General features: G+C 36.7%; 6 protein-coding genes across 10 annotated transcripts; 3 read left to right on the forward strand and 3 right to left on the reverse strand.

The window, feature by feature from the left end:
* Positions 1-62308: 62308 nt before the first annotated feature.
* Positions 62309-78235, reverse strand: LOC117322901 (DNA-directed RNA polymerases I and III subunit RPAC1-like). The gene is made up of 11 exons (XM_033877846.1): positions 78095-78235; positions 74076-74147; positions 73283-73390; positions 71688-71820; positions 71219-71335; positions 70390-70439; positions 69704-69769; positions 67570-67636; positions 66338-66457; positions 64674-64790; positions 62309-62478 (listed from the first exon to the last, which is right to left on the reverse strand). The coding sequence occupies exons 1-11, from the start codon at positions 78155-78157 to the stop codon at positions 62357-62359; spliced, it is 1035 nt and encodes a 344-aa protein (XP_033733737.1). The 5' UTR covers positions 78158-78235; the 3' UTR covers positions 62309-62356.
* Positions 78236-78321: 86 nt separating this feature from the next.
* Positions 78322-86335, forward strand: LOC117322903 (AP-2 complex subunit sigma). Its single transcript, XM_033877848.1, has 4 exons — positions 78322-78383; positions 81794-81943; positions 82667-82840; positions 83856-86335. The coding sequence occupies exons 1-4, from the start codon at positions 78381-78383 to the stop codon at positions 83955-83957; spliced, it is 429 nt and encodes a 142-aa protein (XP_033733739.1). The 5' UTR covers positions 78322-78380; the 3' UTR covers positions 83958-86335.
* A 1197-nt stretch (positions 86336-87532) lies between these two features.
* Positions 87533-107990, reverse strand: LOC117322904 (rho GTPase-activating protein 11A-like). Of its 2 annotated transcripts, none has more exons than XM_033877850.1 (11): positions 107762-107990; positions 106900-106982; positions 106573-106669; positions 104817-105034; positions 103170-103320; positions 102170-102371; positions 100735-100996; positions 100170-100261; positions 98961-99111; positions 96294-96390; positions 87533-94306 (listed from the first exon to the last, which is right to left on the reverse strand). In XM_033877850.1, exons 1-11 carry the CDS (start codon positions 107885-107887, stop codon positions 92078-92080), a joined length of 3708 nt encoding a protein of 1235 aa, XP_033733741.1. In that variant the 5' UTR covers positions 107888-107990; the 3' UTR covers positions 87533-92077. The 2 variants fall into 2 exon arrangements, with proteins under 2 accessions (XP_033733741.1, XP_033733740.1); XM_033877849.1 differs by having other exon boundaries at positions 87533-94309.
* A 197-nt stretch (positions 107991-108187) lies between these two features.
* LOC117322905 (ras guanyl-releasing protein 3-like) lies at positions 108188-209841 on the forward strand. 4 transcript variants are annotated; one of them, XM_033877854.1, is made up of 19 exons: positions 140749-141074; positions 154191-154361; positions 163272-163377; positions 171726-171839; positions 175096-175227; positions 178225-178375; positions 182895-183068; positions 184504-184620; positions 184835-184932; positions 185737-185917; positions 186529-186609; positions 187227-187328; positions 187713-187828; positions 188914-189052; positions 192139-192175; positions 194659-194763; positions 196140-196339; positions 200951-200979; positions 202306-202443. In XM_033877854.1, the coding sequence occupies exons 1-19, from the start codon at positions 141041-141043 to the stop codon at positions 202319-202321; spliced, it is 2103 nt and encodes a 700-aa protein (XP_033733745.1). In that variant the 5' UTR covers positions 140749-141040; the 3' UTR covers positions 202322-202443. The 4 variants fall into 4 exon arrangements, with proteins under 4 accessions (XP_033733743.1, XP_033733744.1, XP_033733745.1 ...); XM_033877852.1 differs by lacking the exons at positions 140749-141074; positions 200951-200979 and adding an exon at positions 108188-108362 and having other exon boundaries at positions 202306-202476; XM_033877853.1 differs by lacking the exons at positions 140749-141074; positions 200951-200979 and adding an exon at positions 121044-121460 and having other exon boundaries at positions 202306-202476.
* A 3849-nt stretch (positions 209842-213690) lies between these two features.
* Positions 213691-223132, reverse strand: LOC117322906 (DNA polymerase eta-like). The gene is given in 12 exon segments (XM_033877855.1): positions 213691-214716; positions 215370-215539; positions 216053-216118; positions 216378-216501; positions 217028-217100; positions 217103-217146; positions 218221-218324; positions 219396-219559; positions 219946-220124; positions 220415-220549; positions 221027-221199; positions 223054-223132. Coding segments are annotated over 11 exon segments (2187 nt in total). The 5' UTR covers positions 221152-221199; positions 223054-223132; the 3' UTR covers positions 213691-213713.
* Positions 223133-230616: 7484 nt separating this feature from the next.
* LOC117324558 (apoptosis-stimulating of p53 protein 1-like) lies at positions 230617-269359 on the forward strand. The gene is made up of 4 exons (XM_033880475.1): positions 230617-231315; positions 246837-246987; positions 251362-251505; positions 269307-269359. Exons 1-4 carry the CDS (start codon positions 231274-231276, stop codon positions 269357-269359), a joined length of 390 nt encoding a protein of 129 aa, XP_033736366.1. The 5' UTR covers positions 230617-231273.
* The last annotated feature ends 18999 nt before the right edge of the window (positions 269360-288358 follow it).

The following is a 288358-nucleotide window of genomic DNA, read 5'->3' on the forward strand; positions in this document are numbered from 1 at the left end:
TGTCTGAGTTAAATTAGGATTGTGTAGACACTTGGCCGAGTTAAATTAGGATTGTGTAGACACTTGTCCGAGTTAAATTAGGATTGTGTAGAGACTTGTTTGAGTTAAATTAGGATTGTGTAGACACTTGTCTGAGGTAAATTAGGATTGTGTAGACACTTGTCTGAGTTAAATTAGGATGGTAAAGACACTTGTATGAGTTAAATTAGGATTGTGTAGACACTTGTCCGAGTTAAATTAGGATTGTGTAGACACTTGTCTGAGTTAAATTAGAGTTAAATTAGATTGTAAAGACACTTGTCTGAGTTAATTTAGGATTTTGTGTAGACACTTGTTCCTGAGTTAAATTATGATGGTGTAGACACTTGTCCTAGTTAAATTAGGAATTGTGTAGACACTTGTCTGAGTTTAAATTAGGATTGTGTAGACACTTGTCGGGTCAATTAGGATGTGTAGACACTTGTCCGAGTTAAATTAGGATTGTGTAGACATTGTCTGGGTTACATTAGGATTGGTAGACACTTGTTGAGTTAAATTAGGATTGTATCGACCGTGTCTTGGTTTAAATTAGGATGTTTAGACAACTTGTCTGAGTTAAATTAGGATGTTTAGAGACACTTGTTTTGAGTTAAATAAGGATTGTGTAGACACTTGTTTGAGTTTAAAATTAGGATCGTGTAGACCTTGTTTGAGTTAAATTAGGATTGTGTAACACTTGTCCTTGAGTTAAATTAGGATTGTGTAGACACTTGTCTGAGTTAAATTAGGATTGTGTAGACACTTGTCTGAGTTAAATTAGGATTGTGTAGACACTTGTCTGAGTTAAATTAGGATTGTGTAGACACTTGTCTGAGTTAAATTAGGATTGTGTAGACACTTGTCTGAGGTAAATTAGGATTGTGTAGACACTTGTCTGAGATAAATTAGGATTGTGTAGAGACTTGTCTGAGTTAAATTAGGATTGTGTAGACACTTGTCCGAGTTAAATTAGGATTGTGTAGACACTTGTCAGAGTTAGATTATGATTGTAAAGACACTTGTACGATTTAAATTAGGATTGTGTGGACACTTGTTTGAGTTAAATTAGGATTGTGTAGACACTTGTCAGAGTTAAATTATGATTGTAAAGACACTTGTACGATTTAAATTAGGATTGTGTGGACACTTGTTTGAGTTAAATTAGGATTGTGTAGACACTTGTCTGAGTTAAATTAGGATTGTGTAGACACTTGTCTGAGTTAGATTAGGATTGTGTAGACACTTGTTTGAGTTAAATTAGGATTGTGTAGACACTTGTCTGAGGTAAATTAGGATTGTGTAGACACTTGTCTGAGGTAAATTAGGATTGTGTAGACACTTGTTTGAGTTAAATTAGGATTGTGTAGACACTTGTCTGAGTTAAATTAGGATTGTGTAGACACTTGTCTGAGTTAAATTAGGATTGTGTAGACACTTGTCTGAGATAAATTAGGATTGTGTAGAGACTTGTCCGAGTTAAATTAGGATTGTGTAGACACTTGTCCGAGTTAAATTAGGATTGTGTAGACACTTGGCCGAGTTAAATTAGGATTGTGTAGACACTTGGCCGAGTTAAATTAGGATTGTGTAGACACTTGGCCGAGTTAAATTAGGATTGTGTAGACACTTGTCCGAGTTAAATTAGGATCGTGTAGACACTTGTCCGAGTTAAATTAGGATTGTGTAGACACTTGTCTGAGTTAAATTAGGATTGTGTAGACACTTGGCCGAGTTAAATTAGGATGGTAAAGACACTTGTCTGAGTTAAATTAGGATTGTGTAGACACTTGGCCGAGTTAAATTAGGATGGTAAAGACACTTGTCTGAGTTAAATTAGGATTGTAAAGACACTTGTCTGAGTCAAATTAGGATCGTGTAGACACTTGGCCGAGTTAAATTAGGATTGTGTAGAGACTTGTTTGAGTTAAATTAGGATTGTGTAGACACTTGGCCGAGTTAAATTAGGATTGTGTAGACACTTGGCCGAGTTAAATTAGGATTGTGTAGACACTTGTCCGAGTTAAGTTAGGATTGTGAAGACACTTGTCTGAGTTAAATTAGGATTGTGTAGACACTTGTCTGAGTTAAATTAGGATTGTGTAGACACTTGTTTGAGTTAAATTAGGATTGTGTAGAGACTTGGCCGAGTTAAATTAGGATTGTGTAGACACTTGTCTGAGTTAAATTAGGATTGTGTAGACACTTGTTTGAGTTAAATTAGGATTGTGTAGACACTTGTCTGAGTTAAATAGGATTGTGTAGACACTTGTCTGAGTTAAATTAGGATTGTGTAGACACTTGTTTGAGTTAAATTAGGATTGTGTAGACACTTGTCTGAGTTAAATTAGGATTGTGTAGACACTTGTCTGAGTTAAATTAGGATTGTGTAGACACTTGTCTGAGTTAAATAGGATTGTGTAGACACTTGTCTGAGTTAAATTAGGATTGTGTAGACACTTGTCTGAGTTAAATTAGGATTGTGTAGACACTTGTCTGAGTTAAATTAGGATTGTGTAGACACTTGTCTGAGTTAAATAGGATTGTGTAGACACTTGTCTGAGTTAAATTAGGATTGTGTAGACACTTGTCTGAGTTAAATTAGGATTGTAAAGACACTTGTCTGAGTTAAATAGGATTGTGTAGACACTTGTCTGAGTTAAATTAGGATTGTGTAGAGACTTGTTTGAGTTAAATTAGGATTGTGTAGACACTTGTTTGAGTTAAATTAGGATTGTGTAGACACTTGTCCGAGTTAAATTAGGATTGTGTAGACACTTGTCTGAGTTAAATTAGGATTGTGTAGAGACTTGTTTGAGTTAAATTAGGATTGTGTAGACACTTGTCCGAGTTAAATTAGGATTGTGTAGACACTTGTTTGAGTTATCCGTAGCGCCGACTCAATCATCTGTAAAAGAACGGTTCTCGGACTGTGTGTTGGTCTGTAAGGCCCAAGGACAATATGTTGATTTGGTAAACAAGAAACACGTCAGACACATAATTTGGCATTAATTAGAAGACATCACTCAAAAGTCGCAACAAATGACGACGACTCGGCAGTGTAATCAGTGATATCGTTAACCAAACAAGAAATCGATATCGCCTCATTACCTGTACGGCCCCGAGGAGACTCCATCATCGATACAGCCGTGATTAACATATGTCATTGTATTGTTAGTTAAATTTCCTGTGTGTGCGAGTTTTAATATTTAGTCTCTGTGGACAATTTTGATTTGAACCATTGATCTATGACCATTAGAGAAGAGTGATAAGCATAGCGTTTAATCGGTAATAGTTGTAGCACCTGTTTATCTCTATGATAGTTATTACATTAAAATATGTACACAAATCACTTCAAAAGCCATTATTTCTGAGAGAGAAAAAAAACACACTTTTACAGTGCATTTTTCTCCTGCTAATGTTAACGGAGATTTCTAACATTGTTGAGTTTGGGAAAATTACATAACAAGTACGAAAAAGAAAATATTCAAGAAATCTGCTTATTCCGCTAATCAATCATTTCTCATAAATATATCCTATTTTTAATCACTCCAACTAGATGAATTTATTTAGCATTTTGCATTCTTACGCGGCAAAAGTATCAGTTTTTGTAAAATTCTGTTATAAGCCTCTTCCACCTTCATCTGAATTTAGAGGATATCAATGTACTGTCCGCTACATGCTATAGCTAGGGTGTGTGTGAGGGTGTGTGTGTTGGTGTGTGAGGTAACACAGTGGGCCAGGAAGTACAAATTACTCGACTCATTAAATCCGCACTGTATATCACAATCTCAATTAAATATACAGAGAAACTAAGCGTATGGTTAACCCTGATCTAATCCGCGTCTTCAATGATTCCAACCGCCGGTCTGTCGACCGTATCTGACGATCTACCTGCAGATGTAATCATCTACACCAGAATGTTGTCATGTCTACGTACTCTCACCAACCAAATCTCGTTGACGGCGAGAGCTCTAGACACAAAATCGAATATACATCTTGGTTATAACAATGGAGAACGGGAAACCAATTTTCACAAGATGAGTCTCCGTCGGTTTACGGTTCTCAAATATATATATTTGTACTTAAAAGTGGATATCATTAATTCTGGCAGCGATCCCTGTGATGATTTTCCCACACGTGTATCGGTTACCCTGGCGATGACGACCGTCACTATTATCTTGGGAGTTTATCGTTTTTGTTCCGTCTGTTTTTACAATTTACTTCATGTTTTTCGCGTGCCGAGACATAGTAATTACAAACATCATGGTACTGTTTACTTTTCTGATCCTCAATTATCCTAACCCGAAGGACAGAAATGGAACCAGCACTGCCGGAAGTTGCCATCATCACATGTATAATAGCGACTTCCGGTTTAGCGTATTTGAACGTGTTTCATTTCATAAATATGTTTCGTTTATAGACCTCTCTTTTCAATACATTCATTTGGTTAAACAATAACGGAACAGTAATTTCTTCCTCTTTATAAAGTGCGTTTTTAAATGTTATATATCACAACCTGTAATTCAGTTACATGGTGTAAGATTGTTATTCTCGCAGAAACGCAAAACATATTAAAAGATGCAATGTATCGATAAAGTCATTTGAATTCTATGTTTGCCAACATTTAAAGATGTCTGTCGCCAAACCCATTATATTCATTATGCCGATGCTCCGTGCCAGTGATACCAAAATGTGTAGTGAAGTCGTCTGTACCTTCATAAAAATGGAGCTTCTTAGGGTGAACATTGTTTTTTTTTTTAGATCCATATCATTTTAAATATCAAGTAGAACGAAAACGTTAATTTTTTTCTACCCTGACGAAGCTGTTACAAATCTACGGAGGGCGCAGTACACTTAACATTATCATAACGACGACTCTACTGCTAACATGTATAGACAGAGACATGTAAATGTATGCATAAACAACTATTCTATTTTGATTTTAATTGTTATCAAAATATTCACAGCAAAAGAAATTTCTAATAAAACAGATTCAGATTGTGAGAAAATTTTGAAATGGTAATGTATTGTCGGTGTATCAGACGAAAACAGTCGAGCAATATACATGTATCAGCAAACCGGTTTTTAACTTTTTCAGAGGTTGTTTCATATGTTCAATGTGATCTTTTGTTTTCATTATACGAAGTCGTTCCGTCTACCAGGGTATGTTATTTTCATGACGGTAATTGTAAAGAGAATTGCAAAAGACATTTTGTCTAGGTGTCTTGTTTCTTTCGATGTATATTTTTCTAAGGAAACATGATTAGCGCGTGGTAGTATCGGTTGCTATTCAGCAATCCGTTGTAGACAAATGTCATATCAATTGCTTTAAAGTACGGCAAAATTGATGAGAGGCAGCTTCGTGTAGATTTCATTTTCAATTGTCTGGCAACGATTAAAATAGATATATGTATCGTGTTTATTCATTCTAAAGTAAATGTAATGTAATCCTTGGTATCCTACTGCTTACACATCCGATTCTCAATACGTAATTATCAGTTTTACAGCCAAGTCTTATTATATATACCCACACGCAATACGTGGCTGAATAAAACAGATTACCACAGTGCGATCAAAATAGTACTTCTCATACAGAACACATAAAACGAGGCGAAATATTGACAGATTTACACAATACTTCAAGTTCTGGTAGACAAACGACAGTTAACGACATCAGCTTTGTAAACCTTAATCAAATCTAAGAATGTCACGTTATGGAAATAAGAACAAGGGTAGTGACATCAAATTTTACCCTCGATATATTTCATCTTCGTCTTATTTTAACGACATTATGATTAAGAACAATTCCCTATAGCATGCGTTTGTATCGTGCTTGTTCTTTCTTGGAAAATAAATCTCTCGTAGCAAGAGAAAGAAAGCGTATATTAGACGTGTCAGTATACTGAGTCGAACGGTATAATATTCTAATAGAAGATACATTGGTGGGTGGTCGGGTGGCGTAGTGGTTACATGCATGTATTTTACCTAGGCGGCCGGGGCTTTAATGGAAGACACGTGAAAAGGTACGGGGTCTCCTGCCCGACCACGTGGGTTTTTGTTCAGTACTCCGATTTCCACCCACAGCATAACTCCTCGCGCACTTCCACCCAGGTCCACAAGTTGGTTTGGTTTGGTTTGTTTTTTTAACGTCCTATTAACAGCCAGGGTCATTTAAGGACGTGCCAGGTTTTGGAGGTGGAGGAAAGCCGGAGTACCCGGAGAAAACCACCGGCCTACGGTCAGTACCTGGCAGCTGTCCCACGTAGGTTTCGAACTCGCAACCGAGAGGTGGAGGGCTAGTGATAAAGTGTCGGGACACCTTAACCACTCGGCCACCGCGGCCCCCAAAGGTCAGCAAGAATGATTAATATAAGTTGATATATTTGTAACTCATTTCGCCATTTTGATAAATAGACTAAGCTTACTTTTACATTTAAGAACTTTTTTCAGCGGCGGATGTTCAAGCCCGAGGAAACGAAAGTACATGTTGTCCCCTATCGCCTATGTAGATCACCAACTGAAGTATGAGCAGAAGAACTGGATCCATTTACTGTTTTTGTTTTTGAGAATAGCGATTGATATAGACAATCTCGTTCCTCCTATTGGAGATTAAATGCAATCATTAAGTTTTATACGAAATAAATATCGGTTTATATGATACCTGATTTCATCTTTTGCGGTATTAAATTGTGATTGTTTTGTTTCATATTTCAGTATTATTCCCACCAATAACGTCCATCCCTTGAGTAAAAAGTCTACCAGCGCACTACAAATTCCACATGTATGAAGACGGTAACCTATGACGCAGTATTTCCGTACAAGTTATGATACTACTTAACATAATATAAATACAAAGTAATCAACGAGAAAATAAGCGATGAACAAAAGTTATAGATGCTTATCTGTAGTCAGAGTATTTCAAACATTTAATGGGTAATTTTGGGAAAAGCAATCGGGAACGATGATCTACATAAAAGACTATTACGACGCCTGTTTCGTTGGCTACTCTCAATAGCTAGCACGTGAGGAATGGCTATCGGATCGTGATGCGTTTCGGTCCTCTCTGGGCTACTTCCGTTATTATGACCAATTGCGAGCATCAAATCTGGAAACGCGAAGATTCGTTTAACACAGAATGATGTTAGATCATTGTTTTGTGAAGTAATGATAAATTGCTATGTGAGAATAACCTGTCAGCTCTTGATAAGCTGCTGGTTGTTACACTTGGAAAATGGTTCAATATTTTGCCTATTTTGTCTTCTGGGAATGAAAGACTGTGATTCCCAACCCAAACCAATTACGCAATACAAATTCAAAAATAACATTGCTGCAAAATTTAAAGACATGTTGGGGTTTTTTTCAACTAAGATTGCGGACGATTTGAGATCGATATGACATGGGCTTGTGATAAATTGATGATTTACGGATAGCTGGCTTCAGTTATGTTGGACAATCTAATCTTGGCATGCTCAAATGGATGTCATGCAGTCATCCATTAGCTATCGATGAGTGTATACCTTGACGAATAGCCAGTCCCGGAAACAGATAATCACAGCGGTCATTCTGTTTGGATACTGTCTTTGTATGGTTTTTATGTTTAGATAATAGAGAGTGTTTTAGGTGTTTAAAAGTTAAAATGAATCATATATTTTTCCGATTGTTTACGAAGCTGTATCCTCTGTGACACATTTTGTGAGGAAACAACTACTTTTGACATCACCATCTGTAAAACGCAATTTTTCTCGTTTTTAAATACAAATATTTATTAGTTTATTTAGAGTTCTTGTGCGGAAATGATTTCCAGTTCCGTTTCAAACAGTTGGAATCTAATAGGCTGTTAAATGACGTGCATTTTTGGTTCTTTGATATCTTCTTCACTTTGATACCAATCCTTCCTGGTCTATCACGTTTGGGGAGTCGGTTAACTTGTGACTTTGTTTTATTTCATTGTTTCAGCAATTTCAAACAAATTGCATAAAATGTTATCCATGTTTAATCAAAACACGACATAATGTGTTCGGTCAAATTGAAACATGGTCTCCTTTGATGATAAATGGCGCGCGCTATCCTTTCTGATCGCTTGAAGCTTTAAATCAACCTTGATTTAATAGAAGTGAACATTCGATTGCGAAATGGGCAAAAATGGACACATATACTAGCTGGTAATGGCCAGTTTGATGGTGGTTTGTGGATTATGAGATATCTTTAAGTAACCAACGAATTTTGTCACCGCGTGCGCAAGTGAAGACTGTTTCTGGAGTGGGTAGGCTCACGGCGTTTACTCACAGACAATCCGCTGACGAACTTGGTAATGCGCTTTTCTTACAACTTTCTAGCCACTAAATCAGTTACACAATACCACCTAGGACTTATCCGTGTCCAGTTCATGGAGTGTCAATAGTTTGTAGCTGACACTGACGAAGGAGCTATGCACGTGCCCACGTGTTATGCGGTGTATACTCTGCCCTTCTCGCACGTACATGAACACGCCTAGCTAAAATGCATGCTATCGTTAAGATATCTGGTGTTGGATATTATATACGACCATGTTTAATCCCCGACGTTTTGTTTTAATCATTCAGTAAACATAAATTGACAATCTTTAACTCATAATCAGCGATTATGGTCAACCAATACATAACACTGTGACGCTTTGGGGAGGAAATAGAGATATTTGGGACTTGCACTGACTATAAATGCCACGCATTACTTTGTGTAAAATGCATATCGGAATTTATTTTACCGAATTATGGTTGGATGACGTGTTCACATCGGTCTCTCAGTACACATTTCAATTAGTGAAATTTACACCTTCAAAATCTACAATTATAGGTACACATAGTATATATATATATATTAATCACTAATATACTATAATATCCTGTACATTTTACAACAGAATATTTAGTACGAAATACGAATAAAAAAACCAACACTACAGAACAAAACAAAAAAATATGTCACGACAAATTTTATAGTAATGCTCTATAAAATACGCATTTTCCCACTTACTTGAGAATTTCGGTCCAAAAACCAGAAATACAATTTGGCATTCCCTTTCCGTCACCTCATAGCACGTGCTTTGATGATACAATTATATAATATGGTGTCTTTTTTTTTAAAGTGTTATTGAAAATGACATTGATTTGAAAACATTAACTGCAATGCTGCGTTTACGAAATGTGTCATTATGGCACAGTATCGATATTGATCCAAGTAAATGGAGTATGTTTTCAAAATTTTACAAGATGATTTTTCATGCATCCTAGGTCTGCTTGTTAATTTTTCGGGCCGACCGGATTCAAAATGGCTGCTAATCAGCCATCTTGGATTTTAACATTAAACAATTCATTTATTTGCTCTTAACTGGTAAACATTTTGTTATGACATTATGAGGCACAGTTGGTCACAATACAAAAAGAAGTCAAGTTAGTCACAATCAGACAAAGTATCAACTTACTAAAGCTCAAGGTCATTGAGTCAAAGTTCAAGGTCGCATTAACATCTCTTAACTGGTTAACATTTTGTTATGACATTGTAAAGCAAAGTTGATCAGAATCGGTTTTTGGTAAAATATCAAAGGACAACTTTAACATTTCGTAATCTGGTTAATACTGTGTTATTATATAATGAAGCAAAATTACATGAAATCAAACAAGGTGTTATGTGCCCAAATCCGTAGTGACGTTCTGATTATATATCACATGACCACACACGGTGATATACAATTGTATAGGTGTGCAATAGGGGTTGAAAAAGTTCCTATGGTCAAGGTCGCTATTTGAATTAGGTGGTCAGCCGTTAAATTAAAAGATGGTAAAAGGTTTAAATGTTGTTATTTGTATATTTGCAGCATGTAAGTAATAATTTAATATCAATTTAAGACTTTGGTTAAGTTCAGGTTTAGAGACAGGTACATTGCGGAGCCCTCGCTAGTTTGTCAGTTATCTAGTTCACCGCGAGATCTACGGTTTCAAGTTTTTATTTAAAATAGCATTGACGTTTCATTTCATGAAACATATTCAACAGCTCAAGCTACATATAATTGTACATGCATGCTTTGTGCATATGGAAAAAAAACCGCATTAAAGGCCAAAGAATCGGCATGCACCATTCGTTGTATATTGTCGCGGCAGTCTGAAATACCATATACTACCAAAATAAACCCGCAATCCTACCCATGGCGTGTGAAATATTGAAATATTATCTACATTTATAATTCAGTTGGTGGAACTAATATTTGCACAGAAATACTGATTGCACTTTATATTAAAACAAAGATATGTAATTTATCAAACAAATTATTTCCAAATTTCATTTAGAAAAGTAACAAAAAGCATTAATTAAATGTTTATAATTATTTCCTTGAAATAAAGGGAACACAGTCTAGTTATTGGTTAAAACCCGTTCCTCTTATAGCTGTTCATCTTATCTTGTCAGACACATAACTTCTGAAATTCACGTGAACAACAAATGTCCAGTTTTCAGGGAAACGACTCTCAAGATGAATAAATGAATCAAGCAATTAGTTAACTTTGTTTTTACTCTTGTAACGTTCCCCGGTTCACACAATTGCTAGGTATGTGTGTGAGAAAGATCGTTGTTGGCGTTTAACATATCGTATGGAATCAGAGAGTGTTTGAAGAAAGTTGTCTGCTTGTGGTGAACATGCCGAGTGTTGTACGAGAGGGAAATTATCATCATTCTACTTTGAAGAATAATTGTCAGCGGGAATCTGCGTTATTCCCTGATCTATTAGATCCTATTCTATCTATCCATACATATGTTACCTTTATAATTCGTCATTTATCGGCACGGTTCATAGTTTTCTGTAATTTATCTCGATGTAGATTGTTGTCAACATGCTGCTCTCCGGTGCGTTGCTTGTGCGCATGTCTGCGACCGGAAGTTGTCATTTATATAATTAACCAATCAAATAATTGTCCCGACACCTGAATTTATTCGCGGGACATGATCCCGATTTCGGGACTTCCAGACTCAAAACATCGGTCACGTCTCAGCAGCCAGAGAGATCGGTAGGTTTATTTAAGGTTCAGAACCGCTAACCAGGTTCGAGCGTGACTCACTCTCTATTTTTCCTAGGGAACAATTCCTATCGTCTGTCATATAAGGTAGAACTATATTTAACAGGGATTCCCCTGATTTACGTCATTACATTACCTAGGTCAATTTTACGCACATTTGTTTACGTTTACTATCGTAGTGACTTAGTGGTTTTACAAGTGTAAAGCGGTATTATTGAATGTGTTACATAAGTGAATTCAAGTTTATACTGAAATATATTTAATCTGAGTAATGTGACATATCTATAGAAGTGAGTTTGGGAGACTATTCATTGAGTGAACGATAATTCATTGTATCCATTTATTACTATCATTCATGTTGGTCTGTGGTGTTTACAGTCAGCATATAATTATCTGTATGTTAATAAATACATTATTGAACTGTTTATTCTGGCCTTTGTTGTAACTGTCACTGAGTGGTGCAATAATATATGAATCGGTAAGAGCCTTGACTACCAGAGGCAGAAGATTAACTCCGCTAACCAGGAGTTGAATTCTGGTACCAAGAGTTGTGGTCCGTTAACCAGGACCTTTTGAATACCCTTATTTACTGAAGGGAGTTGAAGTCTATCAGACCGGTAGACCCGACCACGTTGCACTCTCTTTATCATAATTAAGGAGATATTGATATTGAGATTGTTTCCCGCCACAACTCATTATTATTGAACGGATAATATTTACCCACAACTTTCAGCATAAAAAACGTGTTTCTCGCGTAATATTCGAAGTTGTGTTTCAGGGCTCCAAAGTCAAGGCCAAGGCCAGGTCAAGGCCAAGGTCAAGACTAAGGTCACGGCCAAGGTCACGGTTGTTACAAATAGAAAATATAGTAACTTAACTCTGGATTTTGGCCAAACTTTATACAAAGGTCAAATATGGGTATATTTCAATGTCATAGTCAAGGTCACTGTCAACTTTAAGTATGTATGTTTCAAGGTATCAAGATAAAAGTTGTTGTTACGTTTTATATAACGCTGAAACTACATTCACGTTGATATTAGAACAAAACGTACATGTCTTCACATACAAGACACCTCCCCCGACCAAGTTTATACTGATACCAAACGTACATATCTTCACATACAAGACCTCTCTCCGACCAAGTTTTATATTGATACCAAACGTGCATATCTTCACAAACAAGACCTCTCCCCCCGACCAAATTTATACTGATACCAAACGTACATATCTTCACATACAAGACCTCTCTCCGACCAAGTTTTATATTGATACCAAACGTACATATCTTCACATACAAGACCTCTCCCCCGACCAAATTTATACTGATACCAAACGTACATATCTTCACATACAAGACCTCTCCCCCGACCAAATTTATACTGATACCAAACGTACATGTCTTCACATACAAGACCTCTCCCCCGACCAAGTTTTATATTGATACCAAACGTATATTTCTTCACATACAAGAAAATAAAGACATCTCCTCAAACCAAGTTATATACTGATACCAAACGTACATATCTTCACAAACAAGAAATCTCTCCCGACCAAATTTTATACTGATATGATATATTTCCAATCACTGAATATTTTATAAGTCTACATTAGTTCCATATCGGACAATCGCTATACATCTAAAATCGTTTATCAAATAGCCATACTTCACGTGTCGAGCGAGAATTAGAGATGACAAATACCCTCCATCAAATTACTACACTATCAACGATCAACCAGGAAGGACCCTTCAAACAAGTTCAAATAAAAAAAGATCGAGTCCTCGTGTCTCTCCACTTGATCGATCAGGGAGCTGTATAAAACCCGTTATCTGGATCACGTTGTGCGGATTAAATTTAATCTGCGATAATGCCCTCCATCAGCATCGATCATCATTTTATTTGTGCTCCTAATTAAACATTAAAACCTTAAACAACCTGCTCGATTTTACAACAGAGCACCCGGTACTACGGATCACCACAACAGGGCACTATATCCGGTACCACTACGGATCACCACAACAGGACACTATATCCGGTACCACTACGGATCACCACAACACACTATATCCGGTACCACTATTGATCACCACAACAGGGCACTATATCCGGTACCACTACGGATCACTACAACAGGGCACTATATCCGGTACCACTACGGATCACCACAACAGGGCACTATATCCGGTACCACTACGGATCACCACAACAGGGCACTATATCCCGGTACCACTACGGATCACCACAACAAGGCAATATATCCGGTACCACCACCGATCACCAGATCAGGGCACTATATCCGGTACCACTACGGATCATCAAAACAGGGCACTATATCCGTTACAACTACGGATCACCAAAACAGGGCACTATATCCGGAACCACTACGGATCATCAAAACAGGGCACTATATTCGGTACCACTACAGATCACCACAACAGGGCACTATAACCGGTACAACTACGGATCACCAAAACAGGGCACTATATCCGGTACCACTACGGATCATCAAAACAGGGCACTATATTCGGTACCACTTCAGATCACCACAACAGGGCACTATATTCGGTACCACCACCGATCACCAGATCAGGGCACTATATCCGGTACCACTACGGATCATCAAAACAGGGCATTATATCCGGTACCACTACGGATCACCACAACAAGGCAATATATCCGGTACCACCACCGATCACCAGATCAGGGCACTATATCCGGTACCACTACGGATCATCAAAACAGGGCACTATATTCGGTACCACTACAGATAACCACAACAGGGCACTATATCCGGTACCACTACGGATCACCATAACAAGGCACTATATCCGATACCACTACGGATCACCACAACAGGGCACTTTATCCGGTACCACTACGGATCACCAAAACAGGGCACTATATCCGGTACCACTACGGATCACCACAACAGGGCACTATATCCGGTACCACTACGGATCACCAAAACAGGGCACTATATCCGGTACCACTACGGATCACCACAACAGGGCACTTTATCCCGGTACCACTACAGATCCCCGCAACAGGGGACTATATCCCGATACCACTACGGATCACCACAACTGGGCACTATATCCGGTACCACTACGGACACACACAACAGGGCACTATATCCGGTACCACTACAGATCACCACAACAGGACACTATATCCCGGTACCACTACGGATCACCACAACAGGGCACTATATCCGGTACCACTACGGACCACCACAACAGGGCACTATATCGGGTACCACTACAGATCACCACAACAGGACACTATATCCCGGTACCACTACAGATCACCACAACAGGACACTATATCCCGGTACCACTACGGATCACCACAACAGGGCACTATATCCGGTACCACTACGGACCACCACAACAGGGCACTATATCGGGTACCACTACAGATCACCACAACAGGGCACTATATCCGGTACCACTACGGACACACACAACAGGGCACTATATCCGGTACGACTACGGACACACACACAACAGGGCACTATATCCGGTACCACTACGGATCACCACAACAGGGCACTATATCCCGATACCACTACATATCACCACAACAGGGCACTATATCCGGTACCACTACGGATCACCACAACAGGGCACTATATCCGGTGCCACTACGGATCACCACAACAGGGCACTATATCCGTTACCACTACGGATCACCAAAACAGGGCACTATATACGGTACCACTACGGATCACCACAACAGGGCACTATATTCGGTACCACTACAGATCACCACAACAGGACACTATATCCGGTACCACTACGGACACACACAACAGGGCACTATATCCCGTTACCACTACGGATCACCACAACAGGGCACTATATCCGGTACCACTACGGATCACCACAACAGGGCACTATATCCCGTTACCACTACGGATCACCACAACAGGGCACTATATCCGGTACCACTACGGATCACCACAACAGGGCACTATATTCGGTACCACTACAGATCACCACAACAAGGCACTTTATCCCGGTACCACTACAGATCCCCGCAACAGGGGACTATATCCCGATACCACTACGGATCACCACAACTGGGCACTATATCCGGTACCACTACGGACACACACAACAGGGCACTATATCCGGTACCACTACAGATCACCACAACAGGACACTATATCCCGGTACCACTACGGATCACCACAACAGGGCACTATATCCGGTACCACTACGGACCACCACAACAGGGCACTATATCGGGTACCACTACAGATCACCACAACAGGACACTATATCCCGGTACCACTACAGATCACCACAACAGGACACTATATCCCGGTACCACTACGGATCACCACAACAGGGCACTATATCCGGTACCACTACGGACCACCACAACAGGGCACTATATCGGGTACCACTACAGATAACCACAACAGGGCACTATATCCGGTACCACTACGGACCACCACAACAGGGCACTATATCGGGTACCACTACAGATCACCACAACAGGGCACTATATCCCGGTACCACTACGGTATCACTACTACGATCGCACTTTGGCTGTACGGTGTTTTTATTACAGTTCGTAGTTGCCTAGGCTAACGACACAATGTTCCATGTGAATGCATTTAAAAACAGTATAAATATTTTGTTTCAAATCATAAGAATATAATTGTATGATAGATAAATATTTTGAACTAGGTTGTGCAAAATGCGTGGAAGCCAAACGTTTGATAAATGGAGAATGCGTTCTTTTTCTCCGGAGAACATTTAGGTAGTAGAGACATGATGTTTAAAGTATATGTTATGACTAATTAATTCTCGATATGTATGCTTGGGATTCTTCATCACTACCTTAAAAAGAACAATGGTGTCGATCGATGATAATTAATAGTATGCAATATTAAACATTCTGTTGAAAAATTGATAAAATTCATTGTGATAAATGTTATATTTTCAACACGTATTTGACGTCCAAATACCATCCTGTCCTTTTTTACACCGTTTTATTTTATTTATTCGTTTATTTTTTCATTACCGATAAGCAATTACAAAGACATTTTGCCACCCACGTGAAAAAAAAAATAAAACACAAGCACATATATTACGGGTAGTCTGATATCTAATTGCCACCCCCGCGTGGCTCAACATATCGAACGGGTTGACCCTAGCAGAGCCAGCATTGGAAGGCTTACAGATGTACAAAACAAGGTCTACTTAGCGCGCGAGTGGTGGTGTGCCTTGTCCGTTCAGCAAGTTAACGGTATGATGAATGGTTATATAAATACAGTTTGTGAATTTTAAGTGGAAGTTTCGTACACGATAAAAGATGATGATATATTGGTATGAGGTACTTGAAGCTGTCTACAAATTCTTTCATTTGCCTTTGATTCTGTCTATTTTTTCGCTTTTTTATTTTTTGTAATAATTCGCTACTACCCACATTGTCCGTTAGCTACATTCCATAGAGACGGGTTTTATTTTCGTCCACATTGTACCATGAAATCCGCACAAGACATATTACATCATCTCTGTATTATAATGGACGGATGCTGAACAAACACCTGAATATAGAAATATAAACCGTGCTTATCAATATGCGAGTAAGTTTTAAAATGTTAACGCTGGAGGAAAAATTGGCCTGCTCTATTCCACTTCATGATCGTATGTGGCAAAGAACCAGGGACTTGCTCTATAAGATTAATAGAATCTTTCATCCCCTTGGGAGCGAGGCAGGGGAATCTCAACCCGAAAAAAATATCACTTTTATAATATGAATACTTTTCGCTATTTCACTGGTAAAAATGTAATAAAAGAAAGTCTCGCGCCAGTTTAATTGTCTATATACCAAAAACAAAAATTGTTATACTGATACATTTTTGTTTCTGTCTTGTCCATTTTGTCGTTAACGAGAAGTGCCCACGACTGTTCTCGATTGATAAGCTTCGTATGTCTGTAAAATACGAATCCTTCCAAAGTCCAAACTAGTTCCTTGTTATTCATCATCATACGGTCACAATCTTCAGTTTCATGGTCAACATCGACAGTGGGATTTCATTTCCGGGTAATTTATTGTACTCAAACGCTTAATTATTAATAATACTAATGGAAAATGTGTTTGTTAACTTAGTATTACTGGTGGTACATTGTGTGTTATCTCGGAATCTGTTTCCTACACGTGTTACACGTACAATGTAGCAATGTTGGCCGGCCATTGTTTGAGTTATCCCCCTTGTTTCCGAATTTATCAACCGCGAAAACACTATCAGTTTTACAAAATGTTCTTTAGCGAAAATAACTATTCAAGATTACATAAAGCAATTATCAACACTGTGACGGACAGTCATATAGTTGTTAGTCGGTAGGCGACTAGGATTGATAACATCTATGGAAGACTACACACGAATAAGTATGGACATTGTCCAATGGTGGCAAATAGGCTTGCTTTACAACATGCTTGGAACATCGAATGTGCTTTCTAGCAAGTAAACCATATATCTTAACTATGCGTGAAGGAAGTTTGTTACAGCATCAATTGTTTCCGTTGCAATTAGTTTGGAATTAATCATAGGGTGACTAGACTACAAGCCAAAGTGAGCGTACGTAAAACTCCTACAATTAATCTCTAGTAGCAACTAAACTTGAGATTTCGTCCTTACCACTGTTTGTGAAAATTTGACAAAGATTGTAAGCTTCACTTTTTCATCGATAAACACTCGATGTTGTGTCAGCTGATATTTGTTGTTTTGATCGGAGACAGCCGAGTAATAACGTTTTAATCCACCGAAAATTGAGCCTGAAGAAAGTGTAAACAATTTTCACGTGCAGTCCACGTGCACCAGCTGTCGCGATCATAGATGTATAACTCTAAAACGGATGATGAGAGTACACTCCGTTTTTTTGTGTTATCTTAATAGCTCCATAACATCAAAAATCGTATCCATGTTAATCCTTATAATCTAATTTACTATACACGATCCCTGTGGAAATCTACTTTATCTATTGATGAACTATTTTCTCAGAAATAATTACGCCACTTTAACAGTGACCTCATGTTTTTTTTTACGTTTTGGGCTGATAACATAATTTCCAAGGGCCATAAAAATGCTTGTTATAAGCAGGATTGAATTATAGCTTCATAACTCTAAAACGGTATAGACTTTTAAAATATAATGAAGTTATTTAATTAATCAAATAAAACATTTAAAAGTTCTAGTTAACGAAATTTCTCCTGCCTTGACTAAAATCTATGGTACATAGGCCTATATGTATACATAGTCCACAGGGACAAGTATAGTCTTATATTTAAATATATTTATATAACTATAAATCAAGACTTTATAACTTAGCAACACAAATGACGAAGGAAGACAACTTTTTGACTCGTGCCCTGACCAGGCCTCGAACTCACGATCTACGGCACCCAATCGCCTAGCCAGAAATACCGGCAGCCTGTACCGCTGCGCCACATCGGCGTTCTTAAAAAAGAACGTTTCAATGGCGCAGTGATGGTAGGCCCTATACCCTGACATGATCATTGTGGAAGTCGTCTATAAGATGATATGAATACCTGGATCGCAATGTATTTACATACATGGATACGAATTGTACATATATTATATATATTTCTCTCGGTACAACTACGACAAGAAATTCAAATCTATATCTTCGGATCACCAACACATAGTGTATATGATACATTGTGCTAATAACTTGATAGATATCTTAGCAACACAAATGACGATATATATAAAGACTTTGTATATATGTGTATTTCTGGCTATTTTTTTTCTACAAACAATATGTATAAATCAGACATAATCTAGACAAACATCATTTGCATATTACTGCCATTATGTGTCAAATATACAAACATCATGACACCCATTAGGGACATCAAAAACAAAATAGTTTAAGCTCATCTGCGTTGGTACTAATATATCAAACACAAATACTGTTGTACCTGTCACGATAACTATTATTTCATTATTGTGGTTGATTGTCAAAATAATAAATAATGAAATATGTTTATTATTCAAATTAATATTTTTGTCTGTACTGATTTTGATTGTGAAGAAAGGGCTTTTAGAGACATTGCCTGCCGCCATATTTCATAGGATAACAAATCTGAACAAATATTCTGGAAAGAAATACAAGACTTTCAAGCAAAATAATAATCATTAATTACTAATGGTTTAACACATTGTAAGATGGCCGGGGTGTAATACTAATGGGTTACACATTGTAAGATGGCCGGGGTGTAATACTAATGGGTTACACATTGTAAGATGGCCGGGGTGTAATACTAATGGGTTACACATTGTAAGATGGCCGGGGTGTAATACTAATGGGTTACACATTGTAAGATGGCCGGGGTGTAAAACTAATGGGTTACACATTGTAAGATGGCCGGGGTGTAATACTAATGGGTTACACATTGTAAGATGGCGGGGTGTAATACTAATGGGTTACACATTGTAAGATGGCCGGGGTGTAATACTAATGGGTTACACATTGTAAGATGGCCGGGGTGTAATACTAATGGGTTACACATTGTAAGATGGCCGGGGTGTAATACTAATGGGTTACACATTGTAAGATGGCCGGGATGTAATACTACAGGGTTACACATTGTAAGATGGCCGGGGTGTAATACTAATGGGTTACACATTGTAAGATGGCCGGGGTGTAATACTAATGTGTTACACATTGTAAGATGGCCGGGGTGTAATACTAATGGGTTACACATTGTAAGATGGCCGGGGTGTAATAATAATGGCTTACACATTGTAAGATGGCGGGGTGTAATAATAATGGGTTACACATTGTAAGATGGCGGGGTGTAATACTAATGGGTTACACATTGTAAGATGTCCGGGGTGTAATACTAATGGGTTACACATTGTAAGATGGCCGGGGTGTAATACTAATGGGTTACACATTGTAAGATGGCCGGGATGTAATACTAATGGGTTACACATTGTAAGATGTCCGGGGTGTAATACTAATGGGTTACACATTGTAAGATGGCCGGGGTGTAATACTAATGGGTTACATATTGTAAGATGGCCGGCGTGTAATACTAATGGGTTACACATTGTAAGATGGCCGGGGTGTAATACTACAGGGTTACACATTGTAAGATGGCCGGGGTGTAATACTAATGGGTTACACATTGTAAGATGGCCGGGGTGTAATACTAATGGGTTACACATTGTAAGATGGCCGGGGTGTAATACTAATGGGTTACACATTGTAAGATGGCCGGGGTGTAATACTAATGGGTTACACATTGTAAGATGGCCGGGGTGTAATACTAATGGGTTACACATTGTAAGATGGCCGGGATGTAATACTAATGTGTTACACATTGTAAGATGGCGGGTTGTAATACTAATGGGTTACACATTGTAAGATGGCCGGGGTGTAATACTAATGGTTTTACACATTGTAAGATGGCCGGGGTATAATACTAATGGGTTACACATTGTAAGATGGCCGGCGTGTAATACTAATGGGTTACACATTGTAAGATGGCCGGGGTGTAATACTAATGGGTTACACATTGTAAGATGGCGGGGGTGTAATACTAATGGGTTACACATTGTAAGATGGCGGGGGTGTAATACTAATGGGTTACACATTGTAAGATGGCCGGGGTGTAATACTAATGGGTTACACATTGTAAGATGGCCGGGGTGTAATACTAATGGGTTACACATTGTAAGATGGCCGGGGTGTAATACTAATGGGTTACACATTGTAAGATGGCCGGGGTGTAATACTAATGGGTTACACATTGTAAGATGGCCGGGGTGTAATAATAATGTGTTACGCATTGTAACATGGCGGGGTGTAATAGTAATGTGTTACACATTGTGAGATGGCCGGGGTGTAATACTACAGGGTTACACATTGTAAGATGGCCGGGGTGTAATACTAATGTTTTACACATTGTAAGATGGCCGGGGTGTAATACTAATGGGTAACACATAGTAAGATGGCCGGGGTGTAATACTAATGGGTTCCACATTGTAAGATGGCCGGGGTGTAATACTAATGGGTTCCACATTGTAAGATGGCCGGGGTGTAATACTAATGGGTTACACATTGTAAGATGGCCGGGGTGTAATACTAATGGGTTCCACATTGTAAGATGGCCGGGGTGTAATACTAATGGGTTACACATTGTAAGATGGCCGGGGTGTAATACTAATGTGTTACACATTGTAAGATGGCCGGGGTGTAATACTAATGTGTTACACATTGTAAGATGGCCGGGGTGTAATACTAATGGGTTACACATTGTAAGATGGCCCGGGGTGTAATACTAATGTGTTACACATTGTAAGATGGCCCGGGGTGTAATACTAATGGGTTACACATTGTAAGATGGCGGGGGTGTAATACTAATGGGTTACACATTGTAAGATGGCCGGGGTGTAATACTAATGTGTTACACATTGTAAGATGGCCGGGGTGTAATACTAATGTGTTACACATTGTAAAATGGCCGGGGTGTAATACTAATGGGTTACACATTGTAAGATGGCCGGGGTGCAATACTAATAGGTTACACATTGTAAGATGTCCGGGGTGTAATACTACAGGGTTACACATTGTAAGATGGCCGGGGAGTAATACTAATGGGTTACACATTGTGAGATGGCCGGGATGTAATACTAACGGGTTACACATTGTAAGATGGCCGGGATGTAATACTACAGGGTTACACATTGTAAGATGGCCGGGGTGTAATACTAATGGGTTACACATTGTAAGATGGCCGGGGTGTAATACTAATGGGTTACACATTGTAAGATGGCCGGGGTGTAATACTAATGGGTTACACATTGTAAGATGGCCGGGGTGTAATACTAATGGGTTACACATTGTAAGATGGCCGGGGTGTAAAACTAATGGGTTACACATTGTAAGATGGCCGGGGTGTAATACTAATGGGTTACACATTGTAAGATGGCGGGGTGTAATACTAATGGGTTACACATTGTAAGATGGCCGGCGTGTAATACTAATGGGTTACACATTGTAAGATGGCCGGGGTGTAATACTAATGGGTTACACATTGTAAGATGGCCGGGGTGTAATACTAATGGGTTACACATTGTAAGATGGCCGGGATGTAATACTACAGGGTTACACATTGTAAGATGGCCGGGGTGTAATACTAATGGGTTACACATTGTAAGATGGCCGGGGTGTAATACTAATGTGTTACACATTGTAAGATGACCGGGGTGTAATACTAATGGGTTACACATTGTAAGATGGCCGGGGTGTAATAATAATGGCTTACACATTGTAAGATGGCGGGGTGTAATAATAATGGGTTACACATTGTAAGATGGCGGGGTGTAATACTAATGGGTTACACATTGTAAGATGTCCGGGGTGTAATACTAATGGGTTACACATTGTAAGATGGCCGGGGTGTAATACTAATGGGTTACACATTGTAAGATGGCCGGGGTGTAATACTAATGGGTTACACATTGTAAGATGTCCGGGGTGTAATACTAATGGGTTACACATTGTAAGATGGCCGGGGTGTAATACTAATGGGTTACATATTGTAAGATGGCCGGCGTGTAATACTAATGGGTTACACATTGTAAGATGGCCGGGGTGTAATACTACAGGGTTACACATTGTAAGATGGCCGGGGTGTAATACTAATGGGTTACACATTGTAAGATGGCCGGGGTGTAATACTAATGGGTTACACATTGTAAGATGGCCGGGGTGTAATACTAATGGGTTACACATTGTAAGATGGCCGGGGTGTAATACTAATGGGTTACACATTGTAAGATGGCCGGGGTGTAATACTAATGGGTTACACATTGTAAGATGGCCGGGATGTAATACTAATGTGTTACACATTGTAAGATGGCGGGTTGTAATACTAATGGGTTACACATTGTAAGATGGCCGGGGTGTAATACTAATGGTTTTACACATTGTAAGATGGCCGGGGTATAATACTAATGGGTTACACATTGTAAGATGGCCGGCGTGTAATACTAATGGGTTACACATTGTAAGATGGCCGGGGTGTAATACTAATGGGTTACACATTGTAAGATGGCGGGGGTGTAATACTAATGGGTTACACATTGTAAGATGGCGGGGGTGTAATACTAATGGGTTACACATTGTAAGATGGCCGGGGTGTAATACTAATGGGTTACACATTGTAAGATGGCCGGGGTGTAATACTAATGGGTTACACATTGTAAGATGGCCGGGGTGTAATACTAATGGGTTACACATTGTAAGATGGCCGGGGTGTAATACTAATGGGTTACACATTGTAAGATGGCCGGGGTGTAATAATAATGTGTTACGCATTGTAACATGGCGGGGTGTAATAGTAATGTGTTACACATTGTGAGATGGCCGGGGTGTAATACTACAGGGTTACACATTGTAAGATGGCCGGGGTGTAATACTAATGTTTTACACATTGTAAGATGGCCGGGGTGTAATACTAATGGGTAACACATAGTAAGATGGCCGGGGTGTAATACTAATGGGTTCCACATTGTAAGATGGCCGGGGTGTAATACTAATGGGTTCCACATTGTAAGATGGCCGGGGTGTAATACTAATGGGTTACACATTGTAAGATGGCCGGGGTGTAATACTAATGGGTTACACATTGTAAGATGGCCGGGGTGTAATACTAATGGGTTACACATTGTAAGATGGCCGGGGTGTAATACTAATGTGTTACACATTGTAAGATGGCCGGGGTGTAATACTAATGTGTTACACATTGTAAGATGGCCGGGGTGTAATACTAATGGGTTACACATTGTAAGATGGCCCGGGGTGTAATACTAATGTGTTACACATTGTAAGATGGCCCGGGGTGTAATACTAATGGGTTACACATTGTAAGATGGCGGGGGTGTAATACTAATGGGTTACACATTGTAAGATGGCCGGGGTGTAATACTAATGTGTTACACATTGTAAGATGGCCGGGGTGTAATACTAATGTGTTACACATTGTAAAATGGCCGGGGTGTAATACTAATGGGTTACACATTGTAAGATGGCCGGGGTGCAATACTAATAGGTTACACATTGTAAGATGTCCGGGGTGTAATACTACAGGGTTACACATTGTAAGATGGCCGGGGAGTAATACTAATGGGTTACACATTGTGAGATGGCCGGGATGTAATACTAACGGGTTACACATTGTAAGATGGCCGGGATGTAATACTACAGGGTTACACATTGTAAGATGGCCGGGGTGTAATACTAATGGGTTACACATTGTAAGATGGCCGGGGTGTAATACTAATGGGTTACACATTGTAAGATGGCCGGGGTGTAAAACTAATGGGTTACACATTGTAAGATGGCCGGGGTGTAATACTAATGGGTTACACATTGTAAGATGGCGGGGTGTAATACTAATGGGTTACACATTGTAAGATGGCCGGCGTGTAATACTAATGGGTTACACATTGTAAGATGGCCGGGGTGTAATACTAATGGGTTACACATTGTAAGATGGCCGGGGTGTAATACTAATGGGTTACACATTGTAAGATGGCCGGGGTGTAATACTAATGGGTTACACATTGTAAGATGGCGGGGGTGTAATACTAATGGGTTACACATTGTAAGATGGCCGGGGTGTAATACCAATGTGTTACACATTGTAAGATGGCCGGGGTGTAATACTACAGGGTTACACATTGTAAGATGGCCGGGGTGTAATACTAATGGGTTACACATTGTAAGATGGCCGGGGTGTAATAATAATGGGTTACACATTGTAAGATGGCCGGGGTGTAATACTAATGGGTTACACATTGTAAGATGGCCGGGGTGTAATACTACAGGGTTACAAATTGTAAGATGGCCGGGGTGTAATACTAATGGGTTACACATTGTAAGATGGCCGGGGTGTAATACTAATGCGTTACACATTGTAAGATGGCCGGGGTGTAATACTAATGGGTTACACATTGTAAGATGGCCGGGGTGTAATACTAATGGGTTACACATTGTAAGATGGCCGGGGTGTAATACTAATGGGTTACACATTGTAAGATGGCCGGGATGTAATACTAATGTGTTACACATTGTAAGATGGCGGGTTGTAATACTAATGGCTTACACATTGTAAGATGGCCGGGGTGTAATACTAATGGTTTTACACATTGTAAGATGGCCGGGGTATAATACTAATGGGTTACACATTGTAAGATGGCCGGCGTGTAATACTAATGGGTTACACATTGTAAGATGGCCGGGGTGTAATACTAATGGGTTACACATTGTAAGATGGCGGGGGTGTAATACTAATGGGTTACACATTGTAAGATGGCGGGGGTGTAATACTAATGGGTTACACATTGTAAGATTGCCGGGGTGTAATACTAATGGGTTACACATTGTAAGATGGCCGGGGTGTAATACTAATGGGTTACACATTGTAAGATGGCCGGGGTGTAATACTAATGGGTTACATATTGTAAGATGGCGGGGGTGTAATACTAATGGGTTACACATTGTAAGATGGCGGGGGTGTAATACTAATGGGTTACACATTGTAAGATGGCCGGGGTGTAATACTAATGGGTTACACATTGTAAGATGGCCGGGGTGTAATAATAATGTGTTACGCATTGTAACATGGCGGGGTGTAACAGTAATGTGTTACACATTGTGAGATGGCCGGGGTGTAATACTACAGGGTTACACATTGTAAGATGGCCGGGGTGTAATACTAATGTTTTACACATTGTAAGATGGCCGGGGTGTAATACTAATGGGTAACACATAGTAAGATGGCCGGGGTGTAATACTAATGGGTTCCACATTGTAAGATGGCCGGGGTGTAATACTAATGGGTTCCACATTGTAAGATGGCCGGCGTGTAATACTAATGGGTTACACATTGTAAGATGGCCGGGGTGTAATACTAATGGGTTCCACATTGTAAGATGGCCGGGGTGTAATACTAATGGGTTACACATTGTAAGATGGCCGGGGTGTAATATTACAGGGTTACACATTGTAAGATGGCCGGGGTGTAATACTAATGGGTTACACATTGTAAGATGGCCGGGGTGTAATACTAATGGGTTACACATTGTAAGATGGCCCGGGGTGTAATACTAATGTGTTACACATTGTAAGATGGCCGGGGTGTAATACTAATGGGTTACACATTGTAAGATGGCGGGGGTGTAATACTAATGGGTTACACATTGTAAGATGGCCGGGGTGTAATACTAATGTGTTACACATTGTAAGATGGCCGGGGTGTAATACTAATGTGTTACACATTGTAAGATGGCCGGGGTGTAATACTAATGGGTTACACATTGTAAGATGGCCGGGGTGCAATACTAATAGGTTACACATTGTAAGATGTCCGGGGTGTAATACTACAGGGTTACACATTGTAAGATGGCCGGGGAGTAATACTAATGGGTTACACATTGTGAGATGGCCGGGATGTAATACTAACGGGTTACACATTGTAAGATGGCCGGGATGTAATACTACAGGGTTACACATTGTAAGATGGCCGGGGTGTAATACTAATGGGTTACACATTGTAAGATGGCCGGGGTGTAATATTACAGGGTTACACATTGTAAGATGGCCGGGGTGCAATACTAATGGGTTACACATTGTAAGATGGCCGGGGTGTAATACTAATGTGTTACACATTGTAAGATGGCCGGGGTGTAATACTAATGGGTTACACATTGTAAGATGGCCGGGGTGTAATACTAATGTGTTACACATTGTAAGATGGCCGGGGTGTAATACTAACGGGTTACACATTGTAAGATGGCCTGGGTGTAATACTAATGGGTTACACATTGTAAGATAGCCGGGGTGTAATACTAATGGGTTACACATTGTAAGATGGCCGGGGTGTAATACTAATGTGTTACACATTGTAAGATGGCCGGGGTGTAATACTAACGGGTTACACATTGTAAGATGGCCTGGGTGTAATACTAACGGGTTACACATTGTAAGATGGCCTGGGTGTAATACTAATGGGTTACACATTGTAAGACCCCCCCCCCCCCCCCCCCCCCCCCCCCCAAAAAAAAAAATTTCGTCGATAAGGAGTTCAAGAGGCAACAGAGTTTTTCAATCTGCACCGTGACTTTTGTAAACACGAACGTCTGGCTTTTGCTAAATAGATCGTAAATATGTTTTAGTTATATTTTACATTCATCATCCTTTGAATGATTTCAACTTAAATTTTACACGTTGTCTGTCTAGTTACGTTTGAACTACTAAGCCAATCAACATTCACGGCTGTGCTGTGATATATTGATTTATTCCATGCAAATTACGAAATGAATTAGTAAAAAAGCTCTTTTAAATGGATTCAGAGGAAAAAGTTACGAGAGGAAATCATGTATAATTATAATGATGACCAACCACAGATAGGTAATGCCAAGGAGAGTAGATAGTTCACACTGCAGTATGGCACTCAGGTGAGGCACCTGTTTCCTGTTCGTCTTACAAATTTATTTTACAAAGGTGTTGAAACTTTGTATGTATGAACTACACCATTGATTTTATATGTATGAAAATACACCATTAACTTTGTATGTATGAAAATACACCATTAACTTTATCGGTATGAAATACACCATTAACTTTGCATGAAATACACCATTAACTTTGCATGAAATACACCATTAACTTTGTATGTATGAAAATACACCATTAACTTTGTATGTATGAAATACACCATTAACTTTATCGGTATGAAATACACCATTAACTTTGCATGAAATACACCATTAACTTTGCATGAAATACACCATTAACTTTGTATGTATGAAAATACACCATTAACTTTGTATGAAATACACCATTAACTTTGTATGTATGAAATACACCATTAACTTTGTATGAAATACACCATTAACTTTGTATGTATGAAATACACCATTAACTTTGTATATATGAAATACACCATTAACTTTGTATGTATGAAATACACCATTAACTTTGTATGTATGAAATACACCATTAACTTTATCCGTATGAAATACACCATTAACTTTGTATGTATGAAATACACCATTAACTTTATCCGTATGAAATACACCATTAACTTTGTATGAAAAACACCATTAACTTTGTATGAAATACACCATTAACTTTGTATGTATGAAAATACACCATTAACTTTGTATGAAATACACCATTAACTTTGTATGTATGAAAATACACCATTAACTTTGTATGTATGAAATACACCATTAACTTTATATGTATGAAATACACCATTAACTTTGTATGAAATACACCATTAACTTTGTATATATGAAATACACCATTAACTTTGTATGAAATACACCATTAACTTTGTATGAAATACACCATTAACTTTGTATGTATGAAAATACACCATTAACTTTGTAGGAAATACACCATTAACTTTGTATGAAATACACCATTAACTTTGTATATATGAAATACACCATTAACTTTGTATGTATGAAATACACCATTAACTTTGTATATATGAAATACACCATTAACTTTGTATGTATGAAAATACACCATTAACTTTGTATGTATGAAAATACACCATTAACTTTGTATGTATGAAATACACCATTAACTTTGTATGTATGAAATACACCATTAACTTTGTATGTATGAAATACACCATTAACTTTATATGTATGAAATACACCATTAACTTTATAGGTATGAAAATACACCATTAACTTTGTATGTATGAAATAAACCATTAACTTTGTATGTATGAAAATACACCATTAACTTTGTATGTAGGAAATACACCATTAACTTGGTATGTATGAAATACACCATTAACTTTATATGTATGAAAATACACCATTAACTTTGTATGTATGGAATACACCATTAACTTTGTATGTATGAAATACACCATTAACTTTGTATGTATGAAATACACCATTAACTTTGTATGTATGAAATACACCATTAACTTTGTATGTATGAAATACACCATTAACTTTGTATGTATGAAATACACCATTAACTTTATATGTATGAAATACACCATTAACTTTGTATGTATGAAATACACCATTAACTTTGTATGTATGAAATACACCATTAACTTTATATGTATGAAAATACACCATTAACTTTATAGGTATGAAAATACACCATTAACTTTATAGGTATGAAAATACACCATTAACTTTATAGGTATGAAAATACACCATCAACTTTATATGTATGAAATACACCATTAACTTTATATGTATGAAATACACCATTAACTTTATATGTATGAAAATACACCATTAACTTTATAGGTATGAAAATACACCATCAACTTTATATGTATGAAATACACCATTAACTTTATATGTATGAAAATACACCATTAACTTTATAGGTATGAAAATACACCATCAACTTTATATGTATGAAATACACCATTAACTTTATATGTATGAAATACACCATTAACTTTGTATGTATGAAATACACCATTAACTTTATATGTATGAAATACACCATTAACTTTATATGTATAAAATACACCATTAACTTTATATGTATAAAATACACCATTAACTTTGTATGAAAAACACCATTAACTTTGTATGAAATACACCATTAACTTTGTATGTATGAAAATACACCATTAACTTTGTATGTATGAAATACACCATTAACTTTATCCGTATGAAATACACCATTAACTTTATCCGTATGAAATACACCATTAACTTTGTATGTATGAAATACACCATTAACTTTATATGTATGAAATACACCATTAACTTTATCCGTATGAAATACACCATTAACTTTGTATGAAAAACACCATTAACTTTGTATGAAATACACCATTAACTTTGTATGTATGAAAATACACCATTAACTTTGTATGAAATACACCATTAACTTTGTATGTATGAAATACACCATTAACTTTATATGTATGAAATACACCATTAACTTTGTATGAAAAACACCATTAACTTTGTATGAAATACACCATTAACTTTGTATGTATGAAAATACACCATTAACTTTGTATGTATGAAATACACCATTAACTTTATCCGTATGAAATACACCATTAACTTTATCCGTATGAAATACACCATTAACTTTGTATGTATGAAATACACCATTAACTTTATATGTATAAAATACACCATTAACTTTATCCGTATGAAATACACCATTAACTTTGTATGAAAAACACCATTAACTTTGTATGAAATACACCATTAACTTTGTATGTATGAAAATACACCATTAACTTTGTATGAAATACACCATTAACTTTGTATGAAATACACCATTAAATTTATATGTATGAAATACACCATTAACTTTATACGTATGAAATACACCATCAACTTTGTATATATGAAATATACCATCATCTTTGTATGATGTACACCATTTTGTATGTGTGAAGCTTTCCATCAACTCTGAATGTTTTATCTAGCCAATAAACTATGTATAACAATGTACGTGTATTATCAGAAGATAAACGTTTCTCTCTGTAGTACAGATCTAGCACTGCCCATTAGTTACTTTTGGCTCGCCTCATAAACAATTTACTGCCAAATCATAGGAAATGAAATGGATAGCCACCTTTATCGGGATATTCTCCAAATATTTTTTGTCGGAAAAAGATGAAAAACTATGTGGTTCTATGAGAATGCATGAAAATATATCTTAAATAATTATATTAACGGTATCGAGTATTTTATGTAATACGTTAGATAGAGGGTGCTTCTGGTGAATGATAAGATTTTATTATCCCGAATACGACACTCGAATAAGCTGTTTGAAATATATCTGATATTTTCAAAAATTGTTATCCAAACATTTAGGAATTTCCCTGAATGATATGTGTTCAATTTTCTCCACTATCTTGCCCAGATCAATATACGTGTTGGCTGCGATACATAGACACACTGGTGCTATGCCTTGCGCATTGTTAATCTTATACACTGGCTATGCATTATTCCTGATTAAAAAGACTGAAATTGAAAACAAAACTTAATTCATGGACATTTACCGATACAACTGCATTTTACCAGAGGTAATATTTCATAAATATGTTTGTTTCGTCGAACTAGTCAAGATAACACACACGCATTACTGATATCAATATATAAGATTTCTATAGTCGTTTAACGACACCAGTATCCGCTTAAAATAAAAACAAAACAAAAAAACAAAAAAAAAAACAAAAAACAAAAAAATGAAAAGAAACGAAAAGAAAAAACATGTGAAAAATAAGATTTATGAAAATAATGAGTTACAACCATCAGAAATGTCTAGGTTTTTAAAGTGTGTTCAGGTTACGATCAGGTAGCACCTACCGGAAGTGTTGATCCAGTGGTTGATCAGACGAGAAGGAATCGCTAGAGTAGACCGGAAGTGTTGATCCAGTGGTTGATCAGACGAGTAGGAATCGCTAGAGTAGACCGGAAGTGTTGATCCAGTGGTTGATCAGACGAGTAAGAATCGCTAGAATAGACTGGAAATGTTGATCCAGTGGTTAACAGAAAGGTAGTTATCGTTAGAATAGACCGGAAATGATAATCAAGAGGTTAATCAGGCAGGTAGTGATCGTTAGAGTAGACCGGAAATGATAACCTAGAGATTGTTCAGACTAGAAGACATAGTTAGGAAATAGACCGGAAATGATAATCTAGAGGTTAATCAGGCAGGTAGTTATCGTTAGAGTAGACCGGAAAGGATCATCTAGAGGTTAATTTGACTGGTAGTAATCGTAAGTGTAGACCGGAAGCGTTGATTCAGAGGTTGGGCAGACAGGAAGTAATCGGTAGTGTAGACCGGAAGTGTTGATTCAGAGATTGGGCAGACAGAAAGTAATCGTTTGTGTATACCGGAAGTGTTGATTCAGAGGTTGGGCAGACAGAAAGTAATCGTTTTTGTATACCGGAAGTGTTGATTCAGAGGTTGGACAGACATGAAGTCATTGTTAGTGTAGACCGGAAGTGTTGATTCAGAGGTTGCGCAGACAGGAAGTCATCGTTAGTGTAGACCGGAAGTTTTGATTCAGAGGTTGCGCAGACAGGAAGTCATCGTTAGTGTAGAACGGAAGTGTTGATTTAGGGTGTGCTTATACCTGTTGAAACTGCTCGTAACAAAAATGAAAACGAATTTTTGAATGGCTACTAAAACCCATTCATTGAACGAGATTCCAACAACAGTTACACTTACTGTTCTAGTGTTTCTTTAAAAACAACACACCACTTGGGATGAAATCGGAGATAGCCGGTAAGCTAAATTAATACCTTCAACTCTTTTGAAAACGCTAGCCAATTCCGGAATAAAATTCTCAGATCCAATTTGCGATGTTGCATAGTCGCGACATAACACTTCAGATATATTAACTAAAGTATAACATTTTAGGCCAGCGGATGAGAGTTGTGATCAAAATTAAAGATGTTTGCCTGGAAACTTTTAAACTTAAAGCCCCACAGCAGGTGGAACGGCCATTTAGACCCCACATTACTGTTTGGACGTTGTGATTCACAGTGTTACTGCCATGACCTTCGTTGCACATGTTATATTCCGGCTCTGAGAAACATGCACCTTCTACTCAAATCTCAATTAGATCGGCACTTTGGAAACAAACACACCCTTTCTTCACCGTGAAATGTGGAAACAAGGATTAAGGTGTAACTGTTGTCGACTACATGCTAACAGCATATCAACGTTGTAAAGATATAGGTAGATACGGCAGTAATCCTTCAAGTGTTTTCGTAATTTCAACAAAGGATTTGCGTAGTAATCTGTTTTAAAATTGTCTACAACGAAGACCCGTTTTGTATACTTCCTCCAGATAAGAAATGTGTGAAATCGGTGTAGAAATCTCTATGTACACCGTTCTTCACAACATATACAGAATTATAAAACAGGATTTAAATGTCCCGCACTGTTTTATTTCCTGGAAGAGATATATTTCAAGGTATATTTTACAGCTAGGATATAGAGAAGATCATCATGTCATCAGTTTTAATTAAAGAACAAAAATACACAATTTACCACGTTATATCCCCACGCAAAATGATATTAAGATATCTCTAGAAAAGCAGACTTAGATGGTAATCAGGTAGGATTTTATTCCCTCTTTTTCAAATCTTACATCAGATTTATGACGTAAGAAATTGATGTGCAAGGATATAGTTCGCAGATGTGGGCTATGTAATAATAGATCGTACACGTGGGCTATGTAATAATAGATCGTAGTTGTGGGCTATGTAATAATATATCGTAGTTGTGGGCTATGTAATAATATATCGTAGATGTGGGCTATGTAATAATATATCGTACACGTGGGCTATGTAATAATGTATCGTACACGTGGGCTATGTAATAATGTATCGTACACGTGGGCTATGTAATAATGTATCGTACACGTGGGCTATGTAATAATGTATCGTACATGTGGGCTATGTAATAATGTATCGTACACGTGGGCTATGTAATAATAGATCGTACATGTGGGCTATGTAATAATAGATCGTACACGTGGGCTATGTAATAATAGATCGTACACGTGGGCTATGTAATAATAGATCGTAGATGTGGGCTATGTAATAATAGATCGTACACGTGGGCTATGTAATAATAGATCGTACACGTGGGCTATGTAATAATATATCGTAGACGTGGGCTGTGTAATAATATATCGTGCACGTGGGCTATGTAATAATATATCGTACTCGTGGGCTATGTAATAATATATCGTACTCGTGGGCTATGTAATAATAAATGGTACATGTAGGCTACGTAATATGACTACCGGTAGGTATTCCATCAATATCAATGTTAAATGAAGGCAATTTAAGATGTACATCCCGTTTCACTGTAGAAACAATAATTCTGTAAATAGAAAAAAATGTATTGCGTATGTTTTTAATAGATTTTTAATGAAAGACTAGATCAGTGGCGCAAATATGTTAAATCGGGAAGACTTGCAAAGTATCTTTGCTATGTTCTGAATTGTTATGAGTTATTCTTACTTTTAATACATCTTTTCTACTGAAACAGTAATCAACAGTTTTGATAGAGATGCATTTGAATTAATGAAAATGCATACATATTAACTAACTTGGGGGTTTAGGAATTCCAGCTTGTTGTATACCGTCAGGCAAGTGGCATGCTACTTATGATGAATTATATCTTACACAGCTAAATCACACATAAAAATAACAATTTAGAAAGTGCATTGCTCTCTTGATATGCCGGGCCGAAACACTATAAGAATAATTAAAAGGCAAAATGAGATGCTTAAATGTTCACTTCAATATGGAAGTAATTATAAGCCGCAATTGAGGTCAATTGAGGTCGGAGGTTAAAGGTCATCTACAAGAGGAAGACCTCCTTTGGAGAACATAACAGTTGTCGAGTTGTCGTAAACAGTAAACAGACAAACCATGGTACATATGGAGACCACGGACGAAAGTATAGTCGCTGACTTTTGTGGGAAATGTAATAAACATGTCATAAAATAGATAACATGTACAGTTTTTTAAATGTCTGCAGTCCGCCAAGGCAATGCCAGTTAGAAACGGAAGCAAGCTTACGACAAGTGACAGAACATGTGGGCAGGGAACCCGTCATAGACGCTGTACAACACCGCGTTAAATCATCAGCATTGCAATGAAACAACTGCTGTTTAGACAATACAGTAAACATTTAAATTAATAACAGCTTACATGACACAGTTAACGTTTTATTTAATGACAGCTTACACGATATAGTTAACGTTTTAGTTAATGACAGCTTACACGATATAATTAACGTTTTAGTTAATGACAACTTACATGACACAGTTAACGTTTTAGTTAATGACAACTTACACGGTATAGTTAACGTGTTAGTAAATGACAGTTTACACGATATAGTTAACGTGTTAGTTAATGACAGTTTACACGATATAGTTAACGTTTTAGTTAATTACAGTTTACACGATATAGTTAACGTTTTAGTAAACGACAATTTACACGATATAGTTAACGTGTTAGTTAATGACAACTTACACGATATAGTTAACGTTTTAGTTAATGACAGTTTACACGATATAGTTAACGTGTTAGTTAATGACAACTTACACGATATAGTTAACGTTTTAGTTAATGACAGTTTACACGATATAGTTAACGTGTTAGTTAAATACAGTTTACACGATATAGTTAACGTTTTAGTTAATGACAGTTTACATGATATAGTTAACGTTATAGTTAATGACAGCTTACACGATATAGTTAACGTTTTAGTTAATGACAGCCTACACGATATAGTTAACGTTTTAGTTAATGACAGTTTACACGATATAGTTAACGTGTTAGTTAATGACAGTTTACACGATATAGTTAACGTGTTAGTTAATGACAGTTTACACGATATAGTTAACGTTTTAGTTAATGACAGTTTACACGATATAGTTAACGTTTTAGTTAATGACAACTTACACGATATAGTTAACGTGTTAGTTAATGACAGTTTACACGATATAGTTAACGTGTTAGTTAATGACAGCTTACCCGATATAGTTAACGTTTTAGTTAATGACAGTTTACACGATATAGTTAACGTTTTAGTTAATGACAGTTTACACGATATAGTTAACGTGTTAGTTAATGACAGTTTACACGATATAGTTAACGTGTTAGTTAATGACAGTTTACACGATATAGTTAACGTTTTAGTTAATGACAGTTTACACGATATAGTTAACGTGTTAGTTAATGACAGTTTACACGATATAGTTAACATTTCAGTTAATGACAGTTTACACGATATAGTTAACGTGTTAGTTAATGACAGTTTACACGATATAGTTAAGGTGTTCGTTAATGACAGTTTACACGATATAGTTAACGTTTTAGTTAATGACAGCCTACACGATATAGTTAACGTTTTAGTTAATGACAGTTTACACGATATAGTTAACGTGTTAGTTAATGACAGCCTACACGATATAGTTAACGTTTTAGTTAATGACAGTTTACACGATATAGTTAACGTTTTAGTTAATGACAACTTACACGATATAGTTAACGTGTTAGTTAATGACAGTTTACATGATATAGTTAACGTTTTAGTTAATGACAGTTTACACGATATAGTTAACGTGTTAGTTAATGACAGTTTACACGATATAGTTAACGTGTTAGTTAATGACAGTTTACACGATATAGTTAACGTTTTAGTTAATGACAACTTACACGATATAGTTAACGTTTTAGTTAATGACAGCCTACACGATATAGTTAACGTTTTAGTTAATGACAGTTTACACGATATAGTTAACGTGTTAGTTAATGACAGCCTACACGATATAGTTAACGTTTTAGTTAATGACAGTTTACACGATATAGTTAACGTTTTAGTTAATGACAACTTACACGATATAGTTAACGTGTTAGTTAATGACAGTTTACATGATATAGTTAACGTTTTAGTTAATGACAGTTTACACGATATAGTTAACGTGTTAGTTAATGACAGTTTACACGATATAGTTAACGTGTTAGTTAATGACAGTTTACACGATATAGTTAACGTTTTAGTTAATGACAACTTACACGATATAGTTAACGTTTTAGTTAATGACAGTTTACACGATATAGTTAACGTTTTAGTTAATGACAGTTTACACGATATAGTTAACGTTTTAGTTAATGACAGTTTACACGATATAGTTAACGTTTTAGTTAATGACAGCCTACACGATATAGTTAACGTTTTAGTAAATGACAACTTACACGATATAGTTAACGTTTTAGTTAATGACAGTTTACACGATATAGTTAACGTTTTAGTTAATGACAGTTTACACGATATAGTTAACGTTTTAGTAAATGACAGTTTACACGATATAGTTAACGTGTTAGTTAATGACAGTTTACACGATATAGTTAACGTTTTAGTTAATGACAACTTACACGATATAGTTAACGTTTTAGTTAATGACAGTTTGCACGATATAGTTAACGTTTTAGTTAATGACAGTTTACACGATATAGTTAACGTTTTAGTTAATGACAGTTTACACGATATAGTTAACGTTTTAGTTAATGACAGCCTACACGATATAGTTAACGTTTTAGTAAATGACAACTTACACGATATAGTTAACGTTTTAGTTAATGACAGTTTACACGATATAGTTAACGTTTTAGTTAATGACAGTTTACACGATATAGTTAACGTTTTAGTTAATGACAGTTTACACGATATAGTTAACGTTTTAGTAAATGACAGTTTACACGATATAGTTAACGTTTTAGTTAATGACAGTTTACACGATATAGTTAACGTTTTAGTTAATGACAGCCTACACGATATAGTTAACGTTTTAGTTAATGACAACTTACACGATATAGTTAACGTTTTAGTTAATGACAGTTTACACGATATAGTTAACGTGTTAGTTAAATACAGTTTACACGATATAGTTAACGTTTTAGTTAATGACAGTTTACATGATATAGTTAACGTTATAGTTAATGACAGCTTACACGATATAGTTAACGTTTTAGTTAATGACAGCCTACACGATATAGTTAACGTTTTAGTTAATGACAGTTTACACGATATAGTTAACGTGTTAGTTAATGACAGTTTACACGATATAGTTAACGTGTTAGTTAATGACAGTTTACACGATATAGTTAACGTTTTAGTTAATGACAGTTTACACGATATAGTTAACGTTTTAGTTAATGACAACTTACACGATATAGTTAACGTGTTAGTTAATGACAGTTTACACGATATAGTTAACGTGTTAGTTAATGACAGCTTACACGATATAGTTAACGTGTTAGTTAATGACAGTTTACACGATATAGTTAACGTTTTAGTTAATGACAGTTTACACGATATAGTTAACGTGTTAGTTAATGACAGTTTACACGATATAGTTAACGTTTTAGTTAATGACAGTTTACACGATATAGTTAACGTGTTAGTTAATGACAGTTTACACGATATAGTTAAGGTGTTCGTTAATGACAGTTTACACGATATAGTTAACGTTTTAGTTAATGACAACTTACACGATATAGTTAACGTTTTAGTTAATGACAGTTTACACGATATAGTTAACGTTTTAGTTAATGACAGTTTACACGATATAGTTAACGTTTTAGTTAATGACAGTTTACACGATATAGTTAACGTTTTAGTTAATGACAGCCTACACGATAAAGTTAACGTTTTAGTAAATGACAACTTACACGATATAGTTAACGTTTTAGTTAATGACAGTTTACACGATATAGTTAACGTTTTAGTTAATGACAGTTTACACGATATAGTTAACGTTTTAGTAAATGACAGTTTACACGATATAGTTAACGTGTTAGTTAATGACAGTTTACACGATATAGTTAACGTTTTAGTTAATGACAACTTACACGATATAGTTAACGTTTTAGTTAATGACAGTTTGCACGATATAGTTAACGTTTTAGTTAATGACAGTTTACACGATATAGTTAACGTTTTAGTTAATGACAGTTTACACGATATAGTTAACGTTTTAGTTAATGACAGCCTACACGATATAGTTAACGTTTTAGTAAATGACAACTTACACGATATAGTTAACGTTTTAGTTAATGACAGTTTACACGATATAGTTAACGTTTTAGTTAATGACAGTTTACACGATATAGTTAACGTTTTAGTTAATGACAGTTTACACGATATAGTTAACGTTTTAGTAAATGACAGTTTACACGATATAGTTAACGTTTTAGTTAATGACAGTTTACACGATATAGTTAACGTTTTAGTTAATGACAGCCTACACGATATAGTTAACGTTTTAGTTAATGACAACTTACACGATATAGTTAACGTTTTAGTTAATGACAGTTTACACGATATAGTTAACGTGTTAGTTAAATACAGTTTACACGATATAGTTAACGTTTTAGTTAATGACAGTTTACATGATATAGTTAACGTTATAGTTAATGACAGCTTACACGATATAGTTAACGTTTTAGTTAATGACAGCCTACACGATATAGTTAACGTTTTAGTTAATGACAGTTTACACGATATAGTTAACGTGTTAGTTAATGACAGTTTACACGATATAGTTAACGTGTTAGTTAATGACAGTTTACACGATATAGTTAACGTTTTAGTTAATGACAGTTTACACGATATAGTTAACGTTTTAGTTAATGACAACTTACACGATATAGTTAACGTGTTAGTTAATGACAGTTTACACGATATAGTTAACGTGTTAGTTAATGACAGCTTACACGATATAGTTAACGTGTTAGTTAATGACAGTTTACACGATATAGTTAACGTTTTAGTTAATGACAGTTTACACGATATAGTTAACGTGTTAGTTAATGACAGTTTACACGATATAGTTAACGTGTTAGTTAATGACAGTTTACACGATATAGTTAACGTTTTAGTTAATGACAGTTTACACGATATAGTTAACGTGTTAGTTAATGACAGTTTACACGATATAGTTAACATTTTAGTTAATGACAGTTTACACGATATAGTTAACGTGTTAGTTAATGACAGTTTACACGATATAGTTAAGGTGTTCGTTAATGACAGTTTACACGATATAGTTAACGTTTTAGTTAATGACAGCCTACACGATATAGTTAACGTTTTAGTTAATGACAGTTTACACGATATAGTTAACGTGTTAGTTAATGACAGCCTACACGATATAGTTAACGTTTTAGTTAATGACAGTTTACACGATATAGTTAACGTTTTAGTTAATGACAACTTACACGATATAGTTAACGTGTTAGTTAATGACAGTTTACATGATATAGTTAACGTTTTATTTAATGACAGTTTACACGATATAGTTAAGGTGTTCGTTAATGACAGCTTACACGATATAGTTAACGTTTTAGTTAATGACAGTTTACACGATATAGTTAACGTGTTAGTTAATGACAGTTTACACGATATAGTTAACGTGTTAGTTAATGACAGCTTACACGATATAGTTAACGTGTTAGTTAATGACAGTTTACACGATATAGTTAACGTTTTAGTTAATGGCAGTTTACACGATATAGTTAACGTGTTAGTTAATGACAGTTTACACGATATAGTTAACGTGTTAGTTAATGACAGTTTACACGATATAGTTAACGTTTTAGTTAATGACAGTTTACACGATATAGTTAACGTGTTAGTTAATGACAGTTTACACGATATAGTTAACATTTTAGTTAATGACAGTTTACACGATATAGTTAACATTTTAGTTAATGACAGTTTACATGATATAGTTAACGTTTTAGTTAATGACAGTTTACACGATATAGTTAAGGTGTTCGTTAATGACAGTTTACACGATATAGTTAACGTTTTAGTTAATGACAGCCTACACGATATAGTTAACGTTTTAGTTAATGACAGTTTACACGATATAGTTAACGTTTTAGTTAATGACAGCCTACACGATATAGTTAACGTTTTAGTTAATGACAGTTTACACGATATAGTTAACGTTTTAGTTAATGACAGTTTACACGATATAGTTAACGTGTTAGTTAATGACAGTTTACACGATATAGTTAACGTGTTAGTTAATGACAGTTTACACGATATAGTTAACGTTTTAGTTAATGACAGTTTACACGATATAGTTAACGTGTTAGTTAATGACAGTTTACACGATATAGTTAACATTTTAGTTAATGACAGTTTACACGATATAGTTAACGTGTTAGTTAATGACAGTTTACACGATATAGTTAAGGTGTTCGTTAATGACAGTTTACACGATATAGTTAACGTGTTAGTTAATGACAGCCTACACGATATAGTTAACGTTTTAGTTAATGACAGTTTACACGATATAGTTAACGTGTTAGTTAATGACAGCCTACACGATATAGTTAACGTGTTAGTTAATGACAGTTTACACGATATAGTTAACGTTTTAGTTAATGACAACTTACACGATATAGTTAACGTGTTAGTTAATGACAGTTTACATGATATAATTAACGTTTTAGTTAATGACAGTTTACACGATATAGTTAAGGTGTTCGTTAATGACAGTTTACACGATATAGTTAACATTTTAGTTTATTTACACGATATAGTTAACGTTTTAGTTAATGACAGTTTACACGATATAGTTAACGTTTTAGTTAATGACAGTTTACACGATATAGTTAACGTTTTAGTTAATGACAGCTTACACGATATAGTTAACGTGTTAGTTAATGACAGTTTACACGATATAGTTAACGTTTTAGTTAATAACAACTTACACGATATAGTTAACGTGTTAGTTTATGAAAGTTTACACGATAAATAATGTTTTACTTTATGATAGCCTACACGATCAACATTATATAATACGAAAGCACTATGTGATATGAAGATTTGTCACTATGCATCACTAGATTAGTCACTTTAAATGACAAGGTTTAAAACCATAAATAATTAGGTTTATCACTTTAGATAATTAGGTTTATCACTATAAATGATTAGGCTAATCACTATAAATGATTAGGTTGATCAATATAAATTATTAGGTTTATCACTATAAATAACTAGCTTTATCACTATAGATAACTAAATTAGTCATTATGAATAATTAGGTTTAACACTATAAATAATTGGGTCTATCACTATAAATGACTAGATTAGTCACTATACATGGCAAGGTTTATTACCATAAATAATTAGGTTGATCACTTTAGATAATTAGGTTTATCCCTATAAATGATTAGGTTTATCTCTATAAATTACTAGGTTTATCACTATAAATGACTAGCTTTATCACTATAGATAACTAAATTAGTCATTATAAATAATTAGGTTGATAACTATAAATAATTTGGCTAATTACTATAAATGACTAGGTTTATCACTATAAATGACAAGATAATTCACTATAAATAATTAGGTTTATCACTTTAAATAACTAGTATTATCACTATAAATAACTAGGTTTATCACTGTATTGGCTCTCTATTAAGTTTCGTGATTTTTATTATTTTGATAATAATTTCCCTCATAGTGAGTGGTGTCCCCCTTTTTATACTTGTATGTATGAACTGTTCAAAAAGTATAAAACGGATTTTCCGGATAGTAATTTTGAGTCATCGTCGACTAAAGATTTTTATTTACAAATATTGTCTGGCATTGTTAAGGCACCACGTGTTATTAGACTTTTTCCATTAGTTGACTTCAAGTCTGTTTTTCTGAATGTATGCAACAAGTTTTTGGATACCCGCTCTAGGGATGTAGTTTTTAAAATTGTTCATGAAATATTACCTGTTAATTTTCGCATGTACAAATTTGGTGTCGATGCGTCGAAAAAATTGTACATTTTGTGATGGTTTTGAAACCATTTCGCACTTATTTTATGAATGCTCCTTTATTCAACCGTTAGTTGCATTAGTTAATTCTTGGGTACACCAGATTTAAGATGGAAAGGTCCCTACTGATTCAGAGCTTTGGCGTTTTCATGCCCCTGTGGGTCTCACTCTAAAAGTAAAGTCTCTTGTTCTGTATTTAATGGCAGAATCCCTATCATCGATTTGGTTTATCCGTTGTTCCAAGAAATTGTACCAAAAGTCACCTACTTCTAATTCTCTTGTCTGCCATTTTCTTAACAACATCTCTATGCGTATGCAATCTGATTTTTCCCGTTTTCCCCAGATGATTTTCTCTGAGTACTGGTGTACTACAAATATATTTTGCTCCATCCAAGAGGGTAAACTGGTATCCGATCTGTTTCTTTTATAATTACATCGATGGTTTTGTGCTTTATTTATTTATTTAAAAAGTTTTTGTTTTTTTTAAAGGAGTTATGTATTGATAATAATTACAATGTTGATTCCATATTACTTTTCAATTATTGAATGACGTTTTTATCTGTAAATATTGAATAAAATTTTATGAAACTTAAAAAAAAAATCACTATAAATATCTAGGTTTATCACTATAAATGACAAGATAATTCACTATAAATAACTACGTTTATCACTATAAATAACTAGGTTTATGAATATAAATGACTACGTTAGTCACTATAAATGACTAGGTTTATCACTATAGATAAGTATTACTTCCTTGCGGAGAACTTGTACTTTATACGTTTACTTGTGTCGGTTTACAAATGTGGAAGATATTTCAAATCCCTTGTCCTAAAAAATGACACGTTGAATTTGGCATTAAAGACAACAACCAACAACCATCTGTCAAACGTTATCATGGCCATTTTTATTTTGGACACTTTCTATGTACAACGCTGAACCGTATACCTTGAACTATTGTATGCGACAATGACAGGGGTGACGTATGACGAACACACGCAGTGCGGTATGTCGTCATCAGCCTGTCTGATTGGGACGGCGATAAAGACCACGTGCTCCTCTTGAAATCGAGGCTCGTTACATCAGAATGATGGTCCTGTAGGTGAAATGTTATCAGTATCATATTCCCATGTAGGGTTTATGTAATGTGTGTTCCCTATTAGCATTTGAACAGTTTGTAAATGCTAAATTACAGGTTTAATTATTCCTTCTATCTTTGCAATCTATGCACGTTTCAGATTTTCGAGAATTTTTTGACGGAGTAGCTGGTAGTACCACTTCTAAACATCTCGTGTGAAACAGGATACTTTACTTACAGTCATATATAACACATCTTTAAATCATGTGGATTCTTAAATATTCTAAATCATAAATCACATCACAGATACAAACATATCTGGGTGTGATCTATGTTTTAATCATCCTAAAAGTCGGTCACTCATTTGTTTTTAAAAATACCAGAAAAGTTAAGATGATTTAGAGTTATTTTCGATATCAGAAAGGATACTTGCTGCGCCTACAGTGTGCACTAATTGTTTTTTAAATAGAAATAAATTGCAAACAAATAATACGTCTGGAGAATGAAGTGACCGTATATCGGAAACGGATGCCGGGCTGACAAGTGGAGAACAGACATTTAGGGGCGCGTTCTGCTGCCAGAATAACATCTAATGCAATAAATATCATTTATAATATTCGTTGACATTTTTGATATTTTGTTTACACAGCATGTCCAGAGTTCTGCCTATTGGACTAAAAAAGTCGATTGAAAGCTTACCTGTGTTGTTAACGTTTTGACACCAATAATGAGCAAAGATTTTCAACTTTTTAATTTAATTTTGTTATTTTTTTAATTTGAAATTAAAGCTGAAATCGTCTAGCATGCCTTGTAGCTATCTGAGCAGACCTTCTCTCCAACAGACTACCAGCAATTGACACTGACGTTGATTCTCTTTAAAGCACATTGCATTTTTGCGTCCATTAGTCTTGAAGGTACTTCACAACTGTACAAATAGTCATCAACAGAGCTATGTATTGGAGCTGGCAATTATTATAGAAAAACAACATGTCTACTCATGAAGATGTATGTACGAAGCCGGAAGTACATAAAACGTGTACCACACAGCGACGGTAGGCCTCGCTCTAGAGTACCACACTGTTTCTGTCTTTCTATTAGCGCCATGTTTTACCCGTGCCTAATGACCGCCTTTTATGGTCTCTCACATCACACAAAACTATAAAGCAGCATTAGTTTCCCGCCATATCCGCAGCATCATCAGCCGATGAACGGCTTCACCACCCGGACGTTTGTCATGGGTTATGGGTTTCTTTCCAAGCCTTGTCGTCGTCAGCACTCAGGGCCAACAGTAACCTGTGGCGCTGTCAACAAATTGTTGGAAATGTAGGAATAAAAATCACTGGAATCGACGTAAATAAAGTATTTTATCTTCCATTCTTGTCAGATTATTTAAAGATTAGCTACATATCCCAAAATGTATGGCCATTGATCCCCCTGTAGCTGGTAGTTAAATGGTTTCGATCCGAGTCTCGTGTTAAAGTGTAATCCCTCAGATATCTACACGTTCGTACGTAACTTATATAATGGTGTGCCTTTTGTCTCGTCTCATTAGCCAACATCTCCTAGAATGTCATTACACGTTTTAACGTCGCCGGCTGGCTTTGATAACACTCGAAGTTATATTGCGAATTTAGCTGAAATTATGTTCGATTATCGCTGCAAAGTGAATTCCGAAGTAACAGGTTGTCTTCATAGCTACTTAAAGTACGTTATTTAACAATATACAACCATGGTCGAGACATAGCAGACGGGCATTGGCGTTCACCATCAGGGGTCACAAAAGTCACATAAAAGGGATGATGTCAGTTTTGTTTCCAATGACCTTACCTTTGACCTGCATCAATGGAATGTTGAGGTTATGCCCTATAGTACTGCTTGATTTCACAATATCTGTTATAAAGTGATATCAAATTAGGCCGTTGTTAATTCTGATAATGACACATTGACTCTATAATACCGGGGTATTGAGTACCGATGATGATATTTCTTTACAAATATTCAGCTGAATGACCAGAGCTGATTAACATGCTCAAAACCGGCATGCTGCCAAACTAAACTTAACATGCTTCAAACACAGCATGCTGTCAAACTAGACTTAACATGCTTCAAACAGACACGCGTCACAATACATGGAAGGGTTTTGTTGAGTATAAAGTAAAAGTCGGAATTGCAAAAATATGAGGTTTTATTCCATACGATGTATGTATGCAATTCTCTGTAGTGATTTTAAAGAGGAAAAATTCTGGTTTCCATCATTTCGGAGATCACTATATCCTTCCTACGACCGTAGGGAACTAATGTGTAACGGTTGATTTGACCATGTTCAGTATGCTTTCCTCGACCTAATCCCCTTCCCCTTGTAGAACATTGGCTTCTCCAATATGTAGCCCCCTTTACCTTGTAGGACATGGGTTTTTTCCCGAATGTAGCCCTCTTCACCTTGTAGGACATGGGCTTCTCCAATATGTAGTCCCCTTCCCCTTGTAAGACATGGGTTGTTTTCTCCGATTAAATTTCTTCCACCTGGTAGGGAAGGACGGTTTTCCTCGATATACATGTACTCCCTTCCGCTTGTTAGACGGGTATGTTTTCCCCAATGTACCCCCTTCGACGGCCCGGGGTTATTTTCCTAGACGTAGCCCCTTCCCTCCTTATTGGACCGGGGTTACCTTCCTAGACGTAGTCCCTTCCTCCTTGTTAGACCGGGGTTACCTTCCTAGACGTAGCCCCTTCCTCCTTGTTAGACCGGGGTTACCTTCCTAGACGTAGCCCCTTCCTCCTTGTTAGACCGGGGTTACCTTCCTAGACGTAGTCCCTTCCTCCTTGTTAGACCGGGGTTGCTTTTCTAGACGTAGTCCCTTCCTCCTTGTTAGACCGGGGTTACCTTCCTAGACGTAGCCCCTTCCTCCTTATTGGACCGGGGTTACCTTCCTAGACGTAGTCCCTTCCTCCTTGTTAGACCGGGGTTACCTTCCTAGACGTAGCCCCTTCCTCCTTGTTAGACCGGGGTTACCTTCCTAGACGTAGCCCCTTCCTCCTTGTTAGACCGGGGTTACCTTCCTAGACGTAGCCCCATCCCCCTGGTAGGCTTGGGGATGTTTTTCCCGATGTATTATATTTTGGGCGCATTGGAAAATCCCTGAATAGAGACTCGTGTTTCCCATTGTACGTTAATCGTGCGAGGCGACTAAAAGTGGACCACTTGCTTAATCATGGTTTTCCTCCGTGTCTTCTCCTTAGGGGACATTCCATCTCTTCCAGTTTTTCCTGTTGTTTCCCTTTCTGTTCTCACTGTTGTTTTCTTTCTGTGATTTCTGTTGGTGCTCTTCACCTAGTTCAAATTATCGACCTTTTACAATGGTCTGCCATCAAATCAATTTAAAAAACATGTACAAAGGAACAGTAAAAGATACGTAAGAACCTTTCCTTCTTAATCATTGTTTAGCAAAAGAGAAATACAGAATAATTCTACCACCTTCTGAAATAACTGCTAGTACTGTAGACCCTCATCACACTCAGCCACGCTCCAAATACGTCCATTCACGTTCTAGAAATGTACAAGGTAGTAAGGACGCAGTGGAATCCGATAAGGACATGGAGGACGTGATAAGGACGAGGTAAGGACGTGGTGGTAAGGACGTGGTAAGGATGTGGTAATGCCCCCATCACACTAAGACAAAGACCACGAAGACCGCACTGCGTCCTTAAAATTTCGAGAAACGCAGCGGGGTCGTGGCAAAAATGGAGAATTTTGCAGTTGTCACGTTCATATTACGCCCTCATTACGTCCTTGCTGGGTTCTTACTACGTCCTACACGTTTCCACTAAGACCTTATCTCGCGCATGTTCGCGCGTGCACCACGCTCTGTGTGTTCTTAATACGCTCTTACTACGTCCAAAAAGATCTTTCTACGCGTGCATTACGTAATTACTACGTTCTCTCTGCGTTTGCCCGTTCCCTATAAATACAACTTGACTTGTTTCTTTTTTCCATTCCCCTGCAATATTCACAATATGCCGCCGAGAAAATCCGGACAGTCCAAGACAGGCCGTGGTGGGAGAGGCAGAGGTAAAATTCTAAAAAATCCACCACCAGTTGCCAGCGTTGTTGCATCCGAAGCAACCAACGATTATGACGAAGAACCGAATTTTTCGACTGGTACAGGCAGGGCAGAGAAGTTCTTGATAACTTGTAACCATCTTCTTTTGTAGTTTGAACGAAAGTGATAATGAATTAAACTTGAAATGAGTATTTATACAGCCGATCCTCTGGACGTGGTTTTGACGTGGTGGTAACCTGTGACAGACGTGTCGTAAACTTAATGAGCACCGTAAGAACGTACTGGAAACCTAACGTGGTCATCAACAACGTGGTATTGGCGTACCTTGGTCATTGTACAAGCGTAGAGAGGTCGCAATAAGAACTACATTGACGTAGCAAGAACGCACTGACAACGCAATGAGAACGTAATACAATCCTTTCCATCAGCGCTACGCTTCCACTGCGTCAATGAAGTTCTCATTGGGTTTTGGTTACGTCATTACCACGTCAATACCGCTGGTACTGCGTCCCTGTTACGTTCTTACTACGTCCCGATTGGACCACGTCCTCGCTACGCTTTTTTTTAACATGCTCAAAGTTTGTTCACGTCCTCCAGGTCCATGAAGACCATAACACGTCCTTATCGGTCTCTATTGAGTCTTTACTACGTTGTACAAGTTCTTTCTGCGTTCGCATTGCGTTCTTCATTTTTTTCCAGGACGTGGTTGGACGTAGTGGGAACGTGACCTAGTGTGATGGGGGTATAAGGACGTGATAAGGATGTGGAGGGCGTGGTAAAGACATGGAGGACGTGGAGGACGTGGTAAAGACATTGAGGACGTGGTAAGGATGTGGTAAGGACGTGGTAAGGACGTGGTGGTAAGGACGTGGTAAGGATGTGGAGGGCGTAGAAGGACAGTATTGACGTAGTTATGACGAAACTAACAGCTTACGGGGTCTTCAATGACGCAGTAGAAGCCTAGCGCAGACGGAAAAGATTGTAAATGTGATCTCAATGCGATCTTGATATGCCAATACAATTCTCACTATGACCTCTCTATACTTGTAAACGACCATGACCAATTTTCCATTGTTGAAGACCACAATAAGCTCGGTCACAATTGGCCATGAGTACGTTAGTGCAGCCATTGCGTCCACACGAAAGACCTGGCGTGACCATGCGTCCTTCTTGCTACCTCTACGAAGTTTGCAAAATCGAGAAACACTTACGTCATTCTTACTCCCACCTCACTCACGCATTGACTGCTACTTTTTTCTTCCTCTACGACTCTCGCCTGCGGCGAAAAAGGCAGAGGACTGGCAATTACAATACCCGTGAGTCCTGGCTGTGACCGAGGCTTTAAAATGATTTTATACGTTCAGACGGTGATTACTGCGTTGATGGCACTGGGTACAAGTCAAATTCTGTCCAGCCACCATAGGCGATTACAACACAGATCTGTACACTACTCTGATTGAAGGACAATAGGTTCTACTTGATACACAACCCAGTCATTGTTGAGCTAGTTCTTGATTTTCTGTTGAAAGAACACTGGAATTTGGCCATTCGGGTCGACTTATAATTAACAACATATTAAACAGTAGTTATTAAATGTGGACGAACGCGATGAGAACGTTGTAGGCTCGTGTGGTACACGCGCAGGAAGATCTTTTCGGTCATAGCATTGGGCGTGGTGCATCCGTGATCATGTTGGGTTCGGTAAGAACCTCCCGACAGAAATATGTTTATCAACATCTGTCAAAAATTTATGGCAAGCCAAGTTGTCGTTTATTTGCGGAGCAATGTTAATCCAGTATTTTACCAAATTATATAAGATATCTTATATGTTAGTTTATAAGATATCTCATATAATATATTAGATATCATATCTTTTATAAGATATCTTATAAACTTTTCTTTATGAGATATCTTATAAAGTATATGAGATATCTCAAAAAAGATATGAGATACATTTTGGATCTCATAAAAGATATAAGATAAAAAAATAGCAAAGCTTTGTCAAGACTGTTTAAGAAACATTTCTACACCATTTCAAGTAAATTTCACAAGAGAGGGATGACTGGTTCCTGCTTCAGTGTCCTGCTATCACAAGACAAACACGAACTCACCGCCGCCTCCCAAAATACAAACACACTATGTCACGTCACCACGTTGTACTCGCGATATTCCTAATTGTTGCTGGTGATTTACGGCATTTTTCGATATTTTGATGATTTTCGTCCAATCGAAAAATTACTAAAAGCAGTGAATCATTTGGATATGTTTTGTAGTTCCGATATTAATCTGTGGGTCTGTTGCTTATAAATAATATCGTGGTTATTTCGGGTTCCATTTTTTACAGTCAATAATCATCAATTATGTATCAACTCTGTCAATTAGCCACGATATATACCTAGATAGTCCAGACATAATATCCGCGCCGTAACTCTTTAGCGATGTAAATCTTTCACGGCAAATATCAAGAAGATTGCGATAAAAATAGTAGAACAGGTCCGTACGACTAACTACGGTGTAACTGTCAATAGCGTCCCACTCATTGAGATTGTATCGTATGAACAATGGCGAGATCAATATCTGATATTATATTTTATTTTCTGATTTACTGTTGTCATTTGTGGCGGTCAGACAATTAGCGCGTGATATTGATGTCAGATACAATTTATATCTTCAGTTCCCACACGTGTCCGGATATTGGCGAGTAGCTGCTTTTTTATTATACATCGTCTGGTTACTAATGTAACACAAGCTGCTGGATCTAGAGTGATTTGTTTTAATAGTTGATATCTGGAGATGTATAGCTTCTGTATAAACGTGGACATGACGTATGGTGCAAAACAATGAAGAAAAGTGGATATACCACACAATTTTTTTTAATTTGTCAGCGTCAATTTAAAACCCGTCCTCATTTGCAGTACATATCCGTGAATTCCAACGAATAGGGATTTTTAAGTTATAAGGTTAAAATTGTTGTTAAGTTAGTTTGTTGCGTATGATTAATTGTTTACAAAAGTCTACAATATTATACAAAATTAAATCGAATTTGCATGTTTAACTTAAAAACAACATTCATATTTTATATACCATTTAACTTTTAACCTATATAATAAAATACATTTGATATTAATTACTCTCATGTAAGTTATATTACAAATATTTCTTACATTTTGAGTTGCCTCTCCCACCAATGGTTCAAACAAAATTTGGACCAAATCCTGTCATCCTCTTTTCCACAATTATGTTCCAGACCAAATTTCATCAAAAGCCATGCAGGCGATCAGGACTATGTAGACCATAGGACCATTTATACAAAACTGGAGATTTGCCAAATAACGCTCCGGACCAAATTTCATCGAAATTCATCCAGTCGTTCAGGATTAGTAGCGTTTTAAGACAACCCGCTAAACGTCGTCCACTCGCCTTGTAAAATAAACGCGTTTTAAACAAGGCGAAAAGGCGACTTTTTTCCATATGAAAAATATATGTACATTGTATTGTAATTTTTGTAAGAAGTATCGTCTATAAGAGGCTCCAAGCTCACGGTTGTCACTGATATAATCGTACTAACCACAGTTATTACTTTCTCATCTTAGCTGTTCCGTTTGTCTCATGAATTCCATGCATTGATAATATTATTTACATACAATAACTATCGTACAACGCAAGTACACGTGTAGCACCGTGCATGGTGACATGCATGTGTAAATGCATGTGTAAATGCATGCGATCATGCAAGACTGTGTCGGTCGAATTAGGCGAGCGAATATTATCATAATTCCGTCAGAACGAAAAGTGTTCTAAAAGACATCAAAATACAGCATTAATATTATATATATGGTGTTATTTAACATCCACGATAGATACATATATTTCAATAAATACATAAATAATGTGTTGCATATGAACATTACACATACTTACACAGGATTGGTTTTGGCAGCTTAGCGAAGTTTTGGATATGTCCGACATATTTTCATTCTTTACGAGATTTGTTTTAAGGTTTAGATATGTTAAGACACAGGGAGACATTTAAACATTTTAACACACTCTATTACATTTTAACACACTCTATTACATTTAACACACTCTATTACATTTTAACACACTCTATTACATTTTAACATACTCTATTACATTTTAACATACTCTATTACATTTTAACATACTCTATTACATTTTGATAAACTCTATTACATTTTAACACACTCTATTACATTTTAACACACTCTATTACATTTTAACATACTCTATAACATTTTGACATACTCTATTACATTTTGATAAACTCTATTACATTTTAACACACTCTATTACATTTTAACACACTCTATTACATTTTAACATACTCTATTACATTTTAACACACTCTATTACATTTTAACATACTCTATTACATTTTAACATACTCTATTACATTTTGATAAACTCTATTACATTTTAACACACTCTATTACATTTTAACATACTCTATTACATTTTGATAAACTCTATTACATTTTGATAAACTCTATTACATTTTAACATACTCTATTACATTTTGATAAACTCTATTACATTTTAACATACTCTATAACATTTTAACATACTCTATTACATTTTGATAAACTCTATTACATTTTAACATACTCTATAACATTTTAACATACTCTATTACATTTTGATAAACTCTATTACATTTTAACATACTCTATTACATTTTAATACACTCTATTACATTTTATCATACTCTATTACATTTTAACATACTCTATTACATTTTGATAAACTCTATTACATTTGATAAACTCTATTACATTTTAACATACTCTATTACATTTTGATAAACTCTATTACATTTTAACATACTCTATAACATTTTAACATACTCTATTACATTTTGATAAACTCTATTACATTTTAACATACTCTATTACATTTTAACATACTCTATTACATTTTAACATACTCTATTACATTTTGATAAACTCTATTACATTTTCACATACTCTATAACATTTTAACATACTCTATTACATTTTGATAAACTCTATTACATTTTAACATACTCTATTACATTTTAACATACTCTATTACATTTTAACATACTCTCTTACATTTTGATAAACTCTATTACTTTTTTAACATACTCTATCACATTTTAATACATTCTATTCCCTATAAACAAGTCACTGAACACTATATTTAATCTGATTACATTCAAGGCCTACACTGTTTATCCTTTTCCCTGGGACATATTTGAAATGTCATTATCTACTGTTGTAGAGGAGACAAGAACATAATGGGAGAACGTCCATATACTGATGACGTGGTTTGAGGAGGCTTGGCGATACACGACATTGGCATTTGGAGGATTGTTAAACTCGCGGGAGCCGAGTTATTAAAACAACCACTTACAACCAGGGCGTGTTTCATGTCACCGGAGGTATACGGACATCAGACCGATATCTTAATCTATCAGAACGATGTCTTAGTCCATCAGAACGATGTCTTGGTCCATCAGAACGATGACTTAGTCCATCAGAACGATGTCTTGGTCCATCAGAACGATGTTTTAGCCCATCAGAACGATGTTTTAGTCCACCAGAGCAATGTCTTAGTCCATCAGAACGATGTCTTAGTCCATCAGAACGATGTTTTAGTCCATAAGAACGATGTCTTAGTCCATCATAACGACCTTAGTCCACCAGAAAGATATCCAAGGCCATCACAACGATGTCTTAGTCCACCAGAACGATGTCTTAGTCCATCAGAACGATGTTTTAGTCCATCAGAACGATGTTTTAGTCCATCACAACGATGTTTTAGTCCATCAGAACGATGTTTCAGTCCATCAGAACGATGTCTTAGTCCATCAGAACGATGTCTTAGAACATCAAAACGATGTCTTAGTCCATCAGAACGATGTCTTAGTCCATCAAAACGATGTCTTAGTCCATCAGAACGATGTCTTAGTCCATCAGAACGATGTTTTAGTCCATCAGAACGATGTTTTAGTCCATCAGAACGATGTTTTAGTCCATCAGAACGATGTCTTAGAACATCAAAACGATGTCTTAGTCCATCAGAACGATGACTTAGTCCATCAGAACGATGTTTTAGTCCATCAGAACGATGTCTTGGTCCATCAGAACGATGTTTTAGTCCAACAGAACGATGTTTTAGTCCATCATAACGATGTCTTAGAACATCAAAGCGAAGTCTTAGTCCATCACAACGATGTCTTAATCTACCAGAACGATGTCTTAGTCCATCAGAGCGAAGTCTTATTCCATAAGAACGATGTCTTAGTACATCAGAACGATGTCTTAATCTATAAGAACGATGTTTTAGTCCATCAGAACGATGTCTTAGTCCATCAAAACGAAGTCTTAGTCCATCAGAACGATGCCTTAGTCCATCAAAACGATGTTTTAGTCCATCAGAGCGATGTCTAAGTCCATCAGAACGATGTCTTAGTCTACCAGAACGATGTTTTAGTCCATAAGAACGATGTTTTAGTCCATCAAAAGGATATCTTAGTCCATCAGAGCGATGTTTTAGTCCATCAAACGATGTCTTAGTCCATCAGAGCGATGTTTTAGTCCATAAGAACGATGTTTTAGTCCATCAAACGATGTCTTAGTCCATCAGAGCGATGTCTTAGTCCATCAAACGATGTCTTAGTCCATCAGAGCGATGTTTTAGTCCATCAGAACGATGTTTTAGTCCATCAGAACGATGTTTTAGTCCATCAGAACGATGTTTTAGTCCATCAGAACGATGTTTTAGTCCATCAGAACGATGTCTTAGAACATCAAAACGATGTCTTAGTCCATCAGAACGATGACTTAGTCCATCAGAACGATGTTTTAGTCCATCAGAACGATGTCTTGGTCCATCAGAACGATGTTTTAGTCCAACAGAACGATGTTTTAGTCCATCATAACGATGTCTTAGAACATCAAAGCGAAGTCTTAGTCCATCACAACGATGTCTTAATCTACCAGAACGATGTCTTAATCTACCAGAACGATGTCTTAGTCCATCAGAGCGAAGTCTTATTCCATAAGAACGATGTCTTAGTACATCAGAACGATGTCTTAATCTATAAGAACGATGCTTTAGTCCATCAGAACGATATCTTAGTCCATCAAAACGAAGTCTTAGTCCATCAGAACGATGCCTTAGTCCATCAAAACGATGTTTTAGTCCATCAGAGCGATGTCTTAGTCCATCAGAACGATGTCTTAGTCTACCAGAACGATGTTTTAGTCCATAAGAACGATGTTTTAGTCCATCAAAAGGATATCTTAGTCCATCAGAGCGATGTTTTAGTCCATCAAACGATGTCTTAGTCCATCAGAGCGATGTTTTAGTCCATAAGAACGATGTTTTAGTCCATCAAACGATGTCTTAGTCCATCAGAGCGATGTCTTAAGTCCATCAAACGATGTCTTAGTCCATCAGAGCGATGTTTTAGTCCATAAGAACGATGTTTTAGTCCATCAGAACGATGTTTTAGTCCATCAGAGCAATGTCTTAGTCCATCAGAGCGATGTTTTAGTCCATCAAACGATGTCTTAGTCCATCAGAGCGATGTTTTAGTCCATAAGAACGATGTTTTAGTCCATCAAAAGGATGTTTTAGTCCATCAGAGCGATGTCTTAGTCCATCAGAGCGATGTTTTAGTCCATAAGAACGATGTTTTAGTCCATCAGAACGATGTTTTAGTCCATCAAAGCAATGTCTTAGTCCATTAGAAAGATATCCAAGGCCATCAGAGCGATGTCTTAGTCCATCAGAGCGATGTTTTAGTCCATAAGAACGATGTTTTAGTCCATCAGAACGATGTTTTAGTCCATCAGAGCAATGTCTTAGTCCATCAGAGCGATGTTTTAGTCCATCAAACGATGTCTTAGTCCATCAGAGCGATGTTTTAGTCCATAAGAACGATGTTTTAGTCCATCAAAAGGATGTTTTAGTCCATCAGAGCGATGTCTTAGTCCATCAGAGCGATGTCTTAGTCCATCAGAACGATGTCTAAGTCCATCAGAACGATGTTTTGGACCATCAGAACGATGTCTTAGTCCATCAGAGCGATGTTTTAGTCCATCAGAACGATGTCTAAGTCCATAAGAACGATGTTTTAGTCCATCAGAACGATGTCTTAGAACATCAAAAGGATGTTTTAGTCCATCAGAACGATGTCTTAGTCCATCAGAACGATGTCTAAGTCCATCAGAACGATGTTTTGGACCATCAGAACGATGTCTTAGTCCATCAGAACAATGTCTTAGTCCATCAGAACGATGTCCTGGACCATCAGAACGATGTCCTAGACCATCATAACGACCTTAGTCCACCAGAACGATGTCCTGGACCATCAGAACGATGTCCTGGACCATCAGAACGATGTCCTAGACCATCATAACGACCTTAGTCCACCAGAACGATGTCCTGGACCACCAGAACGATGTCCTGGACCACCAGAACGATGTCCTGGACCATCAGAACGATGTCCTGGACCACCAGAACGATGTCCTGGACCATCAGAACAATGCTGAGATAGTAAACCTTATACCAACATTGCACCAAATATGGTGTACTTTCCAAGTAACCGTTTAGGTGGTGGTTCTCCCCTACCAAATTAAGTGACGTTTGGTCACCCAAGGTTTAATGTTGAACCAGGAAAATTGACCATTGACGGAATCCATTAAGGCATTTCATTAAATTGTTGTTGTTGTTGTCCTTTAAGCGTTTTCATTTGAAGAGCTAATCATGCAATTTTGTCACGTCGACGCATCCTAACATCACGACGCAGACACCATACCTGGCCATTAGTCATTCCTCTCAACACACTCGATAGGCCTTCATCTCGGCATACTTTTGGAATTTTCTTTTGCATTTTCTTCTTTAGGTCAGATGACCTATATGTTAGCAATTTGGTTTGAAGCAGCATTGGGGAAGGTCAACCAAGGGACAAGGAGGAGAGGGACCAAAATGGACATATGGACATTTTCGTTAATAACGTGTGAAAAAAAAAAAAAAAAAAAACTAAATGGGTCAAAGGTCATGAGAAATGTCAGGGTTTTAGATTGTAAATAAGAATCTCCAATGGAATATGATCAGACATCTATCAGGCAAATTGTCTAAAAATCTGGTTTTTGGGTCTACTTCGTTACACTTTTCTTTCTTGATTATTGAAATACAGGCCTTTTTTCAGAACTTGGCCTGTATTGAATGACAACCTTAACTTTGTAAGTGGAATGAATTACAATTTACTAGTTTAACAATTCAATTCATGTATATATATAGTGTTCATGTTGGTTAAAGCTTTGAACATCATACATCGTATGCCTAAAATGTATTAATTTTTTTCACAGATGTTTTCATAAAGTGTCAGACTGAAGGGCTGTAGCACCATCGGATAACCGAAGACCAATTTTACCTGGAATTTAAAATCTATATTGTATATAAGAAATCGCCCAGATCGGTACCACAAATAGGCAATCTACAGGAATATGTTGTAGTTCAATATTATCACACAGATCGTGAGATGACAAGAAAGATCTTCAGACTCTACGGATTCAAAAACCTACGCTTTTTTAAGATCATACACCCGTCTTTTTATGTGCAAATTGATTTTAATGCGTGAATCATGTACAGCTGTAGGTAATTGGGAGATTTGACGATGTACACGGGAGATGTGACGATGTACACGGAAGATGTGACGATATACACGGAAGATGTGACGATGTACACGGTTTTAGCATTGTTAAACATATTTTAAACTACATAATCAAAGTGCCAAGGCCAGGTGTTGTGTATGAGAGATTGAAATGAAGGTGTATATCGGTAAATGCCGCCCAAAAATACGGGAAAAATATAAATAAGGGTCATGATAGCCCATCTTCGAACTCGTATTGTTAATAACAAGATCAAACAGATTAAAAACCAATTAAATTGCCTTGTCTTGTCTCGTGATAATACGAACCCCTGGAGTCAAACATTTTGTAACAAATCTGATGGCTCCGATTCTTTAACCAACAGACTGCTGCATCGCTTTGTAGTAATGGCGCTCGGTGCTGAATTAATTATCGACAAGAGATCGCAACATGAACAATATTCCCATCCTATGTGTTATCTGTAAGCTTGTTGTCGTATTTCATGTTTCACGAAAGTGTTACTTTTTTAACTGTAAGGATTTCTTATAACAAATCATACAGATCTAGAAAGCCCGTTCAAATACCGGTACTAAAAAGACATGTTTTAGTTCTGTAACTTCAAAGGTTCATCTTAGTACTGTGAATAGAAGGAGGCGTTAGTCAGATACTTGAACAATGAAAATAATGACATGTAAAAAGCTAAGGTGACACTTGAAATAAAGCAATTATACTTGCCGATAATATTGTTGATGCATTCAAAAGTGAATGCTTACTTTCAAAATTAAAACTAAAAGCATCAAAGTAAGATTTCGAAATAAAGAATTGATTTAAATTTACAGATAAAGGTTTTTCTTTTAATTGGTGTATATTATAAGATATATATTTGTTTCCTAACAAGCAATGAATAAAATTTTGGCCAGTTGAAAAGGAAGACCTAATATGGTTATATCACTTTACAAATTATAAGTTATTTGACAGTTAAGCTAGTTTCTTATTCCTTCATGATACATTCTCAAAAGCTCTGCAAATCAAATGAACTTAAGAAAAAAACTGCCATGAGGATTTTATTTAGAAAGCAATTTGCAACAATTGAATATTATTGTAGATATTATTCAAATATATTTGTACATAGTCTAGATCACCAAAACAGTTGATCTTTGTCAGTGTGGTGGAGCCGCAAAAGCTCAGTCACTTAGTGCTGAAATCAATTGTGAGCAATCCTGGAAGTCACCCCGACACCCCACCACAACATCGGCAGCATCACCTAGATCTCTTTAAATATTGTTGTGCCGCAATATACCATTACCTAATTTATCAAAGGCCAGGAAATGGCAGCCATCTTGTTACCATGTGAAATTGAGGTTATGAAAGTGCCAGGTGTCCCATGCTGACCAAAACCCCTCCCGACCATCATCTGTTGACCACAACCCCTCCCGACCATCATCTGTTGACCAAAACCCCTCCCGACCATCATCTGTTGATCAAAACCCCCACCATCATCTGTTGATCAAAACCCCCACCATCATCTGTTGCCCAAAACCCCCACCACCATCTGTTGCCCAAAACCCCCACCATCATCTGTTGCCCAAAACCCCCACCATCATCTGTTGACCAAAACTTCCCACCATCATCTGTTGACCAAAACCCCCACCATCATCTGCTGACCAAAACCCCTACCATCATCTGTTGACCAAAACCCCCACCATCATCTGTTGACCAAAACCCCCACCATCATCTGCTGACCAAAACCCCTACCATCATCTGCTGACCAAAACCCCTACCATCATCTGCTGACCAAAACCCCTACCATCATCTGTTGACCAAAACCCCTACCATCATCTGCTGACCAAAATCCCCAACATCATCTGCTGACCAAAACCCCTACCATCATCTGTTGACCAAAACCCCCACCATCATCTGTTGACCAAAACCCCCACCATCATCTGCTGACCAAAATCCCCACCATCATCTGTTGACCAAAACCCCTAGCTACCATCATCTGTTGACCAAAACCCCTAGCTACCATCATCTGCTGACCAAAACCCCTACCATCATCTGTTGACCAAAACCCCTAGCTACCATCATCTGTTGACCAAAACCCCTACCATCATCTGTTGACCAAAACCCCTAGCTACCATCATCTGTTGACCAAAACCCCTACCATCATCTGCTGACCAAAACCCCCACCATCATGTTGCCCAAAACCCCTACCATCATCTGTTGACCAAAACCCCTACCATCATCTGTTGACCAAAACCCCTACCATCATCTGTTGACCAAAACCCCCACCATCATCTGTTGACCAAAACCCCCACCATCATCTGTTGACCAAAACCCCCACCATCATCTGTTTACCAAAACCCCCACCATCATCTGTTGACCAAAACCCCCACCATCATCTGTTGACCAAAACCCCCACCATCATGTTGCCCAAAACTTCCACCATCATCTGTTGACCAAAAACCCCCACCATCATCTGTTGACCAAAACCCCTACCATCATCTGTTGACCAAAACCCCCACCATCATCTTTTGACCGAAACCCCCACCATCATCTTTTGACCAAAACCCCCACCATCATGTTGCCCAAAACTTCCACCATCATCTGTTGACCAAAAACCCCCACCATCATCTGTTGACCAAAACCCCCACTATCATCTGTTGACCAAAACCCCCACCATCATCTGTTGACCAAAACCCCCACCATCATCTGCTGACCAAAACCCCAACCACCATCTGTTGACCAAAACCCCTACCTACCACCATCTGTTGACCAAAAACCCTAGCTACCATCATCTGTTGACCAAAACCCCCACCTACAATCATCTGTTGACCAAAACCCCCACCTACCATCATCTGCTGAAGAAAACCCTGACCATCATCTGCTGACCAAAACCCCTACCTACCATCTGCTGACCAAAACTTCCACCATCCTCTGTTGACCAAAACCCCTACCTACCATCATCTGTTGACCAAAACCCCCACCATCATCTGTTGACCAAAACCCCCCACCATCATCTGTTGACCAAAACCCCCACCATCATCTGTTGACCAAAACCCCTACCATCCTCTGTTGACCAAAACCCCCCACCATCATCTGTTGACCAAAATCCCTACCATCATCTGTTGACCAAAACTCCTACCATCATATGTTGACCAAAACTTCCACCATCATCTGTTGACCAAAACCCCCACCATCATCTCTTGACCAAAACCCCCACCATCATCTGTTGACCAAAACCCCCACCATCATCTGTTGACCAAAACTCCTACCATCATATGTTGCCCAAAACCCCCACCATCATCTACTGACCAAAACCCATACCTACCACCATCTACTGACCAAAACCCCTACCTACCACCATCTGTTGACCAAAACCCCCACCATCATCTGTTGACCAAAACCCCACCATCATCTGTTGACCAAAACCCCCACCATCATCTGTTGACCAAAACCCCTACCATCATCTGTTGACCAAAACTCCTACCATCATATGTTGACCAAAACCCCCACCATCATCTGTTGACCAAAACCCCCACCATCATATGTTGCCCAAAACCCCCCACCATCATCTACTGACCCAAAACCCCACCATCATCTGTTGACCAAAACCCCCACCATCATCTACTGACCAAAACCCCACCATCATCTGTTGACCAAACCCCCACCATCATCTACTGACCAAAACCCCTACCTACCATCATCTGCTGACCAAACCCCTACCATCATCTGCTGACCAAAACTTCCACCATCATCTGCTGACCAAAACCCCTACCTACCACCATCTGTTGACCAAAACCCCTAGCTACCATCATCTGTTGACCAAAACCCCCACCTACCATCATCTGTTGATCAAAACCCCCACCTACCATCATCTACTGACCAAAACCCCTACCTACCATCATCTGTTGCCCAAAACCCCCACCATCAACTGTTGACCAAAACCCCCACCATCATCTGCTGACCAAAACCCCTACCATCATCTGTTGCCCAAAACCCCCACCATCATCTGCTGACCAAAACCCCTACCATCATCTGTTGCCCAAAACCCCCACCATCATCTGTTGACCAAAACCCCTACCATCATCTGTTGCCCAAAACCCCCACCATCAACTGCTGACCAAAACCCCTACCATCATCTGTTGCCCAAAACCCCCACCACCATCTGTTGACCAAAACCCCTACCATCATCTGTTGCCCAAAACCCCCACCATCATCTGTTGACCAAAACCCCTACCATCATCTGTTGCCCAAAACCCCCACCATCAACTGCTGACCAAAACCCCTACCATCATCTGTTGACCAAAACCCCTACCTACCATCATCTGTTGACCAAAAACCCTAACTGCCACCATCTGTTGACCAAAACCCAAACCTACCATCATCTGCTGACCAAAACCCCTACCATCATCTGTTGACCAAAACCCCTACCATCATCTGCTGACCAAAACCCCTACCATCATCTGCTGACCGAAACCCCTACCATCATCTGCTGACCAAAACCCCTACCATCATCTGCTGACCAAAACCCCCACCATCATCTGTTGACCAAAACCCCCACCATCATCTACTGACCAAAACCCCTACCTACCACCATCTGCTGACCAAAACCCCTACCATCATCTGCTGACCGAAACCCCCTACCACCATCTGCTGACCAAAACCCCTACCATCATCTGCTGACCAAAACCCCTACCATCATCTGCTGACCAAAACCCCTACCATCATCTGTTGACCAAAACCCCCACCATCATCTGTTGACCAAAACCCCTACCATCATCTGTTGACCAAAACCCCTACCATCATCTGCTGACCAAAACCCAAACCTACCATCATCTGCTGACCAAAACCAAAACCTACCATCATTTGCTGACCAAAACTCCTATCTACCATCGTCAGCTGACCACAACATTTACCACCATCTGTTGACCAAAACCTGCCATCATCTATTGACCAAAACCCACTATCATCTGTGATGCTTTAAGACTTTGTAGTCAAATGCCTCTTGTTGTGACAAGCAAATCGAGTTTGGAAATTTTCTTGTTTTGCTTTCAATGACAAGACACATACGAAGGATTGTTTTTATTTTTAATTGCACAAATATAACAAAAGAAGAAGTTAAGTTGTCCCCGGGGCCTCTGTTAGCTCTGTTAGAAATGTCCGACACTTGCCCATCAACACTCGTACAGCTTCAGTCACCAAGATATCAGGTGGCAGCACACCTGTCGACTCCACAGAAACTGAAACAGAACAAGTATAATCAATGATAGTGAAGCTCACCTGTAGCAGCCATTATAAAATGCTTATATATTTATATAACTTATCAGGATATAAAACCTCAATGACAAATCAATACATCTGATACACAAACATAAGATATTTTTGTGAACCTGGTTAAAATTCGAAAAGTAGTCTCAACTAAGATTTGATAAACAATTAAATAAAAAATTTAAAAAAAAAACAATTCAGAAAAATTTCCAAATATTTCCAACACTCAACTGCCATTCTATTAAATCTAGTCCTATGATGATTATTTGATAAGAAGGGTGTAGGATGTGTACTCCCAAAAAGTTTTTGGGTGGGACACTGAAACCGACAAGGACACCGGGGCAAAACCATTAGTTCCCAGTTACTCGTTAGCTCACAGTTACTCATATCTAGTGAGGTAAAAATCACATGTGACAAGAGAGCTAACTCTTTATGGTAGAGTTACATCTCTAAACAAACACCAGTTATCTCCCTTACATTAATAACGTGTTCTCTTAGTTGAACAACTAAACCAAATTTAATATACATATTTGTATCTAAAAATTTGAAAACAAATGTGATCACCTATGTGAAAATAAGATAAATTACTAAAATGACATAGGACTCCCACATAACAATGATAAATTACTACAATGACAATAGGATAAATTACTAAAATGACAATAGGATAAATTACTACAATGACAATAGGACTTCCACCTAACAATGATAAGTTACTACAATGACAATAGCACTTCAACCTAACAATGATAAGTTACTACAATGACAATAGTACTTCCACCTAACAATGATAAGTTACTACAATGACAATAGGATAAGTTACTACCATGACAATAGCACTTCAACCTAACAATGATAAGTTACTACAATGACAATAGGACTTCTTTCTAACAATGATAAATTACTATAATGACAATAGGATAAATTACTACAATGACAATAGGATAAATTACTATAATGACAATAGGATAAATTACTACAATGACAATAGGATAAATTACTACAATGACAATAGGATATTTACAATGTCAATAGGATAAATTACTACAATGACAATAGGATAAATTACTACAATGACAATAGGAAAAATTACTACGATGACAATAGGATAAACTCCTACACTGACAATAGGATAAATTACTACACTGACAATAGGATAAATTACTACAATGACAATAGGATGAATTATTACAATGACAATAGGATAAACTCATACACTGACAATAGGATAAACTCCTACACTGACAATAGGATAAATTACTACACTGACAATAGGATAAATTACTACACTGACAATAGGATAAATTACTACGATGACAATAGGATAAACTCCTACACTGACAATAGGATAAATTACTACACTGAAAATAGGATAAACTCCTACACTGACAATAGGATAAAATACTACACTGACAATAGGATAAATTACTACGATGAAAATAGGATAAACTCCTACACTGACAATAGGATAAATTACTACAATGACAATAGGATAAACTCCTACAATGACAATAGGATAAACTCCTACACTGACAATAGGATAAATTACTACAATGACAATAGGATAAACTCCTCCAATGACAATAGGATAAACTCCTCCAATGACAATAGGATAAATTACTACAATGACAATAGAATAAACTCCTACAATGACAATAGGATAAACTCCTACACTGACAATAGAACAAATTACTACAATGACAATAGGATAAATTACTACGATGACAATAGGATAAACTCCTACACTGACAATAGGATAAATTACTACACTGAAAATAGGATAAACTCCTACACTGACAATAGGATAAAATACTACACTGACAATAGGATAAATTACTACGATGACAATAGGATAAACTCCTACACTGACAATAGGATAAATTACTACAATGACAATAGGATAAACTCCTACACTGACAATAGGATAAACTCCTACACTGACAATAGGATAAATTACTACAATGACAATAGGATAAACTCCTCCAATGACAATAGGATAAACTCCTCCAATGACAATAGGATAAATTACTACAATGACAATAGGATAAACTCCTACAATGACAATAGGATAAACTCCTACACTGACAATAGAACAAATTACTACAATGACAATAGGATAAATTACTACGATGACAATAGGATAAACTCCTACACTGACAAGACTTACAGATAAAGTGGTCTCTGACTCGAGACAATTTCACCAGGTCCTTCAGATCATCATGGCGGTACACTTCCCTACTACAGGTATCGTGTCGAGCAGACTTAACATAGGCTGTGTTCTCTCCTGTAATAGTTAAATTCATATTGAAATTATATATCAGTGTACCTCTCCTGTAATAGTTAAATTCATATTGAAATTATATATCAGTGTACCTCTCCTGTAATAGTTAAATTCATATCAAAATCATATATCAGTGTACCTCTCCTGTAATAGTTAAATTCATATCAAAATCATATATCAGTGTACCTCTCCTGTAAAGGTTAAATTCATATTAAAATCATATATCAGTGTACCTCTCCTGTAATAGTTAAATTCATATTAAAATCATATATCAATGTACCTAATCTGTCTACTGATCAGTTTGTCAATTTTGTATACAGTTTGTACATGATACTTTTTCTTTCCTATGGAGGGGTCTTGGACCACCATTGTAGGATCTTCATTGGTTTTATGCGAGTTTGAATTTTCAAAAACTTTTATCATCTTTATTTTAATTGAGGTGCTCTATCGACAAAAGAAGGCTGTTTTAGACCATGGAACACCAGGGTCAAAGAAAACCCTACAAATCAAATTTGGGGAAGACCCACAAAATTCCTCCAGAGGATAATGTCAACTGTCAAAATCAAAGATGGCAACCTGTCAGCCATTTTATTTTTACAATTAGCTCAACTAAGAATAAAGGGAAACCTACATACTATTAAGTATTAAGTATAAGAAAAAAATCATTCCTGTCACTTTAAAGAAAATTAATAATTATAACAAGTTTCAAAGATTTGAATCCAAGATGGCAACTGATCTGTCTAGTTCATAACTGAATATCGTGTATCTGATTGATGATAATGGGCAAAACAGATACCCACGATAATATTACGACAGGAAAATAATGAGTTGCAAAGTCTAGTTAAAGATAAAGGCTTGTTTATTGGTGTATATCATAAGAGTTAAAGTCAGTGAAGCAGAAAATATAACAAGAGATCCCAAAGGGATCTTGACGCCCACTGTTAAATGATCTTTATTGTTTCTATGTCAGAATGATCTTCTTTGTGTTTTTCTGATAAAAAATCTAAATTTAATTGACACAACAAGGGACCAAGGGGAGCCTACATATGAAGTTTGAGGAATCTCCCTCTAGTACTTTTCAAGAAACAGTGATAACAAACTTCAATTCTCAAAATCAAAGATGTCCGTCTGTCGGCCAGTTTGATTTTCTGATCAAAATCCAATTGGTACAAGAAGGGACCAAGGGGAACCTACATTTGAAGTTTGAGGAATATCCCTCCAGTGCTTTTCAAGAAATAGCAATGACAAGGATTGTTTATGGACGGACGGAAGGACGTCGGACTGACCACGGATTTGAATAGCCCACCATCTGTCTAATAAACAGTGAGTTTATATATTGATATTTTGAATGATAAAATATATAGTATACCCTTATGATGATTTAATGTGTGAATCAAAATCATGTTTTTTCGTAAGATTCTCGAGTCTGATGACAGCATGGGCTATCAGAGAAATGGAACATGTTGATATGAGACTCCGGAGTCTGATGACCGCATGGGCTATCAGAGAAATGGAATACCATTAACACAAATATTTCTGTTGATACTCACCGTTCACATTCTTTATTTCTATGACTCCAGGTGAAAAGCATTTTTTCAACTTTTCTGCCAAATGATTGACTACAGGTTGTAATAAGGAGACTTCTGGCAACAGTCTGTAGGAGGCTGTAGCTGTGAAAATGGATAAAAAGTCACATGGGTAAACCATTAATATCCTGTCTGGAAAGTTACAGGGGTAAACCATAATATCCTGTCTGGAAAGTTACAGGGGTAAACCCTTAATATCCTGTCTGGAAAGTTACAGGGGTAAACCATTAATATCCTGTCTGGAAAGTTACATGGGTAAACCCTTAATATCCAGTCTGGAAAGTTACAGGGGTAAACCCTTTATATCCTGTCTGGAAAGTTACAGGGGTAAACCCTTTATATCCTGTCTGGAAAGTTACAGGGGTAAACCCTTAATATCCTGTCTGGAAAGTTACAGGGGTAAACCATTAATATCCTGTCTGGAAAGTTACAGGGGTAAACCATTAATATCCTGTTTGGAAAGTTACAGGGGTAAACCATTAATATCCTGTCTGGAAAGTTACAGGGGTAAACCATTAATATCCTGTCTGGAAAGTTACAGGGGTAAACCCTTAATATCCTGTCTGGAAAGTTACAGGGGTAAACCATTAATATCCTGTCTGGAAAGTTACAGGGGTAAACCCTTTATATCCTGTCTGGAAAGTTACAGGGGTAAACCATTAATATCCTGTCTGGAAAGTTACAGGGGTAAACCCTTAATATCCTGTCTGGAAAGTTACAGGGGTAAACCATTAATATCCTGTCTGGAAAGTTACAGGGGTAAACCCTTTATATCCTGTCTGGAAAGTTACAGGGGTAAACCCTTAATATCCTGTCTGGAAAGTTACAGGGGTAAACCCTTAATATCCTGTCTGGAAAGTTACATGGGTAAACCATTAATATCCTGTTTGGAAAGTTACAGGGTAAAACCCTTAATATCCTGTCTGGAAAGTTACAGGGGTAAACCATTAATATCCTGTTTGGAAAGTTACAGGGGTAAACCATAATATCCTGTCTGGAAAGTTACAGGGGTAAACCATTAATATCCTGTCTGGAAAGTTAGCTATGTCATATAATGTTTATCTCTGCTTTTGAAACAGTGGACTACCTTTGTAGATTATACAAATTCAGGAGTAATGTCTAAAAACAAAACCAATTTCAAAACCTACTTAACAAACTTACCAACAGGATAAAATGTTTTTACCTAACAAACTTACCCACAGGAGAAAATTTGGCGTGATCCTTTCCCAGTCCTTTTACACATTGTAGTTTTAAATCCAGCTCCTGCAAAATTTTCATTTAAATAAGTTCATATTTTGTAAATTCTGTTCAAAGCCATAATCTTCATGCCATTAGCTCTCAATTCTTGATGTCATAAGCTCTAATCCCCTGATCTGATACAACTAACAGCTTGAAGCCATACGCTCTAACACCTTGATGTCATATCCCCTACTTGATGTCATATCCCCTATCATATCCCCTACTTGATGTCATATCCCCTAACACCTTGAAGCCACAAGTCCTAACACCTTGATGTCATATCACCTAACACCTTGAAGCCATAAGTCCTAACACCTTGATGTCATATCACCTAACACCTTGATGTCATATCCCCTAACACCTTGATGTCATATCCTCTAACACATTGATGTCATATCCCCTAACACCTTGATGTCATATCACCTAACACCTTGATGTCATATCACCTAACACCCTGATGTCATATCCCCTAACACCTTGATGTCATATCACCTAACACCTTGAAGCCATAAGCTCTAACACCTTGATGTCATATCCCCTAACACCTCGATGTCATACCCCCTAACACATTGATGTCATATCCCCTAACACCTTGATGTCATATCCTCTAACACCTTGATGTCATATCCTCTAACACCTTGATGTCATATCCTCTAACACCTTGATGTCATATCACCTAACACCCTGATGTCATATCCCCTAACACCTTGATGTCATATCACCTAACACCTTGAAGCCATAAGCTCTAACACCTTGATGTCATATCCCCTAACACCTCGATGTCATACCCCCTAACACATTGATGTCATATCCCCTAACACCTTGATGTCATATCACCTAACACCTTGAAGCCATAAGTCCTAACACCTTGATGTCATATCACCTAACACCTTGAAGCCATAAGTCCTAACACCTTGATGTCATATCACCTAACACCTTGATGTCATATCCCCTAACACCTTGATGTCATATCCTCTAACACATTGATGTCATATCCCCTAACACCTTGATGTCATATCACCTAACACCTTGAAGCCATAAGTCCTAACACCTTGATGTCATATCACCTAACACCTTGAAGCCATAAGTCCTAACACCTTGATGTCATATCACCTAACACCTTGATGTCATATCCCCTAACACCTTGATGTCATATCACCAACACCTTGAAGCCATAAGTCCTAACACCTTGATGTCATATCACCTAACACCTTGAAGCCATAAGCCCTAACACCTTGATGTCATATCACCTAACACCTTGAAGCCATAAGTCCTAACACCTTGATGTCATATCACCTAACACCTTGATGTCATATCCCCTAACACCTTGATGTCATATCCCCTACTTGATGTCATATCCCCTAACACCTTGAAGCCATAAGCCCTAACACCTTGATGTCATATCCCCTAACACCTTGATGTCATATCATCTAATACCTTGATGTCATACCCCCTAACACCTTGATGTCATATCGCCTAACACCTTGAAGCCATAAGCCCTAACACCTTGATGTCATATCACCTAACACCTTGATGTCATATCATCAAATACCTTGATGTCATATCCCCTAACACCTTGATGTCGTACCCTCTAACACCTTGATGTCATATCACCAAATACCTTGATGTCATATCCCCTAACACCTTGAAGCCATAAGCCCTAACACCTTGATGTCATATCACCTAACACCTTGATGTCATATCACCTAACACCTTGATGTCATATCACCTAACACCTTGATGTCATACCCTCTAACACCTTGATGTCATATCACCTAACACCTTGATGTCATATCCCCTACTTGATGTCATATCCCCTAACACCTTGATGTAATACCTTCAACACCTCGATGTCATACCCCCTAACACCTTGATGTCATACCCTCAACACCTTGATGTCATACCTGTATCTCCTTTCTCCCCATTATAACTGTGTTTTACCTAGAATACCTGTCTGGTCCCTGACTGTAACTTTTCTCCCCTAAAATTTACCCGTCTAGCTTCCATTAACTTTTGTATCAATCCAAACCTACCTGGCATGTATTGTAATTTGTTTACCTGTCTATATTAATAGTTGTTTTACAGACATACCTGCCCAGGTCGTAACTTTGCTATCAGGATATCATCGTTTACCGGCCGTATGTCACCCTCTTTGAACTGTAATAGTATAAAAGGTGTAATCAAAATACCGTAATATATTGATTATTGCTAGGGTTGCAAGATTCATTGAGTTTAACCTCATCAAACTCAGTATCTCAAAACTCACATGAATTTTCTACATCATTAAAAAATTGAAGTCCATTTTGAAAACTCCTCCATACACAGATTATATTTTTCCACTACCTCCAACATATTTAAGTGACTTTGTACATATACTGTATAGTTGGTATATAAATTTCATGGGGCTAATATTTTGCAGATGTCTTAGCCGGAACTTACTTGCAGGCATTAAATTTTGCACAACACCGCCTTGTAAACGTTCTGCAGTTAACAATTGTTTGTCTATATATATATAAATATTTACTATTTATTTTTGTTCTATAGTTAGTTGCTGTGAACACACCGATATTAAATCCCCGATAAATATTACCGGCTATACAATATGTTATTGTCCTATTGTAGCACAAACAAAACCTAGTGAAATCTAGGTCATTTACAGTAACTTTACAAGTTTCTTTTGATGAATGTAAACAAAGTTATGAATGAAATAGGATTTTAACTTAGATCACTGAAAGTCAATTCATCATGGAATAGGTGAAGGTGTATGAAAAACTTACTATTTCAGCTTGTTTTCCAACAGGAATCCATTTGAAATGTTTTGTTGTTACTGACAAAAATAGAAATAAAACAACTTTGCATTATAAGTCTAAAACTGAGGTTGTAAAACTTTTCTATCACAGGTTTTGTAAACAACAAAAAATAACCCATTTTATAAACAACACATTTTAAAAAACAACAACATAAAATTTATTTCATATATCCTGTTACAAATTTGTGTGGTTTACATCTAAAGTAAAAGATGAATACTTTTTAGAATAAAGTGCACATATTAAAACTAATTGAATCGAGATCATGGCAATTGAAAATTGAACCAATTCAATATTTAATCCTTCCAGGTAAACCTGATGTTATCCAAAACATGCCTTCATTATGACACCTTGTAGAGCCACCAAATAAGGCCATCATAAATTAGCTCCTATGATTCTCATCCCTGTGTGCCCCTATTTGGTGACCTTGCCCTTTTTTAAAAACCAATTTTTGAGAGCGAAAATGGAATACAAATAATTTTTACTGGTCGGGACCGTCCCCCTTTAACAATATTTCCCTAACTGGACTCTAGCCCCATATGACCATACCTACTGTTGATACAATAAAAAATTTAATTTGTCAATTCAGATGAGAATCTAGGAATTATTTTATTACTGTGTCCCAATGAGTTAAAGCCCTGTAACTTCATCATCATAACTGCTAGTTATTATCTAGGATGTAAAACATCATAAACTTCCCAGATTAGATATGGATTTGTACAGTGATTGTAACTTATACATTAATAACTTGTGATGTCCAGACTTTGTCCAAACGTTCTAATCCGAGGATTGACCTTACCTTTGTGGTCTTTGTAGAGTTCGTCAGGGTCAGTGGTGTCCTTGGCATGGCTATTTTTTGTACATTTGACCTTCAGCTGGAACTCGATCGTGTCTTCTGCTGTTCCTTCTGTGTCACCTGTTAATGGTATAAAGGTCTTTAGAATGTTTTGTGACATATTAGGTCCCCTGTTGTATATTAGGTAAAATGTCAATATTTTAATTCGATGATTAACTAGACCTGGGACATATGTTGTTTAGTACAGACAATCCTGTTTTAAAAATGTCCCTTATTTCAATGTAATTCTTAATTTGTTTATATCTTTTTATTTATATAATAATAAAATATTAATGTATATAGCATGTAAAAAGCCAGGCTAAGAGGGTTCAGTGAATATCACAACCTCTTAAGAGTCATGCAGACAAGCCTCTGATATTATTATCTGGTTTGTATATGAATGACTTTGGGTACAGGAGAATGATATACTCACCATCAGACCTGTACTCAAACAGACGTGGGTCTGCCTTGATGGGGATGAGGCCTAGTCGGTGGGACAGTACCTCATCCTGTATGATTGACGTATTGTTGTAGATGTACACCTTCTCTATGGCCATGGTCGGTACCTAGGGTAAACCAACAAACACTTAGATAGGGTCTACTAGCACACCTTTAGTCAAGGTCAACTTACACACCTTTAGTCAGGGTCAACTAGCACACTTTAGTCAGGGTCAACTAGCACACTTTAGTCAGGGTCAACTAGCACACTTTAGTCAGGGTCAACTAGCACACTTTAGTCAGGGTCAACTAGCACACTTTAGTCAGGGTCAACTAGCACACTTTAGTCAGGGTCAACTAGCACACTTTAGTCAGGGTCAACCTACATACACTTAGATAGGGTCAACTAACACACCTTTAGTCAGGGTTAACTAACACACCTTTAGTTAGGGTCAACTTACACACCTTTAGTCAGGGTCAACTAGCACACTTTAGTCACGGTCAACCTACATACACTTAGATAGGGTCAACTAACACACCTTTAGTCAGAGTCAACTAACATACCTTTAGTTAGGGTCAACTAGCACATCTTTAGTCAGGAACAACTAGCACACCTTTAGTTCGGGTCACATAACACACCTTTAGTCAGGGTCAACTAACACACCTTTAGTTAGGGTCAACTAGCACACTTTAGTCAGGGTCAACTAGCACATCTTTAGTCAGGGTCAACTAGCACACCTTTAGTCAGGGTCAACTAGCACACCTTTAGTCAGGGTCAACTAGCACACCTTTAGTTAGGGTCAACTAGCACACCTTTAGTTAGGGTCAACTAGCACACCTTTAGTCAGGGTCAACTAGCACACCTTTAATCAGGGTCAACTAGCACACCTTTAATCAGGGTCAACTAGCACACCTTTAATCAGGGTCAACTAGCACACCTTTAGTGAGGGTCAACTAGCACACCTTTAGTGAGGGTCAACTAGCACATCTTTAGTCAGGGTCAGCTAGCACATCTTTAGTCAGGGTCAACCTACATACACTTAAGATTGGGACAAATAGCACTCCTTTAATTAGGGCACAGAAAGGACAAAAAAACAAGTACAGAGCAGTGAAACCCGGGGGACTCCAGGTTTCCTCTCTGTCCATTTTTTTTTTTACAAATGTATGGAACATCAAAGTTTGTCAGCACTCTAGTAGCTTCATTCCTTGAGGGATTGTTATCAATCTTCACACAATGATAAAGGACCATAATATCTCTTCAGGGTTTTTGGGTCAAGGTCTTGGTTAATAATTTTAGCAGGGGCCTGTAGGGAACATGTATTGCTTTAGCAATACCCAGTGTGCTTGCTACTCTGGTGATTGACATAGAAGGTCATCTTACTTCAATTACTTTCAAACAGAAGAAATAAATATACACATCATTTAACAGTAAGATATAAATCAGAAGTGTTTCAGCTCTAGTAGCTGGATCACAGACACTGTTTACTTTAATGTCAACTGATATATGTGTCATTAACAATAGCAATAATTAACAATTAACAATAGAAAAAGACTTAGGCGATTCAAATTGATTTTCATATAAATTCTTACCTCAGACAGTAGAATTCTGCGGAATGCATTTGCAATGGCAGCATCAATGCCTATCATATCAAATTCCAGTTCGTCGTCGCCCATCTTCACCACATCGACACGGAAATTCTACAATAAATTTAAACACATGGACATGCTTTAGTATTAATTTAAATGGGTACATTCCATTCTGTACAGTACTATTCCAAAGAACACCTTTATATCTAATCCACAAATACTGTCAATCAAATCTGTCAAGTGATAGATAAATTGTTGGTGAAATACATATCTCTCCATATTTACATGAATATCAGATGGAGAAGTTCTTATATATTTATATAATTTATATAGATATATATATATAGATATACATAGATGTAGACTATCTCATCTTATTTTTAACTGTTTGGATGATTTGCATTAAAGATGCTACACATGTACAGCACCGACAATGGTAAATTATATATTACTCAAAATATGATTTCCTTATAGAAACTATAGTTTAATTAACCCCTTCCCCATGAAAAGTGTGAGACTCCATAATCATAAAAGGCACAATTTTGGTAAAGCATCTTAAGACCCTTCCATCTACGAAGATTATCTGGGTATTGGGGAACCGTAAAATGGAAACAACTTTGGTTAACCTTTGGGCATGGAAGGTTTCTACAAAATTTCAAAGAAACTGGTTCAAGGGTTTCAGAGATGAAGTTGAAAATGTAAATTGCTTATGGATGCAGAACTGATGAGTTATAGTCAAAAGACAATTGGAATGGGTCACTTGAGACTTTAAGTCTAAGGTAACATAAAAATATACCTTTTCAAATTTCCTTTGACTCCAGACATCATCGTATCCCTCATATGCACCAGGGTAACTGGTACTGTTTACCTAAGATAGGAAACAAACTTCATAAGTTAAACCAAACAAGAGGCCCAGAGGGCATGTATCGCTCACCCTAGTTATTTGAGCAAACATAAAAATAATGTAGTCATGTTATATTTGTTAGTGTCTAATTATAATAATGCTACATTATATTTGTATGATTATGGGGTGGAGATCTCAACTGCTTCAAAGATATAACCTAGAAACGAAGTCAAGACTCAACATGATTGTTTTTTAAAGAAACCTAAAAAGTCCTTTGGGGTGGGGAAAGACCCCCTGGGCTTATTTTTACATCAGAACTGTGTTCATATCTTGATCTTAATAGTTTCAAAAATGCAAGAAGTCCTTTATAGTAATATATACACCGTAAAAACTCATGTAATTTGCGCACCAGTGTAATTTGCGCAGGTACTTTTGGGGCTGAAAATGCTGAAAAAAACTTCTATCGGTATATTTTGCCCATGAAAAATTTTGACCAAAAACGATGTCCTGGTGTAATTTGCGCTGGTACTTTTTGGGGCTGAAAATGCTAAAAAAAACTTCTATCGGTATATTTTGCCCATGAAAAATTTTGACCAAAAACGATGTCCTGGTGGTCCCGAAAATGATGTATGAAAATGACACTTACACAGATTAGCACAAAACTTTGCTTAAAATCATTCTAATAAATACTTGATGATTATAATAATATAATTATTTTGTATTTGTAATAAGGAAATAGCAAAATTGCGTCTTTATTTTCTTTAAATCGACCGTAAGTGGAAAACTAACTATACTTACGGTAACCTCCGCACAGACGGCACTATGAACATTTATCAGCTCAAACTTACACACACTTTCAAAGAAAAGTAAAATTAAGTAATCACTTTTGCATATATTGCCACAAGTGTCTAATTAATCTAATTATTTAACCCAATAAAGCTTATAATGCAGTAATTGACGACAGGAATAATGTCCACTTGGATGTGGGTGTTGCATATGTATAGTACGCTTCCCTCAGAACCGCTACTGTAGCTGTTGGTAACTGTCCTTAAGGCTGGTATACTAAGTCAAATTGATCCCTTTTGCCCTGCCCTTGAGGGATCGGATCAGCCCATCATTTGCATAAATTTGAATACCAGCCACCTAGGAATGCTACCGCTGAAACATTGTTGTCATACATTGCTTAGGTCCAGCGAAGAAGTTGTTAATACTGTCAAATGGACCCCATTTGGCCCCAATCCTCGGGCTCTGCCCCGTCATTAGTATAAATTTGAATCCCACCCACCTAGGGATGCTGCCACTGAAATATCAATGGCATGCATTGCTTAGGTCCAGAGAAGAAGTTGTTAATATCAATATTGCCAAATGGACCCCCACCTAGGGATGCTTCCTACCAAATTTGGTTAAATTCTGATCAGCAGTTCAGAAGAAGAAGTCAATTGTGTTGACGGATGGACGCCAGACGCCACAGTATGGCATAAGCTCATGCACCTTGATCCTTCGGACCAGGTGAGCTAAAAATGAGAGTATGTCACACCTCAGGGTCATGAAATTCACAATTTTGGTAAAGCACATTAAAGACCCTTCCATATATGAAAAGTATTGGATTCAGCCATATCTGGATATGGAGAAGAATTTTGCAATTTCAGTCAATTTGATCTATTTTGGCCCCATCCATCGGCCAGTCATAGCCAATATATGCAAACCAACAAACTGCCATACCATATTGATAAATCCAACCAAATTTTGATTATTTCCAATGACAATCCAACAAATGATGCTAATAAAATGATTTGCCTATATAAACTACAATTATATTTCCTTTTAAGAATGTAACATTAGAAGTCACCAATATTGGAAAGAATTTACCATTTCACACAACAGGCAGGAACAATAGAAGGGCCCAGAAGGCCTAAAAGAACCTCAATTTACATTTTATAGCTGGACCTTTGTTCTAAAGGTCTGACAAATATTTATACATTTTATATTCAGATAAGTTAGGTTGTAGAGGTACATTTACAATATATTAATGTAAAGATGAATCAAATGTTTGGGGTTACATTATTATAAACATGTTTTTTTTTTCATAAACATCTTGTTGCTTAAAAAATAGATGTAAAGAATAATCAAAATATACTTTTTAAAATATTGATCAATATTTTTTATGCATATTTTGTGTGAACTCAAAACAAAGGAAGATTATTTATTGTTGATCTATTTAATAGCAAGGGAAGTAACTCTTGCATCTCTTAGTGACTTGCTCTTCATCAAATTATGCAGCATGAAATAAGTTGCAGAAGTATTGGTATGATGTTTTTTTTATTATTTCATTATTTGTTTTCTTGTGAGAACAAAATACAAGGGCACAATGGGCCCGAATCGCTCACCTGCAATGCAGTGATCTTTTTATATATGGATCCTGCAGTTATTTGAAAGCATGCTACAGGGCCAATATAATGTCTCTCGGCACTTTGGCTATTCAGAACTCATTTAAAGATTTAAGCATACTTGACCGACGTGACCTTGAATGTGAGTCAGAGTCATTCATTTGAACAAACTTGGAAGCCCTTCACCCTAGCATGTTACAGACCCAATATCAACTCCCTGGGACTCTTGGTTATTGAGAAGAAGTCGTTTAAAGATTTTAGCCTTTTTGACTCCTGTGACCTTGAATGAAGGTCAAGGTCATTCATTTGAACAAACTTGGGAGCCCTTCACCCCAGCATGCCACAGGCTAAATATTAGGTCACTGGGACTCTTGGTTATTGAGAAGTCGTTTAAAGATTTCAGCCTATTCGATCCTTATGACCTTGAATGAAGGTCAACTTTATTCATTTGAACAAACTTGGTAGCCCTTCACCTCAGCATGGTACAGGCCCAATATTAGGTCTCTGGACCTTTTGGTTATTGTGAAGAAGTTGTTTAAATGGAAAAGTTGAAGCCAGACGTACGGACGACGGACGCCGTGCCACGGCATAAGCCCACTTGCCCTTTGGGCAGGTGAGCTAAAAAAAAAATAGAAAAAAAACCCATACTCTTAGCTAAGTAATTGATGGCTTCAAATAAACGACTGAATGTCTCTAATACCTAGATAGTATGTAAATGTATTTAACGATTCATGGCAGCAAATCTAAGTTTAAACCTCTCTATATTATTATTCAATAATTAGAAGAGAGAGAGTGAGAGACCATTGTGTATCTGAAATACTGAAATTATATGTATTGAACTTGTACTGAGGCGTTGAGTTCTTCTTTCAATTAATTGGCTAATCTGATGATCTGTGATCATTCTTGAGACCTGAAAAGGCTTGAGTGAGGAACCTTCAAGTAGAGGCGAAGGCGAGATTTGCTTCAATACCTTAATAATGAAATAATTATATGTGATTATCAATACTTCTTTCATAACTGCGATTAAAAACTGTGAAGCTTCTCACTGATTATAGGGAATATCTATTATCTAATGAGCTGCTCCACTCTATATGTAAATGAGCCGCAGAAAATTGTCATACATGCATGCAAAATGTTTTTTTTTTTTTTAAGAATGCTAGACAAAGCCACGCATCAGAAGCCTACATGCCGATCAGACGTACTGTTTGTACCGTGAAGGCAAAGGAAAGGAGTGGTCAAAATCACATCATAAGTCTGTTAGACAAAAATAAAAGATGAGCTAAACTTGAAAAGCCACCATGAATTGTCAATGAAACATCTCAGCATTGGATAAACATTTGAACATAATCATAATTCAATCAATATTAATTAGGAACATTTACAATAGGTTTAATTAACTAAATTGATTCCGATCAAAACTGTTTTCAATATGTCCGAATGTTGTTTATTAACATCCACTGCTAGTTTTCAGTTGTGCGCATACAAATACAGCTACGTTAAGCTTAGGCCTTAGTATCATATCGATAAACAAAGTAGAACTAATTCTTTAAAAAAGAAAAATAAGAAATAAATATAAATAATAACATTTTCTAATCCGTGTTCTTTGAGTGTCACTCTTGTCCTGGCATCATGTATTCGGTCTTCCATAATTACTGACTACCACTCCGTTTAGACATCCGATTCATAAACCGATTGGATTGCACGTTGTTTTGATATTTTCTATGTTAAAGAGACGCTTATTCACATTCACCCATATCCGTCTACTTAAACACTTCAATCACCACGATGAACATGTTAAATCCGGATGTATTGTTTACGCATGTGTATAAAAGGGGAGGGTTCCTAGTTCCGGTAATCGACCGAATAGAAAATGGTAAGTATAATTTGCAGCTTTTAACTTTAAATTCAACGGTAATCACATTTTTTTACTGTTGTATAATATGTATTTAACCAATACTTTCATTTACCTTTGAAGTCTTGCTTTGCCTTTCAAAATATTGTATTTCTTCGGGAACAACCGGCATCACACAGACTGGTTTTTGGACACTTTTACTTTTGGCCACAGTAATGATGCATCATATTATCCAGTTTTTATTTGGGAAGAAATCAGTCTTTACCAAACAACTGTTCGAATAAACCATGTTTTCAACATTTTACAGGCTATACATGAAAATAAAGTCATTTGAATATCCCTTGAAAATGAAATTCATGTCTCGAGCTTGAGTACTGAAAATGTCACTATAGCCTTACTATGATACTATAATCTTCCAACACTTTCACATCGGAGAACTAGAGGAGATGTCATCAATGTTTTTAAAATAATGAACAATATATATATATGATAGTCGAGTAACGAAAAACTTTTTCCAAATTGACAATAACAACAGAACTAGAGGTCACTCCCAGAAAATTTTCAAAAAACGATGTCGACGGGATGCAAGGAAACACTTCTTTAGCTATCGAATTGTTGATCTCTGGAACAGTCTTCCCCAACATGTCATAAATGCAGAAACTGTTTATCAGTTTGAAATCCTGTTGGACAATTATTGGAAAAATAACCGGTTTATATATAAAGAACAATAATCTCCAAATGCTACATGTACATTGCACCGTACTGATATTATTTAATTATTATTTCTTTGTAATTTACTGGATATGGATATAGAGGCTTTCAGCCTGCGTCCATAATGTTTCCTAAAAAATCCTAAAAAAAAAAAAAAGACTTATCAGTATCGGTTGTTATACTGTTATCACTGTGGGTCCCTTTAATAGTACTATCCTTTAATCGCAATCAAACGGTACGGTAGGGCTATACATTCTGCGTATACTTCCGGTTGTGTATTAGTCGCTATCACCTGTACATGTGCTGTCTAAGTTTACAAGCTAAAAAAAGGGTGTTTATTTTAGAGACGACCGGATCTTGGTGAGTTGCTGGAAATGGTTCCGACCTCACTACGCATATGCTATAGATTTGCCCAATCAGAATAGGTATGCAATGCAGGGATGCAGGTTGCATGTAGGACAAGGGGGCTGGGGTATAAAAGGGGCTGCACAGTGATACTCTGTAGTGCTGGGAATCACCATGATATTGAAGATCGATTATCGGGCTGTCAAGATCGATCGATAATCGATTATCGGCTGGAAACGGTTTTTAATTAGGTCCGACCACGTGTTAAATAAATTCCGTAAAGTCCGGATTCCGTCATATATTAGCAAATTAGTATAGCCTTGTACAAAACGCTGCACCGACCACGATTACGGAAGGTAGTTACAACGCTTGAATGCCGGCGTGGTTCAAGCGAGACATAACAAGAACAAACAAAATTGATGTTTCATTTTGGTTTATTGAAGGTAAAAGCATTCATAACAACAGTACGTATCTGAATAACTTCAGCCATTCAAATTAGAAACATATGAAACGATCTATTCATAGCCAAATTTCACAATCGATCTTTTAAGTGCAAAATCAATTATCGAATCGATCTTGGGTCCAACTCGATTTAATCGATGTTTCCGGTTATCGGTATACCACTAATACTCGAGGACTTGCATAACCGGATACACAGCCAACACCTCAGGAGAGGATATCCTCTCCACAAATCAAGCCTCGATAACGTTGCCACTAGGTACTGAGCACCAGTACCACACAAGTGCTGACAATAGCACACCTACGCTGGGGGAGGATGGTGTGCAGGTTACGTTAGTGTTGGCTGGGGATCACGGTATGGGGTGTTGGCTGTGTTTATTAGTGCTCTAGATTAGGCTCATTTGTTACCACGTGGGAGGCTACTGGGGCATTGATTATTGACCATTAACTATCTGTCTACTCTACATATGTGAATTCTTTGCCTATATCATTTGATATGTTTATTTTAATAAACCTTAGTTGACTTTATACAAAGTGTTGATTGCTATAAATTTGTGACTTGTAAACTCCTTCACATCTGAGGAACTTGGGTTTGGATTGAAGCTGACTGGACATGTCCGCTGGCCAGTGTCGGTAGATTTGGGAATTAAAACACTATACAATCACTTGGTTTTGTCTCGTCGATGCTGGCCCGGAACGGTCGGTCCAGGCGGACCCTCCCTATATTACACCGTTATCTTGATTATCAAAAAATATATTTCTGTACAATATTTTTCAACAAAACAACTGTTGGTGCAATATGAATATTTGGAATATATTCAGAAAATATGTTCATGTTACTTTTTCATGATTTGGAAGTCGAAGCAAGTGGCTTGTTTAATTTGCGATATAATATTGATGAATCATGGCTCTGAGGATAAACATAGACATAAACAAAGAGGCCAATTTCTGAACTTGGTCAGAGTGAACTTGTCCAGTGGCATGGGGTGACATGAGAACAAGATGTCAATTTTGATTGATTGCAGAATAAGAAAGACCTGTCAGTGTACAAAACCATACCACCTGTTAGAGAATTCAAGGGCAGGTGATGTAGCAGAAAACTGTGACCAGTTAATGGAAGTCTCCATTTGTGGTCTTCCATGCAGCAGCTTATAGCTATATAGAGTCCAAGGAATTTGATGAATTATTTCCATATGGAAAAATTAGTGGAATAGACTTCTCTTCTCAAATTGCTTCATTAATCACCATTAGATTTGTAGCTTTAAATTGGAACTGACTTGTGACTACAAGATACTGCATGGAACAAAAAGTCTATTTCAGCTATCTGACCAATAACTATATGATGTATGTGATCATCAAAATTTCTGAACTTTGTTATTGTCAAGTAAAATGTTAATCCTAATCATCAAATAGTGTTATCTTGCATTTTTGTTATTTTTCAAACAACAACAGTTGATGACACTTTTTTAAAATAAGCCATTTTTAGTCCACAGGGGTCATACAACCCATGCCTTCCTGAGGGTGTTGCTGATACACTCATTGGCACTGTCGCAGTGTTTCAAAAATCACATACAAAAAAAAAAAAAAAAAAACGTGTTTTCATGTGACTACTTTAATTAAAAAACAACAAAAAATACACCTGTTGTCATATACAACGTATCTATAATAAAAAAAAACAACAACCCACATCTGTTGTAATATGACTTTTTGACTACTATAAAAAAAACAACCACAAAAAACACAACCTGTTGTCATATATCTATAATTTAAAAAACCCAGATTACATCTGTTGTCTAAAATGTTTGCTAAACACAAAATCTTTGTGTTTTCACCATACACTATTTATTTTTGTGTATATGAAATATCTAACAAATGTTTGAGCTGTTGTTTGATATTTGATTTTTTTCTACCAACAGATCAAGTTTATACTGATACAGAACAGGGCAGGCAAAACTCGCCTCGCCAAGTGGTATATGCACTTTGATGATGATGAGAAACAGAAACTCATAGAGGAAGTACATGCTGTAGTCACCGTGAGGGATGCAAAACACACAAACTTTGTAGAGGTATAAAATGTCATCATAATATTGTAAACTTTGTAGAGGTATAAAATGTCATTGTAATATTGTAAACTTTGTAGAGGTATAAAATGTCATTGTAATATTGTAAACTTTGTAGACGTATAAAATGTTAATTTAATATTGTAAACTTTGTAGACGTATAAAATGCCATCATAATATTGTAAACTTTGTAGAGGTATTATAAAATGGTATTGTAATATTGTAAACTTTAGAGACGTATAAAATGTCTTAAAGGAAGTTACAGCTGTTGTATATGTAGAAACATACCGTTTATAATTTCAAAAAAGAAATCTTTTGGATTATGACTTCCCCCACCCCGGTTTTGTGTCTGCTAGTATTTATATTATTACAGGGGTAATTAAGAAACAATACATTTTGTATTTATTGCAAAGATGAACTCTGAACAATACATTTTGTATTTATTGCAAAGATGAACTCTGAACAATACATTTTGTATTTATTGCAAAGATGAACTCTGAACAATACATTTTGTATTTATTGCAAAGATGAACTCTGCAACTGAAAAAAAAGATAAGAACTTATTATTGTTGGAATGCCAAGTCAAACATTATTCATTACTGGGTCATTTTTACATAACAGATATTTAAAAAATGATTACCTGTTTGATCTATTGTTGATATGACCAATATAGTGGAATTTTTTTGGCCACTCACAGACCTGTTTTACTTCAACCATTTTGTTTTCCAGTTCCGGAATTTCAAGATCGTGTACAGACGTTATGCTGGGTTGTACTTTTGTATTTGTGTGGACGTCAGTGACAACAACCTAATGTATCTAGAAGCTATTCACAATTTTGTAGAAGTTTTAAATGAATACTTCCACAATGTCTGTGAATTAGATCTAGTATTTAACTTCTATAAGGTGGGTAATTTATGTGTATTTTTTTTTTATTTACAATTATATATATGTATTATTGATAGATGATATTGTATAGCATGGTATTATATAGATCTACCAGTACTAGTGATACTGTATAGCGTGGTATTATATAGATCTATAGTGATACTGTATAGTGTGGTATTATATAGATCTATAGTGATACTGTATAGCGTGGTATTATATAGATCTATAGTGATACTGTATAGTGTGGTATTATATAGATCTACCAGTACTAGTGATACTGTATAGTGTGGTATTATATAGATCTATAGTGATACTGTATAGCGTGGTATTATATAGATCTATAGTGATACTGTATAGCGTAGTATTATATAGATCTATAGTGATACTGTATAGCGTGGTATTATATAGATCTATAGTGATACTGTATAGTGTGGTATTATATAGATCTACCAGTACTAGTGATACTGTATAGCGTGGTATTGTATAGATCTATAGTGATACTGTATAGTGTGGTATTATATAGATCTATAGTGATACTGTTTAGCATGGTATTATATAGATCTATAGTGATACTGTATAGCGTGGTATTATATAGATCTACCAGTACTAGTGATACTGTATAGTGTGGTATTATATAGATCTATAGTGATACTGTATAGCGTGGTATTATATAGATCTATAGTGATACTGTATAGTGTGGTATTATATAGATCTATAGTGATACTGTATAGCGTGGTATTATATAGATCTACCAGTACTAGTGATACTGTATAGTGTGGTATTATATAGATCTATAGTGATACTGTATAGCGTGGTATTATATAGATCTATAGTGATACTGTATAGTGTGGTATTATATAGATCTACCTGTACTAGTGATACTGTATAGCGTGGTATTATATAGATCTATAGTGATACTGTATAGCGTGGTATTATATAGATCTATAGTGATACTGTATAGCGTGGTATTATATAGATCTATAGTGATACTGTATAGCGTGGTATTTAATAGGTAATGTTTTTCTTTTCACAGGTCTACAGTGTTGTAGATGAAATGTTCCTTGCAGGAGAAATTCGAGAAACAAGTCAGACAAAGGTTTTAAAACAGCTTTTGATGTTGTCTTCGCTGGAATGATAAAATTTGACTGATTTAGTACAACCGGACGTTATCATCATCTTCCATTGAAGTAGAAACCTTCATATATCTTGTGAGGATTATTTCTGTATTATATATAAAAAGTTAACATCTTCTAGCAAAACTAGTTGATCAGAAGAAGCTGGATTAACTTGTACAATAATGGCGGATCCAGTTCCTCCTCGGCTGACAGACTAGATGTAGAAAGTTCAGGATTTCCTACGTCGCTGCGTCCTGGGTTACTGCCACTTCATCAACCTTTATGTTACAACCAGCTCCATGTAAGGACTTCCAGAAAGAACAAAAAGCACGGAGTGAGGGAAGAACAATGGAAATATAATGGTAACGCTCACTGTGGACTTACGATGGTACTAAAGAACAGTGATAATTATGATATTAAAAAGAGAAATTTTCACCGACGCTTGACGATTGGTTCATCATATATACCAACAGAAATGATTCAAATGTTTCAAGTGTGGAGAGTTCAAAGTATAGATATGATATACAGCAGTACAACCCAGCTTGTGATGGCGTCTGTCCAGGACAATGGTCTGTCTATGTAAACCAGATTTACTTATCATCAGTGTAATTATCGTAGGTCTACTACACTGAAGCATTCCAGTGGCATTTCATTAGATAGGATCATTTGGTTGTTGTCTGGAATTTTTTCATTTCATGTCAGTTGTGAATTCTAGAATGTGACTATTATTTTGTATTTATCATATAAAATCATTACAATGGTGATTGTCTAGCCCATTGTTCTGTGGCCATGGGCTTGTGGTTTGGCATGTTTGTGAGCATGCATTAGTATGGTTACATCATATAGTGGTAAAAACTACTCATTTAACACCAAATAGTCTTCAACTCAATTCATTGTATCCTTGTGCTGTTATAGAGTATACAAATCTCTTTAATACCAATGCATGTATTCTATACTTTAAGAAATGTCATTTATTTACAAAAACAGCTTGTAATTCTGATTTTGATATCATTTGGGGGGAACAAATGTCATTATGTATAACTTTGAATTTACATTGGTTCTGTTTTTGACAAAGAGTTGAATTTGTAAAGAATTTCATATCAGTATTTGGAAGTGATAATTAAATAATTCATCTACAAAATTATCTATTTCAAATGTTGCCATACTGCCATTCACCTCGTTTGGAATGAAGTCGCACAGCATTCTCATTTTCCAAAAAAAGGACGATGATAGGTAAAAAAAATGCTCTTTTCATTGGGTGAATATGTGTGTGTGTATCAATCAAATTTGTTAAATTTGTTTTAAATACAAATTCATTGATAAGAATAAACTTTACTGATATAAAGATTAAATGAGAAATTATTATGTATATGTATACCCAAGTGCTACAGAATTTTGCAAGGAAGTGATATTTTGTCGACAATGCCGATGGGAATTGTGGGATAGGTTTTTGTAAATTTTCTCTTTCCTTTCTCCTACGTTTTAATATGTAGAATCTCTACTTTTTGTACATCACATGTAACATTTAAAATTGCAAGAACTTACTAGTAAGTGTAATGATATTACAATAAAGAATTTCACCAAAAGGATACGAGAGAATAGTAAACTGTGGCTACTATTCAGTACACACAGGTTAATTCAGTACACACAGGTTATAGGAATGCATCCTGAAATTTGTTAGAAATAAAGAATTCTATATTTTCATTTCCTCTTTCAAAAACACTATTAAGAAGCTCCAGAAGCACTTATTGTTAATTCTCTCTAAGAATTGTTTAATGAACATCAGACTTGATGCTGTTATTAACAGGAGTGTTCAGGCTCAGATTTTTGTTACTTTTAAGCATTGCTATTACAAATGTAATAATTAGGAAGTTAAGCCCATGAACTACAAGTAAATGTCAGACCGAAATTCACCCATAGGTACCATAAAACTTCAGTAGTAACTGACTTGTCATCGAGTAAATATTTCATTTGTTGGAACCATTTTGTCTGGGAACTTTTAGAGACATTTCTAAAAATGAATTGTCAACAATTCTATCTCTTTTCAATTTATGAAAACAAGTTTTAGACAAAACAGAAATATATTGTTCTTGCACAAAGTTCTGTATTTCATTAACTTACAAAGAGATATAGAAGTGGTATGTTCGGTGTCTGTGATTATTACTGTGAAAGATTAACAATTTACACAAATTGATTTCTGTGGTATGTATGGCATTCTATTAGAAATTAAGTTGAGATCAAGAGATACCTTTTTGTGTAGGTCTTTAATGATGGTGAATTTTGAGTACATTATTATGTATATGTGTAGATATTTATATAAGTAGAATGTATTGTTACATGTACTACCAACCCAATGTGCAATTATCATTGAGAACAATAAAATGTGCACAAACCTGTATAATATCTTGTATCTTCTATTTATTAGCCCACCATCATTAGATGGTCCAAGGTCCTTTGCTGTTGTCTGTTAACAATTCTTATTGCTATTTCTTGAAAAGTACTAAGGAGATATTCCTCAAATTCACATTTAGGTTCCACTTGGTCTGTGCCAATTCAATTTAGATTTTTTATTAGAAAAAACAAAATGGCTGACTGGTGGCCATCTTGAATTTTGAGAATTGGTGTTTGTTATTGTTATTTCTTGAAAAGTAGTGGAGGGATATTCCTCAAAATTCATGTATAGGTTCCCCTTGGTTCCTAGTGCCAATTCAATTCTGAGTTTGGGTCTTTTTGTGTTCAATTTAGTGCTGCACATCTCTCATGGCCAACAATTCACATGCTTCTGATCCACTAAAGTCACCTACCCTGTAAACAGCATGTTCTGAGGGCACAAAGTTCTGTTGATTGGATCAATTTAAACTTTCATAAAGACAAGAGATCCCAGAGGGATCTTGGCGCCCACCATTGAATGATCTTTATAGGTTCCATGTTAGATTGATCTTCTCTCTATTTTTCCCTTCCTCTTACTAATCTGTGTAAATTGAGAAACATCCCTCCAGTACTTTCAAACAAGAGGAAAATACATAAGAAATTTGAGATTTAGCGATAATGGCTGTCTGTCGACCATGTTGTTTTCAGATTGGTCCCAAAATCAATACAACGGACCAAGGGGAACCTACATATGAAATTTGAGAAAGATCCCTTCAGTACCTTCTGTAAAAAAGCGATAACAAACTTTGATTGTCAAAATTCAAGATGGCTGCCTGTCGGCCATGTTGTTTTCCAATTGGTACCAAAATGCAATATGCATAACCACCAACCTAGGGGAACCTACATATTAAATTTCAGAAAGATCTTTTCAGTTCTTTCTGAGAAATAGCGATAACAATCTTCAATTGTCAAAATCCAAGATGGCTGCCTGTCGGCCATGTTATTTTCCGATCGGTCCCAAAATGCAATATGCACAACTACATACCAAGGGTAGCCTACATATGAAAATTGAGAAAGATCCCTTCCGTACTTTCTCAGAAATAGCGATAACAAGAATTGTTTATGGACGGACGGAGGGACAGACGGACTACGGATGCACAGCGATTTGAATAGCCCACCATCTGACGATGGTGGGCTAAAAAAAACATAGTACAAATTTTGGTTCTTTTTTTTTTGCATTTATTTTAATACATTATCATATGGCAGCTAAAGCAATGTATGATTCTTGACTAAAATACCATGATTACACACAAAATAATTCTATTACAGTGATTCACAGCCCAGCTGGAAAGCCAGATAAATACATAACTCAATAATTTATTGAGGTCTCATTTGGAGTACCACTGCTTCTAGAGATCTTCATAAAAAGGATTATCTCCCTTTTCAAATGCACCTTCTAATGCATTTCATACTGAAAGTAACATATCTAAATGATTTTCCTCCATTGAAATTTGTTAAGTCTAAAAAGATGCGATTAAATGCAATATCGGAAAAATGATTTTTTCTAATAGTTGGTACCACATAGTTGATAATAAACAGTGTTGTCCTATATGAACTAGGTGAAACATTCCACCTAATATAGACTAAAGAACAGTTTTCTGTAGTTTCTTGTTCACTTGTGAATCTTCTTATCAGTTGTGTAAGTATTACACATACCTATACGGAGGTTAAGTATGGATGAAGGATCGAAAAGTGAGAAATGAAAAATACATGTGATCCAATAAAAATGATATATTTGACGGTATAAGGTATTAAATGTTTTAACAGTAAAAATGGGCAGTACTGTACACACATCGCAGGTACATACACAATTGGTACATCGCAGCTAAATACCTGTACACAACATGTGTTTTCATACAAATTTTTAAACTTTTGCTGATAACAAAGGATACATATGAAGAACAAAGAATAATCTACAAGCTGACAAACATATAAGAAGTTTCAGGAAGTAACATAACTCAAAATATGTACTTGTTATAGATTAGATTTTAAAACTTCTATATTATTCTGTACTCTATTGCTACCGAACGTTTAATAGCCATTTGACACAATCGAAACCTCGGCCTGAGAACTAAAGTTTGTATGATAAATACTTTTCCAGATCTAGTAAAGATGTTGTGTAATATCAAGGATGACAGGAAGAGACATGTGAGGTAGAATGAGAGAGTACAGTAATCTGGTTCCATCCTATATCTCACACAGACGTAAAAATGATGAGACAGCATTTTTTGTAGGAGATCACAATTTCACTGATGGAATACAATGATGGAAATATCTCAGAATACGATGCAAAATTTATCTGAAAATCTTGATTATGAGAAGTTTATAAAGTGATTAAAAAATGTATGATGTACAGCCCATTACAATAAAACTATACTCTTAAGGCGTGTGGTCGTAGGCGAGTAACGACAAGAATTATAAAGTAAGAGTAATTGATCACAAACTAACAATTTTCACATATATGGGGATCACTTGCAATTGTGGCGCAGCAAGCGGTCATCAAATAAAAGTTCACATCACCTACATAAGAATTCCATGCAATCATATTTCTCGATGTCCTGTTTTTTCAGTATAATGAGTTTTATGCAAACTCCAAAATTTCACTTGAATTTAAAAAAAAAAAAAACAGACATTATTGACTTGTGTAAATATTGATGCAATACAAAACAAGTATCAAGTTTCGTAAAATCAATAATTCTCAAAAACCACCTGTCTTTTTTCTGAAAAGCGAGAAGAAAATAATCTGATTTATTATCAATTTCATTCCTCTTTAAATGGGCTTAAAGCAAATTTGTACATCAATTGGAGAAGATTTTATATCAATTTCTCAAAATCAAAGAATTTTAAACCAAAACTACAGCAAAAAATTTGAACTCAAGTAATCTGCAGGTGTGTTCCGATGTCCATGCTACAATGCAACTATATTCTAGGTTTGGTTGAAATAATATTGATACTTTTTGAGAAACTGAGCTAAACACAAAACTTTAAAGTGAAATGTTGACACTGCTGCCGGCTGAAAAGCAACACTAGTCTTGCTGTCGCAGGCGAGACAAAAACTGTTCCACCATTGGTGGTAATCAGGAATACAATGTAGAAAAAAGAAACTTTTCTGGTTCAGGTAACCATGAGGATTAAAACCTATGTTTTAAACATTAGACAAAGAGAATACGGCTGACTGGTATGACCTTTAGCACCTTAATATGTACCATTAAACCCTACCACAACGTCAGTAAAGCAAATCACATATACCACTCTTCATAACACCAACATTCAAATAATTAATCCAAGCAGTTTCAACATGAAAGAAGAAAGAAACTTTCTATGGTCAAAATGAAAAACTTAACAAGAATGGCAAGATGACTAGACATTTCCTTCACTTGAAAGTCACCCCTTTTATGTTTATCAAAAATCCTTCTCAGAAGGAATATGAGAACCGTGTGTCATCAATACTCATTCTATTATATCACAAGAATATGACGTCCACACAAACATTCTTGATGGTGATGTATTCTACACCAGCAAATTCTGGGAGGAAAATTGTTATTGTTTTTATCATTAATACATGAACATTGGAAAAAGTATCACAAATCCTATTCATATCTTCTTCAGTCTATTTCATTGATTGGTCAGGCACTTTAGTGTGTACTGTTCAAACAAAATTTTGATATTATGCTCGAAATTCAATGCAAATTTACAACAGTACTATGATTAGCTATATGGATACTACACTAGAACATTCTTCAGAATTCTGTCTGCGTAATTATGTATGGTACAATTTATATCATATATGTTCAATATGTATATATAATTTATTTATTTGCAAATTAGCAAAACAGTTTTAAAACCTTTTTCTACAAATGATTTATCAATGGTGCCATTTCCCCAAAAATATATAATTCCACTTATTCTTGTACATCAACCGGTCACCAAGTCGTTAAATGTATTGCATTAATGCACAGGTACTTGTATCTGGTACTTAACACCCAGAATTATGATGCAATAGATATCCTCAACATGACCACATGGTATACATTGTATATCAAAGAAATTGGATTCTAACTGTCAGTGTTAATTATCAGATACAAGTGCCTGTGATTTCACAATAATAATATACATGAATGTAATATACTAAGTGAAACTGGCGTTTTGCTATTTGTTGAAGAATGCAAACAGTTTTTGTACAGAAGCCCTTTTAATTTGAGTTGTAGGGTGATGAAAACGACAGGTAAAACGCGAGATATATCTGCGAATGAAGGGAGAAAACCCAATCTAAGAGACATGCAATAAGAGATTTGATGAATAACATACAATTCCTTAAAGTAAGTTGTTACATTCTGTTCTTGTTGTTAAATTGAAATTTCAGATCCATTCTAGTCGTGCGTGTCTCATATAGGAAATGGTACAAACGTAAAATATATCTTTATAAATTGTACATAAAACAAATAATGTTGATTTATAAGACACATGTGGGTATGACGGAATATAAATGATATATAGATATTTACATTTTTACAGTAAATAGGAATGAGGATAGGTTAAGAGGAGAAAAAGTGGGAATTAAAATAAAACGATCCTTGTTTTAACATGAATCGTATCTTCAACCCTGTTCGTACGCTACATTTGTATGAATTTGCCAAATGAGAACTAAGCCTTGTAAATAGTATGTTCATCGATAATATCAAACCAAAAGTAATAATCAAAGATGAACAATGTCAAACACTAGCTATAGCTTGAATAATGATTTTCTTCCAGTCCACCCTCGAGTTTTACTCTGTACTTTACATATTCACAGGGCCTCGATATAAAACCTACAAGCCCCAAGCCTCTGGAACTGTTCAGCCCTATATATTTCCACAGGGCTCCTGATATAAAACCTACAAGCCCCAAGCCTCTGGAACTGTTCAACCCTATATATTTCCACAGGGCTCGCGATATAAAACCAACTAGCCCTCAGCCTCTGGAACTGTTCAGCCCTATACATTTTCACTGGGCCTCGATATAAAACCTATATATTAGCTACTACCCCGCACCTTAGCTGTGAGCCTCTAGAACTGTTCAGCCCTACATATTTCCACAGGGCCCCAATATAAAACCTTCTAGCCCTCAGCCTATAGAACTGTTCAGTTGTATACATTTCAAATCATGACAAAACAATCTACCTTACCACTTAGTACCTAAACAGAAATAAACCATAAAGGAAAAAACTGAAATACATACATAAAGAAACAATCATAAAATGTTGAAATTAAATGCGAAAGACATACACTGAAACAACAGTCTATATCAACATTCCCAGCTAAAAAGCACAAATGTTTCATCATGATTTTTGTATCATAACAAAACTAACTTATATTCTTATCGTAAACACACTCCCATAAAATAGCGATTCAAAGAGACCAACAATTAAAAATTCAATATTAAGAGACACACAACATAGAGTTTCCTTGACTGGGGATAAGAGCATTGAACCAATGAAATTCCAGTACAAAATTATGAATTGTACATGCAGTAGAAATTATACATAACCACATAAGTTTAAAGTCTTTGGAGTTATGTATGTATCTACTCCATAACCACCTTCGAAAATCAGAACTTGTATTAAATCAATAAAATCATTATATCAGCTCCCACAGCACCAAAGCAATTATTATTATGCACAACTGGAAGCGCCAAACAGATCCACTCTGTCTGTACTACAGATGAGATATCCTTAGACACTGTCCATATCGCCCTGTAGGTGGTGAGGGATTGATGTAAGGCGCACCCTGTTCTGTCGGCCTGGAGATGTGTGTCTGCGCGGTGTATTACGACAGGGAGACCCTGGGGAGCCGAGACGTTTTACAGGTTTAACAGGAGAACGTGGTGACTTTGACATGTTCCTGTTGATGTGTCGCGGTGTATGTCCCCCAGATGTTCTCAGGAAAACCCGCTGACTAAGGTTACCTGGTAAAATTGGCAGTTTGATACCGGGCACTTTTGATAACGTAGCATTTGTTGGTGTTGCGTCGAGATCAAATGAATTAGACAGTTCAGTTTTTTCACCGAGAGGTGTACAAATGTCATCTTTTGAATCCCTTGAAGTACCCTGAGATTTTGGTGTGTGATCACTTTCATTATCAGAGCTGGAGTTTTCCTTATTCTTCACCGCTGTGTCATCTGATATGTCCATAGACTCTTCAGTAATATCAGGAACATTTTTCACAGAGCTTTTGATGTGGGGCCTGTCCTGATCCTTTGTGTAGTAGATACTAGGCTTACGGGACAGCTGACTGGAAACACCCGAGGCTGGCCTCTGCTGCTGGGTTGACGACTCGGTGGGCTTCAAAAGATGTGTCGAAATTGGTAGTCGGGCTTGACCTTTACCTAACTTGGGGTTGACGTGCACAATGTCCTTTACCATGGCAACTTCTTTCTCATTTTTGGTAAAGATCGTTGGTATCCTAACAGGGGAGCATCCCCTTTTGCGAGAAACAGAATTTGCAAATCTGTACGGCGATGCATGACGATCGACAACATCGGTCTCCAGACTTTTGACACATGTTTTCACTTTTCCTGTCATGTTTGTTTGCAGCTCCATGATGCTCTCATGTTTTGGGATGGCTGCTTCAGCATGTTTGATAATGTTCTGTGGTGGGCCCATTACCTGAATATCCTCTTTTGACGTATCCTTTTGTTTGTTTCCTAAGTACCCTGCCCTCAACAATAGATTGTGCGTCTCTGACGAAATCTGTAGATTTGGGGTGTGGTTTTGATTTTTCTTTGACACAGAACTTACATGGAGGCTATGGGACCTGCTAACACTAGCCGTCATTGTTTTCATATCTAATGTAGAGACAAACCGTTTTAACTTTTTATCTGTGGTTTTGATATCGTCTTTACTTACTAAAGCTGAATTAACCGCAGGTTCTGAACAATTCATCTTGTTCTCACCGTTCTTGTTATTTTCTACCACAATGTTTGTTCTATTTTTAAAATTATCTGTATTTTCTAAAACACCCATTTCCTCTAACATAGATCCCTTCCCACTGTCAGTAGATATAGATCTTGGAAAATTTTTCTTTTCATTTTTTGGTGACAATGGGGAGGAATCTGTTTGACCACTAAGTAAACTGTCCATACTCTCACGGGAGTTTATTTTTGAACCCTTCGTATGACTGTCCTCGGCAGATGAATTGTCACTTCCTGGAGATTTCGAATCAGACACAGGAATTTTATCAATATTATCATTACCTGTACCTTCACTGGAGATTGAAGTACAGGACTTTTGCTCAGATATCAATTCTGAAATGTCCATCGAGTTTTCCTCCTTGTCTGGATCTGACTGACTTCCTCCTGAGCTGTCTCCAAGCTGAATCATGTTAACATAGCCTGATGTATCGGGTATGTACAGTGGAACTGGTTCGCCTATCTCTGACTTATCAAGGCCAAAACTACGCCTCAACTTCATGACATTGTCTTTTTCGCCCTGAAGTAAACCAGCCTTTAGCGAATTAGGCCGACCACGCCTCAGTGTACCACGTCGCTGAAGTTGGTGAGCTGACTTAGAGGAAATGGAACTTTGTTCGTCTAAGGATACATGTTGGGACATATCATTGACAGCAGAGTCTGACAGACAGGATCGTGGCAGCAAGTCAGAATTATCCACACAGGAAATATTAGCACTCATTGATGATATATCACCATCTTCATCGATAAAACCCTCGTTAAGGGAGTTGGTGTCCTCCTCAGTCATAGAAAGGACAGACTGCTCGGGTAGAGTTGGAGAGAGGACCGATTGATCCACTATGGCCCTGATAGGTGACTGCCCATGTGTAGTGTCTGAAGGTTTGGTGTTGTTTGTATGGCTTGTGGTGTCTTGTTTGCTTGGCTTTTTTCCAGGAGGAATGGCTAGTCTTTGACCGACCTGTCTGCCTTGTGTAGATCTGGGACGCTCAGGTAGCTGCTGAAAAACACAAACACATTATTACAAACGTTACTTACTGGAGTACACAGCTTTACAGGAGCTGACTGCCTGTAAGGCTGTAATTAAATCAGAATTGTATACTTCTATAATAAGTTCGGAAGTTTTTTGATTTTCAAGTAACAGTACAGCAACTTCAGTAGGAGCTGACTGTTAGGCTGTTGTAAATTCCGCCATTCACATCTGCTTGGCACTGCAGGACCACATGACATGTGTGCACAGTGGTCAAGCTTGGCAGTAACCTATATATCGCAGTGGTCAAGCTGGGCAGTAACCTGTATATCGCAGAGGTCAAGCTAGGCAGTGAGCTTGCAGTGACCTGTATATCGCACAAAGTCTGCCAAACCAACCATTGGTAAAATCATAGTTTAATTTCAAGGGGAACATCCATGGTTATATGCAGTCTATGCAAACAAGAGGCCCATGGGCCTGAACGGTCATCTAACTTTAAAGACCCCCAGTACCATTGTAGTATGCATGTACATGTTCAGTACCAAGTATTCAAGTACTGTTTGCCATAGTCACCATCTTGAATGATCATAGACATTCAATTATTGGATTGCTTTCTATACTATTATATGTATGCTTAATATTATGAAGGAAAATTACTCCATACAACTATTGAGCTATGAAACTTCTTCGCTGTTTTTTCCATCTTTTTTTCATGTCACTTTCTTTAAACGTTTTATATGGTCCTGCAGTACCAAACATAAATAAGACTTACCTTAAGTGGAAATTTGATAGGAATTTTATCTTCAAATCTGTTGGTACAAAGGGATCACTTGCCCACACTTTTTACTTATGTGTTATTTCATTACAAGTAGTTGTATATCTGTGATTCTACCACAATACCCTGTGCTATTCCACTCTCAAGCCATTGTATAAATGTGCCGACTGTGGGACATATATATGTTATATTCCATGAGTGGAATATTATGACCTTCCGGTCTCTTGAATGGTCAAGAATTCAAACTCTTACCCGAGCTGCAATTGTAATTGACGTCATCAATAATCGAATGACGTCACATCACCAGGTCCCAACCGGCACCTGTACACCTTATTTGTATACGTGAAATAAGACTTGGCCACGTTTCCCTTTGATTCAAGCTAATATTATTGTGGTAGAAACAGGTCACACGACTCGTGATTTTTGGATATTGAATTTATTTCACACTCATAATTTATTTTTGAAAAGTTATAAAAGACACTTGCTAAAGCTTGTGTCTTTTGTAACTTTTAAAAAATAACTTACCCGTGTGAAATAAATTCCATATCAAATAACCACTCGTTGTGCAACCTCTATTTATCTTTACTTGTTATCCCTGTTTGAAGTATTCACTCAAACTTTGAAGTATGAATACATGTGAAGCTGCACATACATCTAATGAGATTCTTTTGTACCAACAGATGCTCAGTAGCAAGTATGGTAGTGCGGTTGTCCATATAAATAAACTGGAGAACTGCTGAATGTCCGGAGTTATAATCAACAGAATATACATCACTATGTACAGCATACTAAATACATATACACGACTTGATGAATGGCTAGATTTAAAACATTAATTTCTGATTTGATAATAATGTCAGCATTCATATACAAAATCAAATCTAAGAGCATGCTACTATATATTTATAGAAAGCTAGTTTGACATGCATTTTTATACTGGTATCTAAATTGCTTCATGACAGATTCTTTAAAACTGTATATATAACATATATTAATATATTGATATATATAATATATATATTAAAGTGGAAAAATAGTTACATGCCTTAATGCAAATCATAATGACTGATGGCGAAGCTTCTTGTACTGTCTGGCAGGTAAATGCATCATACATTTAAAAACAAGCATCAAAATAATAATATAGTACATACAATTATATTATACATATACGCTTGGATTATTACGTAAATATATATATATGTTAAAGTAGTGTGTACAAACCAAAAGAGTGTTAAGTACCTTGTCCCCTTTTCCTCCGGAGAGCCTGCGGAACAGACCCTTACACTTGCCCTTTTTGTTGGCAGCAGATATGGATATATTGGAACCCGAGGGGAGTCTGAAAACGGAGCATCAAACAAAAACAATGGTCATACAAGTCTCTGATTATACAAGTGATTAGTTGAAAGCCTTGAAATGAGGAATGAGTATGGCATATTTTACTGAAATTGACGTCTTTACAAGAAAACCACCTGTGCATGCTGTATGGATTCTAAATAGAAAACTAATACCACATCTCTTCTATAGATGTAAAAAAAAACATCCTTTACCATAATCTGATAATCAAGTGAGTGTCAGTTGGAAGTGACAATTTCAGATGATCTGGTTAGCAAAGGAACACATTATCGGTGTAACCGTGTCACTAGTGACGAACAAGATTCCCAAAATTTGAACTTATTTCAGAAGATTGTGCTAGTAAGTAGTAGTAAAACTTAGCCAGGTACAGTAAAGTGTCGTCTTTTGTTGTATTACATTAATTACAAACAAGACAATTCCGTAAATTACAGATCCCCACTAGATGTGGAATTATATGCAAAGAATACACAGATAATGAATTTGTGTTGCAACTAATCCTACACACCAATTTTTTTGACAGACCCACTGAACTTGAATTGTGATTGGTGGTTTTAATGTAAATGAGTTCAGGATTATTAATAATCTTAGTAAGCAATATAATCAGAAGTTCAATCCAAGTGATAAGAAGAGCAGCAGATCGGGCCCGAACTCTTTCTTTGATGTAGGTCAAAGGTCAAAATGAAGGTCAGATTGACTGTACGTTTGGTACATGACACACTGCCTTACCTAGGTGAACCCATGACCCAAGTATAAAGTTCCAGTGACAAGTAGTATAGGAGATAAATCCAGGACAATTTTTTTCTTTGATGAAGGTCAAAGGTCAAAATATAGGTCAGAGTGACCTACTTTTGCTACATGACACATCACCTCATCTAGGTGAAACCATGACCCAAGTATGAATTCCAGTGAGATAGAGTCCGGACAAGATAATACAAGAAAGGAAGGACGGACACAACAGAAAACTATCGACCCTCCGATCACCAGTGAAGGACTAATAATATATCCTCTTTAATCTGAACAAGATGTGACATTAAATCACATGTTGTATACATGTGTCAGATGTTTTTATAGATGATTCTAATGTCATAACTTTTTTTTTTCATCTCCTCTTGAAAAAGTGTGAGGTAATTAAAATCTTACACCTGTGTGTGTGTTTATTCGGGTCTTATGAAATTCCAATCCATTTTATCCTTACAGCATACATTAGTAGGTCCATTATCATGCATCCGAGTCCCTCCTGATTACATTGGTTAGTTCTGTATTCTATGGCCGCCTTCACCTCAGTACTTTAATAATCCCAACATTCATCCACAGTAATGTATTTATTTACTGTTCAAATCCTTTCCTTTATGTGGTAATTTTACAGATTTGTTTATTTGTTTACTTACAAATTTGCTTTTTGAATACCATGACTAAACTACAATGCCTTTAAGAGCTGATCCAGAAAAGTTCACGTGTTGGAGTTGGACAGGAGCCAAAGTTTTTATTTATGCCTAGTAAAAAAGTATCGACTGCTCCCACATAGAGTTCATTCTAGGCTAGCCCCAAGAAAAAAAATTCCAAGTTTGATCAACATGACTAAATACTGTATCCTTTTGACAATTGGCTTTCAACTTTAATATTTCTAATTAGCAGTATTACACCTAAATTCTAAATGAGTTTTTTAAACCAATGAAATTGAAATCAAAAGAAAGAAAATAGGAGAGTTTAACAAGCAAAGACCAATTAGCCAGCATGCTAATTCTAAAGATTTCACAAGGAAACAATAGTAGATTATATATCAGCGGTCATTTTGTAGGCAAGACTGGCTCATGCAATATATTTCAGTAGTTCCTTCCCGACTGAATGACTGGTCCTGATTTCCATATAAATCATTGAGTGCCATTATACATATCAATGCAATCTTAATGCTGGCTTCTTTGGTATTTAAATGATTAATATATTGAATATCAAACATAACAAAAGTTATTGCTAACTGGCCTGGTGTTCCAAAAAAGAACATGAACTTAGATATACATCCCCATCCCTTCACTGAAAATGTCTGTAAGACATAAATGCCCCTGCTGCCACTTGACACCCTGAAACCTCAGAAGTTCCTGCATGAGATTAGCTAGTTACATTGCATTGGGGTGGGATGGGACGGGACGGACACGGGTAACACTATATGCCCCCCATTTCAAGGTTGGGGACATAAAAATAAAACTGTCCAGGAGTTCATGAGACATATTGTTATTTGTGGGGCCTTTGACCTTTAACCTTAATTAATGACCAATGAGATTTCATTAGGTGTAGAACTGTTGATATAATGTGATTGTGTGAATATAAACTAAATCTGTCCAGGGGTTTATGTCTTGTCATTGTATAAAATCTTTTCACACTCAAAGTGATTACTATATACCCCTATTTAACAAATGGAGGTAAATGAAAAGTCGTGTGAACCAACACCGTTTTCTTCCCTGCATGACCTACACCACAGATCCCATTCCCGATACATGCCATCACCAGGTATACACACGCCATTCCCAGCTATATACTTGTAGATGCTGTACATACTTTTTGCCTTTGCGCGTGTTGTTGGGGCTGAAGAGATTGAGGCGTTTCCTCGTGTTCTTGCCCGCCTGACAGGGTGTAGCACTGAAGGCCAGCTGTTCCTTACTGCTGAACGCGATGTTGGGTGTGTTGAGAGTACCTGTTCTCCTCATCTCTACAACATCAAACACATAGCTATCAAACATTCACAGCCCATACAATAATTCAACATCGTCCCTTATTGGTCAGATAATGAATAACTGCTTATTGAAATATCAAATCAGAAATTTTCATCTGCAAAAAATGTTGAGTGAAACAAACTGTCATATCCTCAACAAATTTGACAGTCACACAAGCAAATAAATTAATGAATTCAGATGCTATGGCCGAATTTCTGGAATCAAAATGTATTTTTAAATCATCTTTAAAACTCCAAGAGCTCCTCTTGAAATTAATAGTTTTTTGGGACCCTTAGGGTTTCTCTTTTAATCATTAATTGAAGATACTTTATTTTTAGCAACTGCATTTGATAAGTGCCAATGAACCCATCACAAGTTCCTTGATAATTATCAAATAAGACATATCCAATGTCAACACAAGGTCAGTTTTATTGTGTTGTTAATGTCACATTTCATCTTTAACATTTACCTAAGAACATAGGTAAACAGGATTATAAAGGACTCCATCACATGTGATTACAGTGAACATCTTGTAACAATCATCATCTCATGAATGTTCACAATATACACATGTTAGAGGAGAATCCTTTAAACAATACTTACATAAGGGAATCCCCCCCATTAAAAATAATGAAAAAGTACAAGTTTCCAAGGAAATGGTTCAATGTAAACGTTATTGCTTTATATTGTAAACTTATTTATTTGCGATATACAAATTTCATTTTGAACACACATAAACATTTAACTTGATAAAATTACATTAAATTAAACTGAAATCAGCATTTATGTTTGCATTGAAGCTGTTGACTAGGACTTGCATGTCATGAAATTCTTCTTAAAATTAATGATAAAGAATTTTCCATACCACACAGAACATGATAACAGACATTTACATTGGAAAACCTACAAATCATGATTTTTGGTGTTACATATATTATATACAGCATACAAACTGAATATACATTACAATAGCTGTCTGACCTCAGTATAATTAATGTAGTTCTAAAACGGATTGAAAGGAAATGATACATGTTGAGGCAGTTTTTAAACGCACCACTGATGTCCATTCTCTTGACCCCCGAGGCTGGTGTAAATGGAGTGTTGGCCAGTGTAGCCTGGTTTGGCAGGTTCTGCAGGATAGCCTTCCTGTAATGTAAAACAACACTTTTAGTCAAATCTTAGATCCTTTATACTGCTCTATAATACCCTGGCATGTTAATGACAATATTTGAATTTAAATGGTCAAGAGCCAGGGGTACCTTTCAGAACCAAAATTTCCCTTAATATGAACACCTAGAAAATATAGAGTAAACAGAGTCAGCAAATAGAAGTTGGAAAACAGGAAAATAATGTGTAATTATAACATTGAAAATAACATGCATGAACTCTGACCTTGTATTTACTTCTGTTCTAGTCTGTGTGTTTTCTTAACCCTTTCACCCCTGCTGACCATATTGGACTTCAATTGATGAATGAATGGCAGAGTCCACTAAAGTTTCTTAGGGTTGAAAGGGTTAAAAGCAGATCTAGTACATCACTCCCATTTATCATGTGACTGGTAATCACAATACTATGAACAGCATAAGTTTTATTGAAAATTGTAATGAGGATTAAAGTACTTTTTGTGAGCTGAGAACGGCAGCATTTCTCCTGAGGCTTTGCGCTTCCTCATGACGACAGGCGTGGCCATACACTCGGCGTCTGTGGGTAGACAGGGTGCGGCCTGCACCACAGAACTCTGGTTGTGGGCCATGCTGGCGTGACTTAGGTTGCTGTATGCACTGGTTTGGCTCATATTACTGGCCTGACTCATATTGCCTGCCTTTCCGTCCGTACTCTTCCTCCACTTGGTGATACTCTGTGCAATGGTACTCACAAGACCTGGTTAATATATATCAATGTGTGTATGAACAACTGTTACACAATAAAACCACACAAAGTACACATCATCATTTTAAATGTTATGATTATTATTCACACAGCCCTTTATCTTACACCACCAGTCAATTATTTCAGTCAGATTGCTTTAGCCAAAACAGTTACATTTACCGATAAACACACATATGTATATATATATATTATATATAATGAAAACAATACTATATCCTAAACAAGCACACTTAGTTTTTACTTCTGATGATTCTCTGCCTTTCACGATCAGTTTATCAAAAGAACTTGGATACTAAGTAAGCTTGGTAAGTCAGAAGGAGTCCTTTGAATGATTTGAGAAATTTCACCCATGTGACCTTGAATATCGTTCAAGGTTACTTCTTTGTGAAAACTTTTTTGGGCATCATCCAAGAAATCTACCAGCCAAACATCTTGATGTGTGAATATTTAATCAAATTCAATGATAATAATATCAGCCATATATCATAACTCTGGGACTATTGGTTAATGAGAAGAAGTTGTTTAAAGGTTTCAACAATTCAATTTGACACCTTTCTTCATGTCTTTCTTCAATAAAGGTATGGTTCCTCAATTTCTCTTAATAATGTTTATACAGTTTGTAAACTTTCATTATGAACGTTGTTTGTGTAAACATGAGCACTGCTCATACTGTAGCTTTTTTAAGTCCAAACAGTTTCAATTGGTTTTTGTCCAAATTCAACCAGTGCTCTTGCGACCTTTGAACTGATATTACTTCAAAAGCAATCACCATACAACGTTGATAAAACTTAATTGGTGCTGAGGAGAAAATACATTTTATCTTGGGCTAAGACGACAGAAATCGGTATATGAACATGGGAATATGCCAACATGTGATATAAGGTTGATGGCCAAATTTAGGAACACAAAAATAAAACCTCCAGATTTTGACGAAAAGATGCCAAAATTCTCTGACACCTAATGATAATCTCAATTTAAGGTCACAATTTATAGGAAAGTTGTTGGACAACAGACTGACAGACGACGCACCATGGCATAAGCCCATCACCAGCCCTTCGGACTTGGTGAGTTAAAAGGGACTCCACACTTATTTTTCTAAAGGTCCATTCAACTGTATATAGAGGGACCCCATCATAGAGATGAAATATAGGAGAATAGAAATACCCTGAAATGATCCTGAACGTTTCCTTTTCTTTTCCTTCTTCCGACAGTCCCGTGATTCCTCAAGCGTTTCTTCTGTGACATCAAGTTCATCATCTGTGCCAAAAACCTCGGTCATCAACAATGCTCTCTCGTGGAGGCTGTCCGAGATCATACCCACGCTCTCCGCATTCCGAATCAACAACTCCACAACTGATGTCTGCACCTGTACAAACACAATGTAATCTGTAAACCTATACAAGAAGTCCAAGTGTCTGAACAGTCATATGACTTTCATTAAAGTGTGCAATTGTGTTTAAAATATTGAAAGGGTCAAAGATCAGAGAGTGAAAAAATGAAATTTGAAAAGTTCATACAAATTCAATATTGGAGTATCAATAATCCCAGAGTGATCTTGTTGTTCACCATTGAATGATCTTTAACAGATCTATTAAACATTGATATTTTCTCTACTTTCCCCTTTCCTCTTGTAATCATTTGATAACATGGGGAGCCTACATATGAAGTCTAAAAAAGATCTAAGAAGTAGAGCTGTATATAAGTAACAAGTTTCAACAGTCAAAATCCAAGATGGCTTTCTGTCGGCCAACTCCCCCTCAATCAGACTGAAAATTAAATGAGAACTTCTAGGTCCCAAGAAGAACCTACATTTGAAGTTTGAGAATTATCTCTCCAGTACTTCTCAAGAAATAGTGATAACAGTCAACAACAAAGTGATTCCTTCACAGACGACACAATAATCTTACCATACTTTCTTATTTATTACTTTCCATCGCCACCTATTACTGAATAAATGAACTGACTATAACCAAGTAAGAACTTGACCTGCATATTATCATTATACAACAAAACCAAATTACAGTTCTGTTAGAAAATAAGTAGAAAGGAAATTACGAAGGAATGATGACCATGACATCATATCCTATGTTCTTGGCTAAACAAATGTGGGGCATAAAAACCTTACAAGTGTATGAATGTTATACATAAAATTTACAAGTCTAACCTGTAGTAGCTTCTCCTCTGACGAGTTCATTTTCTCACTTTTGTTGTTTATGTGCATCATATTGGGTGCTAGGACGACAGCCAGGTTTGTGGGGTCCATCTTGTTCTTGTCAGAATGGCTGGCAATGTCGGACAGAAGCTTCATCATGAACCTAAAATCAATGTTAAGATACAAATCAATATTCATAGATGGTAAGATACAAATCAATATTCATAGAAATAGAGTATACACAAACTCATAAAAATAATATATGTTTCAAAGTGAATTTTAATGACTGTATTGGGCTTGAAAACATAAACATGAAATGAATACCTACATTACTGAACTAAATCGCAAAAAGGAATATACTGATGGAATTAGAATCCGTCCCAGAGCTCACCCAAATTAACAAAAAAAGTTTGATGCAAAAATTCTGTCATAATCTTAAAGAATTACAAAATATTTCAACATAATCATGCCATAACGCTACTCCTAGACCTTTATTGGTGTATCCACTGGCATTTGCAGTTTTATATTGAATAAAGAAAGTAAAATTTTTCGTTACAATTCTTATCATTCAATATAAACTACAAATGCATGTGGAAAGAGATCCCAGAGAGATCTTGGCACCAATCATTGATGATATTTGTTGATTCTATGTAAGACGGGTCTTTTTCTGAATAATTCTATAGCAAGAAAAACCTTTAAATGAAAAATCTTTCTGAGAAATAGTGATAACAAACTTCAACAGTTAAAATCCAACATGGCTGCCTGTCAAGCAAAATTCAATTTGGTACACAACTTTTGCGTGAGTATTTGTGAAGCTGACCGGTACCCTTCATATTTTGCCGTTAGTGCACATTAGACCCAAGTATGTCTTGTCCAGGCTCAGTAAACTGGGAAAATTGGGCAAGACTTGTGTCACTAATTGATAGAACACTGCTGTGTCAAGTAAAAGAACTGAAGAACTGATACCTACCTGCAGCGGCTGAACTATGTTATTTTCATCAATCACATTTTAATTAATCATGGAAATAAGTAAGCTTTATCACATTTTTATACCGACAATAATTTATTGCAAAATTCAATATGCACAACTTAGGACTACTATTATTTACTACACTTGACACTATGATACATATATATGAGGATCGTGGGTTGGTAATTTGTTTAAGTCCCTATAAAAAAGCAGCAACAAAATTCAACCTGTAAAAATTAAAAAAGCCGTTTGTTGGCCATTTGTGTCTAGTTTAAAAATGCAATATGCACAAATGTCGAATTTCACAAATTCTCAAAATATGTAAATTTTACCCCAAAGATCACACTTTCTGAAATATGAGATGACTATACATCTGATATTTCATAGAATTCGTTTAAATTTGGCTATAAACTAGTTTTTAAATCGATTGAACAAAGATTGATATTATTTTCTCAAAATCTCCTTTTAACCTAAAAACACAGCAAAAAATCAAAATTGATGAAAGTTTGAAACCGTAGGCTGTGTTTAGAATGTGTTTAGAAACAGAGCTAAATACTCAATTTTATAGTCCAAATCCCATGTCTCTTTTCTACTTGATTACAGGCAAAACAACAATGGGTCTAGATCTGGTATCATTGGCTAAGTTGTATGCAACCCCAAACAGTGTTAATATTGATGGGAACTCGGACCTTAGTGTACAGAGGTGTTCTCCAGGAAGTAGCAGACAAAGCAGGAGAACGGCCTGGTGAGAAGCTTCTGTGTCTCCGAGCTGGAAACATTTGATGAACGTGTCATGATAGGTACTGGTGAAGAGAGGTTCAGGCAGCATACGGAAAAACTGCTTGATTAAGCTTGTCACGTCGAACACATTGGCTTCTGATAGACCTTTTCCTTGTTCAATCTGATGCTGAAAAATAACATATTGGAAATTGGTTAAATGTCTTTTTAGCAATGGTTATTCCTAAATCGGTTATTTGAAACAAGACTTCTTTTCCACTACTGTATACACAAATCAATATTTCTTTACTTTTATCATCTCATACATTTGAAAATTGTGCCATCCAATCCATTGTGATCAAAATCAAAACATACATGTATACATTTAAAAACCAAATACTTAGAAAAATATGTAATTTTACTTAAAAGTAAGAATTATATCCAGTAGAATACAACATCATTTTCAGCAGGTTGAGTATTTTTGTTATTAAGTGAAACATCATACATTGCAACTTCCTAAAACCAGAATTTTGTGTCCAGTATGGTTAAAATATACCCAAAATGACTTCTGTAAACCAGCCTTATCTGGGCGAACACGACAGGTGCCAGACTAACCGACAAGGAAATCAACATCTGTGGTAATTGTTACCAGTGTTCGAAAGTAAAGGTGCACGGCATGTGGTCCGATGGTCCGAGGCTATAGAAAACCTGGTCGGTCCATGTAAAGTTTCAAAGTGTTGGCCCCAATGGCCATTGGCTATGAAAAGTTTGAGCCCTGACATACATTACAATTCATGAAAACAACATTCCATTATTTTCTGACAAATGATCATATGAAATCAGAGCTTATAATAGAGTTTATTTTACCCATAACAGCGTGTTATTACTGGATGATGCAAGCATTTGCGTGACAGTTATGCTACTTTCAACAATGTTTTAAAAAATTGGTCTATGGAAAAATGACTTGGGCTATGGGATTTCAATTTTCTGTAGACATATTGTCTAAGGAATTTTCATATATAATTTCATACACTGTGTTACTATTAGCTTTGTCTTGGGGCATATGTGTGAAGAAGGTAAATTGGTACACAACATCTACAACAAGAGGGACATTATGATTTAATTGTGTACTAATTATGATAAAACCAAATCACCACGCATCATCGAAGTGCTACGGTCTGTTAACCATAAGAAAACAAGGACAGCTAGAAAGCTGGAGTTTTGCATCTAATTTGCATCAGGCCCCGAACAGTTTTCTATTGCAGTGGATTAATTTACTAAATAAGGGCGGTAGGAACTGCTTTTTGTTTAAACCTATTGTTCTTATATTCACTTGTAAAACTGTTTTAGCTTGCAGTGAAATAAAGACCCTGTATTGTGCCCCAGAAACATAGTGGATCATTTTTCCAAACCAAACTCTCTGTAAACTGGCCAAATATTCATGCACTGTGCATAATCGGTTTAGAGAAGTTTCACTGTGTTTGGTATAAACAGCAATTCTACTCTAGATTCTAACAAAAGAACATTAATCTTACAGTTTTTTCAAAAACAAGAAAATTATATGCAATTTTGCAATGGACAAGCTGCTACACATTTTGTGGGACTCACTGATTTTGTCTGGAACTCACACTGAGCCCAGGGATCACTCGTTCAAAAATGAAAATCCTACAAAAAATACATGAATATATCCTCCTCACTGTATCTTGAATGGTTCTGTAATCACACTACCTGTAATTCCTTCTGTCGACTGACAGCACCAGACTTCCGGAACAAGCCTTCCTGCTCGATATTTTTTCTGATAAGAACTGCGGCATCCACCAGAAACCTTAAACGATATGTAATTGTAATCAATGGTATCTCTTTACTTACAAGTAAATAATTTATGTATGCATCAATATCATCAGTTACAAAATGAATATTATCATTATAGCTTGGGGTTTATTTTTAGCACTATACTAGATAATATTTAGCTATTACATTGTGGTACTAATGTATTAATACTGTAGCAACTCACAGCTACTTATATTATACCACAACAAATCTCCAGTAAATTACCTTGGTATATAGCCACAGTCTTCTTCATGGACACACGACACATGTGATAAGTAGTTTCCAAATATTTTGTCATCTTGTTTGTCCTGAAAATATGAGAATATTATAATTAGTAAGTGTACTCAGTATAGAATTGGATCAGTTATAATTCTGGGGAGATCATGGACTGCTAAAATTGATGCTTTCATTTTAATTTCACTTCACACTACTAGTACTCATCCTGCATGAATGACTATTTTTGTGTGATAAACAAATTGCTCTCTTCACCAGCTCCCATATATTTGATAGCTATTCCGATATCTCTTCCAAATTTTTTTTCCGAAGCAAAAGTTTCTTTGAAGCAAGATATTTTATTTGAATATAAAACAAAATAAATCTGATTTAAACACAGACCATTATCATAATCATGACGATATACATTATAAAGTTGATTTATAATGCTATACCACATTAACCGGTGTCTCGTGTACCTCATCCAAATATAGGCATAACATGCAGCTAAGGTTTACAAGTACAACTGGGTGACAGTTTATACACTTATTAAGTAATTGGTAACAGCTTCATGGCATTTTTTTACCACCAAGAAGTATATATGATTGCCGATATAACCGCATATAATAATATTGCGTAGTCAACCTTAGGCCCTAATTACAGAGGCACATGTGCCCTAATCAAATATAAACAAAGGCACATCATGTCCGGTCGGTGTACATTCCGGGACCATCGACATCAACTCGAGTTGGGATTCGATTATTTCAATCAGCAGAAAAGTATGCAATCCTATATTAAATGAAATAGCACAACACGTTGCAAATGCATAATTTCGTAACATAGCGATCAAACTAATTTCAAACCTGCAACTGACCTGTGTTTTGGTGTTGAATTTTTTTGACTTCTTCCCTTTAGGTACTTTGATGCCCAATTCCCTTAGATCTTGTCTTACAAGGGCACGAAGATTGTCCGTGTTATCTATATATGTCAAATGCTTCATTTTAAAATCGCTGAAACAAATGGAATAAAATTCATCGAATGTACGCCTGTATTTTCCATCTTAGCTTCCATCCATCATGCTGATTGCCTCCATATTCAACTTTAAATCTCGCACCTTATCGATTCTGATTGGTTGGTGGTTTGACGTCACGACGAGAGTCCTATATACGAAAATAACAGCGATCATACCCGAGGATATTCCGAATCAGTCTGGATATCAAGGGAAGTAACCCAGATAGACTATTGAAGCAGAACCTGTTTAGCTCCGTGTTCACTCAACCGTTTCAAAACAACACGCCAGACTGTATATACACAATGGTATATTTATAAACACGAGCTATCGGAGACTCAAACGCAATGTGCCGACACAGACCTCCCCCGTGATGTCTTATATTGCACGACGAAGTGGCCAACGTTGGTGAACGGACATAATTCAAGTCATGGCTGTTGTCTTATGCAACATCCTAAATCAAAAGGTTTGTGTATTACTATCATTTGTCACTTTTTCAACAACTTATAACTCTGTGCATTTATTTTTTTTATATATTGACTCTATTGACGAATGCTGATGCAGTTACATATATAATGCGCCTCATTTTATGCTTCTAATTAAGATGCATTCTTCTGGTGGTACAATACCATCTTTCATTACTATTTTTGCAGAAATTACCTAGAACTAGTTTATTTCTGATTAAGACTAAAAATAGACTTGTACATGACTTTTTAGTCAGATGGAATATGCATATATAGTTTTTGTAATGCTTAAACCTGAAATACACATGCAACCGTTTAAAAGACTGGACACTGGCCATGGGATATGTTATGCTCTGTCAATTAATATTGAGCACTCAAATCTGATCATGAGTTAAGACTTGCCATAGAGTCTACATGGATTAGTTTTTAAAAAAATCAAGCTATAGGGGTACCGTTCATCATCATGATTAAAATGTGTCCATGTATTCTTCGACTAAGCCTATATTGATTTAATAAGATAAAGGTTTAAAAGATAATTGCCTTTTGATAATGTAAACATTTTCTATTTCACTTAAATTGGACATAATTTGTAAAGTTTAGAATCATAATAGTATCTACTGCAAATATTGCCATATAAACAATGGATATTTGAGCTGTAGTCAAGTTTAAAGAGCCGGAATGACCTACATTTGAGAAAAAAAGTATGCATCTACATATTTATCTATGAACGTGCAGTCACATCATAATCGTTCTTATTCTTATTTATTTGTGTCTTGACAAATTGTAATGTGACAATTTATTTGTCTGTACTGTCATCACTAATTATATATCTTTCAATAGTGTTTTCAAAGTGCGAATTAGTTTGACACAAAGAGATAGGAGACGAGATTAATTATCTAAAAAGGTGAATCCCAACCGGCAAATATTTCTTAAAAAAAGACATATGTAATTTTCTGCATGCATACATTTTATGTAAGAAACTACAGCTTGTTATTAAAATTTTCTTCCCATACTTAGCCTTAGATTGAAGATATGTATATCTCACCTGACTTATTAGATTGTCAGTACCAACATCACATTCTAGTGTAAGCAGTCACAGTAGTGTGTTATATTTGATATATACGATGTATTAGGAATGTGAGGTGTACCTGTTCGACATTCCATTTGAGGATTTAATATAGAGTAAGCAATTTAACGTAATAAATCAGATGGGAAATATTTCATATGGTAATTTTCATTCATGACTTCAAATTTAAGTTAAATTTAAAGTGGTAAACTTGTTAAATCTATATAGTAAGTAGAATCTTTCATGTACTCTTATTAGAAAAAGTTAAATGAAATAATAAGTGAATTTCTTGTATGACTTTATCCATGTTTCATTAAAAAGAAAAACAATAGATATGATTTGTGGTTGTAAATGTTATTTTATTTTGATTAGTTTCAATATATATTTATATATATCATATATATGTATAATGTATAGATATTTTAATACACTTTATTATATGTACAAGTGAACTGTCATATCAACTTTGTTTCCAAAGATCAAGAGTTTTAATTAAAATATTTTGTAAGGAAGATGATACAGTAAACCAATGGTACAAAAGAACATCCTTACCAAAAAACTTGACTTCTGCTTCTGTGTTAAGTATTTATATATCTCTATTGAGAATAGGCATTACATTACAAACAATGTAATTATAAGTTGTTAACACCAGACAGATTTTGTTTGCAGACTCTGATGAGAAATCTATCTACATATCAATTAATTAGGTCACAGAGGTCAAATTTAAATAGGCTAAAATCTTTAAATGACTCAATAACCAAGAGGCCCAGGGACTTGATATTGGGCCTGTAGCATGCTGGGTGAAGAGCTACCAAGTTTGTTCAAATGAATGACCTTGACCTACATTAATGGTCACAGGGGTCAAATAGACTTAAATCTTTAAACAATGATTTCTCGATAGCCAATTCACAAGAGACTCTTTTATGTGATATTAGGCCAATAGTATGCTGGAATGAAGGACTAGAAAATTCATTGACATAAATAAACCTAGCCTACTATGATATTTGAATGAAGTGGTAATCAGCAAAGTATTTGCAGAAATGACCTAGATATACTTCAAAGTTGCTGTAGAGCCAGGTGTCAGAGCGATACATGCCCATTGGGCCTCTTGTTGCATCTTTCTGATCTTGCACCAAGAAATGTCCCTTTAATTACTTGCTATAATGTAGTATGATGTGCTCAAGGTGACCGTTAAGGCCCATTGGGCTTCTTGATTTTTTGTCCACATTTTTGCTCACCTGGTTTGATGGACTGCTGATCAAGCTATATGCCATATTGAGCAAAGGAGACCTAATGTTGTATAGTGAAGGGTTTGGCTCTCCTTGGGTTGCATGGGCAGACCCATTAGGGGAAATATATGTAAATCTGTTAAATTTTTACTAGTCCTGAACAACTGAATGGATTTTGATCAAATTTTGTCAGGAGCGTCATTGGATAAGGAAGATCAAATGTTGTATGAGAAAGGGTCTGGTTAGGGACTGAGACTAATAGGGGAAATATAGCAAATTCTTTCAAAACCTTCCTCTGTAGGAACAATTTGTGTCGGAATTTGTTCTGAAACATCCTGTGGGATGTACTTGTCGGAATGGAATATTAGAGGTAAATCCTTGAATTACCGGATACTTCTTCTGATGGATTTTGATCAAATTTTGTGTGGAGCATTATATAATTATTGGATGAATGAGACACAATGTTCTATAAATCAGAGAGTTAATTGTTAAACTATCCAGGTATTAATATAGCGATTCAGGCCCCATGGGTCTCTTGTTTCTAGAAATTTAAACTTTATTTCACCATTAACAGATGCTCATTTGTAATTGTAAAGGACCAGGATACAGATTTATCAGGTTTTGTGTTTAAAAATTCTAAAGCTGTTGCTTGGAAAATCCTTGATGAATAGCTACTATAATCATGTCTATTGATTGACATGACTGAACATCTGTAGTCTGTACAAATAAAGTCTGTGGCTTTGTTGTTCTGTTCTGAAATTAAATGTGATTGTCTGAATATTGGACAATTATATTGTTTGAGGAGAGCTAATGTCTCGTAATCAGAATCAGTGTGTTTCTTCATCAGTTGCTGCTATATGATAGGAACAGGAAGTCCAAGGCATAAATGGAAATCATACAATTTGGTTGGTCGATTATTTTCTAGCGAGCAACCAATCAAATTACACTTTCATAAAAAACGTCCTGTTTCTGAATGTATGATGACAATGTCACATTGTAAGACAATAGATTGACATACCTTTTATTCCTGTCCCATGTAGCTGTTTGGAAGGTATTGTCACAATCTAGATCATACCAATGTATTGTATTGACTTTCATTTGGATGGTTGCATTAAATGTCAGGTAGAGCTCCACTGTTAATAAGTGTCAGTATTTTTGGATTCCTTGTATTCAATAATATTCATTGATACCAATTTGAATAGTTTCATAGCATATTTGAAAGATTTAAAAATAGCGATATTTTTCTGCAATCTGATAATAAAAAAACTCCATTTTTTTTCTAAAGAAGATCTTTTTGGATTGTCTCATTCTTTATTAAAAAAAATCAAAATAAACTGAGAAATGGATATTTTGTTTTTACATTCACTATAAATTCAATGTGCTGTTACAGTTTTAGCCCAGCATCATCAGATGTATTCAAATCACTTTTTGTTGGTGGTCTGACAATCCAATAGTCTATCCATTTACAAACAGTTCTTTGTTTATGCTTTTTCATGAGAATGACTATAAGGATCGAGTTACAATTCCTCAGTATACCTATTGTAATAAAATCTTTAAAAACAATTTAAGATGTTATAATCAAACAGTTTATATCTATAGTAGTGAAATCTTAAAAACTGTCAGAAGTTATCATACCTGTTCATTACCCAGTTTATACCTATTATAATCAAATCTTAGAAAACTTCGAGATGTTATAATTCATTACCCAGTTTATACCTATTATAATCAAATCTTAGAAAACTTTAAGATGTTATAATTACCCAGTTTATATGTATAGTAATGAAATCTTAAAAACCTGTAATTATAAGGAGTAATTATACCTATATTGATTACCCGGTTTATACCTATTGTAATCAAATCTTGAAGAAAAAAAATGTTAGAACTTATAATTACCCAGTTCTATTCCAGTTTTAACAGTATTTTTTACTGAATTTATCATGGCATTATGTAAATGTTTCTCAAATTCGAGACTAAGATTTGGGCTTTTGATGTTTGCTATCATGTACCACCACCTGGGCCGCACTGTAAGAGTTTACTAACGAGGAAAAGCAGGGTAAGTAGATTCACCTGTAACTTCACGTAGCCCTTCACTTACGCGGGTCAGATAACAGCTGGCGAGTTTCACTTTTATCTAAAACACATAATAAAGTGATGTCATACTTCACAAGTACATACAATAAGGTTTTCTATCCTTCATCCACAATTAAAAGGTAGAGCCCATTAGTTGTCATATATTGATGGAAGCAAGTCTGGTGAATGTTTGGATGGTTAGATGTATAACATGTAAACTATACTTTATAATATATGTTTAACCAGCTGCTGAAATTGTTTATCTGTTATATATTACATAGGAAGTACATGTAGCTCACATAAATCTATATACAGTCATTGAGTAGCTAGAGCTATAGGGTGTTGGGACATTATTAAAAGCAATATTGCAACCTTTTAATTGCACGGTGGTGAATGATTTTGCAAAACTTTAATTGGAGAAAGAAAAGAAGAAAATGTGCATTTCTAAATTGTACTTATTTCAGTTTTCTGTCCTAAGACAAGTTTAACTTCCATCTGCTTTAATTACAAATCCTGGTTTATATGGGTAATTTTAACTTCGATCTTCTATCTGTTTTAATTACACATCCTGGTTTATGTGTAGGAATTAGGTATAAGTTTAACTTAATTCCAACAATTTTAATTACAAATCCTGGTTTATATGGGAAAGTTTAACTTCCATCAAATTTAATTACAAATCCTGGTTTATATATGGGAAAGTTTAACTTCCATCTATTTTAATTACAAATCCTGGTTTATACATGGGTTTAGCCAACGCTAATTGATAATGTGAGTTTGTTAGAGTATTTAGTATCAGATGTTGATAAATATTTGATTTAAAATAGCGAGTTATTCTGCAAGTTACTTGCTTGAATTTTTAACTCATATGGTTTAAGTATACAGTATACACATACACAAACCATATATAGGTTAATGATAAGTTATAGTAGTTATAATATACTTGTATAACAAAGTTAACCGTCTGTGTGAGTTACAAAAATCCACACAAAAAATTGTAGCTGTAAAAATCTAAAATCCATACAGAAAATTGTAGGTATAAAAATCTAAAATCCACACAAAAAATTGTAGATTCAAAAATCTAAGTCCATGCAGAAAATTGTAGCTGTAAAAATTTAAAATCCACACAAAAAATTGTAGGCTGTAAAAATCTAAAATCCAAACAGAAAATGTAGGTATAAAAATTTAAAATCCACACAGAAGGATATTTCATATAATCACATACGGAGATTTCAAAAGTTCTGTATATAATGGACAAATAATTAAAACAACATTGCTTGATCAAGATTTTATTCTCTGCATATCATACACATTTTTTCCCCTTGTTTTCCCATTTATCACTTAAAGACACATAAAAAAATAATTGGAGAACTAAGTGAATGATTTTATGTACAAATCCTTTGTTCACAGTGACAATACCTAAGTATGCTAATTATAAAGTCTAAAAGATCATGGGTCTTTGTATGAAGTCATATATGTGTTTCTCAATCTTGTAAATTACCAGAACCAACTATATTTAGAATGGAGCTCGACTTAAATTTTTATCCATCAAATCCTCTGTTGTTTTCATTTTTGACTGTTAATTTGAAAAAAAACCAACAAAACATATATGTGTTGATAATTTGTTCATGATGTGGAGAAGCACCTTCGAAGCTTTTCTCACCTTATTACTCAGGTATATATGCAGTGTCAGGAGACATATGGTTTTGCTCATGTTAAGACACAGATGCTTAAATTAAGTATCTTGAGTTGTCTGTAAATAGCATTTATGTATAATTCTAGAATGATGCGATGACATCATCATCAATCTCTGTAATAATGTCAACTTCATCATCAAACTCTAGAATGATTACTTCATCATCAATCACTGGAATGTTGACAACTTGATTATGAAACTCTCGGATGATGACGACTTCGTCATCAAACAAAGCAATGATGACAACTTCATTATCAAATACTGGAATGATGATGATTTCATTATCAAATACTGGAATGATGACAACTTCATTATCAAATACTGGAATGATGATGATTTCATTATCAAATACTGGATGTGACAACTTCATTATCAAATACTGGAATGATGATGATTTCATTATCAAATACTGGAATGATGACAACTTCATTATCAAATACTGGAATGATGATGATTTCATTATCAAATACTGGAATGATGACAACTTCATTATCAAATACTGGAATGATGATGATTTCATTATCAAATACTGGAATGATGATGATTTCATTATCAAATACTGGAATGATGACAACTTCATTATCAAATACTGGAATGATGACAACTTCATTATCTAACACTGGAATGATGAACACTTCATTATCAAATACTGGAATGATGACAACTTCATTATCAAATACTGGAATGATGACAACTTCATTATCAAATACTGGAATGATGACAACTTCATTATCAAATACTGGAATGATGACAACTTCATTATCAAATACTGGAATGATGACAACTTCATTATCAAATACTGGAATGATGACGATTTCATTATCAAACTCTGGAATGATGATGACTTAATTATCAAATACTGGAATGATGATGACTTACTTCATTATCAAATACTGGAATGATGACAACTTCATTATCTAACACTGGAATGATGAACACTTCATTATCAAACTCTGGAATAATGAAGATTTCATTTCAAACATTGTTTTAACAATGAAACCTGGCAAAATGATGTACAGCATGAATACTAACACTCAGACTGACCCTGTGCACACCTTTACTTTACACACAATGAAATGTATTTATTGTCCTAAATAAATAACCTTTATCAATTGCAATTTAGATGTAGACGAGATGAAGAAATAAACAGGTCTGAGACAAAATACAGCCTTGACAATTTGGCAAATCCATTAAGCAATGATTATTATACAGTTAACATAAAAATACGCCACGGAAATGTATATATAAATACATGAGATATATTATACACATGTAATTGTGTATTTCTGTACGACAGTACATTTATTTTCATTTCAGGTAAAAATGGTTATAATGATATATCCAAACGTAGTGTTTATATTAATATTTCTGTTCCCTCAGAAAACTAATTAAGTACAAGTCACAGTAGAGTGATGTTTACACCTGTACTTAATCTTTAATTTATTCATGAAATCAGTCTGGCATAAAAAAAATGACTTGGATTCCGACTAAATCCTTTATTGGATTGACATGATATCTTGTGACAACATTCTGATGATTAATACAACAACATTACATTTAATATATACTTTGTATATCACCTATAATATATCAAACAAACTAAACCGTCAAACCAATGGAAAGTCTAACACTAAATAATACAGTATTTCAAGCAGAAAATATAAGATCAGGACTGAATTATAATTATGAATGGAATACCAGTTATATATTTATAATGTTCACAAAGGATTTAATAATTTTTTCTCATTTTACTGTGATGAATATATGTAATATGTGTACATATTTGCGTTCATATATATGTATATACATTGCAATCTAATTATTTATATCATCTAATAGATAATTTGTCACTGTAGTCAACCAGGGTATTATTGAGTAGACCATCACTAAGAATGTGGATGTGGCACAGTGGTGTACGCTGCAGGTATTTCTGGCTAGGCAATTAGGTATGGTAGATCCTGAGGTTGATCATGAGATCCAGTCCTGAAATTGTCTTCCTTCATCATTTATGTGTTGCTATGTTATATACATTGTGTAAATGTACAAACATTTGATAACCTGTATTTATATAAAGGATGTTTTTAACCACCTATCATCAGGCCTTTTCTGAGCTCTTTGGTCCATCTGTCCTTAACAAATCTTACTAGTTCTAATTCTTTGGAAGTCCAGGAAGGATCCTTAGCAATCTTACATGTAGGTTCCTCATGGTCTCTTTCCGTGTATACGTATGTTTAGTTTTGAGACTGATTTTTAGGGGCCACAGTGGCCGAGTGGTTAAGGTGTCCCAACACTTTATCACAAGCCCTCCACCTCTGGGTTGCGAGTTCGAAACCTATGTGGGGCAGTTGCCAGGTACTAACCGTAGGCTGGTGTTTTTTCTCCAGGTTCTCCGGCTTTCCTCCACCTCCAAAACCTGGCACGTCCTTAAATGACTCTGGCTGCATTAATAGGACACTAAACAAAAACAAACAAGGACGTTAAGCAAAAACAAACAAAGACTGATATTAAAAAAAAAGCACAGACAGACGATGAACTTTTATTTTGTCTGCTGAATCTGCTTTTGCAATTTCTCAGGTAGCCGGACTAGCGGTAATTATTTTTAATAAATCTTTATTCTATATGTAGGTTCCATTGGGTACCTTGTTGTGGAAGTGCATTAATGCTGAGATTGATTAATACAGTTTATTCTTTGTCCCTAGTTCATGATCATTTGGAGATTCAAGAAAAAGAAATGTCTCAGACAGACAGCCAAGTCTCAGAAGTTTGACCAATCTGATTGATATCATCTGAATGCTTTCTGTGTGCCATGCCTGAACCTCTGAAGGTGCCATGATCAGGGCTAGGTCACATTCGAATGACCCCCCAATCTGCTACATATAGATAGTCATTCAATATTGACCAATAAGAGACGTGCATTCAAAACAAAGTCACAAAATTATCTGAAAGTTAATGTGGACATGGGATAAGGCCTTTTGTGCATCTTAGGTTTAACTTAAACAGTATCTTAGCTTTGTCAATAAGGATGTAGTACAATCAAAGCTGTCTATCTGTTACCCTGTTTTTAAGTCACGTTGTCTTAATTCAACACTAGTTTTGTCGCCCGATGTATTTCCTACATATTTTACCTATATCACCCTGTGTAACATGTCTGTATCACATTATCTCAGACAGAATTTGTAACATCTTACTGTATGTTGTATTATTTGAATTTGACACCAAGCTTGTCAATACACTTTCTAGGACACCTAACAAAATCTTGCGAGATGTTGTGAACAGCTGACAGGCTTTCAACTGAACTAAGTTAAACCTCAGAGATACTGGTATGAAAATCATTAAAGATTTTGATCTAGGGGGATCGAAATTCAGCACATTAATAAAAGAAATGCATTTATGAAATAAAACGTCCATCGTTGAAACAAACGCAACATGTTACAGTGACTTACATGTAATGTTAGAGGCAAGAAACTTATGACAGACTCGATCCTTTGTAGATCAAAGTTGGCAGGATAGCTCGCAAATATTATGCCAACTTGTCGCCAAGTATAAGGCATTAATTCAAAGTTCATCAAATGGATGGCTCAGATGGTTTGTGAAACGAAACAATGTCACGTTTATATCAGTCTAAATGGCATTTTATTTAAAATATTTCTTCTTTTAAAAATAGAACAAGTATAAACAGGTTTTTAATTATATAATACATAAACGTGAAATTTACATAGGAATGAAATACAGATTATGATGATAATCATATTACTGTTGGTCTCTGTCCGAGATCATTAGACAGGTTTCACTATAAATTGAAGGATATTTCAATGTGATGCTATATTTATGTTGCCTTTGCTATGCATGAACTAATTGTAAACAAGTGTAATTGTAAAACAACAAGGCTAATTATCGTGATTCAAGTAATTGTTTGGCCAGTGTTACACAGACATACACATTATCTATATATAGCGTGTATCTATTTCTGGGAGGACAAAGCATATGTGTACAGCTATATCAGGTGGGGGGTACTTTCATATCACCTTCTATCTTCAGATCTATCAAATATCATATCATGAGGAAGAAGTTCAGATGTACCAAATATATGTAACTGATATTCAACCTGTCGCTCATTTATCCAGCTTGTGTATGTCCTATTCTAGTTTACCTGTATTTTACCTACCATGTTCTGATACCTTTTGTTGTAACCAGGCATCTGCCTCTCGTTAGTATTTATAGAACAAAAATATTAGCCCCTACTCTTACTATATCAACAAGGTGTAACACGTTAAGATCAGATGATGCATCGACTGTGATGTTGATGTTGATGTTGATGTTGCAGGTTTAAAGTCTCGATTTAGGCTACAACCTCTACTCGCGACTCTAGGTTAGAACATTAGTTCGGGGTGACGGTTAGGTGTTGTCAGTTGGTGATCCCCTCCTCCTTTCTCAACGCGAGCTTGGGACCGGCTACGGCGGAGTTTGCATCGACTGTGGAACGGAAGTCGGCTATTTGTCTTAGAACTGTTTTAAAACGGACAGTCTGACTGGTCGACAATTGTAGTGAGTATTGTTTACAGAGCTGTTGACCAATCAGATTGCCCCTACATACCGCTCTAAAATACGGTATGTAGACTACTTCTGTTCCACAGTCGTTGCATCGTCGGCTATCACGATCCCTTTTGATCCATATGCTCATCGTCACACAATAAAATAACATGCATTGATAATTAAGATTTCTAAATCAAGGTACGTCACTGAAGTTTGTGTGCATTTTATATTTAAGTCGGATTGAACATTTATAATAATAAAATAATAATAATAATATCTTTTATTTATCCAGGGTTACATATTTAGACAATGTCTAGTTTACAAAATGGCCCTGCATCCTATATATGTACAAACATATGTACAATTCAAAGTGAATCGATGCTCATCCCCTACTTCCGACTTTCAAGTGTGTTACACCTTGTTGATGTAGTAGGAATAGAGGCTAATTTTTTTATACCCCACTACGGGACGGGATGGGACAGACATTTCTGTCCCGTCCCGTCCCGTCTCGATGCAATGTAACAAACTAATCTCAGGAACTGCTGATGCGATCCTTAACAGTGTTTTGAGGTGTCATGTGGCAGCGGGGGCATTTATATATATCTTAGAGACATTTTCTAGTATATCAATTTTCATTCTGAGTATGTATACACTTTAATTGCATTATGTTTCATATGTCCTTTCTAGCTCATCCTTGTTGTCTGCTGTCCGTCTTCTGTCAGCTTTTACTAAAAATTGCTTCTTCTCATGACCAACAGAGTATATTTTGACCAAATTTGGTTTGAAGCATCCTTTGGATAAAGGAAACCAATTTTGTATAAACAGTGGGTCTGGCTCTCAGGGGCCTGAAGGGTGGGGCCTGAAGGGTGGGGCCCTATTGGGGAAATATATGTTATGTGTATAAACTGACAAGGGATGTTGTAGTGTGTGGTATATAAACTGACTAGGGATGTTGTAATGTGTGGTATATAAACTGACTATAGGGATCGATGCTGTAATGTGTGGTATATAAACTGACAAGATATGTAAGGGATGTTGTAATGTGTGGTATATAAACTATCAACTGAATATGAAAATATTTGGTTGTCCTTATTTACCAAGGTATCATACGAAAGTAAAAAATGGTTAGAAATTCACTCATTGACCGTTCCATGTGTCTTTTATATAATGAGACTCTCCATTCCCTTGGCTGCAGTCACTTACTTCTCAGCTCCATATTTTGGTACAAGCAGATTATAAGAAACTACAAGGTTCATAAATTAATATAATGCTGGCTGCTAGATCTAGATCTTGGCTGAGACTGAGCTGAACCCTCTGATGCAGTCTGTGTATTTATAGTGTCATTTTGTCACCTTCAAGTCTATATTTGCAGCTAGTCATTAATGCATTGGTAGTTGGAGAGGGTGTTGAGGATAAAGCAATGATTTGGTCCAGTGACCTAGCCACGGACTTGGTGTGAACACCTGGCTTGGAGAACATCATACTTGTATAAAGAGATGTGCTGCTTTAGCTGAGCGGCCGGCCAGTGAGCCAGATATAGGCAGCCAAACTGGATCAATACACAAGCAAGACTGATGGCGCTTTGACGTAAGTGCAGTGTTTTATAGGTGTGCGATCTTTCTACATTGATGCTCTAAATATACTGTATACAGACAGAGTAGCCGAGAATAATTCCATTTGGAAATCAAAGCTTGTTTGGTCTATTCCAAGCCTTGTAGCTGCTGGCCTGTGTTCAGTCAGAGTGTCGTGTGCTGCTGCTGCTGCTGCTGGTGATGATGATGATGATGCATTCCTAGTTTTAAAACTGGAGAAATAATGTCAGCTAGGGTTCGCGACAATGCAAAGGCATCGTCGTCGTGGTGGTGGTAGCAGGAAGATGGTGACCACCAGGCCTCTGTGACTCTGACCAGATGATGACATCGGGAGCCTGGACACAGGCATTCATACCATGCTCAGCTGCAGCAACATCTCAATCATGATACTTGCATTGGCTTCTCAAATGCTATAGTGCTGCATTTATTCAATTTCATTCAGAAAGCTTAAACATTCAGCTGTGTCCAGCTGTCATTCTTAGGTCTGCTTTCATCTGTACATGTGTGGATTTTGGAGCATAGCTGTCTGTAGTTCCACCGACTATGGTGGTGACAAGGGGATAATCTGCAAAATGGAGATGTGTACATCATGGTTTACAAATGTGTAGACATGTTGCAGATAAAAACCTCCAGCCCTGCCGTGTGAGGAGAAGCAGGCAGTCTTATGGCTGACAGCTGTGTCACTTAGATCACTGTAAACAGCAAACACAAAAAAAACAAGGATTTTCTCAGCTGCTTTATCTACCTTAGGTCATTTCTGCTGTGAATAATATTGTCACTAGAATTCAAGGAGACTTGACCTAGAGAAACAGAATGGGCGTCATTCCTTCCTGCATCCTTGTGTAGCATTGTCACAGATTTGGGTAAAGTGGAAGAACCGGTGAAGAGACGTTTAGAAATGTGCAGTGATGAGACAGGTGAGAGTAATAGCCGTATTTACGAGTGAGACAAATATAGCTGTCTGATTATTACAAATAGTGGTGTGATCATATCACTTAATATCAGGTCAATCAAATGTTTGTAAGAAATATACAGAGTAAGCACATACATGTAGGTATTAGAATACACTTGGTATATAATTATTTGATAGTACTATATATGGTGACAGAGCTAGTTATGTAAGTGACACACATGTAGCTACAGTAAAACATGTTTATCGAACATGCTTACAACAAATTTATGGCGTTTTTTATACACACCCCCCCCCCCCCCCCCCCCCCCCCCCCCCCTAAAGTGCCCTATCATTTCTATATAAAAATTTAAAATATGTAATGAATTTCTCAAAATGATTTAATGCCTGTGACATAACGACTTCTTGGCCCGCTCAGGTAAATATCAACACTAATTACTAACCATATAACCTTGGCCCGCTCAGGTAAATATCAACACTAATTACTAACAATATAATGTACTGGCCATCGGGCAGTCGTCACACCTGAATGATGCCAGGTTTTTGACATAATAGCATGTCATAGTGCAGTTTAGATACCCATGTACAGGTAAGTATAGTGAGTTATTGTATAGTGAGTTATTGTTACATTTATACAGTTAGTGAACTGTTTTAATCAAACAAACAACTTCGCATACTGTCGTGTGATTTACTTAAATCACTCCTTAAATTTGTAAACTGAAGCATGTAGCTGTTTATTTTCAATATGTATTTATTATCTATCAGCCAGAAATAAGTCTCTTGTATTCTTAACGACATTTCCTTAGTCCTTCACTGCTATTGTTATTATTAGTTCGCTAAAACTGACCATATTCGCAGACTCCATAATTCAGACCCGTTGCCTGTCAAAATCCATGGATTGTAATCCAAATCTAGTCGACAGAATCACTAACAGTAAGATGTAAACATGTATACTCTGTACTCATGTCCTCTGATTCTAGATATTCAGTAAAAAAAACAATCAGTAGAAAAAATGATGATAATAAATGCAACTTGGAGGAATAATGGTCAATTATGTTATTATTTGGATATTTTCCACACATATATCGTATAAACACTATATATTAATGAAAAGGAACAGATCGTGAGCAAAATACAAAAAGATGAAATTTTTTTTCATAATTTTACCAGAAGCAATTCTGATTGGCATTCAAGTTAAAGATGGCTGCATTTGAAAGCTGCAGTCGACAACCTTTCAACTTAATCAAACAACATAGACTCCATATTTTGATGAATTGACATCTGGCAGGTAGTCAATTAGTGAGTGTGAAATCGATCAACATGTAGGTATGAACTATTTCACACAACATACCTTCAAAACTCCCTCAATTGGTGATGGCCAGGTTTTGACTACCATCTGCAGTTTTTAGCCCACCATCATCAGATGGTGGGCTTTTCAAATCGCCCTGCGTCCGTGGTCCGTCGTCCGTCCGTCCGTCCGTCCCTCCGTCCGTCCCTCCGTCCGTCCGTCCCTCCGTCCGTCCGTAAACAATTCTTGTTTTCACTAATCCTCAGAACGTACTGAAGGGATCTTTCTCAAATTTCATATGCGGGTTCCCATTGGTGCCTAGTTATGCATATTGCATTTTGAGACCAATCAGAAAACAACATGGCCGACAGGCAGCCATCTTGGATTTTGACAATTGAAGTTTGTTATCGCTATTTCTGAGAAAGTACTGAATGGATCTTTCTCAAATTTCATATGTAGGCTCCCTTTGGTGCCTAGTTATGCATATTGCATTTTGAGACCAATCTGAAAACAACATGGCCGACAGGCAGCCATCTTTGATTTTGATAATTGAAGTTTGTTATCGCTATTTCTGAGAAAGTACTGAAGGGATCTTTCTCAAATTTCATATGTAGGCTCCCCTTGGTGCCTAGTTATGCATATTGCATTTTGAGACCAATCGGAAAACAACATGGCCGACAGGCAGCCATCTTGGATTTTGATAATTGAAGTTTGTTATCGCTATTTCTGAGAAAGTACTGAAGGGATCTTTCTCAAATTTCATATATAGGTTCCCCTTGGTGCCTAGTTATGCATATTGCATTTTGAGACCAATCGGAAAACAACATGACCGACAGGCAGCCATCTTGGATTTTGACAATTGAAGTTTGTTATCGCTATTTCTGAGAAAGTACTGAAGGGATCTTTCTCAAATTTCATATGTAGGTTCCCCTTGGTGCCTAGTTATGCATATTGCATTTTGAGACCAATCGGAAAACAACATGGCCGACAGGCAGCCATCTTGGATTTTGACAATTGAAGTTTGTTATCGCTATTTCTGAGAAAGTACTGAAGGGATCTTTCTCAAATTTTATATGTAGGTTCCCCTTGGTGCCTAGTTATGCATATTGCATTTTGAGATCTATTGGAAAACAACATGGCCGACAGGCAGCCATCTTGGATTTTGACAATTGAAGTTTGTTATCGCTATTTCTCAGAAAGTACTGAAGGGATCTTTCTCAAATTTCATATATAGGTTCCCCTTGGTGCCTAGTTATGCATATTACATTTTGAGACCTATCGGAAAACAACATGGCCGACAGGCAACCATCTTAGATTTTGACAATTGAAGTTTGTTATCGCTATTTCTCAGAAAGTAATGAAGGGATCTTTCTCAAATTTTCATATGTATGTTCCCCTCAGTGCCTTTTTATGCATATTGCATTTTGAGACTAATCGTAAAACAACATGGCCGACAGGCAGCCATCTTAGATTTTGACAATTGAAACTTGTTATCGTTATTTCTAAGAAATGCTGAAGGGATCTTTCTCAAATTTCATATGTAGATTCCCATTGGTGCCTTGTTATGCATATTGCATTTTGAGACATATAGGAAAACCACATGGCCCCCAGGCAGCCATCTTGGATTTTGACAATTGAAGTTTGTTATCGCTATTTTTCAGAAAGTACTGAAGGGATCTTTCTCAAACATTTTTGTAAGTTCCCCTTGGTCTGTAGTTCTGCATATTGCATCTTGGGACCAATAGGAAAACAACATGGCCGACAGGCAGCCATCTTGGATTTTGACAATTGAAGTTTGTTATCGCTATTTATCAGAAATTGCTGAAGGGATCTTTCTGAAATTTCATATGTAGGTTGCCCTCTGTGCCTAGTTATGCATATTGGATTTTGAGACCAGTCAGAAAACAACCTGCCCGACAGGCAGCCATCTTGTATTTTGACAATTGAAGTTTGTTATCGCTATTTTACAGAAGGTACTGAAGGGATCTTTTTCAATTTTCATATATAGGTTCCCCTTGGTCCCTGGTGTTGCATTTTGGGACCAATCTGAAAACAACAGGCAGCCATTATCGCTAAATCTTAAATTTTATATATAGGTTTCCATTGTTTGAAAAGTACTAGAGGGCTGTTTCTGAATTTACACAGATTAGTAAGACTTAGAGGAAGGGAAAAGTAGAGAAAAGATCAATCTGACATGGAACCTATAAAGATCATTCAATGGTGGGCGCCAAGATCCCTCTGGGATCTCTTGTTTAAGAACAGTATATAGCTGACAAAAGGGCAGAATTTTGAAGCCTGTGATTATGGTCAGTTTTAGCAGAATAATATTCCTATAACAAACTGCAGTAGATATACAGTCTCCCGGTTTTATCACCATGCAACTATGCATACTGCCATAATTTTTTTCAGAACAGATTTCCTTACTATAAAAAACCATGTTTTTACCACCATACCATATCACCATGCAAAACCATTTTCAAATACAAAAGTTCCAAATGCATCATATCAATATCATCATTGTTAACGTTTTTTGCCTGGGATGTCTATGAGCGTGATCATCTGTCGTTGAGGCATCAGTCATATGTGTGTATAATCCATCTGTAGGTAAATTACTCGGAGTATACAGCAACAAGTACTCACCTCAATTATGTCTATGTACATGTTTTGGTGTTGTTTTTACAATTTTTTATGACAATTTCGTTACTGAGATAATTTTTCAAAGAAAATTATTGATTCACTGAATAGAAATGGCAAATCTGAGAATACGCAGTTGATAATTGGAAAGATTCTCAAGGGAGGTAACCATTACTTCTTCTTCATTTATTCAAACACCCCTGGAGTATTCCTGTAAAACAATAAACTATACGAAGACAGAAAATACTTTTCCATCAGTATGATCTGTACCGCCTACCACTTTGGTAAATGTGGAACTCTCTAGTGTTCTATTTATAGACGTAGCTGAATCCCCTTCTTTCTTTCATACTTAATTATTTGTTGTACCTATTACAAAACATTGTTTTACAAATATAATTTATGACTGCAATTTATAAATTCATACGTGTATATGCTGCATTTGTTTCAGGTATACATATATCATTCTCATTGAATGGATAAGTGCTCAAGTGTATGACTGTTGTGCATGTGCTAAACCCCGATTATATTGCTAACCCCATTTTACTAACAAACATGGAACACGGCATGGGACAAAAGGTGGTGGTGTAACGGGAGACGACTTCAACATTTTTTCCAAATTTTTGATATATTTGTACCTGGTATTAAGTGAACAATGCTTATAACAAAACTTATTTTCTTGGTCCCCAGAGATTCTGTTTTAATGTGTTACTATCGTTGTATGTAGACAGAAAGTACCTCTCGATCAGCATGATCAGCTTGATCTTGTACAAGTTCAACTTCACCTGTCCTTTGGTAGTCCTGACAGTATATACCTGTATTGACAGTCCACCTATCCATATAACATTCCTGACAGTATTTACCTGTATTGACAGTCCACCTATCCATATAACATTCCTGACAGTATTTACCTGTATTGACAGTCCACCTATCCATATAACATTCCAGACAGTATTTACCTGTATTGACAGTCCACCTATCCATATAACATTCCTGACAGTATTTACCTGTATTGACAGTCCACCTATCCATATAACATTCCTGACAGTATTTACCTGTATTGACAGTCCACCTATCCATATATCATCCCTGACAGTATTTACCTGTATTGACAGTCCACCTATCCATATAACATTCCTGACAGTATTTACCTGTATTGACAGTCCACCTATCCATATAACATTCCTGACAGTATTTACCTGTTTGACAGTCCACCTATCCATGTAACATTCCTGACAGTATATACCTGTAATGACAGTCCACCTATCCTTATAACATTCCTGACAGTATATACCTGTAATGACAGTCCACCTATCCTTATAACATTCCTGACAGTATTTACCTATATTGACAGTCCACCTATCCATATAACATTCCTGACAGTATTTACCTGTATTGACAGTCCACCTATCCATATAACATTCCTGACAGTATTTACCTGTATTGACAGTTCACATTTCCTTATAACATTCCTGACAGTATATACCTGTATTGACAGTACACCTATCCATATAACATTCCTGACAGTATTTACCTGTATTGACAGTTCACATTTCCTTATAACATTCCTGACAGTATATACCTGTATTGACAGTCCACCTATCCATGTAACATTCCTGACAGTATTTACCTGTATTGACAGTCCACCTATCCATATAACATTCCAGACAGTATTTACCTGTATTGACAGTCCACCTATCCATATAACATTCCTGACAGTATTTACCTGTTTGACAGTCCACCTATCCTTATAACATTCCTGACAGTATTTACCTGTATTGACAGTCCACCTATCCATATAACATTCCAGACAGTATTTACCTGTTTGACAGTCCACCTATCCTTATAACATTCCTGACAGTATTTACCTGTATTGACAGTACACCTATCCTTATAACATTCCTGACAGTAATTACCTGTATTGACAGTCCACCTGTCCATATAACATTCCTGACAGTATTTACCTGTATTGACAGTACACCTATCCATATAACTTTCCTGACAGTATATACCTGTATTGACAGACCACATTTCCTTATAACATTCCTGACAGTATATACCTCTTTGACAGTCCACCTATCCTTATAATATTCCTGACAGTATTTACCTATATTGACAGTCCACCTATCCTTATAACATTCCTGACAGTATTTACCTGTATTGACAGTCCACCTATCCTTATAACATTCCTGACAGTATTTACCTGTTTGACAGTCCACCTATCCATATAACATTCCTGACAGTATTTACCTGTATTGACAGTCCACCTATCCATATAACATTCCTGACAGTATTTACCTGTATTGACAGTTCACATTTCCTTATAACATTCCTGACAGTATATACCTGTATTGACAGTCCACCTATCCATATAACATTCCTGACAGTATTTACCTGTATTGACAGTCCACCTATCCATATAACATTCCTGACAGTATTTACCTGTATTGACAGTTCACATTTCCTTATAACATTCCTGACAGTATATACCTGTATTGACAGTCCACCTATCCATGTAACATTCCTGACAGTATTTACCTGTATTGACAGTCCACCTATCCATATAACATTCCTGACAGTATTTACCTGTATTGACAGTTCACATTTCCTTATAACATTCCTGACAGTATTTACCTGTATTGACAGTCCACCTATCCATATAACATTCCTGACAGTATTTACCTGTATTGACAGTCCACCTATCCATATAACATTCCTGACAGTATTTACCTGTATTGGCAGTTCACATTTCCTTATAACATTCCTGACAGTATATACCTGTATTGACAGTCCACCTATCCATGTAACATTCCTGACAGTATTTACCTGTATTGACAGTCCACCTATCCATATAACTTTCCTGACAGTATTTACCTGTATTGACAGTCCACCTATCCTTATAACATTCCTGACAGTATTTACCTGTATTGACAGTCCACCTATCCTTATAACATTCCTGACAGTATATACCTGTATTGACAGTCCACCTATCCATATAACATTCCTGACAGTATTTACCTGTTTGACAGTCCACCTATCCATATAACATTCCTGACAGTATTTACCTGTATTGACAGTTCACATTTCCTTATAACATTCCTGACAGTATTTACCTGTATTGACAGTCCACCTATCCTTATAACATTCCTGACAGTATATACCTGTATTGACAGTCCACCTGTCCATATAACATTCCTGACAGTATTTACCTGTATTGACAGTACACCTATCCATATAACTTTCCTGACAGTATATACCTGTATTGACAGTCCACATATCCTTATAACATTCCTGACAGTATTTACCTGTATTGACAGACCACATTTCCTTATAACATTCCTGACAGTATTTACCTATATTGACAGTCCACCTATCCTTATAACATTCCTGACAGTATTTACCTGTATTGACAGTCCACCTATCCTTATAACATTCCTGACAGTATTTACCTGTATTGACAGTCCACCTATCCTTATAACATTCCTGACAGTATTTACCTGTATTGACAGTCCACCTATCCTTATAACATTCCTGACAGTAATTACCTGTAATGACAGTCCACCTATCCTTATAACATTCCTGACAGTATTTACCTGTATTGACAGTCCACCTATCCTTATAACATTCCTGACAGTATTTACCTATATTGACAGTCCACCTATCCTTATAACATTCCTGACAGTAATTACCTGTAATGACAGTCCACCTATCCTTATAACATTCCTGACAGTATTTACCTGTATTGACAGTCCACCTATCCTTATAACATTCCTTATTCTTGAACATATTTACATTGGCTCTTTATCGAGAGATTACTCTTGTAGAAATCTCACCATGATTGTTAAAAAACAAAAATCATGATAAAAGTAATGCAAACTTAAAAATTATTTCACCTGCAAAGGTATGTTATCACACTGGTATGAATTATAATATTGCTGAACAGACTTATAAGACAGAAATGAATCCTTGTGGTCTACATAGAAATGAAAACCTTTTTACAATGGATATTCATGATCAATTAATTGAAAGGTTATTGAATAAGCAATGCAATTCAACATAATTATAATCTGAATGATTATATATATATATAACAACATCTAAAGTCCTGTTTGACTCGCCTTAGCTTACAGTACCTCTAGTACTTTGATCTGTAAATAATAATGGTGACCATGATTGACCTTATAACACTGAAACTCAAACTTGTACAAGGTATTATTTTCTCTTACCCTGGACAGGGATATTCACAATTTTACAGACAAGCTACAACAATTGCATTTTGTCACATAAACAATACCATGATGTCAAGGTGACAATTCAATGACGTCACGTCGACAATTCAATCATGTCACGTCAACTCTTCCTTGTATTGATGTGACACCCATATTTGATACATAAGAGGATAAACAAGAGAAAAAGAATCATTCACCCCCATGGAAGGGAAACAGGGGAATCTCAACCCTCAGGGTAAGACACTTAAGCTGCCAAACACTTGGCAAGCCTCGTGTTTGGCAACTTAAGAATCTTCCCCTCGGGATGAGAATCCCTGTGTCATTCCCACAGGGGTGAAAGATTCTATTAGTCCTTTATAAGAAGTGGTATAATAAGTCACTGATGCATCATTGTATTGGATCACAGAGTGGTGCACCATGCATCGTCATCCTTGAATTGTATCGTGATACCTAAATTGTTTTAGTTACCTCCCTTTACTAACGTAGGACATACCTATTGGTAAACAATATGGCTGACAAAGATGAGGGTGACCATAAACTCTGCCACTCTAGTGACTTATAACTTGTCTGTTTCTTACTGATTTTATTATGTAATGATTTCATATCAGTTTCACATATCGTGACTTGTGTGTCGTGATACAAATCTTATCGCCACCTATCTTGTGAAACACAGTTCTATTTATAAATGTGTGAAATTAATAAAAAATTCTCAAGGAATGAAGCCCCTAGAGCGCTGACAATTATTTCATAAGAATAGTAATAGTGCCCTTGACCCAACAACCCTGAAACTGAAACTTATTTGGGATATAATAGTCCTTAATTAGTGTGTGAAGTTTGATCAAAATCCCTCAAGGAATTAAGCGGCTAGATTACTGAGAAGATTTTCTGAAAATAAAAATGGTGACCTTGACCCAGCAACCCTGAAACTTTAACCTGTCCCAGATAGTATGGCTCTATCTAATTGTGTGAAGTTTGATCTCAATTCATCAAGAAATGAAGGCACTAGAGTGCTGACAGTCTTTAGTGTTATGTAGATAAATACATATATATATGTACATACACAAATTAACATAGAGGAAACCTACAGTATCCCCCAGTTACACCAGTAGGGGACTACTAATGGATCTTGCTCCCCATGGGTTGAAATGGCAGGTGAATATTAGAGATAGATCCTTTGAAGTACTTCTGAGTGTTTTACAACTTATTTGGTATTAAATCTTATCTTAAAAGACTGTTGACTGCAGTGCCATGGTGCTGAGTGGCAGATCCCAAACTGTCAAAAGTTTTTTTTTATAATATATGACATATAGTGTTTTAATTGCCATAATCACTGAAATGGCCTAGTGATCCAGTGATGCAGGCCCCATGGGCCTATTGTTCTTTAATACACTGATTGTCATCAATGTTTTACAATATCAATCCTTTAACAAATCAGGTTATTGTAGTGTGAGCTGTTAATAATAAATTAGTTGTGTAAGTAGTTTTGAGTACAGTCTGGAGTACATACCAGTACATACGGAACGCGGTGCTGTATATAGAGCAAAAGGAATTGTTTGATCCTTAAGTTGACCGAATTACTGATACTATCAGGGCATAGATTCATTATACATAGCACAGGAGATCAAATGGCTCATATATGGGTCACACTTCATTCCGCCACTTCTGTTTTTTCAGGTCTCTAAGTAGAATATTAGAATCTTCTCCTACCTTGAGGGTGTGATAGAGAAATCGTCAACCCGAGGGATGATATTCTTTGTTTTCCAAACCCCAGGCTCTTTGTAGTTGTTTCAATATTGAAAGCAAAAAATATTGCAATGGAACGCAATCTTGATTGAATAATTGCTGTTACATCTTGTATTGTTGCAAGAACATATATTCTAGCCGTCTTACTCTAGGGGTTGACAGAGATATCACACTCTAGGGGGTGACAGAGATATCACACTCTAGGGGTTGACAGAGATATCACACCATTGGGGTTGACAGAGATCTCACACCCTAGGGGTGACAGTGATATCACACTCTAGGGGTTGACAGTGATATCACACTCTAGGGGTTGACAGAGATATCACACTCTAGAGGTGACAGAGATATCACACTCTAGGGGTGACAGAGATATCACACTCTAGAGGTGACAGAGATATCACACTCTAGAGGTGACAGAGATATCACACTCTAGGGGTTGACAGAGATATCACACTCTAGGGGTTGACAGAGATATCACACTCTAGAGGTGACAGAGATATCACACTCTAGGGGTTGACAGAGATATCACACTCTAGAGGTGACAGAGATATCACACTCTAGAGGTGACAGAGATATCACACTCTAGGGGTTGACAGAGATATCACACTCTAGGGGGTGACAGAGATATCACACTCTAGGGGGTGACAGAGATATCACACTCTAGAGGTGACAGAGATATCACACTCTAGGGGTTGACAGAGATATCACACTCTAGAGGTGACAGAGATATCACACTCTAGAGGTGACAGAGATATCACACTCTAGGGGTTGACAGAGATATCACACTCTAGGGGTTGACAGAGATATTACACTCTAGAGGTGACAGAGATATCACACTCTAGGGGTGACAGAGATATCACACTCTAGGGGTTGACAGAGATATCACACTCTAGGGGTTGACAGAGATATCACACTCTAGGGGTGACAGAGATATCACACTCTAGGGGTTGACAGAGATATCACAGCCTAGGGGTTGACAGAGATATCACACTCTAGAGGTGACAGAGATATCACACTCTAGGGGTTGACAGATATATCACACTCTAGGGGTTGACAGAGATATCACATCCTTGGGGTTGACAGAGATATCACACCCTAGGGGTGACAGAGATATCACACCCTAGGGGTGACAGTGATATCACACTCTAGGGGGTGACAGAGATATCACACTCTAGGGGTTGACAGAGATATCACACCCTAGGGGTTGACAGATATCACACCATATGAGTTGACAGAGATATCACACCCTAGGGGGTGACAGATATCACACCCTAGGGGTTGACAGATATCACTCTATGTGATGACAGAGATATCACACCCTATGGGTTGACAGAGATATCACACCCTAGGGGTTGACAGATATCACACTCTGTGTGATGACAGAGATATCACACCCTATGGGTTGACAGAGATATCACACCCTATGAGTTGACAGATATCACACTTTCTATGGGTTGACAGAGATATCACACCCTAGGGGATGACAGAGATATCACACCCTAGAGGTTGACAGATATCACACGCTATGAGTTGACAGATATCACACTTTCTATGAGTTGACAGTGATATCACACCCTAGGGGATGACAGAGATATCACACTCTATGTGATGACAGAGATATCACACTTTCTATGGGTTGACAGAGATAGCACACCCTAGGGGTTGACAGAGATATCACACCCTATGGGTTGACAGAGATATCACACCTTAGGGGTTGACAGAGATATCACACCCTAGGGGTTGACAGAGATATCACACCCTAGGGGATGACAGAGATATCACACCCTATGGGTTGACAGAGATACCACACCCTAGGGGTGACAGAGATATCACACCCTAGGGGATGACAGAGATATCACACCCTAGGGGATGACAGAGATATCACACCCTATGGGTTGACAGAGATATCACACCCTATGGGTTGACAGAGATAGCACACCTTAGGGTGCAAATTACCAACACAATTCAGGAGTTTCTTGGTGGTTTGAGGTCTAGATTAATAAATGATAGATCAAGGTTGGTGACATTATATAATGTGTAATGTGACAGGTTGGTGACATTATATAATGTGTAATGTGACAGGTTGGTGACATTATATAATGTGTGATTTGACAGGTTGGTGACATTATATAATGTGTAATGTGACAGGTTGGTGACATTATATAATGTGTGATGTGACAGGTTGGTGACATTATATAATGTGTGATGTGACAGGTTGGTGACATTATATAATGTGTGATGTGACAGGTTGACATTATATAATGTGTGATGTGACAGGTTGGTGACATTATATAATGTGTGATGTGACAGGTTGGTGACATTATATAATGTGTAATGTGACAGGTTGTGACATTATATAATGTGTAATGTGACAGGTTGTGACATTATATAATGTGTGATGTGACAGGTTGGTGACATTATATAATGTGTAATGTGACAGGTTGGTGACATATAATGTGTGATGTGACAGGTTGGTGACATATAATGTGTGATGTGACAGGTTGGTGACATTATATAATGTGTAATGTGATGTGACAGGTTGGTGACATTATATAATGTGTGATGTGACAGGTTGACATTATATAATGTGTGATGTGACAGGTTGACATTATATAATGTGTGATGTGACAGGTTGGTGACATTATATAATGTGTGATGTGACAGGTTGGTGACATTATATAATGTGTGATGTGACAGGTTGGTGACATTATATAATGTGTAATGTGACAGGTTGGTGACATTATATAATGTGTAATGTGACAGGTTGGTGACATTATATAATGTGTAATGTGACAGGTTGGACACATTATATAATGTGTAATGTGACAGGTTGGTGACATTATATAATGTGTGATGTGACAGGTTGGTGACATTATATAATGTGTAATGTGATGTGACAGGTTGGTAACATTATATAATGTGTAATGTGACAGGTTGTGACATTATATAATGTGTAATGTGACAGGTTGTGACATTATATAATGTGTGATGTGACAGGTTGGTGACATTATATAATGTGTGATTTGACAGGTTGGTGACATTATATAATGTGTGATGTGACAGGTTGGTGACATTATATAATGTGTAATGTGACAGGTTGGTGACATTATATAATGTGTGATGTGACAGGTTGTGACATTATATAATGTGTGATGTGACAGGTTGTGACATTATATAATGTGTGATGTGACAGGTTGGTGACATTATATAATGTGTAATGTGACAGGTTGGTGACATTATATAATGTGTGATGTGACAGGTTGGTGACATTATATAATGTGTGATGTGACAGGTTGGTGACATTATATAATGTGTGATGTGACAGGTTGGTGACATTATATAATGTGTAATGTGACAGGTTGGTGACATTATATAATGTGTAATGTGATGTGACAGGTTGGTGACATTATATAATGTGTGATGTGACAGGTTGTGACATTATATAATGTGTGATGTGACAGGTTGGTGACATTATATAATGTGTGATGTGACAGGTTGTGACATTATATAATGTGTGATGTGACAGGTTGTGACATTATATAATGTGTGATGTGACAGGTTGGTGACATTATATAATGTGTAATGTGACAGGTTGGTGACATTATATAATGTGTGATGTGACAGGTTGGTGACATTATATAATGTGTGATGTGACAGGTTGGTGACATTATATAATGTGTGATGTGACAGGTTGGTGACATTATATAATGTGTAATGTGACAGGTTGGTGACATTATATAATGTGTAATGTGATGTGACAGGTTGGTGACATTATATAATGTGTGATGTGACAGGTTGGTGACATTATATAATGTGTGATGTGACAGGTTGGTGACATTATATAATGTGTAATGTGACAGGTTGGTGACATTATATAATGTACCTGTATGTATCCCATACAGTGATCTTGTTGACTGTCACTTTCTCTTTAAATGTACTTTCCACTCGCAATGATTCAGTTGTGTATATAGATGTCACAGCTGATGAAGCTGAACACTACCATAGCCCAACTGTGTCAAGGCCATTCATAGGAAATATTGTTTAATGAAATAGAAATTCAACGGTAAGAATGATAAGGTGTTATACACTACCTAATCACTACTGGAAATTCATCTTACATCATATTACAATGATTTCTGAAGTTGAAAGTCCGGAGGACAGTGACATGTATTTCTGGGAACATTTAAGCTATAATTATCACAGGGACAACAATGACCATTCTGAAATGCTGGTCAATAACAAGGTTTTATGGATTTGGAATATGCCTTACAATGTAACCAAATTAACGGTTTCTGGCATTTTTAAAAATTCCTGTTAAATTTCCTGTTCCCCGATGAGACGTGAAAAGGTATGGATGTCACTTGCCAGACCACGTTGGTTTTCTCCTGGTATTCTAGTTAGTTGTCTCCCTTTGTAAAACTTCTCGCTCACTTCCACCTGGGCCAATCGGAAATAAAATAAGAGCTGCTATGGCATGTTTTGCAATTGTTGTAAAATGGGGTTTATATTCAGGTAAACTTTCTAAAGACAAACCAGTGGAATACGAACTTCTGCTTATTACAAGGAACATTAGAATCTGCATATTGGACTTAACCTTATTTCTTTAAAGTCCGTAGGATAAAAAATTCTGATATACCGAAAAATTTACCCTTGTGCCATAGAATTTGTTATATTTTTATATCATATTTGTAATAAACATAATATAGTTTGAAATGATAGATTTTTGTTTCTGGTTGATAAATACCTGTTCACATAACATAATGACAATCAACTGATGATAAAAATTCTCCGATTTTCTATCAGCTTCAATGAATCCTTTAACATTTTATCCTGACAATTGTAGTAGATTATAAATCTGAATCTCTTTTTCTTTTGAATGAACTTTCTACATAAAGATTCATTTTGTCCTTTTCATCTTTTATGGACTACTCCAGTTAAGATATCTGTTGATATAGATGTTGCGTTTTTGGCGTGCTAGTCATAAGGACATTGCCTGAGAGAATCTATTTCCATAGTTTCGTGTTGCTAGATTTTCTTAATGTGCAGGATTTCTATTTCAAAGGAGTTTTAATGCTGATTCTAATGGAGAAAAGTGAAGGTGCTTCATTATTGATGACTTGTTACTTAAAATATAACCGACAGTCAGTAGGAAATCTATATATGGATGTGTCTGTGGTATTGATAAGGAAGGACCGTGTCACCGTGGTTACCGTCACATACCTGGTCACCATATACACAGTACAAATCTCAATGTCATCTTGGAAGTTGACTGATTTCAAACCCAATCAGTAAAAGGGAATAAGAATGATTTGAATATTTGCTACAGATAAGCCTTTCCAAATGGAAGTTGTCATGGCATTTTTGTCTTTACAAAATTATGACACATGATGAGCTTGGAATAAGTTTGGAAAACATTGTCTTATCAAATAATTAAAGATTAGAAACCAATTTTCTGATTACGATTATGCTATAGTCAATAATTTATTAAAACATCATGTCATTTCTTTTTTAATCCACCATCATCACATGCTGGGCTATTTAAATTGCCCCACTTCCATTGTCTGTCTTCCGTCGTCCGTCGTCCGTCGTCCATCGTCCATTGTCTCTCCGTAAACAATCCTTGTCATCGCTTTTTCTTCAAAAGTACTGGAAGGATAGTTCTCAAACTTCACATGCTGGTTCCCCTTGGTCCCTAGTTGAGCCAATTCAATTTTGAGTCTGATCCGGAAGACAACCTTGGCCAACAGGCAGCCATTTTAGATTTTTACAATTGAAGACCTTAAAATGTTACTGCTATTTCTTTAAAAGTACTGGAGGGATATATTTCTGAAACTTAACATGTAGGTTCATGTTGGTCTCTAGTTGTGCCAATTCAATTTTGCTTTTGATTGTGAAAGAAATGTGACCAGTAGACGGCCATCTTGGATTTTTAGAGTTGAAGATTGTTATTGCTATTTATTGAAAAGTTTGTTTTGTTTTTAGGATTTAATGTTCTTGCAATAGCCAGGGTCATAAGAGGATGGGAAAAGTATCTAAGGGATATTTCTCGATCTTCACATGTAGGTTCTCCTTGGTCCTAAGATAATAGTTGGACCCATTTCATTTTGAGCCTGCTCGGGAAATCAAAGACGGCCCACCGGTGACCATCTTGGGTTTTGATAATTGAAAGATTGTTAACAGTATTCTTGAGTAGTTACTGGAAGGACATAATTCAAACTTTGCATGTAGATTCCCCTTGGTCCTTAGTTGTGCCGATTCAATTTTGAATCCGATAGAGAAAACAAAATGGCTGACTTGTACAATGTAGTTCATCATGTCTTTTCACATTTAACTCATGGTTTATTTTTGTCTGACGGACCAATGTAATTGACTCTGTAAGTTGCAGATGATGTAATTTTGTCCATTTTTGTTTGTTAATTTGCCCGGTGTATGTTCGCCTGCCTTTAAACCAGTCTGGATGCGTGGGTGACATTTTCTGCAGATGATTTACATATGGAGAGTGGAGCACTGCATTAGGGAAACCTCGTTATCAGTGGATAGTTTACTAGTTATCGGTCTTAATTGCTATTATGAAAAAACTATGGTATTAATTCTCACATTATTTCATCATTAGGGTATATATTCTATCATTCAACATATTTTTGTAATTTTATCATTATTTATATACGATAAAAATATAGGGAGGCTTTAAACAATAAACCAATGGTAGTACACACACAGATGATTATAGAACCCTTCAGAATGGTTCAGATATGTAGGCAGTGATGTTATTTAATGGGGGGGGTCTGACATTTAAAGGTTTAGATATTAATGCATAATAAGTGGTCTACTGTACCATATCAGGTTATTTTACTTTTGTCTGAATTAATTTTAAGTTTCTTTTTTTTTGATTTTAAAAAAAAATAATTGTGGAGTTTCCACTGTGCTTTCCTGTTATGATGTACAGAGTCCATTTTTTAAGACGCCCTCTAGAATGATTTCAGCATGTCTCATTTTTTTGCAGAAACAACAATTCAGTTAAGATACCACAAAATAGCATTTTTGATCGAATGTTTGGCCACAGAACATTATCCTGAAGAATCCTTCTTGGAGATATTATGTAAATTTTGTCTTGTCATCCTTTCCAATTAGAAAACTTTATAAAAAGATGTGCAGGTCAAAATCAAGGTTAAGGGTCAAGGTCATCAGGTCCAAAAATCAAGGTGAAATTTTGTATATCTTTCACTGATGAACATTTCATTATGACACATCGATGCACACGATGAAACAAAATTGGTTGGAATTGACGAGGAGTAAACTGACCAAAGGTCAAAGTCACTGGGTCGACTGTCAAGGTCACTGGGTTTCAATTTTTTTCATAATTGTTTTTCTTCTGTAGAAACATATAGGGAAGTTATAGTGGACTGAAGCAAAATTAACAAAATTAAAGTTATATAGATAAAAAGCCTGAGAACACTTATACACATGTGGCCTGAAACTCATCATAAATAGACACAGATCTAGTCGAAATCATAAATGAGAAACTGATGACCTGGCTCTGGAATATAGTCAATCTTCGCTTATTCGTGATGTCTCAACGTGAGGGATTGTTAAAATCTAAAATTATGTATGAGAAAGTTACACACTGGAGATTTTAAGTCACACACATACATGTAAGTTTTCCTTATGGCCTCTCCTTAAATTGTTCCCTTAGCCTTAGTGTTAAGGGAATTTTTTTTGTTACAAGCCCTTGGCTGTTATCAAAGCTAACATATGAGTAATCTCAGTATCATAGTGGTATTAACATTTCTGTTAGCCCAGTAAATATTGAGGTGGATGGAAACAAAAATCGTATCATATTACATGTATAATGCATTTTTGATTATGGTTTGATTTTTGAAAATGCCAAATATCAACCTCAGCAATTTGGGCAGATGGCATCTAAATGATTATTGGTTGTATATATATATATATATAAGTTAAAAAGTTTAAGGTGAACCTTACGGACGAAAAATATGCATTTAAAAAGAATAAAAACACGACACAGCAGCTAGCGCTTTCTTCACGTCTAGGTGACTCTTCAGAATGTTTATTTTTTAAAATTGTCGACGTGATGTCATAAATGTATGACGTCACTATACATTCTAAGGACATAACAACGAAGTGGAGATTTAAAGATTTGATGATAATAAAAAAATGTATTTAAAAGAAAAAAATATATATATATATATTATATACAATCGGCGGGGTTCGAACCCACAATAGAGGTGATATCGGAATCAAAAGACGATGTACCTTAATTACCATATGAGCTAGCGAGGTTACAACTAAATTTAGGAAATAATTCATATATCTTGTAATTATAAACTGTATTACATGCATTGTGCAATAAAATACTAGAAAATGAAAAAATTACATAGATCAAATATGTTATTACTTAAGCATAATCTGTGCATATTTGATCTATGTAATTTTTTCATTTTCTAGTATTTTATTGCACAATGCAATCCCTGCCGATTGTATATAATATAGATATATATATATTTTTTTTTAAATACATTTTTTTATTATCATCAAATCTTTAAATCTCCACTTCGTTGTTATGTCCTTAGAATGTATAGTGACGTCATACATTTATGACGTCACGTTGACAATTTAAAAAAATAAACATTCTGAAGAGTCACCTAGACGTGACGAAAGCGCTAGCTGCTGTGTCGTGTTTTAATTCTTTTTAAAAAAAAATATATATATATATATATATATTACCACACAACAGGGTCGTTTACATGTCAGTGTTCTAGTTGTTCTAGTGCAAAAACCACTAAAATAAGATTACCACTAAAATATGTAAACATACAGTATGTGGAAATATCACCTAAGTGAAGGACAAATTTTGTCGGTGTATGGGTCTGACAAATTGATCTGACAAATTGCTGTGTTGATTTGTCTCCGTTAGGGGAAATTAAAGGTAGACATAATTATGTACGGTATAGGGCACCTTAAACAGTACCTATTCATGTTTCATGGAGCAAATCTAATATCTACTAAATCTCATTTTCGTATTGTGATAATATCACTTTACCGGCGGTTAAATAAAATACACATACAAATATGTATAACTACAGGAAAAATTAAATCATTTGACAAGTACAGGACATTGTTATTACTCCTGTATAATTTTATATACTTCCTTTATTGTCTCGAGATAGGATAATACAGTAGTAAAATCGGCGCCCTCAGGGCCCCGCGATTTGACAACAAACATTAACGGACAGTATGTTTACATATACGGTGCTGTGGTATATTTTTAGGAAGTTCTAGACCAGAAGTACATATGAATGAACTTTGTAACTTGTGTATATAAGGGACATGCCTGATGCAGCCATATGGTGGAAGCAATTGTTTAATGTTCATTAAAAGTAGCATTTACATAAGTGTCACAGATGTATATGTGGAGCTAAATATCACCCTAGGCAAACTGGAGTGAAGCATTAGATTCCTTTTGATTGATGTGAGCAGTGTGGTGAATGACGTTTCATTTCTGTATTGAACCTGGAAGCCTGTGGGACTATGCTTTACCACAGGGAAACCTGTGACCATGCCTGGTCCAGCTCGTAGGTACTACCTGTACATGTCAAGCCATGCAAGTGTAGTGCTATTACCAGGGATGTTAATGCTGTGATATTCTGGGATTTTATTTACAATGTGAAAGTGATAATGGCTTCTCAACAGATTAATGATGTGGAGGAAGGTGAGATTTTTTTTTCCAGACAAATTGTTCCATGTACGGATGTGTATATTTTTATATGTGTGTATATGTATGCATCTCGAAGTCATTTGGATATATATGCATTTACCTGCCATCAAGTCAGGGTCAACAGCATTGTTATCTTGTTAATATAGATTGTCTTAAAAATATATTCAGATGATTAAATATTTCATCTGAAATAATAACAAAAAAATTCTGATCACCTGTATGTTTTACATCACTGTTTTGCTTATATGTATCGGAACGTTTAAATTGGAGCTGTAAATCGTTAGGTGTTTATAAAGCTGACAATGCTTTTATGACTGTTATGGGGAATATTTGTGTTGTTAGTCAATATGCTAGTGATAATGGCAAACCACTGGCTCTGGACACTGGTCAAGAGGACACATAGGTGGAAATATAAATAATCAACCCAATAATGGAACTAACAAAGCATCCTCAGAGGAAATCAATTGTGTATGATATTGATGACAAAAAGGAGTTAATGTGAGGACAAATAGTATTGACTAGTACAGTCTACGGCTATTAGTCCTAACATACAGAGGACACATAGTATTGACTAGTACAGTCTACGGCTATTAGTCCTCACACATACAGAGCTAGGACACATAGTATTGACTAGTACAGTCTACGGCTATTAGTCCTCACACAGAGGACACATAGTATTGACTAGTACAGTCTACGGCTATTAGTCCTCACACAGAGGACACATAGTATTGACTAGTACAGTCTACGGCTATTAGTCCTCATACAGAGGACACATAGTATTGACTAGTACAGTCTATGGCTATTAGTCCTCACACATACAGAGGACACATAGTATTGACTAGTACAGTCTACGGCTATTAGTCCTCACACATACAGAGGACACATAGTATTGACTAGTACAGTCTACGGCTATTAGTCCTCATACAGAGGACACATAGTATTGACTGGTACAGTCTACGGCTATTAGTCCTCATACAGAGGACACATAGTATTGACTAGTACAGTCTACGGCTATTAGTCCTCATACAGAGGACACATAGTATTGACTAGTACAGTCTACGGCTATTAGTCCTCACACATACAGAGGACACATAGTATTGACTATCTGTGGGTACCTGTAATTACTACAGCTATTAGTCCTCACACATAACATACAGAGGACACATAGTATTGACTATCTGTGGGTACCTGTAATTACTACAGCTATTAGTCCTCACACATAACATACAGAGGACACATAGTATTGACTATCTGTGGGTACCTGTAATTACTACAGCTATTAGTCCTCACACATACATACAGAGGACACATAGTATTGACTATCTGTGGGTACCTGTAATTACTACAGCTATTAGTCCTCACACACATTACATACAGAGGACACATAGTATTGACTATCTGTGGGTACCTGTAATTACTACAGCTATTAGTCCTCACACATAACATACAGAGGACACATAGTATTGACTATCTGTGGGTACCTGTAATTACTACAGCTATTAGTCCTCACACATAACATACAGAGGACACATAGTATTGACTATCTGTGGGTACCTGTAATTACTACAGCTATTAGTCCTCACACATAACATACAGAGGACACATAGTATTGACTATCTGTGACTACCTGTAATTACTACAGCTATTAGTCCTCACACATAACATACAGAGGACACAAAGTATTGACTATCTGTGGGTACCTGTAATTACTACAGCTATTAGTCCTCACACATAAAATACAGAGGACACATAGTATTGACTATCTGTGACTACCTGTAATTACTACAGCTATTAGTCCTCACACATAACATACAGAGGACACACAGTATTGACTATCGGTGACTACCTGTAATTACTACAGCTATTAGTCCTCACACATAACATACAGAGGACACATAGTATTGACTATCTGTGACTACCTGTAATTACTACAGCTATTAGTCCTCACACATAACATACAGAGGACACATAGTATTGACTACATGTATCTGTTAGTACCTGTAATTACTACAGCTATTAGTCCTCACACATAACATACAGAGGACACATAGTATTGACTATCTGTGGGTACCTGTAATTACTACAGCTATTAGTCCTCACACATAACATACAGAGGACACATAGTATTGACTATCTGTGGGTACCTGTAATTACTACAGCTATTAGTCCTCACACATAACATACAGAGGACACATAGTATTGACTATCTGTGGGTACCTGTAATTACTACAGCTATTAGTCCTCACACATAACATACAGAGGACACATAGTATTGACTATCTGTGGGTACCTGTAATTACTACAGCTATTAGTCCTCACACATAACATACAGAGGACACGTAGTATTGACTATCTGTGGGTACCTGTAATTACTACAGCTATTAGTCCTCACACATAACATACAGAGGACACATAGTATTGACTATCTGTTAGTACCTGTAATTACTACAGCTATTAGTCCTCACACATTACATACAGAGGACACATAGTATTGACTATCTGTGAGTACCTGTAATTACTACAGCTATTAGTCCTCACACATACAGAGGACACATAGTATTGACTATCTGTGGGTACCTGTAATTACTACAGCTATTAGTCCTCACACATAACATACAGAGGACACATAGTATTGACTATCTGTGAGTACCTGTAATTACTACAGCTATTAGTCCTCACACATAACATACAAAGGACACACAGTATTGACTATCTGTGACTACCTGTAATTACTACAGCTATTAGTCCTCACACATAACATACAGAGGACACATAGTATTGACTATCTGTGGGTACCTGTAATTACTACAGCTATTAGTCCTCACACATAAAATACAGAGGACACATAGTATTGACTATCTGTGGGTACCTGTAATTACTACAGCTATTAGTCCTCACACATAACATACAGAGGACACATAGTATTGACTATCTGTGACTACCTGTAATTACTACAGCTATTAGTCCTCACACATAACATACAGAGGACACATAGTATTGACTATCTGTGACTACCTGTAATTACTACAGCTATTAGTCCTCACACATAACATACAGAGGACACATAGTATTGACTATCTGTGACTACCTGTAATTACTACAGCTATTAGGCCTCACACATAACATACAGAGGACAAATAGTATTGACTATCTGTGGGTACCTGTAATTACTACGGCTATTAGTCCTCACACATACAGAGCTAGGACACATAGTATGGACTATCTGTGAGGACTTGTAATTACTACAGCTATTAGTCCTCACACATAACATACAGAGGACACATAGTATTGACTATCTGTGACTACCTGTAATTACTACAGCTATTAGTCCTCACACATAACATACAGAGGACAAATAGTATTGACTATCTGTGGGTACCTGTAATTACTACAGCTATTAGTCCTCACACAGAGGACACATAGTATTGACTATCTGTGTTGTCCACTACTATAGCTATACACCACTTACACAGATATATATTTATGGCCGATACCTCCATCCTTCTCAGTTACTGTATATCGGAAGTGACTTGAACCAAAGTCAACAAATACTCTAAACTGTTAAAGAAGTGAAGTGTCCCCCATCCTGTTTGTCTCCATAAAAAGTTATTTAATATTGTGACAATTAATCTCTTTAAAAAATTTCGAGACTTGGTCCCATCCCTGATTCTGGGTATGGTGGTGAGCTGGCTGACCAAGTATTCTATGTATCTTGAGTTGATCTCATGGTCAGGTGCTAAAGGATTGGGGAAACAGGAAGCTTCACAATCATATGAAATACCCAGTTTAAACAAATAAACTGTCCAAAGTGGTCTGAGAGCTGTGCATACAAACACATGTCTCACCCCAGGCAGGTTTACCATCGGGTCAAACCCCACACAAACTACATTACAGGCGAAAGTGCACTACTTTCTGTGTACACAATGATTTACAGCTTAAAAAGTCAACATGTATATGTGATGGGAAGATAAGTTGGATCAGATAACTAAGGAGAGACACTAAACCCTGATTTATGTATAAATGATTCATATTTTATAGAGGAAGTTTACACATACTTACGGGTTGTGAACATTAAAATTGTCAGGCTCTTTTAAATACGTTTATACGGCATTGAAACTAAAATTGTAACATTCTTATCAATTTACTCAACTACATGTACTGTACTTCACATGATTATATAGGCATGGTTGATTTAATTAATTGATGCGAGTTTTAAGTTGAAATTCAACAACCATATATTGTTTTATACAATCTTGAGAAACAGATTGTCTTCAGAAGTAATGAAAGTCTATAATATGATTTAAAAGATAACAAGAATTAATGGATGTTTAAATATGATCTGTACAAAGGGAATAATCTGCACTGGTCACTGATGGTTTTCCTGGAATTGACAACAGATAGAGAAATATTGTAACTCTTCATCAAATTAAAGGATGTTGATTGTAAACAATCTACAGATGATTGGAATTTCCCTAAAATCTAGTGATTTGTGAAGCATTTGACAATTATACAATGTGGCTATTCCTTCATTGATCGTATTGTCAGCAACATCTGTTTGTTCAGTTCCAGCACCTATACATTTTATTACTTACCTTTATATATATATAATGTATATATAATTGTCAAGTAGTAATAACGACAGTATACAGACAAGTAAATTGTCGATTTTTCGATACGCATCCACCGAACATTTGTTTGTTAGGATCCAGTACCTATATTGGATTATACCGTCGTTACTACTTACTAGCTAGACCCTATAATGTATATATATATATATATATATAAATTGACCCAACTATCTGGTTATTTGACACCTGAATGTACAGGTGAGAAAATGACCTAATTGACAATTAACACATTAGAAGAACAACTGGCAGGCCATTGTCATAGGACCTTAAGCTACCTGTAGATCAGTGAGTCGATTGACCATACCATCATGGTACAATCTAACTTGCCTCCAACAGGTTAGCGTGTCGATTGACCACACCATCATGGTACAACCTTTTGTCCAGTAGCATTATCATTTGCAATTATCTCACAGGTGTTTAAGAAACATAACTTGAAAAAAAAAAAAAAAAAATATTCTGAAAATAAAATTCATTTTCAACATGTGATTTTCAACCTGTATTTAAAGTGTTTTTCTGATAAATTCTCAGCAATTGAAGAAGATAGCATTCATGACATATTTCATGCATACTAACAATGCTATGCAATTTGAAGGTGACGCAGGTATAGATTTAAATACTGGCGGATCCATTTGCCCCATTGTCCGATGTCACAGTCAGTACCATCAACTTGTGTATAAACGGCTCTTAGAGGATGGAAGTATTGTGGGTCGTTACAGGTGAACTCCAGTGAAACAGGTGTGCTCGATACATTGAACCCCTGAACAACGCAATTGTTGCACTTATAGCTACAGGGGAGGCCGGGATATGCTGTGTATATAGGTGATTATTGATAGAGAAACCAGTGTTTATATACAGGTATAGGATTATAGTCTACCAGGATGGTGTTGTTTATCGTATGTCAAACCGTGAGAATATCGTCAACACTCTGTAATAGGAATTCAGAAAAAACAGTCTTGATTATTCCAGTTGTTACCAAAACAAATGAATTTTCAATGAAATAATTGTTTTGACCGAGTTTATACACAAATCTGACCATGGATATATCTAAAACTGGAACATTATTCAGTATTGGAAACAAGATTGAGGTAAGTTTATAGGAAACATGATTGAGGTAAGGTTATATATTTCAAATGTTCAGAGGATAATATATGTCACAACCTAATAATATAGATTGAGATCAAGTTTTAATGTCTAGCATAATTATAGTGAAAATCACAATTATCTTTAAAACAAAGAGAATCAAGATTTATCCTTTAAAACTCAGGTATACTAGCTAGCTTGATCAAGTTACACTGACAGAAGTCATTAGAAGGAAGTCATTGAGGCAGCTAGGTCTTGTACATAAAGAAGGGCACGGAGGCCGGCTCTGTAGATACATCAATAAGGTCACTGAGGCCCTGTAGATACATCAATAAGGTCACTGAGGCCGGCCCTGTAGATACAACAATAAGGTCACTGAGGCCAGCCCTGTAGATACATCAATAAGGTCACTGAGGCCGGCCCTGTAGATACATCAATAAGGTCACTGAGGCCGGCCCTGTAGATACATCAATAAGGTCACTGAGGCCCTGTAGATACATTAATAAGGTCACTGAAGCCGGCCCTGTAGATACATCAATAAGGCCACTGAGGCCGGCCCTGTAGATACATCAATAAGGCCACTGAGGCCCTGTAGATACATCAATAAGGCCACTGAGGCCGGCCCTGTAGATAAAACAATAAGGTCACTGAGGCCCTGTAGATACATCAATAAGGTCACTGGGGCCGGCCCTGTAGATACATCAATAAGGTCACTGAGGCCGGCCCTGTAGATACATCAATAAGGTCACTGAGGCCGGCCCTGTAGATACAACAATAAGGTCACTGAGGCCGGCCCTGTAGATACATCAATAAGGTCACTGAGGCCGGCCCTGTAGATTCATCTATAAGGTCACTGAGGCCGGCCCTGTAGATACATCAATAAGGTCACTGAGGCCCTGTAGATACAACAATAAGGTCACTGAGGCCGGCCCTGTAGATACATCAATAAGGTCACTGAGGCCGGCCCTGTAGATACATCAATAAGGTCACTGAGGCTGGCCCTGTAGATACATCAATAAGGTCACTGAGGCCGGCCCTGTAGATACATCAATAAGGTCACTGAGGCCGGCCCTGTAGATACATCAATAAGGTCACTGAGGCCGGCCCTGTAGATACATCAATAAGGTCACTGAGGCCGGCCCTGTAGATACATCAATAAGGTCACTGAGGCCGGCCCTGTAGATACAACAATAAGGTCACTGAGGCCGGCCCTGTAGATACATCAATAAGGTCACTGAGGCCGGCCCTGTAGATACAACAATAAGGTCACTGAGGCCGGCCCTGTAGATACATCAATAAGGTCACTGAGGCCGGCCCTGTAGATACATCTATAAGGTCACTGAGGCCGGCCCTGTAGATACATCAATAAGGTCACTGAGGCCGGCCCTGTAGATACAACAATAAGGTCACTGAGGCCGGCCCTGTAGATACATCAATAAGGTCACCGAGGCCGGCCCTGTAGATACAACAATAAGGTCACTGAGGCAGGCCCTGTAGATACATCAATAAGGTCACTGAGGCCCTGTAGATACATCAATAAGGTCACTGAGGCCGGCCCTGTAGATACAACAATAAGGTCACTGAGGCAGGCCCTGTAGATACATCAATAAGGTTACTGAGGCAGGCCCTGTAGATACATCAATAAGGTCACTGAGGCCCTGTAGATACATCAATAAGGTCACTGAGTCCCTGTAGATACATCTATAAAACCTAAGATAGAAATGCAGGATTGAGTGGTGTTATCTCATATACTGTAACTATTTCATGAAAGAATGTATTTTAATGTTTAACAATGCCCAGAATATCAAAATTATTTTTGATTGTATTTTCATTGAATATTTAATCAAAAGGGTGTGATCTATGATGATGTTAAGAATCCCTTTTAGATTAATTTTTTTTATCTATTTACTAATGAGCACATTAATGAAAAATTTTGCATGGATCGTATTCATTATTATCTTCTCAGGTCTCTTCAGGATCATAATCAAACTGTATTAGAGGTCAATATTTCTTTCAAAATCATATAATGTTTTTAGCTCTCCATCATCAAATGGTGGACTATCTAAATTGACGTACACGCGTACATCTATGGTCTATCGTCCATTGTTTGTCTGTGGTATGTCATTCTTAAATAGCAGTTGAGGAATTGTGCCCGTTCAATTTTGAATCTGATCAAGAAAACAAAATGGCTGACAGACAGTCATCATGGATTTTGACAGTTGAATTTTGTTATGACTATTTATTGAGGAGGATATTTCTCAAACTTGAGAAGAAGATTCCCCTTGGTTCCTAGGTGTACCCATTCATTGACTCTGGTCGGGAATCAAAATGGCTGACAAGTAGCTCTTACATATTGACAGTTGAAACTTTTTATTCATATTTCTCAGAAAGTTCTTCTTTGATCGTTCTTAGACTTGATATGTAGTTTTCCCTTGTTATCAAATGATTAAGGGTAATCGAGGAAAGAAGGGAAAACAAGAGAAAAGACAGGTCTGTCATAGGACCAATAAAAATCATTCAGTGGTGGGTGACAACACCCATCTGGGATATCTCTTGTTCAAATGTTTTAAAATCCCAGCAAGGTAAACATCCAATAGACATATTAGGGGTATAATGGAGATAGGTATGAAATGTTTGTTGAAGGAGGCTTTTGTACTCTAATCCAGTCTGGCAGAAACTGAAAAAAAAAAAAATTTGTTTGTGGATGTCCGGGGTCAACCAGTAATAATCTGTGAATGTCATGCAGCATATCTCCTATTGAAATCTTTATTACGGGGTAATTAAGCATGAACATGTTTATTTAGTTTCCGCAATGAAAATAAATGCCATGATTTTTTTATTTTTGTGTGATATGAAATGTGCCGTGATTTTGACTGATTTTACTGCTGATTAATGAATAATGACCAAGAGGGAAACTGATTCATCTGACAGAAATTACCAAAATTACACGATCGTTATCAAATGCCAAAGTGATTGTCTAATCTATGTATAGGTAGTCATTATTTTATTCCATCATAATTATCTGGGTGTGCATATAACAAGTTTGTGTGTTTTTAATGGATAATGTGACAATATAACAACAGTTGACAATATGACAACAGCGTACTATGGTATAAAAATTAAATCGTTCTGACCTTGATACACTGAGTACAGATATATTGTTCAGTTGGGATGCCTGGAATTCGTCCTATCCTGGACTAAAATTGGAGGCCAAATGTTACAGCAACAGCTGGACCAGTATAACCAATATAAATAAATAGAATTAACTAAAAAAAGACCTTTAATAGAGCAAACATCAATTCAAACTGACATTTTTAACAGGATCTTGTATGAAGGATTGACTGATCATTCATCTATTTTCTGGACGGATTGTTTTTACCTTGCAGATCTCAAGAGCATTACACGCAGATATCTGATCTGTATATATTCTCATGTAAAAAAATCTGTAAAACTAGAGCTTAATTGGTATATTCTAAACTATATTTATCATATTGTTGATGATAAAATAAAATCTAATATTAATCAAATTATAATATTGTGTGACCAAACCCTAAAACTCATTCCTATCCAGGAAACTTACAAAGGAAACAAGACCTTCGGTTGGATATAAAATGTTCTATAATTGTGTTTACTGGCCTAAAATGCTTATAGAATGTTATTGAGGATCTTATTGGTTGACTGAATGACCTATCACTACCCTCCTCTGCTGACTTAAAACAGCAATACGTGTAACTTTCACTTTATAGTGGAGGGTAGAAAAATGAAAATTAATTAGTGATTGGCTGAAGATAGAAAATAAATGAAAAATTAGTCAAAAAAAAAAAAATATATATATAAAAAGGCAGTTGATCTCAAATTTCTAGAAGGGTTCGTAAATCTTCAGCTTCACATATTTTTATAATGTTGCCGAACCAAGAAGTAGTGGATCTTATATTTTAGTGATATATTAAGTTGTGGTTTACAAATGAATAAGGAGATTTGAATATATTAACAACTGTTACCGGTAAATACTTTATTTGTGTTTAATATTAAAAACATTGATAATAAAGGCATGTATTAAATGTACTTGAGATGAACATAAACTATAAAAAGGCAATTTAGAAAACCGGTTTTTATCGATTACCAATTGATTTCAAGTTTCTGATAATCAATTCTGAAAATGAAACCGTTTCCCATCACTAAAATTGAATGCTCTTTGTAAACATGCCTCCATTTATGATCAATGTTGAACCAAAGTAGGAAAATCCTTCAGAAGATTACATAAGAGGTCAGAATTCTAAAATTAGACTTACAGGCATGCAGGTTTATGAGACAACTAACTGACTATATATATATATATAATAAAATAAAAAACCAAACACAGATCTGCTGTCTCCCTAGTACTTTCGCAGCTACATTCTGCCGCTCTTCAGGGGATAAAGAGCGGCAGAATGTAGCCGCGAAAGTACTAGGGAGACAGCAGATCTGTGTTTGGTTTTTTATTTTGTTATTATTTACCGTCACATGGACATTTCAACTTTATTCTATATATATATATATATATATAACACGTGTTGTGTCATAGTATTGTTAAGAACAAGCTGTAAGCCTTGTGTCAAACATATTATCTTGCCATAACGACAATAATGTATAAGCTTAGGCTAACACCTTTCCTCTCGTGTAACAGACTGTCTTACTAAACAATGTGTTACAGTGAAACATGTTACATCGACTTACATGTCAAAATGCACTTCTATCATTTCTATGTCCAATAACATCATTTAACGTCCTACACCTCTCTGCCTCTCCCCTATTCTAATTCTGGACTGGTCAGAAATTGTTTCCATCTAAATTTCCTTTGCAAATCTTCCCAAGTGCTAAAGATCCAGGGTACTCATCTATGGCTTGTTGGTTCCTGCTAAGGAGTGATAGGAAATTACCTCAGATAAATGACATCGACTTATATTCAAGGTCACAGAGTCATATAGTAAAAGATTCCTTCTTCTTATGTTCTGAAAAAACCAAGGATGCTCATCTTTGTCCAGTAGGTACCTGCTATGGATTGCTTTAAAGTTTCTTCATACAAATGACTCTGATCTGTTTTCAAAGTTACAGTGATCAGGTTCCCGAAGACCCATCGATAGATAAACTATATGGCGGAGTTATATAGGTTGTTTGAGGTGGCCTTTTGATAGAGGTTGTTTGAGGTGGCCTTTTGATAGAGGTTGTTTGAGGTGGCCTTTTGATAGAGGTGGTCTTTTGATAGAGGTTGTTTGAGGTGGCCTTTTGATAGAGGTTGGTTGAGGTGGCCTTTTGATAGAGGTTGGTTGAGGTGGCTTTTTCATAGAGGTGATTCAAGATGGCCTTTTGATAGAAGTTGTTTGAGGTAGTCTTTTGAGCAGATTTGATTGTATCTGCCGTTTAGTGCTATGATTTAAACCTAAACATATCTGATACACTGTTATTACAATGATTTTACCTGATTTTCTCTGTTTACTTCTTTATCAAGCACGATGGTAGCTTTAAATATTTTGGTGTCCTACAAAATGTTCCATCCATGATCAGCATGTAGGGATCTAGTAGGTCTACAGATGTACTGCAGTATTAGCTGACCGGCCAGACCACCTACAGGAATAGTGTGATTGGGCATTGATTAGCTAAACATGTCCCCAGGCATTATTTATAGACTGGTCCATATAGATGATGTACAAATATAGCTCACCAGTCTACTGAGAATAGTACATTCTGGCTCGACTCAGGTGCATGCATCCTAATGGGGATCCTTACACTCTTGTTAAGGGGTCATGCTACTCTATAGAAACAGCAGCAATGACTTAGAAATTACATAACACACTGAAATGTTCATCTATGGGATTTAAAATATTGTTTAAGATGATGCATAGAAAACATTTATTTTCATATATATGCATAATGTTGCTAATTGGTTGTTAGCTCACCTGCCCAAAATGGCTTGAGCTTATATAATGGCATGGGGTGTCGTCTGTTGTCCCATCAATATTTCCTTTAAATCGCTACTAGTCCTAGTGCCTGAATGGGATGTGATAAACTTTGGTCTGGAGCATTATTGGCCGATGGAGATCCATTGATGTTTAAATGAGGAGTATGATTCCCCAGGAAGCTGGGAGACGGGGCCCAATACTGGCAAAAGTGGAAATGAGGCATTTTTTAAAAATCCTTCTTTAAGAATGAAAGGCTGTTGTCCATGTTTGGTTGAACCGGCTGTTGGGAGAGGCAGCTGAAAAGTATTAAAATATTTGTAATAGAAGTGAAAATGAGAGTACTTGCCATAATTACTGAAATATCCAGACATGTGATACATACCCTCTGGGCCTCTTGTTTTATAATGGTAAGATGGTAAGTTGTTGATGCTTTAGACTGCACTTTTCTTTTAGTCCACCATTATCAGATGGCCCTCCATTTGTCTGTCTGTCTGTAAACAATATTTGTTACTGTTATTTCTTGCCAAGTACTGGAAGGATATTTCTCAAACTTTAGATGTAGGGCCCCTTGGTCCCAATTTAAGTAGTTCTGCTTGTTCAGTTTTGAATCTGATCAGAAAAACAAAATGGCCATGAGGCAGCCATCTTGTATTTCGAAAATTGAAGTTTGTTATCACTATTATTTGGGATGTATCTGAAAGAGATTTCTCAAGCTTGAGTTCCTAGGTGTGCCCATTAAGTTTTGAGTCTGATCGACTAAAACAACATGGCTGCCTGATGGTCGTCTTTGATTTTAACAGTTGAAGTTTGCTGTCACTATTTTCTGATAATTACTGGACGGATATTTCTTAAGCTTCAAATGTAAATTTTACTTGGTCCCTAGTACATATTCAATTTTGAGTCAGAAATGAAATGGCTGACAGACAGCCTTCTTTGTTTTTGTCATTTGTTATCAAGTTTTCTTGAAAGTTCTTCTTTAGTCTTGCTTAGACTTCATATTTAGGATCCACTTTTTAGCAAACGATTAAGAGGAAGAGAGAAAGAAGGAAAAGGAGAGAAAAGACAAGTCTTCCAAATTACCAATAAATTTCATTCACAATATAATATCATTTATGCCTTCAGAATTGTGGAGACACAGTGGTCTAGTGGTAGGATGCAGGGTTATGTGTCAAAAGAGCACTGTGTTGTATCCTTGAACAAGATGTTTTACTTTAGCTGTTGCTTTATATCCAACTCAAATTAAATTTTCAGTGCCTATATCTGATTTGGTATTTAACCTGTAGATTGTTTAGGAGTTATCTCCTCTAGAGTCGTTATGTAATTAGCTATGATTAATTAATATTACTGAATTCAATAGGGGAAATGAATACCTATTGTTGTGTACCTTTCAATTGTGTCATGTAAATTTCAAACATGCTGTGATTTAATATGATGGTTTATGATAATTATTGTTATGCCTTCAGAATGTGTGCCCCCTGATTGTAGCGGTCAGACACAACCAATGCCTGTGGAAGACTACACACAAGTCCAGTCACACCTAGACCTGATGGAGGAGGATAAACCCCTCATACCCGGGGTCACCGTCCGGGCTGCCACGCCCGAACGACTCGTCCACCTCTGTGTCGAAAGCTTTGGTAAGACACAGACTCCTTTACTACTAGACTGAGCTGTCATACAGTCTTTTCAATTATGATCTTAATTAATTGCTTTCTTGAAAAATTGGTATTTTATCTATGGCAGAGTGTCCTTCACCTGTAGCCTTCCATCATTGTGCCAAAAATAAGGTCATTGTTACTATCAATAGCTATTCATTGTCCACACTTTACCAAATGCATTGATATTTTACTTCTCCTGAGACTTCATCCACTTAGTCACAATCATCATCCCTTGTGCAAGTTTGCATTTCAATGACCTGGGGTCAAAAATGAGGTCACTGTTACTATAAATACAAATATCAAGTGACCTACTGCAATTGCCTTTTGTCCATTGTCGTGTGTCATCAGTTGTCTGTGCGTAAACCTTTTTCAATAACGAAGAAGCCCAGAGACCTGACATTGGGCCAGTAGCATGCTTGATCACAAGGCTAACAAGTTTGTTAAATGAATGACCTTGACCTACATTCAAGGTCACTTGGTTCAAATTGGCTTTAATCTTTAAACAACTTCTTTTCATTGATTTTCGAGACCCAGGGTCATGATATTTATAGAGGACCATGTGTAGATGTGCATGCAACTTTCTTTTTCCCAAAATTATGGTTGCCATGGCAAGTGGTCACTATAAACAGGTTTTCCGATAAGAACCATAACTAATTTTGTCCGGACAACTCCTCCTAACCCGAAGGGCCGATTTCAATGAAACTTCACACAAATATAGAGGACCATGTGTAGATGTGCATGCCATTTTCTTTTTCTCAAAATTATGGTTGCTATGGCAACTGGTCACTATATTACTGGGTTATCTTAGTTAGCCTCTAATTAACAGCTCCAATTCACCATTGACTCGTGCAGATTGCGGGGGTATTAGTCAGCCATCCTAGCGACAGTTCTAGTTCATTTCATAAAAATGTATGTTGAGGTCAAAAACTAAAGTCAAAGGTCCCAAGATATTGGGTCAAGGTCAAATTTTGCATCTTTTCACTGATTAACAATTTGCTATGACATGATGAAGCAAAGTTGGACCGAAATGAAAGAATGAGTAAACAGACCTGAGGTTAAGTCCAATGGGTCAAGAGGTTAAAGGTTACATTTTCTATCTTTTCACTGCTGAGCATTTTGTTATAACTTTGTGAAGCTAAAGCTGGTCAGAATTAAACAGGTAGTTTATTAACCAAAGGTCAAGGGCACTGAGTCAAAGGACAAAGTCATTTGAGTCCATAGTTCAGGAACATATTGGATCTCTGACAATACATCTTACTGTTATTGGTATGAGGTTTTTCAGGTTCAGATAAAACAAATTTAAGCTAACAAATGAGTATATACTAGACGGTTCTGTGATTTTGCACCTGTCAATCTACTGCCAATCAGCATACCTGTCATGGACCAGCTGATTGAGAGCATTTTTGGCTTTGACGTCACAAGTTCATCCACAGCCAGTATGGTAGAAAAGTGATAGCTGTACATTCTTATACATAATATTGCATATCATTCAGGTTACACTTGAAGTATAACTTGTTGATTATCCTTAGAAATTTCTGGTGTCATTTGATCATGTTGTTTGTGTTAACACTTCTTTTCAAGGTCATTGTACCTAAGAATGTCCAGGTTACAATATACTCACGAGGAAACAATGTACCTGTTATTGTTTGTATAAACATTACACAGTTCTTTTCCTTATTTACTATACATTAAATCACTAGCCTTTCCTTAATGGGTAACTGTGTAGTTTCATATCCATAGAACCCAGGGCAGGGGATACAAAAACATATCATAAATATTTAAAAGCGTGCTATTACATGATGAAGGTAGCAAGTGTTTTGTCATAAAACTAAAGTGGCTATCAGTCTGGTCTTGGCTTACCTTGACCTTTCGTTTGGATTACCTGTGACGTGACATATTTACATTTATGAGGCTGTAAAAGGAAGAACATCTTACTTGTTTTCATGTGTGGCAAAGAAATTTATCAAATCTCAGAATGTATGCACATGTTAATAGCAGTTGAGGGAAGTTGTAAAATTATTTGGTAGAAAAATTAATATGGTGGGAAAATATTATATGTCAACTCTGAGTATTTTATTTCATTAGAGAAATTAAAACCAGGCTATATTGGTAATAAAGCACATTGTAGACTTACAGAGTACATATCCTCTTATTCCACTAAATCTAGTTTCCAGGCTTGTGATTGGTCAAGTACATATCCTCTTATTCCACTAAATCTAGTTCCCATTCTTGTGATTGGTCAAGTACATATCCTCTTATTCCACTAAATCTAGTTCCCATGCTTGTGATTGGTCAAGTACATATCCTCTTATTCCACTAAATCTAGTTCCCATGCTTGTGATTGGTCAAACACTGAATGTTGGTTTAAGGAAACCATACCAACCTCACATTGTGTATGTGTTACTACGTCTATGATGTATTTAGTTTTGTATTGATGTAAGACACTACTGTCATTAATTAACATTGAATACCACCATTAAATCTCTACCTCACCTGGCCTGAATGGCCAATATGTTTACGCTGTGGTGCAGAGTCTGTCCTCCTTTGGGCGTCTGTCCTCCTTTGGGCGTCTGTTCTTTGTCCATCTTATGTCAACATTTTCCTTTAAACAATTTTTTTTTTCAATAAACAAAAGACCTGGAATCATGATAGTTGGCAGGTATATTCCAGGAATGGAGCCTGACAAAGTTGCAGAAAGAAATGACCTTGACCCATATTCAAGGTTATAGAGGTTAGATTTGTTGAAACCTTTAAACATCATTAACCAAGAGTCCCAACATCAGAATATTTGAATGATAAATTCTTATTATTAACCAAGAATACCAAAGATATGCCTCCGATTGGTCAGAATTTGAATATAATGTCTGATGTACCTGAAACAAATTAGTACATAGGGGTTTTGAGGGATGCCAACACAATGGTTACAATTCCGAATAACTGTCATGGTCATGAAATGGAGAACTCTGATTCATCAAAATTTAGATGTTGTCTGATTTCTAACAAAAAGTCATGTGTATAGGTGTATGAGAACTTTAGGAACAACATCCAGTGGGAATATTATACAAAGTGCTGAATTGTCTGATTTTGGATAGAATTTAGCATGAATAGGTGTACAGTGCAACACCACAGCATAAACCGATCGAAATGGCATACAGAATTGATCCTTCTTGTTTATAGTAATAAAGAACTTACCACTATCAATCCCTCCCGATAACGAAGCTAATGATAAAACAAGCTTCAATTTAAAATGAAATGTCATTGTCCTGAATAACGTTTGCAAGAACTGGTTATTGTTTAAAATTATTGTAATATCATTATAGTTTTCAATGAAATAAATACCCCTTATCGTGCCCCATAAGTACAGAGGGGTAGCTATATATAGTGTCAGGCTGGAAGCAAGCTCAGTGACAATGGCATAGGGTTATATAATGAAGTTAGGGACCCTGTATTGTAATGGTAGGGACCCTGTATTGTAATGGTAGAATCCTGTATTGTAATGGTACAGACCCTGTATTGTAATGGTAGGGACCCTGTATTGTAATGGTAGGGACCAATTATTGTAATGGTAGAATCCTGTATTGTAATGGTACAGACCCTGTATTGTAATGGTAGGGACCCTGTATTGTAATGGTAGGGACCAATTATTGTAATGGTAGAATCCTGTATTGTAATGGTAGGGACCCAGTATTGTAATGGTAGGGACCCTGTATTGTAATGGTAGGGACCCTGTATTGTAATGGTAGGGACCCTGTATTGTAATGGTAGGGACCCTGTATTGTAACGGTAGGGACCCTGTATTGTAATGGTAGGGACCCTGTATTGTAATGGTAGGGACCCAGTATTGTTATGGTAGGGACCCTGTATTGTAATGGTACAGACCCTGTATTGTAATGGTAGGGACCCTGTATTGTAATGGTAGGGACCCTGTATTGTAATGGTAGGGACCCTGTATTGTAACGGTAGGGACCCTGTATTGTAATGGTAGGGACCCTGTATTGTAATGGTAGGACCCTGTATTGTAATGGTAGGGACCCTGTATTGTAACGGTAGGGACCCTGTATTGTAATGGTAGGGACCCTGTATTGTAATGGTAGGGACCCTGTATTGTAATGGTAGGGACCCTGTATTGTAATGGTAGGGACCTGTATTGTAATGGTAGGGACCCTGTATTGTAATGGTAGGGACCCTGTATTGTAATGGTAGGGACCCTGTATTGTAATGGTACAGACCCTGTATTGTAATGGTACAGACCCTGTATTGTAATGGTAGGGATCTGTATTGTAATGGTAGGGACCCTGTATTGTAATGGTAGGGACATGTATTGTAATGGTAGGGATCTGTATTGTAATGGTACAGATCCTGTATTGTAATGGTAGGGACCCTGTATTGTAATGGTAGGGACCCTGTATTGTGATGGTAGGGACCCAGTATTGTAATGGTAGGGACCCTGTATTGTAATAGTACAGACCCAGTATTGTAACACTAGGGACCCTGTATTGTAACGGTAGGGACCCTGTATTGTAATGGTAGGGACCTGGTATTGTAATGGTAGGGACCCTGTATTGTAATGGTAGGGACCCTGTATTGTAATGGTAGGGACCCTGGTATTGTAATGGTAGGGACCCTGTATTGTAATGGTAGGGACCCTGTATTGTAATGGTAGGGACCCTGTATTGTAATGTTAGGGACCCTGTATTGTAATGGTAGGGACGCTGTATTGTAATGGTAGGACCCTGTATTGTAATGGTAGGACCCTGTATTGTAATGGTAGGACCCTGTATTGTAATGGTAGGGATCTGTATTGTAATGGTAGGGACCCTGTATTGTAATGGTAGGGACCCTGTATTGTAATGGTAGGGACCCTGTATTGTAATGGTAGGGACCCTGTATTGTAATGGTAGGGACCCTGTATTGTAATGGTAGAATCCTGTATTGTAATGGTACAGACCCTGTATTGTAATGGTAGGGACCCTGTATTGTAATGGTAGGGACCAATTATTGTAATGGTAGAATCCTGTATTGTAATGGTAGGGACCCTGAATTGTAATGGTAGGGACCCTGTATTGTAATGGTAGGGACCCTGAATTGTAATGGTACGGACCCTGTATTGTAATGGTAGGGACCCTGTATTGTAACAGTAGGGACCCTGTATTGTAACGGTATATGTAGGGACCCTGTATTGTAATGGTAGGGACCCTGTATTGTAATGGTAGGGACCCTGTATGGTAATGGTACAGACCCTGTATTGTAATGGTAGGGACCCTGTATTGTAATGGTAGGGACCCTGTATTGTAATGGTAGGGACCCTGTATTGTAATGGTAGGGACCCTGTATTGTAATGTTAGGGACCCTTTATTGTAATGGTAGGGACCCTGTATTGTAATGGTAGGGACCCTGTATTGTAATGGTAGGGACCAATTATTGTAATGGTAGGGACCAATTATTGTAATGGTAGGGACCCTGTATTGTAATGGTAGGGACCCATGTATAGTAATGGTAGGGACCCTGTATTGTAATGGTAGGGACCCTGTATTGTAATGGTAGGGACCCTGTATTGTAATGGTAGGGACCCTGTATTGTAATGGTAGGGACCCTGTATTGTAATGGTAGGGACCCTGTATTGTAATGGTAGGGACCCTGTATTGTAATGGTAGGGACCCTTTATTGTAATGGTAGGGACCCTGTATTGTAATGGTAGGGACCCTGTATTGTAATGGTAGGGACCCTGTATTGTAATGGTAGGGACCCTGTATTGTAATGGTAGGGACCCTGTATTGTAATGGTAGGGACCCTGTATTGTAATGGTAGGAACCCTGTATTGTAATGGTAGGGACCCTGTATTGTAATGGTAGGGACCCTGTATTGTAATGGTAGGGACCCTATATTGTAATGGTAGGGACCCTGTATTGTAATGGTAGGGACCCTGTATTGTAATGGTAGGGACCCTGTATTGTAATGGTAGGGACCCTGTATTGTAATGGTAGGGACCCTGTATTGTAATGGTAGGGACCCTGTATTGTAATGGTAGGGACCCTGTATTGTAATGGTAGGGACCCTGTATTGTAATGGTAGGGACCCTGTATTGTAATGGTACAGACCCTGTATTGTAATGGTAGGGACCTGTATTGTAATGGTAGGGACCCTGTATTGTAATGGTAGGGACCCTGTATTGTAATGGTAGGGACCCTGTATTGTAATGGTAGGGACCCTTTATTGTAATGGTAGGGACCCTGTATTGTAATGGTAGGGACCCTGTATTGTAATGGTAGGGACCCTGTATTGTAATGGTAGGGACCCTGTATTGTAATGGTAGGGACCCTGTATTGTAATGGTAGGGACCCTGTATTGTAATGGTAGGGACCCTGTATTGTAATGGTAGGGACCCTGTATTGTAATGGTAGGAACCCTGTATTGTAATGGTAGGGACCCTGTATTGTAATGGTAGGGACCCTGTATTGTAATGGTAGGGACCCTATATTGTAATGGTAGGGACCCTGTATTGTAATGGTAGGGACCCTGTATTGTAATGGTAGGGACCCTGTATTGTAATGGTAGGGACCCTGTATTGTAATGGTAGGGACCCTGTATTGTAATGGTAGGGACCCTGTATTGTAACGGTAGGGACCCTGCATTGTAATGGTAGGGACCCTGTATTGTAATGGGAGGGACCCTGTATTGTAATGGTACAGACCCTGTATTGTAATGGTAGGGACCTTGTATTGTAATGGTAGGGACCCTGTATTGTAATGGTAGGGACCCTGTATTGTAACGGTAGGGACCCTGTATTGTAATGGTAGGGACCAATTATTGTAATGGTACAGACCCTGTATTGTAATGGTAGGGACCCTGTATTGTAATGGTAGGGACCCTGTATTGTAATGGTAGGGACCCTGTATTGTAATGGTAGGGACCCTGTATTGTAATGGTAGGGACCCTGTATTGTAATGGTAGGGACCAATTATTGTAATGGTACAGACCCTGTATTGTAATGGTAGGGACCCTGTATTGTAATGGTAGGGACCCTGTATTGTAATGGTAGGGACCCTGTATTGTTATGGTAGGGACCCTGTATTGTAATGGTAGGGACATTGTATTGTAATGGTAGGACCCTGTATTGTAATGGTAGGGACCCTGAATTGTAATGGTAGGGACCCTGTATTGTAATGGTAGGGACCCTGTATTGTAATGGTAGGGACCCTGTATTGTAATGGTAGGAACCCTGTATTGTAATGTTAGGGACCCTGTATTGTAATGGTAGGGACCCTGTATTGTAATGGTAGGGACATTGTATTGTAATGGTAGGACCCTGTATTGTAATGGTAGGGACCCTGAATTGTAATGGTAGGGACCGTGTATTGTAATGGTAGGGACCCAGTATTGTAATGGTAGGGACCCTGTATTGTAATGGTAGGGACACTGTATTGTAATGGTAGGGACCGTGTATTGTAATGGTACGGACCCTGTATTGTAATGGTAGGGACCCTGTATTGTAATGGTAGGGACCCTGTATTGTAATGGTAGGGACCCTGTATTGTAATGGTAGGGACCCTGTATTGTAATGGTAGGGACCCTGTATTGTAATGGTAGGGACCCTTTATTGTAATGGTAGGGACCCTGTATTGTAATGGTAGGGACCCTGTATTGTAATGGTAGGGACCCTGTATTGTAATGGTAGGGACCCTGTATTGTAATGGTACGGACCCTGTATTGTAATGGTAGGGACCCTGTATTGTAACGGTAGGGACCCTGAATTGTAATGGTAGGGACCCTGTATTGTAATGATAGGGACGCTGTATTGTAATGGTAGGGACCCTGTATTGTTATGGTAGGGACCCTGAATTGTAATGGTACAGACCCTGTATTGTAATGGTAGGGACCCTGTATTGTAATGGTAGGGACCCTGTATTGTAATGGTAGAGATCCAGTATTGTAATGGTAGGGACCCTGAATTGTAATGGTAGGGACCCTGTATTGTAATGGTAGGGACCCTGTTTTGTAATGGTAGGGACCCTGTATTGTAATGGTAGGGACCCAGTATTGTAATGGTAGGGACCCTGAATTGTAATGGTAGGGACCCTGTATTGTAATGGTAGGGACCCTGTATTGTAATGGTAGGGACCCTGTATTGTAATGGTAGGGACCCTGTATTGTAATGGTAGGGACCCTGTATTGTAATGGTAGGGACCCTGTATTGTAATGGTAGGGACCCTGTATTGTAATGGTAGGGACGCTGTATTGTGATGGTAGGGACCCTGTATTGTAACACTAGGGACCATGAATTGTAATGGTAGGGACCCTGAATTGTAATGGTAGGGACCCTGTATTGTAATGGTAGGGACCCTGTATTGTAATGGTAGGGACCCTGTATTGTAATGGTAGGGACCCTGTATTGTAATGGTAGGGACCCTGTATTGTAATGGTAGGGACCCTGTATTGTAATGGTAGGGACCCTGTATTGTAATGGTAGGGACCCTGTATTGTAATGGTATTATATCTTACTACTACTGGCATGGGTATGAATTTAAACTGTATTTGTGATGAACCAGCTGATAATGGCGACACCACTGAACTGTTATAGGCTGGGCAGTACCTCATCATATATATGGAAAAGTCTGATACATATATTACCTATTATGTATTCTATATCTGTATTTAGATGGACAGAGTATTTTTAGAAATACTGAACATGATATTTTGGTTTGTAGCCAAACTCTCACTCATATCTCTGTTGAAACACTTAATGATGTACAAGCATCGATGTCATTACACTGTCAGTTAATCTCAATAACCAGTTTATCATTTACCTGCATAGCTGTGGTCCATATAACTAAATATACATGGAAACTTTACAGATGAAAATAAAATCTTTTTCCTTTTGTTATTTTTTAGGGAAGGACGGACGCCTGCTGGAAGACAATGAATTCCCCAGTGTCCTGTTCCTCATGCACAAATGGTTTATGACATCAGATGAGATGGCTGAGGCTTACGTGGATCTGTATCCTTATAATCATGTCATGTAACATAATTTACGATGAACTGTGTGGCATATCTCATATCACCTAGAGTTGTGTCCCTTTCTTCACTATGTAATGTACTCTGTGGCATACCTCATATCACCTAGAGTTGTGGCCCTTTGTTTACTGTGTATAACATACTATGTGACATATCTCATACTGTATCACCTAGATTTGTGTCCCTTTGTTTACTGTGTATAACATACTATGTGGCATACCTTATAATGTATCACCTAGAGTTGTGTCCCTTTGTTTACTGTGTATAACAAACTATGTGACATATCTCATACTTGATTACCTAGAGTTGTGGCCCTTTGTTTACTGTGTATAACGTACTATATGGCATATCTCTTACTGTATCACCAAGAGTTATGGCCCCTTGTTTACTGTAGTTCTGTATCACCTAGAGTTATGGCCCTTTGTTTACTGTATTTCTGTATCACCTAGAGTTGTGGCCCTTTGTTTTCGGTAGTATTTCTGTATCACCTAGAGTTGTGGCCCTTTGTTTACTGTATTTCTGTATCACCTAGAGTTGTGGCCCTTTGTTTTCTGTAGTATTTCTGTATCACCTAGAGTTGTGGCCCTTTGTTTTCGGTAGTATTTCTGTATCACCTAGAGTTGTGGCCCTTTGTTTACTGTATTTCTGTATCACCTAGAGTTGTGGCCGTTTGTTTTCTGTAGTATTTCTGTATCACCTAGAGTTGTGGCCCTTTGTTTACTGTGTATTATTTACTATGTGACATATTACATAATGTATCACCTAGAGTTATTGCCCCTTGTTTACTATATTTCTGTATCACCTAGAGTTGTGGCCCTTTGTTTACTGTGTATAACATACTATGTGACATATTACATAATGTATCACCTAGAGTTATTGCCCCTTGTTTACTTTATTTCTGTATCACCTAGAGTTATGACCCTTTGTTTACTGTGTATAACATATTATGTGGCATACCTCATAATGTATCACCTAGAGTTGTGGCCCTTTGTTTACTGTATTTCTGTATCACCTAGAGTTTTGGCCCTTTGTTTACTGTGTATATCATGCTACATTTTCACTTTCTTTCACATGTCTCTAGTTTGTAATTTATCTTTTGATCAAAACCACAACAAGATACTGTGTATTACACAAGTATAAAATATTTTCTGTTCTGGAGTAACTAGCTGGCAAGGTTTAAAGCTACAAAGCCTGGTCATTTTCAATAAATGTAGATTACAGTCATTGCATAATTTTGACAAACTAATACAACTCTGTGGTTAGGGTAATTTGACCAGAAGTTGGCCACCAACAAGTGCATTTCCTGGTGAGTAAATGAGTTTTAAGTGTTATTGAGATGAATCACTGCCCATTGTACAAGTATGCACTTCTTCAACTTGTTTATCAACGTCCTTCAGCCTCCTTACATAGACATCAATTGTATTGTATTGTGTAATCTGACCCAAAGAGTCGGGATGACCTATAGGCATCGTGTCCCAGTCGTTGTTGCCGTCCATTTACATTTTCACATTTTCGTCTTTTCCTCATAAACCGAGGCTGGACCAATTTCAATTAAAATTTTGCAGAAATTTTCTGTAGCCAAAGGACAACCACTTTGAATTATAGATGGTCCCCAGCCCCCAGACGTGGGGACAAAAAGGGTCAAATTGACTAAAATTTCAAAAATCTTCTTCTGAAAACCAAGTTATGGTAGAATCGAATGCTCTTCATAAATGGAAGGTTCTTTAAGATGCTTTACCAAAATTGTGAATTTCATGACCCTGGGGTCTGACATTTCCCCATGGGGAGGGGTTAACTTTGCTATAGTTTATATAGGGAAATCACATTTTTGAGCATTATTTATCTGTTTGATTTCCATTGTAACCTGTATTTTTTATCATAATATGTTCTCAATAATTATGAGCTAAGTATCTGGCCAAGGGATGGCCAAGAGATTTTGATACCTCTTTAGTGACACTGAGTTGAACATTTCATTCCAGGCATCGGGGAACTTTGTATTAGACCAGAATTTGTTAATTATGGGCCTGATGAAAACAGATAGTGAAGTTCAGATAATTCTTAGCCAGTTATTCTAGGATTCTATATTATCCATAGGGAGTATAGTGGGTGATTGACAGATGGTAATGGCTGGAGATCTGTGTAGACCTTGGAAAGGTTGTTGGTTTCATTAATGACCTTAGTCAACCTTTAGGTGTATCGATGACTGGCAGTAATGTTGACACTGGTGATGGTAGGACATCATAGTCTCACAACAAGGTAGAGAGTAGGTAGAGAGAAGGTGATGGTAGGTGATAGTTCTCTGTATGACTCAATATTGCAGTGAAAATGATATTGATATGGTATTCACTACTGGAAACTGGCCATACTAACTAGAGGTCATTGGCAGCACTCACACTCCAGTTTCATTTAAGAAAGTGTTTGTCATTCAGAGAAAAAAAAGTTTATTACAGTTAGCCAGGGTTTTCCTGGTGAAGTGATGTTGCAGTTTTGTCATATTCTTAGGTGAGAAAGCAGACACTATAATGATGACTGTGTGGTTTTGGCATTAAAAATGATTGAAACACAGGTTGTGAAGATATAGGAAGAAATCACTGGGAGGGAAGGTATAGGAGGGAATGTGGTGTCACTGGGAGGGAATGTATAGGAGGGAATGTGATGTCACTGGGAGGGAAGGTATAGGAGGGAATGTGATGTCACTGGGAGGGAATGTATAGGAGGGAATGTGATGTCACTGGGAGGGAATGTATAGGAGGGATGTGGTGTCACTGGGAGGGAAGGTATAGGGGGGAATGTGGTGTCACTGGGAGGGAAGGTATAGGGGGAATGTGGTGTCACTGGGAGGGAAGGTATAGGAGGGAATGTGGTGTCACTGGGAGGGAAGGTATAGGTAGCAGTGTACAGTAAAAATGCCAAATTCTGAAAAATATGGCACATGTTTTAGATATGTAAACATTGCCAGTTAACCTTACATATAACCTCTAATAAAGTATATATATTTGAAATCTGTACAACATTTGCAATTTTAATAGAGCTCTGAAGGATAAGTAAACTGATATTTTCTGTGATTTTTAGAGCTGTGAATACCATGGTAACAGCTTAAAAAATTCTCAAAAATTGCAAAATATTATGATATTTGACCCAAAATGGCACAATTCTCTACACAATTTTTTTCCTGAAACCTATTTAAAATTAAATATCTCTATCCCAAAGACAGAATTAATCTTGTTTGGACATATGTTGTAAATTAAGTTTTTCCGCTATCTTACCTTTTCTGTGGGCTGCCATTTTGCGCTGTAGGCAAAACTAAATTTCCTGTGTAAACACACGTTCGGAAAATCCGGATATTTAAAATCCGGAACCAATTTATTGATTTTTGTTTTAATAAATGTGAAGCCTGTATGTACTACTTCATACTGAATATACCAATTATAGTGTACATTTATTTTTTCATTTTTTATGCATATCATAATACAGGAGTTATTTGCTTAACAAAAAAATTGCCCATGGCCAGGCTGTCTTACTGTGGTGTGCTACCTTATACATCACTTTTTTAAATTCTAATTTTACTAAAAACCCCATGAATGTCTAGAACATGTTCCGACGAACAAAATGACATATCCGGTTACCGTGTATCTTTAATAGTCACCGAGTATTGCTGATTTCCCTGAGAGGTGTATTTTGGCAACTTTTTCTCCCAATCCAGTAATAAGGGGAGGTAATTTTAAAGATGAAAACTCCCATAATTCTGTATATCTCTTGAATAAAGTTGTGTTTTGAGTTGAATGTGGTACTTTGAGTCTCTGTGCATGTAATCAAGCAAAAAATACTATACAACTATCAAATTTAGCCTTGTAATATGACGTCATAGTTACCATGACGTCATCAGTAACTATGACGTCATCAGATGGTATCTATGACGTCATAAATACTCAATGGTGTCATAATAAATAACCAAATTCCTTTCCAAACCTCAGCTTAGCAACACATGCAATATTCTAACTGATAAATCATGGCATGACATCCAAGATTTCAAAATGTCATGCCTATGACATCACAATCATCTGTTTCCACCCCGGTTATTCAGATATGTACCAATGATCATATGAAAGTGTCCGCTGATCCCATTTTATGCGGAAAATGCTATTTTTTCTGCTTTACCTAAGTGAATGACCATAATTGACAATATTGCATCAACCGTACACTCAAGCCATTGAAATTACATGCTTACCATTGTATAAATAAACTGAAAATAATGGTTTCACCAAATATTTCAAAAAATAACACTTACTGTAATAGTTTCCATGGATACGGGGTAATAAATCAGGTAAAACTAACCAGAATTCAGTCTATATGGTTTGTTAGATACCCAATAAGTTATATTGGGTTTGTTATAAAACATAGAATATCTTTTCAATTTACACTGACTCATTAACATTATGCTTAATTAACCCACCCTTAAAATGGGTAGATATGCGAGTTACCTCCCTTGATTCCTCTAATATGACAAGCCAGATAATAAACAAGTTTTAGATTGTTTTTATGCATTTTTGAGCAATAATGAATTAAAATGAAGCTTAATCAAGCATAATTAAGCACAATTTCCAAAAAATAACATTTTTCAGCCCTTATAAGGTAGCAGTGTACAGTAAAAATGCCAAATTCTGAAAAATATGGCACATGTTTTAGATATGTAAACATTGCCAGTTAACCTTACATATAACCTCTAATAAAGTATATATATTTGAAATCTGTACAACATTTGCAATTTTAATAGAGCTCTGAAGGATAAGTAAACTGATATTTTCTGTGATTTTTAGGAGGGAATGTGGTGTCACTGGGAGGGAAGGTATAGGAGGGAATGTGGTGTCACTGGGAGGGAAGGTATAGGGGGGAATGTGATGTCACTGGGAGGGAAGGTATAGGGGGAATGTGGTGTCACTGGGAGGGAAGGTATAGGAGGGAATGTGGTGTCACTGGGAGGGAAGGTATAGGAGGGAATGTGGTGTCACTGGGAGGGAAGGTATAGGAGGGAATGTGGTGTCACTGGGAGGGAAGGTATAGGAGGGAATGTGGTGTCACTGGGAGGGAAGGTATAGGGGGGAATGTGGTGTCACTGGGAGGGAAGGTATAGGGGGGAATGTGGTGTCACTGGGAGGGAAGGTATAGGAGGGAATGTGGTGTCACTGGGAGGGAAGGTATAGGGGGGAATGTGGTGTCACTGGGAGGGAAGGTATAGGAGGGAATGTGGTGTCACTGGGAGGGAAGGTATAGGGGGGAATGTGGTGTCACTGGGAGGGAATGTATAGGAGGGAATGTGATGTCACTGGGAGGGAAGGTATAGGGGGGAATGTGATGTCACTGGGAGGGAAGGTATAGGGGGGAATATGGTGTCACTGGGAGGGAAGGTATAGGAGGGAATGTGGTGTCACTGGGAGGGAAGGTATAGGAGGAAATGTGGTATCACTGGGAGGGAAGGTATAGGAGGGAATGTGGTGTCACTGGGAGGGAAGGTATAGGAGGGAATGTGGTGTCACTGGGAGGGAAGGTATAGGAGGGAATGTGGTGTTACTGGGAGGGAAGGTATAGGAGGGAATGTGGTATCACTGGGAGGGAAGGTATAGGAGGGAATGTGGTGTTACTGGGAGGGAAGGTATAGGAGGGAATGTGGTGTCACTGGGAGGGAAGGTATAGGAGGGAATGTGGTGTCACTGGGAGGGAAGGTATAGGAGGGAATGTGGTATCACTGGGAGGGAAGGTATAGGAAGGAATGTGGTGTCACTGGGAGTGAAGGTATAGGAGGGAATGTGGTGTCACTGGGAGGGAATGTATAGGAGGGAATGTGATGTCACTGGGAGGGAAGGTATAGGGTGGAATGTGGTGTCACTGGGAGGGAATGTATAGGAGGGAATGTGATGTCACTGGGAGGGAAGGTATAGGGGGGAATGTGGTGTCACTGGGAGGGAAGGTATAGGGGGAATGTGATGTCACTGGGAGGGAATGTATAGGAGGGAATGTGATGTCACTTGGAGGGAAGGTATAGGAGGTAATGTGGTGTCACTGGGAGGGAAGGTATAGGAGGGAATGTGGTGTCACTGGGAGGGAAGGTATAGGGGGAATGTAGTGTCACTGGGAGGGAAGGTATTGAGGGGAATGTGGTGTCACTTGGAGGGAAGGTATAGGAGGGAATGTGGTGTCACTGGGAGGGAAGGTATAGGAGGGAATGTGGTGTCACTGGGAGGGAAGGTATAGGAGGGGATGTGGTGTCACTGGGAGGGAAGGTATAGGAGGGAATGTGATGTCACTGGGAGGGAAGGTATAGGAGAGAATGTGGTGTCACTGGGAGGGAAGGTATAGGAGGGAATGTGGTGTCACTGGGAGGGAAGGTATAGGAGGGAATGTGGTGTCACTGGGAGGGAAGGTATAGGAGGGAATGTGGTGTCACTGGGAGGGAAGGTATAGGAGGGAATGTGGTGTCACTGGGAGGGAAGGTATAGGAGGGAATGTGGTGTCACTGGGAGGGAAGGTATTGAGGGGAATGTGGTGTCACTGGGAGGGAAGATATAGGAGGGAATGTGGTGTCACTGGGAGGGAAGGTATAGGGGGAATGTGGTGTCACTGGGAGGGAAGGTATAGGGGGGAATGTGGTGTCACTGGGAGGGAAGGTATTGAGGGGAATGTGGTGTCACTGGGAGGGAAGATATAGGAGGGAATGTGGTGTCACTGGGAGGGAAGGTATTGAGGGGAATGTGGTGTCACTGGGAGGGAAGGTATAGGAGGGAATGTGGTGTCACTAGGAGGGAAGGTATAGGAGGGAATGTGGTGTTACTGGGAGGGAAGGTATAGGGGGAATGTGGTGTCACTGGGAGGGAAGGTATAGGAGGGAATGTGGTGTCACTGGGAGGGAAGGTATAGGAGGGAATGTGGTATCACTAGGAGGGAAGGTATAGGAGGGAATGTGGTGTCACTGGGAGGGAAGGTATAGGAGGGAATGTGGTGTCACTGGGAGGGAAGGTATAGGAGGGAATGTGGTGTCACTGGGAGGGAAGGTAAAGGAGGGAATGTGGTGTCACTGGGAGGGAAGGTATAGGAGGGAATGTGGTGTCACTGGGAGGGAAGGTATAGGGGGGAATGTGGTGTCACTGGGAGGGAAGGTATTGAGGGGAATGTGGTGTCACTGGGAGGGAAGATATAGGAGGGAATGTGGTGTCACTGGGAGGGAAGGTATAGGAGGGAATGTGGTGTCACTGGGAGGGAAGGTATAGGAGGGAATGTGGTGTCACTAGGAGGGAAGGTATAGGAGGGAATGTGGTGTCACTGGGAGGGAATGTATAGGAGGGAATGTGGTGTCACTGGGAGGGAAGGTATAGGAGGGATTGTGGTGTCACTGGGAGGGAATGTATAGGAGGGAATGTGGTGTTACTGGGAGGGAAGGTATAGGAGGGAATGTGGTGTCACTGGGAGGGAAGGTATAGGAGGGAATGTGGTGTCACTGGGAGGGAAGGTATAGGAGGGAATGTGGTGTCACTGGGAGGGAAGGTATAGGAGGGATGTGGTGTCACTGGGAGGGAAGGTATAGGGGGAGTGATGTCACTGGGAGGGAAGGTTTAGGAGGGAATGTGGTGTCACTGGGAGGGAAGGTATAGGGGGGAATGTGGTGTCACTGGGAGGGAATGTATATGGATTGATTTGGTTTATTTTGTTTGATGTCCTTTTAACAGCCAGGGTCATTTTACATAAAATGGCATATTTTGAGTGATTAGGAAATGACAGGAGAACTTTAAAGCCAGTTACTTGTGTCTGCCCATAACACTGACTTACAGAACAATAACCTTAGGTAAAGATGTTAACCTGGACAAACAGGTCTGGAAAATGAATTTATAAGCCATGCAGAAATTAACACAAATATCCACACTCACGAAAAAAGCTAAATTTGATGATACTCAGGGCTAACAGAAATCAAATAAACCACATGAAGTCTTTATGTCCAAAGGAAACACCTGAAATCTTAGACACAATCTTATTATGGCTGTCATTCTCTTGGTTGAGTATACGGAGCGATAACTTTTCTACTATATATACTGAAATATGCCCTACAGTGTAGGTTGAAGTATGTCTTGTAGAAAACCCTGGCTACATATTTTGTTGGCCAATAGGATCTATGAAGAAAATCCTGTTAATTTTGATACACATTTGTTGGGGTCTTGAGTCTATATATGGTGATCCGATGTGACTAATTGTCTCATATTGTTACAAAAACTATGTCAGTCAATGAGGGCTTTATTAGAGTGGTGTAGTTTTTCCCTAACGGATATCCTTGACACCCTGCCTCAGTTATCAGAGCTGTAACGAGACTGTGGCCTGTACTAAGCCAGGTTGTAATCACCGCCCTTCCAGTATAGATTGTCAAATCCAAATTTACAAGGCCAAAATTTGCTATGCAGTCAGGTAAGTGTCCTTTTATTATTTTTCTTATTTAAAACAAAACTTGTATTTTGTTTTCTTTATATATGAGTTTTTTTTTTTTTTTCTGCGATCTCTGTGTGAGGGGAAATTTCATGGCAGAATCTATATTATAGAAACATGAACTTTATTACATGTATATAAATAAAGGGATTTTTGAAAATTTGAAAGTATCTGGTGCAGGATGTGCTATACATCTGTTCCCCTGTAGATTAAGAGATGATAGCTCGCATCCTGTTAACATGTATATATACGGAAAACACGCAAAAATGAACAAAATCCTGTTTCTTCACACATCTTCAATCTGAAACAGTATATAATAAAGTAATTTTTATTTGATATTTCTTGCCTGAAATTTTGTAACCACACAGCGGCCTGGTCAGTAACAGGCTCTAATTTATAATTCATATATAACAGTATTTGTGACACTAATTATGACTTTGTTGTTTACTTTATGGACATGTTAACATAAATGACGTCCTTGTCAAACTTTCTTAATTATTATGCCCCCTCCCTGAAATGGAGGGGGGGGGGGGGGGGCAGCATATAGTGTTATCCATGTCCGTCGCGTCGCGTCACAATGCAATGTTAAACTAGCTTATCTCAGGATGCAATCCTGCAATCCTCACCAAACTGTGAGGGGTGTCAAGTGGCAGCGGGAGCATTTATGTCTTACAGACTTTTTCTAATTTAAAAAAAAAATTGCCAGTGTGACGGATGATTTACATATAGGTCAGGTAATGTGGACTTTAAGAATAGTTAACCCAAGTTATCAGAGAATGGTTTTTATAGCTGTCTTTTGTATTGTTTATCACCATCGGTAAACAAAATCGGAACTTTTCATTTAAAAGCCAATGACACAGGTTTATCATTGAAGGCATGCAGAGACTACACTTACTCGTCATTTACAAGTTAAGTGACCTACATCGATCTAGACATTACCCAGTTAACACGTCACACTGGTCATTTGTTCTTGACCATTAGAAACACTACAATGTATGGAGCTTTCACCATCTGTTGCCACTTCCCCGGTGAACCCATTTTATTAAGGTTCAGCCATACAAATCCGGTTATAGAGATTCTACTGTGACGTCAAGTCACCAACGTATCCACAGCAGGTTTTTACAGAAATAGAACAATTCATATGAATGCCTCGTTAAAATGTGAGATTTATGAAAATTTTACCTGAATAAATGGGATTGCGTTACATTGACGCAGGAGCCTTTATAGATTTTACACTTTGGTGACATAGCAGAAGATAATATCATTATTGAAATTAATTACACAGCTTGCATGTGTGGCACTATTTATAGGTGACAAGTGACGTGGTTGTCTTGTCGACTAGTTCACTCAATTTGAGTCTAGACATTTGATTCATGGACACCAGTTTCTATATAGACAATGTAGATAGACTTTGTTGCAGTAAACACTTAAACAAACTGCTCCTCCTGGATTTGATTGTTAGTGAAATTGGCAGTAATTTCATGTCAGCACAAGTAGGACAGAATGTCGGTATAACACTGTCATACGAGTTTAGATGATTTAGTTTATCAGGTTCATGTGTGACTGTCATACGAGTTCAAATGACTTAGTTTATCAGGTTCATGTGTGACTGTCATACGATTTCAGATGATTTAGTTTATTTTGTTCACGCATGACTGTCATACAAGTTCAGATGAATAAGTTTATCAGATTCACGTGTGACTGTCATACGAGTTCAAATGACTTAGTTTATCAGGTTCAGGTGTGACTCGTATGAGTTCAAATGATTTAGTTTATCTTATTCATGCTTGACTGTTATACGAGTTCAAATGATTTAGCTTATCAGGTTCATGCTTGACTGTCATATGAGTTAAAATAATTTAGTTTATCAGATTCAGACGTGACTGTCATACAAGTTCAGATGATTTAGTTTATCAGGTTCATGCGTGACTGTCATACAAGTTAAAATAATTTAGTTTATCAGGTTCAGACGTGACTGTTCTATGAGTTCAGATGATTTAGTTTATCAGGTTCATGCGTGACTGTCATACAAGTTCAAATGATTTAGTTTATCAGGTTCAGGTGTGACTCGTATGAGTTCAAATGATTTAGTTTATCTTATTCATACTTGACTGTTATACGAGTTCAAATGATTTAGTTAATCAGGTTCATGCTTGACTGTCATATGAGTTAAAATGATTTAGTTTATCTTGTTCATGCTTGACTGGCTTACGAGTTCAAATGATTTAGTTTATCAGGTTCACGCATTATTTGGATGTTTCTATATATAGAAGCATTTAGTGCTCCTAGGTCCGTGTTAGGTGTATGGAATAGTAACAATCTTCTCTGCTCCATATCCTATGTAGTTTCCTTTTAAATAGAAAGTGTCCAGTAGTTTGATTAATTGTTATATCTGAGTGTATAGTCAGCTACCTTATAAGTACTATGTATGGAAGTGTGTTGTGTATAGATCTATGACTTTAGCTTCCTGTTGTTAGGGTAGGAGAGTATATATAGATCCTTTACTGGAGAATGAATCTGTAGGTGATTAAAACAAATTTAGTGATACACAACTTTGGATTTTGTGTAAGATAGATATATATAGATGTAGACTATATACACACCATCCTTATAATCAATAGAGCTACATAAGTTTCTATGGTCACTGCCGAGCCAAGGAAAACAGGGCAAGGAAACCTGGATCAAGGAAAACCAGACCAAGGAAACTCAGGCCAAACCAGAACAAGGAAATCTGGGCCAAGGAAAACCAGTCCAAGGAAACCTGGGCCAAGGAAACTCTGACCAAACCTGGCCAAGGGAAACCAGGCCAAAGAAACCTGGGCCAAACTAGGCCAAGGAAAACCAGTCCAAGGAAACCTGGGCCAAGGAAACTCTCACCAAACCTGGCCAAGGGAAACCAGGCCAAGGGAAACCAGGCCAAGGAAACCCTGGTCAAGGAAACCTGGGCCAAGGAAACCTTGCTTAGGAAACCTGGGCCAAGGAAACCATCCAAATGAATTCAATTTGGTTAAATGCCATTGGAAATAATACAAACTTGGTTAGAATTATCAGTATGGATAGCACTTTAATGCTATGCACATGTTGACCCTGACTGACTCCTAGGGGCTGATGGGCAGGGAAAAATGGGTCAAATTGTCAAAAATATTTCAGAATTTGTATGACTGTTTTATATTATAATATCCTGTTATATCCTATTGTGTCCTTGAGATAACCTTTGTTCGACCTTCATGTTCTGCAGATTCTGGATCAGTAACTTTCCTGTACATTTTGACCTCGACCTTAGACTATCCACGGTTGTGAAAAGGTTTGCCAATCTTGTCCAGTCGGAGGGAAATCTCACCTTTAAGCAGCTGATTGACTTGTCCAAAGTGTAAGTATATAAAAGACTATCCTAAGCTTGACCTGTGTGTGAAGTGTGACATTGACCTTTGACCTGTTTGTGAAGTGTGACATTGACCTGTGTATGTGAAGTGTGACATTGACCCGTATGTGAAGTGTGACATCGACCTTTGACCTGTATCTGAAGTATGACATTGACCTGTATGTGAAGTGTGACATTGACATGTATGTGAAGTGTGACATTGACCTGTATCTGAAGTGTGACATTGACCTGTATGTGAAGTGTGACATCGACCTTTGACCTGTATCTGAAGTATGACATTGACCTGTATGTGAAGTGTGACATTGACCTGTATGTGAAGTGTGACATTGACCTGTATGTGAAGTGTGACATTGACCGGTATGTGAAGTGTGACATTGACCTGTGTATGTGAAGTGTGACATTGACCTGTATGTGAAGTGTGACATTGACCTGTATCTGAAGTGTGACATTGACCTGTGTATGTGAAGTGTGACATTGACCTGTATGTGAAGTGTGACATTGACCTGTATGTGAAGTGTGACATTGACCGGTATGTGAAGTGTGACATTGACCTGTATGTGAAGTGTGACATTGACCGGTATGTGAAGTGTGACATTGACCTGTATCTGAAGTGTGACATTGACCTGTATGTGAAGTGTGACATTGACCTGTATGTGAAGTGTGACATTGACCTGTATGTGAAGTGTGACATTGACCTGTATGTGAAGTGTGACATTGACCAGTATGTGAAGTGTGACATTGACCTGTGTATGTGAAGTATGACATTGACATGTATGTGAAGTGTGACATTGACCTGTATGTGAAGTGTGACATTGACATGTATGTGAAGTGTGACATTCGACCTGTATCTGAAGTGTGACATTGACCTGTATGTGAAGTGTGACATTGACCTGTATGTGAAGTGTGACATTGACATGTATGTGAAGTGTGACATTGACCGGTATGTGAAGTGTGACATTGACCTGTATGTGAGTGTGACATTGACCTGTATGTGACAGTGTGACATTGACCTGTATGTGAAGTGTGACATTGACCTGTATGTGAAGTGTGACATTGACCTGTATGTGATGTGTGACATTGACCTTTGACCTGTATGTGAAGTGTGACATTGACCTGTATGTGAAGTGTGACATTGACCTGTATGTGAAGTGTGACATTGACCTGTATGTGAAGTGTGACATTGACCTGTATGTGAAGTGTGACATTGACCTGTGTATGTGAAGTGTGACATTGACCTGTATGTGAAGTGTGACATTGACCTGTATGTGAAGTGTGACATTGACCTGTATGTGAAGTATGACATTGACCTGTATCTGAAGTGTGACATTGACCGGTATGTGAAGTGTGACATTGACCTGTATGTGAAGTATGACATTGACATGTACGTGAAGTGTGACATTGACATGTATGTGAAGTATGACATTGACCTGTGTATGTGAAGTATGACATTGACATGTATGTGAAGTGTGACATTGACATGTATGTGAAGTATGACATTGACATGTACGTGAAGTGTGACATTGACCTGTATGTGAAGTGTGACATTGACCGGTATGTGAAGTGTGACATTGACCTGTATGTGAAGTGTGACATTGACATGTACGTGAAGTATGACATTGACCTGTATGTGAAGTGTGACATTGACCTGTATGTGAAGTGTGACATTGACCTGTATGTGAAGTGTGACATTGACCGGTATGTAAAGTGTGACATTGACCGGTATGTGAAGTGTGACATTGATCTGTATGTGAAGTGTGACATTGACCTGTATGTGAAGTGTGACATTGACCGGTATGTGAAGTGTGACATTGACCGGTATGTGAAGTGTGACATTGACCTGTATCTGAAGTGTGACATTGACCTGTATGTGAAGTTGGAACCAATTTACCATACGATGATGTGCTATATATACTAGAGAAATCCTTCCAATTTCAACAAGAGGCAGACCTTATATGAATATGCTTTGTTTTTTCAATTAATGAAACAAAAGTTTTCCATTGAATTCATATTAACTGTACAGAATGGTGTAGTAAATGGTTCGTTGTAAATGCTGATGTGGTAATGTGCTTTGGACTGACTTATTTACAATAGATGATACCTAATTAACATTCATATGGAAAAAAATGTGTTTAATTTTTATGTCCCTCCCATGAAATGTGGGGTATATTGTCCATCCTGTCCCATTGCGTCCCGTTGTGTCCCATCCCGTCCCAATGCAATGTAACTAGCTATATAATCTAAGGAACTGCTGAGGTTTCGGGGTGTCAAGTGGCAGCGGGGGCATTTATGTCTTACAGACATTTTATAGTCTAGCACTATATTAGGCAGAAATACTTTGCTAAAATGTGAGTTTTCGTTATGTTATTTACGTATCTGAACTGTATGTAATCAAATGCTGACTCCACATTGACTGTCACATGACAAGCATTACTACAACACACACAAAAATTGTTACAGATGTTTATGAGAGCAGGGTAACACATGTTTTGATCAGAAGTTCGACAAATCATGACAAATGGTGTAATAATATTTTTAACATTCATCAGTTCATCTGAATGGTACATTGTAATATGTGGGTAACTTCAGTTTGAAAGTGAAAGTAGAAAGAGAAAGTAGAAATTTGACTTAAATGGTAATTATTGGTTACTGTACCTGATGAATCCATCCAGTGAACACTTCCCTGTAATAATTGTTTGTACACTCTCACAGAGAAACAGTAATGACCTTTTAATTAGGCTGGTTTTTATCGTCAAAGCTGGTGAATTTCAAGCACAAAAATAATCAATAAAAAGGTCTTACCAATTTTTTCTGTGTATACATTACATTCGATAAGACCTTTCTCATGCATTTTGAGTTGATTTTTAGGATGCATTGGTGTGTAGATTACATGACTATTTATAGCAACTTTGTGAAAACTGTATGAAATAGGAGTATAGACAATTATCCCTTGTAGAATTGACTGAAGTACTTGTATGTATTTGACAGACCTTCGTATGATTGGATGAGGAACATGTCTGTTCGTAATCCATCGATGCGGCACAACCGGAAGGTGTCTCTGGTATTTAACCACCTTGAACCCATAGAACTGGCTGAACACCTCACATACCTGGAGTACAAGGCCTTTCGCCGGATAAACGTAAGTTTTAGTTTTGTTAATCTTACGTACTCTATAGAAGGGGTTAAATCTGATCAATCATTTTGCAACCTCAACATCCTTGTATTAGACCAATGTTACTATGTAAGCTTTAGTACTACAAATCAAGCCCTCAACATCCTCGTATTGGACCAATGTTACTATGTAAGCTTTAGTACTACAAATCAAGCCCTCAACATCCTCGTATTGGACCAATGTTACTATGTAAACTTTAGTACTACAGATCGAGCCCTCAACATCCTTGTATTGGACCAATGTTACTATGTAAGCTTTAGTACTACAGATCGAGCCCTCAACATCCTTGTATTGGACCAATGTTACTATGTAAGCTTTAGTACTACAGATCGACCCCTCAACATCCTCGTATTTGACCAATGTTACTATGTAAACTTTAGTACTACAGATCGAGCCCTCAACATCCTTGTATTGGACCAATGTTACTATGTAAGCTTTAGTACTACAGATCGAGCCCTCAACATCCTTGTATTGGACCAATGTTACTATGTAAGCTTTAGTACTACAGATCGACCCCTCAACATCCTTGTATTGGACCAATGTTACTATGTAAGCTTTAGTACTACAGATCGAGCCCTCAACATCCTTGTATTGGACCAATGTTACTATGTAAGCTTTAGTACAACAGATCGAGCCCTCAACATCCTTGTATTGGACCAATGTTACTATGTAAGCTTTAGTACTACAGATCGAGCCCTCAACATCCTTGTATTGGACCAATGTTACTATGTAAGCTTTAGTACTACAGATCGAGCCCTCAACATCCTTGTATTGGACCAATGTTACTATGTAAGCTTTAGTACTACAGATCGACCCCTCAACATCCTTGTATTGGACCAATGTTACTATGTAAGCTTTAGTACTACAGATCGAGCCCTCAACATCCTTGTATTGGACCAATGTTACTATGTAAGCTTTAGTACAACAGATCGAGCCCTCAACATCCTTGTATTGGACCAATGTTACTATGTAAGCTTTAGTACTACAGATCGAGCCCTCAACATCCTCGTATTGGACCAATGTTACTATGTAAGCTTTAGTACTACAGATCGACCCCTCAACATCCTCGTATTTGACCAATGTTACTATGTAAGCTTTAGTACTACAAATCGAGCCCTCAACATCCTCGTATTGGACCAATGTTACTATGTAAGCTTTAGTACTACAGATCGAGCCCTCAACATCCTTGTATTTGACCAATGTTACTATGTAAGCTTTAGTACTACATATCAAGCCCTCAACATCCTAGTTTGGACCAATGTTACTATGTAAGCTTTAGTACTACAGATCGAGCCCTCAACATCCGTGTATTGGACCAATGTTACTATGTAAGCTTTAGTACTACAGATCGAGCCCTCAACATCCTTGTATTGGACCAATATTACTATGTAAGCTTTAGTACTACATATCAAGCCCTCAACATCCTAGTTTTTCCTGTATTTATCCTCAAACAAGCCACCTTCCCCTTGTGTAAAAGTTAAGTATCAAAGTTTTGGGAAGACTTATTTGTGAACGGGTTTTAGAATGATATTTTGAAATTGATGATTCTAAAAAGGGATATAATTGGTATATTAGTTTTTGTCATACACATTAAAAGCTCATTTTCCTAGTGTTGGACCAACATTACTATGTTAGTTTGAGCAGTATAGATTAACCTCCTGAACAGCTCTTGTACTGGCAATAGTTTGACAAGCAACTTAACAAAGACGTGCAAACATTTTTTTAAATGCTGTCCTACTGACGTCAGACTTTGTTGATAATTGTGTTGTCTTTACAGCTGGTGACATCGGTCTCTACTGCCAACATGTCTGTCCGATTTTTGGTGCATGTGAAAAAATAATGATTCTTATTAGTGCTTTGTACGTCATTAAAGTCAGGCTGAATAACTTGTATGTGGAAATTGATTGTATAGGTGGTGTTAATGTGCTGAGGTATTGTGTAAACAATTGTTTGTCTTCCATGTTTATAATGATTATAACCTCATCTCCTGTCACCTTTAACCATTAAATGATCAATATCAGACAGAGATTTTACAAAATAATGTCTCATTTGTCCTTCAGTATCAGGGTCACACTCGTGTAGTTGTTAAAACAAATAAACTGTTGTCATGAATCATGGATGTTGTGTCAGTACCATACAACAATTATACAGGTATACTACAGGTATGATACAGGTATGTTACAGGTATGATATAGGTATGGTACAGGTATACTACAGGTATGATACAGGTATGATACAGGTATACTACAGGTATGATACAGGTATGATACAGGTATACTACAGGTATGATACAGGTATGATACAGGTATATTACAGGTATGATACAGGTATGATACAGGTATACTACAGGTATGATACAGGTATGATACAGGTATGTTACAGGTATACTACAGGTATGATACAGGTATACTACAGGTATGATACAGGTATACTACAGGTATGATACAGGTATACTACAGGTATGATACAGGTATGATACAGGTATGATACAGGTATATTACAGGTATACTACAGGTATGATACAGGTATGATACAGGTATGATACAGGTATGATGTAGGTATATTACAGGTATGATACAGGTATGATAAAGGTATGATACGGGTATGATACAGGTATATTACAGGTATGATACAGGTATGATACAGGTATTAGTTTATTAGTTTAGTTTAAATTCAACTATATGATAAACAATGCTGGTCACAACACAATGATAAACAATGACACAACACAATGATAAACAATGACACAACACAATGATAAACAATGACACAACACAATGATAACAATGCTGGTCACAACACAATGATAAACAATGATACAACACAATGATAAACAATGACACAACACAATGATAAACAATGACACAACACAATGATAAACAATGACACAACACAATGATAAACAATGACACAACACAATGATAAACAATGACACAACACAATGATAAACTGCTGGATACAACACAATGATAAACAATGACACAACACAATGATAAACAATGACACAACACAATGATAAACAATAACACAACACAATGTTAAACAATGACACAACACAATGTTAAACAATGACACAACACAATGATAAACAATGACACAACACAATGATAAACAATGGCACAACACAATGATAAACAATGACACAACACAATGATAAACAATAACACAACACAATGTTAAACAATGACACAACACAATGATAAACAATGACACAACACAATGATAAACAATGATGGACACAACACAATGATAAACAATGATACAACACAATGATAAACAATGACACAATAACACAATGATAAACAATGACACAACACAATGATAAACAATGATGGACACAACACAATGATAAACAATGATACAACACAATGATAAACAATGACACAATAACACAATGATAAACAATGACACAACACAATGATAAACAATGACACAACACAATGATAAACAATGATACAACACAATGATAAACAATGATGGACACAACACAATGATAAACAATGATACAACACAATGATAAACAATGACACAATAACACAATGATAAACAATGACACAACACAATGATAAACAATGACACAACACAATGATAAACAATGATACAACACAATGATAAACAATGCTGGACACAACACAATGATAAACAATGATACAACACAATGATAAACAATGCTGGTCACAACACAATGATAAACAATGCTGGTCACAACACAATGATAAACAATGATGGACACAACACAATGATAAACAATGACACAACACAATGATAAACAATAACACAACACAATGTTAAACAATGACACAACACAATGATAAACAATGATACAACACAATGATAAACAATGATACAACACAATTATAAACAATGACACAATACAATGATAAACAATGCTGGATACATCACAATGATAAACAATGCACATATCTGATTAAGGCTAAAACAAAAAAAGAGTACCACACATCCTGCTACGTGCTATGCCACCTCCTACATACGTAGCACTACATCCACTTGTGCGACAAACACAAATGTGTCACATGACACAAATTATTTTTAGTTGTATCACGGTGATATTTGAATCACAGCTGTCAGAAAAAATTGCTATAAGATTTATACTATGGCTGTTTTCATGAAAGTCTACTGATGTTCTTGTTAAGTGTGAATGGGGACATATTGTAAACATCCAGGGTAGAATACTTTAACTCTGGAAATATGTATTTTTACTATGGTCCAGTTAACAACTTTTTTTTTTTAATTGCAATGTCCAGGTAAAAGATCACAAAAATGCTGATTTGTTTGATCCATTTAAAAGATCACAAAAATGCTGATTTGTTTGATCCACTTAAAAGATCACAAAAATGCTGATTTCTTTTGTCCAGGTAAAATATTACAGGATTTTACTCCATCCCTTCCAGGTATACATCATCAGTATATTTCTTGTTGTAAGTATATGGAGAGATTTGTAAAAGTATTTATGTTTGTTTTCTAGTTTACGGACTTTAAGAACTATGCAGTGACGGCCTCTCTGAAGGACAATCCCAAATTAGAACGATCCATCGCCCTGTTTAATGGACTGTCCCAGTGGATCCAATGTATGGTCCTGAGTAAGACTACACCTCAACAGCGAGCAGATGTCATCGTGAAGTTTGTGAATGTCGCTAAGGTACATCAAGTGTGTGAATGTCGCTAAGGTACATCAAGTGTGTGAATGTCGCTAAGGTACATCAAGTGTGTGAATGTCGCTAAGGTACATCAAGTGTGTGAATGTCGCTAAGGTACATCAAGTGTGAATGTCGCTAAGGTACATCAAGTGTGTGAATGTCGCTAAGGTACATCAAGTGTGTGAATGTCGCTAAGGTACATCAAGTGTGTGAATGCCGCTAAGGTACATCAAGTGTGTGAATGTCGCTAAGGTACATCAAGTGTGTGAATGTCACTAAGGTACATCAAGTGTGTCAATGTCGCTAAGGTCCATCAAGTGTGTCAATGTCGCTAAGGTACATCAAGTGTGTCAATGTCGCTAAGGTACATCATGTGTGTCAATGTCGCTAAGGTACATCATGTGTGTCAATGTCGCTAAGGTACATCATGTGTGTCAATGTCGCTAAGGTACATCAAGTGTGTCAATGTCGCTAAGGTACATCAAGTGTGTCAATGCACTAAGGTACATCAAGTGTGTGAATGTCGCTAAGGTACATCAAGTATGTGAATGTCGCTAAGGTACATCAAGTGTGTCAATGTCGCTAAGGTACATTAAGTGTGTCAATGTCCCTAAGGTACATCAAGTGTGTCAGTGTTGCTAAAGAACATCAAGTGTATGAATGTCGCTAAGGTACATCAAGTGTGTCAGTGTCGCAATGGTACATCACGTTTGTCGGTGTTGCTAAGGTTCATCAAGTGTGTCAGTGTTGCTAAGGTACATCAAGTATGTCAATGTTGCTAAGGTACATCAAGCGTGTCAGTGTCGCTAAGGTACATCAATCGTGTCAATGCCGCTAAGGTACATCAAGTGTGTCAATGCCGGTAAAGTACATCAAGTGTGTCAATGCCGCTAAGGTACATCCAAATCCATGTTGAGAAATGATCAGTCTTTCATAGGACCAATAAAGATCATTCAATGTTGAATGCCAAGATCCCTCTGGGATTTAAACAGTTGGTCTAGATCTGTGGCTTTAGGGGTTGGGGAAATTTTGCTTATTCTTCTTAATCCCTCTCTATGAATAACAGAATTTTTGGCCTGAAGTATCCTGGCTATGGAGTGAAAAGGAACCAATTTGGTATAAATAGTGATCCTGATGACCCTGGGGTCTGAGGAACAGGGCCCAATAAATGAAGTCAAAATTATTAATTGCTTTTTGACTTAATTTGATTTGAACTGTCTTTGGAACCAGACAGCTAATGTTTCATGGAATCTAGTGTTGACTGCAATGCATTGTATTGAGTGACAGATCCCAAACTTGGAAAAATAAAACTTGAATGAAAATGTTTTGCAATAATCACTGAAATATTTAGATGATCCTTACGGACCCTCTAGACCTCTTGCTTTTTAAAATGAAATTGTCCGTTTAATTTGGTTTTATGCTTCATTATCATTACAGAAACTGAGATTTTTACAAAACTTCAACACATTGATGTCTGTCGTCGGCGGCCTGACACACAGTGCTCTTGCGAGACTGGCAAAGACCAATGCCTGTATTCCTAGTGAGACTCAAAAGGTTGGCACTACATGACATGTTGCTACAAACCAATACTCAGTGGATTAAACAATTTGGAAGAGTAACTGACAGAATTAAACAATAATTTATTTCCTTGTCAGAAGTGGTAATATTTGATTCAAATTAAGTGTTTTTTATCAATAATACATCCATGTAGATTATTTCTGTCAATCAGAAAATTAACCAATGAAAATCTATTTTATTTTATTTTCAGACTTTGATGGAATTCACAGAACTTTTATCATCTAATAACAACTTCAGTAATTACCGGAAAGTGTTTAACCAGTGTTGTGCATTTAAGATTCCAATTTTGTAAGTATAAATGTTCTTTAAAAATCAGGAGTTGTTTCCATTTCTTACAAACATAGTATTTGTATCGTTTAGCCTTTAAACAAAACTATAGTGATGGTGGATTTTTCTGTCGATCTGATGTGTCACAGTTGGGAATCATCTGATTGATCCTTACCAACTTGACTGCAAATTGTTTTAGTGTCTGAAGAGGAACTCAGATCATTGAATCTCATAGGGTTTATTAATGAAATATTGTATATATAAACCAATGGTGTTGCCCTATAGGGGAAATAGAGGTAAATCCTTTAAATTGCTTCTAGTCCTGAACGACTGAATGGATTTTGATAAAATCCTATGTTGTATAAATGGAGGGTGTGGTTCCCCTGGGGTAGTACCAATATGGGAAATTGAGGTAAAAACTGAAGTTACTTTTCATCCTGATGGACTGAATGGATTTTGATGAAATTTTGTCTGGATCATTATTGGGCAAAAAGATCCTGGGATAGGGACAAATAGAGAAAATATAGCATATTCTTTAAAATCCTTCTTCTTTAAGATTGACATGATTTGTTCCAGATTTGGTTTGAGCAATTGATAAGAGTTCTCAGAAAGTAGGGAAATATTTGTAATATTTAACCAGGATTTCTGAAATATCCAGGTGGATGATGCAGGCCCTCTTGGCCTCTTGGTTACTAAAAATTATAGTAATTATAGTGGTGCAGAAGCCGAACAATAAAGCTGATGTTTAAATGTATTATACATTCAGTTGATTAAAATTAGAATAGAAATAAGGTTGACCTTGACCTGTAACCTTTGACCTTGCAGGGGAGTTCACTTGAAGGACCTTATCCTGTTGCACACAGCATTACCAGATAAAGTGGAGGGAAGTTTGGTGAATTTCAGAAAAATGGCACAGCTTTCTCAAACCCTAAAGGAGCTGACCAAGCTACAGAACCATGACAACATTCCTGTGTGTGCCAACATGGACCTCGTTAATACACTTAGGGTCAGTAGATTTCTTACAGGTCAACTTTCTGTTTGTAAAACACTGAAAGAGGAGTTTTACAAAATGAATATTGGGGTTTGGCTGATTTGTATAGTAAGTAGATGTGTGAGAATCGATGGCCACCATTTTGATTACAATCTAGCTGTGCTCTCTCCATCAGAAGTGATCCCAGTACAGAGTTTTGCCATGTCGTATGTACTAGACCAGTTTATTTATCTGGTCGGGACTTGCTTTCTTTTCCATCTGGTAAATTACTGCAAATCTTTGAATGAATTCCTATTCTGCATATGTTTCAAATATTCAGAATTTCTACTGGGGGGTTTTGTGACACTTTTAGGTCATAAAAAATTACTTTTATAGACTTGTTTGACAAAATAGTAGCTTGAATACTTTAACTGATCTTTCTGTTGGACTCATTCTAAATTTGAAATTATGGATGATGTCAAAAATTGGGGTGAAAAATTGTGTTTGCCTCCTAGCTACAGAAGGGTTTAACATTAATTAACGTTTCCAGTGTATATTTTTTTCCCTTTCTAAATTTTTAGTTATTACCCATTTATTCATCAAATAATGTCAATATGTACTGATGTGTTCTGTTGCTATGGTTACAGCTATCTTTAGATCTTCACTACACGGAGGATGAGATCTATGAACTCTCACTGGCCAGAGAACCACGTAACTCCCTGTCATCAGTAAGTTTTCCTCTCTTATCCCGCTCTTATTACAGCAAAAAAATTCTGGGTTTTTTTGTTGTTTTTTTTTTGAAGCTGTCCTTAAATAACCATAGCTGTTGATAGGATGTTAAATAATACTTCTTTGAGACAGCTGATTATAGTGGTAGGGAGGATAAATTTGTATATATTGATGTTGAAAGCCTAGACTTTAAAAAGAAGCACACATTCTATGTAAGCCTTTAGATTTTACATTAGAACTCTTACTAGTAAGCGTGTTTATTTGTAAGAAACTCTTGAAATTTGAAATAGAGGTAACACTCTATTGAATAAGTCTGATTAGAGGTTATGTTGACTTAGCTACAAAATAAAGAGTATTGTGTGAATCAGCTGACACATTTGGACAAATAGTTTGTAAAACTCCTAGCTACAATATATAATCTGTCGAGATTAATGTTGCCTTATCTAAGGGAAATAACTCCTGTATTCATCATCAAACAAGTAATTCAAAGTTGTATTATCCTGTGGATGCAGTATTCCTATAAACCAACCAGAAATAGAAGGTCATCACAAATAATACACTGATTAAATCTGTTAAAACGAGATCTTGGTTAATTTTCTGGTGTTTTTCTTTGCAGCCTTCTACTCCTACCAAACCAGTGGTATTTGCCGACTGGCTAGCTGGAGTTAGCCCCCCTGTCCCCAACACAATCAATAAACATGTACATGATATGGTTGAAGTAAGTATGCCTCGGAAAGAATGTAAAAAGATAAATTTCTAAATTGAAATCAAGTAAATCCTTCAAATTTGAATATCAATCCAATAAAAAATAATTATTCAAGTTTTAGATTTTAAGAACTTATAATTTGTTCAGAGTTATAAGTAAGTTGTTAATGGGGATAATTTCATAAAGTCTGTGCTTAGTTGGTTATTTGTCTGATGCAGAAATCAATAAATAAGCTGTTGTTTATACTGTTGTACAGATTTGATTTCTTTGTTTATTGAAATGTTAAAAATTGATAACTTTTAGTTTTATAATTTTTTTGTGTCTTCAGATTTATACATAATAGATTTTAATCTAGCATTCTGTTGCTTAACAAGTTTTAATTTGATTTAATTTTAGGCAGTGTTTAAAAACTACGACCATGACAAAGACGGGTTTATCTCCCACGAGGAATTCGAGTCCATAGCGGGCAACTTTCCATTTATAGATTCTTTTTGTGTGTTAGATGCTGACAAGTAAGTAAACATACCAGTATCTACACTAACAGTGTTGTTTACACTAACAGTGTTGTTTACACTAACAGTGTTGTTTACACTTACAGTGTTGTTATATACACAGCAGTCCAGACCCAGATACCACTTTATAACAGTGAATATTTGGCTGTCAGTGTTTTTCAGAGTAGTAAACATTGCTCTAGTGATACCTCCCTCCCATTGCTTGCAGATAAAGAAAAGGCGTAATATTGTCGCTACCCAACAAAATGATATGTTCATATTTTAACAATTTTACAATTGACTTCAGTCATTTAGAAAATGCTTTGTTACATCAAGTTTGATTTATTGGTGAAACTCTCTGTTTAATTCAGAAAGTAATATTATGTAAGAATGTTTATGGAACCTATTTATATACTTGTTTGAAGTAAGTTTCCTACACGAATCTTTGTTAACCCCTCAAACTATTATAGGAATCGCTGATCACAATTTGTTGTTAAACCATTATACTATTATTTATAAGGATCTTTGATCACAATTTGTGTTTAGCCCATTGAACAATTATAAGGATCTTTATTTACAATTTGTTTTTAAACCATTAAACTATTATAAGGATCTTTGATCATGATTTGTTGTAAACCAATTAAACTATTATTAGGATCTTTGTTCACGATTTATTGTTAACCCATTAAACTATTATAAGGATCTTATATCACGATTTGTTGTTAACCCATTGAACAATTATAAGGATCTTTGATTACGATTTTGTTGTTAACCCATTAAACTATTATAAGGGTTTTTAATTATGATTTGTTGTAACCCATTAAACTGTTATAAGGATCTTTGATCACAATTTGTTAACAGATTGAACTATAATTAGGATTTTTGATCACGATTTGTAATTAATCGATTCAACTATTATAAGGATCTTTGATCACGATTTTTTGTTAACCCATTGAACTATTATAAGGATCTTTGATCACGTTTTGTTGTTAACCATTGAACTATGATAAGGATCTTTGATCACGTTTTGTTGTTACCCATTGAACTATTATAAGGATCTTTGATTATGATTTGTTGTTAACTTATTGAACTTTTACTTTAACAAGGGATGGAATGATCAGTAAGGCGGAGATGAAGACTTATTTTATCAGAGCGAATTGCCATGCGCTACGGAAATGTTTTAAACACGACTTCCACGAGATTACCTACTTCAAACCTACGTTTTGTATACACTGTACAGGCCTGGTAAGTTTCTCAATCTTCTTCCTCAGAATCTTCTCAACATAGTCGTCTGTACGAGATAGTAGAGTGTTGTCATTGTTACAGTACAGCTTTATTAGGTCACATAAGGAAGGGCAAGTGTGCCTCAGCATCCGTCTTAACAACTGAATGGATTTTGATCAACATTGTTCTGGAGTATTATTAGGAAAAGGAGATCCCAGGTTTTATAAATAGAGGGTGTGACTCCCCTGGGGTCGGAGGGGCGGGCCCAATATGGATGACGAAATGGATTTTGATGAACTTTGGTCTGGGGTATTACTGGTGCCAAAGGAGATTTAATGTTGTAGAAATGAGGGGTGTGGCTCCCCTGAGGCTGAAAACAGGACCCAATAGGGGATACAAGGCAAATTCTTTTAAATCCATCTTCTTTGAGAATTACAGGGTTAGTCCACATTTGGTATAGTTGAGAAAGCTAAAAAAAGACAAAATTTGTTATATTATTTACTGAGATGTCCATGTGAGCGATGCAGGCTATTTGGGTATCTTGTTAATATTATTTCTAGAGAAGTAGTGGAAGGATTTTTCTGAAACCTCATTTGTACGTTCCCCTTGGTTTCTAGTGGTGATGATTTGATTTGGAGTCTGATCCAGAAAATAAAATTAAAAGGCCACCAGACAGCCATCTTTGATTTTGACAGTTGAAGTTTGTTATCACTACATCTTGAGAAGCACTGGAAAGATTTTTCTCAAACATCATATATAAGATCTTCTTGGTCCCTAGTTGTACCAATTTGATTTTGAGTCTATCCAGAAAACAAAATGGCTGACAGTTGAAGTTTAGCATTGCTATTTCTAATTCTTCTTAGATCTAGCTCTCTTAGATTTCATATGAAGGTTCGCCATGTTATCAAATCATTAAAATAGAGAAAAGTTCAGTCTTACATCCAATTTGTATGATAATTACATGGTATGTCCCTATTTGTATGATAATGACACGGTACGCCCCATTTGTATGATAATGACATGATATGTCCCATTTGTATGATAATGACATGGTATGTCCCATTTGTATGATAATGATATGGTATGTCGCATTTGTATGATAATGACACGGTACGCCCCATTTGTATGATAATTACATGGTATGTCCCATTTGTATGATAATGACACGGTACGCCCCATTTGTATGATAATGACATGGTATGTCCCATTTGTATGATAATGACATGGTATGTCCCATTTGTATGATAATGACATGGTACATCCCATTTGTATGATAATTACATGGTATGTCCCATTTGTATGATAATTACATGGTACGTCCCATTTGTATGATTATGACACGGTACGCCCAATTTGTATGATAATTACATGGTATGTCCCATTTGTATGATAATGACATGGTATGTCCCATTTGTATGATAATTACATGGTACGTCCCATTTGTATGATAATGACACGGTACGCCCCATTTGTATGATAATTACATGGTATGTCCCATTTGTATGATTATGACACGGTACGCCCCATTTGTATGATAATTACATGGTATGTCCCATTTGTATGATTATGACACGGTATGTCCCATTTTTATGATATTGACATGGTACGTCCCATTTTTATGATATTGACATGGTACAACCCATTTGTATGATAATGATATGGTGTATGTCTCATTTGTATGATAATTACATGGTACGTCCCATTTGTATGATTATGACACGGTACGCCCCATTTGTATGATAATTACATGGTATGTCCCATTTGTATGATTATGACACGGTATGTCCCATTTTTATGATATTGACATGGTACGTCCCATTTTTATGATATTGACATGGTACAACCCATTTGTATGATAATGATATGGTGTATGTCTCATTTGTATGATAATTACATGGTACGTCCCATTTGTATGATTATGACACGGTACGCCCCATTTGTATGATAATGACATGGTATGTCCCATTTGTATGATAATGACACGGTATGCCCCATTTTTATGATAATGACATGGTACGTTTGAGTGGAGTAAGACATTTACTGGATCATGCTATAGTATTTGAAGTTTTATAGAAATTATGATAAAAGTATTTGTGACAATTTAGTTGTTTGCATCTTAAACCATTTCTTTTAGATTTATTGCTATTTAGAGTATTCTTTTCCCCTATAATCAAGCTAATGATCATAAATTGGAGTATGTTAAACTGCTATATATCACATCAACATAGCTGTCTCAAAGTGGTTCACATGTGACTTACCCAAGTTTAAGTGTAGATTATATTTAAATAATTACATAGAGTCTAAAGGTTAAAGACATATGATGATGGAAGACTCGTTTTCAGAAATCTGCACTAGAAAATAAATAGTTTAGGAATTTAAATGAATGTTCCCAACCCTTTTGTAAAGATATAAAATCGGAAGTCTATATACCATAAATCACCTGAATCATGACGTAAAATGCTAATACATTGTACTAAAACATCTGTTTAACGTGTACCGTCTCGAGCACTGTATCTTAAAACGACATAAACTCGATTAAATGCCTTCAGTGATTTTAAATCTGCTGCACGTAAAGTGTTTAATGTTCACAAGCCTAATGATGACGTTGACATTTTCAATATCCTGATATTCCCACGTTTTTTATTTCCAATTTTGTAATAAAAATCATTGGAGCACGATATGTTAGACAGGAACTCAGAATGGGTTGTCACATGTACGTAGGACGCATGTTTTAATCCAACGAGTTCTTCTTTCAAAACGGATACCGCAACAGGCGTACAAAGAGGAGCCATGCTTGATTAAACCTACATTATAACGTATTTAGATATTTATAACGTAACGAAAGGAACTCTAATCTGCTTATGTATGTGTTTCCTGGGAATTACGATTCATAATGATTCCTTTATGTCAGTGACACGTTTTATAGAATAATGAATGACTCGGGGTGTTAAAATCCACTCGATCGCCCTGACTATTCTTGGTGTTTCTCATCTTAAGTGTTTGTCTAGCAAGGTAGATGTCCACTGCCTTACTCCGAGTACACATGTATATATATACATGTTGGATGCCAGTTAGAATTTAACTATAAACTGTGGTTAACATTTCAGTTGTGGGGACTAATAAAGCAAGGCTGGAAATGTAAAGGTAAGTTGTGTATAGAAAAGCATTCACACCTGTGTGTTTAGAAAGGTGAAACCGTCGTCATTGTTTACTTTTAAAATGCTTATATACATCTACAACTGTTTTTACCTGTGTGGGCGTACCTTACCTTAAAATGCTATTGTTTCTGTTTTTGTTTTTACGTAATCGGATATTAATCATTCACAAAGGTGTACCATTGGTCGTTCTCTTCCCTCTCAATATTAATCACCGAAGCTATGACATGACATGATGAAATAGCGTAGCTTTAAAGTAAAACCAGTATTAGAGGTAAGCTCACATGTTCTGTTTCAAAGGATTACAGCACAGGGATTTAGGATTTTCTTTTTTCATCCAGGTAATTAATGTTAACATTTTAAACTTAATCTATCGAGAAGTCAAGAATTTATATAGTATTAAATGTTCAAAAGTCATGTTCTATTTCAAATAGTTGTACCTCTATTTGAGAGGAGTGATTTCATAAACCTACTGAGAGATATAATGTTTTTAGAATTGATAGTAGAGGGAAGGTAACTTGAATGATGGCTTTATCATTATGGAATTCATTTTTACGACCAGTTAATCATTTTGGTTTTTAAATCTTCCAGAAAAGATTGTACTGACAATTATTGTTATACAATCATTTTAAGTGTCTGACATAATAAGTAATTGTGATTTATACAACTTTCCTATAAAATGTTTACTTTCAAGGAGTTTTTGAACTTTCATTGATTCTTTATCTATTTCTATATATAGAAAGTCCACTACATACCTCAATAAGTATATATCATTATAGTTTGACATACCGGACCCAATTTGTTGATCCTAGTTCTGCTTTGTAATGTAAGTTTACCTTGAGGGGGATAATTATCACAGGTAAAATACACACGAGTTTTGGTAAGGTAGATTTAATCATTTCAGCAAAACGTTGTCCTACATAAGGTAAACTCCAGGCAGGTGTAATTTAGGAAACTGATGATAAGGATCAAATGGAATTTTCATTAGTATCTGGTGAACCAGAAAGTACATATTATAATTAAATATAAGTACATGATGTATGTAACTCAATTTAGTAGTTAAATGCTTCACAAATTGTTGTTGAGTTTTGATAGCTTTAGTATTGATAATTTATCTTTATGAAAATGTCTCAGAGTTTATATGAATGATATTTGCTAGTCATATGGTTGTGAAATTGTACTAAAACTGGGTAGGTGTGGCCTACAACTGTGCACTATAACAAAAAATTGAAATCTGTATAAACTATGTTAGATTGATTTAAATCTAAATCATTTATAATACTGGAAACACAAAGTTAATTTAAATCTAAATCATTTATAATACTGGAAACACAAAGTTAGTTGTCAGTACATGTATTGACTATTGTTATAAAATAATTTATAATCAAAATTTCCACACATGTGAGTGTTTTGCTGAGGAAGGTATTAGATTTTACCCTCTGTGAAAACTTTTTGCTATGTGTAAGTCGATCATATCAAAATAATGTAATTAGCTTCCTGTCAGCAATCGGATCAGGTACCATTTATTGTACATGGATCAATAGACAGCATTTAAACTTTTTTTCACTGAAAGTTGTTCCAATACACAAGCTGATCTGGCTGAAAATAAATATTCTTTAGAAATATTTGTCTGAATTCTAAAGATTGGCGGTGTGACTTGTTTATAGCATAAATATACGGTACATAGTGTCCAAATAACAGTTTGGTTACAAAAGGACTATTGTTATGTAGTGGATTGATATTGATGTTAGCTGGTGGTCCAGTTCGAGTTCTATAGACCCAGTATTTAGGGACCTACCAATATGTTACTGTATGTTAAACTATTGTTATACAAACAATAAGATGACAAAGCACTTTGTTTTACTGTACTCATCAAGTTTTTCCCACAATTTTCCCGTGTAAAATCAAATTCATGTCGTGGTAAACTTCAATATAAAAAGAGTCTAGATAATGTATTTATGCGAAGACAGGGCGATGTAGATTTTTAAATCTGTTGTATAATTTTCCTAACATATGGCATGTCATTAGACACGAGAACAATAAAATCTGAAGTGCTGAATATTGCACTTCAATCATTTTGTTAGTAAACTATTTAAATCTATTCAAATCTTGTCTACCCAACACCTATCATTACAAATAGATTTTTCCTTTGAGCTGGCCAAGCTCTTTGTTAGCAGTGTATATTCAAATAATACATAGACTTTGATGTGTTAAATCTATTGTATTCTAACTACAGGTGTTCGAAGTTTGTTGGTCATGCTAACAGTAATTTAAATTTTAAATAGTGTGTGATTTAAAATCACCAGCGAAGAAGGAACAAATAAAGGCTCAATTAGTTTTTAAAAGTTAAGAAGTATATTTTTTCACAAACTTTGTATTTCCATGTTGTTTCTGGCGTGGCTACCCGAGATGGTTTGGCTGTTTGTGTCCGTTTTTAGACTTCGGTAACACTGGAGTTGTGTCTATTTTTAGACTGTGGTATCAACGCCCATAAACATTGTAAAGACCTGGTTGTGATGGAATGTCGAAGTAAGCAGCATGCATCTTGTAATCGACGTCAGGACTCTGTGACCAACGGTAAGTTTTCTTCAAACCTTACTACCTGGGGAACGAATACTTCGAAATCTTACTTTCAGAATGATAGTGTTTAAATATGTGAACTTCAGAATTATCAATATTTTCATTCAAAGAAAAGCTATTTAAAAAAAGTGTCGGTGTACACTTTAAATTAGTTAAATTCTATGTCAGGAGCATACAAGAAGATATTCTATATTTTCAAAACTAGTGTTTCTGTGTTAATTCCCTGGAGTTTGGATCTGTCATGGAAAACAATTATACTGGTTTACTTTTTATTGGAATAAGATTTTAGTTGAAGACCAAAACATTTTATTGTATTACAAACCACTGATGTTGAGACAATATTCTGTCTGATACAAAATGCTTGTAAATACATGTTCTACAAGAAAAGTGTCTTAAGGACCTGTTTTACTAGAAAAGGTGTCTTTAATTCAACAGCTAGTTGTTACCAGAGGAGGGTTTTTTTGCGGTCTAGATCCTTAAGACACTGCAAATCTGTAATTCATTGTCATTCATATCAGTTTTAATTATTTTGACACTTTTAATATTTGGTTCTTGTTTAAAAAACAAAAATTCAACTCTCTGTGTTAATATATATCAGAGCTCAGGTGACATTAAGGTGCATAGGCCTCTTAGGTAAAGTTGTGTTCGAATGTTTTGGTATGCAACTTAATTCTCACAGAAGGAAGCAGGAAAATTTTGGTTTGAATAACCCTTTCAACCCTAAGAAACTTTAGTGGACTCTGCCATTCATTCATCATTTGAAGTCCAATATGATCAGAATAGGGGTGAAAGGGTTAAGGAAACTGAGAGTTACAAGGAAACTGTGAGTTACTTATTGAATACCACTTGTTCCGTCAATGTAGCAAGTACTTGATGGGTGGACTGTTGTCTTGCGCAGGTAAATCTAGCCTCGTTAACAGGTGAACTGTCTGTTGATCTGGACCCAGTTGTTCAAAAGATGATTAGCTTAATCACTTGATTAGTGAATATCTCATTTCTCCTTTACTTCAAAAGCTGAGTGTGTGCATGTCTTAAAAAAGGCAGGAAGGAAGAGAATGACAAGTGTTACTGTTTCATGAAATTTTGTTAAGTTCGTTTTACCAGAAATGATTTTATCCTGATTTTAAAATTGTTGTGAAACCGTGATTAGCCTAATCACCCTTTGAACAACCGGGCCCTGATGGTTAATTGTTAGCCTTATGTCCACAATTTGGCAACAATGACATGTCAATTTCAATTGATTTGAAGATATCAACCAATTTCTGTTTAGTCTTCTCTACAAATAAAAAAAACATTACTAGGTCTCAGCGATTGAAATGTTGACCTCATATTTGTCTCTCTATATCATTTTGACTTTTCTTTCTTTTTTTCAGGAACTACCACTCAGGAGTTAACATACTCGTCAAAACGGAAAATGTCGCAACGACAGAAACGGAATCGTGTCCACCAGGGCACACAAACGGAAGAAATCTATTTTATGGATTATCAGATGAGAAATTCCCACATGAACGGAGACGGAGAATTTTACGAGGAACAGAGTCAGCTCTACGATCGACTATTAAAGGCAGAGGAGGTAGGTTAAAATATTGAATTTACATTTTGTGTTGAATATATCAGTTGTAAACAATATTGTAGCCTATGAGACTTCTGTAATTAACAGTGATACAGTCGGTGTAGGTGGCCTAGGCGTATGTCCTAGGTGTTTAACCCATGCTCATTTAGGCATTAATTTACCGTGTCCAAAGTTAGCCTTCACTTTGCGGTATCTATGGAAAATCAACCATCATTAGGACATTTATTGTAAGGTATGAAGTTTGAAGTTTGCCACAGAATTATTATTAGCACCATTCCAGCTAATTATTAGATTTTTGGGGCATTATTGGGAGATCCAATCTCAGAGGCAGGAGTGTTAGGACCCAATAGGGAATATATAGGAAATTTGTTGAAATCATTCTTCAATAGGAATTAAAGGATTTGGTCCTAACGTGGTGTTAAGCACCTTATGTGAAGGGGACCAGTTTTATAGCTAGTTTTACACATTCATCATCGGTTCAGAGAACCAAAATGGCTGACAGATCATTTCATATTTCGACAGTTGAAATTTTTCATTCATATTTCTCAGAAATTTCTTTGATCTTTCTTAGACTTGATATATAGTTTTCCCTTGTTATCAAATGGTTAAGTGTACTCGAGGAAAGAAGGGAAAAGTAGAGAAATATATGACCAGTTTGTCATAGGAGCAATAAAGATCATTTAGTGGTGGGTGACACAAACAATCAGGGATATCTCTTATTCAAAACTTTAGAAAAAGCAGCAAAAAACGTTTTCTTTAGCAATTTGCTATAAACACTTAGTGTATCAAAATTAATAATACTGAAATTGTGTTAAAACTGGCGGTACCAGATGTTTACAATCAATATGAATACAATTTGAGTGGCAGAAAAATAATCATATTTTATAGATCTTTCACCTAAGTTGTACCTCTATACAACGGCATGCTTACCAAAGGTCTACAGTATACATGAGTATGTGGGTTTACTGGTTTGTAAGTCACTCACGGAAATGTTTGAATTTTTTTGCGTTAGATGGTCTATTCATTACATGTTAGGTATTGGACTACGTGTAGGTATTACACCATCAGATTTGGCACATTATAAAAGCATGAATTAAATTATGAGATATTAAGTGACCTGAGTAGAGTATTTCTAAGTTGAATGTAAGATACTATGTGTTTTAGGGTAGCTGGCAGTTCTAGAGAAATATTACTGGTGTTTTAACCTGCATTTTGGCGGTTCTCCAGTAGATAAGACTTGGAGTGTTGAAATGATTGAGGAAGTGCATGTTTAATTTTACATCTTGTCTGAAGCTGTGAAAACCTGATCACATATAATTGTATGAGAATAAGGATGTTATTTTGGATATATTCGCTGTTTTATAATTGGTGTAGATAATGAATTTTGTTTAAAAAAAATTGTAATTTGATACAACTTTATGGTTGCAGTATGGGATATGGAAATTTAGATATAAAGTGTTAATAAAGGGTATGCATGAACCATTATTTATTCAGATGTTTATCAGGTTTATGAAGCATTAAGTGTATATGATGTATGTTTTGGGTAAAGGGTATATTTCAGCATGTCAAAATTGTATTACCTGTGTACAGTTAATATGTAAATAAAACATAATGTACCACTCTGAATACACAATTACCAGGGCTATCAATGGGTCTTACTGTCGGAACCATGGGGGGAAATATGGGAATCATTATGTCACTAGGGATCTTAGTAAGGTAACCACTGTGTTACTAGGGATCATAGTCAGGTAACCATTCTGTTACTATGGATCTTAGTCAGGTAACCACTGTGTTACTATGGATGTTAGTCAGGTAACCATTCTGTTACTAGGGATCATAGTCAGGTAACCATTGTGTTACTAGGGATCTTAGTCAGGTAACCATTGTGTTACTAGGGATCTTAGTCAGGTAACCACTGTGTTACTATGGATCTTAGTAAGGTAACCATTGTGTTACTAGGGATCATAGTCAGGTAACCACTGTGTTACTAGGGATCTTAGTAAGGTAACCATTGTGTTACTAGGGATCATAGTCAGGTAACCATTGTGTTACTAGGGATCATAGTCAGGTAACCACTGTGTTACTAGGGATCTTAGTAAGGTAACCACTGTGTTACTAGGGATCTTAGTAAGGTAACCATTGTGTTACTAGGGATCATAGTCAGGTAACCATTGTGTTACTAGGGATCTTAGTAAGGTAACCATTGTGTTACTAGAGATCATAGTCAGGTAACCACTGTGTTACTAGGGACCTTAGTCAGGTAACCACTGTGTTACTAGGGATCTTAGTAAGGTAACCAATGTGTTACTAGGAATCTTAGTAAGGTAATCACTGTTTTACTAGGGATCTTAGTAAGGTAATCACTGTGTTACTAGGGATCTTAGTAAGGTAACCACTGTGTTACTAGGGATCTTAGTCAGGTAACCATTGTGTTACTAGGGATCTTAGTCAGGTAACCATTGTGTTACTAGGGATCATAGTAAGGTAACCAATGTGTTACTAGGGATCATAGTAAGGTAACCACTGTGTTACTAGGGATCTTAGTAAGGTAACCACTGTGTTACTAGGGATCTTAGTCAGGTAACCACTGCGTTACTAGGGATCATAGTCAGGTAACCACTGTGTTACTAGGGATCTTAGTAAGGTAACCACTGTGTTACTAGGGGTCTTAGTAAGGTAACCACTGTGTTACTAGGGATCTTAGTAAGGTAACCACTGTGTTACTAGGGATCTTAGTAAGGTAACCATTGTGTTACTAGGGATCATAGTCAGGTAACCACTGTGTTACTAGGGATCTTAGTAAGGTAACCATTCTGTTACTAGGGATCTTAGTAAGGTAATCACTGTGTTACTAGGGATCTTAGTAAGGTAACCATTCTGTTACTAGGGATCTTAGTCAGGTAACCATTGTGTTACTAGGGATCTTAGTAAGGTAACCACTGTGTTACTAGGGATCTTAGTCAGGTAACCATTCTGTTACTAGGGATCTTAGTAAGGTAACCACTGTGTTACTAGGGATCTTAGTCAGGTAACCACTGTGTTACTAGGGATCTTAGTCAGGTAACCACTGTGTTACTAGGGATCATAGTCAGGTAACCACTGTGTTACTAGGGATCATAGTCAGGTAACCATTGTGTTACTATGGATCTTAGTCAGGTAACCATTGTGTTACTAGGGATCATAGTCAGGTAACCACTGTGTTACTATGGATCTTAGTCAGGTAACCACTGTGTTACTAGGGATCTTAGTAAGGTAACCACTGTGTTACTAGGGATCTTAGTCAGGTAACCACTGTGTTACTAGGGATCTTAGTAAGGTAACCACTGTGTTACTAGGGATCTTAATCAGGTAACCATTGTGTTACTATGGATCTTAGTAAGGTAACCACTGTGTTACTAGGGATCTTAGCCAGGTAACCACTGTGTTACTAGGGATCTTAGTCAGGTAACCATTCTGTTACTAGGGATCTTATTAAGGTAACCACTGTGTTACTAGGGATCTTAGTCAGGTAACCACTGTGTTACTAGGGATCTTAGTCAGGTAACCACTGTGTTACTAGGGATCATAGTCAGGTAACCACTTTGTTACTATGGATCTTAGTCAGGTAACCACTGTGTTACTAGGGATCTTAGTCAGATATCCATTGCTGTCTATGGACTTTAATTCAGTAACCATTAACGCCTGTAAATGAAGGGAGATATTGTATAAGTACTGGTTCTTCTTAGTCCTCTTTGGCCCTAAATGACTCCTGAATGTCAATGGGCCATAAACAGATATACAAAAATAATCTTGTTCTTATGATACAATCTTGTTCGGGCCGTAATATATGAACCATTAATCTTTGTAGAACTTAAAATAAAACTACATCACCCACAAATGACTAATATTAGATCATTGTGATCTTAACCTCAAGGTCAAATGATATGGGGAGATACCTGTTTTGTTTCACAAAAACAATATTCTAGTTGTAGATTAAATTTCAGCTCTGATGAACATTGAATAAGTTTGGTAACATTGATTTATATTCTTGTTAATTAACTTAGGTTTCACATAATTGTTAGTTGTTTTGACCACCTGAAGTTTTCCGGGATAACTCATATACAAGGCTCCTGGGTTAGACTTGGTGACGATGTGGTAGACATAGAGATTTAAATATTGTTCAATATCAAAAAAAAATTCACAAATCTATCAGGTGGATCATCTTGTCTAGATTTGGTATCTTGAAACTTTTTGAATAATGCTGCTATTTCTTGCCTAGAATGTAAATCCACTCAGTCGTCCTAATCCTGGTATGAGGGCTGAGGATCACATGTACCAATTAACATATAGCTCAGAATTATCTATATTTAGTCCATTGCACACTAAATTAATGATACAAAATGATCTATGGTCAAGCTTTTCATTTTGACACAGAGATTTCTGGTTATGGATTTCCCCATAGCACGGTTTTGATTTGGCCCCTAACTCTATGTGGCACAAGCGAGTTTTCGCATTTATCCCTTGTCTTGTGCACATAAACCGGTTTGTCCTATAATAGCCCAGTGATGAAAGCCCAGTGATAATAGCCCAGTAATGATAGCCCATTATAACTTCACACTGTCTTACTCTCAGTCTCAAACGTCAGCTCAGGACCAAGCACCGTAAGTGTCACTTGTTGATGTTTTGTGTACACCTCGTAACCCAGATATGTTGTGCTTGTTTTCCCTTCCTCTTGTCACCCCATTGTCAATGTAGCTAGGAATTTTATTAAAATTTGCTTCTTTCTGAAATTGAAGAAAGAAATTTCTTATTTTTGCATAAATATTCATTCATAAATAGTCTTTTTGTTCTTTGTTTATTTTGTGCATGATTATGTTTTTTCTTTACCTTTAAATTTTTTTAATACATTTGCATTGATATACATAACGCATGTTACTGTATCATACTTCAAATGCTATTGAATTTTGCTGTATATGATCATGAAAGCCTGTCTATCAACTTGGATGTTTTCCCTATTTTAAATCAAAATAAGGAAAACGAACCGTTTATATCAGCTGTGCTATGTACTGGTCACAGTTTTTGCATGCATGGTTTTAGCGGAGGTGTTTTTACGATCTCACTTCCAGTTTGTATTGTATCTGGCTGTTCTTACAACTTTAACAATGGTTGTCTACAATGTTTACAACAATGCTTGTCTACAATGTCTACAACAATGCTTGTAACAATGGTTGTCAACAATGTTTACATCAATGACTGTCTATAATGTTTGCATCAATGCTTGTCTACAATGTTTAAATCTTGCATGGTTTTTCCTCCCGGTTTTGGATGTACCTACTTTTGGAATAGCTGAGAGCCTGTAGCTTATGTGGCAGTCTGGTTAGTGTAGAAACCAGTTTGTAGGGTATCTTGTTGTTTAGTTATTACTGAACAAAAGTATATTTTTATTCATGTACAATGCAGGTAGCACTATATGCTGATAAATATATTATCTTATTCAGATCATTCTAATTAACATTGAAGAAAAATTGATTTCACTGTTGCAACATTAAATCCTTAATTGGAAGGGACAGAAATTTGGTCTTTAAATGCTTAAAGTTTTTATTTATGGGGAGAACAAGAATTTGACACTGATGTGGACTATAGCAAGTCTACCTGTATAGTGGGATTGTATTCAAATATAATTTAAACATTTAGACCTTCTGAAGTGTGTAGGACTTTACCCTTATATTGCATTAATACTTAAAACCATTTCATCAATATGATTTGCTGAAGTTTTATTCATGATATTTAAGCGAAATTAATATGCTATTTCCTATTTTCTAAAACCGTTTTTAAGAAAAGGGCCAGCTATTCAGGTAAGGAGATGTTAACATTCCAAAACCTTTTCACCTTAATTAATAGCTAACTAATTCCTGTGTCTGTTCCTGTATATTTGAGACATCATTATTTGATAAATAAGCTCTCTAAACTGTTCTCTGTCATTTCAGGCCCGTGACAAGTTGATGGCCGAAAATAAGAAACTGGAGGCCAAGTTGGAGGCTAGCAATGACCAAATTGTCACTCTAAAATCTCACGTCGGGATGATTCGGAAAAACACCATCACATTCATCCTCGAACAAATGGACGCTCTTCACATTCAGCGGGATACCGAAGTTTGATGACATGCTTAGTTCAGGATTGCAACGTACAAGAAAATCATGATCATGCGACGTACAGGAGCGATGTTATTAGATATGGATTCATATTGGATCCAGGTTACAACATTAGCTCCAACAACAACTCAGTTCCCATATCATTGAATAATGTCACCACCCCAGACACGGGGAGGATTTTCCTTATTCTGAGTGTTAGTGACCATCTACGTGAGATATAAGAATATCCTGGATATTGTCTCAAACGTTAAAGTGATGGACATCGGGAATGATGGAGGGACCTTGAGATGAATTTGATGCGACTTAAAAGGTGCTCTAGCAAAGGAAATGTTCTACACAGCACAACTGTGAAAATGGCAGCCATGTTTGATCTCCATGGCAACGCTGCTATTGGTCAAAAGCAGTGTCAGTGACAAACAATGACAAATCCATGTGAATATGACAGCCTGCTGATGAGAACTCATCATTGTAAGGTGGAGCCTGTAAGATGTGGTTGACATAATCTCATTTTGTCTTGAACTTGATTCAGGTTTTGTGAGAAGTCGGCTGTGAAAGTGTTATCACATGTAGAACTCTCCAGGCTGATCTCAGAAGAGTTTCCTTATTTGGAGCCCTGTGTCATGACACTGTATATGGTATCAAAGGTGCTTACAATTACGTAGAGACCAAATATCCCACACAAGGGAGCTCAGATCTCCACCTTGAATCCAAACCATGGGAGAGAATCAGGAAAGAATGAAATAGTGATGTTTGATAATATATTGAGTGATTTACAACCTGACACCTATAGGTTAATCTGTGGATTATTGGTTATGTTAGAAGTAAGTTGTAGCGGTGAGTCATTGTCTAAAACAATCTGGTGTACACTGGAGAAAACCACCATTAATGTATGGCATTAGACAAAGTCTGATGTTCCACAATGGATTATGCTACAATTTGATTCAGTACGAACAGGAGATGGAACACCTCAATACAGAGAGCGATAGTTTCTGTGGGTTTGGAGAGGAAGTGTTGATATATACGAGTTAAAACCATCAACAATGTATTCCTGCAGGATAGGGCAACAGTGATTGTCTCTAGAAAGTTGTCTTTGTAAATTTTCTTTGTCGATATATATATATATGTGACAAAAAAAAACATTTTTAATTCAACAATACCTCGATTTCCAGGTCTAGGAGTGATATCCGTGTGTGGAAACTTACCATCAAGGAAGTGTACCACACAGGGAGTTTTCCAGCCCTTAACAGACTGACACAGCTCTCCTGTGATACCCTAATGACTAATGGTGACTAGCCAACTAGGGAGCCAATCCAGTCTCAACCAAATGGAACCCTTAGTACCCAAGGATGGTCCTCAGTCTCCAAGGGACAGTGTATGTACCCAACTGCTCTTCCCAAGTGTTGCTGGACAATGCAGCAAGATCTTCTGAGTTCCACATGACCTTGACCTTGGAATTTTAATTTCTCATGACCTTGACCTTGGTAATTTCATCTTGACCTTGGAATTTTCACCTGACCTTGGTTGTAATTTCACCTCATTTGCGTATCATGTTATAGTTGATTGGACAGATATTTTCTACCGTTTGTTGATACAATTGTTATAGAAAGAAATACTTTTGAAACAAATTAATATTTAATATGACTACAATGATCTATTCCATATTTGATAGAACAGGCCACATTTTATTACAAAGTTATAAGGAGTATTTTTATATATATTATCTGAGGGGAACAAGATGACCTTCACCTCAGCCTGTGATGTACATACAAAGCTATACATAGACTGAGTGGGCTATTTTTGGAAATTTCTGGTTAAGTGTAACAATGATGAACCTTGATTTGATTCTGAAATGGACCTCATCATTTCCAGTTGTCATAAACAAGTACTACTGTGTTAGTGCAGCACTTGTGGCCCTGGATGGATTAACCTCATCTTAAACAAGCCATTATATAACATCAGTGTTATCGATTCTGGCCGTTATTTTAAATTTCCTTTTTACCCCTACAAAATCAAAAATCTATTGAATATTTTAAATGATCACTTAGTCTAAGAATTCTCAGCATATAGATTTTAACACTAATATTACTGTGCAGTATTATTATTAGAGTTATTCTACCACTTTTTTTTTTTTTTTCTAATTTCTTAAAAATATTTTTTTTTTTTTTTTTCTACTATGGAATCATTCAATGTGATTTCCCATTTTCAGAGACATTTATGATATTTGTTCTACCAAAGTTTATTTTATTGTGCATTTGTGATAATTTCATATGTAGAAATAGTCTCGACTTCATCTCAATCTAAATTCCTCAGTATCAACCATAATTTTGGTGTGATGATGATATAAAAAAAACAATTCACCAGAAGTAGAAAATCATTGAAAGGTTAGTAAGGTTCCAGAAACCCTGAAACTGCATTGAAATAATCTTTGAGCGTTCTGATCATCAACAAATAAAATTCCATTCAGGTCGGTAAATGTTAAATTTGAATATCCATTTTTTGTTGAATTATTCAATTATGAATAGTACAAGAACATGTATTTGGGGAGACAAATTTTCCTCTGAAACAGTTATGGGATTGTGTTTTCTATGGTATGTAAATGTTCAAATTTGGACAGTTCACCTGTGTGGACTTCTAGTGATTTGGACAGTTCACCTGTGTGGACTTCTAGTGATATGAAGGTTATGTGCAATAAGATTATATTTATACATGTTTTCATAAGTAAGGATAAGGATCGCTACGGAGTTATTGTGATTAAGATTTCTATTTTACCTGTTTAAGACCAGGTATCTGAAGTCAGAATAACTTATATAGAATTTGCTTCCAAAAGGAATCTTTCCGTGAAATCTGTTAAACACAGATTCATTGATATTTTTCTTATCTTTATAGGCTATGTACTTGTATAGTAATATTTCATATTGAGAAAATTACACAATTTGGAGGAGACTTTGTGTGGTTTGATATTACCGGTATCAGTGGAAATTTGTATGGTAAGGTGCTGGTAGGTTTCAACTGTTTGATATTTGCATGTGACAGTTTTGATTAGCTGAACAACTGTAATTTATATGTATATATATTTTCCAAGATGAACATTTGGACAGAAAATACAGTTTTCATTATAAGGTGCATGGTAGACAATACCAAGGATCCAAGTCTGTCCTCAGCTGTACAACAGTGTAGTAAACAGTTGGTCAGTACAATGTCTGGCAATCAGTTTCACAGTTTACAGGTTTTTTAAAAACTTTTCATGGAGTGAAATAACCATTTCCTTTTAAACTCACCTCGTCCAAAGGACTGGTGAGCTGGTGCGGTGGTGCAGCGTCTGTTGTCAGTCAACTTTTTTGTGCAAAAAATACTTCATCAACCAACTTTGGTGTGAAGCATCCTTACAGGGGTGAGGAAGGGGGAACTAGTTTTGAAAAAAACAGTGAGTCTGGCCCCCTAGGGGCCTGCTAGGTGGGGCCCCATGGGGAAAAAAAGCAAATTCTTAAATATCCTTCATTTGTAGGAATGAGAAGGATTTGGTCCATATTTGATCCAAAGTATCCTATGTGAATGGGAACCATTTTGTGTTAAATGTAGGTCTGGCCTATGTAGGGCAGGGCCCAATAAGGAAAATATAGCAAATTCCTTAAAATCCTTCTTTTTTTGGTGGAATGAAAGGATTTTGGTCTAGAGGATGCATGGGTTAAGGGGAACCAATTTGGTATGAATGGTGGGTCTGACCCCAAGAGGCCTGAGGGTCGAAGTTCAATATGTAGAATGCAGCAAATTTTTTAGAATTATTCTTCTGTAGGAAAGAAAGGATTTGATCCATATTTGGTCTGTAGTATCCCTGGGTGATGGGGAACCAGTTTTGTATAATCATTTGGACTTGCCCCTTAGTGGCCTGTGGGGCAGGGCACCCCAATAGGGGAAGTAAAGCAAATTCTTTGAGATCCTTTTTCTGTAGAAATGTAGGGTGTTTTGCCATAATCTCTCGTATATCCAGGTGAGCGATACAGGTGCTCTGGGCCTCTTGTTATCATTGACAGAAAAAATTATCTGGCATCTGAAACACTTTCGACAGTACTAGTGCTAATGTCATCCCAACTGGAAAAAAAAGGTGCAGAAAGGGAGATAATTTACTGGTGTATTTTTGTCCCAATACAGCATGCTCCACAAAATGGTTGAATCTGGCAAGATCAATCTGTGATTTTCATCCATGATGCTCATTATTAGAAATACTGGTAATTTGTATTTTAATTTTTTTGGTGCATTTTTAAATGATTTGTGAAACATGCTTTTTAATTATTTGATTCCTTTAGATCAATTCTGCTAATATTCTTAACTGATTAGTTTTGCTTTCAAATTAATTATCTCGGTAACAAGACATTTCACAATTTTTATTTTATTTCAACTTTTAAATACATGTCTCCACAGTATGTATTTCTTAACAATATTAAGATGTTCAATTACCAAAAAATATTCATGGACCTTAATGATTTAAACTCATGTGAAAAGCAATAATTTTCACGTTCAGTAAATTCGGCAATGTTTCAGTAAATTCGGCAATGTTTCAGTAAATTCAGCAATGTTTCAGTAAATTCAGCAAGGTTTCAGTACATTCAGCAATGTTTCAAAAATTCAGCAATGTTAAAATCCAGTAGTTCAAAGTATCCACATTTGTTATATTCCTGTTACCAGTTAGATATTCTATTTCAAAGACAGACATGTTTACAAGTGTAGAAAGGCAGCAGATGTTGACTGGAGGATGAGAGAAACTTCAATATGGTCTTGAAAATAATTAATTTACTGGTATTTAGTATTCATAGTTATAAAAAGAATGTTATCATTGATTTTTACGTTAATTTAATTTAATTTTTTTTTGTATATATCTTTATTAAATTATTAATGCAATCAAAACCCCAAATCATAGGAAAAGTCTCTTTTTCCTAATAAAGGGAGGTAAACGTAATAAAGGGAGGTAACCCTTATAAAGGGAGGTAAACCTCCTAATAAATGGAAGTAAACCATTGGCAAACTTCTATTGATGTTGCTGATAAAGGATAAGGATAAGGGGCAAACCTTGTCAAGAGAGTTAAATTGGCAATTTTCTTGTTATTGATGATCCTAATAAAGGGAGGTAACCCTAATATAGTTTAGGTAAACCATTGGCAATTTTACTGATAATCTTAATAAATGTAACACTACAATGTTGATCCAGCTGTATTGCCAAAATCAGTTGTAAAATTAGTAAAAGCTCAATTTTTACATTTTATGTATTTTGTATGACATTCCATCTGTACCACGGTACCTGATCAGTATCACGAAGTATCATTCTGACCAATCTCCTTTCCTTGAATTGTTTTTGTTGTAATCTCGTCACTACTCTCAACACCATATGGTGTAATTCTTAAATTCAAGTTTATATAATCTACTGCTGCAAGTTTGAACAAAACCTGTCATGTTTTCCACTGAGATATATAGATCTTTTTTTTATATATATATTTGTATAGCAGCGCACACCAATCTGATACTAGATATCAGAATATCTATATTACAACCTCATGCTTCTCACAACAAAATCTGAATATCAAATTTATTTAATATCACTGTTATGTAATTTTGTTTTAGTTTTTGGTGGACTAAATCACCCTGTGTTCCTAGTCCATTGTCTGTCCGTCCGTCTGTAAACAATTCTTGTTAACACAATTCCTTGAGAAGTACAGGATGGATATTTCTCAAACTTCACATGTAAGTTCACTAGGGTTCCTAGTTATGCTAACCAAGGAGTCCAACTGAGAAAATTAATGGCAAAAGCAGCCTACTTGGGTTCTGACAGTTAAATATTGTTATTGCTATATCTTGAGAAGTAAAGATATTTCTCAAACATCACATATAGGTTCTTCTTGGTGCCTAGTTTTGCCTATACAAATTTGAGTCTGATCTGAAAATCAAAATGGCTGACATGCTGCCATCTTGGATTTTGACAATTGAAATTTGTTATCATTATTTCCTGAGAAGTACTGCAGTGATACTTCTAAAACTACACTTGAATATTTGGTCCATTCAACTTTGATTTTGATTACAAAAACAAAATAGCTGAAAGGCACCATCTTTGATTTTGACAGTTGAAGTTTGTTATTGCTATTTCTTGAGAATTAATGAAGGATATTTCATACACTTGATTAATAGATTCCGTGGTCCCTAGTTGTGTATTCAATTTTGAGTCAGATCTTTCAAGAAAAATGGCCAACAGACAGCCATGTTTGATATTGACTGTTGAAATTTATATTTCTCAGAAATTTCTTCAATTTTTTTTGCACTCCATATGCAGGTTCCACTTGTTATCGAATAATTACCTTTGTTATCGAATAATTACCTAAGAGGAAGAGGGAAAAGAACGGAAAAGTAGAGAAAAGATTAGTCTTTCATAGAACAAATAAAGATCCTTCTGGGATCTCTTTCTTTTTTTTAATTTTTTTTTCTAATTTGACCAGTCATGGTTGACTGAAGCACAATATTCTGTAACTTGTTTTAATAATTACTACAGAATATAAAACATCAAAGCTGTATGTGAAAGTTTATTCATCATTCCGCTATCAAACTGTTGATACATTCCGCGGAGGCCCATAGGATTTACCATTGTGTTTTATGTACTAGACAAACATCATGGGATGCATGCTGGCATTGCAAACCATGATCTAGACATTATTTATTATCCGTCACCCAACATTCACTTAATTTGATATTATTTCATTTTATAAACATTGTTTCAGTCAGCTGTACATTGAACAACAAATTTCGATCCAAATATCAAATTAAATATAAATATATATACATGTATCTCAAAAACAAACAAAAAATTCTTGAAAATCTCATTTCTCCATTTCATTTTTAGAATTTTTATAAAAACATCTTTATTATTTATCAATTTTAATTTAAAAACTCAGTTAAATATTGTTGTTTATTTCACGACAATATTAATGATTTTTTTCAAAATTGTTGATTTTATTTCAACTGAGAATGGATACCGGCCACGAGTTGATGTTGGGTGATTTTAACTGTTACCTATAGATGTGTGATGTACTGGGCAATGTTTTATGTGTAGTCATGCGTGTCAGAGTGATATCATAAACCAAGCAATAGACAACAGGAAACCTGCCTATAACCACGTTAAATGTTGAAGGTTGTACCTGTGATCGAGGAGAGTGCTAGGGTCTGTGTGTTAGTGTGTGGATGTACAGGATATGAGTATGTGGACAAATGAGATGTGTGGTGGGTCTATTGGAGAATTTTTGCTATTGTTGTGATGTACACAATTTTATGGGTGCTTCGTTCAATAGTGATGACAAATTCAAACATCTATGTCAATAAATTTATAGAAAACTATAATTTTTTTGTTGTATGTATCAAGAGAATCTGAGACTTTACTACACTGGAAGCTTGTTTAACGTCCTATTAACAGCCAGGGTCATTTAAGGACGTGCCAGGTTTTAGAGGTGGAGGACTAGTGATAAAGTGTGGGGACACCTTAACCACTCCGACAACGCGGCCGCCCTGAAGAAATCAGTAATTCTCATAAAGATAAAACAGAGCAAATAAACAACTTTGGGTCACTTTAGTTAAATTTTTCTCTCGACACTTGAAGCATAAAAAATACAATAACTCTTGAATGCCCCTTACACAGGAAAGCTAGATCTCAACCCAAGGGTGAGGATGTGATATCCAGAACAAGATTTAGGAAAACAATAAACATGGAATATATGTTGGTAAAAGGGAGTAAAAGTTATATACAATGTTAACAAGTACGAATTGTGGTACCGTTACCCCTAAAGGACCCCTACAGTCATAGGTACCGTTACTCCTAAAGGACCCCTGCAGTAATAGGTACTGTTACCCCCAAAGGACCCCTGCAGTAATAGGCATCATTACCCCTAAAGGACCCCTGCAGTAATAGGCATCGTTACCCCCAAAAGGACCCCTGCAGTAATAGGCATCGTTACCCCCAAAAAGGACCCCTGCAGTAATAGGTACTGTTACCCCCAAAAGGACCCCTGCAGTAATAGGTACTGTTACCCCCAAAAGGACCCCTGCAGTAATAGGCATCGTTACCCCCAAAAAGGACCCCTGCAGTAATAGGTACTGTTACCCCCAAAAGGACCCCTGCAGTAATAGGTACTGTTACCCCCAAAAGGACAGAGTTTATAGTGACATACTACACCTATATACCAAATCTCATCAAAACCTGACAATAAGCCACACATAGGTGCTGTACACAAGAGATTGAAATAAACTTACTTAGTAAATAAAATAATAGTCACCAATTATATCCCCTGTGCCCCGCTAAAGAAATAGAAACATACATGTATGAATTTGGTTGCTCATATAAAATGCAATATTTAGGTTTTAAACAATTTGTTTCCATGTTTGCAGGAAAATTACCCTGATATGAAAAACTAAAAACCACTTCATACCAATAGGCACCACATACTAGACCACTATAGCTATGTATCTACCAGGTTTCATGAATAATGGTTTTGGAGCTACACTTCAGAAATGATAATACTAAGGTTTCGAACTATTTGTTTCCATGGTAACAGGAAAATTATATAAAATGCCACTCCATACTAAAATGCACCATTAGAGCAATGCGTGTACCCAGGGTATCCATGTAGAACATTGAGAGTATGTTTTTGACTCCCCAACATCATATCTGACTCTTGGGATTGAAGGAACATGTCCATTGACGTACGTTTTGACCCTCAGATTTCTCAGAAATAGTGATTTTACTTCTGATTTTGCTAAAAAAACGACTTTGTCACCATGGTCTCAAAGCACACAGCATGTTTGGTCAGAACACAACATTTGCTAACCCATCTTTTCTTCCGTATCTAACTACAAAGTTTCACAACAATTATCCATCGGTTTACTGGAAAAAATCAGTCCGAGAGGTAGAAATATTCATTAGCCACTCTGCGAGTGCTTTCAAGAGCGAATCATTTCTTCAAGCAATAAACTGACCTCAAACATGACACAGGCTCACGAAACTAATAACAAACTTAGGAAAGGATGAGTGACATTTACGTAATAATTTCACGGATTACAAATGGACACAACCTTCCCTGCTGTCACAGAGACGGAAAGTGCCAGGACACGACAGTACCACAGTTTTACAAGATATTGTTTCAATTTCCGGAATGATTCAATGTAGAAAGCGAGAGGAATGCAAACGCATAACACAATTACAGTACATCCATCTGGAGACGAAGTTACCTCCCTTTACTTAGTACATTTCATTGTGGATGGCTTCAGATTTTTGATGCATAAACAAAATAAATATATATACATAGTATATAAATAAATACAGAAATGTATCTATTCTATAGCCTGGAAAACATCTCAAAATGAGTGTTTATGAAATACAATTGTTGGTAACCTACCATCTTGGCGCTCACAAACAGAGCATTAGGGCCGTGGATTACGGACGATGATACAATACGTGAACATCTGTTATACGTCACCAAAAAATTAAAGGGACCAGCTATGTACAATCATCTACCATGTCATTTATCCAAAACATTCACCAGCTATTATAAAACACACATTAATTACAGGACAGACATAAATATTCTAATATACAAATACACATTTATGTATATATATATATGATTACAGAAAAAATATCCATTTTCAAACTTTCAAGTCTAAGAAAAATGCATCTATAAAACTTTGAAAAACTAAAACCTTTTAAAACTGCATTGCAAGACTACTTCTTCTGCTTGAATAATTAGAATTTTGGAAACTATGGATAACAGAATAGAAAGAGTTCCTCTTAAAAAAAAGGGAGGGTTGACAGGTATGTGTCTAGGGGCCTGTGTGGTAATAAGTTTAGGGAGGTTGACAGGTATGGGTCTAGGGCCTGTGTAGTAATAAGTTTAGGGACAGTTAACAGGTATGGGTCTAGGGGCCTGTGTGGTAATAAGTTTAGGGAGGGGTGACAGGGATGGGTCTAGGGCCTGTGTAGTAATAAGTTTAGGGAGGGGTGACAGGTATCGGTCTAAGGGGCCTTTGTAGTAATAAGTTTAGGAGGGGGGGGGGGGGGGTGGGGGGGGGGGAAAAAAACAGGTATGGGTCTAGGGCCTGTGTGGGTAATAGTTTAGGGACAGGTACGGTATGGGTCTAGGGGCCTGTGTTGTAATAAGTTTAGTGAGGGTTGACAGGTATGGGTCTGGGGGCCTGTGTTGTAATAAGTTTAGTGAAGGTTGACAGGTATGGGTCTGGGGGCTGTGCAGTAATAAGTTTAGGGAGGGTCGACAGGTTTGGGTCAAGGGGCCTGTGTTGTAATAAGTTTAGTGAGGGTTGACAGGTATGGGTCTGGGGGCTGTGCTGTAATAAGTTTAGGGAGGGTTGACAGGTATGGGTCTGGGGCCTGTGTAGTAATAAGTTTAGGGAGGGTCGACGGGTATGGGTCTAGGGGCCTGTGTTGTAATAAGTTTAGTGAGGGTTGACAGGTATGGGTCTGGGGGCCTGTGTTGTAATAAGTTTAGTGAGGGTTGACAGGTATGGGTCTGGGGGCTGTGCAGTAATAAGTTTAGGGAGGGTTGACAGGTATGGAACTAGGGCCTGTGCTGTAATAAGTTTAGGGAGGGTTGACAGGTATGGGTCTAGGGCCTGTGTGGTAATAAGTTTAGGGACAGTTGACAGGTATGGGTCGAGGGCCTGTGTGGTAATAAGTTTAGGGACAGTTGATAGGTATGGGTCTGGGACCTGTGTTGTAATAAGTTTAGGGAGGGTTGACAGGTATGGGTCTAGGGCCTGTGTGGTAATAAGTTTAGGGAGGGGTGACAGGTATGGGTCGAGGGCCTGTGTGGTAATAAGTTTAGGGAGGGGTGACAGGTATGGGTCGAGGGCCTGTGTGGTAATAAGTTTAGGGACAGTTGATAGGTATCGGTCTAGGGCCTGTGTAGTAATAAGTTTAGGGAGGGTTGACAGGTATGGGTCTAGGGCCTGTGTAGTAATAAGTTTAGGGAGGGGTGACAGGTATGGGTCGAGGGGCCTGTGTGGTAATAAGTTTAGGGACAGTTGACAGGTATCGGTCTAGGGCCTGTGTAGTAATATGTTTAGGGAGGGGTGACAGGTATGGGTCTAGGGCCTGTGTGGTAATAAGTGTGGTAAGTTAATGTTGTAAGCCTTCTGATGTACAGTGCTACCTTTCTAAACCAAATCTAAAATCTTCAAATTATTTAAATGCTTGACTGAGTTCATTGTTTCCCAAAGAAACTATCAATAGTCTTGGAGTTTGATTGCTTGGTTTTAAGTTTCTTGTTTTTCGTTGGTGATGTGCTGTCATGTTTACGCTTTACCACGGGAGATTTATACGCTAGAGAGTTCTGTAGGTCCTGTGCAAAGTGGAAATCCATATGTTCAGGTAGGTCCCAAGCCAGGATTCTCTTCTGGCATTTCTCACAAAGATGATAATCCTCGTCAAAGTTGCCGGCCATGGCTGAATCAGAAATACTGCACACCTTTGAGTCATTAGATCCAGGATTTGGTGACGACGATGATGTGATATTTTTTGAAGTTTCAGGACTAAATGGATTAATTTGATGCAATATTTCCCGTTGAATATCGTTTGGCAGACATTGCAGCAGATCTTCATCTATAGAGGTACCTGTATCTTTATCAACTTCAGATTGCCTCTCCTGTGGTACAATATCAGTAACATTTTTCCTAGAGGCAAAAAATCCTTTCTTCTCTGTTTTGTCCGAGGCACCAGTGAAAACACTTGTATGTTCTAGCATGGATATAGAATCTTTACCTACTTTCTGAGAATCTGACACAATATCTAGACTGGCTTCCTCTCTGGAATTTCCTTCGGTAGTCTGACCTTTTCTAAAGAAACTTTCGATTCCACCCAAACTGTTTCGTTTGCGTGAAGACAATTTATCACACTCGGTACCTGCTGTATCCTTCTCAAGTACTCCGGATGAACTTGGCATTTTTTGTGAAGACAAATCAATATTAGCATCCTCACTGCTGTCAAAGGTAAAATCTCTGCGTTCGTCTGTTTGATCACATTTTGACGTTGTAACATTGGATTTGAAGAAGGAAGCGATGCTGCCTTTCTGTCCCTTTAAAGCTGTCGGTGATGACATTGTCTCCATGGTGCTAGTTTTGTTGCCTAAGAACGATGTGATGGAGTTCCCTCCCGATTCCTCCTCAAATTTACCAGCAGACAGTCCAAGGCAAATAATGGCTGGCGTCCTGGAACCAACAAAAAGTACAAACTGTTCAAGCAAAAAATGATGATACTTTTTGACAGTATATTTTGGGTTCTATTTTTAGAAACCTTGACCTTAGGTTTTTTAAACCCCTATTGTACATCACAGTGTAACACCAATGTTAAGTTTCAATGAAAAACAGCAGAAAAAATATTTAAGTTGGAAGCCTGGATGGCCGGTCAGTCCGACAGATTACTGGCAACCCTGAAGTAGCCATAAATACCAACAAAACACACAATAAATAATACACTTTTGACAGTAGAATATGGAGCTTATAAAAGCAAGCACTTTAACAAAGAAACATTATATGAAGCATCAGTTTGATTGGCAAAAGCAAACTCAAGTTATTGTATGGAAACTGATTTTCTATATTTAGCAGCAGTGACCTTGACCTTTGACCTTTGGCACAGAAAAGCAATGCCAAGCAAGCACTTTCAATAATTTAACACTGTATGAAGTTTGAGTAGGATCTGCCAAAGGAAACTCAAGTCATTGCATGGAAATTAAAGTGCTGGCGGATGGATGGATGCAAGGACGGACGAGCACGATGATTACTATAGGGCACCCGCTCTTTCGTGCGGGGCTCTAATGATGTTCTGAATATTATCCCAGTTTAATTACACTGTACATTATTACCATGCTGCCTGATGTGGAGCAGAGGTGTTGAACTTCCGTAGAAGGGAGAGTGCATCATCTTGAATCTTCTTCTTGTCATATCGCGTCAGTGCACACACTCTGGAGGCCGACACAGACGGGCTGCCTTGGTATCGCAGGCTGATGGTCAATGAGCGGCCAACTCTTTTATTCTGTAGGGTATAAAATCCACAAACGATTTATGAAAGTTGTATATCAAACTATATCATCTAAATCATGTTACCATTGTTGATATAAGCTTTTTCAAATGTTTAATTTTCATTATAATTTTCATTTAATCCAGATTGGAATACATATACAACAGCTCACTATTTCTTTACAATGTGTATGTTACAGCTAGACACACAATTTTACGGTACTGAAAGTGACACAAGATCATCTGGTAACAGCTAAGTAATGTGACTAGAAATGATGATGGTGATCTGTATCACTCAAGATGTAAATAGCCCCTAAAATAGCTTTAATTCCAGACATTGAAAATGTAGCTAAGCAGAGATTTAGTTAACTGGTTCAGTACGATTAACTGGTTTTATACGATTAACTGGTTCGGTAAGATTAACTGGTTCAGTATTATTAACTGGTTCAGTATTATTAACTGGTTCAGTACGATTAACTGGTTCAGTATTACTAACTGGTTCAGTATGATCAGAGGAATGGTTGCTTACTGTTTCTTTGTCTTTCTCCAGCCTCTCAATAACTTCTCCTGATAACTCCGACAACCAGAACCTCACCTGCCAAAATTTGTATGAACACTCTTTATTCAAGGCAACAACATATCTTTCTAATATAACATCCTCCCAGAAAAGAACGTCAGAGTTGTGACCACTTCTATCTGAAGTATAGCAGATTTATCTCCCTTCCCACAGTCTTTAATGTAAGATTACTGCATTAAAATCCTGGATTCTGTAAAAAATTCCAACATTATATTTTAAAATATTTCCTTTAATCATCAACAAATGAACAGAACTATTGTTTTATTGTTCCCTGTACCTTTTCACGGGTATCCAAAGCCTCTTTGCCACGGAAATTTTTGCTGCAGCCAATAGATTTAGGAAGCTGTCTGGCAGCCACCGGTTCTCTCTCTATCCCTCGACAAACCTCGTACAGCCAGTACCTGTGTAATGTTGGACCAGGTACAATTTGTATGCAGCCAGAATTACAAGGCTGGTAGGCCAGTGAGTCACAACATAGCTCTGCTATCACATTTTATTTGAAAGAATACATATATATCTGCTATTTTTTAAATCATTTAATTGAAATATGAAAATTTTTCAAAAGCTGCATGAATCTGAATCCTCACTGGCTTAACTCCACTCTGATTGGCTAAGACACTTAACTCTCCCCTCTGATTGGCTAAGACACTTAACTATCAATACCATCAGATCTATTTTAAAGCAATGTAGGTATAATTCTGACATCACATCGAATACCGATGACAACGATCATTTCCCACTTTTGTAACAGTGCAATCGATTTGAAATATAAGGTACATGTAACTAATTACCAACATTTAATATCAATACACCGATATTCGTAATGATTCAAAATTAACACATTAACAATAAAAATAACAAGAATGCCAAGACTTCTGGCTTAATGGCAGATTATAAACGATTAAAGCATTCATCTGGAAACTGTACCCTGTTTTATCTCCATAATACTGCTGGAGTTCTCGGTCCGTAAAACGACAAAGATCACCGATGTTCTCCACCTAAGTTGTTCCATGACTGACTGACCAAGTTTTCCTCCGAGATGTCGTCTGCCATGTTTGAAAAGACAAGATGCAGTATATCAATCTCTATACCCTGTTTCAGATTGTTTTTTCAAAATACATGCACAAAATATGCAAATTTTGTCCTTTCAAGTAGAAACCATTTTAGTTGTCATGGTGACCAGTATTTCACTTTAAAGTAAACTGACTAATGAACTAAATTTTCTTTTTACTTGTAAGATATACTTCTTAAAACTATAAACAAAAGACCTAAGTAACATCAAAAAGATTCTTTATTTTTTCTCATTATTTTACTCTGGTGACACCTTTGTTGTTAATATTCAAAATTATAACTGGTTAATTGCTATAGAAGTTATTACTGGGTGAAAAACTAACATTTCTATGTAATATATCTGTGTATGACCTACATCTTTCTATGTAATATATCTTTGTTTGACCTACATCTTTATGTAATATATCTGTGTATGACCTACATCTTTCTATATAATATATCGGTGTTTGACCTACATCTTTCTATGTAATATATCGGTGTGACCTACATCTTTCTATATAATATATCGGTGTTTGACCTACATCTTTCTATGTAATATATCGGTGTGACCTACATCTTTCTATGTAATATATCTGTGTGACCTACATCTTTCTATATAATATATCGGTGTTTGACCTACATCTTTCTATGTAATATATCGGTGTGACCTACATCTTTCTATGTAATATATCTGTGTGACCTACATCTTTCTATGTAATATATCTGTGTATGACCTACATCTTTCTATGTAATTTATCTTTGTTTGACCTACATCTTTATGTAATATATCTGTGTATGACCTACATCTTTCTATGTAATATATCTGTGTGACCTACATCTTTCTATGTAATATATCGGTGTATGACCTACATCTTTCTATATAATATATCTGTGTTTGACCTACATCTTTCTATGTAATATATCGGTGTGACCTACATCTTTCTATATAATATATCGGTGTTTGACCTACATCTTTCTATGTAATATATCTGTGTGACCTACATCTTTCTATATAATATATCGGTGTTTGACCTACATCTTTCTATGTAATATATCTGTGTATGACCTACATCTTTGTTAGAGGGAGAGTACTGAACAGGCCAGTCACAGAATCCTGGGGAATAACTGTCTGCTTGTTAGGTTTGTGGAAACCACACACAAGTTTGGCTAGCATCTGAAACGTACACAAAAAGTATGAAACCAAAATGAAACCAAAATGACACACACACATACAATACACTTAATAACAATAATGAATAATTCAAGTTTTATATATCAATCACAGCAAAACAGTGCTCTCAGAGCGGTTCACAAATTATTATTCGTGGTTATTTGGCCTCAAGCCACCAGCCAATACCTACTGAACATTTGTACCGTAAACCTGGTACTTTAAGTCGACAGTTTTTACCTTATTGTGACCGATACCTGCTGAACATCTGTACCGTTAACCTGTTAACCTGTAACTTTAAGTCGACAGTTTTTACCTTATTGTGGCCGATACCTGCTGAACATCTGTACCGTTAACCTGTTAACCTGTAACTTTAAGTCGACAGTATTTACCTTATTGTGACCGATACTGAATATCTGTTCCTGTTAACCTGTAACTTTAAGTCGACAGTTTTTACCTTATTGTGACCGATACCTGCTGAACATCTGTACCGTTAACCTGTTAACTCCCTTATTGTGACCGATTACCTGCTGAACATCTGTCCCGTAACCTGTTAACCTCGTACTTTAAGTCGACAGTTTTTACCTTATTGCGGCCGATACCTACTGAGCATTTGTACCGTTAACCTGTTAACCTGTAACTTTAAGTCGACAGTTTTTACCTTATTGTGACCGATATATACTGAACATCTATACCGTTAACCTGTAACTTTAAGTCGACAGTTTTTACCTTATTGTGACCGATAATGAACATCTTAACTGTTAACCTGTAACTTTAAGTCAACAGTTTTTACCTTGTTGTGGCCGATACCTGCTGAACATCTGTACCGTTAACCTGTTAACCTGTAACTTTAAGTCGACAGTATTCACCTTATTGTGACCGATACTGAATATCTGTTCCTGTTAATCTGTAACTTTAAGTCGACAGTTTTTTAACTTATTGTGACCGATACCTGCTGAACATCTGTACCGTTAACCTGTTAACCTGTAACTTTAAGTCGACAGTATTTACCTTATTGTGACCGATACTGAATATCTGTTCCTGTTAACCTGTAACTTTAAGTCGACAGTTTTTTACCTTATTGTGGCCGATACCTGCTGAACATCTGTATCCCGTTTCCCTGTAAACTGCAGCCCTCATGTCCTCCGCTATCTTGGCTCCTGTGGCCAGACGCTGGTTAGCCTCGCTCAGTTCCTCACCATCATAGGCACAGGCTAGCCAATCCTCTACTCCATGTTCTCCTGTAAATTTACAGGTCAATAAGAATGAAAAGTGTTTGTAAAACTGATAATATCTACACTTGATGCTGCTTCAATGTGGTCAGACTGCAAAGTCGACATCAGAGAATACTGGTCACAGTGACCTATATTTCATATATTGGTGTTGTGCTTTTCATCAATGCTAAAGTTTGCTGACTGTTCCACTTGTGTATTGGAGCTAAATGTTTGGAACAAAGACGTTCTACCCAAATATGTAACTTCTTTTAATTCCCACATCTTTATACAAAGTTTAGGATTGCCTACAGTACCATCCACAGTAATACCTGATTTTGGGTAAAAATCAAGAAACCAACAAAAAACAACTGAAAATAATTAACAAATGGCTACTAGTATACGCTAATTATTACCATCATATCCCACAATGTGAGTGTTGGAAAGGTCTGTGGACTTGATCCTGTCTGTCTGCTGAATCAGCCTGTCAACCTCGTCCGTGAGGTCGATGTAGGCCTCGTCAACACTGGCTCGCTCCACACACTGACTAAACGTACTGAGGACCGTGATTACCTCCGCTCCAGCCTCCCTGTATCTGTGGTATACAAAGTTATAGAATGGTTAGGAAAGGGGAACCATATTCTCAAACATACTTCACAAGGTGATCTTATTGTTGCAAGAGAAAAGATACATGGTGATTTCATTGTTGCTAGGGAAGAGAATTTCAGTGATTATACTGTTGCTAGGGAAAGGAGTAACAGGGTGATTTCATTGTTGCTAGGAAAGAGATCAAATCCAAAAGCAGCAAAATTGTATATTTTGTGTTAATTAATTCCAAACAAGAAACATTTCTAGGATATTTGATCCTTAGGTTCGTATTATTACTTGGTGAGGTCAGCTTTGCCTCGGAGTTCTGGTACCCTAAACAGGTGTAGACCAGGACACTTCTTTCTGGCGTCATCTCCCATCATTTGTCTGTTCACTCCAAAGGCCCTCGCTTCATATCCAACCGCTATCAGTCTTAACAGGAAGAGAAAATCAAAGTTCATTTTTGCCAGACATAGAGTTATGTACATGTATCAACCACTGATTAATTGCCCATTTATAAAAATACTTGACATCATATGCTTATAATACCATTAAATTCTAATACATGTACTTATACAGTCCTTCTTATGAAATATTATCTCTTGATTGAAGTAACAGGGCCCTTTCTCACTTGTTTGGGATGGGGCCTTTTTGTCTTATTTTGGGAAGAAGGTGGTAAATTGGGAAAGATGTTTTCTTGAGTAAACTTAAATATGAAATAATTTCAATTGGGAATAGGGCCCCCGAAAGACCATAGGAAAAAGTTCTAAAAATTGTCTTTTCATAGAGACATTCCAACATGTTCAATGAATGTAAGTACCTGTTTCTGCCATGTTGTATATGTGTCTAAATTCAAACCTCCTATATGTATATTTTAAGTCAGTAGGATGTTTAATACTTATTACCTACCCACCACCCTTCCATTTTTTGTATTGTGCTACAGCACATGGCTTTCCTTTATACTGAGGCTGGAGTTTCTGTTCTACCTGGACATAGAAACAGTCCATGTCAACAAGGGCAACAACTCTATTCATCCTTGCTCCACTCAGCAATCAAGCTTAGAATTCTTTCATCATAAGTTGCTGAAGGGGAAAAAAAACAAAAATTATTGATATTTAACATGTAAAATGTATTCATTCATTGAGTCCTAGCAAATGTTTTCAATTCTAGAAAATATTTACAATAATAAAAGGTAGAATAAACCTAATTTAGGGGACGGGCAGGTAGCTAGGGAGCCACAATAGCTCAGTTGGTTAAAGCACATGCCACTTAACCTCAGGTGAAGATCCGCGGCATATGGTTTGACGTTCCCTATCCATGTCAGCTTGTGTTTCTCAAGAAGCTGAGAAACAGGCCGGTCTGCATGTGCTGCCGTGGTTTGTTTTTAGGGCAAGACATTTTAAAGTTACCCTAATTGTTCTGGATGACATGCGACGGGCCTCCCATATGTTGTTCAGTGAGGTAATCACCAACTACTACAAGGAGGCCCACCACAATATGACCCTCGCTGTCCATAGGGCGATAAACCCAGCAAGCAAACAAATAAACAAACACCTAGGCAGAGAAAAGCCTCTCACTTCAAATGAACACATCCCTAGGCCTCTCATCAGATTATCAATCTCTGCTCAACTCTGATATATTCAGGTAATCAATTCATAAAGATATTTTGAAATTTACCATCGATGTTAGTATAGGTACCAACTGACTTAATTGATATTTGGTAAAACCTGTGCATAACACCCAAGGGACAAGGCAAACAATATTAATGTCCTTTATAGAGAGGTGGCCTTCATAGAGGGCTATTTTTATCAGCGAGTTTTGATACTTATACATCACCATCAAAGCTTTAATAAAGTTTGATACGCATGAAAGATTTATCTTAACACTAACTTTTTTTTTTTTTAAATCAAGCGATGTAACTAAATATTAATGATTTATTTATAATGTTCAAGAACTATTGGATATAAAATTTTGTTTTACTTTTGACGAGATTTGAAATAACATACACAAGGTTAAATTTTATGAGACATACATTGTAAATCACATTCCTGTCCAAGTATACCTGCATGTACTCTATGAATAAAATGACAGCCACTAGCTATAGTCTGTATAGAAGGTGTAGCCACATCAGGCTGTGGTATGGCATGGGTGCACATGCTGGCTAGCTTTTAACTTGTTCCTGTATAGCAATTGTGCCGATGGAAAACTACATTACGGGAGAAACATCCATACATTATACCATGTCATGTTTAGAGGCTATAAATAAAGGTACCCATATTTATAAATTTCATTAATCAAGGACTAAGACATTACTTGACACAATTAGCTCAATCTGACATACATGTAATGATGATCCATTTTACTGCCTGTGTCATATAACATATTCAACCCTGGTGCACATGCTAGGGTGAAGGGTTATTGTTGTGATGCATTATGTTTATCAACCCCAGTGAAAGCAGTGTATTCATACATGTACAGTCATGATCAGCCCAAATCCTGTCCTAGTATAAACTTTATGATAAATACTAACCCGATGGAGTTACAGATATCCTCCGTACACAACGTAAAAGTATGACGAGGAGGGGGTTCATACACACTACACAGGGGAAAGTTACTAATGATTTGATATATGAGCTCGGTCGCACATTCCTCTGTGGCTAGTTAACTAATTAAGCTTAAACCGATCGAGCTAAAGAGAAGATCTTTCTAGCTGAGCGATATATTGCGGCTAGTATTTACCAGGGTTACATACAACTGTACGTATCGTTCGTAGCACATTTGGTTTGTACTGTACTTAATTTCAACATTATGTAACATGTAATGTTTGATTTAGCCCCGTGCGGGCTCAATTTTTGAAAATAAACGTTGTGTCTTGTAGATAAATATAAACAAGAGAAACAGCAACAAATAACACGACCATGAAGTCACGATCTCACCTCATAAAGATCCCAATCACGTCAAAGAATTCATTCTGCTGTCCTTTAAAATTTCGCGGAAAACTGCAGTACGCATGTGTAGTGAAAGTCAGGAGAGTTCCGAGTTTCATTGAGTTTCATTTCGCGGGGAAATTTTGTCGTCTGGTTCGAGGTTCAAGCAGAGACGTATATATCACGTCTCTGGTTCTAGCATGCAAAATGGTAGGTATTCGTTTTGCTGGTTGATGTTGAAAATGACCATATTTTGAGAGAGGGAACAGGAGTATTTTGAGGTCATCTGAATGGAAGAGTCAGAATGAGCGATGTCATCCTTTTCATCGTTTTTGACATCTTCAGAACCCCTGAACCAATTTTGATAAAAAAATTTGCATTAAAATGAGATGTTATATGAGAGGAACCAAACTTATAAATAATATGGTACCCTGGGGTCTGAGAGGCGGGACCAATACATGTCCGAGTCGAGTACAATTAATGTTAATATTGTAGGCTCTAGAATCTACTGTACTCTCTTTAGAAATGGTCAAGTCTTAAGGTAGATCTACTGGTCTAAAATTAAAATCACATTTTCCCCTTGGGAGGGGCAAACTCTACTTAAAGTAATGTATCGTGATCTTGAAGTTGAACTATCTATATTGTATTGTGACTGATACTGGTCAACATGATTAAAAGGTTTTGATCTTCATCATCAGCCATCTTCAAGACAATCAAGACAAGGGAATCATGGAATTATTGTGTCATGATTTATTTTGTGGTGCCAACATGGGGGGGGGGGGGGGGGGGGGGGGCTATACCACTTTGTTGACAATGTTTTAATCATTGTGATGCATCACATTGGCTGGAGTGTGTGTAAAGTACCTTTGGAATATTACATTATATTTTTGTTTTTAATTAATCATAAATAGTCTGTCAGTGATGAAGCATCTTTAATCGTTATATAAATATCTAAAATAACGGGAATAAAAAGGGATATTCAGTCCAGATCATGAGATGTCCAGAAGTTGTTTCAGGTTACTAGATGTCACTAGAATGTATTTTTGCCATCAATTTAGGTTTTTAAATCTGTGCCTCCCTGGCACATCAAATCCTTGTGTACATTTGTATATATATATACATGTACATGTATATGATTTTTTTTTTTTTTTTTTTTTTTTTTGTAAAATTTATTTCCTGTATGAGCCATACTTTTTAAAAATTTAACAACATTTTGAACAAGTGTGCCTATATATATAGCAGAGCCAGATCATGCTGCTGTGTTAATCTGACAGTAAAGGATGATAAGATTATTTTAAAAAATGTAGATCTGCATCCAACACAGCATTTATAACGTTTCTTCCATATATTTTGGTGTGCAGTCAAGATTTCAATCCAGGAATGATGAACGGATATGCCAGCTATATCAAACCAGTGTATAATGAACAAGACAAAAATGTCCTTTATTATTCAATTTATTATGATGAAGCATCTTTCTGATCACGATTGCTCATGTATGGTACAGGACGAGGGTTTTCTGGATCTGTTCATGATGTATAAATGACCTATATCTGATTATTTTTAGTTAGGTAACAAAACAGCTGTTTCATATGCCTTTAGTTGATCAGTCAACAGGCAAAAATATTCCTCGTCTGTGTTTGGACCATCCCAATGATTTTTTTCCCTTATGCATATATGCAGCCTGGGTACAATTCATTGGGTTGGCCCCAGCACCTCAGGGAAAGACTTTTGAGTGTTGGCAAATAAGGTATGAAACAATTGTGTAAGATGGATGGAATTATAGCATAGGCTATAGGATATTAATGTTGTGTAGTTATCATATATAATACATAGGGGTATTACACAGGAGTTGTGCTCAAATCTCAGTAATGAGCTAAACAAATTATCACTCATTATATAATTATGTAACATTGAAACAATAAAATCAAAGGTTTAAGAAACTGCTTGTCGCACCTTTTCTTGAATTAATTTAGATTGTCAGATTTTCAAAGGTATTTTGAAAGAGCCAAGACCCTCTTGAAAAATTATTCTCAACTACATAATTATTTTTTACTTAATTATAACAAATTTTCAAATTGCCAAAAAACCTCAGAGATCCCTTATCCCAGAGTTGTCTTTCATTGCTCCTAAATAAGTAATAAAATGGATTTTTTTGGTCAGAAGTATCCATAGGGGAGAAGGGGACTTTAGCATAGATGGTGACTCTGGCCCCATTGGGACTGGGAGGGCAGGGTCAGGCAAAATGGAGGTAAGTCATTTAAATCGCTACTTTTCATGAACAAATGAATGGATTTTGACCAAATTTGGTCAGATGCTTCCTTGAGGGAAGGGAAATAAGTTCTGCATAAATGATGACTGAATGGTTCCCCAGTGCTAGGAGAAGCAGGGTCCAATATGGGAAATAGAGGTAACTTCTTTAAATGACTACTAGTGTTTTCTAATGATCACTGAAATATCCAGGTAATGGTGCAAACCCCATGGACCTCTTGTTTTTTTTATTAAGTTTACAAACTTATTGATAATCAACAATATCAGATAGTCAAATCATTAACATATTTGTACCTATTAAAGTAAGATAATGTTTTGTATCCTGCCCACTCATTAGGGAAATGGTGTTTACATAATCAGGACACATGTTTTACTCATTAAAATGAGGCCAAATTGTAGGCAAGTGTTTCAACAGGATGTTATATAGCATTAACAGCTGTTGTATGGAGTCTCAAAATACGAAACAAATATTTGTGTGTGGTTGATGAAGTGTGCTGTGTATCTTAGTACCATAGTACATGATCCCTAGAGCCACACTCAGATACCTCAGATTGGTTCCTTCCCATGTTTTCTGTGATGTTAGATGCCTTATGTTCTATGTAGAAAAAAGTTGGCCCCAATACTTGCATAGGGCGTGTATCAGATATAGCCTGCAATTTTAATGTTCAAAGCTTGGTCAGATTATCACCTTAAGCCTGTTAATGTTCATGTATGAAAAGTTTATTGGCAGCATCATATATGATTAAAATAAAGTGACTAACCAAAGTATTGATAGGCTCCTTTAACCCTGATGCGAAATTTTATGTAATGAATTCTATGATTTTTATTCTTAATTTTTTGAAGAATAAAGGAGTTATGCTGACAAGACATTTAAAGATGTTAGTCATTTGTTAATGCTTAAAATTGGCAGGTTGGTCCATCTGATTATCTTGTTATCTGCCGCATGGTCAATTTGAGAAATCCTCCGAATGTATCTATAGTAGACAGATCAGAGTTTCATTTCGCAACAGGAAAATTGAAACATATCAGAATTCAAATCATCACTGTTTTGGACTCTGCTGTGAAGAGCCTGGAAGCTCGGCTGAGGATGGAAAACATGGTAAAATGTTTTGATCTGACAGTGGCTGTGTGGTGATAACACAAGATTCTGGAGTAGGGGGGAAAAAAACCTGGAAATGTGATGTAGATTATGTTTGTTCAACCAGACTGAGGGTAATGCAACATTTGTGTACACATACAGATGAGGATTAAGTTAAATATGTGATTTTAGTATTCAGAAAGTCTTGGAGAAAATAACTTCTTGTAAGTACTTAATTTGGATCTTGTTACTTCGGTTGTAAATACTAAAAAGGTTTTTAAGAGCTCCATTTGTAAATGTATCTTTGACATATTTTGTTAGTTTACTGGGTTTCCTTAGGATTTCCTTGTAGTAGTTGGTGACTACTTCACTAAGCAACATACGGGAGGCCAATTGCATGCCATTCAGAGCAGTAAGGATGAAGTGTCTTGCCCAGGGACACAACCATGATGGTTAAGACTGGCCCGTTTCTCAGCCATCCGAGAAACACAAACCAACATGGGTTTAAGGGAGCATCAAACCATGTACCTCGATTGATCAGATCTTCACCTGAGGTTACATGGCCAGCACTCTAGCCCACTGAGCTATCATGCCACCGCCTTTGATTAAAGCACAATGAATTCTATTGTTTAGTGCCATAAGTACTTAGATAGTACATACTAACTTCGTGCAGTTTGATGAGGTGTTGATCACTTTCATCCTTTAACACATTTTTCTTTATTAAAATAGAAAATGAAGAAAACAGAAACTAGAAGTTTGGATATGATGGTGAAGGCTGAGTGAAGATCACTCGGTTACAGCAGCTGGGAGAAGATGTGTGGGATAGCTATGTAATGTGATGACAGGATGAAGAACAGCTATGGTGGTGAGTTTACATGTTTTACTAACCTCGATAAAAACATGATGAAGGCTGTCGACATGCTAATGCTGTAAGACATCTTGCAATTCGATATCTTAATTATTATTTCTTATTATTATTTACAGTTTATGTAATTTTGAGAAAAAAATTCATGACATTTGTTGGTGTTGCGGTATGTCGAGCAGTTTTTACAGGGAATAACCTATAGCTAGTGTGCATTGTGTGTAATTTATTTGTTGTAAGCTTGTCTGGAGTTCTCTCAGTTTTCGATCAATTTCTTTGAATGTTGTTGTGCTTTCCTGAGTGATATTTTAATTTGGTGTCTTATATAACGGAAGAAGAGGAAAATCAGTGTTTCTGATGATTTCCAAAGAAATTTTCTTATGATGTTGCTATTGGCCTTAAGCACCCTGACTAGAATATCATCTGCATGTCATGCATGACAACTACCACCAGGGACCTGAGGGATGGGGCCCAATACTAGGTAAAATATGGGGTCATCTTTAAAAAAAAATCCTTTTTATGGCCTTAAGATCAAGGAGTCAAGTGATAGGGCAGGGTCAGTATTGTGTATTTGTATCAAGGAGTCAAGTGATAGGGCAGGGTCAGTATTGTGTATTTGTATCAAGGAGTCAAGTGATAGGGCAGGGTCAGTATTGTGTATTTGTTATGTACAGAATTTATGTATTTTTACATTGAAATCTTCTTCAAAACCACTGGACAAATTACAACCAAATTTGGTATCTATATTTGGTCTGAAGCATCCTTTGGTGAAAGGGAACCAATTTGGTATAAATGTTTGAGTCTGGCCCCCGGGGTTCTGTGGCCTATGACCCAATAGGGAAAATATAACAAAGAATAAAAGGATTTGATCCAAATTTGGTATAAAGCACTCTTGGGTGAATGGTGACTAATTATGAACGAGGGATCTCGATCTAGACTGGAAGGGCAGGACCAATAAGATAGAAGATTAATCCTTTGCAGTTCAAGCTAGCTTTCATCAGATAGTGGGCTAATCAAATATTGCTCTTCCTCCAGCGCCAAAAGCTCTTTATAGATCTTAAATTTCATGTGCAGGTTCCCCTTGGTCCCTAGTTGTGCATATTCCGTTTTGAGATTGATCTGAAAAAACAAGATGGCCGACAGGTGGCCATTTTGAATTTTGTCAGTTGAAGATTGTTATTGCTATTTCTTAGAAAGTTCATGGTGGATCTTTCTCGAATTTCATTTAGAATCAGTTTGTATAAGTTGATGTTTGTTAACCCTATTTCATAGAGAGTTCTGGATGGATCTTTTCAGATTTAATATGTAGGGTCAGCTTGTTATCAAATGATTAAGAGGAAGAGAAAAATAGAGTAACACTCTAATAGTTCAGTCTAATAAAACTCAATGGTGATTGCCGAGATCTCTCTGGTATCTCTTGTTGTTTTTTTTTTACAGACCAAGTTATATTGGAAACTAACACTAAATTTTCATTGTTGGGAGCGTCTTGCGATCCTTTATCAAAACTGTGATTTTCATTATAATTTTTTATTTTGAATATATCTGACAGCTACTGTATAACATGAAATATTTGTGTTAACTTTCTATCATGGTTTGGAGCTTTCAAATTAATTCATGGACCCATACAAACATTCGTGGTTAGCCTATCCAACAATGATATAATAATAGTACAATATTCATTGTAGTTATATTTGTTGTTCCATAGCAACCACGAAAACATCAAAAGTTATACACAAAAAATGTTTTATGTGATACAGTTATTACTTTTCATGATTTAGGCATTTCTAATCAAAATTTTGTATCAAATCTTGACAGCCTTGAATATTTAGATATCAGTTGTCGAATATGGCCGAATTCCAACTCTGCAACATAAGTTATATTGGGTTTACTTATGGATATCAAAGGTACCTGCTGTACTCGTGTTCACCTGAGATACTGCTACCTCGTTCTTAATCGTCTTATCTACTAGTTTTAACATCATTGAAGTCTATCTTATCACTAAAGTATCAAAACTTTTGGCAACTTTTGACTATTTGTTTAGCACCCTTGAATTATCTCCCTGTACATGTTCGGGATATTTCTGTGGAGTTGGTGGCGATTAGCGTATTCAACACATGAGAAATTCTTGGGTATTTCTTTTACATGATCATGATGGTGCTACATTAACAAACAGTTTAGCTGATATGCGAAGATTTTTAGCCAACCATTATCAGATGGTGGGCTTTTCAAATCATGTACCTACATTGACCAGGGTCTTAGCTAGCTGTCATCCACCCGTAAACAGTACTTGTTCTCACTATCGTATTTCTTCAAAACTTTCTCAAACTTCACATAAGGTTCCTCTTAGATCCTAGTTGTGAGGATTAAATTTCAAGTTTGATCTGAAAAACAAAATGGCTGACAGGCGGCCATATTGGATTTTGACAATTGAAGTTTGTTATTGCGATTTCTTTGTACCTGGTTTATGTAACACTCAGGATGAACCTGAGATTTAGAATGAGACACATTACAGGGCCCTGTTACTCAGTATTCAGTAAAAACATTTCACCCATGATGGAGAACACTAAATCATTGTCTGACAGCGGGATCCTTCAAACCATTGTGTAATAATTGATTGTCGATTAGCAACCCATCCATCAAAACTATATATATACAACCTACCATACTTCGCTATAGGTCAGTTTCGAATAAAAATCAACTCAGCAGATATATTTTATACATTGTTCTCTAATTACAAAAATAAAGAAAATATGTTATTAAAAAGTTTGTACCATATCGATAAAATCTGATTCTGCTTTATATAATTGGGTTCAGTTAAATGTCTGTTTCTGATTGTGGTTTGTAACAATTATGTTAACGTATAATTTGAGTGTAACAATAGATCGGCCATGCTGACAATTAGTAGGTAATCATCTACATAGAGGCTTTGTCATTTGAACACTTGTATCTGATAAAGATATGGGATATTGTAAACGATCATATTGTAATTTGTTTTAAATGTATTGTACTGTGTCATGTTAAATAACAATAGCACAGCCCTAGCTGAACTTTATACACATAACTCCCGACGGTGTTTGTCACAAATGTTTGTTTAACATATGTTACTGTTATGAAACAGCATTTCTGTGTAATAATCAATTTCCTGTGTATTGTTTAATTTGATGTTCGTGATGAATGGTACGCCATAATTGAAAGGAGGCGATCTTTAACAAGACCGAGCCCATTTGTCACTTGGAGTAATTTTTGTGTGATTTCCTCGTCAACGGATTCTGTTTCCTGGATGGATTTACCTGGATATGTCACAAATTTGACAGATGAACAAGTGTTGAGGAGAGTTGTCAAGTGTATATATATATATATATATATATATCTACAAATATGTAGAGGTTGCTGTAGGACCATGCAGACCGTAGTATGATGTCATTGATATTTGTAGACCTGTACGAACCTCTGGAATTCGCATAGAGACCTGTAGGCAAGGTGCATGGACAGATATGTGATCATAATATCATACCTGTATATATCTCACCTGTTTCTCAGTTATAATAGCGTTATAAATTAGTACATCATGGTTAAACACACAGACGGGGGATATTTAAATACTCTGATATGCTTAACCAAGCAGATAATAATGAATTGAATGAAAACTTTCTCTTAAGTGACTTCTGTCTGGAATGTGCCTGTTACACAGCGAAAGCATGGAGGTGTCGGCTGTCATATCTGAGATTTACCTTAATGTTTTGTAGGCTGTTGAACTGTTCACTCAGGATTGCCTCATGTACATTTATATACTTACGTTTTCAAGTGTCGGTTAACAGATAGATAATATACCTGTGGGTTCGTCCACTGTCGGGGTGACAGACAACGGCATGATTTACCTACACAGGTATAAAGTGTCACCAGGCTCGATAGCTCCTCTTCTCCCAGGAATGAGTTAAAAATGGAAAGTGTCTGATGGGAATTGATACAATAGTGTTTTTTTACTTTCGTTTATTGCTTGGATTAAGAGAAAACCACTTAAATGTTCTTTGCCGTATTCTCTGCTCCTGAACTTCAGGAACAGGTAAGTCTCGGTGTCTAAGTCTGACTGATGTAATTTCGTTAGTAGAGCTAAGACCAGCCAGGTCAATATATCTTCTAACAGAAAAATTTCAGTGCTTAAAATGTTGTTTGATATTTATTTTGTAATTGCATGATACTTCCACATTTCTTTGATATATCCTGTTGTATTATATATATTAGGTTGATTCAGTATTTATATATTCTCCTGACCTGACAGGCTGGTAGATCCGTTCATCATTCCTGGATTGAAATCTTGACAATTTTATGTTGACTTGCATGTCACAAAACAGAGTGCATATCACCCTGCAATTTATGTCTCTCTCCATGTCGTAAACTTTTGTGTCGAATGCAAAGAAAAATAGGAAAGTAAATACTAACTCAATACCTCATAGTGAATATTTACTGACATTTTCAATTACAGACATGTTGAATACTTAATTGACAAAGGGAATACTATTGAATACACAGTAATATAAGTGTCTATATATACATGTGCTAATGAAACATTTTGACGATGAAATTATTCTCATTAAATTTGAGCGTGAGAATTTTTTTTTTTAATTCAATACTTTAATATAGCTTTGTTGTATGTCCACAACAGTGATATGTTTATTTCACTGTCAACAAACTTGGACGTGAATACAGAAGAGTATTTCAATTACGCTCATGTACCGGTTTTCCCCTCGGGTAGAATTTGGTAGGACCTTGGTCCAGGGTCATTGAAGCGGAACAGTGACAGCCACTGAAGGACATTATAAGGTGACTTTGACTACAATGTGTACCTACCTGTTTATGTACTCAGGGGTGACTTCAGGTGCAATTTCATGGTGACATTCTTTGGGAGAAATTATTTCTCATGGCATATATATCTTTCAATCAAAAAAAGAAGAAAAACAGTAAAATTGTTAAAATAGCAAACATTTTTTATTATAATAACTGACAACAGCTTTTACATAGAGTTTAACATGGTTGATGATGATTTCATTAATGAGGATGAATAATACTTCAATCCTAGCTGTCATATTTTTATTTAATGTTTGGAATTTGGAATTTTTGGCTATCACATTTATCTTGGAAGTGTTTTTAGTTCCAAAGCATATAATATAATGTAAATGAGGACTTTTTTTCATGATCTCAAAATAATATGATATGAAAATGGAATTAATTCAAATGTATCGTTACAAGAACAACTACTGGGTATCTGAAAGTGTAGGTTTAGCTTTAGAATTTTTTTATTTTTTTTTTTTCTGTAATTAGAGTAGGGTTTACACCCATGTCTCAGATATTTTATTTTAAAAAAATCACACATTTAAGTCACAGGTGTGTAAAATTTTCTCATCTTGGACAGATAAGAAAACATAACACACCTGTAACTCATTTGAATAATATTTCGTAGCATTACATTACCAGGTAAATGGGATTCCAACAGGTTCGTGATTTTTAACAGAACTGTGGCCCAGTTTTTTTTGTCTTCTTACGTTTTATTTCTGTCTGAAGTATTTTATAGTTATACCATAACCCATGGTGGCTAAGTCATTAATGAGTGAATCTATAAAGCAAAGTGAAAATAGACTTGCAATTTAAATTTATCATTTGAAAAAATTAAAAAAAACATGCCTGATTTTAACATTTATGTATGTATTTTCATTGTTTTGCTGACTAAGCATTCCATGATAATGTACTTTCTTCATTTACCTAGGTTAGAAAGTATTTAAGTTGTTAAATAAATCATTGATCTCTGAATTCCTTGGACGCTGTTGGGTCAGTGTTGACGGGAGGGGGACATAGTTTGGAATCTTGATAAGGTGTTCAACCTTAGAATGTAGCACCAAGGTAAAGTACAGGCAATTTAAAGATTTTAGCTCACCTGCTGAAAGGCGCAGGATACTTATAATAGAGCAGCATCCTGGAATGAAGTGCTGCAAAGTTTATTCAAATGAATGACCTTGACATACTTTCAAGGTCACAGGAGCCAAATATGCAAAAATCTTAAACCAACTTCTCAATGATCAAAGGCTCAGAGACCTGATATTGGGTGTGTAGCATGCTGGGATAAAGGGCGACCAAGTTTGTTCAAATGAATGACCTTGACCTATATCTAAGGTCATGGGTCAAATATGCTAATTATAAGATTTTTAAATTATTTTATCTCAATATTGGGCGGCCATTAATATGTTGGCATGAATGGCTACAAACTTTATTTTAATGAATAAATCTAACCTACTCTTATATTTGAATAAAATGGCTATTAGCTCAGCATCTGCATGCATGACTTTGGCTATTAGCTCAGCATCTGCATGCATGACTTAGATCAGCTTCAAAATTGCATTAGAAGCAGGTGAGCAATACAGGCCCATTGGGTCTCTTGAATAACATACAATGATGCATGTACATGTATGATCTGACTATATTGTAGAAAGGGCATAAAACTTCTTATGCCTGTATCACAGTAAGTCAGTCTGCATGCATGATAAACTATGTTCTCAGAGGTCAAAGGTAAGAAATCCCTCCAGTGCATGTAAATATATTGATCAACATGAAAATGAATCCAAATCAAAATTACAATTAACTTCATTTAACTTTTCTTTTTGTAACAAATATCAGCTTAAGTTAAAGGTTATACAAACCTTTGTGACTGGTTGGTATATCTAAAGATGCTCAGTTGTGAGACCTGTACCTGTTTAATCTGACACCCTGTGTAGTGTACACTATCAGTAAACAGGGTGGGGATTAGAACTTTGTAACCACAGCTAATCGTTGGGTATCCAGAAGGTCTATTTACTTTGTTTTCTCTGAGGCAGCTGGATACCAGAATAGTCCTGTCATTATCAGATAGTCAGAGCTGATAATCTCCATCATATCTGTCAAATCAAAGCCATCCTATTTAGTAAACAAAAAATGTGATAATTCACAAGGGTGTGTATACTGTACACAAAACAAGTAGCATGTAATTATTTTTTTTTCCTTTTTATCTGGAAAAGTTATTAGCAATATACATTCATTTGATAAAAGTTCAATTATCTTTAACTGAAGCTGATGCAGGACATCATATTAATGATGGGTGTGACTCTGACTTAGGGGTGTGGGTACTCATCTAGAAAATAGAGGAATAGCATTTACATCCTTCTTCTGTTGGAAGTTAAAGTGTTTGTCTTGATTTGCTCTGGGGCATCCTTAGCGGGAGGGGAACCAATTTCATAATAATGGGGTCTGGGGCATCAAGCTGAACGTTTATATTGATTCCTCTCTTAGATTGATTAAGGAGACTCAATATTATATAAACATAGGGGCTTGGGTTTCAATTGGGGTAGCAGGGAATGGTCCAAAATAGGAATCTGAGATAAACTGAAAGTTTTAATTCTTGTCTTTTTTTTTTTTTATTCTGATCAGATCATTTGGGCTGGAGCGTTTATACATATTTGGTGGAGGAGACTTTAAACTAAAAAATGTTGCTTCAACAGAGACTCTGACTCCCCAAGGATTGTTGTATTTTTCTGCCTCATCAAAATTTGAAAATTATTGAAAAGCTAGTAGTCACAGTGACCATTTTATGGTATGATTATACAATCATGGTTTCACAAAAAATATCTATTCTAAACTTCATCTTCAGATTCACCAGTGAAATTACAATAGTATGTGGCATGTTATAGGTGGTCATACAGGTCTAGTGGGCCTCTTGTTTCTTCTTCTGGCTCTCTTGCTAGCCAGTAACACAAGAGAACAAGTCTTACTTTAACAACCAAGTACGGTAAATTGTCAAAAATTGTAATTGTATTAATTCAGAATTAATCAGCAAGGCAGAATTTAAACTTGATATGTTTTAAGCATCTGTCAGTTTGTCGGGACCCAGATATTTCAATGTTCAGTGATATACATATGCAACAGGAGAGGAGAAAATGTAGCGGCCAGACTGGGGTTCGAACCCGGACCTCCGAATACTAGCCGGTTGCTCTACCAATTGAGCTACGTGGTCACCAATGATCCACCCAGTCCAGTCCCGCTACACACCTCCCTCCTTTTCCCCCCAAGTCTTCGTCCTCGAAGACACACAAGTCTCTTATACCACCACTGTGGGTATTTTAGCTGGGCGTCAAATTTTAACAGGAGAGGAGAAAGTGTAGTAGCCAGACCGGGGTTTGAACCCGGACCGTCCGAACTCTAGACGGACACTCTACCACTGAGCTACCTGGTTGCTGATGATCAACCCAGTCCAGTCCCGCAACACATATGTATAGCTTGATATACATATATGTATAGAGACTTTCTCATGATTAAGGTCAATAACATATCTTAAATCTACTGTATCACCCCCGTGTAGTGTTTTGTTGGCGAGAAGTGCCCAGGTCTTAAAATTCCTAAGTTAACAGATTTATCAAATATATAAAATATGGTTCAATGACAGACTTGAATCTGTAATTGTGAAGATGAAATTTTTATCTTCAGATATCTTAGGTACATATAGAAATTAATATCATATCAGATAATCTTAACTGTGAAATATTCATCACATGCATTCATTGAGAATTTTGTTGAAAGAATTTTAAAAACTGGTGCAGATATGACATGACTGAACCAAATGCCTGTGTGATTTTTACACTTGAGTAGCAGTGCATTTATGATACGTTTTATAAAGAAAAGTCTAACAGCTCGTGTAAATTACTGTACAATTACACTATAACTACCTAGATAATTCCATTCCAAGGTGACGGTAAAAGGATGTGGGTTTTTAAAGAGATCCTATTTATGGACGACATATTGGATCTGGACAGAAACAAGAGGATTATACAGAACATCAAGGTCATTTCTATGATGTTTAGCACTTTAAAGAAACTGTATAGAGGGCGCGTGTCTATAAAGGGTTCCAGTCTTAAACTTCTGTAAAAGATTCATTCATAATGTCAGGGCCAAAGGAAATGGTTTTCATGCAAAAAACTGTTCTACCAAATGTACATACACTATTCTTATTTCAAGCATGTAAGTGATCATGATATGTGAAGAATTTAAGAGAAATGCATGCTAAAATTTAACTTGTGTGATCCTGACATTTATGTTTCCAATTCTCCTTAGGGTGTATTTAATTGTGATTTGACATTTAGAGGTGTTGTTATAGGGAATGTGTCGATAATTTGTAATCTTTTTCAAGTTCCCTTTTATCTTATCAGATTCCTACCTGAAGTACATGTACACTTTTCTAATTGAACATCAGAAAGTGTATGTTGTCCTTTGACCCTTAGACAAAACCGTGTAAGCTACACATAATTGAAAAAAAGTCAGGTCACAGACACATTGTGTACTTTAGAAGGGTCCAATACCTATTTGTCATTATTGAAAAATGTCAGTCAAATTGCTAATTAAAAAAAAATTTATGTTTTTTTTTTTTTTATTGTAAATCTAATTTTTCATGAGGCTATACTTGCAAAAACTTAATATATGCATGGACAATGCTAAACACCATATTTGTGTCTCAAATACTTCTACTTTAAATGAACTCTTGTATTACCTCACATTCTCTAAATTATTTTATGGTGATACCAAGTCACCAGCAATATGGAGTTCGGGGAGGAGGGTGGAAGTCAATTAAGTTATGGTAAGTATTACCTGATGGGTTTTATAATAGGACCAAACCTTCTCAGCTCTATATAAGGCACAATAAAGAGTTACTCTGTCAGAACACTATACATGCATGGTTGCCATAAAGGGAAGATGATGTTATGTAATATGAGATAGTTTGAGGGATGGTAGCTATATAGGGGACCATTTGAATTTTTTTTTTTTTTTTGATTACTTAGATGGGTACTGGTATTGAAACACATACTTTACATTATGGTAATGTAATGATGAAAAGAAAATATCATTTATGTTAATGAATATTTCATAATAAATACCCAATGTGTCCCTTTTTGTTTATCCTAAAACTTGTTTTGATTAAAAGTGAATTTTCATCTGTTTGTAATAAGGAAAAAGCTTTTAGATTTGATAACATATGCCAATTATTGTTGAAAGTTAAAATTCAAATTCATGCATGAATTTGCACTTGATATTTATGAGGGCAATACTGGCTTCATTTCAACACTCATCAAAAGAAATTATGTAAACAGCGATAACTAGAACTGGACAGACAGACAGAGACAGAGACAGACAGAGAGGGTATGAAAACAAAAGTATTTAATGTTGCATCTGTTCACACCTTTCCATACCGACAATTGACTAATTTATCTGGTTTGTAAAGCCATGTTTGTGTCTGTTGAGAAGTTGACTGAAAATCTCAACATATTTCAGATACTGTAAACGTGGTCATTTTCGTGGGTGGTTAATTTCGCGATTTCGATACGTAAACTATATGCGTGGGGGTAATTTTCGTGATCGACCCGACCTTCGTTTGTAGTTCGAGTATACTCAAATTAATATCAAAATAATACATGCGGGGGAAATTTCGCAATCAAAAGGGATCCGCGTAATTAGCATTAATTCCCCCCCTTGCGTAAATTTCCACTGTTTACAGAAGTATAAGTGTTAGATATATATGACTGACTTACTGTGGACTATATCTCGTGACTACCATTATTACTAATTGTCCTATCCTAGGGAAGATCTTCAGTTTGAATATCTGCTCTTTAAATGTATACTGGAAAGAAATTTGAAATTGTATAAGGGAAATGTTTTTGTTTGAGATTTAAGTTTGAAATGAAATTTTAAATCCGCAAATGAATTTTACAATTTTGCTTCAGGGATTTGACCAACAATAGTCAAAACTAGGGTTTAGTCCTAACCCCAAAATTAGCTGGTATTATAGATTAGGTTTTTAGCAGGAAGTGAGATTCTGTTGAGGTTATCGACAGGTAGAATAGAAAGAGGTCTTATTTACCCAAGGTAAAAGAAATATACCTGGTGATATTTTTGAAAACAATATATTACATTGTACCTGTAAACTCACTATATGTACATTGTACCAGGAACTAAAAAGTAAAGGTACTTCCTGGGTTGTATCCATTCTTGTTGATTGTTGCATGAACATCTTAACATTTTGCTTTAAGTACAGCTTGGGGTGGGAATGAATGTGAAAATTTTTAGCTCGCCCGTCCCGCAGAGCTTATGACCTTATGTCATGGCTCAGCATCTGGCAGTTTGTTTTTTTTCTAAAAATCTGCTACTAGTCATGAACAACTTGGTCAGAAGCATCCTTGGGCAAAGGGTAATCTATTTTGTATAAATCTTTCTTCTATCGGAATGCCATGATTCTGCCCCAATTTGGTGTGGAGCATAATTGGACAAAGGAAATTTAATATGGTATAAATGTCAGCTCTAGATCTCCTGGGCCAGAAGGGTGGACCCAGTAAGGGAAATAGAGGTAAATTATTTGAATTGTTGCTTTTTCTGAACACCTGAATGGATTTTGATGAAATTTTGTCTTGAGCATTATTTGGCAAAGAAGATCCAGTGTTGTGTAAATGATGGGTCACTATCCTAGTGTTGCTCCCCTGGGGCTGGTGAGAGCTAGGGACCAAATATGGGAGATATAGAAAAGTCTTCTTCTTTTGACAGGATTTGGGAAATACACCTCAAAAAGTAAGAAAATATTGCAATATAACTTGAATAGATTAATAAAATATCCAGGTGAGCAATGCAGGCCCTCTGGTCCTCTTGTTGCAACATGTGTCTGTTATCCTGTATAATTACTCTCTAATATGGTTAAACTGCCGCCATTTGTCCATAGGAACCTTTTTATACTGCCGCCATTTGCCCAGTAGAACTTTGTTATACTGCTACCATTCATCTAGTAGAATTTTTGTTATACTGTCACCATTTGTCCAGTAAAACCTTGTTATACTGCCACCATTTGTACAGTAAAAACCTTGATATACTGCCACCTTTATACAGTAAAACCTTGTTATACTGCCATCACAGTAAAACCTTGTTATACTGCCGCCATTTGTACAGTAAAACCTTGTTATACTGCCGCCATTTGTACAGTAAAACCTTGTTATACTGCCACCATTTGTCCAGTAAAACCTTGTTATACAGCCACCATTTGTCCAGTAAAACCTGGTTATACTGCCACCATTTGTCCAGTAAAACCTTGATATACTGCCACCTTTATACAGTAAAACCTTGATATACTGCCACCTTTATACAGTAAAACCTTGTTATACTGCCATCATTATACAGTAAAACCTTGTTATACTGTCACCATTGTACAGTAAAACCTTGTTATACTGTCACCATTATACAGTAAAACCTCTTGTTATACTCCAACAATTATACAGTAAAACCTTGTTATACTGCCACCATTTATACAGTAAAAGTTTGTTATACTGCCACCATTTGTACAGTAAAAACCTTGATATACTGCCACCTTTATACAGTAAAACCTTGTTATACTGTCACCATTATACAGTAAAACCTTGTTATACTGTCACCATTATACAGTAAAACCTTGTTATACTGCCACCTTTATACAGTAAAACCTTGTTATACTGTCACCATTATACAATAAACTTTGTTATGTAAGACTATATAAGGGTTTGTTGGAAGGAGACATAAAATGGAAGAGAACCTTCAATACTGTAGGTATATCTTATGTAACTGTACCTGGGTTTCTTTGTACCAAGTGACAGGAAATCTTACCCTCAATGTACTCTCATTTCCGGACACAATGTGCCTATCCCATCAGGACAATTGTTATCTCTTTAACAGTTATGAATGGCATATGAAACTTGTGGTAATATTTAATGAGGACAAAAATTGTAATGTGATTCAATGTGGAGACCTTGATGCCAGTAAAATAATTATAATGTCTGTATTATGCAATCACGTGCTTTATCTATGAATTATACAATGTGTATTTTATCATATTTCTGGTATGTGTTTTACAAGCCTTGACATTAATGGGGCGTTATGAGTTGTTGTCCCAAGATTAAGAACCTCTTAAGTGAGGAAACTTTTTTCTTGTAGGAGATAAATAGAATCTTACATGGGTCGGTTCGATGGATATTTAAACCCTTGTGTGTAAGAGTTAGCCAGCACTCTAACTGTTTGGTTATTTTAGTCATATATTTAAAAAAAAAAAAAAAAAAAAATTGTAAGTTGATATTAAACCTATTCATCAATGTACCATCATCAATTCTCCATGAAATGTGTTTCAAAATTGATGACATTATCAATTTATGACATAGTTATGCTTTAAAAATGATGATGCGCTGTGCTACTATGAAGAAAGTCTTAGTATATGTATGACTGTACATGCCAGCTGGCTTTCCTTACCCCTTGGGAGATCTGATCCCCAGCAACCAAGTGGTTCATGTTGTGCAACCTTGTTAGTCTGGACACTTTGGTTTGTGTGTACAGTAGAACCTTGTTAGTCTGGACACTTTGGTTTGTGTGTACAGTAGAACCTTGTTAGTCTGGACACTTTGGTTTGTGTGTACAGTAGAACCTTGTTAGTCAGGACACTTTGGTTTGTGTGTACAGTAGAACCTTGTTAGTCTGGACACTTTGGTTTGTGTGTACAGTAGAACCTTGTTAGTCTGGACACTTTGGTTTGTGTGTACAGTAGAACCTTGTTAGTCTGGACACTTTGGTTTGTGTGTACAGTAGAACCTTGTTAGTCTGGACCTTTGGTTTGTGTGTACAGTAGAACCTTGTTAGTCTGGACACTTTGGTTGTGTGTACAGTAGAACCTTGTTAGTCTGGACACTTTGGTTTGTGTGTACAGTAGAACCTTGTTAGTCAGGACACTTTGGTTTGTGTGTACAGTAGAACCTTGTTAGTCAGGACACTTTGGTTTGTGTGTACAGTAGAACCTTGTTAGTCTGGACACTTTGGTTTGTGTGTACAGTAGAACCTTGTTAGTCTGGACACTTTGGTTGTGTGTACAGTAGAACCTTGTTAGTCTGGACACTTTGGTTTGTGTGTACAGTAGAACCTTGTTAGTCTGGACACTTTGGTTTGTGTGTACAGTAGAACCTTGTTAGTCTGGACACTTTGGTTTGTGTGTACAGTAGAACCTTGTTAGTCTGGACACTTTGGTTGTGTGTACAGTAGAACCTTGTTAGTCTGGACACTTTGGTTTGTGTGTACAGTAGAACCTTGTTAGTCTGGACACTTTGGTTTGTGTGTACAGTAGAACCTTGTTAGTCTGGACACTTTGGTTTGTGTGTACAGTAGAACCTTGTTAGTCTGGACACTTTGGTTTGTGTGTACAGTAGAACCTTGTTAGTCTGGACACTTTGGTTGTGTGTACAGTAGAACCTTGTTAGTCTGGACACTTTGGTTGTGTGTACAGTAGAACCTTGTTAGTCTGGACACTTTGGTTTATGTGTACAGTAGAACCTTGTTAGTCAGGACAATTTGGTTTATGTGTACAGTAGAACCTTGTTAGTCAAGACACTTTGGTTTATGTGTACAGTAGAACCTTGTTAGTCTGGACACTGGTTTGTGTGTACAGTAGATAGAACCTTGTTAATCTGGACACTTTGGTTTGTGTGTACAGTAGAACCTTGTTAGTCAGGACACTTTGGTTTGTGTGTACAGTAGAACCTTGTTAGTCACGACACTTTGGTTGGTGTGTACAGTAGAACCTTGTTAGTCAGGACACTTTGGTTTATGTGTACAGTAGAACCTTGTTAGTCTGGACACTTTGGTTTGTGTGTACAGTAGAACCTTGTTTGTCTGAACACTGGTTTATGTATACAGTAGAACCTTGTTAGTCTGGACACTTTGGTGTGTGTGTACAGTAGAACCTTGTTAGTCTGGACACTTTGGTGTGTGTGTACAGTAGAACCTTGTTAGTCACGACACTTTGGTTTATGTATACAGTAGAACCTTGTTAGTCTGGACACTTTGGTTTATGTATACAGTAGAACCTTGTTAGTCTGGACACTTTGGTTTATGTGTACAGTAGAACCTTGTTAGTCTGGACACTTTGGTTTATGTATACAGTAGAACCTTGTTAGTCTGGACACTTTGGTTTATGTGTACAGTAGAACCTTGTTAGTCTGGACACTTTGGTTTGTGTGTACAGTAGAACCTTGTTAGTCTGGACACTTTGGTTTCTGTCCAGTAGAACCTTGTTAGTCTGGACACTTTGGTTTGTGTGTACAGTAGAATCTTGTTAGTCTGGACACTTTGGCTTGTGTGTACAGTAGAACCTTGTTAGTCTGGACACTTTGGTTTGTGTGTACAGTAGAACCTTGTTTGTCTGGACACTTTGGTTTGTGTGTACAGTAGAACCTTGTTAATCTGGACACTGGTTTGTGTGTACAGTAGAACCTTGTTAGTCAGGACACTTTGGTTTGTGTGTACAGTAGAACCTTGTTAATCTGGACTCTTTGGTTTGTGTGTACAGTAGAACCTTGTTAGTCTGGACACTTTGGTTTGTGTGTACAGTAGAACCTTGTTAGTCTGGACACTTTGGTTTGTGTGTACAGTAGAACCTTGTTTGTCTGGACACTTTGGTTTGTGTGTACAGTAGAACCTTGTTAGTCTGGACACTTTGGTTTGTGTGTACAGTAGAACCTTGTTAGTCTGGACTCTTTGGTTTGTGTGTACAGTAGAACCTTGTTAGTCTGGACACTTTGGTTTGTGTGTACAGTAGAACCTTGTTTGTCTGGACACTTTGTGTGTTTAGTTATCATTATCTATGATGGTCCACCTGGCTGAGGAAGGAACCTGTAGTTATACAATAACTATGTGATGCCAACCGTCCATGATAGTCCACATAAATAATTGCGTGTGTGATGCCAGTCCATCCACAAATGGTCAACATGGCTAAGGAAATAACCCTGTAATTGTACAATAACTGTGTGTGTGATTCCACCTGTCCACAATGGTCCACACACAATAACTGTGTGTGTGATGCCACCCGTCCACAATGGTCCACATACAATAACTATGTGTGATGCCACCCGTCCACAATGGTCCACACACAATAACTGTGTGTGTGATGCCACCCGTCCACAATGGTCCACATACAATAACTATGTGTGATGCCACCCGTCCACATGTATTATGACTGGTGACTGTAGAGTTTACATATATACTTCTGTTATTGTATATAAGGGAGAGACAGATTTTGGCTGAAGGACAGAATTAGTACATGGTAGATATGTTCTGTCTACTGTTATATCGCGTTCCTTGTTTGTATACTAATACACTTGCCTGAGGGTACTGTCTATTTCTGATGCTAATGTAATACTGTCTAGCAGCTAGATTTACAGGTAAGGAAATAAATAATCGCTTGTGATCAGTTCATCAGGTGCTATGTATATGTAGGTGTTACCTTGCAAATCAAAACATTTTTATTTGTTTATTATACAAAAATCTGGAAATCACGATGTAATAATTGTTCACAAGTCAGAACTAAGGTTACTGAACGCCCTACCAAATCAGGATGTGGTTGTTCACAAGTCTGAACTAAGGTTACAGAACGCCCTACCAAATCAGGATGTGGTTGTTCACAAGTCTGAACTAAGGTTACAGAACACCCTACCAAATCAGGATGTGGTTGTTCACAAGTCTGAACTAATGTTACAGAACGCCTTACCACATCAGAACTATAGTTACAAACAAAACAATTGTTATGCCGGGGTTTTGTGTCACATTAAATGCTTTGATTTTTTTTTTTTTTTTTCTATGTTTTGAAAAAAAAACCTGTCAAACTCCATTGACCTTGTAAGGAGTCCTTGACTGGCTTCATCTGACTTTAATTAGCAGATTAGATTTCCCTTTAATTTTATTGGCAATATGGTGCTATGTTTGTTTCTCATGTTTTTTTCGTGGTTTTATACAGGGTCATTTAAGTGTACCGTGACAGGTATACTGCCAATACAATATTGATATTGATTTTTCATTGTAAAATGTTATAGCTCCAAAATTATTGACTCTTTGCCAAATAGCTAGACTTTAAAACTGCCACGATTCCTGATCCTAATTTATGGGGAATAACCAGTATCACTGGGGAGAATTGAGTGACAATGAAGCAATTTCCTTAACATGCGAACACTTTAAAATTCACTGATATACTATAGGTACATGATCGATAAGTATACCGCTGATAGACTCATGTATTGATCCAAAGAAAAAGTTTTCATCTACGTTTAATTGATTAAGTGAAAAAAGGAAAACCTCTTGTCCTTCTGTTAAACACTCCAGCAAAACAAAGTCACACTTAGTCAAATTAACACCTTGTATAAGAAACAGTTAAACCTAATGACTTTGTGATCTTTACCATTTGTTTATAATAAAATGAAATGAAAATGAAGTTTTTAACCAAAGGAGACCCAGACAGATTATTTTCTGCTTTAAAGCAGAATTCCGCTTTTTTGTAAAATTTCCATGTCCACTTCTGCCCCTTGTGACCCCGCTGGGGGAGGTTCTCCAGACCCCCCCCTTTCAACTTATTTTTGTCTTTCCTTATTTTTCATATGCAGTCATGTCTGGAGACTATATTTTAAGAAAAATGTAGAAAATGTGTTCCTTAACAGTATGTGGCCTTGAAATATCAAATTTTCTGCTCTAAGTGGTTGTTTTGGAAAACTACTTTGAGATGGCTGGATGAGGTAGATATTCTTTACTGATAAATGGTTGTTTAGGGAAAACTTTTACAAACTGACACTGACATTCCCTGTAGGAAGGACGTTTATACTGGAGGGAGGCAGTATACACCCTACAACTATAAAAACACTGCTAGATGGTGGTATTAGATTTCCTATAAAATAGTTAATAGCTCTTATCTTTGATTGGTTCCTGACTTTGTCGGCTCAGGGTGAATGACCACTACAATCTTCACCAGACCTAGGTTGTATCTGAAACATAGCAGCATCAGGATCTTGGAGGTCTAAAAGCTCATCATCCATTGACTTTCTGTTTTGTTGTGTCTCTGCCAGAATTTACAAGCACTGACTCTTTTATGTATCTCCATAATCTTCCACTATCAGACTGTGTACATGTCACTCACTTCCTGGGGTCGTTTAGTTCTTAGAGGTATGTTGGTAAGAGTTATCCCCCTTCCTGTATTTATGCTTGCTCCCATTGTAGTGCTGTAGACTTTTCAGTGCTGTAGCTGGTCAAACTTTTTATGATTTAAAAAAAATCTTATTGACACAACTGTTGTTTACTAAAACTTAGCAAGCTCCTTCTTCAGACCCAAATAAACTAATCAAATACTCATAGATGGACATATGTGTCAGGGTGCTTAATAAAAACATTTGATTTCCGTGCCCCAAATGTAAAGTTTGCCTCTTGTGAGGAGATAAGATATGGACATTTGCTTTAAGGAATTTTCACATCAAAAAAAAAAATCTGACAAACTTTTTATGAAATAAGATTAAAGAATATCATTTGAATATCTAGCATGAATAAAGCAATAAAAATTTTGTTTTATCTTTTTTTGAGAAATTTCATTTAAGAACCATGCAATAATCATAAAAAAACTAGATTATCTTAAAACAGATACCACACATGGACTAATGGAGTTCACCTGTTTTGTGAAAGATTATCTTTTCTTAAATGAATGTATGTTATGTAATTTTGTTATGTTCTGTGCTGACAGAGGAACATCAGCCCATCCTGATACTAGCCAGACAGACACTAGTGTAAACACACAGAAAACCCTGTATCAAGTCTGGCATCTGTACTGTGTCAAAGTTACACCTGTTAAATCATGTTTTCTGTAGGGGTTACCTCCCTTGTCTTCATTTATTGGGAATATTTTAGCCAATTTAAATTTCCATTTAAATTATCAATAATTACTTATCATAGGCCTAACTAAGATAATTATCTTTAAATAAATATATTAATAAATTCATTAACATTTAGGAAGATATAGAGCTTTTTCTTGACATTTGAGAATATTCTTAACATCAGAAATGCTTTTGTTGTTGGACTAGAAATGTTGGGATGTGTGATCAAACTTGATTGTATCACTAGCTTTGAGTAGACCTCACTGGTAGAATTGGCTTTGTTAACATTTTACTATAGTTTATATAAGAAAATCATTTTTTAGCATAATTATTTCATTTCCATTGGAATTAGGTAATAGATTTAAGTATGTGATAGCAATTCAAGATGTGCACATACTTAACCCTAGCTGACCCCCAGAGACTGCATGAGATGGACTAAGGGCCAAAATGGGTCAAATTTAATTGACCACTTTGTCTTTCTGTCTGTCAGTCCATCCACTCAGTTGGGTTTTTTTTTTGCGATTTTCTCAGCCATGCTTCAAGGTATGTCGTTGAAAGTTGGTATGTAACTTCAGTATGAGTAGCTACAGATCAAGTTCGAGTTTCAGGGTTTTGGGGTCAAGGTCACTATTACTATTTTCAGCGAGAGGTGGTAGGAGACATGTATTGCTTTAGTAATACCCAGCATGCTTGTTCTTCCGAATGACGTCCTTCATCTAAATTTCTCAAAACTTGTATGCAAATAGACCCTAGTTGTATGATGCATAAATCCAATATATATCATCCAATGGTTATACCAGGATCCCTCTGTGATTTTAATACATTTTTGTTTTTTATTTTTCAGATAATACTGAAAGTTCATGTAAATGACCTTGACCAACGATGTATTGAGGTTCCTGTGACCCCTGACACAACCTGCTCAGATGTCTTATCTCTGGCCCAGGAGCCCGGGGGTGGGGCTACCTACTGCCTGGTACAGACATGGAAAGGTCAAGGTAAGGAACATCTAGGATGAGGAGTTGGGTGGTGATATATTGGAGTCAGAAGTAGGAACTATATTTATAGGTGTTGTGCTTCAGCGTTATACCTATAACAGTCCTCAACCATCCCTGATTTTACCTCAGCTATGGTAACACCTGTAGCAGTCCTCAACCATCCCTGGTTTTACCTCAGCTATGGTAACACCTGTAGCAGTCCTCAACCATCCCTTGTTTTACCTTAGCTATGGTAACACCTATAACAGTCCTCAACCATCCCTTGTTTTACCTCAGCTATGATAACACCTATAACAGTCCTCAACCATCCCTGGTTTTACCTTAGCTATGGTAACACCTATATGAGTCCTCAACCATCCCTTGTTTTACCTTAGCTATGGTAACACCTGTAGCAGTCCTCAACCATCCCTGGTTTTACCTCAGCTATGGTAACACCTGTAGCAGTCCTCAACCATCCCTGGTTTTACCTCAGCTATCGTAACGCCTGTAACAGTCCTCAACCATCCCTGGTTTTACCTCAGCTATTGTAACACCTATAACAGTCCTCAACCATCCCTTGTTTTACCTCGGTTCTGAGTAACCTATAGCAGTCCTCAACCATCCCTGGTTTTACCTCAGCTATGGTAACACCTATAGGAGTCCTCAACCATCCCTGGTTTTACCTCAGCTATGGTAACACCTATAGGAGTCCTCAACCATCCCTGGTTTTACCTCAGCTATGGTAACACCTGAAGCAGTCCTCAACCATCCCTGGTTTTACCTTAGCTATTGTAACACCTGTAACAGTCCTCAACCATCCCTGGTTTTACCTCAGCTATGGTAACACCTATAGCAGTCCTCAACCATCCCTGGTTTTACCTCAGCTATGGTAACACCTATAACAGTCCTCAGCCATCCCTTGTTTTACCTCGGTTATGAGTAACCTATAGCAGTCCTCAACCATCCCTGGTTTTACCTCAGCTATGGTAACACCTATAACAGTCCTCAACCATCCCTGGTTTTACCTCGGTTATGGTAACACCTATAACAGTCCTCAACCATCCCTGGTTTTACCTCAGCTATGGTAACACCTATAACAGTCCTCAACCATCCCTTGTTTTACCTCGGTTATGGTAACACCTGTAACAGTCTTCAACCGTCCCTGGTTTTACCTCAGCTATGGTAACACCTATAACAGTCCTCAACCATCCCTGGTTTTACCTCAGCTATGGTAACACCTGTAACAGTCCTCAACCATCCCTGGTTTTACCTCAGCTATGGTAACACCTATATGAGTCCTCAAGCATCCCTTGTTTTACCTTAGCTATGGTAACACCTGTAGCAGTCCTCAACCATCCCTGGTTTTACCTCAGCTATTGTAACACCTATAGCAGTCCTCAACCATCCCTGGTTTTACCTCAGCTATGGTAACACCTATAACAGTCCTCAACCATCCCTGGTTTTACCTTTGCTATGGTAACACCTATATGAGTCCTCAACCATCCCTGGTTTTACCTTAGCTATGGTAACACCTGTAACAGTCCTCAACCATCCCTTGTTTTACCTCAGCTATGGTAACACCTGTAGCAGTCCTCAACCATCCCTGGTTTTACCTCAGCTATGGTAACACCTGTAACAGTCCTCAACCATCCCTGGTTTTACCTCAGCTGTGGTAACACCTATAACAGTCCTCAACCATCCCTGGTTTTACCTCAGCTATGGTAACACCTGTAACAGTCCTCAACCTCAGCTATTGTAACACCTATAACAGTCCTCAACCATCCCTTGTTTTACCTCGGTTATGAGTAACTATAACAGTCCTCAACCATCCCTGGTTTTACCTCGGTTATGAGTAACCTATAACAGTCCTCAACCTTCCCTGGTTTTACCTCAGCTATGGTAACACCTGTAACAGTCCTCAACCATCCCTGGTTTTACCTCAGCTATGGTAACACCTATAACAGTCCTCAACCATCCCTGGTTTTACCTCAGCTATCGTAACACCTGTAACAGTCCTCAACCATCCCTGGTTTTATGGTAACACCTATAACAGTCCTCAACCATCCCTGGTTTTACCTCGGTTATGAGTAACCTATAACAGTCCTCAACCATCCCTGGTTTTACCTCGGTTATGGTAACACCTATAGTAGCAGTCCTCAACCATCCCTGGTTTTACCTCAGCTGCCAACGTTTATCATGCAGTTTGTCCAATGTCCTAAATAGTTTTCCGATCGATCATGATTGTATTACCGGGTCTGTAATTAATTATACAGTATAATACCAGTATAACACAGGTACCCCTCCATACCAACATGTGGATCGATTGGAATAAGGAATGTTTATCTAGGGGGTTGGAATAAGGAATGTTTATCTAGGGAGTTGGAATAAGGCATGTTTATCTAGGGAGTTGGAATAAGGCAAATGTTTATCTAGGGAGTAAGAATAAGGCATGTTTATCTAGGGGGTAGAATAAGCCTAGCTGTTTATCAAGGAGATTAGAATAAGGCAAATGTTTATCTAGGGAGTAAGAATAAGGCATGTTTATCTAGGGGTAGAATAAGGCATGTTTATCTAGGGAGTTAGAATAAGGCCTGTTTATCTAGGGAGTAAGAATAAGGCATGTTTATCTAGGGGGTAGAATAAGGCATGTTTATCTAGAGAGTTGGAATAAGGCATGTTTATCTAGAAGGTTTGGAATAAGCCATGTTTATCTTGGGGTATTGTAATGAGGCATGTTTATCTGGGGGATTGGAATAAGGCGATTCGAATAAGGCATGTTTATCTTGGAGGATTGGAATAAGGCATGTTTATTCTGGGGGATTGGAATAGGGCATGTTTATCTAGGGAAGCTAGAGTCCACAGGTTTTTCATGACTGGTTTTTACAACTTTTGGAATAAAACAAGTGAAAGGCATAAATGCTTTACATCAGTATACTTGTAGTCAGTGAGGATTGTTGTGGAATGTCAACTGCCAAAATGTTTTATAAACAAGACTCTGTGTCATGTATTAATGGACAAATAATTTAGTTTGTGGAGTCAGGTCTTACTTCATGTGACTGGGTCTGTAAGTCTAATGAGAATATATTTTAAAGTTGATCATTATGTGACATAAATAGTTCTATTCTGTCATATCTCTGATCCACACTCCAGATTCAATTAATTCCTTAACTGAAATTATCTGAAAAGAATTAAACTGAAATTATCTGAAAAGAATCAATAGCTGTTTAGAGAAATCTTTTTAATCATAAAAACTTTGCCGTATATGTACCTTACTATAAAGACAGGAAATCCTACACCCCATGCACATAATTACATTATTCAAGGTCATGCCTGTAGATCAGCCATTGAATAAATTAGTCCTGTCAACTTAACACAGTGGTTAAGGTGACTCTGGCCCCTTTCCTTTCGGCTAATAAACATGTCCATCACTGTGGCATAAATTGAACCTTTGTATTGTTTTGAGTATATAATTATCTTTATCAAATTCTCAACAGGTTTTACTAAAATAGTAATCCACATCATTTATGAAAAGATTTTGCAGACTTCTATGGTGCATGCATCTTTAATAGTACCTTCTGAGACTGCCTGTGGAGATCATGGTTTTGTTCATCACTTATTTCTTTGATATCTACTCTAAGTCACTGTCTGAATCCCGCTATATAGTGATTGATTAAATTTAAGATAATCTTCTAATCCCCAATATCCTGGACTTTTCTCTAAAGAAACCTCTGCTTATATGATGACAAAATAAGGTAAAGTGTTGACTGTAAACTGCTGTATCACAAATGAGCTCCCAGGAAAAAAATAAAAGATTAATGCAAACTAATTTTAGTGGGGGACCACTCAAACCACAAAGCAAATTGGCAAAATTACAAGCATCCACCAAAACACCAAAAATAGCATAGACTTCTGCCCAGGTAAGCTGTACAATCTCTATGACCTTGGGCTAGCAAGAGGACACCAGGAGTGGTTAGCCGTAGTGATTTTGACATAATATTGTGAAAAAAACAATTGTTGTATGTTGTAGAGTTATAAATTCAAACTTCTGTTAAAATGACAACCTCGTCTGCTGTATAACTGTCTAATAATGGTATTTAGGCACATCACTTTTAAATCAGAAATAGAATTTTACATTTACATTCCTTGTTAAACTTGTGGAAACTTCATTTATTTTACAACAATTGCAAAACCAGTTATATATCAACTGATATTAATCATGCTTGTTGGCCCCTAACCTTTTCACGTCTGATCAAGGAATCGAACCCCGGCCCAGCCACCTAGGTGAAAGGAAAGTGTTACCACTGTCAACCAACCACCCTTGTTAGGACTTAAAAGTAGCTACACAACAGTGTCAAGATCACACTATAATGTGTCTTTGATGTTTTGTTATTTCAGAGCAAATACTGAAGGAGGATGAAAATATCTATGAGTTTCTCAAACAGTGGAATGATCAAGATGATGAAATAAAATTTGTCCTTCGTCGTGTTGTCCCTGGAGACTCCAGCGTGGGGGATACTTTGAAGGAGCAAGGAGCCAATGGTCAGTTTCTAATGTTTTCAAATTATTCTAACACGTTGGTCAAGCTGGTTACATTTTCATTGGGCTGGTTGTTGTTTCTAGTATCTACCTGTAAATAAGAATATATGTTACAATATTGAATAATTGATAGCTAATTAAATCATTTCCCAGCTTAAAGCCTTATAAACCCCTAGATTTGTACTTTTATCTTGTCATAATGAAATGGTTCGTCATAGCCATGGAACCAGAGGTGAAGGCTTGTCTTTATTGTAAACATGGTAGACAGACTGTAGATAAAAATTGAACTTTAAATTGAAGCACATTGAAATGAACATGGGGGTTCTTAATGTGGAAGGTTTAACCTTAGATTGTGAAGAAAATCCTTTTAACTCACATGGCATGACGTGCGTGCTAATGATAGAGTGAAGGATAGAGCCTCCATTGTTAGTCCATCTACACATCAACTTTTAGCTTCCTTTAGAAAACTATAAGATACTGAGCACTGAGATTTGACCAGGAGGTACATGAGGAAGACTTTCCTCATATTAATGACCTTGACGTATTTTCAAGGTCACAGGGGCCAAATAGTTTTTAAAAAATCATTTTCAAAGCTAGTTTTCAAAGTCTCGGGGTACAGAATGAATCTTTTTCAAATTTCATCTGTAGGTTCCATTTGGCCTATAGTTGTACTCTAACAAAAACGGCTGAAAGGCAATCATCTTTGATTTTTTTACCATAAGAGTTTGTTATTGCTATTTCTTGGATATCTCTGAAACTTGATGTTTGGGTTCCCCTAGCACAGTCCCTAGTTGTGCCCATTTAATTTATTTTCAAATCATTACTCCTATAATTTTACTATAAAATATTATTCCTGCTATAGCACTTTTGATTGGAATTTAACCTTAGACGACAGGAGGCCTTGAGGACAGGGCCAAAAGCAGGCAATTTGGCTATATTGCTATAAACACCTTCCTCTCTAGACCTGTGCACTAGATATCACTCATATTTTACTGAAAGCATCCCTAGGTGTTGGGAATTCAAAATTGTGGTGAAACTGACCCTCCAGAGGCTTGAGGGGTGGAGCCTAATCATATATTTATAAGTTCTTTAAAATCCTCCTCCTTCTGTTTTTGGTCTGAAGTATGCTTTGGTGAAATGGAACCCATTGTAAGTAAAGGATGAGGCTGGACACCCAGGGGTCTAAGGGTGGAGCCCAATAGTGGAAATATTGAAAATTCTTCAAAATCATTGTTTCAATAGCAGGATTCTGTCCAAATTCAGTCTGAACCATGCTTGGTTTAAGGGCAATTAATTCTGTATGAATGGATGATTTGAGGCCCCTGAAGGGTTGGGGCCAATAGGTTAAATGTCAAGGTTATTAGGCCAAAAGGTCAAGGTAAAATTTTGTATCTTTTCATTAAAGAATATGTTGTTGGTCAGAATTAAACAAAGAGTCAACTGACCAATGATAAAGGTCATTTGGGTCCAAAGGGAAGTGTTTTGCCATAATCACTGAAATACCCAGGTGAGCGATACAGGCCCTCTTGACCTCTTGTAACATTAGAAATGTATTACCTGTGCCAGACCATTAACAGTACAAATGTGTTGTTATTTATGTACGTCAATTTGGGTGTATAGTGTATATACATATTGAACAACAATGACATACAAAAATGTAGACTGTATTTAATTTTTTTAACTAGCAATTTGGCTTTTAATAACAAACTATTATTATTAGTGTTCACACAGGACAGAAAAGGCATAAAATACACATGTGCTTGTTATGTTGGGTGGGACAGCTGATGTTTAGACCAGAAAAATGCTTTTCAGTATTATACACTGTATATAGTAATATTTCAGGTAACGCAAGACTGAAAGTATGGGAAAGAAATGTTATCTACTGTAAAATCTTTAAGAGTATTATGTAAATCTAATCTGCAGTTAGGCATGCATACAAGCTGGATTGATATTACTTTCCATTGAGGAAGTTCAAATTTATCAACAAACTTAATTGTCACTGCATCAATTTCTGACTGCAAAACCTAGTCATTAGTACAAATTATATTTTACTTTGATCCAGGATTCTTAGTTGTTCCTGTCTCAGGGTTGTATTAAATTGAGATTTTTTCCGACTTTCTAGTGTATGACTTAATTAGGGGATTACTGTTGCACACAGTTTCAGGCATGATTTAGTAAATTGGACTTCCGTGTGAAACACCCTTTCCCCGTATTTTCCATCTATATATTTATTTTTTTCAGAACGTGGTATGTGGAGGGAACAAAAAAACATAGCATTATAAAGAAATTAAAATATTTGGCCTTTAACAAATTGCTTCATCAATTAAAAAAACACATTTAGCATTTCAGTTGTTGAAATTAAACTTCAATCTTTTTCTACTGAAATTTGTCAGCATTCCGTTATCCTCCATAGAAGAATCACTTTCCATAAATGTACTGATGGGCTAAATGATAAGAGAGCTGAAAAGTATTGAAGTGAATGCATGGGTAAAATTTCTGTAGCTATATATGTATATCTTAATTCGGATTTAATCCCCCTCCAATCTCTCGGGTTTGCTGGTAACTGTTGTTGTGCAATGGATTCCGAATGTGATCATTGTATGACAACAAAGGGGTGAAATATCTGTACTGGGTTCCACATAATAGTAACCCTGCTGGGATCTTTTATGTCAAAACGTAAATTGTAGATAGGCTATGGAGATTTGGGGGATAGAAAATAATGGCATGTCAAATCAGACATAGCTTTCTCACGGTTATGGAGCACTGCCTGCTGTCTGTTGTAAAGTACAGAAAAGGTGTAGTATCGATTGAAAGGGCTTCAGATGAAAAACTAGGTTATCAACAACTCTTGTGTTAATTGTAGATTTGAGATGTTGAGTCAGTTATTGAAAATTGAAGACGGGGTGTTATAACTAAATTTGAAATAGATATTGATCTAGTTTTGAGCCGGAGTTTTTAACAATAGTCTGGAGTTTTTAGATGTTTTCTATTACAAATCTGACAATCAGAAATCTCTACCAGGACAGGTGCATAGGGTTTGGCTGTACAAGTGTAATAAAAATAAAATGTCAATTAAAAAATGGTATTGAATGTCATTCATGTGTGTGTGTATGACACACTAGTGAAATTTTCTGTTGACAGATTGTTTTAAACAAGGAGCATATTTGTCACCAGCTTTGTCAGATTATCGAAATTAAAAACTGACATTTAATAAGAATCCTAACATGTGACAATGGTTTGGTTGTGTAGCCAGTCGTCTCCTTGCTGTGAAACAGGTGATTCTTGTTCAAATATTTATTTTTTAGTTTATTTTTTTGTGCATTCACACATTTTGGAGCAAAAATGTCAAAGTTAATAAAAGACATAGACCTATATCATAAAGATAAAATTATGACTGGTATTTAGGATTTTCTAAGTAACCTAGGCAAAATGGGATATTTGTTACCGCCCCCGTTATCACTATAACAGAGCAAGTGGTTTATGGGAGATATTTGTATCGAAAATGTTAGTCATCTCATGTGTTTTTGTGACCTGCAATGTATTGTTGAGTGTTGGGGCGAACATATGGAAAATGTCTTTCAGCAGACTTTAGGGGTCTAATCAGTTAATTACACCGACCCTGTTTACTCATCAAGGTAAAAATGTCACCATTTATCAGGTATATCGTTTACTTATGAGAACAATACTGGAGATAATATAACTAGCCATTAGTTGATATCCTGTAATTGAAGACTTATCAGTGTTACTGACCAGAGGAAAATAATCACCGCTCATATAACAGTGTATAGGCTAAGGGGTTTGATGTGAAGCTTGGTTCCTACAAAGGCCCCCCCTCTGGTGCGATATCTATTAAAGGAAGATTATCTGAAGGTTTCTGGTTTGTCTGATAAGCGGTTTGGAATGCAGGGACATGGATAGGCCTGACTACAGAGGATCTCTCTCGGTGGTGTTTTATAGTAAATTTGATACAAAGACAAATAAGAAAAATAAAATAAATACAACCAGAATTTGAATTTTCCGCTGTCTGGCTTAATTTCATTAGGACCGATAGCTAATGTGGTGGAAATTTAATCCATTTCGAGTCTGAAATTATCAAAAAAATTGATACAGTCAAACCTGTCTTAGCAACCACTTGAATTACGTGACTCCCTCCCATATTTGACCCTATTTTCCCCTCCCAATGTTGTTTGCCATACTAATTACCTGAACCTGGATTAAGAGACCACCTGTCATATGTGACCTTTAGGGCCTCCCTTGGAAGGTCATATATGACAGGTTTGACTGTAGTTTCAAAAGCAGAAAATTGTCATCTTTTCTTTTAGTTAAGAATTTGTTGTAAAATATGTAGATACAATATTGGGTCTATATCAGTTTATCTTAAGCCTTTTTGTATAAGGTAACCATATACACCAAGAGTTATTTCGGTGGGACACTTGTCGAGACACTTATCACTAGCCCTCCACATCTGGGTCGTGAGTTTGAAACTCACATGGGGCAGTTGTTTTGTACTGACCACAGGCCAGTGGTTTTTCTGCCAGTACTTCAGCTTTCCCGTCATCTCCAAAACCTGGCACGTCCTTAAAATAGGACATTTAACAAAAAAAAAAAAAATAAACAAAAGTTATTTCCATAGACAAGACAGCCCTTTAATGTTTGTGTAGACTAAAACATGTGCAACCCTACTTACGTGTAGGTGTTCAGACTAAAACTATCAGAGAATTGTATTCTAGTGTCATAACTGTGTCGTAGATAGGATGTGTACGACCCTAAGAGAATTGTATTCTAGTGACATAACTGTGTCGTAGATAGGATGTGTACGACCCTAATGTGTGTGAGGTCTATAACTGTAAGAGAATTGTATTCTAGTGTCATAACTGTGTCGTAGATAGGATGTGTACGACCCTAATGTGTGTGAGGTCTATAACTGTAAGAGAATTGTATTCTAGTGACATAACTGTGTCGTAGATAGGATGTGTACGACCCTAATGTGTGTGAGGTCTATAACTGTAAGAGAATTGTATTCTAGTGACATAACTGTGTCGTAGATAGGATGTGTACGACCCTAATGTGTGTGAGGTCTATAACTGTTAGAGAATTGTATTCTAGTGTCATAACTGTGTTGTAGATAGGATGTGTACGACCCTAATGTGTGTGAGGTCTATAACTGTAAGAGAATTGTATTCTAGTGACATAACTGTGTCATAGATAGGATGTGTACAACCCTAATGTGTGTGAGGATTAACACTGTAAGAGAATTGTATTCTAGTGATAACTGTGTCGTAGATAGGATGTGTACGACCCTAATGTGTGCGAGGTCTATAACTGTAAGAGAATTGTATTCTAGTGACATAACTGTGTCATAGATAGGATGTGTACGACCCTAAGAGAATTGTATTCTGGTGACATAACTGTGTCGTAGATAGGATGTGTACGACCCTAATGTGTGTGAGGTCTATAACTGTAAGAGAATTGTATTCTAGTGACATAACTGTGTCGTAGATAGGATGTGTACGACCCTAATGTGTGTGAGGTCTATAACTGTAAGAGAATTGTATTCTAGTGTCATAACTGTGTCGTAGATAGGATGTGTACGACCCTAAGAGAATTGTATTCTAGTGACATAACTGTGTCGTAGATAGGATGTGTACGACCCTAATGTGTGTGAGGTCTATAACTGTAAGAGAATTGTATTCTAGTGACATAACTGTCATAGATAGGATGTGTACGACCCTAATGTGTGCCAGGATTAACACTGTAAGAGAATTGTACTCTAGTGACATAACTGTGTCGTAGATAGGATGTGTACGACCCTAATGTGTGTGAGGTCTATAACTGTAAGAGAATTGTATTTTAGTGACATAACTGTGTCGTAGATAGGATGTGTACGACCCTAATGTGTGTGAGGTCTATAACTGTAAGAGAATTGTATTCTAGTGACATAACTGTGTCGTAGATAGGATGTGTACGACCCTAATGTGTGCGAGGATTAACACTGTAAGAGAATTGTATTCTAGTGACATAACTGTGTCGTAGATAGGATGTGTACGACCCTAATGTGTGCGAGGATTAACACTGTAAGAGAATTGTATTCTAGTGTCATAACTGTGTCGTAGATAGGATGTGTACGACCCTAATGTGTGCGAGGTCTATAACTGTAAGAGAATTGTATTCAAGTGACATAACTGTGTCGTAGATAGGATGTGTACGACCCTAATGTGTGTGAGGTCTATAACTGTTAGAGAATTGTATTCTAGTGACATAACTGTGTCGTAGATAGGATGTGTACGACCCTAATTTGTGTGAGGTCTATAACTGTAAGAGAATTGTATTCTAGTGACATAACTGTGTCGTAGATAGGATGTGTACGACCCTAATGTGTGTTCGGTCTATAACTGTAAGAGAATTGTATTCTAGTGACATAACTGTCGTAGATAGGATGTGTACGACCCTAATGTGTGTGAGGATTAACACTGTAAGAGAATTGTATTCTAGTGACATAACTGTGTCGTAGATAGGATGTGTACGACCCTAATGTGTGTGAGGTCTATAACTGTAAGAGAATTGTATTCTAGTGTCATAACTGTGTCGTAGATAGGATGTGTACGACCCTAATGTGTGTGAGGTCTATAACTGTAAGAGAATTGTATTCTAGTGACATAACTGTGTCGTAGATAGGATGTGTACGACCCTAATGTGTGTGAGGACTAACACTGTAAGAGAATCGTATTCTAGTGACATAACTGTGTCGTAGATAGGATGTGTACGACCCTAATGTGTGTGAGGACTAACACTGTAAGAGAATTGTATTCTAGTGACATAACTGTGTCGTAGATAGGATGTGTACGACCCTAATGTGTGAGGATTAACACTGTAAGAGAATTGTATTCTAGTGACATAACTGTGTCGTAGATAGGATGTGTACGACCCTAATGTGTGTGAGGTCTATAACTGTAAGAGAATTGTATTCTAGTGACATAACTGTGTCGTAGATAGGATGTGTACGACCCTAATGTGTGTGAGGTCTATAACTGTAAGAGAATTGTATTCTAGTGACATAACTGTGTCGTAGATAGGATGTGTACGACCCTAATGTGTGAGGATTAACACTGTAAGAGAATTGTATTCTAGTGACATAACTGTGTCGTAGATAGGATGTGTACGACCCTAATGTGTGTCAGGTCTATAACTGTAAGAGAATTGTATTCTAGTGTCATAACTGTGTCGTAGATAGGATGTGTACGACCCTAATGTGTGTGAGGTCTATAACTGTAAGAGAATTGTATTCTAGTGACATAACTGTGTCGTAGATAGGATGTGTACGACCCTAATATGTGTGAGGTCTATAACTGTAAGACAATTGTATAGTGTCATAACTGTGTCGTAGATAGGATGTGTACGACCCTAATGTGTGTGAGGTCTATAACTGTAAGAGAATTGTATTCTAGTGTCATAACTGTGTCGTAGATAGGATGTGTACGACCCTAATGTGTGTGAGGTCTATAACTGTAAGAGAATTGTATTCTAGTGTCATAACTGTGTCGTAGATAGGATGTGTACGACCCTAAGAGAATCGTATTCTAGTGTCATAACTGTGTCGTAGATAGGATGTGTACGACCCTAATGTGTGTGAGGTCTATAACTGTAAGAGAATTGTATTCTAGTGTCATAACTGTGTCGTAGATAGGATGTGTACGACCCTAATGTGTGTGAGGTCTATAACTGTAAGACAATTGTATAGTGTCATAACTGTGTCGTAGATAGGATGTGTACGATCCTAATGTGTGTGAGGTCTATAACTGTAAGACAATTGTATAGTGTCATAACTGTGTCGTAGATAGGATGTGTACGACCCTAATGTGTGTGAGGTCTATAACTGTAAGACAATTGTATAGTGTGATAACTGTGTCGTAGATAGGATGTGTACGACCCTAATGTGTGAGGATTAACACTGTAAGAGAATTGTATTCTAGTGTCATAACTGTGTCGTAGATAGGATGTGTACGACCCTAAGAGAATCGTATTCTAGTGTCATAACTGTGTCGTAGATAGGATGTGTACGACCCTAATGTGTGAGGATTAACACTGTAAGAGAATTGTATTCTAGTGACATAACTGTGTCGTAGATAGGATGTGTACGACCCTAATGTGTGTCAGGTCTATAACTGTAAGAGAATTGTATTCTAGTGTCATAACTGTGTCGTAGATAGGATGTGTACGACCCTAATGTGTGTGAGGTCTATAACTGTAAGAGAATTGTATTCTAGTGACATAACTGTGTCGTAGATAGGATGTGTACGACCCTAATATGTGTGAGGTCTATAACTGTAAGACAATTGTATAGTGTCATAACTGTGTCGTAGATAGGATGTGTACGACCCTAATGTGTGTGAGGTCTATAACTGTAAGAGAATTGTATTCTAGTGTCATAACTGTGTCGTAGATAGGATGTGTACGACCCTAATGTGTGTGAGGTCTATAACTGTAAGAGAATTGTATTCTAGTGTCATAACTGTGTCGTAGATAGGATGTGTACGACCCTAAGAGAATTGTATTCTAGTGACATAACTGTGTCGTAGATAGGATGTGTACGACCCTAATGTGTGTGAGGTCTATAACTGTAAGAGAATTGTATTCTAGTGTCATAACTGTGTCGTAGATAGGATGTGTACGACCCTAATGTGTGTGAGGTCTATAACTGTAAGACAATTGTATAGTGTCATAACTGTGTCGTAGATAGGATGTGTACGATCCTAATGTGTGTGAGGTCTATAACTGTAAGACAATTGTATAGTGTCATAACTGTGTCGTAGATAGGATGTGTACGACCCTAATGTGTGTGAGGTCTATAACTGTAAGACAATTGTATAGTGTGATAACTGTGTCGTAGATAGGATGTGTACGACCCTAATGTGTGAGGATTAACACTGTAAGAGAATTGTATTCTAGTGTCATAACTGTGTCGTAGATAGGATGTGTACGACCCTAAGAGAATCGTATTCTAGTGTCATAACTGTGTCGTAGATAGGATGTGTACGACACTAATGTGTGTGAGGACTAAAACTGTAAGAGAATTGTATTCTAGTGACATAACTGTGTCGTAGATAGGATGTGTACGACCCTAATGTGTGTGAGGTCTATAACTGTAAGAGAATTGTATTCTAATGACATAACTGTGTCGTAGATAGGATGTGTACGACCCTAATGTGTGTGAGGTCTATAACTGTAAGAGAATTGTATTCTAGTGACATAACTGTGTCGTAGATAGGATGTGTACGACCCTAATGTGTGTGAGGATTAACACTGTAAGAGAATTGTATTCTAATGACATAACTGTGTCGTAGATAGGATGTGTACGATCCTAATATGTGTGAGGTCTATAACTGTAAGAGAATTGTACTCTAGTGACATAACTGTGTCGTAGATAGGATGTGTACGATCCTAATGTGTGTGAGGTCTATAACTAAGAGAATTGTATTCAAGTGACATAACTGTGTCGTAGATAGGATGTGTACGATCCTAATGTGTGTGAGGTCTATAACTAAGAGAATTGTATTCTAGTGATAACTGTGTCGTAGATAGGATGTGTACGACCCTAATGTGTGTGAGGATTAACACTGTAAGAGAATTGTATTCTAGTGACATAACTGTCACCTATTGTACAAGGGGACAGATATAATCCTTTAGGTTAGTCATACCTCAGCTGTAGAGAATAACCTGTCACACCAGAACGCCTCATTGTCAAAGAATGTTGGTAAATTATATTGTTGGCAATTTAAAGAAAATAATACATTTCTCCAGTACTAAATTACACTGACACCAAAAGAGATTTTTTCCCACCATAGCAAGTTCACGATTGTCCTGATTAAAAAAAAATGTTTGCCTTTCAGAGTAGAACGAGTTGAAATGGGATAATTACACCTGGTGCACCCTTGATCAGATTTGTAATTCTAAGGTGATAGATTTCATACCAAGTATCATTCAATCATTCTAGTACTAATCCCAGAGCATTACATCTCAATAGAGACAGTACATTCAGGTACAGACTTCCTGGATCCCAGGCTCCTACATCTGTACTGTTCCCAGACCCCTACATCTGTACTGTTCCCAGACCCCTACATCTGTACTGTTCCCAGACCCCTACATCTGTACTGTTCCCAGACCCCTACATCTGTACTGTTCCCAGACCCCTACATCTGTACTGTTCCCAGACCCCTACATCTGTACTGTTCCCAGACCCTTAAATCTGTACTGTTCCCAGACCCATACATCTGTACTGTTCCCAGACCCCTACATCTGTACTGTTCCCAGACCCCTATACATCTGTACTGTTTCCAGACCCTTAAATCTGTACTGTTCCCAAACTCCTACATCTGTACTGTTCCCAAACCCCTACATCTGTACTGTTCCCAGACCCCTACATCTGTACTGTTCCCAGACCCCTACATCTGTACTGTTCCCAGACCCTTAAATCTGTACTGTTCCCAGACTCCGACATCTGTACTGTTCCCAGACCCCTACATCTGTACTGTTCCCAGACCCCTACATCTGTACTGTTCCCAGACCCCTACATCTGTACTGTTCCCAGACCCTTAAATCTGTACTGTTCCCAGACCCATACATCTGTACTGTTCCCAGACCCCTACATCTGTACTGTTCCCAGACCCCTATACATCTGTACTGTTCCCAGACCCTTAAATCTGTACTGTTCCCAAACTCCTACATCTGTACTGTTCCCAAACCCCTACATCTGTACTGTTCCCAGACCCCTACATCTGTACTGTTCCCATACCCCTACATCTGTACTGTTCCCAGACCCCTACATCTGTACTGTTCCCAAACCCCTACATCTGTACTGTTCCCAGACCCATACATCTGTACTGTTCCCAAACCCCTACATCTGTACTGTTCCCAGACCCATACATCTGTACTGTTCCCAGACCCCTACATCTGTACTGTTCCCAAACCCCTATACATTTGTACTGTTCCCAGACCCTTAAATCTGTACTGTTCCCAGACCCCTACATCTGTACTGTTCCCAGATCCCATACATCTGTACTGTTCCCAAACCCCTGTACATATATACTGTTCCCAGACCCCTACATCTGTACTGTTCCCAGACCCCTACATCTGTACTGTTCCCAGACCCCTACATCTGTACTGTTCCCAGACCCATACATCTGTACTGTTCCCAGACCCCTACATCTGTACTGTTCCCAAACCCCTATACATTTGTACTGTTCCCAGACCCTTAAATCTGTACTGTTCCCAGACCCCTACATCTGTACTGTTCCCAGATCCCATACATCTGTACTGTTCCCAAACCCCTGTACATATATACTGTTCCCAGACCCCTACATCTGTACTGTTCCCAGACCCCTACATCTGTACTGTTCCCAGACCCCTACATCTGTACTGTTCCCAGATCCCTACATCTGTACTATTCCCAGATCCCTACATCTGTACTGTTCCCAGAACCCCTACATCTGTACTGTTCCCAGACCCCTACATCTGTACTGTTCCCAGATCCCTACATCTGTACTGTTCCCAGACCCCTAAATCTGTACTGTTCCCAGATCCCTACATCTGTACTGTTCCCAGACCCCTACATCTGTACTGTTTCCAGACCCATACATCTGTACTGTTCCCAGACCCCTACATCTGTACTGTTCCCAGACCCCTACATCTGTACTGTTCCCAGACCCCTACATCTGTACTGTTCCCAGACCCCTAAATCTGTACTGTTCCCAGATCCCTACATCTGTACTGTTCCCAGACTCCTACATCTGTCCTGTTCCCAGACCCCTAAATCTGTACTGTTCCCAGACCCCTACATCTGTACTGTTCCCAGACTCCTACATCTGTACTGTTCCCAGATCCCTACATCTGTACTGTTCCCAGACCCCTACATCTGTACTGTTCCCAGACCCCTACATCTGCACTGTTCCCAGACCCCTACATCTGCACTGTTCCCAAACCCCTACATCTGTACTGTTCCCAAACCCATACATCTGTACTGTTCCCAAACCCATACATCTGTACTGTTCTCAGACCCATACATCTGTACTGTTCCCAGACCCCTACATCTGTACTGTTCCCAAACCCATACATCTGTACTGTTCTCAGACCCATACATCTATACTGTTCCCAAACCCATACATCTGTACTGTTCCCAAACCCCTACATCTGTACTGTTCCCAGACCCTACATCTGTACTGTTCCCAAACCCCTAAATCTGTACTGTTCCCAAACCCCTAAATCTGTACTGTTCCCAAACCCCTACATCTGTACTGTTCCCAGACCCATACATCTGTACTGTTCTCAGACCCCTACATCTGTACTGTTCCCATACACATTACTGACTGTTCATACCATACAACAGTTTTTATTTTGGAGTTTAGTTCAAAATCGTCCAAAAAGGTTGTAATCTTTAAAATGTCACAGTGTTCTCTAGTAATTAACAATGACTAAGTCTTTTGTTTTATCAGTAAACTGTGACAATCTACACCACAACAACACTACAATAAGATGGTATAACAGATTATCTTTGTTATTTACTCAAATTTGTTTGGACTTGATTTGTTTTTCTGGGACGTTTCTTACGACATAGGTCTTCATCAGAAATTGACCTTTGTATCAAATCACATTGTACCAGTACTTATATTTGTCCTAGTGTTGTACTCCGGTTGTTATATCCAAACAAATTCTCCACTTAAATCTTCATTCCGTGAGTGATACTTGAATGAAAGAATTCTGTTAGCTTTTCACAAATCTGATGATTTCTTTTAAAGGATTTGTGTGTGTTATTACTGGCTTTAAACCTTTTAGTATACACAGATGGTAGATATATGATAAGTTTAAAGGGGGTATCAGATTGATACATACCACTGACGAGGAACAAAATATTGTGTTACCTTATTATAGGGGGGGACCAGAAATTTGACATATTTAAAACGAGTGGAAGGTTAGCAGGTTAGCTAATATGCATAAATGACATAGATGCATTCAAAAGCAGATGAATGTTACAGGCCCATTGGGCCTCTTATTAAGACAAATGAAGCAATGTTGGTCAGAATTAAACAAGGTGTCAGCTGACCAATTTGTCAAGGTTAACAGTCAGAGGTCAAGATCACTGGGTCAAACGTCAAGCTCAAAATTTTGTATCTTTCCTCTGAGGAACATTTTAAAATGATATTACGAAAGAAAGTTGGTCATAATTTTACATGAAGTCAACTGACCAAAGTTCAAGGTCAACAGGTCAAAGGACAAGATCATTTGGGACCAAGGGTCAAGGACAAGGTGGATCTCTGATTATGACCCTGGCACTTAGGCTCTTAATTGGGAATAATTATAAGGTTTAAATAACACAATTCAAAGCTAACAAATGAGTTTTATACTTATTTTCATTTCCATTTGCCCAACAAGCATGGAGGTGGATTGGGAACAAGAGTTGCTTCTGCCAACCTCGAAATATGGGCAGATAGAATCTTGATGATTATGAGGGATATGTTGCCACACCATGGGGCTTTCGATGACCTGTCATAGCTCTAGTTTCACTTATCATTTAACAATGCTGTCATTGTAACTGACCTGCATCCTATACCTCTGTGCTCTTTGGGGAACAAGAAGGGGTACTTATTTCATTCCATTGCAAACAAGACCGGTTTTACAAAATAAAAATAAAAACAATACAATTTTAAAACATTAACCTGTTTATTCCGCCTCATAACATTGATATTGCATTTCAAAATGAAACCTGATCTACTTTTATCTTTCTTATCGTGTAAGAATTTTTCCTGCTGCAAAAATATCCCCTTCAGGCACCAAACAGATTAGATGCGAAACTGTTTTTCTAGCTCTATTTGATTTCTTAGGATGATAAACAGTCCAAACTTCTGCAACAATCGATGCATAGTAATAAGGTTTCATCTTTACCATGTTTATTACACAAGTACACAATTAAATCATAATTCCCCTCTAGTCGTAGGGATTGTGTACCAATTTACCTACCACATGCGTATAATAAAGAAGGATCTAATCCATACATCGCTATTTATACATTTCGGTCGGTTTAAAGAGGGGATTGGTTTTGAGAAGGATCAGTTTTGGGAAGTTGTATCGTATCTGCCTAATGGCCAGAACCAAGATATTTAAATTGGGGGGGGGGGGGGGGATCAAGTAAATGCTAAATTAAGCGTCCCTGTATACAACAAGGGCAGTAGACCACATAGGTTGCAGGGAGATACACCTTAGATAAAATAAGCTGACAGTTACTTGTATGGACATGGCACCTCTGATGTCAGGTAACGCTCCACCTCTCTCATGCAAAACGCACTGTCTGTCATCTGTACACTCAAGCTGCTCGACACAGGGTACCTGTGAGTCCTGTACAGGTAGAGCCGCATTATAGTGCAAGTGTGTAGGTTGTCCACAGATTCTAATGAACAATGATGACCTGGGATTTATTGTGCTATCTTTTCAATATGTGTTCACATACACTTGAAGATTTTTCTTGAAAATATTTAAGTGGAAGGGCGAGAGTTTGATTCATTTGTTACCGGAGGATTATCAAGAGGAATACTGTTATTTCAAACTACAGTGTAAGCTATATACAGAACATTTTGGATTTGGTATTTTGTCATTACTGCTGGTGATCATCCATGTTTTAAAAAAAAGGTGGGATTCTTCAATTTCGTGACTAAATAATGGAATTTTAATTTTTTTTTAATTTGATACAATTGTTATGAGACTATACATTTCAGATTTAGAATTTGACCTTTACGTGGTGAAAGAGAAGGATTTGTATAACTGTTGACAAATGTACCGACAGCTGTATGGAACAGCCATTGTATTTACACTTCAATAATGATGAATTCATTGTTTAAACTCAATACAGTGGATTTTTAATGTTTGATTATATAATATTGACACTGCTTGTGTTATTGGCCTGTTTGCTGTGAAGAAGGTTTTTTAAGTACAATCAATATACACTACAAGTGAATTAGCTAGGGACTAAAGCTTTCAACATTTCTTTATAAAGAGTATACCTAAATTGAGGCTGTACCTCATACTAGTTGTATGGTCAGTTGATTTATGAGTGACTGTGTGAGACTGACCACTGGCTATCATAGAGGACAAAAGGCAGGTGGTGCAGTGTTAGAGTGTAGGTAGAGAGCTACTATTGGACTATAGTCACTTTAAAAACTGCAGCCAGCCTGGACAGTTTGTACATACATTCACAGCTATGTTTAGCTGTTGTGGTCAGTCTGAACCACTGCCAGTACTATATTGACAAACTGACTATTAGGTCAAACTGGACACAGGTGAGCTGGTACAGGTAAAGTCGTTACAGTGTGAGTCACTGACCCAGTGTTTACTAGGGGAGCCAGGGCTATTTGTGGAATGTTATTACAACTGTGTTATTACATGTGGATGAAACCCGGACTCTCTCAACACCGTTCATTTCAGGCCCCACATTTCAGCTATAAACAGGTTTAAACAACAATCAAGATTGACACAATATCGCCAGTGACTGGAGTAGAATCCTATTCTGTATAGTGTACATTTTCGTCAGCTGAGAACTACATCAAATGTTTTGTGGAATTTCAACGATTATTCAAGATGTGAAGGAATTTCATTTCCTTGGTTGATTCTTTACGGAGATTCTTAATAGTTACTTGTGAAAGTGTTGTGTATGTGAATCAGAGTAAAATCCCTGGGAATAAGGGTGTGTTTGTGATTAAATCTCGCCATGAGGCCAGGTAAGTTGATCAAATTGACACTACATTGACAGGGACAGAATATTTCTCATCATACTATTATTAACTGTCCTTACTTATAATACCTGTCTATATACGTACTGGATATCTGCCCTTACTGAATACCTGTCTATACTGAATATCTGTCTACAGGACACCTGTCTACTGAATACACGTACCTATCTATCAGGATACCTGTCTATACTGAATACCTGCCTATACTGGATACATGTCTGTACAGGATACCTGTCTATACAGAATACCTGTCTATACTGAATACATGTATATACTGGATACCTGTCTGTACTGAATATCTATACTGAGTACCTAACTATACTGGATACCTGTCTATAACAACTGTTTTCTATAGAAAATACATGTTGCCTCTATGAAATATTAAGGACTGTGATTTCTTCAGATTAAATTTAATGTGTGAAGGAGGAGATAGTCATTTGAAGGAAGATAATGTATCTACAATATGTCCATCAGATTTCATCTGGTGGCCTGATCCAGTCAGTAAATGTCCACAGAATTAATTTGTTCTCATAGATCTTCTGCCTATAGATAAAGACCTTTGATGTGACTTGTAATAGAATCGTACGATCTTACGAGGGTTTGGTCAGCACAGAGTTTTTCCATCATTTTTCCTCAGAAAAATGTTTATCTTGCTTTATTTAACTTAATAAAGCTTTGGTCAGTTAACATACAACCTGAAAACAGATATTTGAGGGTTTATGTCACAGTCTAATACATAATGAAAAAAAGTTTCTTCAAGTGTTTAGTACATTGTTTTCTATGTGGGAAAATTGAGGCATGAAGATTAAACTACTAGTATACAAGATTTGAGCTTTCAATGTTCATATATATTTTTAATACTGGGCTTTGCTTGACCATGCTTGATAATCTGATCAGAGGGATATTAAGTTTACCTGTGCCAAATCATTTTATAGAAAAATCAAATAAAGCTGGGTGTTGACTTTCTGTCAAATGTTAAGTAGAAATTATTGGTCTTTTAAGTACAGGCAGTGATTGTAGCTCAAGGTGAAAAGGACATAAGTGCTCTAACAATGATATTTTTAGGATCAGGTTTACAATTTGCCTGCAGCGTCAACATAACTGACTCCTTGAGTCGGGTTTTCAGTTGTAATGGACAGATTATTGTCAGGATCAATTTCTAAGGTTAAATTTTCTGACTTTACAATAAAGTTGCCTGGGGGGGTTTGAATTAAGTCAATGTTATTTGAGAGATGATTTTTAACATGAAACATCAAAGAGATTTCTTGTGTAATCTGCATATCACTGCAATCTTTGTGCAGTGGATTGCATAACAAGGTTTGTGTGAAGGCGACATGTTTTATTAACCCTTCTGCTAGGTATATTGACCCAGGAGAAAGACAGGTCAGTAGAATACTTGACAGATTTGCTGTTTTTATGGCCTAGGTATTTATTTATAACCTGTGTTGGTGTTTTTTACAACTTCCTCCTTTGTATGACAAAAGTGATATCTGAGAAGATTTCCTGTCGGAACTGCAGAGATGATGGTCACATGGTCTTTCTGTAAGGAACATATTCAATTTTTTTTTATTTTATTTTCTATAATTTATCAACTTGTAGAAATATTTTTAAAGAAAACATTTATGCCTTTAATGTTCTTCCAACAATTTTACATAAAATGTACATTGGACTAAAATACATACCTTTTCATATAGGTGATATGATAGAAGTGAAATTATCTAATTGTCAATTACAGTGTATTGCTATGGGTAATCTGTCTTATTTCAGACTTTTATATGAATTTAATGAGTTTTTACGACCTTCACATTACAACCCCAAGTTGTATTCTTCAGTTTCGTTTTTTGTAGAGAAAACTATACAAGCCGATAATGATTAGCTGTATAACTGTAGGTATTGAAAGCTCGGGTGTATTGATTACAGCCTTTGTTTAACAACTTCCTTTATTTCTGTAAAAACTCACACATACGGAAATTAACTTATTAACTCAGTAGATAATAAGTTTCTTCATCTGATTCCATTTTTCTGTCTTTCTAGGGAGAGGAAGAAGGTACCAGAACGAGATGCGAGATTCAGCCGGTGTCCCCTAATGGGGTACGTACATTTTAATATTGATTTCACCTGGTAGTATTCTTACAGTTTTCCAACAAAGACAGAAAACATTACACTTTATGCCGGATGTTCCAATCAATTTGTGTGTATTGTTCATTTCTATCGAGAACTCACTTTTTCAATTCGGTTACCTCAGCATCTATTGTGTTAAAGGTGATTCATACCTCCTATTGCAAGAGAGTTCATGAAATATTCATAGTACAGTATTTCATAAGTTGAAAAGAAAAAACAGATGAATGAGTAAAGCAGATGTAAAATTTGCAGGTAATTAGATGTGTGTACCGTTCTGTCCTTATCTGAGCAATATTTGATAGGATAAGATCAATATCATCCGTAATTTGTAAATAATTGACCGCCCAATGGTCCATTGTTCTGGTCACTAGCCTTGACCTTTGTAAGGCCACAGAACTAATATTGTCAGGGTAATAACACCATTATCCATAGTGACCTGTAAAATCACCTTTGTTATCAGGAATTTAATTCTGATAAAAGGCGAGAGAAGCTGCAGTCGATTAATATACAGTATGCATCAGCAACAGTCACCAATAGAAAGCAGCCGTTTGTTTCCTGTATGCATAATTAGGTTTGAAGGGCTATGTATGGATTTGTTTAAATCAATCAAGGATATTTGTGTTAGGGGACATGTTGTTTGAGAGACCATGTTTCACCTGGAGGATAATTTGTCCTTTTACACTGGTGACCCGTGGTTCTGTTGGTTTCATGTTTTCCATACAATCACCTTGGCCTGTTGAACTGACATGTGCCGGAATAAAGAAGTTCTTTGCTGATAATGATATTGATCCAATAGAATTAGGATACACGTTTTTTCTTTTTTATAATAAATGCCTGGCACTTTTACCGTGATTCACAGGCTCTCGACTGACACATGTGTAGGGGGATCAGTCAGCTGGCTGCTATTGTCTCCCACTCATACCTGGATAAAATGCCACTTGACCAGATAAAGGATAATAGTGCTATCACTATTAGTTATGGAAACATACAAAGGGAATATGAAATCTGCTATCTCTGTCGATTAGAGATATTCATACAAACACGCAAGGGAAATCAAAGTTTTCTGAATCAGGACAGTTTATGGGTAGATTTTCAGTCAAATGATGCTTTTATTGCCATTTTATGAGGAAGAAACAGATTAATTTTCCACATTTGGTAGAGTTTCAAAGATACCTGATGACTCAAATTGGCTTTCACCATTTTTTATTCTAAAAAAATTACATGAAAATTTCCTTAATCTTTAAAAAAAAAACCTTCATACAGGATTTGAATTTCCTGGTGTTTTTATCAGAAGTAATAAATTGTGATTTTTTTTTTTTTAATTGTGATTAATTTGAAATTTACTATGTTGTTGGACACAGTGACAATCACTACAGAAATGATTTTTAAATGTTGATCTTGAGAAAATCAATCGCGTATCTAAGTGAAAAGACATTGTAGTGGACAGTGGTATTCATGACTCCGTAATGTTCTGGTAGAGATGTACCTATTAAGGAAATCACCAGAACAGGATACAATGGATACTGTGTGGGCTGACCAGTTTTACCTGATGACCTCTGAGTGACTCGATACCTTAGTTGTTTTTCTTCAATTGTCCCTAGTGTACGCCACAATTGGATGTTAGGTGATGGTGGGAGTGAAGAAACACACGTGGGTGTCAAATTGTTTCCGTATAAGGTATAAGATTTGTGCCATTGTCAATAACATTGTTGATTGCTGTCTGTGCGTTGTGTTGTCCGTGTATTTACTCGTTAGTGACCAACCACTATAGGTCAGAGCAGGCGATGGCTAGATTTTTATGGACTATCAAAAGGCTTTTAAATGTGGCTGTTTGAATAGTGTGAGTTTCCATCTCATGAATTATTTACAATCCTAAGAATGATTTCGGCTTGAAAAGATGAAAGATGTATAGATTTGTAGTAAGATGGGTTCACACACATTGCTTAATTTTATCAGTTTTCTATTTTATGTTATGACCTTCTATACGTATTAAGAAAAGTTTAAATGCTTAGGACCAGGCATCTCTTGCCAAATTGATTTTGAAGTTTTCAATAAAATCTGTTTATTGCTTGTATTTACATACCTGTGAAGTGAAATGTAAAGTAAATCGAATACCTGAGACATTAGGAATACAGAATTAACTATTTCCTCAGTAAACCCAATAAACATAATGTGTTTACCAATGGTACTATAAACAGTAAATTACTAAGGATTCGTTATATTACTAGAATAACATTAGTACGACAGTCCCAGGATGATGCGGTAATGAACTTCATGGTCTAATAGTAAATCTGAACCGATTTATAAAACTATTTATCGAGCCACGGCTCTGTCTCATAGAAGAGAGAAATACCTATTGTTATATATCAGCTGAGGCATAGGCCAGAACCGACCTGTATATCACCTTCCACAACAAATTATTCATGATCTCATAATGCTAACGAACAAATAGCTGTGGAATTCTCCATAAACTATGCCGAAATCAATTACCCTTGATTTTTTTTCTGTGTGTTTTATGGGCGTTACACGACATTAAAAACAAAAATATGTAAAGCAGAGATATTACCCTGTACAAGCATGCCAGAACTGATTATCAGAAATGGTTTTGTAATTAAATGTTGAAACCTAGATATAGAGTGCGGAATTTATCCTGGATGATAAAGCAGGTAAGGACTAGTATGTCCTACACCTTATGGAATGTACTACAGGAAAGAAAAGGTTCACCCTCAACCCCCAAAAAAATGTGTGAATGCTGTTTCGTACCATATTTGATGTGACATATATTTTTTAACAGGTAATTGGGGATAGGTTTAGGGTAAGCCCTCGTTGTTGACACTGAGCGAGATTGGAAACCTCATGCAAAGAAGTCATTACTGACGAAATGGCGGCTAATCAGTCGAGGTGACATAAAGTATTTGGTATCACGCATGGATTATCATTATCAATACAATAAAACATTGGTTTTATTATGACTAACCATTCACTAAAATTAATTAAGACAGTAACGAAGATTAATTAGGGTTGTGACCCTGGTCAGCTGGGAGTGGTGAAACTTTGACCTACATTTTTACAGTACTTTATTTAAGGCTGTCAGAATTGTAAAACTCATTGGTCCATAAAGTTTCTAATTCATAACAAAATTTAATGTCAGTCTCTAGTCATGTGTAACTACGATTTAGAATCTAATTATTGTTGTATACATTTGAAATTTTCTTATATTTTTGTTGAGAGAGAAATTCAAAGCTTCATGTTTCATGAAAAAAATGGGGTACATTCCACACTCACTTCAGATATCTAAGACTGGTTTTATACAACAAATACATCAAGAACTTAAGCAAGTCTATCTCACTTGAACGTAGAACAGTTGTTGACACGTATATCTGTCATTATTCATACTTATGGACCAGGCAATCTAGATGGATGACAGAGATTACTTGAGATATCAGGGTGGGCTTATCTGTGGTCAGATGTGTCAACACACACATCACATCAGTCAGGTTATACAACAGTAAATAGGTCACACAACACGAGAAAGTCAGAATTAGAAAAAAAAACAAAACTTTTAGTGAAAATATGAAACAACAATATCAACTTTTCATTGTATTTCTGATTCAATGATGGTATTAGAAAGCAAAGAAAATATGGTGTTTTAGAGAAACTTGACTTGCAATGAATGAGTTTTGTGCTATTTCATTGCATTTGAACAGACACCTGGCTGGAATCTGGGATATTCACATGTGTATTTTTCTGCATTTATTGGGCCATGAACACCCAGGGTCATTTAGAGGTGGGTCTCCTTGTAGTAGCTGGTGACTACCTCACTGAACAACATACAAGAGGCCCATCACATGGCATATAGAGCAATTGGGATAAAGTGTCTTGCCCATGGACACAACCACGATAGCACAGACCGGTCGGTTTCTCAGCTTCCCGAGAATCACAAACTGACATGGGTAGGGAGTGTCAAACCACGCACCTCGGATCTTAACCTGAGGTAACGTCGCCGACTGTAACTGAGCTATCGCAGCCCCTTACTTCACTTGTCGAAATTCTTTTTGTAATTATAGAATAACAATTAAATGATGCTGGGTTATGTAAATGAAAGCATTGCTGAACACGATAAAGCTTTTAAAGGTGTAACACATACCCAGACATTTAGTCATCAGGTTGTACAATGTTTCCCGATCAGAAAAATCAAAACTTTTACGATCTACTTACAGCAGTTATTACCTGTTCAACATGAACCTACCAAGTAGTTTTAATGATTTACTGGGTGATTATTAAGGCAGCATGTCTGTTAATCTGAATCTGTCACCGTTTGATGATGTCACCTGTCATGTTGTTTGATATGTAATTATACAGCATACTATAAAACATGGACTGGTCTCATCTCATCTCAAAGGTCTGGTCCCAAATTTTAGTTTGGTCTGGCCTCACATTTTTTTTTTTTTATTATTTTTTTTTTTTTTTCTTTCCTGGATACTATTATGTAAAATTTAAATTTAGAAAATTACCAATTTCTGTTAATCACTCTTGTTGCCTCAGATGAAAGTGCAGCAGAGGGTCTTACTGTGGGAGAAAACTACAGTACCTGGAGAAAACAATAAGTCATGAGGTCAGGAAGGTGACCCCATACCTAATACATTGACATCCTTTTTAAGTTATTATTTGTTTACTGGACATAATATCAATTCATGAAAGTATCAAATCAGAAATTCCAGCTGTTATTCGATGCTGCCTTACTTGAACTTGAACAAAGAAAGGAGTAAACCACAAAAATAAGATCCAGAAACATCCATCTTTTATACTACGTTGTAAAAAAACATTGCACGGTAAAAGTGGCAAATGAGAGTGTCACAGAGTGCAATTGGTCAAAGTCTCACAACCTTATCAGACGATGAAGGAGGAGTCTGGTGTGGTATCAACACGGGGTCAATTAACGTCACAGATAAATAATGCCACATGACCATATGTTGAAACATTATCACACTTTTAATGTTCCTGAAAAGGCCAGTTTGTGACTTCATGTTTTACTATGAAGTATGGAAGGTTAATATGTTGTTGCTGCTGTTACCCCCTCCCTATCATAAAGGTGTGATATGACTACATGGACTAACCGCTGGACTCGATACCCCCCACCCTATCATAAAGGTGTAGATATGGTTACATGGACTAACCGCTGGACTCACTACCCCCTCCCTATCATAAAGGTGTATATATGGCTACATGGACTAACCGCTGGACTCGATACCCCCCACCCTATCATAAAGGTGTAGATATGGTTACATGGACTAACCGCTGGACTCACTACCCCCTCCCTATCATAAAGGTGTATATATGGCTACATGGACTAACCGCTGGACTCACTACCCCCCTCCCTATCATAAAGGTGTGATATAGCTACATGGACTAACCGCTGGACTCACTACCCCCCTCCCTATCATAAAGGTGTGATATGGCTACATGGACTAACCACAGGACTCACTACCCCCCTCCCTATCATAAAGGTGTAGATATGACTACATGGACTAACCGCTGGACTCACTACCCCCCTCCCTATCATAAAGGTGTAGATATGGCTACATGGACTAACCACAGGACTCACTACCCCCCTCCCTATCATAAAGGTGTAGATATGGCTACATGGACTAACCGCTGGACTCACTACCCCCCTCCCTATCATAAAGGTGTAGATATGGCTACATGGACTAACCGCTGGACTCACTACCCCCTCCCTATCATAAAGGTGTAGATATGGTTACATGGACTAACCGCTGGACTCGCTACCCCCCCTCCCTATCATAAAGGTGTGATATGGCTACATGGACTAACCGCTGGACTCACTACCCCCCTCCCTATCATAAAGGTGTAGATATGGTTACATGGACTAACCGCTGGACTCACTACCCCCCTCCCTATCATAAAGGTGTGATATGGCTACATGGACTAACCGCTGGACTCACTACCCCCCTCCCTATCATAAAGGTGTAGATATGGCTACATGGACTAACCGCTGGACTCACTACCCCCTCCCTATCATAAAGGTGTGATATGGTTACATGGACTAACCGCTGGACTCACTACCCCCCTCCCTATCATAAAGGTGTGATATGGCTACATGGACTAACCGCTGGACTCACTACCCCCCTCCCTATCATAAAGGTGTAGATATGGCTACATGGACTAACAGCTGGACTCACTACCCCCTCCCTATCATAAAGGTGTGATATGGCTACATGGACTAACCGATGGACTCACTACCCCCCTCCCTATCATAAAGGTGTGATATGGCTACATGGACTAACCGCTGGACTTGATACCCCCCTCCCTATCATAAAGGTGTAGATATGGTTACATGGACTAACCGCTGGACTAACTACCCCCTCCCTATCATAAAGGTGTAGATATGGTTACATGGACTAACCGCTGGACTCGCTACCCCCTCCCTATCATAAAGGTGTAGATATGGCTACATGGACTAACCGCTGGACTCACTACCCCCCTCCCTATCATAAAGGTGTAGATATGGTTACATGGACTAACCGCTGGACTCACAAACTGGATGCTTTAGTGAATAGTATGTCCAGTAATCAATTGATAACTTAAACAAGAATGTTGATGTGTAAGTGATATTCACGGATCAATATGATATCCAGTCACAAATAAAATTTCTTAAAAAATAGAGAAATTTATATTTCGAGACCAGACGAGACCAAAATTTAGGACCATGTGTATATTGAGAGCAGACCATGTTTTACAGTTTGCCTATTTGTAAGCAACACAGGAAGGCGTCAGGGGTTTTGATTTTCATTGATTGGTTTTTCTCACAGTCCATAGATAACGGTACAAAAACACTGTCCTTTGTCAAACTCTGTTGTCAATAAATGGGTCGACATTCTTGACATTTTTGGTCCTTTTCTCAAGGTCCTGTTCTTATTTCAAAGATGATTGAGGTTTTGAATATAATGTAAGGATTCAATGTTAGACCCGGAATGTTGAGCAATGATATTGGAAGCCAAACACAATAAACTCAATCAGTATTTGATATTGAATAAGCCCATGTTTGAGTTTAATCAAATTGAGGATGCTTACTCGTCCTGCAAGAAAGCTGAATAGTATTGTGTACATGTGTGATCAGTTGAACTTAAGCCCATTTTGAAAAGGTAACTAAAATTGTAGCAATTTTTCAAATCACCTATTACTCTCAAGTGACCTATTTTAATCACCTTTTGTCCATGGTCGTCTGGTGTGCGTCCATAAACAATTTACATTTTCAACTTCTCAGAAACTCTCCAGCGTATATTTCAATGAAATTTTTTGGGAGCCTTCCTAATACAGAATTAATTAAGGATTTTACAAGACTTCAGTGAATGGCACATTTTAATAGGAATTATAGATATAAAACAGCATCATTCAGCTGCTGCATCTTCATCCCTCTAAACTTAGTTTGCTCAAGGTCAAAAAGGTTATTAGGTATGTTCTGAAAATGGAGTTCCCTTGATTTAGGGCACTGATACGAGTGAGACTTCCTGGAGTTTCTGGAAGGCTGGAACGGATCTCCACTCCAGGATCTCTGAGTACATTTCATTATGTACATACAGTCACAAGCTTCAGACACTATTCTAAGCAATACAGATTGTTGTTTCATCAATATTATTATATTCAATGTTCAAATGTATAGTAAACAAGAACGGAAGGCCTGTTTGGTAAGCTAACTAGTACTGGACAGTCAATGCCTTGAAGGTGACCTTGGTATCTATATGCGAGTCTCGAATACCTTTCCTCTAGTTTTATTTGTCACTAGCTTGTCTTAATAGCTTGAAGTCTTTTTCTAATAATACAGTGATTTGCCAGGTGTGAAATCTTATTATCATTCCTAACACGTTCCTGAACACACACAGAAATTTATAGATTCCATTGCGAAATTATTGGGTAACTAACATGCAGTTTAAAGTTCTGGTTTTAGAACTAAATATTCGTACGAACGGAAGCCTGCAGCTGTTTATCTTCACAAATAAAGAATTTCAGATATTTCGATAAACCTATACATTGAAATATTTGAAGTGCTGATTATTATATAAGTCTGTTCTAGCATGATTATTATGTATATATCTATGAAAGATATTTGCCACATGCTTTAAGATAAAGAAGGTGTGATAGGTCAGACATTTGTCAACAATATTTCTTTCTGTGGATTGTTTGATGTGTGTAATTGTTTATTTAGAGATTACTGAATACAAATGACATTTTACCAACAACAAGAAGATATTAATTTTATTTCCTGGGTTTGAAGACACCTGACAGTTCTCTGGTCCTGTTTAATGTATGGTGATGATCCTGTTTACATGTGATCGACCTATAAATATGTAGTGCCGCCACAAATATTTAATTGAATGCGGATGTGTCGTTCAGTTGTCAATGTATTTATATATTGGTACATATGTAGGTATTTGACCTCAATATACACTCCCATTATTCAGACCTCTGGAGCCGATAACTTCCCCTACCTGTATAAGGTGTAATATTGATTTTGTTGTTCGTCACACAGGTACGCTACCTGTATAATACCTGGGAATGTTCTACATACCTGTACGCACCTTCAGCTACCGGTATTTATTGAGATGTGTGGCATTTCAGGTATAACAAACTAACTTGAATTTCATATGATGAAAAAAACAACACTGCTACTTACATAGCGGGATGAATCTTCCCGGGAGATATCAGGGAATCAAAGTGTGATATTCCAGGATACATGTATCTACTGGATTAATTAAACATACACAGATTCATGAGAAAGGTAAGTTTTTCACAATAGAAAATGGATGTTCATAAAATTTTATCTGACGTCATTTACTCAACAACGTACGGTATATTGGCTAAAGGATTAACATTTGGGTCTTAAAAAATTTATCTCTCGTGTTTCGTCATACGTAGTAAACATGTTGACGAAATTGTCTGATCACGGTTGTGTGTACTGTTTGTTTCCTGCATGCTGTCATACTAGAATGATTTGCCGGTAGAGTTTGTCTTTTGACAAAACCACAGACAATTCGTAATGTTATTCACTGTAGCTTTAAAGGGATTTTCCCTAACACTGTTTTTACAATGTGCTGTATGTTTTGCCAACAAGAGTCAATATTAGGACAGTTCTACCGCGGTCTATTTGGAGTTGGTTTCTGTTGAACCTATGAATGCTTCTGTATGAATGTGTAGACCTTCCATGCAATACACTTGAAGCCTACTCGGCCTGCTATGTTGTGGTAGTGCTAAGGGATACTATACAATCACAGCAAAAAGGGTCTTTGCACAAGTTATGTTTGCCCAAACAGCTCTTTATTTCTTTGGAAACTTCTAAAATGGCTACCAGTTTAAATATTTCAGATTCTCTGATTTCATTATAATTCATTTTTTTGTGTGTAAAATAATTTGCTCTCTGTTCGAGCGGAAAAGTTTGCTGTTTAAGACTGGAGAAGATACTTTTTCAATACAGCAATGTAAGTCGTGTTTCATTTTCATGACTTTAGTTACAATTTTGATGTAAATCTTTAAATGCATGCTAATCATAGAAATATAAGACACTTGATTGTATTCATAACAATATCTCTTGGAACTTGTATAATAGCGGTCTATTGCTGATAAAGAGAAAGAAATTATGTAATACAAAGAATACACATTTCTACAGTTAGAAGGCCATTACATATAGATAACAAAATTTGTTAATTCTCTCTGAGATATTTGATATCACTGACAGATTGACGTAGGTTGTTTCTGGTTTTAATTGATATTCCTTACATTAATCTTCAATGTTATAAATGGCTACAATTAAATGTACAGCAAATTTGATACAAAATAGGGGATCTCCAAATTTGCATTTGATTTTTACCTGTGACTTTTATTGCTTGTAATAAGTCTTATCATAAATCACAAAACCTGAAACCTCAACAAGTTTTATTTGTATTAAAAATTTAATTTGAGAGAATGCTTTTACATTTGATTGTGAGAGAGAGAGAGAGAGCTTTTACATTTGATTGTGAGAGAGAGAGAGAGCTTTTACATTTGATTGTGAGAGAGAGAGAGCTTCTACATTTACTCGAGAGAGAAAGAGAGAGAAAGAGCTTTACAGGGGACAGAGCTTTTACATTTTATTGAAATCTGATTTTCTGGATTTTAAATATTGTTACTGATATCATAAGGATTAATAACTTTCCTATTTCAGAATAAATACAATGTTTTCAGTGACATATATATATATCATTTCATATATTTCACAAGTGTAATGTCAGTGATAATGTCCATAACCCTAGGATAAACAAGAGCCAAAGACAAGATATTTCAAAAGTGACTTAAATTTCATTGATAGTTTGAAAAAAGTGCAAAGTCACCATGGCTTAACTTCAGAAATAATTCGTAGTGGAAGGTTTGTGTAGGGGGGAAAAAACACCGAAACAATGTAAAGTTAATCTCAGAATATGCTGAGACAAAGCTAAAAATGTTTCGAGTAGGAGACTCTAGGATCTTGTCATTAATCATACTATATCAAGGGAGCCGTCTGTTGTACTGAGGTTGGTGCTAATTGCCTTGTTGTAGGAAACAGACACCAGAGTTAATGAATTGAAAGGGTATGTGCAATGCTCTGCACCGCCCTGACAGGTTCCTCTAGGCATGCCACACACTGTCAGGCAGTGACGGCCGCTTATCAAGATGGCCGTAACTTAATATATCGTTTTTTGGGACCTAGTGCATCGTGGGTGCTATATCTCGTTTTTTGGGACCTAGTGCATCGTGAGTGACCTATAGTAATCATTGTGTCTATCGGTAGGTGGGTGTTTCTGTCCGGCTGTCAAGACTTTCATTTCCAAAGATCATCTACGAATCCAAAAGGCTAAACTTTCTTAAACTTAATGTGATATTACACTGTAATGTGCAATAGGGATTTGAAAAGTCACCAAGATCAAAGTCAAGGTCACTGTTACTAAAAATAGAACTAAGTACTGTCAAAAATACATCATATAAGCTTGTCCTAAAAGAAGAACAAACTTTCGGAGATTTCATTGGTTTTAATAATTCTAATAGTTGTTATATGCCTGCCTTGCTAGGCTTGTAACTGCAAAGGAGGAGTTCGAATTTGTTTTGTCTGTTAATTTTGTGTAGCCTTCCGACTTGATTACGTCTGGCGAGACTTCATGTCCTGGCCTCTATGATAGATATATGTACTTGTAAAGAACAGTTGTGTGAGCTTCAATGGATAGCAGAGGGCCAAGTGATTAAAATTATTATTCAACTTCATGCAAGTGAGGAAACTCCATTCACACTTCGTTACCAAGCAACTGTTTTATCAGCATTGAAAACAGCATCACATGATCATACCCTGTAACCTGTAGGTTATGATCAGGTTCTCCATGCTGATAAAACTCAATAACTTAAAACCTTCATCATCAGAATCTTACTTAAAATCAACTCTGGCCTTTATTTCAAAGGGTTCACTGTGCACTGTGGAAGCGAGATAAAAACTGAGTTTATTCTTTAAAATGCCAGGTACCATTGAACAGGTCCCATATATCAGAAATGGCCCCCTGGGAAGATACGTACGTCATGGCTGGAGATTCTATGTATGGTGTGTGCTGTAAAAAAAATTAGTGAGGCACCATGTTTTTTTAAGGCAGAACATTAAATTATATAGTCTTAAACTTAGCCTTGGATGTTTTATTGCTATCAAGACCAATCATCTTACATCTGTAAATTACAGTAGAAAATTATGAATGATTTGTTAACAAGATGATATTAAAGAAATCCTCATTATTGAGAATGAACATCAGAATTTAAAGAATAAATAATATGTGGATGGAAAAAAGAAAATGAGATAAAAATAAATCGTTGATATTTCACTGTAAGATATGTGCATAAGGAAGACTGATTTATGGGAAATTTACCAGGAGAACAAATGGATTAGAGAAAGATATGAGCCTTTGTTTGTGTCCTATTTTTTACATTAGATAGGTCATGCACTGGTATGTGTCTGTCTTCCACAGAAAGCAAACATCAATTCTGATATGAGATTTGCCAATCTACCTGCATGACACACAAATACCTGAAGCGTCCATTCCATTTCAGTTGCCATAACTTGCCATCACTATGCAGTCTTATGAGATCGGGCAATCTACCTAACAAACAAATACCTGAAGCCTCCATTCCATTTCAGTTGCCGTAACTTCACTATGCAGCCTGCGCAATAGCTTCTTGTTAATAGAAACATCAGTAAGAAAAATTCTTCCCTTCATAAGCCGTGACATCAGGAGGAGAAATCATACATTCCATTGTAGGAAGTGTCATCATAACTTTATGTGTATATAGAAACTCCACACCGCTGTTAGAACTACAGTAACAAAGTGCAATGAATTCCCAGGAAAACTGAATAAATATAGAATTAATGAATGGAGATTATGGTACATGAACATGGTTTGGTTTGGTTTGGTTTGATTTTGTTTAACGTCCTATTAACAGCCAGGGTCATTTAGGACGTGCCAGGTTTGGAGGTGGAGGAAAAACCACCGGCCTACGGTCAGTACCTGGCAACTGCCCCACGTAGGTTTCGAACTCACAACCCGGTGGTGGAGGGCTAGTGATAAAGTGTCGGGACACCTTAACTACTCGGCCACATGAACATAATTTGTATTCCACAATATTACATTATGTTACAGCTCAACTTGGGTATATATGAAGGGCTTTTTTATTTATCAGTCTATATGGTTCTTATCATTAACAAAGTATGACAACAGAAATTACCCATTTTTCCTTCTGCTTGATTTTAATCAACTTTCTTGATGTCACACATATAAAATGCGATATACATTGGTTTTAAGTTAATTATGAAGTGTCAGATTTGATTATTTGTTTTGATAAGATATTTTTCCTGGTGTCACAATAACTTTATTATAATTACTTTAATAAAGAGACAGAATTTGAATACTGGTACATGGTGCTGTGTATAATGTCTGACCACCAGCTGCAAATTGTTGTGGTCAAGTGTCCACCTCCCATAATTAGCCTGTGTCACTGGCTGACATTTATGGTGGTATTGTAGGGGTGAGAGGAGAGCTCGGACATTTATCTTCGGAGGGCTTATAAACATCCACACTTAATTAAAACACTTTATGGTTAACCGCAGAGGGACCATAAAATCACTCATAAAGGAATGTCAACAAACCACAGTTATAATCAAGTAACATTCAGCTTCAATTTAAATGGTAATTTTAACTAAAAATTCTGTTGTAAAACCATTCAATGTACATTTTGATAAAACTTCAATAGAAGTTATGGATCATATGTGTTTAAATTCCTGTATCAAATGCTAAAAGTATCTGGGAACATTGTTTGAATAATTTGGGCTATTTACCAGGGCCTATTAAAGTTTAAAGGATTTTTTAGTGACAACTTGAATTGTTGAGAATTTATGGCCTATGCCGCTCATAGGTTTTTATCAAATCTGAAAAATTTGTTTTCATAAGTCCTTGCAGATTCCTGTGTATAATACTGAGTTTCCCAGTAACAAGGTAGCTCAAGTATCCATGACAATCCGATAGGAATAATTTCAGGATTATGGTATTAACTTTAGCAAATATTGTATTCATTTGAAAGTAAATTTAGAGCAAATTTTAAAGTAATCAAAGTTATTTACTTCATTCTTATTTGTGAAAATGAAGGGGGGGGGGGGGGGGGGGGGGGGGGGGAGAGTAAGGAAAAGCGGTAATAAATAAACAATTAGAAAGTCATGTGACCTCAATGACCCTTCCAGTAACCACCACAGTCAGACAACCAAAGGAACATTTCATGCATCCTGGTTGAAATGTATACATGTGTTTCTGTTAGCAAGAGCTGGAGTATCGATATAGAGTTTAGTGTGTTTTCCTTTTCATGGAAGAAGATTCCAGCACATGCAGGGTGTCTGTCTCGTAAACTTTTTAAAAGCAAGTTCATGTAATCTGATCCATGACACATGCTGGGTGCCAATTGCCTAATGATGGAAAGGATAAACAGGATTTTAAACAGACACTCGGCTGTCCTGTATTATGTTTCAAACCAACTTCTGTGATGGTAGTATTATCGTGATCACTGGTGTATACTGATGTACTATCAAGTGGGTTAAAAAGTTGGGTCTCCATCTTCAAGGATTTCTTTCTTGTACACGGACATTTGTATTCATGTAATTCTAACAGAAAGGTAAGTTTTGAGTTTCTGCGTAACATTTAATATGGTTTCAAACTTTACAAGAAAATGATATAACTGTACCATATAAATTAAAGATGAGATAGGATTATAAAGTATTGCTTAATTCTTGGGTAATTGGACATTTCTATACAAGACAAAAAGCATGGTCTTTCCAGAGGAAAAAAAATCTTCAAAGTATTTTTTTTTTTTTTTTTTACACTTGTATTTTGAAAGTTCATCTAAAAAATTGTCTTTATATATAAATTATGTTTACATTTTCCAGTCATTGTAGTGGTTGGTTAAGAATTTGGTATATTGTTTACATTATCTAGCATTACCAGGACCAGTTGGAAGGTTGACAGATTATATTGAGGTAGATTGTTACTGCTGCCAACAAGTTTCTCAACTTGAAGATCTTCCAATAACTACAAAGGGGGAAATATATCACTTTTTCTCCCCAAGTTTGACCTGAATACATTTACCTACGGCGATGTAGAACTCAAGTAAAATAAATTTAAAAATAAGTCTCCAGAAACAGTAAACCTTGTATGGATTGATGTTTTTATAGGTTTCTCAACAAACTAGATTTATATGTACAGGAGACAGAACTAATAGTACTTGTTGTGAAGGGGCCAATTTACACCTAATTTACAAATCACTAGTGGAAGCTCCCTCTCCATGACACCATTGAGATGGGAGGGAAAGCCACCGAGGCACTAATTGGTAGGGATTCCCCAACAGGTAGGGTTCAGTCAGGGTTGAAATGATTTTATTGCTACCTAATGATACAGTAGGTTGTCACTCGGTGTAAAGTTCATACTGCTGTGACATCTTCAGGTGTCAGACTTGTATCTGTTGATATTCAACTGTGGTTGTACGCAGTTTGTCCGTCTAAATTATATGGAGTTCAGATCGAGAGACAATGTCGCAGAATTTCTCTCACTGATCGACCTTACAAATCATAAACCTGTATGTATTTTGTAAAAACCTTTTCAGTCCATATATACAAATTTACAGTTTGGTATGAATTGTCTGCTTTTCATTGTTCAAGGTTTTCCATATTTGGATATACATGTTGAACCATGCAGTCAAGGTCATAGTTTCAGCATTATCTGCGTGTTTGAAGGATTAATAGTATTTCAGGAACACAGATAAAACTAAATACTTTTTCAAGTGGTTTACCACCATGCTTCAGCCCATTTATGTTCTGGGTGAAAGAGTGGTTTAGTGTTTTGAAGGTCCATGAACTTTATAATCATATGTAAAACTGCTACAACGTGTTCCATATATATATATATATTCTTTTCAAACAGTATTTATATATATAAAAAGAAAAGAATTCTACATGTAAAAATTACAATAATTTTTCTTCTAAAAATACCTTCCTTCTACATACATTTATATGTAATCCAAATAACACAAGTAAATTTGTCCTTGATTGAAAATGATATTCATGCAGCAGAATTCTTTGTAGGGATCTCATTTCAAATAAAATACTTTTTATGCCTGTATCAGTTTCTTTGCACAAGTGAAAGTGTAGGTGTGCTCGTTGAACTGTAGATTTTGAGCGCCAGTAATCTACTAGCTGGGTAGTAAGATTTGGGGAGGTGCCAACATAGGGATATATTGCTTCAGAAAGTAAACATCTTGTTTATTCTGTAAGCATGATACAACTTTTCCTGTCACATTTCCTTTACAGGGAGCCTTCATTGATTGTGTGTTAGATTGATGATTGGAAGATAAATAATTTATCATTAAAGTAACAAGCCAGTCACAATGTACTGATGTGCTGGGAGTCTTAAAGTAACCAGCCAGTCACAATGTACTGATGTGCTGGGAGTCTTAAAGTAACTAGCCAGTCACAATGTACTGATGTGCTGGGAGTCTAAAAGTAACCAGCCAGTCACAATGTACTGATGTGCTGGGAGTCTAAAAGTAACCAGCCAGTCACAATGTACTGATGTGCTGGGAGTCTAAAAGTAACTAGCCAGTCACAATGTACTGATGTGCTGGGAGTCTAAAAGTAACCAGCCAGTCACAATGTACTGATGTGCTGGGAGTCTAGAACCACCAGCCAGTCACAATGTACTGATGTGCTGGGAGTCTAAAAGTAACCAGCCAGTCACAATGTACTGATGTGCTGGGAGTCTAGAACCACCAGCGTGGCCAGTACTGATGTCCTGGGAGTCTAGAACCACCAGCCAGTCGGTGTACTGACAATATACACTGTGATGACCCAGAAACTAGCTTCTCTTAGTTCAGAGTTATTGTTTTAAAAGTACTTAGATTAGTTTAATTTCTTTATAGTAGAGTACGGTAAAAAAAAAATCCCTTTTTTTATCAAGACAAAAAGAGTTGTCACCCTTGTATTGATTCTCATACTGGTGAAACAGGGTGAGGGGGGTTACATAGTTTTCCTCTGGGATCAATCTAGGTTTGATTTACTACTGTCTTTATTGGTAGTTTTCCCTCGAGGAACAAATTCTCCTTTCATAGTTAAAATTTTCTTCTGAAGTTCACCTTTTTGGAGCTTGAAATTAGCTTCTTTTTTTTTTTACAAAATTTCCACCTCTATGATTTCTTACAGTCAATTTTGATGGTTTTTAGATACATAACTTTTCAAAATGATGTATTTTGATTAATTAATTATTTAATAATTCCACAACTTGACTCAAATTTGACAATGTTTCACTGAAATTCACAAGACATATGTTTGTTTACTGAACTTTTTCTTTGAAAAAAAAAAATGATGATTCATGTCAAATTCCCCTAAAACATATCTACAATATTTTCCCCATCTGAAAAATGGAAATTATTCCTAAGACCTAGATTGGTCACAGCCTCTCTGCCTGCAGTGTCTGTGTACATACCTACATAACACCTTTGTCAGCGCACTAGTGGCTTCATCACACAATTACAAAGGATCTTACATCTCAGAACAATTTTGAGCTTCAAAGTTTTTTTAATTTGTCAAGGTCACAGTTACTATTTTTAGAAATCCTTGCCAGCACTCATGCAGCTTCATTCCTTGAGGAATTTTGATCAAACTTCATAAAATTACAAATTATATATCTCAGACAATTAAGTTCTAGTTTCAGGGTTGTTCGGTCAATTAAGTTAGGTCACAATTACTTCTTTTAGAAATCACACTTTTGTTTTATATAATTCCTCAATCAAAAGACTGATATTACTAACAATTTCTTGTATATAATTACATTAGAATTAGTTACAAGCTGATTATATACTGTTCATTTTCCCGAATTAACACCGTAGGGCACCATCTTTATATATCATTACAGTGTGTAATGGTTAGCGGGGACCGGTGGGAGACATTTATTTCTTTAGCAATACTTTATATGTTTGTTTAGTTCTAGCCAAGTAATTAAACATTTGGTGCAACATTTTAATTGTATACTGTCTATGATTGTACGAGATCGTGTGGTTATGTTCAGATTGTGATGAAAATTGTTGACAGTGTTCAAAGTGTGCAGTACAATACTCTATTGTGAATGAAATCTTGTGATACTCGAAACTGACCTCCTACAACCCCTTACCTGGATAACCAGTAATTTGGGGGGTAATTTGATAGCTCTCTATTTGTACCTTCAAAAGGACTTAAGTATTGTAGAGCTTTCCCATTAGCTCATTATTACAGGGTTTACTGTTGATGCCCCCGGGGGTGGGGACTAAGGGAGGGGGCACTTCCCTAATATGATCTGCTGTGGAGTGAGATTAGATTTTGAACTCAGTGTACTAGCTGGCATCCACTTGCCTTATCAACTAATGTCATATCAAATCCTGGTATCACAAACTTGGGATGATTACAGGTTTCCTACAAACTAGTAAGAACTGCAAGGTGAGCAAGTACACCGTACATATAAACAAACAACATGACTCATTCAGATATTTAGAAAAATGTACATTTTGGCATCAATTTTAGGAACTGCAGTTATCAATGTGTAATTAGAAATTTTAGATGACTTTAAAAATATTTTTGAAAAATTTTGAAACTTATCACTCTAAATAATGTTTTTCTTAATCTTCAAGTATTGAAAATATTCCGTTAGAAATTTATCATTTATTAAAATATTTTGCTCAATTTATCAAGATATTTTTCTAATTTTGATGAGGAATATTTCCTGGCCGTAGATTAGGATTATGTAGGATTTACATGATTATCAGAATAAGTTGATTAAGGAGTATGGCAGGGGATTAACTTTTACGACAGATGTGAACAGTCTGAATTGTTTACCAGGTAAATGGTAATCCCAGGTGGACAAACCAACCTGTCATAAAGTGGTCAAGTGGTCAACAGGTGGTCAACAGCCAGTTTTAATTCCTACTCAGAACTTTAGATAAATATGTTTTGACAAAAATAAACATATTGTTGTTTTGAAGAATTAAACATTGTTGTTTTGACAAAATAAACATATTGTTGTTTTGAAGAATTAAACATTGTTGTTTTGACAAAATAAACATGTTGTTAGAAAAAACAAGTACAACACATGTTTTGCCAATTAGTGAGTATATGCTGCCTGTTTTCATTTTGGTTTTAAGAAAATTAGTTTAATGATACACAAATCTTACGAAATTGCATATCATGTGCTATTTATAGAATAGCAAGTTTCTCTCTGTTTCTTGTAAATAGCATTCAAATAATTCTACCTCGGAAGAAAAGCCAGTACTTTTCATTGTCTAATCAGTTTAATCTGCACTGTTGATATTTCAATTGAAACTCAATTTGATTTCTATAAAAATGG

The sequence above is a fragment of the Pecten maximus genome, chromosome 3 (genome assembly GCF_902652985.1).
Source record: "Pecten maximus chromosome 3, xPecMax1.1, whole genome shotgun sequence".
NCBI lineage: Eukaryota > Metazoa > Mollusca > Bivalvia > Pectinida > Pectinidae > Pecten > Pecten maximus.

What these genes read in the sequence shown, in the direction of transcription:
- LOC117324558 (XM_033880475.1), top strand. Translation starts at nt 231,274, where the DNA reads ATGTTCTTTGCCGTATTCTCTGCTCCTGAACTTCAGGAACAG. An exon ending in CTCCTGAACTTCAGGAACAG is followed by an intron (nt 231,316 to 246,836) that starts GTAAGTCTCGGT and finishes TTTATTTTTCAG; the next exon opens with ATAATACTGAAAGTTCATGT. An exon ending in GAAGGAGCAAGGAGCCAATG is followed by an intron (nt 251,506 to 269,306) that starts GTCAGTTTCTAA and finishes CTGTCTTTCTAG; the next exon opens with GGAGAGGAAGAAGGTACCAG.
- LOC117322901 (XM_033877846.1), bottom strand. Translation starts at nt 78,157, where the DNA reads ATGGAAGACCGAATACATGATGCCAGGACAAGAGTGACACTCAAAGAA. An exon ending in GTTTGAGTACAGGTCTGATG is followed by an intron (nt 71,336 to 71,687) that starts GTGAGTATATCA and finishes TACCATTAACAG; the next exon opens with GTGACACAGAAGGAACAGCA. An exon ending in AGAAATAAAGAATGTGAACG is followed by an intron (nt 64,791 to 66,337) that starts GTGAGTATCAAC and finishes TAACTATTACAG; the next exon opens with GAGAGAACACAGCCTATGTT.
- LOC117322903 (XM_033877848.1), top strand. An exon ending in AACACACAAACTTTGTAGAG is followed by an intron (nt 81,944 to 82,666) that starts GTATAAAATGTC and finishes TTTGTTTTCCAG; the next exon opens with TTCCGGAATTTCAAGATCGT. An exon ending in TAGTATTTAACTTCTATAAG is followed by an intron (nt 82,841 to 83,855) that starts GTGGGTAATTTA and finishes TTCTTTTCACAG; the next exon opens with GTCTACAGTGTTGTAGATGA.
- LOC117322905 (XM_033877851.1), top strand. Translation starts at nt 141,041, where the DNA reads ATGGCTTCTCAACAGATTAATGATGTGGAGGAAG. An exon ending in CTGATTGACTTGTCCAAAGT is followed by an intron (nt 175,228 to 178,224) that starts GTAAGTATATAA and finishes TGTATTTGACAG; the next exon opens with ACCTTCGTATGATTGGATGA. An exon ending in GCATTTAAGATTCCAATTTT is followed by an intron (nt 184,933 to 185,736) that starts GTAAGTATAAAT and finishes TTGACCTTGCAG; the next exon opens with GGGAGTTCACTTGAAGGACC.
- LOC117322904 (XM_033877849.1), bottom strand. Translation starts at nt 107,887, where the DNA reads ATGAAGCATTTGACATATATAGATAACACGGACAATCTTCGTGCCCTT. An exon ending in GACTGTGGCTATATACCAAG is followed by an intron (nt 106,670 to 106,899) that starts GTAATTTACTGG and finishes ATATCGTTTAAG; the next exon opens with GTTTCTGGTGGATGCCGCAG. An exon ending in CAGAGGAGAAGCTACTACAG is followed by an intron (nt 102,372 to 103,169) that starts GTTAGACTTGTA and finishes GTGTTTGTACAG; the next exon opens with GTGCAGACATCAGTTGTGGA.